This window comes from Felis catus, chromosome D3, assembly GCF_018350175.1.
Source record: "Felis catus isolate Fca126 chromosome D3, F.catus_Fca126_mat1.0, whole genome shotgun sequence".
Classification (NCBI taxonomy): Eukaryota; Metazoa; Chordata; class Mammalia; order Carnivora; family Felidae; genus Felis; species Felis catus.
This window is the reverse complement of record NC_058379.1, coordinates 5,559,087-5,802,879: the sequence shown is the minus strand read 5'-3', so window position 1 is coordinate 5,802,879 and position 243,793 is coordinate 5,559,087. Positions and strand designations below refer to the sequence as shown.

The 243,793-nt window shown below is 62.6% G+C and overlaps 2 protein-coding genes across 26 annotated transcripts; one reads left to right on the top strand and one right to left on the bottom strand.

The window, feature by feature from the left end:
• The first annotated feature begins 5,421 nt into the window (after window positions 1-5,421).
• Window positions 5,422-21,490, top strand: LOC101084234 (refilin-A). The gene is made up of 3 exons (XM_023241313.2): window positions 5,422-5,843; window positions 18,161-18,270; window positions 19,942-21,490. The coding sequence occupies exons 1-3, from the start codon at window positions 5,637-5,639 to the stop codon at window positions 20,252-20,254; spliced, it is 630 nt and encodes a 209-aa protein (XP_023097081.1). The 5' UTR covers window positions 5,422-5,636; the 3' UTR covers window positions 20,255-21,490.
• Window positions 21,491-26,627: 5,137 nt separating this feature from the next.
• NCOR2 (nuclear receptor corepressor 2) lies at window positions 26,628-239,078 on the bottom strand. Of its 25 annotated transcripts, none has more exons than XM_023241291.2 (50): window positions 238,946-239,078; window positions 208,444-208,490; window positions 173,366-173,580; window positions 165,686-165,813; window positions 163,956-164,133; window positions 157,394-157,573; window positions 153,364-153,477; window positions 143,534-143,590; window positions 136,284-136,336; window positions 126,531-126,597; window positions 120,357-120,529; window positions 119,370-119,463; window positions 116,437-116,615; window positions 113,002-113,056; window positions 110,561-110,659; window positions 95,159-95,304; window positions 93,637-93,809; window positions 91,697-91,759; window positions 79,592-79,734; window positions 72,118-72,265; window positions 69,633-69,683; window positions 68,024-68,651; window positions 61,106-61,226; window positions 59,981-60,137; window positions 55,820-55,984; window positions 54,675-54,814; window positions 53,863-53,965; window positions 53,587-53,691; window positions 53,163-53,266; window positions 49,537-49,687; window positions 47,064-47,204; window positions 46,708-46,794; window positions 45,783-46,078; window positions 43,977-44,331; window positions 42,618-42,839; window positions 41,953-42,204; window positions 41,036-41,188; window positions 40,755-40,910; window positions 40,452-40,665; window positions 37,396-37,937; window positions 36,184-36,333; window positions 35,801-35,946; window positions 35,132-35,325; window positions 34,831-34,914; window positions 34,142-34,291; window positions 33,386-33,534; window positions 32,784-32,837; window positions 29,590-29,811; window positions 28,337-28,516; window positions 26,628-27,779 (listed from the first exon to the last, which is right to left on the bottom strand). In XM_023241291.2, exons 3-50 carry the CDS (start codon window positions 173,468-173,470, stop codon window positions 27,598-27,600), a joined length of 7,809 nt encoding a protein of 2,602 aa, XP_023097059.2. In that variant the 5' UTR covers window positions 173,471-173,580; window positions 208,444-208,490; window positions 238,946-239,078; the 3' UTR covers window positions 26,628-27,597. The 25 variants fall into 25 exon arrangements, with proteins under 25 accessions (XP_023097059.2, XP_044897508.1, XP_044897503.1 ...); XM_045041573.1 differs by having other exon boundaries at window positions 29,725-29,811; XM_045041568.1 differs by having other exon boundaries at window positions 33,386-33,531.
• Window positions 239,079-243,793: the final 4,715 nt, after the last annotated feature.

Sequence of the window (243,793 nt, the reverse complement as noted above, 5' to 3'; positions counted from 1 at the left end):
TCACTATACCCTGTCACCGATGTTATCCCTGCCCCGCCTTAATTAAGTGCTCTGAGGACATAAATAGGTCTCTTGTTTACTCAACTGAGGAGAAACTGGCAAGAATAGGCCTTTTCAGCTACAAGCTCCTGAAACCCCGAAGGTGTGAGCTGGCGAGTCAGCAGCCGCGGAAGCCTTTTCGGCCGTGGACTCCTCTGCACGCGGCTGTGAAGCGATGCCATCAACCCCCTTCTGGAACAAGAATGGGGAAGAGCCGCGGGAACCGCAAGCCGGGAAGTTGGCCGCAGACCCCGAAAGCAGAGTTTTCATGATTTCGCTCAAAGCCCGGGGAATCCCGAGTCTGGGTCCAGACACGCACCATTAGATGTCGGCAGAAGAACACGATCCCACCTCCAAAGGCACCTTGGATCCGTTCGGTCCCCACTTGCCTCCCTCCGGGGATGGGCAGGCCGTCAGGGCAGGCCTGGTCTTCGGACTGGACGCCGGGCTGTGGGCACAGGCCTGCGGGCGGCGAGGCCAGAAGCGGGCTCTGACCCCCAGACAGGCAGCTGCCCAGCAAAGACAGAGCCATGGGCTCAGAGAGGACGCATGCTAAAAATGAAGGCGTGAGTCATTATTGGAGCTATGTCCCGGCAGGGACGTGTGTGGCTCCCGCAGGGCACCGGGCGAGGGTGCTGCGGAAAAAGTCCCCGGGGTGAGACTGGCCATGGGGGAACGGCTGACTCTCCGTTCGGGCCGGGTGGGGACGGGCACCCGCTGGCCGGGCCCCAGAGCCGGGCCCCCAGCCCGAGCCCGGCACGTCCAGAAGCAGACTCCGGTTATATTTAATCCCGGCATCTTCAATCCTGATTCAGTCCCTGTATTTGAACCCCGCTTTAGAGATGCGGACACGTCGGCCCAGAGAGGGCCTTGCAAATTGTCCAAATCACACAGCTGCAAAGTGATAAAGACCGGGCCCTGCTGTGTGAGTGTAAGTGAGACCGTCACCCTCTCTGAGCCTCCCCACCTTCTCATCTCTGAACGTGATGCAACTCCGTACTCTGCTGGTCTTTCCAGATGGCGGGAGCGACACGAGCCTGATGAGACTAACCAGCCACACCTCCCCACTGCTGTGCGGGGGGTGAGGACCCTCCTGGGTGTGAGCGGGAAGAGCTCTGTGAACAATCACTGTGTCCCACGAGTCAGATCTTTGTTTCCAACCCAACCTGGGCCTTTGGGGGTCTTTGGCACGATCCCCGAGATGGGCTTGTTTGCTTTGGAACCGTCTCTGCGGGTGACAGGCACGCCTCATCATCATTAGGACCTCTGTCCTCCTGCCTCACCTATTTCACGATGCGTCCAGACCCGCTGACAGCCTTCCCTGCCCCCCACCCCCACCCCACCCCTGCCGCCCATCCTAGCAGCCTCCGGTCTGGCTTTCTATTTAGTAGCTGTGTGACCTCTGACAGGTCACTTAACCTCTCTGAGCCTCTATGGCTTGATCTGCTTTTTAAAAAAAAAATTTTTTTTTCAACGTTTATTTATTTTTGGGACAGAGAGAGACAGAGCATGAACGGGGGAGGGGCAGAGAGAGAGGGAGACACAGAATCGGAAACAGGCTCCAGGCTCTGAGCCATCAGCCCAGAGCCCGACGCAGGGCTCGAACTCACGACCGCGAGATCGTGACCTGGCTGAAGTCGGACGCTTAACCAACTGCGCCACCCAGGCGCCCCAACGTTTATTTATTTTTGAGACAGAGAGAGACAGAGCATGAACGGGGGAGGGGCAGAGAGAGAGGGAGACGCAGAATCTGAAACAGGCTCCAGGCTCTGAGCTGTCAGCACAGAGCCTGACGCGGGGCTCGAACTCACGGACCGCGAGATCGTGACCTGAGCTGAAGTCGGACGCTTAACCGACTGCGCCACCCAGGCGCCCCATCTGCTTTATTTTAAAATAGAAGGAATCCACATCCCTCTTGGGGGGCAGGGTAGTTTGCGGGGTGCGAGGGCCAGACAGTACGTGCGTGGAGGCCTTTGTAAGCTGTCCGTGACCGCACGGCCCTGCTTTTACGAGTGTTCTCCAATGCCGCTTGGAACAACTGGCTAGCGGCTCTCAGTGAAAAAGCCTTTATTTCTCGTGCCCTCCCCTTCCTCCTCTGGCATTTCTCGGAGCATTGAGCTTGCCTCTCACAAAGCGGCCTGGGAAAGTCCCCCTGATGCTGGGGTGCTGGGCGAGCCCCCGGAGCTTGGGGTCACCCTACCATGCGCTGTTCCCAGCAGGTGACTTCGCGAGCCCCTGGATGAATGTGTCCCTTTCCAGAGGCGTGCAGTATTGGGGTCTGCCTTTTCTCTAGCCTGGGACAAACACTTTAGGACCCCTTGTAAGGTACCCCAATACGTCTTTTCTATGAACTAGGTACGTTTTTCTTTTTTTTTTTTTTTTTTTTTTAATTTTTTTTTCAACGTTTTTATTTATTTTGGGGACAGAGAGAGACAGAGCATGAACGGGGGAGGGGCAGAGAGAGAGGGAGACACAGAATCGGAAACAGGCTCCAGGCTCCGAGCCATCAGCCCAGAGCCCGACGCGGGGCTCGAACTCACGGACCGTGAGATCGTGACCTGGCTGAAGTCGGACGCTTAACCGACTGCGCCACCCAGGCGCCCCTAGGTACGTTTTTCTATTAAACCTCCAATGGCTCTCTCCTCTCCTGTCTTTGATCTAACTTTGAAAGCAATTTGAATCAGATCATTCCTAAAACCTGCTTCAGAACCTCCTCGGATCCCCCCTCTCCTGGCAGATGGAGTCCCAATCCCTTAGCGCCACATCCGGGGCTCTGCAAACCTCGCCTCCTGCCCGCGCCTCTGCCCGCAGCACCTGGCCCAGAGCAAGCACTTAGATCTCGAAAGACCCCCCCTTCTTGTCCTTCTGGCTTCACGAGCCCCCTCTCCTCTCGAGACCGGCCAAGAGAGCCACCCACCCTTGAGCCCTTGAGCCCTTGAGCCCTTGAGCCCTTGGCTCAAGCTAACTTATGGAAATTTTGGCCTTTCCTCCCCTCTTTGACATTTGCAGCCCATCTGGCACCGTGAGAAACAGCAGCTCTTATAGTACAGGCTTTCAGCCCATGGGCAGCCCCAGCCTGCAGCAGGGGATCCGATTAGGTCAGAGGTCAAGGTCACTGGGGTCATTTGTTTGGGCCACTAATTGGGCCTTTCACATTTGCAGTGTGGGCAAGTTTTTCCCGCCCCTGGATGTATACACTTCTCCAACGTTATTCCACACAGGGGAGTCCATTCCAGGGGAAGTTGTGTGTGGGTGCAGGGAAACTTCCGGAACCCGGGTGGGCGTAGTCGTAAAGGTACTCCTGATAAGTGTGAATGGCGCAAAGGGGGCCAGGATCGGGGTGAGGTGAGCGAGGCCCTCGCTAAGGCCACAACATTTAAGGAGATGTCCCAAATGTGGAAATCAGGGCAAATACGATTTTACGTTTGAAGGTCAAAACTGGCACAAAAAAATTCTGTGTCACGCCTCACCCTGATTCCCCACCAGGCTGCCTGAGTGTCACTATTCACTTCTCCGTAGTCAGAAGTAATCAGTTGTTCGTCAAAGACTTTTCTCTGGGGCAGCCAGGCCATGGCCGCGGGTGAAGCAAGCCCTCTCCTGTGGGCTTGAGTGGGTGGGCATTTGGGGACAAGGTGAATCTTCACCTGTGCATGTTCTGGAGAGCACAGCCCCCCCGCCCCTCTTTTGCCCCCTGTGAGATGACATCCCCACACCTGGTCAAGTGGCCCAGGGAAGAAAGATCTGAAGCAGGTGGAGTCAGTTGTGTTTTTTTTCTCCAGAATGTTCCAGATGTCCAAACCTCTGGTTGATTCTGTTTGAGCAGCAGACATTCCCATGTGCTTCCTGGTTGATGTGAAAATGCATCGTAAATTCACCTGAACACAGGGCCCTCTGTGTCCCCAGCACTCTCAGGAAGCTACCCAGCCCTTCTGGAATGCACCTTACCCCAACGGCGGCACCAAGGCCCTTGCTGTCTGTCTCCTGCACCTGCAGGTAAATTCTGCCTCCAGCTCACTGCTTGGTGGTTAAGATCTCATCTTAAAATGTCACCTCAGAGGGGCGCCTGGGCGGCTCCGTCGGTTAAGCGTCTGACTCCGGCTCAGGTCGTGACCTCACTGGTTGTGGGTTCGAGCCCCGCATCGGCCTCTCTGATGTCAGCGTGGAACCTGCTTCAAGATCCTCTGTCCTCCCCTCTCTCTGCCCCTTCCCTGCTCATGCTCTCTCTCTTTCTCTCAAAGATGAATCAATAAATAAACTTAAGGGAAAAAAGGCACCCCAGAGCCACCTTCCCTGACACCAGAGCCATAAACGGTCCCTCTGATTCTCCTTGTCTGCAGGGTCTCGTCGGTCTCCCCCATTAAACTCGCCCTTTCGCCTCCCGGTGTGCTCATCAACCCCTCCCCAAACAGGGTACCCCAGGGCCAGGCTGTCTTACCCAAGGCTGAGGGCACGGCGGGGTCTTTGATCAGTCTTGACCCGAGGAACGTGCTTTAAGGGTGGTGACGAGCAGACCCTGGCACCCGGAGCCGGCACATGGGTCCACACGTTCACACCTTCCCTCTCGCCTCTGCTCCCCTCCGCCTTCCCCCCTTCCCCACAGGCCTGCCCTTTGCAAACCCACGTGTGGGCCCCTGGGCTCTCTGCTCTCAGCACAGAAGGCCGGGTCCCTGGGAGCGGTGTGGGGGTGTCTGTGTGAATGTGAGTGTCTGGGAGCGGGGAGGAGCTGTTGAGGGTCTCCTGAAGACAAGGGAACCAGGCCCTTCTCCCTGGGGAGGAAGTGGGGGGATGGGAGACCCCTGTCAGGGAGCCAGAATGTGCTTGGGCCCACTGTGGAAAGGGACAGATGCAGACGGGGTTCCAGGAAGGGTTTCTAGTCTCCCCCCGACGGCCCCCGCCCCGTGTCCACCAAGGCTTCCACCGCCAAAGGCCCAGGTGGCCTTGGGCAACCGGGTAACCCGATAACCGCCACGCGGGTCCCCAGGGGTAGACCACAAACGAAGGGTGGGCACTCCCTTTAGGAAGGGAGGCGCTGAAGAGCGGGTCTGGAAGGCTCATCCGCCTCGGTTGTACCTTACAGACTTTCTCAAATCTAAAGGTTTTGTACTCTGACCTCGGCGACCCGGAGGAGGCCCCCAGGGGCCACATCAAACGTGACTACCGCCAGCCCTTGGGATGACTCGGGGGCCGCCCCCCCCCCAGCCGCTGGGGTGTGCAGGGAGGGGGGCACAGGGAAACCGTGCAGGTCCCGGGCCGGCTGCGGCGGTGGTGGCGGGCGGGGTGGGCCGGGGGAGGGGAGGAGAGGGGAGGGGAGGGGAGGGCAGGGGAGGAGGAGGCGCCTAGAAAAGGAGGCGCGGGCCGGGAAGGTGCGGAGCGGGCCGGCGGCGGAGCGCGGAGGCGAGGCCGGGCGGCGGGGGCGCAGGAGGCGGCGCGCACCGAGCGGCCGGGGCGCGGGGAGCCGGGCCTGACGCGCCGCCCGCGCGCCTCTGCCCGTAGGTTCCCGGGCGCGCGGCCCTCGGCCCGCCGCCCGGCCCGGGCCCCGGAGCGCGGTGGAGCGGCGCCGCGAGGAGCCGGGGGCCCGCGCCCCGCGCCCCCCAGACATGGTCGGCCACCTGCATCTGCAGGGCATGGAGGAGAGCCTCAAGGAGAAGAGCCGGGAGGGCTTGCTGGACAGCCCCGACTCCGGGCTGCCCCCCAGCCCCAGCCCCAGCCCGCCCTTCTACTCCCTGGCGCCCGGCGTCCCGGACGCCCGCGCGGGGGGCGCCGGCGCGCCCTCGGAGCCCCCGGGACCCGGCGAGGCCGGAGCGGTAAGCACGCGCCTTGGCGCCGAACCCGGAACCCGCGCCGGGGTTCCCGCCGCACCCCCGGCCCCGGGCCCAGAAGGGGTCCCCGGGTCGGCCGGTGCCGCGCCCCCGCCCCCCCCCACCCCAACCCCGGCGGGACCGGGACGCGAGGCGGAGGTGGTGCAGCCCGACCCCGGGGCCTGGAATTCTCTCCCGGGCGCTGGGCCCCCCCTACGGAGTGGTTGGCCTTGCCGCCGGCCGAGGAAGGGCAGGGGAGGGACGAGCCCGAGCCCGGAGTCCCCAAAGAAGCTGGCTCCGGGTGGGGCGGGCTGGAGCCCCAGGCTGAAGCCTGTTGGAGACGTCCGTTCCCCGGGTCCCTTCTGCTCCTGACCCCGTCCCCTGCCGACTGTTCCAGCGCTGCGGGCCCGAGAGCTTTTTTCTTTTTCTTTTTTCCTTTTTTTAAACCCACCCCAGACGGTAACCCTTCCTTCTCTGGATGTTGAGGGATGTTGACGTGGAGCTGAGGCGTGCCCCGGGGGGAGAGGCCGGAACCCCAGGTCAGGAGACCCAAGAGTCTTAGTGGATCCTGGCGGCCGGACTGAGACAGGGTGGCCCGGGCGGCCCGGAGTGAAGGGGGTGGGATCCGGCACCTTCCGGGCCCGGAGGAGGGACGAGATGAAATTGGGAGGTCGCTAACAATGTCGGTGGCGCTTCCCCGTTCCCGCCCGCTCGCCGCGCGTCTTAAGGTCTTTTCTGCCAAGTGTGCATGCTGGCGTGGCTCCAGCCCCGCTCCACTTTTCTGGGGCCCCCGCGATGCTCGCCTGGTGCAGGGCACGGATCGCCTCCCCCCCAGCCCCCAGCTGAAAATACTCCCAGCAGCAGAAAGGAATGCGCTCCTTGCCTCCAGCCTCATGACACGAATTTCGCTGGTGCCTCCCTTGCTCCTTAGTCCCGTGGGTCCCAAACTTGGCGGGCGTGGGCCTCCCTCGGAGATCTTTAAACAATACCCGCGCCCACCTCCCGCCTCCCACCTCCAGGCGTTCTCGTGTGATTGGGGGAGGCTCTGACCTGAGCGGCAGGACTTTGAAAACTTCCCCGGATGATTCCGATGTGCTGCGGGGTTTGGGATCCGCCGCCCGAGACCAAAATCACACGGTGAATTTGAACTTTGGGCTGGGGCGGGAGGCGCGGGAGGGCCACGGAGGACTTCTGGGGGTTGACAGAGGTGGCCGACCCGGGCTGTTTGCCGTAGAATGTATCCATCCCGCTGTCTGAAGGGGAAGCTTTCTTGCAAGAGGGTCTCCGGCTTGGGACTGCTGGTTCACCCTGGGGAGTAAAATCCCTGCGGTGTCTTACATGCCGGGGCTCGGAAAGGGACAGGGAACCAGTCTTCCCCTTTCTTCTTTGGACGACCTGGAATCCTCCTTAAGGAGGGCTTTCTGGAAGCTTTCTCTGCCAGCCAGGCCGGCCAGCATGCCTGGTTTACTTGTCTTGGCTCTTCTGGTTCATTTTATGTGTTTCCCCCCCCCCCCCCCCCCCCCCCCCCCCCGCCGCTTCCTTGCTAACCAGACGCCAGGTATGGAACCGTGCTGTCCCTGATCTTTTAATTTGGCTCGAAGGCAAACCCGGGGCCATGTCCGGACGGGTCATGATTATCTGACGTTTAGGTAGCTCTTGCCACAGGCCAGAAACTCTCCTAACCCCTCGACTTCCTGTGGCTCACTTGCTTTCCACGATACTCCAGTGAACTGTGCGCCCTTGTTAGCCCCATTTTCCAGAGGGACAAGCTGAAGCCACTTCCCCAAGGCCACCCAGTGGGTAAGTGGCCTTGCTGGGATGGAGCCCCAGGGAGTTTGGATGCGGAGGCTCTACACTCAAACCCTACATCATGCTGCTCTTCACTAGGTAGCTAATTAACTACCTGTGTGGGTGTGTTACCTTTCTTATTTTCACTAAAAAACGTAATGCTTGAGGACCGATGGGGTTTGGAGGTGCCGCTTTTAATAAAAAGAGAGGCAAAGGGACCCCCGGGCAGCCTCTTGTCAGCCCCGGGGCCTGCAGCCGGGGCCCCGCCCACCTCACCCACAGGGCACCCCAGCTCCCGGTCAGGGTCAGCTCCCGCGAGCGTTGCTAATCTGGTGTTTAACAGCACCCTGCACGCTGATGAGGCACCGAGGACGCTTTCCAGGAGCGGACGCAGGCAGGATCTCGGCCACCGATCTCTGGGGAGGGGGACAGAAGCCCGCCCTGCCTCTCGGAGCTGACGGTTTCAAATGCGCAAGCGGGGGCAGGCGGCCAGCAGGGCCCGGTTTCCTCTGGTGGCCCCTCAGTGTCATGTGCCAGGCCACGTGGGTCTGGGTTTCAGCCTCTTCTGCACAGGGTGATTCTGACCCCCAGTGCCCGGTGCTGCTTCCCCAAGGCTGGTGGCCCGTGTCCCAGCGGGGGGTGGGGGAGGGGTGGGAGGTGCGTGCTGGCCCCAGTCCCCGGTCCCTGAGGTCCTCAGCGCCTCGTCGCCCCGCTTCTTCTGCGGGACTCACGTGTTAAGTCGGCTCACGCTTCATTTCATCGGGAGGCCCCGTTCCCCACCCTTCACTTTGTTTTAAGAGGTTGGACTCGCCGTCTGGACAACGGCCCATTCATGCTGGGTGTCCGCCTGGCTGGGAGACTGTCCTCACCCAAGACATCAGAGGCACTGGGGCCAGGCTGGGTGGGAACGCACCTCCCCACCCCTCCTTGACCTTGGGATTTTCCTGCTCCCTCTCTGGAGCAGATGGTAACGTTTCTGGTGATTTCCAAAGGAAACAAAGATGTAGGAATCGGTCATTCACCAACCCCCTCCCCCCCGGTACTTCCTGAGCACCTACTGTATGTTGTGTGCCGTTCTGGAGACCTGGGCGACATAGCACCGAACAGGACGTTCAGGGCCCCTGCCCTCCTGGAACTGGCGTTCTCCTGGGCGAGACAGAGTCACCAACTTACATGTGGCCTGATACGTGTTGTTCGGGCAAAAGGCTGGGTAAGGGTGCAGTACCACAGACGGGGTGGTCAGGAAAGTGATGGTGAACAGAAACCAGAAAAAAAAATGAGGGCGTGGACTCTGTGGTCACGGGGCTGAAGTGTGGGCCAGTCCGGGAGGATGGCACGTGCAAAGGTCCTGAGGTGGGAACAAGATAGGCGCATTCAAGGAGCAGCGAGGAGGCTGGCGGAGGCCAGAGCAGGGACTTGGGAGCCAAGCTGCGGTCAGAAAGTTAACATTCCGTCTGGTCTTTTAAAAACGTGCTTGTGATTTTTTATTTGTATCTTTCAAAAGGCATCCTGGGCCCCCACAAGCCCTCAAATTAGAAACCCAAATCAGACTTGACTGCCTAGATCCTATGCCCTGAGGAATAGGATCCGTGCGGGGCTTGTCCCCACGCGGGTGCCCTGCTCTCCTGCAGGACACGGGGACGGCCAGGGCTGCCTGTGGGCTGGAGGGCTCGCCCGTCAGCTGCTCTCATCCGGCAGATGATTGAGCCAGGCCAGGCGAGGGACCCCGCGTGAGCAAGGCCGTCCGTCCATGCTTCCCTCGAACTCCCGGCGCCTGGGCCTCCAGCCCGAGGTGGGGCAGACACCCCATGTCCTCTGTCCCTCCTCCCTGGCCTGCCCGGCTGAGCTGTGGGGATCGAGGGGCACTGGGGAGCGGGACGAGCTGTCTGTGGGGGTGAGGGGGGCTGTGCATCAGACGCCGTCTCCCCCCATCCCGTGAACACAGGGGGGTTCAGGGAACCAGCCCTGAAAAGCCCATGCCCTCAGGGAGGCCACAGACAGCATCTGGGGTCTCGGGCCTTGCTCTGTGGGTGCACATTTGAGAGAACAGCCGCCACTGGGGTGAGTGAGATGTGGACAGGTCTCGAGTCTGTGGCGCATGAGGGGCCCGGCCCGCCGTGTAGTGGTGACAGGAGGCGACAGGTCGGGGCTGTTTCCTACTCGGATAGGGTTCTCCTGCCCTGGGCTCCTTCACGCATGGCTCCTGGCGCCCCATCCCATCTCCCGACTCTGCTTCCACGTCGATTGCACTTCTGAGTGGCACGCCTGAGGATTTCCCTAGGGATGAGGTTCCGGTTCCCTGGACCAGACTCTGAAGGGAGCCCTGGGGGCCAGATGTAGGCAGAACCAGAGGTTGGGAGCGAGGTTCTGCGCCCCACCCGGGAAGCTTCCTGGGACTGCCCAGCCCTTGGAGAACACCCATGGTCACAGCCGCCTCAGGATGGTGGCTGGCACCCCTCCCTCTGTGCCTCCAGGAATCCTGGCTCTTCTCATTTCTGTTTCTGGACCGTGATGGTGAGACCAAGGATAACGGAGGGAGGTAGGGATTTAGGGGGTTTGTGCCCGGGGTTGGGAAGGATGGAAGGGTGGAAAGACAGATGGACAGATGAATGAATGCTTGCACGGATGGCTGGATGGATGGATGGACGGATAAGTGGATGGATGGATGGATGGATGGATGGATGGATGGACAGATGGACGGATGGATGGATAAATGGATGGTTGGACGGATGGACGGACGGATGGATGGATAAATGGATGGATGGATAGATGGATGGATGGATGGATAAATGGATGGATGGATGGATGGATGGATGGATGGATGGATGGATGGTTGGATGGATGGATGGTTGGATGGATGGATGGACGGATGGATGGATAAATGGATGGTTGGATGGATGGACGGACAGATGGACGGATAAATGGATGGTTGGATGGCTGGATGGATGGATGGACGGATGGATGGATGGATGGTTGGGTGGATGGATGGATGGATGGATGGATAGATGGATGGATGGTTGGATGGTTGGATGGATGGATGGATGGATGGATGGATAAATGGATGGATGGATGGATGGATGGACAGATGGATGGATGGACAGATGGATGGATAAATGGATGGTTGGATGGACAGATGGACGGATAAAAGGATGGATGGTTGGATGGATGGACGGATGGATGGATGTATGGACGGATGGACAGATAAATGGATGGATGGATGGATGGATGGTTGGATGGATGGACAGATGGACGGATAAATGGATGGATGGATGGATGGTTGGATGGATGGATGGACAGATGGACAAATGGATGAATTAACAAGTCTACAGATGGATGGATGGATGGACAGGTGAACTGAGACAGAGGTCAGTCCTCACAGCCCCCTTGCGGGCTCATGGGTGTGTCCCCGACTAGTGGCGGTGTGAGCAAACCCAGGTGGAAGAGGGCCAGGTGTGTGAGGCCAAGGTGGGAGGAGCCCATCTGCGGAAAGGGAGGTTGGGAGGAGGGAGGGGAGGAAGAGCCAGAAACACTGGGGCCTCTGTTCAGCCCCTGTCTGCTTAACCCGGGATGAATCGGCCTCTGGCAAAGTCCCCTCGCCTCAGCCTCAGCGGCAGGCCCACCTGTGTGAGAGGCTCTCTCTAGCTTTCGTCTGAAAAGGAGACAAAGCAGCCCACACCACCCCCCCCCCAGGCGCTCCGGAGGGGAAGGGGGCCAGCAGGGAGCACCTTCTGGGGAGAAATGGCTTTCGCTGGCCGGCAGAACCTGCGGGTGCCTGTGCTGGCTTCCTGGGCCCGTGTGGCCAAGTCATAGCCGGGGGCTCAAAACGACAGCCATTCCCTCTCGCAGTTCCGGAGCCAGAGGTCCGAAGGCAGGTGTCAGCCGGGCCACACTCCCTCCAAAGGCTCCCGGGGCGGGCCGCTCTCATGCATCTGTCCTAGCTTTCGGCGGTGGCCGGCTCGTCTCCACGTGGCTGTCCGCCCTATGTGTGCGTCCCGTGTTTTCCCCGTCACTGGATTTGGGGCCCGGCCTTGTCCAGGAGGAGGAGCTCATCTTCACTGGATCGTATTTGCAAAGACCCTATTTTCCAAATAGGTCACATACTTTGTGGGGGTCACAAGCCAACCTGCCACCCACCCTCCTGCTGGCTCGGGTCTGGCCGGCTGTCCCAGTGCAGGCTGGGCCTTGAGCCCTGCCTCCAGCCTGCTGTTTGTGTTTGCTTAGTGTTGCTGCTTTGGGTATCAGACCCCGGGCCTGTGGGGGTCTGCGCTGGGCCCATGACGCTTCCTGACTCTCCAGGGAGTGCTCTGCTCCGTTCGGGGTCTCCTGGGCTCCCCCAGCCAGGCCCGTCCAGCTCCTCTCTTGTGCCATGTGGCAGACGGGCAGTGAGCCCAAGGAACCCCCTCCTCAACTGTCCTGGGGTTTGCCACGTTGCCCGAGGCCTTTCCTAAGGAGCGTGAGAACCCCTGAATGTCTCCTCCTTGGATCACTGTCCTCATGGGTGAAGGTTCAAGGGCAGCAAATCCCAAATGCACACCGAAGACGATCAGGTTTATTTCGAATAGCAACGAAAGCCATCACAGGCCGTTGAGGTCAGTGACCCAGAGACCGGACCGTTTTAGCTGTTGCAAATGTTCCATGTGGCTTTGGTGAGGACACGTCTCCCCCGTGTCACCAGCGGAGGAGGGGGGTATCCCTGGTGGTCCCTCTCTCTCCAGGAGCAGTGTGGGGGGGGGCCCTGGACCCCTCCTGCTGTCACACGTGCTCCACTGGTGGGGCTTGTAGCTCCCTGATGGAACCGAAAGCTCGTGGCCGCCGGGCGTCACCCGGGGCCGGGCACCAACACCGCTGAGCTGTCCCTGCGTGTCCCTGGCAGCCGGGCCAGGACCCCCGGTCGGGCTGGGCTGTCGCCGCATGGCACCAAGCTCTCACAACCCAGCAGTTATCTTTCTTGGCGGTGCCGTGGGCCGTGGCTATAGGGCAGCCAGGAGGGGCGTGCCCCAAAGCCCCCGGGTGCGTCCGTACCTGGGCCAGCGAGCGTTTGCCCTCGCCCCGGCCGCTCCCGGGGAGGGCGCGTGAGTCACAGGCTGAGGCAGGTGGGGCCTCCGGCTCCCGCTCCCTCTGAGGCCCGCCCTGGTCCCCCCACCCGCCACCTGCCCGGGAGACCAGAGGGCCAGCCTGCTCCCCAGGCTATAGCGGGGGCCTCCCAGCTGGGGGCTGGACCAGCTGTGCCCATCCATCCATCCACCGGAGTGCAGGGGGCAGCATCCAGGGGGTCTGGGCTGGTCCTGTCTCACCCGTGCATGGGACTCACTCGGGCCTCCCCTGCCTCCCAGAGCCGCAAAGGGACCTGAATCCCGCCAGGTCCCTGGCCAGCCCTGTGGTGTAGGCCTCACAAATGGCACAGCCTCATTTTATAGTTGGACAGACTGAGGCACAGACAGCAGCCGGCTGAGGAGCTCCCAGTGGGTTCTCTTTAGGGTAGAACAAGAATCCAGGCTTCCGGGGGGAAAGATCTGGGGGGCGGGTGAGGGCGGTGGGCTGCCTGGGGGCTTCCTTTGCTCCAGGTAGGCCCATGGCTGGTCGAGCAGGCGCAGCAGCCGTGGGCCCACCCCTCCCCCAGCCTCTCCCCATCCCCCACTCCCAGTGACTCTCAGCAGAATGTGACCCGGTCTCTGAGGAGCCTTCTGGGGCCAGCGGCGTGCTCCCTTGGCCGTGAGACTTGCTTTCCTTGCCCCCGCTCCAGGCTGGCCGGATTCCGTGGGGCTGGCTGGCATTGGCACTTTGCTGTTCACATAACCCTGCATCCAGAAAGACTCAGCTTTGAGCTTCCGGATAGGCCGGTGGCGGCCGGGGAGGCCAAGTGCTGCGGGCTGCCGCTGTCTTCCCTTTGTGTCTGTCCCTGGAGCCCCGCGGGGCTGTCCTGGGGCCTCGGCGGTGACTTCTGGAGCTGTCTGGCCACCCAGGCCCGCTGGATGCCAGCCCGTGTCTGGGTTCTCGCTGGCTTCTCCGATCTCTTGTGCAGCACGTCCAGTTTGGGTCGGTTTTAGATGTTTTTCCACTGGGGCCCTTTGGAAAACCGTGCCCAGAGCTCCAGCCTCCCCGCCCAGCCTGTGAAGTGAGCCTTGTCTCCCCTCCTGGCAGCCAGTCGGGGAGCGAGATCCGGCCGGAATGGGGCTGCTCTCGCGGGGCGTTCGGGGAGGTACCAGAAGGTCCGGCAGGTTTCCTTATCCTGGGTCGACCCCAGGGGGATCGAACTGGTCCGCTCCGAGAGCGCGTCGAAGGCCCCGCCTCGCCGAGCTATCTTCCCTGCTCCCCAGCTTGGGAGTGAGTCTTTCCCGCTCCCACTCGTAGGGGAGGGGTGGGGAGAGCAGCGTGGGGTGATTAAAACCAGCCTCAGGCTTCCTCACTCTGTTTCCGGTCCTTCCACTGATCTGGACAGAAGAAACCCCTCCAGAAACCTTAGCGCCCGTGTTCCCATCCCCTCACACGCCTGCCTCATATTCTGTTTTCTTCTGTGGCCGCGTGTCATCCGCTCTTGAACAAGAGGCGCCCTGAGAGGCGCTGTGCCGCATCCAACCCACACCGGGTCTGGTACCCGGTAGGCGTTCGGCCCACCGTAGGTGCTCAGCAAACAGCGGGTGCTCAGCAGACACGCGTACACCTTTGCGAAAACGCCAGTCTGTGGATAATGCCTTTGGGGAGAGAGCATTCTTTTTAAAAGCATCAAGTCACGGAGTTTCAGAGCTGGGTCAGTTGGCTCAACCAGATGAGCCAGGGAGGATGCTAGAAGTGCCTCAAATCTTGTCCCTGCCCCCCCGCCTTTAAATTCAGTCTGGAAGGTAGAAGCAACGTCGACTCAGAGCTCACAAGGGCGTGGCTTGTGCCCGTCTCCAGGGAGGACTCCCCAGCCCGAACCTTCATGTGAGGGAGGACTCCTGATACAGCCAGTTTTTAAACAGCGCTTACTCACGCTCCGTGCTTGGACTCAGGCCTCACTGCGACCCGTCACCCACTTCAGGCACCAGGAGGCCGCTGGCCAGAGAGGGGGGTTGTCTGCCCCGAGTCACAAGGGGTATCGGCTTCCCATTGCTGCCGTGACAGACGGCCGCGTGGTGGCTTATAGCAACTGAAATGTATTCCTTCATGGTTCCAAAAAGTCAGACGTCTACAGTGGGTCTTACGGGCAAAAATCGAGGACTGGTTCCACTCCTTTCTGGAAGGGCCCAGGGGAGAATTGCTCCTTGTCTTTTTCACCTTCCAGAGGCTGCCTGAATCCCTTGGCTGGCGGCCCCTTCCCCCCATCCTGAGGCAACAGTGCAGCATTTGCAATCTGACTCCGGCCCCCTGCCTCTCTTGGGTGAGGACACCCCCCCTGCCATCACACCGGGCCGCCAGGTAGCCCAGGGGCCCCTCCCCATCTCAGGCCCCCTGACCTTAGCGCATCACAGTTCTTGGGTACATTAGGGCATGCACATCTCTGGGGCGTTACTCCACCCGCCGTGCCCAGGAAGGGGCAGACGTTGGCCCTTTGTGGGCCACTCACTCTGTAAATGCCAGCGAGGCATGGGGCACTCTGGAACACTGTGATGGGCCGGGGAGGGGCTTCGGGTACCCTGTCCACAGGCGGATACCGCACGGGCTTGGATCTGGCCTTGGGGCTAACAAGTCAGCGGGGCTTCTTGGCACGTGTGAGTTCTCAATTCTCAACGGCACAGGCGCTGGGGGTTGCCCAGCCCTGGGTTAGACAGCCCCTCGGGTCCCGAACCTTACAGAGCCCCCGGCCTGGGGGTGACAGACATGCAAAGGGGTCACGGCAACGGAGGCAGCAGGTGGGAGCCCCAGGGACCCCGGAGAGGGTGTGGGGAGGCAGGGAGGTGATGCCTGGGGTGAGCCGCACCGGACGAAGCGAGAAGGAACCAGAAAGACATTCCCGGTGCAGGAAGCAGCACGAACCAAGGCACAGAGGCAGCGGGAGCGTGGCCGAGGGATACGTGGGCGGAGGCCCGGGCAGGAAGTGCCCTGATCCTGTGTGCGAAGGGCAAAGCCTGCTCTGAGCGTCGTCACAGGGCAGGTCCTGGGGCCCCGGTGCCGGTCCCACGGGTGAGAGAGAGAGCCCGGGAGCAGGAGTGAGATCGTGGACCGTGGAGCCAGACCCCAGGGTTCGGACCCTCGTTCTGCCTCTTCCTGGCTGTATGGCCTCGAGCAAGTTCGTCACTCTGGGCCTCTGTTTCAGCATCTATAAAATGGGGGTCCAACGTAGCTCTCCTGTGGATGAGCGAACGCACGGAGAGCGCCCAGAGCTCGGAAAGCATCGGCCGGCCGCTGTGACTTATCCTTGTCCAGGCGAGGGCTGGGAGGACCTGGGCGGGGGGGACGGGAACAGGAAATCTCAAGCCGGTCCCGTCTTGTCCCCCGTAGGGGCGGGGGCTGGCCTGCGGGCTGAGCCCTCACTCTTGTGTACGAGTTCCCTCCAAACAGTGGGTAAACGAATACCCTTTAGAACGGTATGGTCCAAGAGAGCGTCCTGCCGTAGGGAGAATGTTCTAGATCTGCAACGGACCACGACCGCCTGTGCCTGTACAGCCAGGGCGACGGAGGAACGGGATTTGTCATTTGCCGGTTTTTTATCAGGTTAAACCGCGGTCACCCCATGCAGCTAAGCGGCCACCGCCGCGGGCAGGGCAGCCCAAGAGCAGCGACCCCAGAGCGTGGGGGTTTTAGGAGGGGCACTGAAAAGCTCCCTCCGAGTGGGTCAGGGGTAGGCACGCGATTTACACGTGACCCCAGGCTTCGAGGACAGACCCGCCTCGGGCGGGGCTCCGGCAGGCGTTGGAGCGAAAAGGAAGGCGAGTCAGTTCTGAAGACTGAGCCCGTTCAGAGTGCAGGTGGAAAGGGGACACGGCAGGGGCCGGGGACTGGGCAGCGACGGACGGGTACCCGGGGGACTCGGCTCCCCCCGTCCCCCTCCCCGGTGGGTCCCAGCAGGCGGAGCGGGGAAGGAGGTGTGCTGGTGTCGGGCGCTGTGCGGGGCTGGGTCCCAGGACACGCGACCCGTGGGGCCAGGGTTCAACTCCGCTTCGTCCTTGAGATCCCATGTCAGGGGGCACTTCTGCGGGGAAGCCCTCCTCCATCTCCCGATGGTCAACGCCCCCTCTTCCCGGGGCCCTCGGAGCCCCAGTGACTGCCGCCCTCACCACAGTTGGGATGTTAGCCTGCTTGGGGGACCGTTTGCAGACTAGAGGAGGATCCAGGCGGCGAGCCCCATAGGAGCAAGGACGCTGAATCCCCCGTTTACTGTGGCAGCACAGCGCGGACCCCAGGACAGCACGTAGGCGCTCAGTACGTGAGCCGAAGGAAAGACCCACAGCCGTGTCCCCCGCCCGAGCTCACCGAGCGCTCGGCGTGGGCCCGTGGAGTTAGAGCAGACGCGGGCCGGGGGGTGGCCTGGCGTGGGGACGACGGCTACACGGCCTGGGCTACTTACACTGGGTAATGCTGTGTAACAAACATCCCCGAATGTGCAGTGGTACCCAGACGGCAGAGGTTTCCTTCTGGCCGTCCCTCCGTGTTCATCGCGGGCTGACCGTGATGTCGAGACCCTGGTGGTCCGCCTTTCAGAGGAACTGGGGGGTCTCAGGCGACACGGCCTCCATCTCGAGCCTTCCGCCAGAAGGCAAGGTTGGCCGCAGAGGCCCTCACGCTGGCGTGACATCCCGGGCCCGGAGGTGACACGTGTCACAGGCACCCGTGTGCGCCCCTCCCCCACAGGGGGCTGGGAAGCGTGGCTGCCCGCACACAGGGGGACGGCCGAGGGCTGCAGCTCGCTCACGGCCAGGCTGGTGTTTGAGCCTCGCTGGCCACACTGGGAAGTAAACGAGGGAGGAGAGAGGGCTGAGTGCTGGCGTGTGGACATGTGCAGACCCCGGCTCCAGGCCCCCCCCCCCACAGCCGGGGTCCCAACGTCTCTGACCTAAGGAATGGGGTGATGTATGGCTTGAGGTTGTGGCCGAGCCCCGAGGGGACCGCCGTGAGCTACCTTAGAAGGTCCTAGGGGGAGCGGCTCCTGGTCCTTTATGAGTCAGGTTTCAGCCACTCCCTGAGGATGTTCCCACCTGCGTGTCCCTCCCAGCAAATGTATCACAGCCCCGGGGAGCAGGGGGCGGGTGCTGCCCTCAGCCTCGGGCTGCGCTAGGCAGGGTCAGGAGCGAGGACCACCCGGTTTCAGCGTCTCACCAGCTCCAGCTACGGCGTCACCAGAGGGTGGCCTGCGGGGCCCTGAGCTCAGACCCCTCCCGTGTGGTGTGAGCTGGGGGTTGCAGAAAGAGGCCCTTCCCACATCCCTACGTGTAGGTGTCTGGGAACCGGTGGGGGGGGGGGCAGGTTGGTGGGTGGGGAGCCGTGGGCCGTGCCAGGGACCCCACAGGGCAGGCTTCTGGACCGACCCGGGGCTGGGGCGGCCCCCTTGTGCCCAGTGGGGAGCTGAGGCCACAGTCCCAAAGGGCTGCGTAACCCCGTGTCCGTGGCTCTCCCCGCAGCCCCCGGCCCTGCCCCCGAGTTCCCCAGCGCTCGAGATGAGGCCCCGGATGCTGCCTGTGTCCTTCGGGGAGAGCATTGAGGTGCACCCGGAGCCCACGCACGAGATCCGGTGAGTGGGGCTGCTGGGCGGGGTGGGGGCGCGGCAGGTGCCGTCTAGGGTGCGGGGACCGGCCTGCGGGCCCAGTAGGCTCCCCCCAACTCTGAGCGCTGCTCCCTGAGGAGGCAAGACCATGTACGTGGCCACAGATGAACTGATTCTAAGAGACTGTGACCCGAGGGTCCCTTCTCTGTCCCCTGTGCTCCAGGTCTGCATCCGGCCACATCCCCACCACCCTTCTCCCCAAGTCTGGCTGATTTTATTTTAATCCAACCTTCCAGAATGTTTGCACCGTGGCCAACACTCACACGCCCAACGTGCCTCCCTCCCTCCCTCCTCCCGTCCTGCCAGATTTTTCTGGTATCTGTGACTGAACCACGCAGGCGACGTGGGACCCCCTTTTCAGCGCAGGCTGCCCCAGGGGTCACGTGAACGCGGGCTTCCTCTGTGTTCCTGGGACCGTAGCCCTCCTTTGTCTACTCAGGAGTCCTTGCGCTGCACGTGGCTTAGGGGTGTCCCACGTGCAGGACATCTGGGTTAGGTGACCCCGCCGGGAGCTTTCCTCCACGGATTTGCCCTCCTAAGAGGGCTTCTGAGGCTCAGCGTTCCAGAAGGTGGACTCCAGGGGCCAGGGGTCCCGCCCGCATAGCCACAGGACTCTCAGACGGATTTGTCCACGTCACCCTGGGCCAGCCAGGGAGACCCTGCCTCCTGCCCCTCCAGCTCTGGATGTGGTCGCAGGAGACAGATGGCTCTACTCTACAGTTTGTTCTCCCCTTGTTATTTAAATGCCAACTGAGATTTTCAGCCGCCCCCTCGAGGGTGGATGAGGGCTGCCTTGTTCCCTTCTGGAACTGATCATCTCTGGGGGTGTGGTGGGGGACGGGGGGCTTATCATCTGTGGGGGTGCAGTGGGGGATGGGGAGTTTATCTGTGGGGGTGCGGTGAGGATCGAGGGGAGCCGATCACCTGTAGGGGTGGGGTGGGGGACGAGGCTAAAATCCCCTGGGAGTTCTGGAAGCAGGGGCTGTGGGCCACCGACAGGGGCTGCTGGTCACGCGTAGGGAGGGGGGTCGCTCATCTAGGGGGTGCTGGGGCTGCTTTGGGGGAAACTTATTTTGATGTCATTTCCAACTTTCAGAAAAGTTGCAGAGAGGGGACAAGGAGCCCCCCTGTGCTCCTTTAAATGGATTCACCGGTTTGCATTTTGGCCCGTTTGCTCGGACATCTGCAAACTCTCCCCGTGCCCTTCCTAAGAACAGGGACATCCTCTCACGTAGTGACAGAAGGCCGTCAAGCTCAGCACGGTCGAGGGCAGAACCCCACCGCCCTCCTCCTCCCTGCACAGTCACGTTTCATCCATTGTCCCCAAATGTCCTCTTAGGGCATACTCTTAGGGCATACTTTTAGCGCAACTCGGCATCCAATCGGGATCACCTGTTGCACTGAGCAGTCCCACCTCTTTCCAGCCCTTTCTCCAAGCTGGCAAGCCCCCTCTGCCCTTCTTTGGCCTGTGGCCTCGACATCTGGGAAGAGCCCGGTGGTGTTGGAGGGTCCGGTTCACGGAGCTCCCGGCCCTGGACCGCGCGGGGGCGGGGGGGGGGAGGCCGGGGGGGGGGCGGGGGCTGGGGTGACAGGCCCGCCCCCGTCCCGGGCTCACCCTGCCTCTCCCGCCCGCCCCAGCTGCAACTCCGAGGTCAAGTACGCCTCAGAGAGGCACTTCCGGGACAATGTCTTCTACGCGCCCGTGCCCACGGTCACGGCCTACAGCGAGACCATCGTGGCGGCGCCCAACTGCACGTGGCGCAACTACCGCAGCCAGCTGACCCTGGAGCCGCGGCCCCGCGCCCTGCACTTCCGCAGCACCACCATCATCTTCCCCAAGCGCGCCAGGAACACTTTCCGGACCACCCTGCACTGCAGCCTGGGCCGGCCCAGCCGCCGGTTCACGTCCAGCGTGCAGCTCCAGCTCCTCCTGGGGCCCGCGGCGCTCTGACGGGGCGGGGCCGCCCACCCCCGACCCCGCAGCGACCTTGGGCTGGGGGGGCCCCAAGGACGGACCGCGTGGCTCAGCCTGGAGCCGGGCGCGAGGGAGGTGGGGTGGACTCGGTGAACACATCTGTTCCGTGGGCACGACAGCGGGGGACGCGGCATGGGCGTGGCTCCCCGAAGCGCTCCGGGCCGGGGCGGGGGGAGGGGCTTGCGGTAGGTGGGGTGACCCCCCCCCCCGGGGGTCCCCGAGAGAAGAAGGCGTGCGACCGCGGCGGGCCCTTAGGGCGGAGACCAGCTTCGATCGGAGGGACTGGCGCCGCCCCCCGAGACCCCGGCCACCCCGTCTGACCGGGGCTGGTGGCCTGGCTCCCAGGCCACGTGCCGTCCAGACACCTGGCTTCCTGGGAAGAGGGGTCTCCAGAGCGGGCCTTCCGCTGGGCGCGCAGCTTGGCTAGAGGCCCGGGCCGAGCGCCCTCTGGTGGCGGCTGAGCCAGGAGGGCGGGCAAAGGCCAGCCGTGAGGCCAGGGCCAGCGCTGGTAGAGACCTTGCCGGAGCTGTTGGCCGTGTGCCGGGGCAGAGGCTTTCGGGCACGGCCCGCCTGAATTGAGGCCTTGGCGCTCCGCGTCGGGAGCCTCGCCCCCAGGGCGTCCCTGCTAACCTCTGTCCGCGCAACCTCTCCAGGATCAGGACTCTCGCGCCAGAGCCTTCCCGCCAGGCGCCAAGGGGAGGCATCGAAGCTCTCGGAACCTCCGCCGTCACCTGCGTGGGGCTCCGGGCCCAGCTGCTTAAAGAGATGCCGTGGCGGTGGCTGCCCTGGGTCAGGCCGCCCGGTTCCACACGCGGTGGTTCCACACGTGCTGTCCCCAGTGCTGCTGGGCCCCCGTCGCACGTGCTGCCAAGGCAGGCGGGGAGCCAGGGGCCACGGTCTGGTGCTGCCCCGGACGGGTGCCCCAGAAACTCCCCAGTGTGGCCTCGGAAGGGCCCTCTGGCCTGAAAGGACCCAGTGGGTAAGGGGACTCCCCTCCCACTCCCTTGTTCATCCTTCACGATGGGGGCAGAAAGGCTCTCCCACATGGTGGGGGTGGGGGTGAGAGAACAACCCGGAGCCTACGTCCAAGAGAGGCAAGTGCCTGATCTATTTTTGTATATCTACACCCGGTGCATGTTCTCTCCAGAGAGTCCGATTAACAAAAATAACTTAAGAACTTGATTGATTATCTTAATAAAATGTGCAGACCCAGAGAGGCTCCCTGTTCTGTGTTCCCGAGCCCCTCGGATCCCATGGGGTGGGGCAGGTTTTCACAGGCCCCCGTGCTCTGTGGCCGCCCCCCTTTTCCCACCCGGCCGTAGCTTCCCCTTGGCTTCTCCTCTGCTCACGGGGGGCAGGGCGGTATACTCAGAAGGCACAGACCCCTGTGCCCAGCGTGCACTGGCTTCCCCCAAGGGCCAGTGCCAGGCCCCCACCCTGGGACTTGGGTCTGGGGGTGGTTCTGGGGTGGGAGGCCTTGGGACTCTGCATTTGTTGGTGCCCAAGTGCTTTGTGTTCTGCGTCCCAGCCCCCTGTGCTGAGGCCCCCGGAGAAGGGCCCCAGCCGCCTCTGCAAAGAAGCTGGTCCCAACCCACGTTAGCACTTGTTTCTGTCTTGTCCATACCTCTGGAGGGGCCTCCGGGGCCCCGACTGTCCGTGCAGTTAGGGAGACACACGGCGGCCAAAGGACAGTGGCCTCTGGGAATCAGAACGTCAGACTGGAATGTGCCCCAGAGGGGCGCACAGCCTCAGAGAGCCCAGCCGGTTTCGGGTCGGGCTTCCGCGTGGACGCGCACGCTGGGGGCTGCTTTGTGCCTAACGAATTCAGACGTACAAGCTGGACTGCGATCCCAGCGCTGATGTGCCTCGCCACCTGAGGGGAAAATGGGGTGGGTTTCCTGACACGAGCAGCTGGGGGGGGCACGAATCCAGTGACCTTGGAGGTGCCCCTGGGGTGCCCTTCAAGATAGAACTTTCCACGCACGCGATTAGCTGACGGCCTCCGGCTGCAGCTTTCCAGCCGCGGGCAGGACCCTCTAGCAGGCGTCTTTGCCCTCGGGGGACTGAGAGTGTCTCTCCCTTTCTCTTTCACGTTGTCGTCACCTGTCTCGGCGTGTCGCGGCAGACAGGTAATACGCGCGCCTGGGAGACGACAGTGAGCCCACACCTTGCGCTCAAGTGTCTCCGAACGTCGTTTTGACCACGTGGATAGCTTTGCCTTTCCCTAATGACACCGGGAATCCCAGACTGCTCCTTGTATACAGGGGCTCAGTGAGGCCCAACCTGGGAGGAGGAGAAAGCGAGGAGCAAGGCAGCTGCCCGGAAGGCCCCCCCCCCCGAGGGCTCCCCGGCTTTCCTGGGAACCCAGAGGACCTGGAGGTCAGGGGGAAGGTGTTACCAGTGTTGTCTAGATCCCTGGGATTTCCACCTCCAAAATAGAGACTGCAAAGGCCCTTCCACACACCCCCCCCCCCACGTCTCAGAGAGGCAGGGGTCACTCAAGAAGTCCCCTGGGGAGCAGGAGACGACACCGGGGACGGACCCAGTGGCTGGGAAAAGAGCATGTCACTTAATGTCTCTACCAAATGGGCACACAGTCTTACCTCCCAGGCTGCGGGAGATGAGAATTCACGCTGGTCAGGCCTCTGCTGCAGCCGAACCGAGTTGGGACCCTTCTCGGGGGGGCAGGGCAGGGCGTCCACTGCTCATGCTGGGGCGGGGACACTTCAAATGTCTGAGGGTCGGCTCTGGCCCCAAACGCCCCTCCTGACCTCTGCTGGGGTCACTCTTGCCAGTTCACACTCACAAGCCTCAGATCAAACTCAGCAACCCCCTCCTCCAAACAGGCGTCCCCATCATCTGGATCGACGCCGTCCCGTCCCCTCCTCCCCAGAGTTAAGAGTGACAAGCACAGCAGCCCAGGCAGCCAGCAAAGCCCTCGGAGCTGAGCCGCGCACTCTGTCTGCGGGCAGTGGGCCTGCTGTCAGCGTTCTAGCACATTCCATCCTCGCGGTGACCCTGGGAGGCAGGTGGCGAGAAGTCCCAATGAGGAAGCGGGGCCTGGCCTGCCTGCCTCTGGGAGGTGAGAAGGAAGGACCGTCTGTCACCGGGCCGCCAAAGCCTCCCGGCCTCCTGGGGATCCATCAGAACGGTGGCCGTCCTTAGCCTTCTCAAGGACAGAATGGCCAGGGAGCCCCCCTGCCCGCTGCTGGCGATCCCCGTTTGCTCCTTTATCAGACCCATTTTGCCTGTTCCCTGCCGGGTCCCCTCGTCCGACACCCGCACCGGTGAGTGAGCAGTGTTCTCTACAAGAGAAGATGGCACACTATCCCATTTTACAGAGGGGTAAACTGAGGCACAGCGGGTTCAAATGACTTGGAGTCACACAGCCATGGAGTGCCAGGGGGAGGACGGAACCGGGCAGCTGGGCTCGGGCGGCCTCCTCGTGTGCCCTGCCCGCTCCCGGGGCTGGGGGGCTCTGTCTTGCCCTTCTCTGCTGAGCTGCCCCCGTCCTGGTCCCTCACGGGCCTGCCTCAGAGGCTTCTCCCTCTCAATCCACCCTTGCAAGCTCACTATCGCCCCAATTGCAGAAAACCAGCAAATTACCTTGCTGGGTCTCCCTCCTTCTCAGGAAACCCTGGGTCCCCACACTGACCTATGTGTGGCCGCCCTGGGCTCCCAAAGGTCCCCGGCCGGGTCTCGCCTCCCAGCCTTTGCCCATACACGTTCCCTCCGTTCAGCCCACCCTCCCCCCCCGAGAGCTACCGCCTCCAGGAAGCCACCCTGACTGCTCCAGTAATCACAGTGTCTGCGTCACCCAGCCCCGGGAGGGCTTGTCGTGAGCCAAGCCCCGTGCCCTGGGGACCAATCTGTTCCTGTCCCCGCCGAGGGCGGCAGCTCTTTTGGCCGGGCGTCCTTCCATGGAGCTTCTTGTGCCCTGACTGGAGACTCCCTGGCCAAACAGAAGGTTCTAGGCACGGGTCAAGCTCCGGCCTCGGGCTCCCACTCCCGCGGGGGCTGCAGGCCACCCCATCAGAAACCCCTGTGCTGCTTGTCGAAAACACAGATTCTCGGACCCCACCCCCGACCTACAGACTCATATTCATTTTCTCTAGCGGGGGCCCAGGAATCTGCATTCAACCGACTTCCCAATGTCCTAAAACACGCAGACGTTTGCCAACAACTCCCCTTCCCTTTACAAATCACACTGGGGCTTTCTAGGAGATCTGCTCCTCACAGAGTCCGTTCAGCTTAACACAGTCGCCAGGGAGGCTCAGTCAACAACTGGGCTGGAAAGGAAAAACATGAGCTCTGCCCTCGAGGGGTTCTGTCCAACTTGAGACGTGCAGTGTGTTATCAGAGAGCGTGGGGGACAAGAAAATGGAGAGGGATAACGAGTTCTTAGAGGAGGCAATGTCCCAGCTGGGTTTTTACGTGTGTGTAGGAGTTTTCCAGGGGGGTGAGGGTCAGGGGAACACCATAGGCCGCTGCCTTAAAGACGGAACAGTGAGAAAACCAAAAGATGGGGGTGGAATGAACGCCGGGGGTCGAGGACTGGCCGCTAGGCTGGAGGTCAGGGCGGGTCCCCTGCAGGCAGCAGGAGGCCACGAGTTCTCTCTACACCCTGCAGACACCCCGTGTTGGGTCCGGGCCACCGGTGCTCAGAGAAGACAGACGGGTGCCAGACGGTGTCAACTCTGAGGCCACAGAGACAGGGGGCTGGCGGAGAGGACCATGTGGGCGGAGACTTGAGCCCTCACCCCCGTATCACTCTGCGCGGCTGAGGGAGGTGCCATGGGATCCTGGGTAGCACCGGCATGCGTGGCCAAGCCCTGGTGGCTGGTGTGGCCAACACAAGCTGGCCCATCCTGGATTCCAGATGGGGGCAGGTCTACACCCGGAGTGGGGGAAGCCTGTGGTCAGGACAGGGCCCTTTGCTGGCTCGACACTGCCACCTGCCTGCCAGCCTCAGTACTGCAGCCCAAGTACCGAGCTGAAGCCTGGAGGGGCGGACGTGAGGCCCGCTGCCGCTGCGGGGGGAGGGGGGCACGCAGAACGTTCCGGAGGTTACACAGACGGTCACAACCGCACACTCACATCTTGCCTCGGGGCGCAGGCTGGCAGGATAGACAGGGAGACGCACAGGGCCGGGGAGGCTCGTGGGCAGTGTCCCCTGCGCACTCTGACCCCTCCTCCACCCCTACCCGCCACCCCTAAATCGTGGGACCTCCCAGGTACACACCCCGAGGAGGTGGGGTGCTGGCCACCAGGGAAACTGCGCACCACTCACGTGGAGGTTGGGCAGGGGACAGCACTTGCTGCGTCCAGCATACCCGTGTCCGGCCCAAGTCCTGTGGGGGCCCCTCCGATGTGCTGAACGGGGACATCTGGCGTGGGGCAGGACCACCCCCCACCCCCCCCAACTGGGCCCGTGGCCATGCTTGCTGGCAAGGCCCCATCAGAGTCCTGGAAGCCGGTTCCAAACTGAATAAACACCATCCCCTTGGCCAGACACGGCGGCCTGTTCACAAGTCCGCTGGGCCAGGGTGGCCCCTCTCTGGGTATTCGGGGGGTGTCCGTCCCTGGATGGGCCAAGGGGCCGGCAGCCCCGCGCCGGGAAGCTGAGGGACGGGGACAGGGTGGGTTCCAGGACCACGACACCCAGGCTCGGCACGAGGGGCACCCAGGGGCCCACGTCACACACCCACACACGTGCCAGGCACACAGGTCGGTGGGCAGTGAGGACCCCCGAGTGCCCTTCCAGAGTCAGGCGCCCGGCCTGACGGGGCAGACGAGGTGCTGCGGAGAGGGGTGGGGGAGGGGCCCCCGCGAGGCTGCCCCCAGCATCCGCCACGGCGACGGATCGCAGCCTTTCCAGAACTCGGGCTCTGTCCAAAACCATGAGCAGCGGCCCGGCAGCCGTTTCCGGACCCGAGAGGCCGAGGGCTGTCTCCCTTCTGCCTCGCATCGAAGACGGCGGTGATGGCAAAGGGTCCATGTCCTCACGATACCGGCGGGAGTGACCGCAAGCGTATTTAGCAACGACAACCGACGACGGTCATCGTGGACGCGCCCTGTGACCCCTCTCCAGGCGTGCACGCTCCACACCGTCCCCCCCCCCCCCCCGAGTACGGACGCCGGATACCGTCCCCGCGGGCGTGGCTACTTGACGCCCTCGCGGTGACATTCTCGCCACCGATGTAGCTATTCACCTGCCAAGGGGACGGGCCTGGTGACTTCAGGGGGATGTGTCTTTGCCCCTCCGGGGTCACACTCGCACTGTCCCCCAAGCCCCCGGTCGCCTGCCCCATGGCCGTGCAGTCCGAGGCAGAGAAGAAGCCTTCGTCGCTCGAGTATAATTCGCTTTTTAATGAGAACAACGTGTGTAAATGACAGAATGCCACCGCCGTGCGCAGATGGCGGTCACAGAATACCCATCAAATTCCTTCTGCCCAAGGAAGGGCGGGGGGGGAGGACGAAGGGGCGCCAGCGAGCCGGCAGCCCCCGGCCCCCTCAGGCCCGCGGACGATGGGGTCACCGATGGCGGCCTGCACACGCCTCCTGAACGGTAAGCAGAGATGGAAGAGCACAGCAGCAATAATACTGGGTCAAGTCCTTCCTCGCGTAAAACATCTCAACTAATTCATCAAAGGTATCAAAAATATACCCTGTAAACCAATACATCATGTACACCTGCCTTTCCTTCCCACCGCCGCGGCGACCATGTGTGAGAACAAACGGCCCGGTCCCTCCGAGCCTCCGCTCGCCCCAGACCCCACCTGGCCCTCTCGCCCGCCCATCTGGCCTCACTGGGTCGGCGGCAGTCTCGCTGACCGGGGACGAGCGCGCCGGGGGCTGGACAGCGCCTGTGTCCGTCTGTCCAGAGCGATAAGCGGAATGGGGACGGAGGGAGGGTGCTGCTAGCTCAGTTTAGACTTTGGTTCCAAATGCGTTAAGGGGGGAGGCAGTGGCATGGGAGGTGCGTGGTCATCCTGCTTTGGGTCCCTGGCCGCCCCGGCTGCGTGCGTGTGGCCGCCACACGCCGCCGCGCCCCCTCCCTGGCCCCTCCCCTCCCGAGCACCAGGTAAACATCCCCTGAGTAAGGTCACTGCACAGGGCCAGCCCGGGGCGGGAGTCGTAGTTAAGGCTTTAGACAGGCAAGGATGCCGGCTCTGGACGGACGGACGGACAGGCGCGCAGGCAGACTCAGGGGCTCCTTCCTCGGTGGGGGGGGGGGGGGTCGGCAGCGGCCCCCTCCTTGCCCGGCTGCTCTGGCCGCTGGCTGGGCCCCGGCACCGCCCCCCAGCCCGTTCTGTCGGTCACTCGCTGTCGGAGAGCGTCTCGTACTGTGAGCAGAGCAGCGGCTTGGGCTCCTCGTCCCAGGCGTGGTGGGGACCGGCAAGGGGCCCGCTGCCCGCGGGGAGGCCAGGCGGGGGTGGGGAGGCCATGACACCCGCCTGCAGCCGCATGATCAGGGGGTTGTAGGGAAACGGTGTGGAACCTGCCGGAAAGACCAGGAGAGACGACCGGGAGGCCCCCTGTGAGCTGGGCACTGCCCGTGGGCCCGCCCGCCGACCTCGCTGGGGACTGGGCCTCGGCCTCCCACGTCTGGCCACGGTCCCGGCGTGACTCCCGCGAGTGGCTCAAAGCTGCCCACCTCTCCCCACCGACACCACTTCCCCCCCACTGTGCCCGGGGCCAGCTGTCACCGGGACAGGGAGGGGCCTCCTTGCTGTTCCCGCACCCTCGCCCCTCGGGTCTGTTCTCTTGCAGGCGCTTTCCACCTAGAACCTTCCAGGGGCTCCTTGTGCCCGTGAAGAAAACCCGGCTTCCCGCAACCTGCCGAGCCCACGGCATCGGCCTTCTCCATTCACTCCCCGAACCTTCCCTCCTCTCTGGTCAGGGCCAGAGGCCAGACCACACACTCTGCACACAGTAGGTGCTCAGGCTGCTGGCCAGGCCCAGTGCAGATGCTCCCCCCCGACCCCACCCAGGTGACCTGCGCACTGTGCTGGGGACAGCGACAGGCCCGCCCAAGCACCGCGCCCTGCCGCCCACCTGCGGACGAGGGCCGGTCCTCCCACACGCGGTTGGTGAGTGGGGTCCGGCGGTTGCAGTCCCCCTCCGAGTGCACCGAGGAGACGGAGGGCGGCCGGTCCCCGGACGCCAGGCCCGGGGCCGGGGACTTGGCTTTGCGGCTGCTGGGTCTGCCAGAGACTTTGGCCTTCCCGCCACCACCTGCAGGAGAACACACGGGAAGGGGCCACGTTGGACTGTGCAGACGGCACTCAGGGCGGGGAGCGGGGTGGGGGGGGGGCTGGGGCGGGGGTGGGTGAGGCCCTGGACGCCTGCCTCCCAGGCCCCCACAGAGGAGAGAACAGCAGCTCAGCCCTGCTGAGAAGCCAAGGTCGACCAGATGGACAGACCCAGAACCGACTAGGGAAGTGAGCTGAACTACTTTCAAAGCCCCCTCGGGCTGCCCTGAGGCCCACCTACCCACCCAGGGGCTGATACCCCGAACACGAAGCCTCAGGCCTCTGACTTGCCCCTGACCATTGCCCCAGGGCCGTACCAGGGCCAGGAAGGCTGTAGACCTTCCACAGAGAAGCCAGGACCCCTGAGGCCAGGCCTGGGCCCCCATTAAATCCAGAATCTTCCTGGGAGCAGACTGTCCAGGTCAGACAAACGGGCCTGAGGTCTCCTTGCACAGTCCTTGTTCAGATATGCAGAGTGTTGCCCAGGGGCATGGGGCAGGTGGGGAGCTGGCCCCTGTGCTCTCCCTGACTCATCTGAGTTTGGGGCTGGCACACAGACACCGGTCTCCTCCCCCTCAGGTCCCAGGCCAGCCAGGGACACACACGGTGGCCCCAGCAGATGCGGAGCCAATGGGCCTGGCTGCCAAGAGCCCAGGGGTCCCCTTGACCCACACAGAGGCGGGGCCTCGCTCTAGCCTGATCTCCCCAGGAGACACAAAGCTGGGCCCGGACGTGGGCCTCCCGGGGACCCGTGTCCAGCAGGGGAACAAGGCAGGGCAGGGCTCGGACAGCAGGGAGTGTTTTTTGGAAAAGCAGCAGCTCCTTCAGCCCCAGTGGGCAGGGGGGGTGGGGGGGCTGGGGCTGCGCCCGCCCAGCCTGGGATTAGCCGACTCCAGAACCACGTCAAACACACACAAGAACACAGTCACAAGCTCCAAAGCTGGATGGGGTTGGTCAGAGGAACGCGGAGGCGCGAGATTAATGACACCGGGTTGGGGGGGGGGGGCGGACGGGGCGGGTGGGGCTGGAGGATCGAGGCGGGGGAGGCCTGCAGACCTGGCGAGGTGAGTGCGTGTTCGCTCCGTCCGTCAGCAGCGGTTATGGGCATAGCAGCGGGCAGGCTGGCACTGGCATTCAGAGGGTTAAAAGCGTTGGCGCTGAGCGGGGGCTCCTCCCACTGATCATATTTACCCATGAGCGCCTTTCTAATAATGGCCTCCAGCCCCATGTTGGTGCTGGCATGTTCCTGCACCGCCTGGCTTCTGCAGGTCATAAGGCCTGGGAGAGAGACACACACACACAGGGGCCAGGAGGGGCCAGGGGGACAACGGAGAGAGGGGGGGAGAAGCGGAGAGAGGGAGAGAGGGAGGAGAAGAGAGAATACACAGTGAGCACATTTCGGCAAAGCAACACGTTTATCGCCCTATCCCCCCCCCTTATTTTCCTGCAGTGGTGATCGGGGGCGGGGGGCTCCCTCGGACTTGGGCCCCGGGGGGTTGGGGGGTTGGGGGGTTGGGAGGCGAGATGACCACCCCCCCCCAGTTTCTCCTACCCTGTCCTCTGGGAAATCGGAAGCCCTTCTGCCCCCCGAATCCCAGCTGGGCCTGCATCTTTTTTAAAATTCCAAGTGGCTTGGGAGTGTGTGTGTGTGTGTGTGTGTGTGTGTGTGTGTGTGTGTTGGCAGCAGAAATCAGAGGGACGCCCCATCTGGGGACACACAGCTGGGAAACCAGGGCAAGCCAGAGCCTGGTCCTGGGTGTGAGGGGTCTGCTCGGGGTGCCGGGGGCCGGCAGGGGCTGAGGAAGAGACTCTGGCAGGGAAGGTGACCCCCGCGAGGCCTGGGACCCCCAGCCCCCCACCGCCCGCCCTCCCCTCTCCCCACACTGGGCCTAGCTCTCCACGCCCCCCCCCACCCCTCCCTGCCTGGGAGCCACGAGGAGAGAGAGGTGCAGAGACGGACGGTGAGGTGGGGAGGTAGCCATGCAGTTATGTGCGTGCGGGGGACAGGGCAGAGCTGGAGACAAATGCACGACCGCCCCCAGCCCGGCCACCTGCTCACAAAGCGGTCGAATCGACAGACCGGTCCCAGACAGGCCCCTGCAGACGCCCACCGCTCGGCCACGTGAATTAAGTAAGCCTGTTTTCATCCACCAGGTATCCTGCCCCTTTCTCATCTTTCTAGTGAATCATTCCGGGGCCTTTTCACAAGCCGGGGGCATGTGTCTCTTCCTCAGCATCTCTGTTAAGCCAGCAAAGCTCAAGCCCCCTCCGCCTGCTGGCCTTGGGCACTGTCTGCATGGATTTCAAAACTTCCACTCTGGTGAACCGTGTGAATACCAAGTGGCCAGGGGACGAGTCTTTCCGACCCCCAGCTCATCAGCCAACTTCCCTGATGGCTTCTGTGAGGCTGGGAGGGACACAGAGGCTTTGAAAAATGTCTGAGGCGCCTGGGCGGCTTGGTCGGTTGAGCGTCCGACTCCAGCTCAGGTCATGATCTCGCGGTTCGTGGGTTCGAGCCCCGCGTCGGGCTCTGTGCGGACAGCCCAGAGCCTGGAGCCTGCTTCGGATTCTGCGTCTCCCTCTCTCTCTCTCTCTGTCCTTCCCTCACTTGTGTTCTCTCCTCTTTCTCTCTCTCTCAAAAGTAAATCAACATTAACAATTGTTTTTAAATAAAAATCACAGTTCTGCGTAGCAACTGTTTGCTCCCTACATTTTCTTTTTGTTTTCTTCCTTTCTGCTTCAAACTTGTTCACAGTCAGGGACACCCTCTCTACCTTTTTAGCTGCGTCTTGGCCACATTTTCCTCAGCACTTCAAAAAAAAAAAAAAAAAAAGAGGTGGAAAAAAAGCCACGTTCTCCAAGAAAGAGCAGGATTTCCAGCAGGGGTGAGCAATCACAGATGTTCCCAAGCCTTCCACCCAGGGCCACGGGTCCCCGATCTGATGGTGCCAGGCAGACAGGAAGCCTGACCCTCTCTGGTTACCAAGGCAAAGTCTGATGCAGGGGCTGAGCAGCAGAGACCGGGGTCTGGGGAAACTTTTGTGTGTGGACTAAACTGCTTTAAAAAAAAAGCCAAATCGAGTTTACGTAGAAGTCTTAGCTTCGCTGCACCGCTGCATGGATTTCTGCATATACGCACACGCCTACGTACTACGCGTCTAGTGCCTGTGTCACGATTTGGAATGTTCCGGAAACATTCATTTCTAACCATATCGTTGGTTCGACCGAACCGTCTCCTGCCTGTTGTCCGAGGCTCAGCGAAGCCCCCTGTGTCTAGTCTCTGGGTAGACGGGCGAGCCCCCCACTTGGAGGCACTGATGACCTCCAGTGAGGATAAAATGCTGGTCTTTCGCTCACCACGTTCCCAGGGTTCAAGGCCCCCGATGGCCCCAGGGAAGGCCCCCCATCTCCCCTCTGCTCCTCTGGCCTCAGGCTCCCACAGAGCCCAGAGGCCACAGCCCTGCAAACACCCCCGGCACCTCCAACCCCCCTAGACAGGGTCCTGCCCGTGGAGGCGCCAGTCCCCAGTGGGCTCTGGGCTCAGTCTCCTCTCAGCAGACTTTCGAAGCCGATTCCACAAAGCCCCGCCACGAAGCAGTGGAAGCACACACTGCGGCCCCCCCAGGGGCTGGGGATCCGACCCCGGGGGCCCCCCGGCCGCAAACCATCAAAGCGGGCTGGACTTTTAAACACGCGTGTGAGTTTTCACCCATCTCTGTCACCCGTCTTCGTTGTTCCCTCAGCTCCCCGGGGGGTTCGAATTTCTGAGTGAAGCCGATGCTCTCTCTCTGAGAACGCTCATGTGGACCCTGAGCGAGCCTGGGCACACCGAGCGCACGCCCACTCCCCGTCACACTCCAGTCTCCCCGCCGAGGCCCCGGCAGGGACTGGTGCTTCCACACGGCTGTGCGCCCCTAATCCTGAAATCAACACACCAGGGGGCCTTGCGGTGTAACTCCAGTGTAGACTCCCTGCAAAGCCTCGCCTTCCGTGTGAGCCTGTATCCCCACCGCCGGTTTGCAGAGTCCAGAGCGGGGGACACAGCTGAACTAAGAGAGGCCCTCTGTCACCGTGACTGTGGCTGGGGCGAGGGCCCCAGCGGAGCGGCCTCCGAGGCTGCGCCCGCTCCCCGAGTCTCCTTCCAGGTCCCGCATGCCCAGCCTAACCTCCCCAGCACGCAGCCATGACGGGGGGTGGCGGAGAGAGCAGGGAGGGGGCCGGTGGCCGTGTAGCCCGGGCCGGACGCTTACCTGCTCCGGTGATGGCGGGCATGTTGAAGATCTCCGTCCCGGGCTGGCCGATATCTGGAGAGGCAGGCGACAAGAGGCAGGTAAGGCCTGCGGGCCCACGGGTCCGAGGAACGCACCCGCCCCCGCACGGTCCCCTGTCTCGTGCAGGCAAGGCGCACTCTGTGGGGAGCTTGTTCAACGTACACAAAGTCAGCAGGTCTGGAGGCTGCAATTCTAACCAGCATTGTGCTAAGGGGCGGAGGCTAAGTTAGGATTTACTTCCGGTAACCGCGTAAGTGGGGAGGAAAAAATCACAAACACGATGAGTGCCGTGAACAGGGGACACACAGGGCCCTTGAGTGGGTAAGACCCCAATCCCTGGTTCCCAGTAGGGGCTCCGCACAGACCCGCCCATCTAAGTATTCGCCGAGTGCCGGCCGTACCCAGGCACTGTTCTGTCCCGGCAGGCACCCGAGGCACAGACGGAGACCGCCGGGCTCCCCGAATGCGCGGGGAAGGGCCAGTGGGGGAGCCGGGCAAGTACCCCGTGGGTTTCTAGCACCGTGCTGGCTCCCAGCCCCACGGGGGCCCCGGGTTCCCAGGGCAGTGGGCTCGCCGCTTACTGTATTCTGGCTCGTTCCGGTTGTGGGTGTTCAGCTTCTTGTTGATCTCCTGCTTCTTCGATTTGACCATGGCGGAGTTGCTCTCGGTCAGTTTGCTGAAGAAGGCCGGCGGCTGGCTGCTGTTGCCTGGAGATTTAGAGCCCATTCTGCTGCGAAGATCAGAGAACCTAGGTCAGTTTGTTCAGTGTGGAGCTTGCATACCTTGGATGATGGGGTGCTTACTACCTGACCTGCCTTAGAAATTCAGAACCAAGCCTCTCCTACTCCGTACCTACATCTTTCATCTCTTAGGGACCACGGCTCCTGGAATCTTCTCTGTAGTTCACCTATTCCTGGGCTCAGGGTGTCTCTGGAGAGCCCCAGCTGCTCTGGTGGGCCATCCCTGTCTACCTGCAACAGCCCCTGAAGAAACTAGGCATGTGCTCAGACCACATCCTTTCCAAGGCCCAGGGACCTGGCTTTCTTCTCTGTCTCCACCCCCCCCCCCCCCCGATTGGTACAGCACATTTAGCTCATGGTTTCTCAGGTCCGCCAGCAGCAGGGGCCTGGCCTGAGCCAGGAGGTGCAGTCCACAGCACAGGAAGCTGCCGTGGACGCCCCTCCAGCCGTTAACCCCTGCTCTGCGGGTCTGAGATCTCTCAGCCGCACACAAGGCCCTGTGGACCCCCAAGTGCACCGCGGTGGGCCAAGGCCACGAGTGGGCCAGAGGCTGAGTCATGAGCATCCCGGGGGCAGAGTGGGGTGCCACGGAGGTACCTGGGCTCTGCCTGGTCCCCGTCCCGGTACAGCAGCGGGTACATGGCGCTTCGGGGATGCCCAGGCTCTGCCATGCCCTCGGGTGGGGACACGGGCTCGATGGCATCCTCACTGCTGCCCAGGGCGGACGTCTTGCTGGGCTCTGGAGACCTGAGCAGAGAAAGGGTCTGTGGTCCGAGTTCGGCGCTCTCTCCCCCGCAATGACGTGGGGGACGTGTCCCTCTCCCGCCCCCTCCCAGCTCTGCCCTCCCCTGAATCTTTCTGCACGGGCTGGAGAGCCACTGTTTCGGGCGTGCGGGCCACTTGCGGGCTCTGCTGTGTTTCTTCTTTTACAACCTTTCAAAAACGTAAAACGACCTAGAGCTCATCGGTTGTGGGCTGGATTTGGCCCACGGGCGGTAGTCAGTTGACCCCTGCTGCAGCGCATGCCCGGTGCCCCACTGTCCCCCAGAGATGTCCTTCCCGCCCTCGTGGCTCGCTAATGGGGTGCCCCCCTTCGAGCGGCTCCCTTCGTCCTAGAGCTGGGGGCCGCCCTCTCCTCTCCAAGCCCTAGTGCTCCCGGGGGAACCAGAAGCGAGCACGTGTGCCTGCAGGGAGGCTGTGCTCGTCACCCTCGGCTCTGGTTCAAATCCCGGCTCTGCCACTCACTGGCTCTGTCCCCGGAGATGAAGGAATTCACTTCTCCGTACCTCAGTTCTTTCACCGGTGACATGGGGACAATACCGCCTACACTTCCTGGGGTTGTGGTGAGCATCCCGGTTAACACATGGTGCCTGGAGCCCACAGAGCGTGACGGACTCGTCAGCTATTATCTGTCAGCACCGTGGCCTTGAGCAAACCGCCCGCCGTCTCCCTGGGCCTCAGTTTCTCATCCGTGCAAGGACACCAGGCGGGCCTCGCACTTGGCCGAGCTCAGCCCTCCTACAGCAGGCACCTGACAGAGGTGCCCCAGGAGCTAAACCGCAAGGGTCACCCGCCCCCGACGCTCACCTCTTGCCCCCTTCACTGTGGGGTGAGCCGCGAGCCGGGGCGCCATGGTCCGGGGGCGGGAGGTAGAGGTCACTGGGGGGGCGGCGCAGGTCCAGGACCGGGCAGCTGGCTCCAGGGAAGGAGTAGAGGGGGGCCGGGAGGGGTGCGTTGAGCTGCTGCGGGTGGTGCCGCGTGTAATCCTGTGTGATGACCTCCTGCGGGCCGAAGGTGGGGGGAGGGGTGCGGGGTCAGGCAGCAGCCATCCCTCCGGAACCTTCTGGGCGTGCAAAGGCTAGGCTGCGCTTTGGGGACAGAGCCCGGCTCAGTTCCCGGCTCCCTGGGTGTTTCGGGCCTGCCCACGGCAGCCTCAGCGTCCCCCTGTGCACGGGATGGGGGGCTCCGTGTCAAAGTGGTGGGCCCTACACGGGTCAGGTTCCAATGGCCAGCACGCGGGAGACGCGGATCACGGGCTCACGCACCAGAGGCTCCCCAGCTGGGTGAGGGGGCGGCTTCCGCATCTGAGTCTGAGAGTCTGGAATCCCTGACCAGCCTGCCCGTGCCAGCCCTACCTCCCTGGTCTGGTCCGCCAGGACTCGGTTTACCCATTAGACCGAGAGGCTGCGTGTGACCGTCCCCCTCCCCCGGGACCTCATCCCCGCCCAGGGCCGGAGGCAGAGAAGGGGTAGTTACGCTGATGTGCTGTGCCAGGGTGACCACCCTCTGGTGACCTTTGACCCCGGGGGTGGTCTGGAGCAGCGGGCTGGACGAGGGCTGGCTCTCGGGCAGCGGCCGCAGGTGTGGGAGGTGCGCGGCCTCACCGCTGAGCTTTCCGGGGCCTGCGGGCGGAGCAGAGCTGGTCAGGCTGGGGGTCAGGGGCGGGGTGGGGGGACCCGAGGAGTGAGCCTGGCTGGGGGCGCGGTCCCCGCATCCCGACTCTGCCCTCTGAGCGTGGGGCTGGGCCAATTCCTCGGCCGCAGGGGGCCTTGGTTTTCCCGCCCGTGTGATGGGACAACGGCCGCCCCTGTCTCGCAGGGCTGTGGCGAGGGAGGTGCCGGGGTGAGGCGGGGCGTTACCTGGCTGCTTGTGCCGCAGGTCCCCCTCCAGGTGGCTCTTGTCGAGCTCCTCGAGGTGCTTGGGGAGCCCCTTGTCATGGGTCAGGCTGGGCGAGCTCACGGGGCTGACGGGCTCCACCCCGTCGGGGCTGTAGCTGCCGCCGTGGTAACCTGCAGTGGGCGAGGCCCCGGGTCATGTCTGTGCCAGGACCTGGGGCCAGGGCCACCCCACCCGGCCCGCCCTCCCCCGCTGGCTCGGGCCCCCAGATCAGACGGGTGCCGCGGGTGGATGGATAGAGAAAGGGAGCCAGACCGGGGCTGCCGGCTGGCTGGGGGGGGGGGGGGGCGCATCGAGAAATGGGGGAGATGGGGTGGTGGGGTGAGAGACAGAGGCCGTTGGAGGAAGAACGCAGACGGACACACAGGGAGACAGGCCAAGAGACGGACAATGACCTAGGGACAGGGGGAAACACAGACCCGGATGGTGGGGGCTGTGGGGAGGACGAGTCTCCAGGGCAGGCAGTGCAGGAGTGAGATCAGCGGGGGGCGGGGGCCAGGGAGGGACACTAGGGTCCCGGGACCCGGTCTGGGCCACAGTCCCTGCAGCCCCCCGGGCCAGCAAAGGGGAGCCCTGAGAAGGGGCCAGAGGTGGGAGACGGGGCCCGGGACTATTCTTCTCCCAGGGGCTGCAGGGTGGAGGTCAGCAAGGACATGTGGGGCCGGGGCATCCCCGAGAGCCCCTCACGGCCCTGGCAGAGTGCAGGGGTCATCTCCTCCTGGAGAGCAGTGTGCTCCCCTGCCCTCCCAGACACTCTGCCTCGCGGGCGTCCTCCAAAGCAGACTCACCCACGCGGCAGCCGGCGGCAGCCCGAGCCCCTCTGCAGCCCCACTCCCTCTGCTCCCCAAACACAGGCGCAAAGGTTGGGACATGGGAGGCGCAGTTGAAGTCAAAATCACAGATCCATTCATTAAAGGAAAAAAAGCGAAAATCCAAAAAAAAATATATATATATATCATGATAAAACAATGTGAAATGATGAGGCGCCCCCAAATCAGAGGGGGTGGGCGGCAGCTTGAGGAATAGTCATTATAGCGTGCAATCGACGAGGACGCGTTTAAAAACAAAATACCAAAACCAACGTAAAATGGGGGGAAAAAAATAAAAAGCAGAGATCTGAAAATATCTTTAGGCCACAAGACGGGGTGGGCGGGCGGCGGGTCCGGAAGTCTTACCATCGCGAGGGGAGTCGTTGGCCAGCGAACCTCCTTCTCGCGGCCCTTTATCGTGAGCAATTTGACGCATGATTATCGCGTCTATGAAGGTGGCCGCTGTCAGGGTGGTCTTACCCAGAGAACGGAGCTCCAATTCCTGGATGGAAAAGGGTTTACTTTGAGTCTTTTCCCGGTGCGGGTCCGCGGCCGAGGCGGGCGGCGCAGGCTGGTCCGGGCTGGCGTGGTGGGGTGCGAGGCTCTTTGCTGGGGTGCGGGCGATGGCCGTGTGGCTGGAGCCGGGGGGCGCCAGGGGCCGCGGCTCGGAGCCTTTGCTGGGGGAGGAGGCGGGCTCCAGCCCAGAGCGGGCTGGGGGCTTGGCAAGGAAGGCGTGGCCAGCGTCCGCACGGGGCCGCTCGGGCCGGGCGACCCTTGGGGCCTCCTTGGGCAGCAAGACAGGCTCCATGAGGGTGGGGTAGACCCCGTCCAGGGTGCCACCCAGAGGACAGTGGGTGGTGGGTGGGAATGTGGCGGCCGGGCGGACAGGCGAGGAGGCAGAGGTGGACCTGGGGGAGGAGAGAAGGCGGTCAGGGGGCCGGAGCAGTGCCCCCACTAGGGGCCCAGGAGGCCGAGGCGGGGCCACTCCCTCACTCCAGCACCCTGATGAATCCCCACAGCTCGCAGAATGAACCCGCCCTCCCGACATGGCCTTACCCACCCCACATGCCTTCACTCACTCGCTCACTCATGTATTCATTCATTCAGTCCGTCGTTCCAAGACTTCTTACTAAACACCTAGTACGTTGTCAGGCACTGTTCTAGACAGTGGTCTAGACCTTGAAGGATACGGCAGCGAATGAACCAGACAAAATTGCCTTACGTTCCGGTTGAGCAGACTATATACAACAGAGAAGTTACCCACGCCCAGAGCCTGGGAACCGGTCAACGACAAGTCAGGGTGACGGAGAATGGGAGGAGACTCTCGAGCTGGCAGGTGGGCGAGGGTCTGCTGGGGGCGCTCGAGGAAATGCACGCACCACAGCTACGTGAGGAGTTGGAAAAACAGGGGCAAAGGCCCCGAGGGTAGGCGGCGTGGGCGGTTAGAGAACCATGGGAGAACAGCAAGGCTCTCCGGAACTCCGCCCCGGCCCTCCTCCTCTTGAGGGTCACTTGCCTCTTCCTCCAAGCAGCCTTCCCCAACTGCTACGGTCTAGGCCGTAAGCCCCAGGGGGGACCGGCTGGGGAGAAGGAATGCACAAATGTACACTCTGATCTTCACGGGGTAAATGTAATTATCCCCACTTTGCAGATCAGGACACTGAGGCTTGGATGTGAACTGGCCCGACTCCAGCCCTGTGGCCTCTCCGTCAAGCCCAGTGATGCCACGAGGTGGTGCCCTGCCCTTTGCTGACCCTCGCTCCAGCTGCCAGAGGGAAAGGCTCGATGCCCGCATGACAGTTTCTAACTGGCTTGTTGCCAGTGTGCACAAACCACTTTGTGCTGAGCCATGATCTTGCTCTAAGCAGCCAGGTGCTCCCGCTTCGTGTAGCTGCTGAGTAGTTGAGTCAGTGAGGACAAAGCCAGTGCTTCTGGGAAACGGGGTTGTCATTTTTCCCAACTGGAACTGTGGTTGGGGGGTGGGTATGACTTAGAACAGCCAAATGGCGGGGGTGGTACTCGTATGAATAGAAGCTTTACCTCGGAAGAAACGCCTGCCTCCAAACAGGACTCTGGGCAGGGAGGAGTACGGAGCCCCCACCCCCTCGCATCAGGCAGCTCTGCCCGCAGTCCTGGGGGTGGGTGTCATCAGAAGGGACCTGACCTGGGCCCCCTTATGAGAGTGACTTGACTCTGGGGGGGGCACACATGGCCTAAAGAGCCTCTCTCATCTTAACAGAACCCCTAGGTTTTGTCCAGGCAAGAGGGACACCTCCCCCAAGTCTGGGGAGGACCAGAAGAGTCTCTTCCCACAGCCCCCTCTTACGTGTCTGTCTCCTTTCCACAGACTATCCCTGAACCTGACAACCTACTCACCTACTCATCCACCTGCCCACCCAACCAGCCACCCATCCACCCAACTCACCATCTACCCATCCTTCCACCTACCTACTCATCCATCCATTCATCCAACTCACCATCCATCCAGCCAGCCAGCCAGCCAGCCACTACTCACCTACCCACCCACCCAACTCACCATCTACCCATCCTTCCACCTACCTACTCATCCATCCATTCATCCAACTCACCATCCACCCACTCACCCAACTCACCATCCATCCATCCATCCATCCATCCATCCATCCATCCACCTACTCATCCACCCACTCACCCAACTCACCATCTACCCGTGCTTCCACCTACCTACTCATCCATCCATTCATCCAACTCACCATCTACCCATCCATCCATCTACTTACTCATCCACCCACCCACCCAACTCACCATCTACCATCCATCCATCCACCTGTTCATCCACCCACTCACCCAACTCACCATCTACCCATTCTTCCACCTACCTACTCATCCATCCATCCATCCATCCATCCATCCATCCATCCACCTACTCATCCACCCACTCACCCAACTTACCCTCTACCTATGCTTCCACCTACCTACTCATCCATCCATCCATCCATCCACCTACTCACCTATCTCACTCAACCTACATCTATTCAGTTACCCATCCACCCATCTATTCATCCAGCTCCATCTATCCATTCACTCACCTGTCTAACCCAACCACCCTTCCATCCACCCAACTACCCACTCATCTAGCCCAGTCACCATCCACACACCACCCACCCACCTATCCATTTCTCTCTCCACGTGCCCATCCCAACCCAATCACCTATCCATTTCCCTCCCAAACACTCACCCATCTGTCACCTTCACCTGCCCTTCCCTCCACCTACCCATGCATCATCCATTCACCCACCTGTCCATCTGCCATCCTACCTCCTATTCATGTACCCACCATCCATCTCCCCACTCTCCCACCCATCATTCTCCTTCCCGTCTCTCTCGCACCAGTGCGCTTTTGCACCCACGGCCCGTCCGCCCGTCCCCTCCCTTGTGCCAACCTGGCCCACCTCAGGACCGTGGGCGTGCTGGGCTCCACGGAGGTGAGGATGCCCTTCATGCCCGTGTTGTGCAGCACGCTGGGTCTCTGCTGGACGGTGTCCTGGGCCCGGGGTGACATGGGCGAGTGCTGGTGGGAGTGGGGGGTGGGGCGGCCGCTGCCGCTGCCGCCCCCACCCCCTCCGCCGCCGCTGCCGCCGCTGCTCTGCTCCGTACCTGGCAGGGACAGGCTGCGGGGTCAGAAGACAGGTCGCGTGGCCCATGAGGACCCCCAGAGGCCGGAGCAGGGACTTCCGCCGCCCTACCAGGTCTCCAGATGGGCGCGTGCTCCACGGTGGTGGCGGACGTGAGGACCGGCTTCTCGCGCTCCCGGTCACGCTCCCGGTCGCGCTCCCGGTCGCGCTCCCGCTCCCTCTCGGACGATGAGGTGGTGGCGGGTTTCGTCAAGTGAGTGGGACCCCCTGGAGACCAGAAGTCCTGTGGTTCAGCCCAGCGCTCAGGGAGGGCCGGGGCCTGTCCTCTGGGGTGGATGGGACAGGGGAGGGGTGTTACCTGGGGGGTGGATGGGACGGGGCAGGGGTGTTACCTGGGGAGAGCGGGGAGCTGCTGAGCCGGCTGCTGAAGTGCTGGGGCGCTGTGGGGAGGTAGGCAAGGCGGTCCATGGCGGCGGCGGCCGGTGTGCCCGGGGTCGGGGGCACCAGAACGGGGAGGTGTGGCACTTGGGACAGGTCGATGATGCCTGCGGGAGGAGGTGGGGCCGGGGGGTTGTGGGCAAAGGGCCGGAGGGACGGGCGCCCCCTCCTGGTTCTGCACCGGTCCCCTCGGGCCCCTCTTCTGGATGCCAGGCTCTCCCAGTCCCACCTCCTTTGACCTCCAAACCCCAGAGGCGGTCGTGCCCTGTGGCGGGCATCCCCGCGCACCTGGCTGGCCCTTTCTGTTCTTCCAGCCTCCCACCCGCTCCGGTCAGCTCCCTGTATTCGGTCCCCACTGCCTGAAATACCTAGCGAGACTGCTTTTTCCAAACGGACCCTAACTGGTACTTGGTTGTTGAAAAGAACCTTCCAGAAATGTTGCCAGAGAACGACTTGAACGCACTCACAAAGCAGCCACGGGCTGCTTTGTGAGTCGAGGGAGCCAGAAATTCACAGCCTCGTATTTTGATCTCTTTTGGTCAGGCCAAGGACCCCCCTCTACGGAGAGTTCGCACACGCACGCGCTCACCTCCTGCGTGTGCATCCGGAACGCACACGTTATCAGACACACCCCCACCCCCACGCTCGCGGCCCACACAACTCTCAACCCCGCGCCAGGTCCGCGTGCGTTCTCAAGGCTGTTCCACCGCCCAGGCCTCTAAGGTGACCGCACCCCACGGCCTCAACGAGAACACCCGCGTCCTTCGCACTCCCGAGGGGGCCGGGCGGGCGAGGGACGGGGCCGGTTCTGGGGGCGCGGAATGGTGTCCACCCACCCACCCCCTTGCCTGGAAGTGCCCTCCCCACCCACCTCGAGGGCCAGCGGCATAGTTGAGTGCCAGAGAGGATTCGCGGGGCGAGAGGCCCCTCAGCATGTCAGCCCGCTGGGCCATGGCGGTCGCCGCGTTGTGGTGCATCTGCTGCGAGGTGATGTAGTCGTTGATGATTGTCTGGCGGTTCTCCAGCGCCGCCGTGTCGGGGTAGCCGCGGATGAGGTAAGGCGGGTACAGGTGCGGGTAGGTGGGGTTGGGGGCCAGGTGTCGGGGCAGGTAATAGGCCGCGGCTGCGGGGAGAAGGGGAGCGAGGTCAGGCTGGCTCACCCGCCCGTCGTTCCGTACCCCGCCCGCGCACCCGACGGCCTCCCCCAAACACCGGCCACAACCCAGAACTGAGGGGCTACGCGCAGAAAAACCTTGGCTCCCCAAGACAACGTGGGGTACTTTTTATCGATAACGTTCTTTGGATCGAAGTTCCCCTAAAGGGCATCCACGGCGTAGACCGCTAAGATCCCCGAGGGATGCATCCTTTTAAACAGATTTTCAGACCACGTCCGTTTGAGAAACACTCAGGCACTGCGGCCTCTTTTGATACGTTTGCAATTTTAAAGGCACTGATAAGTTCCACAGGAAACTGGGGCTGACACGGACGAGGTCCCCGGCCCCGCGCTGTGGGGGTCTATGGGTCCCAGACAATCACCTGCATCGAGAGGGATCCCGCGGGGTATGGAGGTGGGATCGAAGGCCAGGGGGATGTGGCCGCGGTACAGGTCCACACCGCTCACGCCCCGAAGCAGGTGTTCGTAGGGCGAGATGGGGTGGGGGTGGTGCTCAGGCACGGCGCTGTGGGGGGACTTGGCGATCTCCCGGGGCGTGGACGTCAGCTTCCGGTCCTGGGATGCCTTGCTAGATGAGAGGCTGCCTGTGGGGACAGGCCAAGGGGGTGGCGTTGGACCTCTGTGCCACCGCTGTCACAGCCCCCAACACGGGGGCCGCCGGGGCCAGCATTTAGGGGAGGCCACTTGAGGGGGGCGGCTCTCAGGGATGCAAGGACCAGACCTCCTCCTTCACCTGTTTCTTTGCCTCCGGTTCCTGTGTTCTTTCATTTACCCATTTGCTGCTGTGTTTGTGTTCTTTTTTTAAAAACTCCTTCATTCGTGCTTTCATTTATTTGTTCTTTTGTTCATTTGTTCCTTCCTTTCTTTATTCAAGCAATCGAAAATATTTATGGAGCCTCTATTACAGACCAAGCACTGTCGTAAGAAATGCAGCTGGCCCCGTCAACACAACAGGCAGGAAACCACACCGACGTGGCGCACTTAATGCTGGAGAGAAGCGACCCACTAGTCTTCAAGCGAAAATCTCCGCGAGATCAACGCTCCGGGGGACGTTCAAAATGTGACAGAATGTGACCAGAATAGTGGGGGAGGGTCACAAAAGCCTTCCCAAGAATGTGACATTTGAACAGAGACCCGAAGGACAAAAAGAAGCCACTTAGGTAACACTCTGCATGTGGGGGAGGCTTCAGGCAGCGGGGAGAGCAGGTGCAAAGGCCCCGCGCACACTCAGGAACAGAGAGGAGGAAACCCGCTGGCCCGGCCTCTGGTGGATAAAGGAATGTGGTGACCGTGACGTGCAGAGTGCACCGGGCCAGGTCCTATGGGCTGCTCACGGCCGTGGCTAAAAGGTGGATTTTTTTTTTCCCCCTAAATGCAGTGAGGAATCACTAGAAAGATTTAAGCGTTAGAGTGGCGTGACGAGATGTGAATGTTTCAAAGGACGGCTCTGGCTGCATCTGGGATGCAGGATACAGCAGGACAGGAGGGGAGTTGCGGTGGCCCCCCAGGTGGGGAATCACGGTGGTCTGGGGTGGCAGGGAGACGAAGAGAAATCGAAGTGTACTTTGGGGACAGAAGCCACAGGCCCGGCAGGTGGAAAGTACGCGCCGGCCCGAGGGTGCCCCTGGTTTCTAGCCTAAGCTGAGGGTGGGTGGGGAGGCAGTCCCCCGAGGCAGGAGCCCACCCGGTGCCCGCACCCCACCCCCCCACCCCCCACGTACCCTCTTGCAGGCGTGGGGTGGGCTCCCGTGTGGTCACCGGCGAGCCGCGTGGGAGGTGGCCGGCGAAGGGCGCCCCGTGCTCCTCGTAGGCCAGGGGGCTTTGGCGCGGCTTGCCCAGCTCAGGCACGATGACCGGGGCCCCCCGGGTGATGGAGCCCCCCGAGCTGCCGGCTGCCCCCGGCCGGCCCTTCAGGCTCTCTTCGTAGCAGGCGCGCTCCAGCGCCCGGGCGTCGGCCATCACGTCCAGCGGGTGCACGGGCGGGAACGTGCGGCCGGGGCTGCCGATGATGGAGCGCACGTCATGCTTTTTGGAGCCGGCGGAGGACGGGCCAGTGTCATACTTGAGCGGGGTGCCCTGGGGAGACAGGGGTGTGAGCACCGGCCGCAGGACATCTCTGAGCCTCAGTTTCTCGGCCACGAAGCAGGAGCGACGGCTCACGCCTCCAGGGGCAGGGGGACGAAGGGCTTTGCTGAGCCTGAGATGAACGCACGGGTCACCGCCCTGTCCTGGCCCCAGGGCCACCAAGCTCACAGGCCAGCCATGCCCGGAGCAAGCGGGGACCCTCTGTCGGCCCCTGGAGCCTCGACACCCCCACTCCTCCCACTGGTCTGGGACCCCCTCCCCCCGCCGGCCCACTCGAGGTCACTCCAGGAAATTCAGCAGCAAAACCCAGTCCCACCGCCTGGTGCCCAAGGCTCAGAGGTCAGGGCTGAGGTCTGTTTGCTCTCCGGCCAGAAGGGGCGGCTGAATAAACAGGGGGTCATGGACCACAGTGCAGGCTGGCCGCCCCGGAGAAGCCCCCGCTCTGTTGACACAGCCTTGGGAACCCGGGGTACAGCGGGGGCCGGCGTCTGTAAGCAACAGAACCCTGGGTCTACTCACGAACGTTTTCGTCACTTCGGTAAGAAAGGGAAAGAGATACCCTGCTTCTAACGAGGATGCTGTAGAGTCAGACTGGCCTTCCTCTGGGGTCCACGGGCAAGTCTCACCCAGGCCCCTGGCGGTGGCTACCGTCCCCACTGCTTCTCCGGGCATCGGGCACCTTCCCCCCAGGGGAAGCTGGGTCACCCTCCCGGGATACCCTTCCCAGCCCCGTCCGCCTCATGGCCACGCAGCCCCAGGGACGGTTCCCACCGTCCGTCCTCCTTCCGTCCAGCCACCTCTGACCACGGGAAGGGACGGTGGTTTCCACTAATGGCTCCTTGCACGACAGGAGCTGATCGTGCCCTACTGGGCTGGGGCCCCCTGGGCAGCTGGGGCCACGGGGGTGCAGCAGGCTGGTGGGGGAAACGGGACGCCGAGAAGCAAAGACGTTGCAGTTTAGGAACATCCGGGTTTCACCAACTGCCATTCACTTGCTGTGTGACCCCGGGCAAGTCACTTCACGTCTCTGAGCCTCCATTTACGCACCGATAAAATGAGACCCTCAGAGCATGGCTGCAGGGGCTAAACTGGGCACGACGCGAGGTGCTCAGGCGGCACCTGGCCTGTAACAAAAACCCAGACAGCAGCAGCCGTTCATTTTCACAGTGAACTTGGGGACTGTAGCGGGCTGCCTGGGCTCTCTGGGCCTCAGTTCTTCCAGCTGAAGAACAGGGATAATGGCTACAGACCGCACAGGGCGTAAATACAATTCAATGAGGTCACGGATATAAAGCCCTCAGCACAGAATCTGGAACGCACACGGCAAAGGGTCAGCGGTGAGCAGCTGTGTAATCTCGGGCAAGGTACCCACTGAGGCGAGCCTCAGTTTCCCCATTTGTAGAGGCCAGGGAAGTGGCTGTCCTGCCCAGCCGGCCCGTTACCTGCGTGATGGAGCCCTCCTTGAGCGGCCGCGGGGCCAGGGGCAGCTCGGGCGTGCGCCGCAACTCTTCCCGGGGAATCTCGTGGATGGAGCGGCCGGCCTCCTTCACCGTCGCCACCAGCCCCTCGTGGGCCGGCTTCAGCTTCAGGGGGCCCAGCGCCTCCAGGGGCCGGGCCTTGTAGGCCTCAGCCAGGTCCCGTGGGGGCGGGGGCGGTGGCGGCGTGCCCTCGCGTTTCAGGAGCTTGGCCTCCCGACGGAGGTAGTCTTCCTGGGCCTCCACGTAGGACCGCGGGATCCCTGCCGAGGAGGACAGGGCGCTGGCCCCCGGCTCTGCGCCCCACCATGCCCCGTCCCACCCTGGGGTCTCCGCCCTCCAGTGATTCTGGAGCCAGACGACCTGGCTTCTAATCCGCACTGGCCGTGTGGCCTTGAGCACACGAGCCTCCGAGCCTCGGTCTCTCCACATACAGAACGGGACTACGAATCGAAACCCCTCACCGAGTCGCGCACGTTCAGTGAGATACCGCAGACGGAAAGCACGGGATGGGGCCCGCAGCAGGTGGCTGGCCACCGACCAGCCGAGACAACGTGGGTGACGTGGTAACGGAAGCTGCCGGTGAGTGCCAGTAAGCGGTAACGCCGGCCTCACACGACCGCACCGAAGCGGCACGTGGTGAGTACCGAGCACAAACAGAGGCTCAGTAAACCTAGCGAGGGCAGGGCGGCGGCTGGTGATCCGCTTTCCCTCTACGTTTCTAAGGAGCAAGTGTCCCTGCTCTCCGTTTCAGCCCGTGCCCGTGCAGCTCGCGTACGCGTGCACGGCTCCCCGCCCCCGCCCGTCCGGAGGGAAACCTCTGAGCGCTCGTTAGAGCTGCCCTGAGGGCAGCGGGCGGCCGGACGCCGTGGGGGCGGTGGGCGGCTGGCACCTTGTGTGATGGAGCCTCGGATGTGGTGCTGCTCCTTGAGGTGGTGGGGGCTGTGTCGCTCCGGCGGGATGGCCCGGCCCATGAGACCTGGAGGGGGCAACCGCATCAGGGTTACGTGGGTCCCGTGGCCACTTGAAAGCAGTCCCCAAGATGATGGCGGGGGCGCTGGCACCGGACGCTCTCGGGGGCGGGAGGGGGGGCCGTCACCGCCTCCAGACCGACCCTCAGCCAACCCCAGCCCCAGGTTTCCTCTCCAGAAAATCGGGCCAACCGTCCCCGCCCTCCCTCCAGGGGGCGCTCTAAGGCACCGAGTTGGGAAGCCCCCACCCCCCCCACCCCCAGGTCCCGGCACCCACCTTCGATGCCGGCAGAGGAGATGGCCCTGCTGACGCGGCCCTCCATCATGTCGTAGGTGCGCTTGGGGGCGGCCGTCTCATGCGGGGGTCCGGAGCTGCTCCTGCCGTCCTCCTTGGAGCACTGGGACACAGATATGCCACCTGGAAAGCAGACCGCGCTCGTGGCGGGGGGCTGGCGGCCCACAGGGCCCGGGGACAGGAGACGCGGCCCCGCCACAGGGCCCGGCTGAGCCTCGCGGGGAACCCCAGCGGGCAGTCCTGCCAGGGCCTGAGCCCCGACCCACCATCTCAGGGGCATGCCTTCGGCCACACGTGGCCACGTGGCTGTGCACGCAAACACGTCCTCACACGGGTGCCGGCTTGGGACACGAACAGCGGCGCACACGTGTGTGTGAGCAGAGATCCAGCAGCAGTGCGCGACCATTTGTGTGCGCACGTGTGGGCGTGTGCACGTACACACACACGCCTGGCCGCCAAGAACGAAGCGAGGCCGTGCGTGCAAATGTACCTGTGTGCCTGTGTCCTTGTGCACACGTGTGTACAAGCGTGGACGTGCCTTACGAGTCCACGTGGGGAGAGTGTACAATCTGGGAGGGCTGGCCGTGGCACACACACGTGGCCTTGCTAAGCCGGGAGAAGCCCAGAGGGGGCCCCCAGACAGGCCCAGGGTCTGAGAAGACAGGGGCCCGGCCTCGCCCGGCAGGCTGGAGCCCCGCCCACAGCCTCTCCCCCTCAGGGCGGCCGAGGCCGGGGGTGTCGGAAGTAAGCTCCCCACGGCCCCAGGCCGCCCCCCCACCCCCCCGAGAACAAGCTCTGCCCCCTGTTCCTACACGGAGTCCACTCCAGAGGCTACGGGCCGGAGGCCTGCAGACATACTGGGCTGCTTTTCTTGAGAATTAATCGCTGATATTTGAACATGGTGGTTTCAGACCAAAATGGGAAAAAAGTACGTGATATAAAAGGACAGATCAGCAGTGAGCTGGTGGCCTCCCATCCACACGGGGCGACGTCCACCACTGTCGCACCACAGTCGCCGTCCGGGCTGCCGGGGGGCCCGTCCCCGCCCCCTGCCGCCTTCCACCCGGCCCGCCGCCCTCACTCGCCACGCAGCTCCAGGAAGCACGTCAGGGACTCGAAGGCCTCGTGTGCCCGCCTTCTGCACATGACCACTCGAGAGCCACAGGGGCTCAAGAACCGGTCCGGGGACCCGAGCGGAGCCTGTGCCCTCCCTGCCCACACTCCTCGACCCCAGGCCCCCCTCAGCCCCTCCCCGGATCCTCAGCCACACGCTGACGCTGGCCCCAAATACGCAGCCGATGGCCCGTCCCGTGGCCACACGGCACCACCTCCACCCCTGGCCAGCACCGAGGGGGCGGGCGGGCACAGGCAGAAGCAGGCACGGAGGAAAAGAGATGCCCGCTCGCCAGAGGAGAAATAGTTTGGGGCCCTGCAGTGTCAGGGACTGAGCAGAGGTGAGTGCTCAGCGCTGAGAGGGGCGCCCGTCAGCTGCGTTCGGCTCCACCGCCCTGGGTGCCCGAGGCCGCCAGGAACCTCGGAACCCGGCTCTGTACCCCCAAGTGCCCCCGTGCAGGCTGCCTGGGCTGTGGGCCCTGAACCCAGAAGGGGAGAGGGGCCGGAGGCAAGGGGAGGTGGAGGGTCACTCTGGCCATCACCTCCCGCGGGCCCCCCGTGTGCTGCCGATCAGAGCTCAGTGTTGGCCAGAACTGCCAGGCTTCCGCTCTCTGGCCTCAGTTTCCCCGCTCTGCTCTGGCAAGGCTGGCCACAGCCTTTAGTTTCCTAAACTGTAAAGAACTGAGCAGAGGTAAAAGGGAGACCAGCCCTCACCTGCTGCTGGCTTGCATCCTGCAGGGACAGGAGGGTCACCACCTCTCTGGTCACGCTTCATGCTGTCACCCAGGCCCGGCTCCCGGTGAAGCCACCTCAATGGGCCAAACACCCTGCTCCCCCGATCCCAAGCCTCCCGGTCTCTCGAGGGGCCAGAGGGCGGCCAGAGAGAAGGACCGCTGTGACTGTACATCCGGAAAATGGGGATGAAAGGCTTCTCCCTGGTTCTCGACCACTCAGGAAGGGCACCAACTCCCCAGATCTGTTTTCCAAAGGCATCTGGCTGCCTTTTTACCCCCACCACGTTTTTCTGGACCCTCCTCTCTTGAGCAGCTCTAGAAACACCAAAGCCTGGGGTCTGGTGGACAGGGCTGGAGGGGTAGGTTTCCAGCACTCACAATCTGCATCTCACGTGGTGTCCTGAGAGTGTCTGAGCGGGGGGCTGCATCCGCGGGGCTCCCCATAAATACCACGTGGCACCACTTTCCTCCAGCGCCCCCCTCGGCCCTCCGTCTCAAGGTTCTTTCCCAGCACTGATAGACTCCCACGGACAGGAAGGAAGGCTGAGGGCCTGGCTGGCCCCAGGCCGCCCCGCCAGCTCCTCGGGGCTGTTAACAACAGGACTCACCCTCGTAGGACAGGACGTGGCCCTTCTTGCCCTCGTAGATGACGTGGCCCTTAGGCAGGCTGTCCTCCCGGCTGCGGTCCAGACGACTCGGGCTGTCCTCGCCGATGATCCTGGTGATGGTGCCTTTGTACAGGACGTCGGCCGGGGTGCCCTGCGGGCACGGAGCGGGTGAGCCCCCGGCAGGCTCCACACGGGGGTCCCTCGGGCTCGGCGGGCACGACGCGGGCGCGTCCAGTGTGCACACACGTGTGCCCTCCCAGTGCACACACAGGCGCGTGCACACACGTGCTGGGTCCACCAGCGCACACGTGTGTGCATCCACGTGCCGCTCCCAAGGCGGAGACAAAGCCCGGCGGAACAGCACCACACCAGGAAGGTTAATCCTAAGTGTGCTTACTGAGCGCCCGCCATGGAACGGAAACCATCCGGAGCCCCCTCTACCTACTAACTCGTTTAATCCTGGCAATAATCCTAAGGCAGGCACGGTCGTGATGCCTATTTCAGACGGGGAAACTGAGGCACTGAGCGGTTAGGTGACTTCACCCGGGGTCACCAGCTAAGGAGGGGCAGGACTGGGATTGGAACCCAGGTCGTCCGGCCCTGGCGTCTGTGTTCCAACCTGAACCGTATGGGTTTTACTTTCTCAGAGCCCTGACGTGTTAAGCACCGACAGTAACTAATGGGGGTGCTGAGATCCTGTCCCTGTACCGTGCCTGTGACCGTGGGCCAGGCACCCCGGTTTCCCAAAGCAGGGTCTGTCAACCCCAGCACTATGACGCGTGGGGCCAGCGTCCTGGGTGTGTGAGATGTGTAGCAGGACCCCCAGTATCTATCCGCTAGATGCCAGAACAGCACCGAGCCTCCCCGATCTGCCCCTCTCCAAGGCGTAACAATCCGAGATGTCCCCAGACGTTGCCCAACATCCCCTGGGAGGCAGAGCTGCCCACAAAGGAGAACCACGGCCGTAGAGTGAGCTCTCCACGAGGGGAGGTATCCAAGCAGAGAGAAGACAGCCACAGGGAGTGCCACCCTGCCCTGGGCAACCTCCGAGAACAGGAGCGTGGGGATCAGGTACTGACCCCCAACCGGGTCAGACTGTTGGATGTCAAACAGCAGCTGTACAGACGAGTTGCCGGGTGGCCTGGGTCAAGTCACTTTGCCTCTCTGAACCTCAGTCTGTACGTCCACAAAACGGGAACAACCTCTGCATCTGTAATTCTCAAAGGCGCTTGACACAGACAAGCTCGCCCTAAATCGAGACGTCTCTTTCCTCCTTTTCCTAAGATTACTGGAGCCATTTCACAGATGCGGGGGTCCTACTGAGTGCCAAGCCCCGGACCAGCGAGCCCCGAGCGGCCCCAGAGAAACTCGTCTGCTGAGACACATCCCCCCCTGCGGGCTGAGGGCACGCGCTGGGCTTTTCCTGCAGGCCCTGCGTTGCGAGGAGGGGACAGGAGGGCGCTCTCGATGCGGACGAGCTCCCCAGGCTTCCCCCAGCAAAGGCTCTGGCCGGGGTCTCCCCGCCCCCGGGAAGCATCTGTGCGCAGCACGGTAGAGCTGGGGGATAACTGGGCGTCCCACCCGGGGCGCCCAACAGGGCCAAGCTGTCAGGACAGGCTCCTCCAGAGGCAGCTGCTGCCAGCACAGCCCTTAGCCGGATGGGGGCGGGCGCCATCAGAACCGGGCCTGTGACCGGGCCCCTCTCGGGCAAAGCAGTGGCTGAGCAGACACCACAACGGATGGTGGGAAGGGGCCCTGCTGGAGGCACCGAAGGCGGTCCGGGCTTCAGCAGAGGACGGGACGCGAAGGGCTGTGGACGCCGCCCCTGGGGACGACACACGGGGCGAACCCGTGCGGGCGGGGAGACTGTTTGCCTACGGCCTGTTTCGGGGACAGGAGCCTGCAGCCTCCCGGAGCGGACCCCAGCGAACTTCGCTCCCGGGGGCGGGAGGAGCCCCGGGGAGGACAGCGCGCCGGGGCCTCCTCCAGCCTGCGAAGGGGCGTCACGCCCGCTGGGTTCACGGGCGCGTGCGCGTGCCCGTGGTCTGTGCCGGGTTTCCCCGCGGCCACCCGGAAGCAAGGCCGTGGGAGCGTCTGACTCCCACGTGTTCTGACAGCTGTCACCCTCTGCGAAAAACAGCCGACGGGGTGTGAGTGACCGAGACAGCGTGGGTCACAGCTGCCGGGAAACCCGGGGCAGGTGGGCTCCGAGGGGACCCGGAATTCGACCTTTAATCACAACCGGCCCCTTGAGAAAGACTCCGGGAGGAGTGCTTTTCCCCAGAGGGGAAACCGAGTCAGGAGGGGCCGTCCCCTGCTCGAGTGAGTGGGTGGCAGAGCGGGGACCTGAACACCCCGGCCTGACTTTTGCCCCGGGTGCTCGTTCTTTGCACTCAGCGAGGCTGCCTCCCGAAGCCTGTTATTTCAAAACCTACGGCTTTCCTTCCCCTCTGTGGTCTGATCTGAGGCCACCGGGGTCGAAAACGCCTCACTGCCGCCCAGCCTATGGCGGGACGCGGCGCCTCTAACGTGCGTGTGGGTGGGGCGGGGGGTGTCGCGCGAGCCCGTCTGTGCGCCCGCCTGTCCCGCCGTGTGTGTCCGTGCCTGTGTCCTGTATGTGAGCGTGTCTGCGCGTGTACTTAGGGGCACGCCCACACGTGTGTTCTGGCTCCTCGTTCTCCAGCACCGTGTTCTAGGGCCGGACGCGGCTGGGCACGAAACCCCGGGTCCGCTGCTCACTAGCCATGTGACCTCAGCTTTAATCTCTGGGCTTCAGTCTTCTCATCTATAAAATGGGCTATCCTAGCACGGTCTCTGTGCCAGCATAAAGCATCTTGTCTGGACCTGGGCGGAAGGAAGGAAAATAAAGCCCGGGGTGCTAAGGACCCCAGGAGCCGGTGGTGCCACACTTCGTGCTCACTGGCCAGGGAGGAGAGGGTTCAACGTGTCCCGGATGCACAGGGAGCCCCCGGCCTTGGTCAGGTGGAGAACAGAGCCCCGCCCCCCCGCCCCCATCTGCATCACAGGAGGGCCTCGTGACCGACTCCCCCCAGGGGTGGGGGCCGGCTCGGCCACAGTGCGGAGCACCTGTCCGCGAACAGCCTGAAGGTGGCCTCCCCTCCCTGCTCCAGGCACCGCGGCCCTCACTGGCCCTCGCCCGTGCGGAGACGCGCCCACTCGCTATTCCGAGACTCCTGCAGGAGGCTCACCCCCGAGAAGTCTCCCCGACTTGCCCGTCCGTGTGGCCTCAGCAGCCCCGGGCATTCTGAATCATGGTGTGTCACTCAGTTTGCAGCACCGGGCACTCTGAAGTCCCCCGCCCCGTTCTCACGGCCTGTGAGCCCCGGCCTACGTCCTCCGGCTACCCAGCCGGCCCCCTGGGAGCAGCCACTTCTGCGTTTTGCTCAGCACCTGGGGTGCGTGGCTCCACACAGACAAGAGAAACGACCACGGAACAAGCGGCTGTGCCCAGGACATCATCACACCCACCGAGACAGGTGCCATGCGGTGGCACCAGGGGGAACAGAGGGGCCGGCCCACGGCTCTGCCTGCGGTCAGGGCCGCGTCTGGAGCCGCGGCCCGCGGGTCCTCCCCCCGCCCCTCGTGCGGTGCCCCGGGACACCTACGTGGGTGATGGAGCCACGGTACGTGATGGGGCTCTCAGAAGGCACCCGCGTGCCGGGGATGCCCTTGGTGATGCTTCCTCCCGGAACCGAGCCCAGAGACGTCCCTAAAAGACACGAGACACGGGGCATAAAGGGTGTCCACGACCCCTTCCCAGGTCCCGGCCCTAAAAGCCACCCAGCTGGGCTCCTGGTGACCGGCAAGTCCCCCCTTGGGGTCTCCCCTGGGGCAGAAGGTCCCCCTGGCCCTAAATGGCAAGGTAAACAATCAGGAAGACGGGGTTCTGGACCCTGTGGGAGCGGATGATCCTCAGATTTGGGATCAAAGCACCCGTTCCTGCCTCGACCCTCCTCCAAAGAGCAGAGGGGCACCCGCTAGGGACGCAGGGCAGGATCCGGGCCTCACGCCCACCCCTCACGCCCTCACCTCTCAGCACAGATGTCTCCTGGGCTGTGGGCACCCCCAGGTTCTCCGGGGGCCCAGCCTGGCCCCGCGGGGACAGCTGCTCCTGCTTCACTCCGCTGAAGGGCGCTGGGGACGGGTGAGAGCGGTGAGCCACGCAGCACAGGTGCAGGGGCCTGGGGCGACGGCCCCCACCTAGCCCTACCCAGGGGCCGGGCTTCGGCACCCTCCCCTCAAGCCCCCAACGTGGACAGCTGGAGCCGTGCCCGGGCCATCGAGGCGGGGGGCCCAGATCCTTACCCAGCTTCTTGGGGTCCATGGCAAGGGGCAGCCCCATGGTGATGGGGCCCACAGGGGCCTTGGCGTGCTCTGAGTAAGGGACGTGGAGCTGCACCGACATTCCCTGTGGGGGGCAGAGGTCACGGGTTCACGGGCGCCCTCGCAGTCCCTCCACCACACGCCCAGCCAGAGCGTCCTGACGCCCCTTCTGCGAGAGCCCAAGGGGAGGGGCACGCCGGAATCCCACGCAGGCGGGAAGCCGGGGGCTCGAGTCCCAGGCCGCTGCTCAGCTGAGTCACCACGGACAAGTCCCCAGCTCTCCTGGGCCTCGATCCCCTCACCTGCGAAGCGGCCATCAGGAGCCGGTGGGGCGTAAAGGAAACGGTGCGCACGTGTGGTCCGGGGCAAAGCGGACACCTGGCCCCACCCCTCCCCGCACAGGCGGATACGTCAGGGAGGCGAAGGGGCAGGCAGCCACAGACGGCTCACCACGCGCTGTCGAGTGCATCCGACCTTCCGTTTCACAGAGGGGAAACCGAGGCACAGCAAGTTTAGGTCATTTGCCCAAGGCCACACAGTCTGGCTGCAGAGCCCATGCTCTTGGCTGCCCGAGTCCCCAGGTCCTGGGGCAAACTCCAGCCCACTCGGACTCTAGCAGTGAAGGGCACAGAGACGACCCCGGCCCCTCGGGTGCCCAGCCCCCACCGAGGCACCGTTGTTTCCGATGCCCCGCTTTACAGACGGAAAGCCTGAACCCCAAAAGAGGAAGGGGCTGTTCTCTGGGCACCAGGCCACACAGATGCTCCGGGGGGGTGCTGACCCTCCCGCCTCACCTGGGAGATGGCGTTCATTTGCCTCTCGAGGACGCTGGGGTGCTTAGCGGAGGAGATGAGGGGCGGCGGGTTGGAGATGGTGGGTGGGCGAGGCAGGACGGGCCGGGCGCTGTCATGGAGGCCCAGGGGCAGTGGGTGACCTGTAGGGCACACGCCTGTCCGTCACAGGGCCCCTGCCAGACAGACCACCCCCCACAGGCGCCTGTCCACATGCGCCCTTCCCTCCCTAGGGAAGCCTCTCTCCACCCTGCCACAGCCCAGCCCCCGTGTAAGCCCCTCACCTCCAGCCCGGACCCCCTTTAACTGGTCTCCCCATTCCCCCTTTACCCCCTCCCCCGCCAACAGCAGCCCATTCCCCTCAAAGGAATTCGGAAAAGCCTACTGGTTCACATCCTCCCCTTGCTGTTTACCTTCCATGGCTCCCCACTGCCCCCAGGATGAACTCTTAAACTTTGACACGGCTTTCAGGTGCCCCCGACCTGGTGCCTGGGGTCTCCCTGGACCCACAGCTTGGGCACCGAGCTTCCACCAAGGCAGCCGGATTCTGTTTCTCAAGTGTCTCCCGCTCTTTCCTACCTCCGACCCTCTGCACGTGCAGTTCCTCTGCCTGGCCTGTCTCGCCCTGTTTTGCTCCTGGCTCATTTATCCCACTCATGCTTCAGATCAGCTCTGCTTAGGACGGCCTTTGCTGACATCACAGCCCTTAGCAGTCCCCAGATGTGCTACTTCTGTTGCTGGCGGGGCCCGGCAGGACTGGAGGATCCAGAAAGAATCTCAACCCCCGGCTGAACGTATCTGTAAACCAAAGCAGGTCCCTCCCCCTCCTCCCTTCCCCCCAGACTTTTCTTTCCACCTGCCCATTCTCTAGCTCTAAGTCACTGGTGGAAGACAGAGCCCCACTCTAGGGCTGCCCCCTCACCAGCTCAAGTACCTCCTATGGCTCCCTACTGCCAGTGGCTTCGACTCTAATCCTGCACGTTTCTCTAATCTCAAAAGACCCCCTTCCTTCCCTTCACCGACCAGACCATCCCTCTTGCTGGGCCCCATCAGATTCTAAGATCCCTCCGCATGCAGCTCCAAACCAGTGCCAAGAGTTGGCACCCAATGACTGCACTGGCCGACCGAGCTTGGGCCGAGCTACTCACCAGGCGGGGCGTAGGAGAAGGCCGAGGGGTCAGGGGCGTGCGGGGAGGCCTTGATCACCTCACGAGGGGGCACAGGGAAGGGCAGGCCCGACGTCCAGCACGGAGGCTCTGTGGGCAGCTTCTGGCCGTCAGCTGCAAAGGCCGAGAAGAACACAGGCTTCTCTGCTGAGGGGATGAGGCAGGGCCGTCAGCCGTACTTGGCCAGCGCCGCCCAAACAAGGCTCTCCTGCGCCCACAGGACTGACCTTGGGCAAGGATGGGGTCCTGGCCAATAGTAAGGGGGACTATGCTGGGAGCCCACCAAGTCTGCAGGCCAGCACCGCCCTGAGCCCCTGAGATCCCAGGGAGCTTCTAAGCCGCAGCGTGCCAGGCAAGCGAGGGACCCTGGACCAACCTCCAAGGCAGGGGCTGGAGCTGGTGGCCTGGGCCCTGCCGCCTGATTTTGTATGGACACTCGCTCTGGAGCATGGCCGCGTCCGCCCGTTTATTTACTGTCTACGGCACAGCCGAGTAGCTGCAGCAGAGACCGTCTGGCCCGTAAAGTCTGAAATATTGACTCTCCGGCTCTTTCTAGAACAAGCTCACTGGCCTCTGCACAATGACGAAGGCTTGCTTCGATACGTATGCCCTGGCAGGAGGGCCGACTGGAGGTGCAGACCCTTGGGATAACAACGACCACCATGGCCGCCTGTTTGCTGAGCACGTACTGTGTGCCAGGCACTGTGCTAAGCATCCCGCCAGCATGGATCCAAGGAGCAAGCTTGCGAGAAGGAGACCGTTACCAGATCTGTTGCGTGGAGGGGGAAACTGAGGTACAGACACATCAGTGGAGTTACCCAAGGTCACCATCAAATACGTGGCCAAGTCGGGATTTGAACCCTCAACCTCCTGGCCTCTGCAGCTACAGATAACAGAACAGGAGACTAAGGCCCTCCCACAGCCTCCCATGAGCCGGCACTCGAAGCCCTGTTTGTGTACCGACTCGTTTATCCCCATTGCACCCTAAACGGAACTATCACCGTCTCCATTTTACAGCTGGGAAAACTGAGGCCAGGAGAGGCAAAGTCGTCAGGTCAAAGGCCCACCGCTGGGAGGGGAAGCGGCTTCGAGCCCGGGCAGTCAGGCTACAGACTGCGACCTTAACCTTCACTAGGCACTGTGCCCACAGGAACGTGAATGAAAGCTGGCCCCAGGTTCTCAGGCCTAGGGACACCCCGCAGCCACGGCCAGAGGCCAGGGGCCCAGGTCTGTGGTCACGGCATTCGCCCGCCCACCTCCTACTCTCCTGAAATCTGCCCCAAGCTCCAAACCTCTCCCTTGAGAACTGGCTCAGCGACTAGGGGAGGTGAGTGGCTGAGAAGCCAGGCAGGAGACACAACTGGGAAACCCCAAAACTCTCCACCCCTGGGGCAGGAACAGCGGGCAGGTGTCGTCTCTCGGGCCACCTCCGATGGCGCAGGGAGGCTCTGAAGGCCCACGGGAGCGTTAGCACGGAGCAGTGAGGCCTGCCAGGGGCACAGCAGGTGGCGGCACAGGTGGGCCCGCTCCGGATTCTCCACATCTCTCCCACGAGAGACCGAGCCCCCCGGGACCCGCGCCCTGGTGAGGCGGGCAGCCCACAGGAGGGGGTCGCAGATGTGGGGAACAACCCCGTGTAGGGATTCAACAGCCCCTGATGGAGGCGCCCCCACAGGGCCTGGCCTGAACACCCCCCCTGGGCCTTGCTCGTCCAGCTACCCACCCCTGCCTCCTGCAGCTCAGCCTGGGCTGTGGTGGGCAGGGGTGGGGGCTGGGGGGGCTCCTGGGGCCGGGCCAGCCTGGGCGGGAGGCCAGGGGCCTGGAGAGACAACCTGTTCCTCCAGCTGGCCCCGGGGGAGCCCACGCAGGAGCCAGGAAGCAGGGGAGCTCCCGAGAGACCAGAATGGTGCCTGAGGCCAGGGGCGCTGTCTGCCGCGGGGAGCCGTCCAGGAAAACAGCGCCCCACCCCCCCCCCGTCCCGCTGCAATCAGAAACCACCGGTGGTGGCACCCAGGACGCGCCCATGACCTGTCCCAGCAGGTCCTGGCTGGCCCCGGGTGATGCCCGGCCACCCGAGGGTGGCCTAGCCCTGCTCAGATCCGGCATGGGTCAGAGCCGCTTGGGGCCCTGGCCTTGCCACGCAGCAAACCCCTGGGCTGGTGCCCCGAGCCTGGAATGTTCTCCAGAGCCAGGCCCGGCTCCTCCCCGTAGTGAGGCGTCCTGGTCCCAGCGTGGGGGGCTGGCAGGGTCCCGGGAGAAGGCAGACACCCCGCGCCCTCATCCCCACTCGGGTCCCTCAGCAGGCCCGGCTGCCTTCTGCCTCTGAAACAAACTCCCCGCCTCCGCGGTCACCCTGTAGTCCAGACTGCCACCACAGCTGGTCGGGAGCAGCACGGTGGCCTCCCCCATCTGCCCACAACTCCCTGTAGCCCTTCCTCCTCAACAATGGCCAGAGAGAAAGGAACATCTTTCCAAAATATAAATCAGATTACTCCCCACAGCACAGACACATCAAAATGCCTCCCAAAGAGGCCTCTCCTACACCCGAGACGGAATCCCTGTGGCACCGTGGCCTACGAGGCCCTACATAATCCGGGCCCCAGTTTTCCTTCTCTGATCCTCTCTCCTACCCCCTTACCGCCCATATCCACCTTTTGGCAGCTCCCCAAACACACCAAGCTTGTCCCTACCCCAGGGCCTTTGCACGTGCTACTCCCTCTGCCTGGAATGAATGCCCTTTCCCCACATCTTCCCACGACCTCACCTCCACAGAGACCCCTCCTCTGAGCCTCCCCGACCCTGTTTCGTTCTTTAACTGCGTGAACGACTCCAAAGTCGTCTTGCTTCTTTCTGTGTGTGTCCTGGCTTAACGTCCTTCTCAACCACAAAAAGGGCCCTCGATCCCTTCACCTTGCTCACTGCCAACTCCCCGCCGCCTGGCACGGCACTCGGCCATCACAGGTGTTCAACAAGTGTCCCGACCCAGTGGCCAGCAGACAGCCTGCGTGCCGGCCGGGAGGCACCCCCGCCCACCGTGTGGGTGGCGTCTAAGACTTCACGCAGCAGGGGAGAGCAGACGCGGGGAGGCGAGGGGGCAGGATGACTACACGGGGCACGTCTGGCAGGCCCGTGTCACTAGCGGGAAGCGTGGAGCGGCCCTCCCTCAGGGACGGCACTGCTTTTTGTTCTCACACAGCCGCACAGCAGCACCCTCAAGGGGGCCCACGGCCAAGGGCCAATCCGGCTTCCCAGGGAAGGGCTCTGTACGTGAGAAGCGGGTGCAGGCGGCACCCGCCCTCCGACCCCTCGAGCGGCCAGCGGGACTCGAGGCTGGCCCGGCGCGGGGGGGCCCCTGGAGGAACTGCGCCCAGCACCTCTGAGGCGCACCGACCCACCGCGCGCCAGGCTGATCGGGGAAGGGCGCCCCTTCGGGGACACGGGCCTGGAACTTCCTGGGCCCGATGGGGAGTGTGAGGCGGAGAGAAACCGCAGGGCACAAGAAACCACTCCTGGCCCGTCTCCGGACCTTGAGCTTCCCGTGGCCACAACAAAGCACGCCCCGGGCAGCTGCTGTAACACAGCTGCTCCGGGAATTACCCCACGGGCTCCCCGCTGGACCCGGCGACCTCGGCCTGGAGCAAGGTCAGGGTGAGCGCTGGAGTGGGGCAGCGCTTCCGGCCCGGGGCCCAGAGCCGCTGCCAGCTGGGCGCCGAGCCTCCTCTACGGCTCTAGCAGCTCACACGTGGGCGGAATCCCGTGGAATCAGAGGCTGCGCCACAGACGCGCTTACGTGCAGACACGGCGTCTTTGAACGACTTTTAACGTCGCCAGTGCCGAGACACCAGATCTCACGTGAAAACGCGGGTTCCTGGCTTCTCTGGAAGAACACCGCACCGCCGCGGGGTGACTCGGCAGAAGCCAGCAGGTGCCCGCCTCAGACCAGGAGCTCCCGGTCCGCCACCGTTCCCAGCATGCCCCACTGCCTCGCCTCCGCGGCGCTTCCGCTCACCTACCCGGCTCGCCTGCCCCTGCGGGCTCGGAGCCGCGACGGCCGGCCCGCGCGCACGGACGGCCCTCGTCCCCGTCCCCGTGGTGCCCCCCACGCCCCCCTACTCTCCACCACGGCCACGGGCACCCACTCACCCTCCTTCTCAGCAGGAGGCACGGGGCTCCTGCTTTTGCCTCGGGGGCTGTTGCCGGGCTGCTGGGGGGTGTCGTTCTCCGGCTGCAGGTGCTGTGGCGGCGGGGGGGCAGGGGGAGCCGCGTCCTCCCGGGGGGGCTCGTGGACTTTGGTGACCTGCTGAGAGAAGCCAGGGGAAATGAGTGTCTTGACAGGCCGTCCGTGGGCCGCAGAGATCGGGGAAAGCCTTGCAGGCCCCCCGCAGGTGACAAGCCCGAAGGCCAAGGCGGCGAGGCGTTCAAAGGCACGCAGCTCAGGGGGCGGGAGGGTAGGCCTTTGCAGAAAGGGCGCGGGGTGTGGCCGCCCGTGGCCCCCGCCCCGAGTCTCCGCGGGTCTGGGAGGTCGGGACGGACGAGCAGGACCGCGCCCGGCCCCGGCAGCTGGCCGTACAGCCTGGCCCGCCCCGTGCCCCTCGCTCCGAAAGCCCCTCAGCCCGCAGCCCCCCGGCCGCACACAGGGAGCCCGAGCCCGGGCACACCTCCTCAGAGAGGAGCGGCCTTGGCAGAGGCCGGGCCGTTGTGACGAGGGGGCTCCTCCGAGGGGCTGCCTGCGCGGCCTCGAGCCTCCCCACAGCCTCTCCTGGGGAGCCTCCCACAGGGTCTCTCGTTTAGAACAGGGGAGGCCCCACCTTTCTGCCCACGGTGCTGAGACAGCCGGGGGATGTCCTGCCCTCCCTGGTCTGGGGGAGCTCTGGAGAAGCCTCGGGGGGCAGGGCGGAGGTGGGCACGGTGGGCGCGGCCCCTCGGGCCGCAAGGGCCCGCGCGGGCACCGGGCCGGGAGGGCGGGAGGGAGACCCGCGGGCCGCAAGCTCCCTGGTTCCTCCAGAGCCCCACCCTGCACGCCCGCCAGAGCCCTGGAGCTGTTCCCGCCTCATCTCCATGGGGATTTCTCCAGGAAACAGGAGGCTGCCGGGAAGGGCCGAGAAGAGCGAGGCTGCAGGTGCTGGCCCCCCCCCGCGGCCCCCCCAGAGCTGGGCACCCGCCCTCCTGCGCTGCCTCCCTGAACCGGGGCTGAAGGTGGGGGGCGTGGGGGGCTGCTGCCTTCCTCGCGGGAGTCCCGGGGTGCGGGAGGGACGCCCGGGCACTCACGATCGGGGGTATGGCGGCCGCCCGCTGCTTCAGCTGCTTCAGGTCCAGCGGCTTCTGGGGGGAGGCGTTGGCCCTGGTGTCACTGCTCGGGGTGAGGAGGCTGGGCCGTGGTGACAGCAGCCTGAGGGGGGAGAGGAGCGTCAGCCCACAGGCTCACCGCCGGCCTCTCCGGGCTCCAGCCCTGCAGGACCCGGCCGGAGGGGGCCGCCAGACGCGGGGCAAACGTCCAGGGTCACCCGGCCGAGGAGACCAGCCAGGACTCGGGGGGGTGGGGAACGGGGCCAGGCGACTCCTCCCTCCCTCCCTCCTCTGGTCCCGGCCGGGTCCGTGAGGAGCCGAGACCCGCTCCAAGCCCAGCCCAGAGGCCCAGGCCAGGATTCAATACCCCCCCTGAGACAGCCCCAGGCAAGCAAAGTCCCAGGGAAGCCGAGACTCAGGGCCCGCGCCGCGCAGGGCCCTTCCAGAGCTGCAGCAAAGCCGAAGCCTCAACCAGATTAAGGCTCGGCGAGCTGAAGAGATTCAGGGAGATTATTCGCCACCCAAACAGGGGAGGCCCAGGTGCCCGGCGTGGAGCTGAGTGGACCCCACGTACTGGAGGCAGGAGCCGGGGAAGCCACCCGCTGAACCAGAACTCGCACCTCACCGGCCCGCCGCTTCTGAGGCGCTGAAAGCAGACAGGCGGCAAGCTTCGCGTGGAGGGCCCGGGCGGCATGCACCCGTCTGCCCATCAGCCACAAGCATGGCCGCGAGCCGAACCAGGCCCGTAAGTGCTTCATTCCGCAGAGCGCGGTCGCCTCGTCTGCTGCTGACACACACGACCGGGAACCCGCACGGGGCACCTGGCAGGGCCCAGGTGGACGCCAGGGACGGGGCCCCGCCCGTGCAGGGGCACCCGGACACAGCCTGCCCTCTTCACGGGCGTCACCTCCTTCAAGAAGTCCTCAGGGATTTCCAGGAAACCCCGGAGTACTGGGCACAGCAAGCTGCCACAACCCCTATCTGCCTCCCTCGTTGGCAAGAGGTCTCTGGGGTGGGATCTCAGTCTGCCCCAGCCTGACCCTCACCTACCCACCGGGGCTGCCAGGTTCCCGCCCAGCTCCTGACTCCCTCCCGAGACCTGCACTTGCCGAGCACACAGCAGACCCAGCGCTGTGCCCGGGGAGCACGGAGAGACTCGGGATCCAATCTCTGCCTGAGGGACGCCACCGGTGACCCATCAGGGCGTGCGAGGGCACTGGCCCTGGGCCGGGACTCGCCCGGGGGCGGGGGGGGGGGGCGCAAAGCTGAGGCCGGGTCCCCACGGCCAGAGGGCCCTGTCGGCACAGCCCCTACTGTGTGCCGTGACCGGGTCAGGCAACGCCTCGTGCAGACCGTAAGCCACAGCCGCTGCCTTCCAGGCAAGAGCCGTGACAACGAGGACGTGGCTCGCGGCTCTCTGCGCCTAGCTGCCGGAGCCAGACGCCCAGCCGTGAGGTAAACGTGCCTCCTTCCTGGGGACGGAACAGGGCGCACACCCGACTCGAGGCCTCGGCGCCTTCTGCTCTCCGTGGTGGCCGAGCCGCCGAGCCACGGCCGTGACAGCCCGTCCTGCGGGTACCGCCTCCTGCCCGCGTCTGCCACACGCTCGGCTGAGCAGAGACAGACGCGGTGACGCCCGCCGGGGCTGCCCCTGGCGCGCGGGGGAAGGTCGTCCTGACTTCTCCGTGCTCCGCCGGCCTCCACGGTCCTCCCCGCCTGCTCCCCCTCCCGCCCGCCCTCACCTCTCTACCTGCCCTGCTCATGCTCCGAGGGCTTCGGGCCTCCCTCCCCTGTGGCCGCTGCCCCTCCCTGCCCCCCTGCACCAGGCACCCCGACGGGCGTGAGCACCCGCGCCATCAGCAGTCCTGATGTTCCCCACCTGCCTCAACTGCCCCCACACCCGGCCTCCCCTCCCCTCCGCCTGCCAGCATCCGTTGAAACCAACGGGCCCTTGTTAACCTGAACTTAAGAGCGAACGCGCTGCAGCCGCTGCGGAAGAAGCCTGGCAGTTACTGCAAAGGCAAGACGGTTACCATCTGACCTGGCGGTCCCTCTCTGGGGGCGTCTGCCCAGGAGAACTGAGAACACGGGTCCACACACGCACGCACAAGGTCGGTTCGCTAAGGTCGCAGAGGCACTGTCGCCACAGCCAAAAGGTGAGAAACCACCCATGTGCCCAAAACCGGCTTCAAGGATACACAAAACGTGGTCCGTCCACACGGTGACATAGGAATCAACCATAAGGAGGAGAAAGTACCGGGAGGATCTGGAAAACCACGTGCCAAGTGAAAGAAGCCAGACGCAAAAGGCCACACGCATGAATCCACCGGGATGAAATGCCCAGAGGAGGCAAATCCAGAGACAGAAGCTAGGGGAGTGGGGGGCCGGGGGCCGGGGGCGGCGCGGGGAGGGGGGCTGAGCACAGCGTTTCTCTGGGTGGGGGGGGCGACGGAAACGTTCTGGGCTTCAACGGCCGTGATGGCCGCACGTCTCTGTGAACAGACTAAAACCCGCTCAGCTGTGCACGTTAACGGCTACGTAGTACGCTATGTGAATTATATCTCAATAAAGCTGTCACGAGAAAAAAGAAAAAAAAAAAAAAAGAACGTACTGTATGCCAGCCGTAAAATCAAGAGTTTGATTAACCGCATTGCTTCCAGGAACAGTAAGATGTCATTTTTGATGCATACACAAAAACACAGACACGAGTATTAAAGTTGAGAAGTAACATTTTGTGTCTGCGTAAATGCTTTTAGAGCACGCATAAAGCAAAGTGTCTGGTCCCCGCCAACTGGGCCGTGAACCAGGGCCTTCCCCTGGAGCCTGTGCCTGCCTTGGTTTCCCCACCTCCTCACCCAGGGAGGGGCAAGCCAGACTGGAGGGCAGAAGGGCAGGGGCTGCCCCTCTGAGGCTCTCCACAAGCAAGCGCTGGGGGCACGCACGGAGACCCGGACCCTGGGCACCCCCCCAGAGGGAGGCAGGAGCTCAGTGGGGACTGGGGCCACGGGCGCCACGCTCCGCAGCCGGCCCCACCCCTCACTGTAAGAGGGTGGCATCCCAGAGCAAGGGTCTGGGTTCAAGTCCTTCACAGGCCTCCGGGTCTGGAACCCCCAAAGGCACGGGAAGACGGGCGCTCCCACCGCTCCCAACCTCCCCTCGTTCCAGCAGCCACAGCGGCTGAGCACCGCCTCCAGGAGCCTCCTCGGGGGCGGCTGGGCCTCTCTTCTCTTTCCTTTGTTTTCTTGGAAGACAGCAGCTTTTATTTTCCTCTCGGGAGGCCCCGGGTGGGGCGGGGCTCTCGGAGCCTGGCACCAGCCATGTGACCCGGGAGAGGCAGGGGAAGGCGGCAGCACGGCCGGGAGCAGTTCAGGGCTCACGCTCCCTGTTCGAATCCCACCTTCAGCCGTATGACTGAACCACTGTGCCTCAGTTTCCTCATCTGTAAAATGGGCATGAGGACCGTCACCCCCTCCCCACCCCTGCCACCGGGAACCGTTCTCTGGGGGAACAAGGGAGCACACACACAGAATACCGACAGCAGCACCCTGGGCGGAGCGGGACAGGAGATCTCCCAGTCACTGTGGGTTTCCTTCCCACGCTGGAGGGCCAGGGCTGGAGGGGGGGGTGACCGATGAGCAACAGGGGGGCTGGGGACGCTCTGGGTCTGCGACAGGGCGCCCCTCTTCACTAGTGCCTCCCTTGGCTTCCCCATTATCACCAGGCTGAGATCATCCTCGCTGCCACGCTGGGGCTGGAGAGGGAGGGAACCTGTCACCTCCTCTGTCACCTTCTCCCCTGCCCATCTCCCTCGCTCCACCCCACCGCAGGCCTCTTTGGCCTCCACCGAGCAGAAGCTCATGCGGCCACAGGGCCTTTCCACTGCCTGTTCCTGCCCACACCTCCCACCACCGGCTCTGATCGCCCTCCCACGCCACCTCCTCAGAGGCCTCCCTGACTGCTCCCCACACCCCGGTCTTCCCATCACCCACTCATCACAGGAACAGCTGTTCCGCCCCTTTAATGTTCCCGTGCCTTGCTGGCCGCTCCCACCAGAGCAGAAGCGTCTGGAATCAGGGCTCACCCGTTCTGTTCCCAGCATCCCTCACACCTAGAAGGGCACCTGACGCGCACCGGCGCCCAGTGATTTACGGAATAAAGCAACGACAGGGAAACTGCTGGTAGGATTCTTGCAGAATTTCGGGGGCGCGGTGGAAGAACCCACACTCCAGCGGCTCTTGGAGGAAACCTGCAACGTTCCCGCAGCGGACCCACAGGCGGCAAGCCGTTCGCTGAGCACCTAGCGTGTGTGAGCCTGGCACCAGGCCTGTCTGTGCCGCTCTCGGTGAGCCCGCAGCGGGGACGCTGAGGCCCAGGGGAAGGGGCTCTCCGAGGTCTCCAGCCCACGAGAAAGCGCCAAGGCACCTTCTCTGGAAACTGGGACAGAGGAGGGCAGGCGAGCTCTAGGCTTTGCAATCGGGGCCACTATCTCTGGTCGGCAGCCAAGAAAACTGCCGGCCAAGCCGCCTGCAGAAGGTGACAGACAGCGAGAGAAGAACAGGATTCCTCCCTCCAAAGGTCGGCCGGCGGGGGCCAGAACCACACGCATCTTGGGCGCGTCTAGGGCCGCCCGGCTCACCACAGCAGGGCCGCCAGGCGGGAAGGAGGGCGGGGGGCCAGGACCTGGGGTCGTGCGGGGGCCCACCCGTCCCGCCAGCCCTTCCGGGAGGCCCTGGCTGCCAGGGCCTGCTCTGACGCATCTTGCCTGCGCGGCCGCGGCTGGGGGGGAGGGAGGGGTGGCAGGCGGCCAGCCAGGAAGAGGTCAGCGAGCTGGCCTCAGTCCAGCCTGGCTCTGAGGGCGGGGGCCCAGCCTCGGTCACACAGGGCGTGACTAAACCAGGTGTCCTGACTCCCAGCCCGGGGCTGCTGCTCCCCGGGGATCGAATGCTGGACGTCCAGGCAGGAAGAGGGGACAGAGCCAGACCCAGCAGGACGGGGCAGAGGGAGGACACGTTCCCTGGGTGGGGCTGTTCTGCTGGGGGTGCGGGGCCTCCAGGCCTGGCCAGAGGGATCCAGGGGGTGAGGGGGGCTGAGCCCAGCCTTCCCCGCTCCCCAGTCTGGGCAGGCCACGTGAGCCCAAACACACTCCGGGAGGCGGCTTATCAGCACGGCTGCCCCATGAGCTCAGCACTCTTCCCACTAAGAGCAGAAACATATGTTTCCATGACTCCGTCCCCACGGCCAGCAGGAGCAGGGTGGGGAGCAGTCCGCCCTGACCCCGTTCCCCAGGCACAAAGAGCGAGCGGAGTGGCTGGACCCTGGCCATGGGCCCAATCCTCCACTGAGGGCACTGTTTTCCAAGGGCAAGCTCAGGAGCTCTGAGCCCCCGGAAGCTGGCCCGGCCTCTGCCTGTCACAGGGCCACCCACCAGACTGTCCTCCTCCTGACACAGGTGGGGTGAGGCTGCCGGTGGTGGCCCCCAGGGACCCCTGGAGACGGAAACCTGGGGACAACATGGCTCACCTCCTTTTGTGGAACGTGTGAAGACCCAACGAGCTCTGGATGAATCGGATTTCCCCATGGAATGTTCTAGAACTTGCCATTCTAACGTGCCCCAAGGTGAATCACGGGGCAGAGGAAAGGCTCCGAGTGAACTCGGCGATTTGAAAGTCAGATTTTCCTCCCTCTCGCTCTGCCCAGAACTTTTCCGAGAGACGGGAGAGGAGAGACAACAGACCGCACTGTTTTTAGTCAAAATAAAAATGACCCGCCTGCCTCACTAGAAAACATTCCTCCAGTGTCCAGATGTGGGTGGGAGTGGGCCTCTGTACCTCTGCCCTCAGCTGCCCGCAACCGGACCCGAATCCGGGGTATGAGCTTTGCTTCTGGCCGAGGGTCTCAGGGTCCCCAAGCATCTGGGCCAAAAGTGGCTAAAGTCCAGTGCTCCGGGGCTTGGGGTGAGAACCGTCCTGTGCCAGGGGCAGAGACAAAAGTGAGAAAGGGAGGAACGCGTCTCAGAACCAGTGGCGTCCAAACAGAAACGGCACGGGGTCCCTCCAGGCCACCCCAGCAGGAGAGCGGCCTCAGCAGCTCAATCCGTTGGGAGCCAGGACACGGGCCCCAAGTTCCTGCACCCAGACCCTTGGCGGACGGGACAAGAGCCGCCAGTGACCTCGGGATCCTGCGACCAGCAGCCTCAGGCAGACCCGCACCACTGTCCGCCGGGACGTGGCAGGCCTCTCTCACCCCCGCGCATCGCCCCGCGTTGGCAGCTGGCTGTTCTCAGAGCCTAAGTCACAGCCGGCTGAGCAGAGCATTCCCCTGAGAACGGGGCCAGGAGCTGGCACGGCTAGCTGACCCTCGCTGGGTCACTCCGGCACTCCGCCCGCAGCACACGGGCTCCTTCCCACCCCCGGGCCTTGGCACCGGCCCTGTTAAGGATGGAATTGTGACCCCCGCCCCCACCCCACCCCAAACACGTTCAAGTCCTAACAGCCAGGGACTTGTGAACGTGACCTAATTTGGAAAACGGGCTCTTTGCAGACGTGATCGAGTTCAGATGGGGTCATCCGGGTGGCCCCGAATCCCAGGACGGTGCCCTCGCAAGGAAAAGAAACGTGGGGAAAACGGCACACAGACACGGAGGCAGCGGTGGGGGTGCAGAGCACCGAGCACGGCCAGCCGCCGGCACAGTGGCAGGGCCCCGGCCGCACCGGCACACCTCCGGCCACCCGGGTCGCGGGGCTTCGTGCTGCAGCCCCGGAAGCCAGCCCCCCCCCCCGCCCCCGCCCGGCGCGCTTCCCCCTCGACCGCCCCCTCCTCCAGCCGGGCCGCGCTCCCCGAGGGCAGGCACAGAGGTTTTGCGGGGGACAGAAGCCGCCTCCCGGTGTGCCCACCGCTCACCTGTTCTTGTCGCCGCCCTCGGGCTCATCCACCTCGTCCGCACTGCAGGTGGCGCTGGAGTCGCTGTCCTGGGGGGCCCCTGCTCCCTTGGTCGTGGGGGCTTTGCCCCCAGGGCCGCCGCCCTCTTTCTTCTCCACCTTGAGGGCCCCCTCGGGGGCGGCCTCCACGCTGGCCTCAGGGCCTCCTTTGCCCTTGTGGGGCCCGTCCTCCGGGGCCTCCTCTTTGCATTCGCTCTTGATGGGCTCTGTGGGGGGTGCCTCGGCAGGCTCTTCTGGCTTGCGCACGTCCACGGACAGCTCCTGGGCCACGGGGGGCTTCTGCTCCTCCTCCTCTGCCACCAGGGGGGCCGTGGCAACCTCTTCTTCCTTCTCCTCCTTGGGGACCACAGGAGGGGGTGCGGTGGGCGATGGGGGTGCCGGTGGGGGCGTGGGCGGGCCGGCGGCTTCGGGGGCCGGGGCGGGCTCGGCGGGGGCCAGCGCATCCTCTGGCGGTGGTGTGGGCGGCTCAGGGGCTGGCACGTCGGCGCCTGGGGCAGGCGGGGGCTTGGGCCCGTTCTGCCCCGCGTCCTTGGCGGCCTCGGCGCGGGGGGAGGGGATGCTCTCGGTGTCAGAACTGTTGTTGACGGTGGCTGCGGGAGGGGTGGGGAGGAGGAAGGGTGAGTGGTGCGGGGGGCACAGGGGTAGAGGCAGGGGCGGCCTTCTTCAAGGCCAGACCTGCCCGTCCCGGCTCCAGAGCACAATCTCAGGATGCAGTTGCCCCATCAAGGCTCCTACACACCTGGGTACCCTGCCCTGCCCCCCTGCCGACCCCGGAGCCCGGGCCCTGGGGTCGCCGGCACCCCGGTGCGGCCAGGGCTGCAGCCTTAGCGCTCCGCCCCTGTCTGCGTGCACGCTGGAAGCCCGGCCATGGTAATGCGCGTTACCTCTGGGCCTCGCTTTCCCCATCTGTAGAGTGGGGAGAGCGAATCCTAGCTCACAGGGAAAGTGAGCCAGGAGGTGTGGCAGCACAGGGTGACGCTCGGTGACGATCTGCTATTACATCACCACGACAACGTAAAAGGGGCCCATGAACTCTGAGGAGCCTGAGGGGAAAGGGGGGAAAGCCTCAGCACCCCCATCCCCATCCCACAGGGCCTGGCACACAGCAGGTGCACAGCAACGTTCTTCGAGTGGCCGAAGGTGGGTACAGACGAAAGGCGAGGACAGCTAGGTTCTGACTGGGCTCTTCAGCCTTAAAGAAACACACTCCTGCCACTTCTTTGGGTCTCGATTTCCCCCACTTTGTGTAAAGCGGGGACATCTGAGAACCCCTGCACTTGCTGCTGGCGAATGAAACGACATAAAAGTCACGAACGAAGGCACCGGTGAAAGCCAACAAGACGATGGAACCGAGCGTACAGATGTGCACGAGTGTGTCAGGGAACAGCACGGGGAACAGACACTGAGCCGGGGAGGGGCACAGAGGCAGCAACGGCACAAATGGTGGCACTCACAGAGGCATGCTCACAGAATCGGGGCCCCTCGCTGAAGACGGGCGACCGCAGGATGCCCCGTGCCCCCGGGCAGCCCTAACCCTGTCCCACCCCCAGGCCAGATGGCTCCATTCGTACCTGGGCCACTGCATTCCCCTCTGGGCACCTCGTTCCCAGAGGCGTGTAAGGCTGGAAGGAAGGGAGAGAAGGGTTAGAAGCAAGGCGGCAGGAGAAGCAGGCGGGAGAGAGGAGGCGCGGCCAGGGAGGCGGGCGGGCAGTGGGCCTGGGGCCCGGCAGGCGGCAGGGAGGAGCCATGGCGGCTCTCGGCTTGGAGCGACGCACCCTCTCCCTTCAGCCCCGATGGTCCAAAGCGGCCCTGGCCCATGACGGGGTCCCGCCAGTCCCACCCACTCCCGGGTGTCTCTGGACAAGTCACTGGCCTCGTCTGGCTCTGGGTTCCCAGGACCCCGGGGGGTGGGGGCGCTGGCCTCAGAGGCGGCCAGGACTGCAGGACGGGCCCCCCACCCCAGCGCCCAGCCACAGAGCCGGGCCGGCCGGGGCTGCCGTGGCCCCGGACAAAGGCCTTCGGCCTTCACGACCCCCACTGCCCCCCAGCCTCTCCCACTTCTGACCTCCCTTCGAGGCCTACCGCTTCCAGAAATAATAACTGAAACAACAGCAACACAGGGCCTCTGTGGGTGCTGAGCTCTGCACAAAGCCCTTCACGCCCGGGACTCACGTCCTCAGCAGCCACCAAGACCGGCACAAGCATCGTCCCCTTTGCAGATGAGGAAACTGAGGCATGCGCCCCAGGCCACAGTGCAGGGGGGCAGGAGAGGGCTGACCCCGGTGTCCGTGTGCCTGCCCCTGCCTGCTGACTCCAGCAATGTCACTCCTGTCCTCTGAGATAACACACGTCGGGGCGTAGGGGGCTAGATGCCTGAATTCCCGGAGCATCAGTCTGCTCATCCACAAAATGGGCACTTACGGCCAGGCCCTCTGCCTCATCAAGAGGCTTCTGCCCATGAGGAGTCCTCAGGGGCGAGCGTGCGTGCAAGCACGGGGGCCGTGAAGATTCGGATGGCGGGGCCCGCCCTCAAAGTGCTGCCTAGTCAGTAGGTCCGGAAAGGGCCCGGGGGTCCAGACGTCCGACCAGTCTGAGCCCTGGTCCCCAAGCAGGCCCTGGGTGACCGCTCTGTGGCTCAGTTTCCTCATCTGTAAACGGGGTGACCAGAGCACCCATCCCACTGGGTCACTGTGACAGCTCAAGGGATTAACTCAAGGCTGCTACTCTGTTTACGACGGCGACACCATGATCGCTACAGAGACGCTGATCGGAGGCTGACTCCTCCCTCCCCAGGCGGTTCATCTCTGCCTGGACGCTGCCTGCCCCCTGGAGAGGTCTGGCATGCTGCTGGGGCCGGCTGGTCTTTCTAGAAGGTTCCATCGGGGCAACCTCGGGCCCTGACCCAGAACCTACCTGACCTCCCCCATCCTGGTCACAAGGGACAGGGTTACACAGCAGATGCTGGCTGGATTGGCCGACTCCAAGTCTCCCAGTTACGTGACACCCCGTGAGAGTGGTTCTCCTCTCTCTGGGCCTCGGTTTCCGAGCTCATGAGATGGGACGGTCACCCCGCATCTTTGTGCGGGGTTTTCTACCCTGCTGCACGTGATCTGCTCAGAGCCACCAGGTGGCCAGAAGCTCAGCTCCACCAGACCGGCCCTCCCCCCGCCCCCACCGTGATGGGGCAGGTAAGCCCTACCAGTGACGGGGAGTTCACTACCACACAGCTCTCTTATTGGGCACCGTCTGTTCTGCTCTTGATGCCGAGCCCAAGTCTGGCTTCCTTTTACTTTCCCACCGAGGCTGCATCCTGTCCGCACAGACAGCTAGCTGGCAGGATATTTAAATAGGGGATTGGGTTTCTGCTTCCTTTTTTCTTTCTGGCTGTAAAGCCAGGACCCAGAACCCAAGGACCAGAGGGGTCTGCAGCTCTCCACCGGCCACTGGCCAGGCCTCTCACCAACTTGGCCCAGAGAGGCCCAGAGCCACCAGCACAGGGGCCAGCCTCGGTCCGCAGACCCATGCCCAAGTGGAGACGACCACGGTCGTCTCCAGGAACCACCGAGCGCAATTCTCTGTTCCCAACCGGGAAGCAGGTTGGGGCTGATGACTGCACTGTGGGCTGGGAGCGCCTGGATTGATCTGCGGGCCCGGCCTGAGGAGCCAAGAGGTGACTCACGCCTTCCCTCGCCGTGTCGGCAGAAACCTGGGGGTCTGAATGCAGAGGCAGGCGGACAGGAGGGACAGGAAGGCATCCCGGGCGGGGGCAGGAGGACAAAAGGCTCCATTCGCCAGAAACGTGAGGACCCGCGACCGGGTCGGCTCTGGGCAGGAAGGCGATGGGTGAGGCGGAGACGTCCAGCTAAGCAGGGGTCGGGGCCTTCAGGGGCGTCGTGCCAGGAGGGGGGGGTGGGAAGCGCATCTTACAAAGCGGGGCCCTTGGAAGCAACCGCATCCCACCATCCCCGCCATCCCCGCGCTTCCCCTCCAAGGCAGGCCAAGCCTCTTCTCGAACAACCCAGACAGTTGGAGGACAGGTCAGTTTCTTCCCCTCACCTTCTGCCTCCTCTGCCACGTCCTCTTCGTTCCCGCTCCCTCCTGACACCTCCATCTCGTCGTCCTCCACCGCGGGCGGGAAGGCGGCCTCCTCACTGGCGGCAGCCGGGGCTTTCTTCTTCTTCCTCCGCGCATTCCTCTCCTTCTCCTAGGGCACAGGGACGGTGGCGGTGAGAGCCTGGCCCTCAGCTGTCAGCTCGGGGACTCCCTGTGCCTGAGGCCTTGCCACAGGTGCGACGGACAGCGATCCCGGCCACGTGGCCACCAGGCGACCCCCCCCCACCCCGCCCCGGCCACATCTCACTGCGGCGGCCAAGCACGCCGGTGGTTATTTTTCCCGAGGGCTCTAATCTTCCGTCAAGTCCTAGATGCACGTACGCCCGCTGCCCTGCCATCCTTCTAGAACAGGCGAGGAAGGACCGTCTGTGCCTCAAGATCCCCTGTGACTCTCCAGCTCCTCTGGCTAGCCCAGCTAAGCAGTGACCGTGCAGGGCACCCCACAGGACACCTGCCAGGCACGGCCACTACGTGTGGAGCGAGAGAACGAGGGAAACCTTTCCTTGCGTGTCGCGTCTGCCCCTCACCGAGCCCCGCTTGGGAAGCCCGTCATTTTCACCCCACTGGCCTTTCCAGACACCCCTCCTGTGTGCCAGGCGCCGCGCGGAGGCTGAGGACCCACGGTGAGTGAGGCAGACCGGGACACCGCCCACAAAGACCTTCCGGCCAGGGAGAGCGGCAAAGAGCCCATCCCTTCAGGAGAGACTCAGACGTGGGGATACGGGGCGGATGGAATCAGACAGGGTGGGGGCCGCACGGAGGAGGTGCCACGCGAGCCGGGTCTGAGCACCCAGCGGGAGCCGGCCGGGCAAGGCCCCGGAGGATGGCGTCACAGGTGCAGCCCCCGGAGGTGGGACCCAGCCGAGCGTTCGAGGAACAGAGAGGAGGCTCTCGCCGCGGAGCCCTTCACATCCCTCCACACGGCACCCCGGTCCCGGGAAGCCCGGCTCCTTTGCTCACGGAGCCAGATGGCCACCCCTCCACTCGGGCACCCACTCCCCACGCACTGCAGCCCGCGTCTGCACCTCGCTGGGCTGGGCGCCCCGGGAGGCCGTCTCTGCCTCCCACGCTGCGCCCCGCGGAGGCTCAGAGCACGTCCGCTGGCCGACTTCCTGAGTGACTGAATGGGCAGGGCTGGGGCACGTGTGGTGGCAGCGTGTGCTGGGGTCTCGGGGTGACCAGGGACCCCCAGAGGGGGTGGGCTGGTTCCTAAGAGGGGACGGCTGTCCCCATACGGCTGGTGTGACAGGAGGGGAGGGTCCCAGCCTGAGCCCTTTGGGGTCTCCAAGGAAGGAAGGAGAACCAACCTGCCACTATCCCGGACATGCCCACGGCTCTCAGTGAAGCCCCCCAGGCCGGGCTGAACACCGTGCCCCAGAATTCACGTCCACCCGAACCTCCGAACGTGACCTTATTTGGAAAGAAGCTCTTTGCACATGTAATTAGCTAAGATGAGGTCACACTAGATTAGGGTGGGCCCGGAGTCCAGTATGACTGGTGTCCGTACAAGGGGGGAATTTGGACACGGCCGCACACCGGGGAGCCATGTGTCTACAAGCCAAAGGACGTCCCACACTGCCCCTCCCCACCCCCCGCCCCAGAGGCTGCAGGGGCAAGGCGGGCTTCTCCCTGGAGCCTTCGGAGGGAGCAGGGCCCTACGGACACCTCACTTTCGGATTTTTGCCTCCAGGATTGTGACAGAATACGTTTCTATTGTTTCAAGTCACCTAGTTTGCGGTGCTTTGTTACAGGAAACAGGAAACTCATGCAACTCCCCTCCGCCGATCCCCCGGCCCCCAACAGAAAGCCGCTCGCCCCAAAGTGTGAACAGGCAGCCCACCCTCGGGGCAAATGCCCCGCCACCTCCAGGCGCCAGCAGGCTCTGCTCGCCCCGGGCCCCGCACCACGGCCCGGCTGGGAACGGGCCTCGGAGGGGTCCCCAGACCCCAGACCCCAGCCCCGGCCTGGGAGCGGGCTCGCTTCCTGTCCTGCCTTCTTCCTGAGCGAATTGGGGTCCTCTGAGCGTAGCCGCTCGGAACGCGGGGAGGAAAAGGAAAACGTCCGTTTGCCCGTTAGTCACGGTTTCCGTCACCAAGAGGCCAGGGCCGTAGCCCCACCCTGCCGAGCGTCCCCTGGCCATCGTGGAAACGCCCAGCTCCACCATCCACCCGCCTCCGGGGGCTGGCCCGGCCCGGCCCCAAACCCAAGTTTCTCCCCGAGGCGCGGCTGGAGCCCACGGAGGCACAAGAAAGTTGTGTGGCATGCGGGTTCTGTGGGTGCGGCCGAGGGTTCCCCCTTCTTCCCCCATCTATTTTTAGCGGACAGGGACTCACTCATGAGCTCGGGCTGGGTGAGGCAGGCGACAGGCTGCCCGGGGGGAGGAGGGGTGGGGTGAGGGGAGGAGTGGGGTGGGGGGACTCTGCGACCCTGGGAGCCTCGCAGGGAACAGGGGCTCCCGGGAGTCTGGCCAGGACGCACATCCTCCTGGGGACCCGAGGCCTCTCCGGGAGGGCTCGCCGGGCCCGGCAGCCTGGGACGCATTGGGCCAAGTGGGACGCACGTGACATCAACACTCAAACGCCAGCACGGGGTCTGAGAGACGGGGGCTGACGGAGCATCTGGGAGATACACCAAACCCTTCCACACGTGGCCTCGTGCCCCAGAGTCAGGAGGCGCGTGTGCCGGAGGAGATGCTGCATGGCAGAGCCGTATTAGCGAGTGCAGTCACTGTTCGTTAAGCACCTACTACGTGCCACGCGTCTTCCACGCGTTGAGTCACGGGATGCGCACGGCTGCTGCTCCGCAAGCCGGGACACGCTGCTCCCTGCTTCAGACTCTCCAGGGGCTCCTGAAACCCCTGAGAGAAAACCCCAGGTCCTCCTCACTCCACACAGCCCTGCGTGGTCTAGATCCGGACCCCACCCACCTCCCCAACGTGCTCATCCACCCCTGCCCTCCTCGGTCACCCTGAAACAAACACACTAGCCTCCTTGTGCAAACATACTTAGAGGGCCCCGGCCACAGGACCTTTGTACTGGTCGTTCCTCGACCTGGACACCCTTCTAGATAGTGGCATGACTCACTTTCTCACCTCAAATCACGGCTTCACTCAGACATCACCTCCTCCGAGAGGCCTCCCCTAGTACCCTGTCAAAATCAGCTAATCCTTGCCCCTCCGCCATCAATCACTCTATACTACGTCCGTCACCTTATCACCTTCAGACGGCAACCAGAAATCATTTGTGTATTCCTCTGTGTCGCAAACTAGAATGAGTCCCTTAAGAGCCAGCCTCTTTGTCCTCGGTCGCATCCAGGGCATACCTGGGACGGTGCCTAGCACCTACAGAACAGATGTTCTGGAACCGTTTCTTTACATGAGCGAACCTGACAGACAAAGATGCTGACTCAGAGCGGCGAAGACACTTTCCCAAGATCACACGGCTCATGAGTTGAGGGGCACAGATTGGAATGCGGGCCAGGTTGTAGCACTCGGTTGCCCGGGCCGTCTTCCTCCGCAGGCCTGTGCAGCCTCGGACAGAGCAGCCAACGGAGGAAAACAAGGCAAGGCGGGGCCTGGGCTGAGACAGACAGCCAGCCAGAAACACAGAAGCTGAGCCCCGGGGCCTGGATTCACAGATGGGAGAAAAGGGTAACCTTCGGCCAGAAGGAGGGGAGGGAAAACCTCGGAGAAGTCCCCGATGCCAAATGTTACATAACTCCGGGACACGCTCTGCCTGCCCGCCCCATCTTGCTTCCTGCTGACGTCGCCCCGTGGCCGTGCTCGGGCCAGGCCTGGTGTAAAGCGGGAGGGGACACCCACTGACCCCTGCTTCCCCTGCTCCTTCCTGCACCGGCCAAGGGTGACAGATCTTCCTGAGCTCCAGGCGGGGCCTGGCCGGTGGCCAGAGGCGGCTGCCGCTGCTTCGGGATCCAGGAGGCTGTATCTTCCTCCTGAGGCCCGGGGAGGGCCGGGGAGGGCGGGAGGCAGAGGTCGCGGAGGTCAGCAGCATCTTGTGAGGCCTGCTTGCATGCCACAGTGACAGGGAACTCACCCCTGCACCACGGGTGGCCACCGGCAGGGTGGACGGACCCGGGCTGAGCCCCGCCTCCCGTGACGGGTCCCCGTATCCGCTCGCCGTGCTCCCTCTACTGCTCCCTCGAGGTCAGCTGGGAACGAGAGCCAGCCCCACATTCCCGAATCACCCTTCCTCACCAGTAAGTGGTCGGCAAGGCTCCCCATCGGCCGGCCTCAGCACACGGCCTGCTGACCCCCATCTACGGGTCCCACGTACTCGGTCCACTGCTCACCCAACGCGACCGCCCTCGGCTGAGTCCCGCGTGAGCCACGTCTGGTGGAGGACAGGCCCACGAAGGGAAGCTGACCACCCCCCACCGGCCTGGCCTCCCGGCCCCATCTCCCTGGTGAGACCCACCCGCCAGGGCGCAGGGTCGGGCGACAAGGCGGGCGGGCAGCCTCCTCGGTCAGCGGACCGCTGCAGCTACGCCTCACCCGCCTCGCGCCCAGGCCTGCCTCCCGCCGACCCCACGGAACCGTACAGTTCCTCCGCCCGGCAGGGGAAGCCCACACACGGCCTGCCTGGCACGCAGTGGGCGCTCAAGAAAGGCCCACTGAACGCACGGACGCGGGATGCCCACGGCTCCCCGCGCCGACGGGGGGCGAGGCGCCGCCATTGACCGAGAGCCCATCGCCCTAGGGTGGGGCCTAGTCTCCCCTCCGCTTTACGGAGGAGGAAACGGGGGCGCGAGTGCTGAGGCTGCCGCGGGGCTGGGGCGTGGGCCCTCCCGCCCGGAGCCCTGCGCTGCGCGGGGCCGCCAGCTGGCCTTGTCAGGTCGAGCGGCCAACCCGTGGGTCGGCCCGGGGGCAGCCGCACCTCACATCCAGCTGACGCCCGGGGAGACACAAGAGCCCAGCCACCGGGCACCTGGTGGCCACAAGGGCCACCCCGGCTGCAGCTCTCACCTGCGGGGCGCCGGCCCCGTGCCAGGCGCCATTCTGAGCCCTCAGGTCCGTTCACAGACGACTCTGCCACAACAGCCCTTCGGGGCGGGCGTGCGTATGGCGCCCATCGCAGAGCTGGGAAAACCGAGCGCCGAGAGGACAAGCTGCTCGCCCGAGGTCACACGGCTGCTAAGCGGCGAGATGTGGATGAGAATGCAGCTCTCTGGGGCCAGAGCCCCTGCAATGGCTGTTCTGCACACACCATTTGAGAGAGAGCACCCCCAAACGCCCCCGGGAAGGACAGAGGGTCAGCGACTTTAAAAGAAAAGGGGGTATTAATGCCACTAGTGGGAGACAGGGCGGTCACCCTCACAGAGCAGGCACCCAGTTCTGCACAGGAGGTCACCCAGTCAGTCTTCACCTGAGTTCTCTGGGTAACGGCCGTTATTGCCCCACTTTACGGATGAGGAAACTGAGGTTCGGTGGGATGAGGCTGCCACCTAAGGTCACACGGGTACCAAGTCGTCAAGCTGGGACTTGACCCTACACACTGCACCATCCACCTTGCTGGGGTCTCTGGTCCTCCAACCGATGCTCTCAAGTCCTGGGGTCCCCAGGGTGCGGGGCGACCGTGCCCCGAGGACCTCTGGGAAGGGGGAGGCCTGTGACCCGACAGCCTGAGCTGTGGCTGGTTCTGTGTCCGTGCTGCTGGGAGGAGCAGGGGCTGGCGGAGGGGGAGGGGAAGGGGGAGGTGGGGGAGGGGAGGGAGCAGAAAGACATCTTTCTGTGCTTGGGAGATGCTGGGAACCACCCTCCCCCGTCGCCCGTCCATCTCTAGCCGGTGGGCACAGAGGCTGCCCACCACCGCCCCCCCCCCCCCCGCATGAGCCCCTCCAGCCTGTTCCGGCTCAGCCGCCCTCCGGCCCCGAGGATTTCAGCAGGCGTCAGAGACAGGTGCTCCCGGACTCTCCCTCCCTGCGGACAGCAGAGTCCTGGAAACTCCGGGAAAAGCAGAGCTGCTCCAGGACGAGGGCACCGCCAGTGGCTCAGGGAGCATCAGGGACCGTCTGAACAGGAGGTGGGGAAGGTGAGGGTGGCCTGGCCTCACCACAGGTGACCGGGAACGGGGGACGGACGAGAGCCCAACCGAAGACCGAGGGTCGGCCTCAGCCCTGCCCGCAGGGGCACGAACAGAGTCTCCTCTGCCTCCAACTGCCAGCGGCTGCTCACACACTCAGTGCAGTAAAATCCCGTTCGAGGGGCCGGTGGGGGGGGGGGGGCTTAAATTCCACACAGCGCTCACGCACGGCTCAAATGGGGTGATTCCGTCCCCGACCTGCCCGCCACGCTCTGCGATCTCGGCAGTCGGTTCACCTTCTGAACCCCAGTGGGCTGCAGGGGGAGCAGCTGAGTGCTGCCTCCCGGGACAGGCTGCCACACTTTATACCCAGCAAGAGGCACCTGACCCGCGGGTGGGAGGGCCGGCGAGGGCTCCCTGGGGAGGACAGCTGCGTGCCCCCCTTCTTACACCTTTGTATCTACAAGGAAATACGCAGCCTGGTAATCACGTGCACGGGTCCCTAGATCATGCAGCTGTGGGTTCAAACCCCAAGTCGGCTGAGCCTCGGTTTCCCCCGATCGGAAATGGTGACGGTGTGTGGCATGTCAGGGAAAGAAAGGAAAAGAAGAAAAGACAGGACAGTTGGGAGAGAGAGAGAGAGAGAGAGAGAGAGAAAGAGAAGGAAGGAAGGAAGGAAGGAAGGAAGGAAGGAAGGAAGGAAGGAAGGAAGGAAAGAGGGAAAGAAAGGAAAGAGGGAAAGAAAGAAAGAAAGAAAGAAAGAAAGAAAGAAAGAAAGAAAGAAAGAAAGAAGGGAGGGAAAGAAAGAGAGAGAAGGAGGGAAGAGCCTGCCCCCACCTGGCCCTCAGTTCACAGTAACAGCTGTGGAGGAAGCAAGCCTCTCTGCAGAGACCACTTACGTGGTCGCTCGGCGAGGTGAGCCCGCCCCTTCTGTGCTCCTGGCCTCCCCTCGAGGCCTGAGGGCAGCAGGACGCCTAGAGGAGGGCAGGGCTGGGCCTGCTGCCCCCCCCCCACCTGTCCTTCCCTCCCTGGGGCAGCCTGAAGGCCGTGAGGTCAAACGGGGGTGGGGGAGACGCTGGCCGGGGTCCTTCTGCCTCTGGGCCGCCATTCCAATGCGCTGACAGTCGCAGTCCCTGGTGAGTCAGTGGCTGGACCCACACCCCCCAGCTGTCGGACCCGGGAGCGCAGGGCGGCGGAGGTGGGGCACCGCGAGGGCGCGCCGGGCACGTGGGGCCATCCCAGCGCCCAGACGGGGATTTATGGCACGGATCGTCCCTGCGGCCGTCCCACGGGTGCCACTAAGCGTGAGGCGCAGGGGCCGTGTCCTAGGCAAGGCGGCCCTGGAGGCGGGCAGCGGGGGACCGGGGGGGGGCGCTCACCATCTTCAGCTTGTGCTGCTGCAGGATCTCGTCCAGGTTCTGCCTCTTCTTGTAGTTGAAGTAGAAGTTCTTACACTGAGACACGGTCTTGGAGCCCACCATCCGTGCGATGGCCGACCAGTTCCGGCCGTGTTCCAGAAGACCTGTGTGGCGGAGGGCGGCAGGTGAGGGGGGCAGGGCGCCCGTGCCCACGGCCTGGAGCCCCGGCAGAAAGTGCTCTGATTACCAGGCCTGAGGCTCCCTGCTTGGGTCTGAGACTCAGGCAGGGGACACGGTGGGGGCAGGGTGGGGGGGCTCCAGAGAGGCGGGGATGGGGGCCCGGCCCCGGGAGGTGCAGGTAGGTGCCCGCCCCGGGTGCACCCACGCCAAGGCCACCGTCAAGGGTCCTGGGGGCCGGGGCGCAGACCCCGCCCGGGCTCCCACCTCTCTTGCCTCCCCTGGCCGTTGTGACCCAGCGCTGACACTCCCTCACAGCTGCAGATGAGGCCTCAGGCCTCGGGAGACAGGGCTGTTTTCCGGCCGCACCGGGCCAGGGCCAGGGCCAGGGAAAAGGAAGGAACGCGTGAGCAGGGGAGGGAGGGTGGGGTCCGGGGGGTGGTGTGAGCTGGAGCCAGGAGCCTCCTGACCCGGGTTAACTGGGCACATCCGGGGCCCGAGGCCCAGCATGGACTTGGGGCCCGCAAGGCTGGTTCAGGGGCTAGGAGCAGACTTGCTCCCCAAACACGAGCCCCATCTCCGCGAGCTTCTCACAGCTGCACACACTCCTGATACGGGGAGAAGTCCCCAGGAACTGGCAGACTCCGCCCCAGAGCCACCTGGGTCAAGAAAGTTCTCTCCAGTCGCACAAACCCAGGCCAGAGCTGTACCCGCCCCCCACCCCAACCCCACACCCGCCTCTAGTTTCAAAGCCGTCAGTACCAGACTCGGCAAAAAACGCGGCCCCCTCCCTGCACGTGGGAGCCGCACCCGGGAAGCCTGGCCCCAGGTCTCAGTCAGGTCAGCCTGGGCAGGGAGGGCAGGAGGCAGGCTGCAGACCCCCGAGGGCTGCGGGGCAGGACTGGGCCCCCACAAGGGCAGCAGGCAAGAAGCCTGACTCACGCTGCTGGGAGCACAGCAGCCTCTGAGCCCCGGAGCTAGGCTTTTAACGGCCAAAGAGCTCCCATAACGAAGTTTGAGGCCATTTTCCCTGAATCAAATCAAGCTGCAAGCAGGGAAGCGAAGACTGGAATTTTGCAGGGGTACAGGAGCACGAGGAGCCAACAGGCTGCGTGCTGGCATTTTCCGTCATTCGTCCGTCCGTCCATCCATCCGTCCACCCACCCCAACAGGTGCCGACTGCTCGCTACGTGCAAGGCTCTAACGAAAATAAAGCTGCAACAAAAACAACATCAACAAACCACCACGTCACGTGGCCGAGTGACCCGGAGTTTGCAAAGCCCTTCAAAGACGCGGTTCCATGTCAGCCCCGCTGCCGAGGCCACGAGGCTCGAGGGGTCACGGCCACTCACGAGCTTCCGGGGACAGACCAAGGGGCCGCGCGGGAGCGGGGACCCAGCAGGCTGGAGGTGGTGCCCGACCGACAGGCCACCTGCTTCGCCGCGGAGGCTATGGGCCACGTGGCCCCACGGCGGCTCCTCAGGGTTCCTCAAGGACAGGCGGGGGGGGGGGGGGGGCTGGGGCATGGGATCAAGTGTAACCCAGCCCCCTGACCTTTCCCTCTGCCTGCGCCAGCAGCAGCTGCCACTTCCACAGAACCTGGCAGAGGACGACGGGACGCGAGTTTATTTATATTTCCCCAGCCGGGGCCAAGAGAGCCCAGGCAGACATGTCGGGCCGGAACCCCAGGCGGGAGAGGGCGGGTCTCCCATCTGGGACTGCTGGGGTGGGATGGGGCGGCGGGGGGGGGGGGGTGTGGACAGCGAGGGCCCAGGGGGCAGCCGGACCCTAGCGAGGTGGACATTTCCAAACAGCACACAAGCAAAAAGGTGGCTTGGAGGCTGGCGGGGGTTCAGGGTTCTAATCAGGTCCACTTGTGGCAGTAGCAATAGCAGACGCTGACGAGGGTGGCAGGGTCACCCGGCCCTCCCCGAAGGCGGCGGTGGCTCACGAAGGAGCACTGGACCAGCTGTCCAGAAGCCCTGCCTCGAAAGTGCTGTGCGACATCAGCCACCCCCTCTGTTCTCCGGGCCTCGGTTTCCTGGCTGCTGTGTGAAAGGCTGGGGTGAGTGTCCTCACAGCGCTGGCCAGGGGGCCCCCTTCTGGTTCCTGTTCCCCAGGTTGAGGGTGCCGGGCACGGGGACAAGGACTTTAGACCTCACCGTGCCTTAGAGACCACCGAAACCGGACCCAGCTGACAGCCCCCCACAACGCCCGTCCACCCAGAGACAGCGCCTCTAAGCATGTGCCAACCAAGACCCCCCCGCCACCACCCCGGGCCTGCCCCAAGCATTCCGGGGTCCTGCCCTCCCTCCCCGAGAGCCTCAGCCTGACAACCAGAAAGGCAGGGGGGAAGGGGCCCCAAGAGAAAGGGTGGGGACGGGGCCCCGCGGGTGCAAAACTCCCGGGTCCCTGCCACCGGCACCCAAAGCCGCCCCCGAGCCCCTCCTGGGGCCTCACTCACATCCTCTCATCTGCGTCTCCCCCTCGGCCAAGTTTTCCGGAAACATCCGGCTTGGAGGATGCTCCAGGGAGGAGCTGGGAGCAGCAGGCCGGGCCGGGAGGCGGGAGGCGGGAGGCGGGAGGCCGGGCGGCCGCGGTGCCGGCTCCGCGAGGCTTGTGGCTGGAGCAGGCTTGTGGCTGGCGTCTGCTCCGGCTCGGCTCTGCCTCACATCCTTCTGTCCAACGGCGGCGGCGGTGGCGGGCGGGGGGAGGGAGGGCGGAGGCTGGGAGGAGGGCGGGGAGAGCTGCTCCACACCGCCCGCCCCTGGTGGCCCGGGGCTCCTACCGGCGGTCCTGACACCGCCTCCCCCCTCCCGGCGGGCGGCTGAGGGTGCGCGAGGCGCCCTTCCCCACGGGGGCGGGCGGTGGGAAGCGGTCAGTTGTGTGCTCGCGCCCCGTGCCAGGCGTCACCAGGGCGCACGGTGCCCGAGGCTCCTCCGGGCACAAGTGCGCCCCGGACGGACGCTCGGCGAGGGGTGCGGGCCAGGGGGCCCCCGGTCCCCAGACGCCCCCGCTGGGCGGAATCCGAAGAGCCGGGCCTGACGGGGCAGCCTCACTGCGCGCCCGGGCGCGATCTTCCTGCTGCCTGACCCAGCGAGACGCGTCGTCAGGGCTGAATGTGACCTCCAGACGGAGGCTCGCGGGAGCGGGCGGGCGGGGGAGCGTGGCAGAAGCCCAGGTTCAGAAGGGGCGGGCCAACTTGGCACCCGCTTCCCCCCTCCCTCTCTCCCCATCCGTGGCGGTGGCGGCGTCAGCAGCGGTAAGAACAGATGAGGGTTCAGGAAAACAGAGCTTCTCCACCCCAGCAGACGGGGAGCAAACAGCCCCTTCCGCTGTCATCCCCCTGCGCCAGCGCCACCTGCGGTCTCTGTCCCCCCCGCCTGGCCCGATGCTGCCACGGCCGGCCGGGCCCTCCGTGGGACCCCCTGGAGGCCCCGGGACCGCAGGAAGGGGGCCGTGCGCGCCTCCCAGCACCCGCCGGTCTGTGGGTGGGCAGGCCTGGCTCAGGACTCTGGGAGGAAGCTCGGGATCGGAGGAGATGAGAGGAGACCTCCGACCACTGAGGATCAGGGGAAGGGCCGGGGTCCCCGAACGGCGCTCGGCCGCCCAAGGGCCTCAGGACCACGGCTGCCTCTCCCTTCCCTCTTCCGGACGCCCCTGACACCCAGAGCAGTCTGCCCCCCCCCACCCTGTACAAACACCTGCTGGAGGTGTCGTGGCTGGAGGTGTCGTGGGCGGCTCCTGGGAGGTTGAAAGTTAACGGGGTTGAACTTTGGAGCCAGATCCAGGTCGTGACCGATTTCTCCAACTCGAGGGTCAATGACCTGCCTGTCCCTTCAGCCCTCAGCCTCTACGTCCTGCCCACGGAAACCCAAGGAACAACAGGCAGCCCTGAAGCCCGTGTGCGCCCAACCCTCATGCTGGGATCTCAACCATGTCCGGGATCTAGGACGTTCTGCCAAAGCCCCTCGCTCCACACCCTGTAGGGAGGTCCGAGTGAGCCTTTTAAGAATGCCAATCCAGTCGTGTCCCTCCTCTACTTAAAAGTCTCCTGATGGCGACCCAGGCCTCTCAGAATAAACCCCAAAGTCCTCGGTGTGGCGCAAGGCCCCGCAGAGCCAGCCTCGCCCACCGGCTGGCCCGATTCCTACCTGTCCCCTTACTCACTCCAACCACCGGCACCTTTTATGCCCAGCCCTCGAGTGGGACCCAGGGCATTTGCACTAGCTACTTCCTCGACCCGCACGGCTTTTTCACAGCCCTGCCTCTGTCTTCCTCTGCTCCAATGATACCTCCTCAGAGAAGCCTTCCTTGACCGGTCCGTCTAAGCCACTGTCCTAGCCGCCCTGTCATCACGAGACTTTGTTCCCTCCGGGGCATCTCTCTCCCGAAATTAGCTGCTTGGCTCCACTGCTCACTGACCGTCCTGTCTCTGCACCTGCAACTGTCGCGCATGTGGGAGGCACTTGGCAAACGAACACAGCTCCAGATACCTGGAGTGTCTGGGTGTGGGGGCCCACCAGATGTCCCAGACCACCTCGGCCACCTCTCGCGGGCTCCCAGGAAGGAGCTCCTGAGAGGAGGGGACCGAACGTTTATCCCAGCAGCGTGCCCTGGACCCTCGCTAGACAAGGCCCGAGGCAGTGCCCACCTCCTACGCCCAGGGCCGTGCCCACAGGCCTGCGCCCCAAGGCTACATAGTACCGATGTCCCCTGCGGTCTGGATTCCCTGACCCCACTTCTAATTTCTAAGGAAAGAGTTTCGTTCTGAAAAGTCAGGAGGCAGGAACTAGGAAGTGAAATTGACCAAGACAGGAAGTCAAGCCAGGAGGTCTGAGTCACACACTTGGAGCTCCGAAAGAGATGAAGAACAGTGGGTGGCCGCAGGGCTCACTGCAGGAGAGGCGGCTCAGCATCATGGCTGGGGGGGGGGGGGGGGGGGGCTGGTGGTGGGGGGCGCTGCCGGGCCGCTGTCTGCTCTTGGCCAAGCTCGGGGCGGGGGGGGGGGGGGGGGGAAGCTTCCCATGCACCTTGCAGGGGCCTGTGATGAACGGTTCTCACGGGAGCAGGGACTCAGCCCCAGAGAGGCCCCTGTCCCTGTCATGTCCCTGCCCCGGCTCCCTCTGGAGGTCCCGGCCCCCTCTGGAGGTCCCGGCCACAGGCAATGCTCTCCCCTGAGGGTCTGTGAATCCCCAGCTCACCACCACCGGTGAGCTCCGATACCCAAGGCAGGGAGGGTTCTGGAAGTCCTCCTGGTCCCGGGGATGTCACAGCTGTTCCATCTGGAAGCTAGCCCCCCCTTCCAGGAAAGGCACAGGCTCCCCAACCCCAGCCAGCCCCTTCCTACCCTGAGGCTTTCTGTTCCCTCCATGGAGAGCACAGGGTGCCCGCAAGCGGGACACATCCACACCCCTCCTGCCAGCTGCCGTTTCCAAAAGAAACTCCGGTTCGTGAAACAAAATTTTCTGCCCAAAACACTGTCGAAGGAGAGGAAAAACCTCCCGGCAGGCTTCGTCCTGAGTCACAGCACTTCCTTCTTTCAGAAACCCCAAGCCCTGGGTGGGTTGGATGTGGACTCAGCCACTCAGCTGGCAACCCTGTCGGGCACCGACTGCATGTCAGAGCTTCCAGAACTCTGGCCAGCCCCGAAATCCCATGAGGAGCCTGGCTAGACAACTTCATACCTGAACTTTGACTTACCTACCTTTCCCTTTCCGCCTATGCTTTTAAGACTAAGCCCTGATGCCTACGTTAGCCCGTTTCATCACATCCGCGAGAGTCATCGGCAGAATGTCAAATAGCAACCTCTTCCCCTCACACACGATCAAACAGGCACTTCGGATGAAAAGAAATCACCTGGGTGGGACCCCACGTGGCCTTGCCTACCACTCTGGGAAAATGCCACCTTAGGCGCTCAGCGCCCAGTCTTCCCACAGAGCAGGGCGGAGAGCTCACCCCCGGGGCTCATCACTCAGCCCTCCGGACCTCAGTTTTCTCATGTGCAAAGCAGAAGTCGCGTCTGTGTGCCTGTGCGGGCGTGCACACGTGGACGTTCACACCCGTGCAGAACTCGCCCGGTGGAACAATTCACGCGCAAACAGGCCTCATCGCGACTGTGCCCGCTGCCGCGCGTCTCTCTCCGCGAGGGGTCCCCGGCTTGGACGCGGCTGTGTGCCTCTCCCTCCCGGGGGTGAAGGTGGGCTGGCAGGGGCCTCACCGCGTCTTCAAGGGGGCCGACGAGGACCAACAGAGGCGTCCGGAGCCTCTGCCCCCTGAGCCCGGCCCCCACCACGAGATCACGCAGAAACCGGCTTTCTCCTCCTTCCGAACCGCCACGCGCCAGAAGCCTCCGAGTCGGGACGCAACCGGCCCGAGACGCGGCACCTCCGCAGCGGCCCAAGGGTGTGCTGCTCGCCGGCGTGGGCCCTGGGGTGCCGCGCCGTCCGTCCCCTCCAACGGCCCTCGGCACCGCCACCCCTACGCGTCGACCCTCCTCAGGCACCCACTCGGAGGGGCGGCCACGTCCCCGCCGGGCCCTCGCTCGCCCCGCCCCCAGAAGCGGCCCCTGTGCGCCAGCCGCCGCGCCACCCTGCGTGTCACGGGGCTCGCGGGCCACGCGCGCGGCGGTCCAGGCGGAGCACGCACGCCGCCCCTCGTCCGTGCTCCCCGCCGCGGGGCGCTTTGGCGATGGACACGCATGGGGGGGAGGGGGGGAGGAGGGCCTGCTTTCCCGAGCTCCGCGGCGGGGGGGCTCACGCGTCCCCTCCCCGAACCTCAGACTCTTCATCCGTAAAAACTAATTAAACCAGCCAGTGTGCACAACAAGCACTTTGGAGGTGCAAAGCCATTAGTGGTTTCTCCTTCGCTCTCCGTGAAAGTGGGGGGCGGGGCAGGGATCCAGTCCTGCGGGCAGAGCGGCCCGGGAGTTTCCGAGAGAGTTCCGGGGCCCGCCTCAGCTCCATCCGGCCCGCGGGCCTCGAGCGGGACCCCAGAGCCCCCGGCCGCTCGCTCGCTCACCGGGCCTCTCTCCCGTCGCCAGGCGGGCCACTTGAGGCCAGGGAGGGGCTGGCAGCGGGGAGCCAGGCCAGCGCCCACTGCTGGTCTGGAAAGGCGTGACCAGGGGCTTCCCCGCCCCCTCCGCGGCTGGCGCCCCGCCCACCACCGAGGTGGCGACGACGCCGGGGGCCGGCGTGTGCCACTGCCAGCAGAGCCCCGGGGCTCCCGCACAGCTGGGTCGAGACTCCGAGCCAGGCCAGGCTGACCTTTCCCAGGGGAGCTAGAGCCTCCCGGCCCGACCCGGCCCAGCGCCTGGCCTGCCCCTCCTGCCCAGCATGGCGCTGAGCCCGGGGGCAGGCAGCCAGCTCCCCGGAGCCGCCCGATCCCCGGGGAGGCCGCTTCCTCCACACGCTGGGTCCCTACTGGCTGTGAGCTCCGGGGCAGGCAGCCCCGACTGCACGCACACGAGAAGGGAAGGTGACCACCTGCCCGCCTAGACCCCTGCAGCTGCCGTGTCCGCTGTCCCACTCCCTCCCCACGCTCTTAGAAAAACGGCCAAACTCTCCTCCACGGCCGCTAAGGCCCGGATCTCAGTGGCCTCTCCACCTCTTCCCTCTCTCCCCGTCACTCTGCGTGTCAACATCTTACTCGACCACGCTGCCTCTGCCACAGGGCCTTTGCGCATGCTGTTCCTTTGGCCGGGATGCTTTCCCTCCCTCGCTATCTTATTAATAGCAGCCGAGCCCCACGGACTAACTCATTCACACCTCACACCAGCCCCGTTCCTACTGTTACTAGAGTATCTGGGTTCAACTTCCAGCTCCGCCAATTAATAGCTGTGTGGCCTTGGGCCGCTCACTGAACCTCTGTGAGCCTCAGTGTCCAAATGTGAATGAAAGAAGTAGTAACAGCACCTGCTTCATAAAACTGGTCGGAATGACGGGACTTTAATACACGTAAAGCCTTTAGCGGCTCTTTGCACCCAGGAATGCTGAGAAGTACTTAACGGTGCCGCTCAATCTCGTCGTGCTCTGGGTGCCAGCCCCAGGAAGCCTATTTCGGGGCACCCTCTCTGGCCCGGTGGAACCTCCTCCAAGCGCCATTCTGCACCTGCTTGGCAGGTCATTTGCCTCCAGCCCACTTCTGAGATGTGCACACAGGGAGCCAGGGCCCCGAGAGGAGCAGGTGCTTGTTCAGGGCCACACCCCTAAGGGGGCAGAGCCGGGACTTGAACTCGCAAGAAAGGCTCCGAAGTGTCTGCATCAGACTGCAGGCCTACCACCTCTGAGCGCCTGCTGTATACTAAGACCCGCACACGTATGGTGTGATGCCCCTGGGGGATGGCGTCCTCGCCACGTGGCCACAGCACAAGAGAAACGAGGCCAAGACAGAGATGGGCCAGGCCGAGGGCACACGGCTGAGGGGCCGGCTGACAGGGAACTCGGCCTGCCTACGACATCACCGCCCTAAGCTCTCCTGTTTTTTGTCTGCTTGTTTCTTGCCCCAGCAGAACCACACTGGGGGCTGCACTGGCCTGAACAGTGTTCCCTCCGAATTTCATATCCACCTGCTGCCTATAAAGGTGACCTTACTGGTAAAAGACTCTCTACAGAGACGATCAAATTAAGATGAGGTCATCCTGGATTGGGGGAGGGGTCCTTGTAAGAAGAGGGGAATGCGGACAGACACACAGGGAACACGGCCGCGTGAAGACAGAGGCAGAGCCGGAAGAGATGTGCTCACAAGCCAAGGAGCGCCAGGGATCAGGCGGCCCCTGGAGGCTGGAGCAGGCGAGGCACGACTCCTCCCTAGAGCCCTGAAAGGGAGCACGGCCCTCAACTTTGACCTCTGGCTTCCAGAGCTGCGAGAGGATGCACTTCTGTTGTGTTTAAGTCCCCACGTTTCTACGTTGTCATGGCAGAGCTCTAGGAAACTCACACAGTGGGCGACACTCGAGTTCCCACCATACCGACGAAGGAGCTACGGCACAGAGAGGTCGATGGACTTGCCTGAGGTCACAGAGCCAGAAGGTCTGGTTTCTCTCTAGGCACGGGGGGCCCTCTGCAGCTCAAGCTTTAAGGCCAGGCCGCTGGCAGTCTTCCGGGATGCTCTAGGCAGGCTCGGTGCCCTCAAGGCCCCGGGGGCAGCTGGCTTCTTACTTCCCAGGGCTCCCAGGGGAGGGTCCGGGCTGGCTGATCTCCGGGTACCCCTGCCCTGCGCTGGGTCAGGCACAGGGTCGATGGAAAGGACGGGCAGGAGGATGAGTGTGTGCCATCTGCTTGGGGCGCAGCTGTTTCTTGGGTCCCTTCCTGGGTTTCTGAGGTCCGGACAGGGGCGGGGAGGGGGCTCCACAACGTTCCTAGCCTCCTGCCCCCCCCCGCGCCCCCACCCCTCTCGAAGAGCCGCTGGAGCTGCCGGCACCTGCCTCCCTACCCCGCCCCTTCCCACCGCCGCCGCCGGGAACACACAGCCATTAGCAGCCACCCTGAGCAGTAATTGTCCAGATTGCGGTAATTCACGGCAGACGAGCACGCCGGCGCTCATCGCATTATTACAAATGTCACTGAGCAGGGCCTCGGCGTGCGCGGTCCCCGGGGGGTTCTCGCGCCGCCGTCTCCGTGGGCAGGACCCAGGATGAGCTCACTGCCGCCGTGAGGACCCAACCTTGAGACAGTGGGGCACACTCCCGTCTCGGCTGGTGAGTCATCCCCGCCGACCTCCCTGTCCCCAGATCTGCCCTTCCCAGAGGGAGAGAGGACAGCCGCCCACTTGGCCGACTCCGGTTCCCAGGCAACAGGGAGGGGGCCGGGGCCGGGGCTGCCGTGACAACAGAAGACGCTGCGGGGGGTGAGGGGCCGTGGGAGCACGGGCTGGCGGTCCAGGCGCGTGCACGTGGAGCCCCTCACTCCCGGCGGGGGGGGGGGGGGGGGGGAGCTGCCTGGGCACAGTCACTGCCAAAGGCAGAGACTCACGAACAATTGCAAACGTTCCCAGCAGCTCTGTTCACAGTAGCCAAAAGGTAGGAACAACCACGTGACCAGCGGCCGACGGATGAACGAACACATCAACAGGATGCGGTCCGTCCGCACGGCGGGATAGAGCTCCGCCGTAAAAAGGAGCGAGGCCCCCACGCGACGGAGCGGACGGACCTCAGGAACACGACGCCGAGTGAGAGGAGCCAGACGCAGAAGCACGTCCTGTAGGACGCCCCTCGTGCGAGAGCCCAGACCAGGCAAGTCCACAGCGACAGAAAGGTCGGCGGACGCCAGAGGCTGCGTGTGACAAGCCGTGGGCACGGGGTTTCCGTCTGGGGTGATAAAACGCTCCGAACGAGACGGAGGGGACGGCTGCACAAGGCTGCGAATGTCCTTTGTGCCACTCAATCGCACGCTCTCGAACACTCAAAACAGCGAATTTTACATTCTGCGTATTTTGCCAGAATTAAACGCAGAGGAGAATAAAAAATAAATCGCGCGGTCTCCGTGAAAGTGAAGCCTCTTGCGCTCAGTGGTGCCGTCCGCACTGGGACCACAAAGCGCACGGAGGACAGACAAAAGCAACAGTGTGGCTCCCCGTGGGGCGAACGGCACCCCTGTGCCCTGAAGCCAGAGACGCCGCCCGGCCCCCGTGCGCCCTGCTCTGACCTGCTGAGAAGCTCTCACCTCCCAGGGTAGCGCCTCTCCCAAGTGCCGGGAGTCTGGAAGGTGGGGGGGGCCAGACAGGAGCCAGCGGGGAGGGGCCTGCTCCTGGTAGGATTCTGAAACTTCAGGGTGGCGCACTCAGGCCCCCTTCCCAGGGTGGGGGGTGGGGGGCAGGGCAGACAGCCCCGTCTCGGCCTCCGTCCCGGCTCGGCCTGGAGGCCACACCGTCCTCAGACTCGCCTGCCCCTGTGTGCCCAGGGCCCTCGCTAGAAAGGCCGTCCATTGCTCTGTGAGTCACGTCCTGGAGCTCCGGGCGCCAGAGGCTGCACGTCAGTGGCAAGGCCTTGGTAGGGCCAGGAGGATGAGGGCCGGAGGCCCGGGCCTGCTCCCAGCCCCTCCACACATCAGCTCCGAGACCCTGGCCACCCTGGCCTCGCTCCTTACTCCGTCCTCTGTGAATCGGGAAGGACAGGGGAGCCACCCCTGATCTCGGGGTTGAGATCAAAGCAAGTGAGAAGAGGCAGGCACATGGGGCTCAGGCACCACCCGGCCTCAGCTTTCCTGTCGGCACTGGGCTCGGGCAGGGGAGGAGTGGGCCAGGGACAAGGGGGATCCACAGGATGCAGCCTGACAGTGCAGGGGCCACCCTCGGGACCCTCGATGCCTGCAATCTCTAGTCCCCCACGGTTAATCCGGAAGCCTCTCCTGTGTCACAGGTGGGGAAACTGAGGCACGGAGCTGGGTCACTGAGCCAGGAAGCGAAGGACCCGGCTATTCCGGCTCCACTGAACACACAGCTGGCTTCTAAGGCAGGACATAAGGTCAGCACCACAGCACGTGGCCACCAGCCCCCTGCCTCCCGGGGGAGAACGCCACCAGTGGGGGGCGGGGGGCTACAGCCTGACCCCGTGACCCCACCGTGGTGGCTGCTGGAAGCTCTGTGCCTCCCCTCCGCGAGGCCCACGTGTGCTGCCGCCACTCTGTCTACGGGGCCACAGTGCGCTGAGCCCAGAGGAAACAGAAGCCGCCTGCTGACCTCGTACACAGCATGAGCCGCACGGTGTCTCGACATCGCCAAGGGACCCGCCGCGGAGCCCGGCGACGCAGCCACACGGACCCCTCCTCTAGAGGGCAAAACCGAGACTCCCGGGAAACGGCACGAGTCTGAGGACGCCCCAAAGCGGAGGCTGCCCCTCCGGATGGCACCAGAGGCCCCCGTTCAAGGCCCGGTGGGTCGCCCGCTCCCCAGCACGTGAGCTTCAGGACCCGGATGCAAACCGAGAGCGGTCAGAGCCGCGGAGGCGCTCACCTTTCTTGGCGGTCTCCATCTCCTCCTCCGTCCAGCGAGAGCTCTCGTTCATCTCCATCGAAGCTAGAAAGGAAGGCGGGGCGCGTTGGCAGAGGCCCAGGGGGCGATCCCGCTGGGGTTGGGGCGCCGTAAGGAGCCCGTTTTGCAGGCGGAACTCACAGTGAGATGGCCCAGGGCCTCTACTGTGAAAACTGCATCTGCACGCACGAGGTCGGGAAGGGGGCGCCTCCCCCGAGAGCACGGCAACCGCACGAGGGGCACAGGGACCAAGAACGCCAGCTTCGGGTGGGCAGGGACCTCCTCTGAGCTCGGACTCGTTGGGGGCCGGATGGGTCTTTGCCGTGACACCCCTGGTTGACACCCACCAGGTGCCCGTAGTCCCCACTCCAACCATGACAACCAAAGCTGGTTTTGGACACGGCCATTTGCCTCCTGGGGTTTAAAAGGCCCCTGGCCAAGCATGCTGCTCTGCGGGGTGAGTGACACGGTCCCCCCGGTTCCCCCCATGCAAGGGTGAGGCTTTACAAGGGACTGCGACCCTGGACATCGGGCAGAGTCGGCCAGGCCTCTGCAGTGGCACTGTTTTCGGGTCTCTCCTCCAAGTTCCCCGAGACAGACGCCTGGGTCTTTCCCTGCAAATTGCCTAAGATCTCCTGAAGGGGGCAGACATGAGGGACCAGCTTCATGGACCCAGCGCCTGGAACAGCACCAGGCCAGCCTGGAACTACCAGGCTCGGTAGAGGCCAGCCGACCAGTGGAGGGGAGTTCCAGCAGGAGGGGAATGAGAAGGAACAGCTCAAGGCAGGAGAGGGGAGACGGCCCCCACCCCCCTCCCTGGGTGGCTTCCCCCTCCCTGCTACAACAGCCTGCAATCCCTTCCTTCCCAAGGGACCCTCAGAGGGAGGCTGTGAGATCTGAGCTCAAGGTGTAAGTGCCGCTGGAGGGCCCAGGGAGGTGTTTTCCACCCAGCAATCTAGCCCCACCCAGCATCGGCCCGGGGGCCCAGAGGAGCTTCCCAGAAGTTAGGCCGCAGAACCTGCTGCCCCCGGCCTCCAGGCACCAAGGCGTAGTCACAAAGGCCGGAGTGTGACAGGAGTCACGTGAAATTTGTGGCCAACGGGGCTGGTCTGAATTCCAGCTAACTCTATGAATATGGAGGTGACATCCTTTCTCTAAGCCTCAAACAGCCCATCTATGAAATGGGTATGAATTACCTCCCACAGGAAGGAGGGACAGACCCTGGGTGTCGGGTAGGGGGCAACTGTGAGAAATGAAATGTCACCTCCATCAACTCAACTTCCACCCTAGGGAGGCACCCTGGTGCCTGGGGCCTGAACCTGGGGGCTCCCCCAGAGGCGGGAGGGGCGGGCCCCCCCAACAGCCAAACACCACTGCGGAGATAAAGGACACACGTTGGCTGCCCCCCTGTGGCTGAATGGGAGAACTGCTACTCAATTTGTCTCTCCCGCCGCCAACCCCAACTTGGGATGGGGGGTGAGGCTCAGACCCGCTGAGCAGAAGAAACTGAGGCCCACGGGAGGGAAGTTGGAACCCGGGTGCCTACCAGGGCTGGGGACGGGGACAGTCTACGCCCAGGCCCTTCTAAAAAGGGATTGCAGCTACGACAACTGCTCCCTGGCGCAAGTGGGGGCCAAGCGCGGCCAGATTTTCCAATTAGAAAACAGAACCTAAAGTGGCGATCTAGACTTCTACGTGAACCCTCCAGGCCCGGGGTCATCGGGGCTGATGGGCGCTGAGCCCTCCCCAGCCCCACCAGCCGTCGTAGGCTCTTCCCACACCCGGCCCCCACACGGCAAGCGCGTGTGCAGATGAGGGCCCTGGAGCACAGAGAGGGTCAGGAGCTGGCCCCGGGTCACACAGCGAGTTCGGAAGCCAAGGCGGGCCTCGGAACCCACCGTCCTCCCTGGCCTGCAACTCACCCAGCTCGGCGCTCTGCTGTGGGGTGACGGCCTCCTCACTGTTGGCCTCGTTGGCCATGGAGCGGGTGATGCGGCCTTTGCGTCTCCCCTGGCTGTTGGCAGTTTTCCGGCCTTTAGAGGCCACTGCCTCCTTCTCATCGTTGTCCTCCCCAGAGGTGTCGTCCGTCTTCTCCCTGAAGGCCAGAGAGGGAGACAGGGGTAGCCTCGCCTGAGCCGGAAAACCAGACGACGGCTGCAGGGGACCTGCTTCCGTCGGCTCGATGGGCGCGGGCCGCCAGGGACCTGTGCGGCTCAGACGCCGGAAAGCTCGGGCTGAGGGCCGGCGAGCAGTGGGCCGCAAGCCCTCCGCACTCGCCGGACGAGGGGCGTGGGCCGCCGGCTCCCTGCGGCGCCCCTGTATCCACGCGGGCGGAGGTGCGAGCTGGCGGCTGTCACGACCCGACTCCCCAGACGAGGGGCGTGGGCCGGCAGGTAACCGGGGGGGCTCCGCGGGCGCGCGCCGCTGTCCGCCTGCCAGACCAGCTCACGTGCCACACAGACGCGCTGCCGTCTGCCTGCAGGCCCGCTGGCTCAGCCGCGTGGGGGGCGGCCAGGTCTCACCCACGAGGCCGCTCGACACCCCCCGAAGCAGAGACGCCCTCGGCGGGGCTCGAGGCCCGCAGCAGCCCGGCTTGCTCGTGGTACCGGGACGGGTGGCTGGGCCTCGCAGAATACCCAAGAGGAAAGGCTCCTGCCGGGCTTCTGCAGGCCGGGCCAGGCACGGGGGCGTGTGCGGGTGACCTCGGGACCCGGGGCCGGGGCTTTCTCCGAAGCCGCCGCGGGACGCTCAGATTTACACCCCACCTCCCATTCGTCTTCCTCAAGGCCCCCCCTGCACGTCTGGGACACAGAGGGTAACGAAGCCAGATGTTCCCCGAAGCCACATGCCTGAGCCCATGCCAGGTACCTGGCACAAAGCCGTGCCCGCCCCCCTTTCTGGAGCGAATCTCCGGCTGGCTGTGCTCGGCACCCGCCCCTGGCAGGCACGGGAGGCTGTGCCTTGATCTGCAAGAACTCACGCTGACGGCGATAATTCTAAAGGTGAGGGCAGGGCCCGCCTGCATACCTAGTCCTCCCGCCAGCTCCTCTGATCGTCCCCCTTCCCCCGCCTGGCGTCTCAGGAGACTCGGCGGAGGAGGGGGAGAAGATGAGGAGGCCAAGAGCTCCCAAGTCATTGCCTGGATTTATTAGCTCAGGAGTAGAGCTCAAATGAGCTATCAGTCTCAGAGGTCTCCAGAGGGTTGGAGGAGGCAAGGGCGGGCGGGGGGGGGAAGAGCAGGCTTCCGGAAGGGGGGCTGTCAGGTTCAGACGGAGCGGAAAATGCCTCCCTTCCCGGCAGGCAATCCGCAGCTGCCGAATGGCTCGCCTCAGGTGCTTCTACAGAGAGGGCCCCCCCCCACCCCCGTCTCGAGCTGAGTCCAGGCCACCTCCCCGCCACCCGGGGGAGGGGGCCAGGCCAGGCGGGGCGGCGGGGCGGCCTTACTTGGTCAGCTCCTCCTTGTCGTTCTCCACGTCGGGCTTCTCCTCTTCCTTCTCAGCCTCCTTGTCCTTCTCCTTCTCATCCTTCTCCTCCTGGTTGCTCCGGGGCATTTGCTGCTGCTGCTGCTGCTGCTGCTGCTGCTGCTGCTGCTGCGGGGGCCCCGGGGGAGGCCGGGGGAGGGAGGAAAACGGCGAGGCAGGTGAGCCTCTGCGCCTGGGCTGAGTGCGCCCGCAGAGCGGGAACGGGACGCAGTCAGCCGCAGACGCCACAGCCAGGGGCACCGCAGCCCACGGGGTCCAGGGAGGCAGGAGCCCCGGGGCCAGGCGTAGACATCGGAAGCCTGGCCGCCTCCAGGACTCCTCCTGACTCCTCCATTCGCGGGCTGCGTGACCCCGGATGAGGACCTTAACCTCTCTGTGCTCTGACTCCTCCCTTGCAAAGCAGGGCTGTTCCGCAGGCCCACCCCGGCCGGGGGCCGGGAGGCCGGAGCAAGAGATCCCCGACACGAGCGGGGTCCGGCACGGCTGTTCAAGGGGGGCCGAAGCCACCACCGGCATGGGGAGGGCTGCCGGTCAGGCTTATTAGGCAGAGCGGGGCGAGCACCGGAGAACCTGGGGACGCATGCCTGACGAAGCTCGGGCCACCTCGCAGCCCATCGCCACACCCGTAAAGTGGGCAGGCGGGGGGGGGGGGGAGCCGTGCGGCCGTGTCGAGCGTCCACTGCCTGCTCGCGTCCAGGGCCAGGCTCTTTCCCCTCCTCCCAGGCCTGTTCCCTCTGCTGCCCCCTCGCACCGGGCCGCGGGGCCTGCCCTCAGCAGGACGGGGGAGCAAGTGAGGGCGGCCGGCTCCTTCCCGGGAGGCTGCCCGACTTCCTCCTGCCCTGCTGGGTTTCCTTCAAAGCACCCGCTGCTTCAGGGCGCCCGGGTGGCTCCGTCGGTTAAGCGTCCGACTTCGGCTCAGGTCACGATCTCACGGTTTGTGGGTTCGAGCCCCACGTCGGGCTATGAGCGGCCGGCTCAGAGCCCGGAGGCTGCTTCGGATTCTGTGTCTCCCCTGCTCTCACTCGGTCTCCCTCTCTCTCCCTCTCTCTCTCAAAACTAAGTAAACATTACAAAAACTACTTAAAAATAAAAAAAAATAAATACAGCACACGCTGAGGCCACCCCCAAGTTCTCCCTGCGGGCAACTGCCGGACAGGACCCCCTTTCCATCCCAGTGAGCCAAGGGAGACGAAAACAAACCCGTCGAAAAGCCTTTCGGTGTGGGGCAGGGGTACGGTCACCCAAGGAGAGAGAAACCCCAGCAGGTGGAGAAGGCGGGGGCAGGCGGGGTTTCCCTCCGTCCCTCCCTCCCTGCATCTTTCCTCCGCGTCAGGAACACACGGCCCTCCAACGCACGAGGCTGCCTCGGCCCGCGAGGGCCCCCCTCCCCGGACGGACCCTCTTGCGCGGCTGTCGTTTACGAGGCGGCGGACCACAGCTGGGGGCGTTCTGTGCCACGGGGGCCCAGAGCGCGGAACCCCGGGCTCTCCAAAGCCATGCCAGGGGTCACCCCAGGAACAAGCTGCTCCAAGAACCCCCTCTGCTCTGCAAGAGGAGGCGAGGGGGGCTCAGAGCAGCCTCTCCGCCCCGACCGCATCGCCGCCAGTGCCCGGCGGCTGGCCTCGGTCCCTTCACCAGCCTGTCCCTCACCACCACCAAGACCCCTGAGACACCAAAGCACGCACTCACCACAGCCTGTGAGCCGTGGTCACCTCTCACACCCGAAAGGCAAAGCCTCCTTCAGACCTGTCCCAGCAGGTGGCGGCAGGAACAGAGAGGTTTTCCACTTTGTTCCGAGACGGGTGCCCTCTGTGCACTCGCCTGAGGAGGGCAGAGGGGGCGAGCGGCGACCAGGGAGCAGGCTCCGGGGCCAGAGATGGCGTGGCTGATTGGGGAGGGGTGTCCTGTCGGCTTGGCCGACTTCTGCACACCTGGGAACCCGATGCCGGGGACTGGGCAGGACAGGGGCTTTCCAACCGCAAGTAGCTTGGCATTCCCAACGCCGCCTTCGGCCGCTTCTCTACCCAGACTCCTGCCCGGGCAGCAGCCTCACCCCAAACCTTTTCTTCCGTCCCTCCCAGTGGCCACAAGGGCTCAACTCCGGGCCACCCACCAGGAAGCACCTGTCGTCATCCTCTGGGTCTGGGCTGGTGGGGCCTCAAAGCCCCGTGAGATCTCATCCCTGGGCCGCAAAGCAAGCCACCGTCCAGCCCAGCATGGCCAGGAGGTGCGGCTCCCCACCCATAGAGGCCCAGCCCTGCACCCGTGCGTCCTAACAAGGGCTGAGGCCCGGGGGGTGGGGGGGGGGGTCTGCACCTGAGCCCGCACTGAGCTAAGCGCTTTCCTGCCCGCACCCCACCCCCTGCCTCAGAGCCCTGGAGAAGCCCCACTGGGAAGATGCCAGCATTTCCCAAGGGCTTACTGCCCAACACGGAGCTGTGCACCCCCCACTCACCAGCTCCCGGCCCTCCCGAGTCCCGGTGGCGGCCAAGATGAAAACGGACACGAGGGGTGACCCAGGGTTCTGTCCCTGGCCCCACACCAAGCACCTCGTAGGCACCAACCCGCCTGATGCCCTGAACCAACCTCCGACAGAAAGAGCGGCGACCACCATTCCCCTCCCGCACAGCAGGAAACTAGGTGCAGAGGCAAAGCCTCACGGGCTCCGAGGGAGGAAAGCGGATGGTCCAGGGGCAGCAGGCACAGTCCCGCCGTCCCCAAAGCCCTGCTCAGAGTCTCCCCCTACTCCGCCCTCCGACCAGAATCGGGGGCCTCGGTTGGGGGTGGGGCGGTCTTTGGGCACCCCTGCCCCTTGCCGCCTCACCCAGCCCGTCCCCCATCAAGACTCCTCGAGCCCCCACCTGAGCCTGGGCCGGCCCCAAACCGCCCCCAGCCCTGAATGATCACCCGCATCGCAGCAGGAATCCCCAGAACGGCCCAAAGTGCCACGTGCCAGGCACTGCACCACGGACCTCGACCGTCTCCTTTACCAGCCCCTTGCCTCTCCCGCTTTACAGAAGAGGAAACTGAGGCACAGGGTGGCCGAGCGACAAACCTGGTCAACAGCAGTGCCAGGATTCCAACCGAGGCCCGACTTAACCCTGGCCGTGCCCAGCCCCCCTCCAGCCGCCCCCACCCCCCCTGGCGTGCCACCCACCCCTCTGCAGGCTCCCGCGCCCGTGCCCCCTTGCGGGGAGGCTCGAAGTCCCAACAGACACTGCAGCCCGGCCATTACTCCCACCACTTCCCACCTAGGTCTGCAGTCCCAACGCCAGCCACACCCCGACGGTTTATCAAGCCCCGAGGACAGGGGTGAGGGACAAGGGGGCGTGTGGCTACACCCACTAGTTCGGCACCTTTGAGGCTGCTCTGGAGTCACGGCATGCAGCCCCCCGTGGGCTCCCGGCGTCTCATGACCCGACTGCCGTCTCCCTTGGGAGCGGAGCCCTGGTCCTGGCCTCAAACGTGTTTCCCAGTGGGAGAGACCCATCAGCACAATAACGACCATCTGCCTGACCTCCTGTTGCACCGAGGTCAACGGCTGATTTAGGGGTGCTCCATTCACTCCAGATCTATGCGGCAAGACGGGGGCCCCAACTCACAGCACCGCCCCCCTCACTACCGCCAGCTCAGTCTCTCAAAATCTGGAAGCCTCTGACGGTCTAGGGCAGCAACCATGAGGACCGCTAACGCAGTGAGGATTAACACCTTCCAGGGCCCTGCTTCCCAAGGATCTCACTGTCTGATGGCCGCACACACACGCCCCCTAGGGCGCTCTGGGGAGTCCCGAACCCCAAGACACGCCTGCACCAACGGTATCAGAATCTTGGGGTGAGACCCAGGCCTCGGCGTATTTAAATTCCCAGGTCATCCCAATGGGCTTGAGAACTGGTGTTTTAGACAAGGAGGCAGCAAACTTTTTCCGTACAGCCACAGGTCCACTGGCTTCTGTCACAACTGCTCATACCAACACGGTTTGGGACTTGAGAGCAGCCAAGATGTAGACAGGTGGGCACGGTTACGTGCCAATAAAACTTTATTTACAAAATAGGCAGTGGGCCAGATCTGGCCTGGGGGGGCCATAATTTGCCCAGCCCTGCTCCCAGACCAGTGCTGCTCAATCTAGACCCGCACACGAATCAGCTGGGCGTGGTGAGAAAATGCAGATTCCGTGGGTCTGGGGTGGGCCTGGGCCTGTGCACTTCGAGGCATCTTCCCGGGGAGGCTGACGCTGCTGGTTCCTGGGTCACGCCGAGGGGCGAGGCTTTCGAGGATCCTTGCTTCACAAAACGCACCCAGGACCTTTGCCTCTGGCAGCCGGTGACGCCTGTGGACCTGGAAGCCAGACTTCACCATCTCGAGCGACTCTGGAGCTCCTGACGAGGGCCTACCGTTGCGTCTGAGACGCGTCAGTGGTCAGGCTCACAACGGGCTTCGTGCCCAGCGCTGGGTCGGGAGCAACCCTCCCCCCCCCCCGCCCCCCCACCAAACCACAGCACAGCTTTGCGGAAACCCTGACCGGATCTACGGTTAGCCGGGGTCATCGGTTCAAGTGCCCGAGGGACCCCTGCTTCCGGAGGGCAGGACAGGCAAGCTGAGCCCGCGCTGTGCCAAGGCCCCAGGCCAGGGCTGCATGGAAAACGGCACACAACACCGACAATTCCTGACCGCACACGGCCAATGTGGGACCAAGCCTTCTTCTCCCAGTCTCAAACCTGGTACAGTTAACCGAATCCCCCCGGCGACGCTGCCGACACCTCTGTTTTAGAGATGAGAACACGAGGACGCAGGAAGTCAAGGAGCTCGCCCAAGGTCACGCGGCATTTCCCAGCGGGATCCCAGGGGCGGGTGTGCTCAGGCTCCCCCCCTTTCAAGCCAGACTGTGCCCCCACAGCCCACGCCCCACCAGGGGGACTCCACGCCACCAGAACCGCGGGCCCCAACCTTCCGGAGCCGGCGCCTCAGGTGACAGACAAGGAACGCCAGCCAGGGCAGCCGGCGGCTCAGTGCTGAGAAAACCCGAAAAGGCTCCGCAGGCCGCAGACGTGGTGGCAGTTCTTCCTGGTCCATGGGGACGAGGAAGGAGGCCTGTGAGCTGGGTCCCCGAAGGCTTTTGGTTGACAAGGACGAGAGGGGACACCGCAGGGAGGGGGCCTGCGTGGGCAAAGGCACGGCGACGTGAAAACGCCCCCACCGTGCTCACCAAGTGACACACGGCGCCTGGCGGCAGGGCCCGGCCGGCTTCGACACCCAAGCGCAGGCAGGCGGGTGGTGCCCTGCTGGCAGTGGGGGAGGGGCGGGCAGGGAAGGCCGTGTTCCGCCTGGTGCTGAAGGGCAGCGCGGTGGCCGATCGAGGGAGGCACGGCAGTCGGTTCCCGCCGATCCTGCCTAGCGGGAAGAAGTGCCGACAATCCAGGTAGGCGCGGACGCACTCGATCCTCGGAGGATAGGTCCCCAAAAATGTGCCGGGACAGCTGCCCGAGACCCCACACCCAGCGACACCAGAGGCAGCACGGTCTCATCCACTCATTCTACGGATGTGTCACCGGGCGCCTCCGGAGAGCGAACCCAGAGAGGGGCTCTGTCCTCGTGACACCTGCCACCTCTGGGCAGCAGGGAAGGGGGTCCCGGAGGCCGAGGCTGGGGGAGAACTGCGGTCGGGGTCGGGCGTCGGGAGGCAAGACACAATGGAGGTTTCTGGTCCCAGCAGCAACCCCTCCCCGCCCCCCGCCTCCCCGCCGACACTCGGCCCCCTACCCTCCTCATCCAGCCCGTCCGTCCGTCCCTCCTGGGAAATGCAGGTGGGGTTAGTCCGTGCGGGGTGTCTCCACACGGACAGAGGCGTGCGGGAGCTGGCTCGGACCAGCTCGCGAGAACAGACCTCAACTTGCAGGGTTTTTGCAGACGAGCTGCTATTAGACACAGCCGTTATTAAAAACCGAAATACCCGACCTTACGGTTAAAGAAATCATAATAAAAACAAAGGTAACAAGTACTCCGAGTGCCTCGCTTCCCAATCATTCAGCTACGTTTGTCTGTCATCTGTGCTCTTGAGGACATTTCTGTCAACTGCACCCACGCAGCGGAAGTGGAGCGGGATACGGCGCTGGGTGTGTCCCTCTCGCCCCCACCTCCCGTGACGTCACGCTGGTAGCTGAGATCGGGGCACGGCGGGAGGGTCTTAACCACGGCCACCGGCACGTGCTGCAGATCGGGGCCTCGCCCCCCCAGAAGGCGGGGTGCTAAACGCACACCAGCCTCCCCTGCAGACACACGTGCCAGCAAAGCTCCGTTTTAAGCCGTCGGTCAGCGCCTGTCCCGCCACCGGGAATAAAATCAGCGGTCTGACACAGCAGAAGGCCTCGTGATCCAGCCCCTGCCCACCCCTACCCGCCTCACCCACTTCCCTCGCCGTTGCTCCCCCTTGCCTCCTGGAAGACGCCACATTTATTCCCACCTCGGGGCCTTTGCACTCGCTGTGCCTGCCGCCCGGGAGACTCCCTCCAACTCTGCCTGGCCGGTTCCGTCTCATCACTCAGGTCTGAGCCCAAATGACACTTCTTCAGCCAGGCCCTCGAGGTCTGCTCCCTAAAAGCTGCCCTCCCCCGCGTCACTTGCCTCCTGACTCTGGCTCACGTTTTGCGGCCCTTCCCGCCACCTCACACGATCACGCTAATTCACTGTGCGCCATCCACCTCCCACATGGGCGTGTCAGCTCTGGGGACCTGGTCCGTCTTGCTCGCTGTGGAATCAGCTGGAACGGTGACTGTGTGAAGACACGACGACAAGGTCTCCAACACGGCCACCATCCACCCAGGACGCTCCTCGAGCGGTCAGGCCCACCACGGCCCCCCTGCCGTGGCCCACGCAGGCACCGACCCGCACACATGCTGCTCTTCTGGTAACTATGTTCTGGCTCTTGGCAGCCCAGCTTGAGACGCCCGGATGTGGGGTGCGTCGGTCCCCAGCCTCTCACCCCCCGGAGTCCAAATGATCCGCGCTCACATCTTCTGGACGGGCTCCTGCCCTCCGTGTCCTTCTAGGCCTTTGATGTGGTCTGCCTCGGACGGGGCTGGCGGGGAGCCAGATCTCCCCTGCCACCACATCACGGCCCATGAGAAGCCCATGCCTGTGCTCTCCCAAAACGAGCCAGCTTGCTGGCTCCCTGGGGTACGGGCTCTCCTGAGAACGGCGGCTCCTGGAATGTGTCCGGGGACTGTGGGCCCGGAGGGGCCTCCCCAGTGGCCTCCCCCATCTCGGGCAGGAATCAGGGACATCTGCTCCTTGGAGCCCTAGATCCGGACACGGTCTGGCCCCCAGCAGGGCGGAAGCATACTTCCCGCAGGCCTGGGCTGTCCAGAAAAGCCAGACAGACCCCCGGGCCGGAGGCCCATCTGGGCTCCGGGCAGCAGTCTGGCACACTCACACTTACCCCGTGGCCCGGGAGAAACGCAGCCCAACCTGGAGGCGATGTGGCCATATCTGGCCTGCCACATGTCCCTGCCAGACCTCACTGGAGCGGGGACGGCGGTCAACGATTTCATCAGCCCAAGGGGGGGGGGGGGGGCGCGGTTGACACAACCAGGCCCTGGGAACCAGCACGGGCTGCACAGCAGCTGCCCCTCCCCATGTGGACCACACTTGGCTGGGCCTGCCCGGGAACAGCCTTCCGGGTCACACTGTCCTCTGTGAGAGCTGCCCAGGCAAAGGAGCCTCAGGAGTGTCCCAGCAACCCGAACAAGGTCACGTGCTCCCTGGCAAGGAGCTGGGAGAGGAGGCTCGGGGGGAGAAAAGACAGGGGAGGAAGGTGAGAGATGGGAGACAGAGGGGTATGGGTGTGGGGGCAGAGGGGGAGGGAGACAAACACAGAGGGAAACGGACACAGAGAGACTCACACGTAGGGAAAAGAACCGGGGAAACAGGACACAGAGGCAGAAAAGGCGGTAAGAGACGGAGATCAACCCAGAAAACACAGGAACCTGGGCTGAGCACCCGGTCAGAGGTGGAGCTGGACTGAGCCACAGAGAGGAGCCACGAGGGCAAGGATGTGCAGGCCGGGGAGCAGGAGAGGAGGTGGGGCCCCCAGCACATCCCCCCTCAGACGCCCCGGGGACAGGCCAGGAGGCTGGGCCTCAGCGGCCCAGGGGAGCACTCACCCTCGGGGACACGCCCCTCCGTAGCACGGGCCCCCCCATCACCTGGAGGGCCACAGGGGCCCCTGGGTCAGGGCTGCGGCAGGCCGGGCCTCACACTCCCGGCTCCCCGACGCTGGAGCCGACTACTGACCACAGCATTCCTGGACTCTGGTTCTGCAATTAGCTGGCAGAATGTGGCCCCTCCGTCCATGAATCACGAACCATAAACCACCGCACCGTCACCCGCCTTGGCCGGTGACTCAGCTCGCAGAGAGGATGCTGTTTCTTCGGCCCAGCCTACAGCCCGCCCGCCACTCACGGCGAGGTCCCAGGGGCCCGGGGCCAGCACCCGGGGGCTCAGCTCTCACCTGCCAAAGCTCAGGCGCGAGGGGACCGGTGGGGGTGGGCGTGAGGGGCCGCTGGGCCCGCCTCTCCCTCTGTCAGAATGTGGAGAAGCTTCTGGAAGGTGGATGGCACCCTCTGTTAAACGCAAACGTGATCCTGATATGCTCCACGTGGCCAGCACACATCCCTTGCCTCCAGGGCCGAGCACCGGGGCCCCCCCGTGCGCCTCGCCTCTCTCAGGACGACGCGCCGACGGGCGAAGCTTCCCATCAAGGAGTTGTACGTTCTACTTTTGTAACCATCCAAGCTTTCAAAACGCAACCATCAAAACGGGCGTGTGATGAGGGTGTGACAGGGCGGGGAGTCACCTGGGTGGATGCAGTGACATCTCGCTCTACGCGCTGCGTTACGCATTCGAGAAGGTCACGGCCGCCGTGAGACGTCGTTTGCAAATAGGAAAAGACGCAGGATTTGTCCGTCGCATGGACCGGCCAGGTCCCCTTCCCCAGAAGGGGCCTGCTGCCCCCGCTCAGCTGTCCATGGCCCGGGGACCAAGACCTGGCCCTGTCAGCCCACCTCAGGACACCCGGGAAAGGCCATTTCAGCTCAACTCACCCACGGCGTCATCCCATCGCCTCTCCCCCAGCCCCTCTCCTCATGGTCAATCTACGCTGCTGGTGAGCCCGTGCCGCGCCTCAGTTTCCCCTTCTGCCACGCTGCTCCCTCCCCACCCCCTCCGGGGGGCCCTCCCCAGTCAACGTCCCCCCCACCCAGGCTGAAGCTCCGAGTGGCCCCAGACCGGCAGCCAGCGTTGCCGGGTCCGTGGCAGAGATGCAGGCTCCCCGGCCCCGCGGAGGAGACCCTTGGCTGGACGCCAGCTCCGTCTCGGGTTCGTGACTCAGCCCGGGACCCCCGCAGGGGCCCGCCGAGGGGACAGCCTGGCGCGGAGCGAACGTGACTACTGCAGTCAGTCTGGAGCGGAGGGCGGTGTCCACTGCGTTCTGGGGAGAATAACTTCCTGCCGTCAGCGCCGCGGACTCGAGCTCTCGTCCCCAGACGCCGGGATTTGCGCCGGGAACCCATTTCAGTCCCACCGACGCAGGAACGGCGAGGAGGGGGGCTCCGGCAAAGACATCAGGGGCATCCCCCCGTCTCTGGGCCCGGGCTGTGCGCCAGCCAACTCGGGAAAGGCACCGGCCACCCGGCCTGGAGAAGGACCGCCAAGCCCGCTCGCCGCCACCCTGAAGCACCTCCTCGCGCCCACCTCACGGCCTTTCATCGGCACCGTCCGCGAGCTGTCAAGACAGCCGTGCCCGGCGGACGCCTTCCCAACAGCTTCCTGAAAGATCACAGTCTGCTATTGCTCCGAAAGCAAAGCTTTTAGCCCTGGCATGCAGTAGGCACTCAATAGATGCCCTTGGATGAACATAATATTGTGCATCTGACACCGGGTGGGGAGGGCCCACCACGGGGCATCTGTTGGGCTGGGAAGCTGAGAGGCCCCTCGTGGCCATCCTTAGCCACCGCGTGGCCCCCAGCCACGGAGGCCACAGATAGGCGCCAGGGCCTCTGCGGTCACCGGTCACCCAGAAGAGGGAGGGGACGCGCGGGGGTCTGGGGGTGCTAAGGCAGACTGCAAAAGGGTAAGAGGGGGAGAGACAGACCAGGGAGAAAACAGCCCTCTAGGTCTCCCAGAGACACTCGCAGTCCAGGAAGCAGAGGAGAGTCGAGAGAGACAGGAAGAGCTTCCAGGAGCAGCTGCCCCACGAGTGGAGAGGGAGACCCAGGCGGGCTCGGTGGGGGGGGGGAGAGGGGCGGTCCACCTGCTGCCCGGACCCAGCACAGCCTACACGCACAGCCCCCACGGGCGATGCGGTCGGTGAGGCGTGGCTTCCACGGACCCAGCCACACGGCCACAACGTGGCAGATGGGACCCCTCGGGCTCCCGTGGCTGACGGCGCCAGGTCTGACCTCCTCACCTGTAAACCGGGGATCATCGAGTACCGTCCCGGAGTTAAAACGCGTCCCGCCCTCCGCACAGACCCCGGCCTCTCCGTCATCAGCCCCGTGCGGTCAGCCGCGGCGCTGGCCCATCACGCCACAAGGCCGGTCGGTGCCTGCGGATTCTGACAGGGCTCCCGTGTCTCGCCAACTCCCCCGGCCTCTCCCTGACAAGGCTGAGACCACCTAAGTCTCCGTCCGAAACTGGAGGGACCCGGCAAGGTGGGGCAGGCCTGACTCGCTCCCTTCAAGAAATAAGTACACCCCCGATGGCTCGGCCCCCATCCGCCTGAGGAAGAAGCCGGGACAGGGGAGGCACGACCTCCTGGCCGCCGTGGCCCCGTCCCAGAGGCGTCTACGTTTCATCTGCTGGAAGGACCTGATGTCTGTCCTCCTGTGGCTGCCCAGGGAGACGAGGGGGGCCGTCTCCGGGGCGGACAGGAGGGTTGGGAGACAGAAGCGTGGGCAAAGGGAAGGGGCTGCAGGGTGGGACCCGTGGCCCAGGGGCGGGCTGCATGCCGCTCAGACACAAGGATGGGGCGGCAGGGGGTCATCTGGGCGCCTTCCGCTCCCCTGCCCGCGGTTGGTCACCCTGCACGATCAGCCTCCGGCAGCCCCTCTTCCCTCCCGTCCGTTCCCTTTGTCCCACCATCAGCCCACGGGAGGCCACCGCCGCCTGCACCCGTCCCACGCAGACGTGCCCTCGCCTACTCCAGGCCGGGCTGCGGGGACCCCGCCTCCCCGCTGGCAGATTTATCGGCAGGATCACGGGTCTCATAAAACCGAGGAGAAACAGGGGGGCCCGGGCCCCACCAGTAACTGCATCTCAGATTAACGAGAGGGGCCGAGGGAGCCGCGTCTGCCATTTATGTCACTGTCACGGGGCAAAGAAAAGACTTACGGCCCCAAAGCCAACGCTCGGGTTTGACCCATTTATTCCATATTTATGAACAGGGCCGGTGTGCCTGGCACAGAAGTCCTTCCAGGATCGGCATATAAATCTCTGTCCCCGGGAGGGGCCCGGGCCACACTGGCACCCTAGCAGCCCCAGTGACCAGAGGGAGGGGAGAGCCACCAAGACGCGGCCCATCTCCCGGGAGACAGGGGCCTCCTGTCCTGCTTCCTTCCGCCCATTTGCAAGAGGCAGAGCGCAGAGGCATCCTTCCTCCATCCTGGGAGCCCCCGCCCGAGGCATCAGCTTGAGCAGAAGCCAAACCTCAGCACAGAAGTGGCGCAGACGCTACGGCTGTTCCAAGACAACACAGACAAAAAGAGGAAACAGACGTTTCTCCTCTGCTGGAAAACACTCCCGGGCTCCCCAGGGCCCCGGGCTTGCCTGGTCTGGCCTGTCCCAAGTCACACAGTCCCTTACGACGCGGCCTGACCATTCTCGAATCCAGAGGTCTGACGCTCGAGGCTGAGGGCAGATTGAGAGCAAATACGATTAAGAGGGTGCCTATCGCGATGGGCACCGAGTGACGTATGAAAGCTGAATCGCCTCATCGCACACCTGAAACTAACCCAACGCTGCACGCTATCTATTCTGGCGCTACAATTAAAAACTTAATTTCAAAAAAAGGGCAAATGTGAGTTGCCTGGCCTACACGGTGTTTTGTTGTTGTTTTCCAGTTTACTTATTTGAGAGAGAGAACACGCACAGCATGAACAGGGAAGGGGCAGGGAGGGGGAGAGAGAGAGAGAGAAAGAGAGAGAGAGAGAGAGAGAGAGAGAATCCCAAGCAGGCCCCTCACTGTCAGCACAGAGCCCGACCTGAGGCTCAATGCCACGAACCCTGGGATCATGACCTGAGCCGAAATCAAGAGTCAGGCGCTCAACTGACCGAGCCACCCAGGCGCCCCTTGGTGTTGTTTCTCATGCACCCTGAGATTTAAAAAGCAGGCAATTTCGCATAAATCCCGATTTTCAGCTTATCGTCAAAAATCGGCTCTTGGCAATACGAGGCCATCTGGCCAAAGGTCAGCTGGAACGGACACGCGTGAGCTCTTAAGTCGGCCACGGGCCTCAGCACCCCCTGTGGCCTCTTACGGACGCTGAGGTCAGGTGTGAGCCACCATTCACCATCACGTTTACGCTCCCGTTTTCCATAGAGAAGAGAAACGTCTCTACTCACTCAGCAAACATGAGGAGATACAGGGTCCCATGACCTTTCCCCGATCCTTCATTCATTTAAGACCCTGGAAGGTGCTGCTGGGGCGCCTGGGTGGCTCAGTCAGTTCAGCATCCAGCTTTGGCCCAGGTCACGATCTCACGGTTCGTGAGTTCGAGCCTCGCGTCAGGCTCCAAGCTGACAGTGCAGAACCTGCTTGGGCTTCTCTCTCTCTTCCTCTGCCCCTCCCCCACTCTCTCTCTCTCAAAATAAATAAACCGTAACATAAAATAAAATAGACCCGGGAAGGTGCTAAGACACCTGTTTCAAAGACTCTGAGGGCGCGGTGCTCACTCATACCCCTGTGCCTTTCACCCGCTGCTCTCTCTGCCCAGGACACCCTCACCTCTGTCCCTGTTCAGCCGAGGGGCCGCTCCTTACCCTCACTTTCGAGGGCCTCTGCTGGATGGGAGCTCACAGGCACAGGGCCAGCACGTGGCGTCAGAACCACATACGTGCGCTGGTCCCGACAAAGGCAAGGAGGTCCCGGTGCCCAGCACGAACACCACAAAGTCAAAGGCGTGGCCGCCAGGACCGAGATGCGGGACACGGGCACCCCCGGCCCTCTAGGGCTTGTCCGGGGATACCCCCTCCCTAAATAACCCTCCCTCGGAGTCAGAACCCTCTCTCCTCTAGGGCCCCCCGGCGCGCCACCAGGAAGGGTTTCATGAGCCCACCCACGGTGCCCCCACCAAGGCGGCGGCACGAGCGAGGGCACGTGCACCTGTATCAGGTGCTCAGCAAACAACCCAAAGCAGGACTTATTTGTTTTAATCTTTTTAATGTTTATTTATGAGAACGAGAGAGAGAGAGAGAGAGAGAGAGAGAGAGAAAGAGAGAGAGAGAGAGACAGCATGAGTGGCTGAGGGGCGGAGAGAGAGGGAGACACAGAATCCGAAGCAGGCTCCAAGCTCCGAGCCATCAGCACAGAGCCTGACGCGGGCTCGAACCCATGAACCGTGAGATCATGACCTGAGCCGAAGTTGGGCACTTAACCGCCTGAGCCGCCCAGGTGCCCCGAAGTAGGACTTATTTTTAAATAAAAAAACCTTAATTAATTAATTAATTTATTTTTACATAAACCTACAGGCCTCTATTTTGCCCCAGTCTTCACTGCCCCCCCTGCCTCAGCACATTCGTGCCCCCTGCCTGGAATTTATGTGAGTTTGAGCCTCTCGGTCTAGAAAATTCCCAACGGCACTTCAGTTTCTCTTTGCAGTGAAACGGCTCCAGGCCAGCAAGCCTTGGTTTTCCGCATCTGTTAGATGGGCAAGCCGGCCGGGCAGCTGTGGCCACACAACACTGAAGGCAAAGCCCGTCCACGGACCAAACGTCACCACCCTTCAACGACCCAGCCGGTGAGAACCAAAGCTCGGGCCCGAGTGTGGCGGGGGGAGGGGGGAGGGGGCACTTAGTCTAACAACAAACTCGCTCCCCGGATCCCGTGTGTCTTGGCCAACAGGAAAGTGGGTCCGTGCCGCCGAAGCATATTTCCCAGACGGCAAGAGAGGAGGAAAGGGACGTGGGCTGGGAACCCGTCTGGGGGACCTGACCGCAAAGTGGGGGTGTCGCAGAGGGCACCAGGCCCCCACTGCCGATGGCTGAGCGCGATGACTCAGGACCCTGTCCTGGACGGCCCGGGGAAGGGAAGACGCCGCGTCAGGGAGCACCCGCTGGAGAGAGAGCTTCCAGACCCTCTCGTCCCAGCCCCCACTACTCCCGGCCATCACTGCTCTCCCCCAGGCGCCCCAGGCCAGAGGCCCCAGGGAGGCGACGGCTCCGCCTGCTCCCGGCTGCACCCAACGGCCACACCCCCGAAGGCCTCCGCACGCCCGTCCGGCCTGGAGCCCTCCTAGGGCAGCGCCAGCCGACCTCCTCCCGGAGCCACGTGCTCCCAGCACCTGCCCTCGACCGACTGTCGACGGCCCAGCAGTGAAACAAATCCATGCCGTCCCTCCGTTTCCCACACGATCACCTAGGAGCCCCCTTTCATACGTGTCCTACTGACCCCCACCGTCTTTACCATTATTTGCTGAACACGCCTTCAAACCGACTCCTCGTCTCTCTAACTCAGAGGTGTTTTCCGTACCGGACCGGGCGGTACGGACCGTAGGCCTTGCGGTTTCTGTCGTGACTGCTCCCCTCTGCTGCTGCTAACAGGAGAGCTGAGCTGCCACGGTAACAGGGAAAGGGGCGGACGTGGCTGTGTGTCGATAAAACTTTACTCGCAGAGAGAGGTGGTGGGCCGGACTCAGCCTGCAAGCCATAGCTTGCCGAACCGTGCTTTAAGGTAAGTGATCCTTCGGTCTCCTCCCGAGCAGTCACGTCTGACAGACTGACTGCCTTTTGCTTTCAGATACGCAGAACGGTAAACACAAAAGAACTGTGATCGGTTTCTAAACGTGCTGTGTGTGAACCAGCCCGAGTCACCCGGAGAACCCCGTCCTTGCTCTAGGGACGTGGCCCTTTTCACCACGGGGATCACGATTCACCAAGCCAGGAGTTCTAGAATTTTCCAGGCTAAGAAAGGGAAGCGGTCTTTCTCCTGGCGCTCCTCTCTGCCGCTGGGGCGGGCCGAACACCCCCAGACAGGGTCTCCCAGCCGCCCCCGAGGGGGCCCGAGCCCGCCACGCCGACGGTCACACGCCCCCCCCTGCCAACGGCCGCAGGGCACGCTGGGAACCAGCCCCCAGAGCCAACCCCTCCCGCCTCTCACCTGGCTCTTGCCGCGGCGCCGGTAGCTCCTCCTCACCAGGCTCTTGTAGTTCTCGTTCTTCTTGGTCAGGTAGTAATAGAGGACACACTCGGCCACGGTCTGTGGGACACAGAGGGAGCACCGCGTACGGCGCGGGCGGTCAGAGCAGGCGGCCAGGAGCCAGAGGCCTGGGTACAAATCCTGCCTCTTCCGCATCCGGCCGCTCACCTCACCTTCTCGGCGGCGTGAAGGGGGTGCTGAGCGCGTGTCTGAGAGCGCGGCCGCGAGGACAGAGCCCTCAGGACGGCGCCTGGCACACGGTACACACCGCGGACGTGTTACCCGCGACAGCCGCCGTCGAGGACGGGGACGACAAGGGGTCGCCTGCCTCCCCAGGCCCTCCGACTCCCAGCTGCATAAACTCCAAGTGTGCCCGGGTCGGGCCTGGGTCTCCCGTCCCTCAGCCCAGCTCCTTCTTCCCCAACCCCCGGAGCCCCGAGTGCCCTGTGCTGAGCCTCGTGACCCAGCCGGACTGTAACGTCCCCACGCGACCCTTCGCCTCTTGGGACGTTTATGAGTGTCTCTGCCTTGGTCTTTTCCACACCACTCTGGGTCTGAACCCTGGTGCCACCTGCTGATTAAGTGACTGGCCCGCCCCGAACTCCACCACCTCTTGCCCAAATGGGACCCGTAAGACGACATCCTCAAAGCAAACAGAACCAGCACGGCCGTGCCTGCCACCTGTGACCACAGGCCAGCTCCAGGTGACAGCTGGCTGACGCTGGCAGCCGTGACAGACAGGACGTCAGATGTCGCCGTGGTGCTCAGAGCGGGAGCCAAGACTGGGAGCCTCTGGAGGCCGTTCCGTGAGGTGAGGGCCGCCGGGTGCCGAGGCAGGCTGGGCCTCAAGCCCCGGGGCCTCTGTCCCCTCCCAGAATACACGTGGGCAGAGACTACTGCCCTGGTAAACCTGGCCCCCCCACGGGGGCCCGCGCGAGCGTGGAGAAAACCACTGAATCGTCAGATGCCAGTATTTGCAAGTCGGGCGACGGGAGTGCCCGACGTGCCCTTGAACGGCTCAGGGGCGCGCCTTCCGCGCCGGACGACGGGGAGCCGGCCCTAAGCAGCAGCTGCCCCCGCAGACGGGCACAGGCCGGCCGGCCCACCGAGCCCCCGGCCGGCCATCGGCCTCGCTCAGAACACGCCTCTCCCCAAAGGCACGGAGCACAGTTGGCAATCCCTGCTTCAGACCCTTCTGGAAGCTCTACTGAAGTCCCGTCCTGAGCTGCCTCTCAGCCAAAATACACCCTAAGGTCTACTCTCCAGTGTAGAGACTCTGATTCCTCGGTTCCCAAGCAATTCTGTTCAGTGACCGGCTTCCGAAACCCTCACCTCCATCCCCGAGGAGCCCTGACCTAGAGCCCCCCGGACTGTCCACACCCCCAGCACAGAGCCGTCACGAACTCAGAGGAAGGCTGTTTACAGGGCTTGCTTCCCCACGCGCGTTTTTCAGGCACAGAGAGATTTCATCTCCCCGCGTTGCCTCGTCTGCCTCCTCCTATGGCTATCAGCTCATTAAGGGCAGACACTGGGAACAACTGTTCAACTTTAAAATAGCTGCGTGGCTCCTGCCCAGACAGCCCTCCCTCGACTGAAAAGCATGAGGCCTCCAGCAGCTGGGCATGTTGTAGGGCTGGGCGTGGGCAGGTGCCCCGGCCTCTGAAGAACCTGATTCAAGGGAGTGCAGCGTAAAACCCCCCGGGGACAGCAGCCCCAGAAGGTGAGCCTTGCTGGACGCCCTTCCCGCTCTGCCCGACGGCACAGGGTCTCATCCAGACCCCGCCCAGCTTCTCCGGGCTCTGCCCAGCCCAACGAAGGGTGCAGAGTAGCAGCCGGGAGTGAAAAGGGGCCCTGCCTTGGGCTGGCTTTGGGGCCGAGCTCGGGTTTGAGCAGCAGCTCTACGGAATGTTCGTCCCGGCGGGATGAGGACTTACTGGCCACACGCCTGGCTGGCATCCGGGGTGTCGGAAAGCACAGAGTGGCCCTCGGAGGGCCCAACCCCCTGGAAGAACGCCACCCTCGCCTATAAAGCCGTAACTGGGGCGCCAGGCATAGCATGGCTTCCAGAACCTGTGCCCAATCCGCAGGGACGCTCGCTGCCACGTCCGAGGCGCTGGCCGGGGAGGCCGGTGTGCACAGCTCTCCCGGGTTTCTGGGCCTGGTGCTCCGCCCCCTGGGCCAGCAGGGGCGGGGCCTGCGGCTGCTTCTTAGAGGAGGGAGCAGGAGGAGTGAGGGGGGAAGGAGGGGAGGAGGGACAGACAGAGCAAGGGGCAAGCTCTGCGGGCAGGAAGGGAGGGCCCTGGGCACCAGGGCAAGGGGCCGCCCACCGGAGCGGACCCCGGAGAGGCGCGGAGCGGGCAGGGCGGCCGGGCCGGCGTCTGGGCGTGGGGGCAGCGACTCACCTTCCTCTCCAGGAACGATGCGATCAGGCCGAAGTTCTTGGGGTGCTGCATGAACCTGCGGAAGGAGAAGGGCGGGCGTGAGGCCCGGCCGCGGGGGGCTTCCCGGCTGGGCGGGCGCCGAGCACACGGGCGCCTGCCATCTCCGCGGGCCCGGCTGGGCGGGCGACGCCCCACTCGGAGCAATTAAGCCCAGGGGGGTGTGGGAAGGGCGGGCGGGCGAGGGTGAGAGAGGGCGTTCCTTGGAGTGAGTCACTGGTTTTAGCGCCTTTGAAAATATATTTGTTTGTCCTGCTGGAGGCGGCTTCCAGGAAAAATGAGGACACTGCACGCAGCTCTTTGGTGGGGTTCCCCCCCTTGTAAAAAATGCCTTTGTTTCTATCTCCGGCCGGGTCTGGGAAGCTGAGCCTCGCCCGGCCCACGCGGGCCCTCGCAGCCAGGCCACAGGTCAGGCCGAGAACTGCCAGCCTCCCCGGGAGAGCGGGGAGCTGGGGCTCTGCGTGCCCGCGGGGAGGCGGCAAGAAAGGGCTCACGCCGGAGGGGGTGCGGGGTGCTGGCACCCCACCAACGGGCTTCCCGCGAAGCCGGCAGAATTACTGGGAAAGACTCGGCAAGGCTGAAATGTCAGGGCCACGGGAGCAGGCGGGCAGCGGGGGCGGAGATGTGGGTCACGGCCGCGGGGGCCCCAGGGATGCTGGGTGGGGTCCCTGGCCCCGGCCCAGCCTCGGCCTGCCGGTCCCCACGATGCGCCACTAGCCGCGCGGCCTCCTCCGGGGAGAGAAGGAGCCACTGGCGAGGCGGGGGCCCCGGGTCCCACGAGGGAGCCCGGCCCAGCGCCTGGTGCTCTCCCGCCCGGCCCTCCAGATGGCTGGGCGGGAGGCCAGCGGGCCCCTCCCCTGCTCCCCAACCAGACACCGGAGAATCCGGAACGGCCTCTTCTCTCTTCCAGGAGGAAGCCAAGAGTCAGAGTGGCAGGCTACCCCGCCTGGGATCCCGCCTCAGGCAGCTTGCAAAGCTGGAGCCGGCCTAACGCCCTTCTTTTCCAGACAGAGTCCCCTTCCCCTCCCTCTCCCTGCCCCAGTGACACTTCCTTCCCACCTAGATCCCTTCCTCGGAGTTTCTCCTAGGAGAGACGGAGTCCCAGAAGATCAGGTGTCAATCCTGGGAACCCCCTAGCTCACCTCTCCCACCGCCCTCCAACCTGCACCTGTATCCGTATCTTCCGCCAACGATCACCGAGAACTTCCTGCACACTGGGCACCTCTCGGCAGCTAAACAAGGGAGGCGCCGTTGCTATACCCACTTTGCAGATGTGGAAACTGAGGCTCAGAGAAGCGGCACGGCTGCTGGGGGGGACAAAGCCTGTCAGCGGTGGGGCTCTAGGCCACTGCGCGTGACTTCCGGAGGCCCGAGAGCCATCGGTCCTGCACTGACAACCTTGACCGCGACCACTCTCCCGGAAGGACACGTGGCACCAAGCTGAGGCTCAGCAGACAGCAGCCCAGCCCGGGTGCCCCACTCTTCTGAATTAACAATGAAATCATTAGGTGAGACGAGCAAACGTGAACTCTCCAGAAAGAATGAAACACAGAAAACACCCCAGAAGCACCTCTCTTTTGTTTGTCTGTTCGTTTTAAAGAAAGCGTAAATAAATAAACACATCAAACGTGCCGGGGGAATTTAAACACCTAACGCGGCGTAGGTGCTAGCATCCGTGCCCGTGGTCCGTCACTGGTTTAAAATGAGACGACAGGGTACCCGCGGGACCTGACCGTGGCACAACCACATCTGTGGTTGTGAGGACTTAGAAACGAGCCACCGAGTCACGGGGTTTTCTGCCTCTGAGCGCTCAACCCCAAACGCCCCTGGGCCCTGCTCCCCGCGGTGCTGAGGCTGTGCTAGGCACTCGGGCCCTCCTTCAACCGTCCCACGGATGTTTTAGAATTTCCATCATCAAAAGCTAGTCCAGAAAATACAATCTCCCGCCACGACCCTCATCAGTCGCTCCTCCGCACCTCCCCGTTCTGGTGCGGCCACATCACCCCTGCATTGCCCACCACCCAGAATCATCCCTGCCCAGGGCCCCCCCCCCCCAGGCACTTTGGACCACCTGACCCCGCAAAGGGCAGAGACAGCCCCAGGCCCCGGCCGGCCCCACGGCAGGTGGCTGCAGAACGTGGTCGCGTCCCCTGGCCACGAGGCCTTCTCCGGAGGCAGAATCTGTTTCCGACACCCCCTTCTGGCCAAGCGTGGAGCCCTCCGCCCGTGCCTGAGTTTCCCGCCCGCCCAGCTCACGGGGGTCTCTGCCCGGCACGTGGGTCCATGGGATACAACTTCTGAGTTTAGTTGAGGGGACGAGGATTTTATCCACCTACCAGCTCCTCACTCGTCTCCCCCAAACACTCGGGTCGTTCTGTTCTTTTCGTTTTAGAGACCCCAGGCCTCATCTCTTGGCACTCAACTCCTGCCTCTGCTCTCCAAAGCTCTCCGGCTCCCTGGCCCCCTCCCGCTCCCCAACGAGCCTCTTCACTGCAGCTGAGCCCTTGCCCTGGAGCTGGGGGAGTCTGAGTCCCTCTGTCCACCTTCCGTCCTCCACCGTTTGTGAGCTGTGTGGCCCTCCTTAAGTGTCTTACCCTCTCTGAGCCTCTGTTTCCTAACCTGTGTAATGAGGACGGCCTGATAGATGCTCTTATGAGGCCTAAGAGGGACAAACACACAAAACCCCTGAAAACACATCTGCACGGTGTCTGGGAAGGAACACGTGCTCAACGAACAGCCGCTTTCAAAATGACACCAAAGGGCCATCGGCCAGCCACACACCCCTACCCTCCGGCCCAACCTCCGAGATCCTCTGGCCTCGTCCTCCCCACCCACAGAGCCCCGTTTCACATAAGGCTGCCCTGGACACTTTGTACCGCGCTGAACAGCGTCCCCCGAATTTCACGTCCACCCAGACCCTCCCAATGTGACCGGATTTGGAAAGGAGTTCTCTAAGGAAGCAACCAGTTCAGACGGGTCACACGGGAGTAGGGTGGGCCCTGTATCCGACACGGCTGGGGTCTTTACAGAAAAGGCAGACACGGACAGACACACGGGAAAGACCACGTGAAGACAGAGGCAGAGAGGGAGCGATGTGCGCACAAGCCACGGGAGGAGGAAGGTGGCCGGGAGCCCCCGAGGCCGGGGGAGGGGCAGGGGGCCCCCTCCCTCAGAGCCTCCGGGAGGAGCCAACCCTGATCAAGAACGCCTTGATCTTGGACTTGTGGCCTCCGGCGCTGGAGTGGGGACAAACTTCCTGTTGCCGCCAGCTACCCGGCCCGTGGTCCCTTGTCACAGCGGCCCCAGGGAGCCCGTCCGCGCCTCACCAGGTAGCGCTTCCCGGGACAGGAGAGGGAGGAGGGGTCCGCGGAGGCCCACAGCCGGCCAGGGGCCACTCACTTCTCCCGGAAGGTCTCCTTCTCCTGCTCGCTCCACATGTTCATGACCTGGCGGTCCTTGTACACCTTCATGGGGTCGTCCATGAGCCCGTTCATGTTGATGAACTTGATGCGCTGCTGGTCAGCGTCGTAGAGCATCGGCGGGATCACGGCCAGCTGGCGCATCTGCTTCTCCAGGTTCTGGAGGGAGGACAGGGCAGGGGGGCCCGGCTCAGAGGGCTCCAGGGGGCGGCCCGGGGACAGGGCGGGGGAGGGGCGGGAGGGGCCCTGCCAGCGAGGGGACACGGGGGGGGGGGGGGAGCCCAGGTGGGGAGGGGGGGCCCAGGTGGGGGAGGGGGGCCCAGGTGAAGGTGCCAGCGTCCCCAGCAAGGGCGGGGGAAGGCGGAGCCAGAGACAGAGGGAAGGATGAGTTAAAAATAATAACAGGCCATGCCGGCGGAGGGAGAATTTAAAGGCAGCCCCGGACAGGTTTATGGTGGACGGGGCTGTAAATTAAATGTGGAGCACAGCAGCCGCCTTATCTGCAGCGAGAGGGGGGCAATGAATCTTCTCTTTGGAAATGCAACTGCCGTAAAACACGACAGGCAAGATGTTCAGCCAGCTGGGCCAAACCAGCTCAGGAGACGGGGCCTGGCCATCCAGGCTCCGAGGGCACACGGGACAGGGGGTGGGGCCGGGGGGGGGGGGGGCACGGACCCACCCCCTGCCCGCCACCCTCCCAGCCCTGGCATCGGCTCGGCTTGGGATCCAGCCCGCCAGCCCCGTGCGGGCAGGAGTCGGGCGGGCTCGCTCATGATGCATCGGGGTGGCTGTTAAGAGGCTCCGAGCCACCACTCAGCTGGGCTCCTTTCCCCAAATCTCTGCAGCCAGCCCATTACTGGCGATTAATTACCCATCCGAGGAGGCAGGCGAGGGCCCAGCACGGCCAAGGTCAGCGAGTTCAAAGGATCCGCTGCCCGGCATCCCACAGCCAACCTCTCCTTCAACATCTGGAATCCCAGCAGGGGCACACAGCCCTGCGCCCGGCCCAGAAGGACTCCCCCCCCCCCCCCCGGAGGCCTGAGGCTGCCAGCACTTGGCACAGCCCTCCAGAACTACCACCTCGCCCGTCGTCCTCCCAGAGGGGCACTGATGGCGGACCACGGCATGGTCACTGCACGCGTGACTGTGGATCTCTCCTCCCCCCCGGCCCCCTCCTTCCCGCCCTCCCAGGGAGTCTCTGCCCTGAATTCCCCCTCTGACCACCCACCCCAAAGGCCACCCCCTCAACAGCCTCAGGAGGCCGGTGGCCAGGACCTGGGGAAGCAGGCCTCTGGGCTGGGGGCTGGGGACGGGAACACTGCATCAAACTGCGATGCCCCTCGCCCTTGGCCTTCAGGCGGGAAACACGGGGGAGAGGGCCCCCCGCCCTCCTCTTGCTTCCGGGGCAAAGTGAACCCAGGTCCGCACCCCTGCGGGATGTGCACGTGGCCACAGATGGCATCCGTGGGACGGGAGCCACAGCAAGCCCGCAGGCGTGACTGTGGACAAAGGCTCTCCGAGTTCTGCTTTCTGAGGACCGAATGGCGTCCGAAATAGGGACGTACCATGTGAAGGTACTTTTGTCACTTTTTCTTTAAGTTTTGCTTATTCACTTAGAGACAGAAAGAAAGAGCAGGGGCAGGGGAGAGGCAGAGAGAGGGGGAGGGCAGCGCGGAGCCCGACGCAGGAGCTCAAACTCTCAAACCGTGAGACCACGACCCGAGCCGAAGTTGGACGCTCCACCGAAGGAGCCACTCCGGAGCCCCGCCCCCGCCCGCCGCGTGAAGTTTTAAAAGGAAGGTCTCTCTTCGTGGCCAGACCGTCTGAATTACCCGCATCAGAATCACGCGGGTTACTTGGTAAAAGCTCAGAGTCCTGGGCTCCACCCCAGATCAGCTAAATCAGAGCCTCCGGGGGTAGGGCCTAGAAATCTCCAGTTCATACGGGGCGCCTGTCCCCCAGGACTCCTAAGTCTATGGCACAGGAGAATCGGCAGCCAGGGCAGAGCTGCCCAGAAGCCACCTGCCCCGTCCAGCGTGGGAGCGACCAACCCACGGAGCTGCCCGGCCCCGAACGTGTGGCGCATGTGACCAAGGAACCGAAGGTTCAGCTCCGTTTCCTTTCAGTTAACTTCGATGCAAACAGCCACGTGCCGCTGGCGGCTGCTACAACGAACCGCAGCCACGCTACTGGATCCAAGTCCCCCAGGGAAGAGGAACGCACTCCCCTCCTTCCACGACACGCCCTCGTGTCCACCGTGTTGTCGGGAACAAGCAGGGTGGGGGCCTGGCACGTTAGAAGCTTGGCCCCCAAGACCCGGAAGGGACCAGGTGGCTACCAACAACACTTCCCCAGGGCAAATGCCTCGTCTCCCTGCTTCCTGACCATCTCTGGGCCCCCAGACCACGGCCGGGGTCACTCAGGCTGAGTTTGGGTTGTCCAGCCCCCCGTCTTCCCCCCAGGGGACAAGGAGAGCGCGCTCACGCTGGCAGGGCTGGGGGTCCGGCCTGGTGGACGGTCAGCGTGCTGGGAACTGTCCACCCGCCCCCAGCCTGGGCACTGAGAGGCTGGCCTAGAAACCACAGTTTTCAGGCACCCCTGCCTCTGGCTTCCGGTTGGGCTCAGTCAGTGGGAGGCACCGGGAGGCGCGAGAGGCAGGGGTACTCGTCCCCCAGCCCCCCTCCGCTGTGGCCCTCCCGGCCACGTCCTTTCTCTGCTCGACCTTCAGGCGGGAGGCGGGCGATGGACGGCCACTCCCGCCGGGCCTCAATGCCCTGCACCAGTTCTGCCCACGCTTCAGGGACAAGCCCCTCGATTTCAGCCACTGGGTGAGCTCTGCTTCCCGCCAGGACGCTCCCACGCGTGGGGGGCGGGGGAGTGAAGCTGAGGCCAGGGCCACGGCCACACTCTTACCTCCTGCTCGGAGAGGCCATCGATGATCTCGGACACCTCGTGCTCGCTGCGGGCGGCCGACATGGAAAGCCCGCTGCCCCGCTGGCCCACCCTGCTGGAGACCAAAGGGACACCCTCAGGACCAGGCCGGCGGCAGCGGGGGCCCGGCTGGCACCACGGCGCGGACCGAGCCCACAACTTCCCCAGGCGCAGGGCAGAGTGTAGGCGGCAGGGAGGGAGGCGGGAAGGGGCCAGGCCTCCCATGCCCACAGGGACCGCCCCAGGCTGGGGGCGTCCAGCAGCCCCAGCCCTGACCCAGGAATACCCGAGGCGCTCAGTCCCGCCCTCTCCTCAGATGCCCCCGAAGCCCAGCCCACAGACCCATGTGTGCGGACCTTTGCCTCAGTTCCCTCCCTTGTCACACCCGGCTCTCAGGCCTGGGGGGAGGCACCGGTGAGACGTGGACGCGAGCGTCCAGGAGGCCCGGAAGGGGCACTGTCACTGCCCGCTGCCCGTCACCTCTCTGCGTAACAGCAAAGCACAGCCACACGCCCCCAGGCAACCGACTGTGTGCCGGGCCCTCCCTGACACGCAGCCCTCCCGACCACCCGGGGAGACCGGCAAGCACCCTGATCTGGCCGCAAAGCCAGGCGGGCGGTCCCCTGGCCTTCGATCCACACCCAGCATCTCAGGCTCTGCTGCCCTCAGGGGCCACGCGGCCCACGTGAAGGAACACAGCTGGGTGGTACCAGCCCGTGGCACGCGGGAAGGACAGCTTGCTCCGCCAAAACGTGTCTCAGTTTCTAATCGGCACTAAGGCCAAGCAGGCTCCGAGCGACGCATCCAGGGGCCCGATACGGCCCCTGCGTCGCCGGTTTGAGCCCTTGCTGCGCTCGATGTTTCACACCAGCCCGGGCTCTTCCTGACCCAGGCCCCTGAGGTATCTTGAAGGAACAGAGGCGGTGGGCGGGGTGGGGGCAGGAGGGTCGGGCTCCGGCCCCGGCTCACCTCTGCATGCGCTCCTGCAGCTCGCGCTGCTTGCGGATCTCGGGGAACTGCTTCTCGTAGTACTCGCGCACCTTGCTCTCCTTGGCCCGCCGCCGGGGGTTGCTCTCGATGCGCTCCACCTTCTTCTCCCAGGCCTCCATGAGCTGGTCATAGCGCTGGCAGAACTTCTGCTCCTGGGGGAGCACAGCGCGGGAGCACCGCTTAGCGGCTGGTCCTCCCCTAGGCGCCAGGCCCCGGCTCCATGCTCCCCGCCGGCGCTGCACGCGGGCACGCACGTTCACGCGGGCACACGGAGACGGGCTGAGATCCAGACACACACAGTCACGCGCAGCAGCGCGCACGGCAGGAGCACGCGAAGACCCAGGCAGACCCTAACCCCAAGAAAACGCACAGGCTTCCCTGAGCGCCTGGCTGCCTCTTTCCCTGGGGGATGGGCCACCGGCCTGGCCTCCTTCTAGAAATGCCTCATCCGATGCAAAAGCCACCAGCTACAAGCGGCTAACTTCAAATCACATTACGTAGCACTTAAAATTCCGACCCCGGTCCCCCAGACACGTTTGTCATGTGGCAAAGGGCTACAGCACACGCAGGGACCACTCCCACCACGGAAGGAAGTTACGTGGGACCGTGAGGCTCTGGGGGTGTCTGTCAGGTTTGGGGCGGCCCCTAGAAAGCATCCCCTTTCTGGAAAGTTCCCCATTCCCTGGCCTCAAGCTCAGCCGTGGTCCCGGGTCCGGGGAGTCATCGTGAAAGTCCCGAGCAGCATCCACGGAGGGGCCTCCGCCGTCTCTCCTAGACAAGGAAGTCCCTCTCTGCGTCTACCCACAGTGCCGCGTGTCCTCAGAGAAAAGACCTCTGCCCAGGCAGGACCATAGCTGCCCGGCTTCCACATCTCCAAGGTGACCTGGGTCTCGAGCAGGGGGGCAGCGATAAGCCGCCCGTAAGACCCCAACCTCCCGGTCTCTAACAGCTGTGCGGGACAGATGGCACGGTCCAGGAGTCTCGCCTGAACGCCCTCTCAATGCCTCCCTCGTCCTCGTGACCGGACACCTCGCCCCACCCCGTATTCCAGCCCGACTCAGGCAACCCGCGACCTTGGTCTTTGGCAGACCCGGCAGCGCGGGAGCCCCCGGGCGGTGGTCAGGCCGGCTTCGAGTGGGGGAGAGCCCCCCCCCCCGCTCCCGGGGCCCCACGACCCCGCTGGAGAGGAGGACGCGGTTCCGGCGGCAGATGACGGCCACGCCGCTTGGGGTGCTGTGGTGGGGACAGCCCCCGCGGGGCACGGAGAGCCCCCGCGGGGCACGGAGAGCCACGCCTCCTGCCGGAGAGCCACGCCTCCTGCCGGAGAGCCACGCCTCCTGCCGGAGAGCCACGCCTCCTGCCGGAGAGCCACGCCTCCTGCCGGAGAGCCACGCCTCCTGCCGGAGAGCCACGCCTCCTGCCGGAGAGCCACGCCTCCTGCCGGAGAGCCACGCCTCCTGCCGGAGAGCCACGCCTCCTGCCGGAGAGCCACGCCTCCTGCCGGAGAGCCTGTCCTCAGTCTGACGGAGAGGGGAAGAGGTGCTGCGGAGGCCCAGCCAGCAGAGGAAGACCACGCAGTCACCGGGAAAGACGGGCAGGGTCTAGGCCCGCTCACAGGGGGCCTCGGGACCGTGCCCCGTGTGGGACACGGCAGCACCCCGGACCCCGGGGACGCGACCGCTGCGTGGGGCCCCCGCGGGGTGGACCCGCTGCCCAGAGCAGGAAGCAAACTCGCCCCACGCTCGGGCTCAGGCTCACGGCCGAGGCCGGGACAGAGCCGGGCACAAGTCTCCGCGGAGGCCCGGGAGCAGGGCCGCCTGGGATCCCGGCAGGAGCAGCGGACGGTTACGCTGATGACGCCCGACGCCCCCGCCTTCCTCTTGCCGCGGGTGCGCTCGGTGTCGTGCCCAAGAACCCGCTGGCAAACCCGAGGTCACCGAGAGTCCCCGCCGTGTTTTTCCGGAGAAATCTTACAGTTTTGGCTCTTGCACCGGGGGGCCTTCAACGGACTGCGAATTAGCCTTTTTCCGTCGGGGCTGGGAGTGGGGTCCAGCCCCACCGTGTGTGAAGAGCCCACCCCCTCCCGCTGACTGCATCTGGCCTCCCGTCAAAAACCACCTGCCCACGGCGTGAGGCCTTCTTCCCTCCTGCTCCACTGCTCTCCGGGTCTGTCCTTGGGCCACGACCACACTGCTCTTATTGCTGTAACTTTGTGATGCGTTTTGAAACCCGAGGTGACTCCCGCGGTTGTTCCCGGCCATGCATTTTCAGGATCGTTTGGGCTCTTCAAGGCCCCGGCGGTCCCACGCGGGTCTCCTTCTGAGCGCCCACCGCCCGCCGTGCGCCACCCTGATGAGCACGCTGTGCGAAGCCTGTCACTCAAGGGCCCGAGGAGGTGGGTGTTAATATCTTCACCGAACGGAGGAGTAAACTGAGGCCAGAAGCGGAGTGCTTTGCCCCAGATGATCAGCGGGGCCAAGTTTGAGACCCTCCTGCCCTGCCAGGCGGGGCTTGATGAGAAATGGAGTTCCCTGACAACCGGGAACCCAGGCTTTGGCCACAGGACGGGGAAAGGAGGGTGCCGTCAGGGAAGGGCAGCTGGAGCCTGCTGCCCAGGGCAGCCGTGTCCCTCTGACCTCAGGGAGGGCACATCCTCGCACAGGGCCCCCGCGGGGCTCAGCGGGACAGGTCGCAGAACCTGTAGAATGCTCTCCACACTGGCTTTGCTGAGCGCCAGGGCTCCTGCCCTCCCCGCCTCGTGTTGGTGAGGGTTGAGGGTGACGACCGACAGCTGTCCCCCCACCCGACCCCGTCCTGCTCAGCCTCGGGCCACGTAAGCAAGTCACGGATGCGGGGCGGCTCCAGGAAAAGCCCAGACTCAGACAACGGGGAAGTCAGAGGTGCGGGGACATGGGAGAGGTGAGTAAACCTTCAGCCACGTAAATGACAGAGTGGGGACAAGTCGGGGGAAAGCGGAAAGGCAGACTGTGCAGAAAACAGGCCGGTGCCCTCTGTGGTGGCTGAATGGTGACCCCCAGAGTCTACACATAACTTGACCTTATTAAAAAAGGAACCTGAGACGAGGTCATCCCAGGTTAGGGAGAGCTCTAAATCACATAATCGGGTGTCCATGTGAGAGAAGGAAAGGAGACATGACCCTGTGGAAACAGAGGCAGAGACCGCAGGAACCTGGGCCCCCAAGGCTGGGAGAGGCAGCTGGGATCCACCCTAGAGCCCCCGGCCAGAACACGGTTCTGCCCACACCGTGACTTCGGACTCCTGGCCTCCGGAGCTGGGGGAGCACACAGTTCCGTTGTCTTCGGCTGCCTATCTGTGGGAGTCTATTACAGCAGCCTGAGGACACAGGGCTCCCTCCACGCTGGGCCCACCTCCTGCCACAGAACGCCCCCGTCTGTTCTGATGCAGCCGCTGACCCTGCCTTCTGCTGACCCATCCCGCACGGCCACCACACTGTCACACGCACCCCCTTCGCCAGGAGCCACAAGCACGAACCTCAATCCTCCCTGCACCCCACCCCATTTCACAGAGCAGGAGGGGCAAGGCTCAGGGAGAGACCGCGCTCCCAGATACACGGCAGGCCCCGGTGGATGGGCTCGAACTCGGGACCCTGTGCTGACAGCACAGCCTCACCGCCACCCCACCCACCGGTCGGGCCTCCCACGGAGCCACACTCAGCTTCCCAGGGAAGGGCAGCGTGGGCAGCTGACTCGTGGTCCTTAGAACCTCTAAGGGGTGGGGGCTCCGTGATCTGAGGGGGGCCGGCTCACGGTCGGGGCGGGACATGCAGGTCAGAGGTCTGGGGGAGCCATCTGGACCAAACCCTCCGCGTCCCTGCTGAAAACAATGCATCAGGAGCTCTGGGCTCCTTACAGAAGAACAGGAACGGGGTCGGGGGGGGGGGGGGGGGGGAGGGGCAGGGGACGCCCAGGCGACTCAGTCAGTTAAGCACCCAACTCTTGATATCAGCTCAGGTCATGATCTCAGGGCTCGTGGGATCGAGCCCTGCGTCAGGCTCCTCTCTTGATAACATGGAGCCTGCCTGGGATTCTCTCTCCCCCTCTCTCTGCCCGTGCCCCCCCATTCCTGCTCTCAGAGTAAGTAAATAAATGTTACCCAAAAAAGAACAGGCTCATTCCAAACGCCCTCCCGTTGAACACAGGGGCCTCTGGACATGGGCTCAGCCCGGCCTCAGAGCCACCCGAGTTTCTTACCAGTCTCCGGCTGCTCTATTTTTAAATAAGCACTCTCCCCACCCCACCCTCGAGGGGCCCCCAAGTGACCACAGCAAAAACTCTTCACCCCGTCCAAAACGAACCCCATCCCCAGACAGGGCGACTGGGGCTCTAAGTGTGGCCACGGCCGGAAGATCACAGGGAACCCTGTCCGTTCTTGGGGGTGGTGATGACAGAACTTCCTGTCCCTCAGGAGACAGATGTGGAGGTGCCCGGGAGAGGGGTCCAGGTGTCGGCACCTGCTTCCCACCCGTTCAACACAACTACGGTGTCAAGGTTCACACTCGTGCGAACACGCAAGCAGCAAAGGAACTGTGATCGACTCTACGTGGTGTTCGTTGTATTTGTCAGATCTCTTATTCGAAAATTCTCAAAATAAAGACTTCATGTTGTTCACTATGTACTTAGAAGAGTAAATTAAGGGTCCCATCGGGTTTAGAATAAAATCTGAATGTTCCATCCTGGTGGAAGGTGAGTGTTTCTAGGTGATCTGGCTCCCACACTATTTACATCAACCGCGGCCCCCAACTCACGAACTGCACTCCAGACTTACCTACTACATGCTGTCCCAGCCTACCCAAGCTGGTTCTGAACTCAGGGCCTTTGCACTTGCTGTGCCCTCTGCCTGACACTCCAGATTTCCACACAGCTGGTCCTTCCTAGTCATTCCCATTCAGTACTGAGGTCACCACCCAGGACATGCAGACTATCCCCAACCCACCCCGTCCTTCCACGTGGCCCTTCTCTCTCCGTCTCCTCTGCCCACCCCTGTGCCGGGCTCTCAGCAGGTCCTCGCTGCACATTTAATTCAATGAATAAGATGGGACACCCGTTTTCAAGAATCCCACCCACCCCCCGTCTGGTCACCATCCAGACAATCTGGGGATCTGAGGAACATGAGAAAGGAGAGGCTGGGAAGTCTCACCCCATGGGCCCCTGGGGTCCAGAACGCAACCTGCCAGCTTCCCAGCCACCCAGCACCTGCGCCAGAAGGGTCTCCTCTCTTTGGGGACCTAACTGAGGTCTGGGGCCAGCGCAGGGTGGGTTCAGAAACTGGTTCAGAGGGACCATGCCATCAAGTGGTCCAATCAGAGCCTTGGTGAGATGGTCTGAGACAGGACAGCTCTCTCTCTGGGCTTAGAAAACTCAGATCTGCTGTAGGCATTCAGGTCCCACAAAGAAACCCGTCTGTCGATGTACTAACATACAGAGTTGGGGGGAAAAACCACATAGAAGTGAAGGTGAAACTTGATCGACCCACTCCTGAACTCCACCCACGGCCTTTCTCAGCTACAAATTTCTGTGCCGTTTAAGCCCATGTGAGCCAGCTCTTCCCACACGGCGGAGTGACTCCCCCTCCGTCACTGCCCTCCCCGCCCCCGCCGTGCATCAGTGATGTAAACAGGCACCCGAACCACAACAGCACGTGTCCTCACACACGCTCTCCCTGCCTTGGGCCTGCTTCCCAGAGGAGACGCCAGAGCGCGGCGTGATGCAGGGGTGGCGCCCCCATCCGTTCTGATGCAGCCGCTACCCGCCAGTACATAGCCCCCCCCATCCCCCCCCCCCCCCCCCCCCGCTGCCTTCCAACAAGCCTCTCTCTTCCTGCCTGGAAAGGAGGGTCCTCTGACAAGGAACCGCTCTTCCGGGCCAACATGCTGCCTTCTCCCCTTCCAGGCAGGCCTCCTTGGGCAGCTGAGCCCGGGGCCCCGGCGTCACCAAAGCAGCTGCTCCCCTTTCCCGTGTGGCCGCTGTCCCTGGCCTCCGTCCACGGCCCGGACACGCAGCGATGAGACAGCTGCAGGCCAGGAGGTCCCGGTGGGCATGGCCTGAAGTGGCCCAGACTCTCCAGGAAGCCTGGCCCAGGGGAGCGACCGGGGAGATTCCAGGGATGGCTTACCCATTGTTTCCGAGCGTGGTTCCTCCTCTTGAAGTACAAGATTAACTTTTTCCGCATCGCCTGGTTTCTAGGCAGGAGCAAAACAGCAATGGTCAGTAACGCAGGGTTTCCGATATTTCGTCCTTCGCTGAGCTGTTTCCTGAAAGCAAGCCCTGAGTGTGCCTTTACTGGTCCTCGGGGGGCTAAGAGACACCTGCAGCCCCCCAGAGGGAGCCGCGCACTGCCAGAGTGCATCCTCCCTCTCTCCCCGAGGTGCCCTCGTCCACCTTTAGGCTGAGCCCGGCGTGCAGAAGGGTCCCGAGGGCGGGCAGGGTGTCAGCGCTCCCCGCCCCCCGCCACACGCACCCAGGATCCCTCCTGGAAAACCGGCCACAGAGAAACATCCACGGGCTCAGACTGGGAACGCGGGCAGGAGAGACCAGGACCCCAAGACCTATGGCCACACGGAGACAGCCGTCCCCCGGGCTGGCTCCTGGGACAGCGGAGGTCACCCGAGCAGGGCGGCACAGGCTGGCGGCCACCGGGGAGGCGGGACCCCTCAGGAAGCCCCCTTCCTTCAGCCCCTCCCCGCGGCCCCCCTACACAAGCGAGTGCTGCCGCGGACGGCCAGTGGGCCTGGGGCTCGGGCGGGCCTGGGGGCGACCCTGGACGTGCTCACCCCGATCCGGGTGTGGCAGCGGCCTCCCCGGGGAGGGCTGCTCCTTCCTCCTCGTGTTCCCAGGAGCGACCCAACCCCACGCAAAGGTTGCAAACAGCGCCCCCGCCGGCCTCCGGGAGATTCCCGAGCCACCCAGCACCCAACCTCAGGAGAAGGAGCAAGGTGGTGGGAGTCCCCAGGCCCTGACGGACGGGCACAGCTCCCCGAACACACACCTCTCGGGGGCCGAAGGGCCCGGAACCAATCGGACACAGGGACCCCAGGGAGGGTCACTCTCTGCCTCCAGGCCCCCGCCGCCTCAGAGGCCCCACCGCCAGGCCCAGCTGTCCTCAGGGTCTGCCACCATGCCTCTGTCCCAGGCCGAACAACGTCCCCCGTCCCCACGGCTCGACGCGGATCTCCAGCAGGAAGTCGGCATCCTCACTACCGGGGCTCAAGTCCAGGGCCCCTAACGCGCCCGCACGTTCCCTCTTAACAAGGACGGGGAGGCCACAGCGAGCATGTGGGCAGCACCCCCTGTCCGGAACCCCCACGGCCCCAGCAGTACTCAGAGCCCCCAGGGACCCTCGTGGAAGTGGCATGGGTCCCTGGCTCCCAGGGTCACTCGCGCCTCGCATCAGCCAGGACCTCCCCGCCCTGAGGCCTCGCCGCTGACCTCAGCCTCCCCTGCCCTGTGCCCGTCAGAGTGGGCACTGGGGGGCCTCAGTCACACAGGCTGAGACCACAGCACTTCGTTCCGTGACGAGGAACGTAAGTGATCTCAGCCTCAACTTCCTCATCTGAAAAAGGGGCACAGTAAGATCACGTTCTCATCTCCTCGGTCACTCAGCAAGTGTTTACTGAGCACCTACTGCATGTAGGTACTCTTCCGGGCACTGGGGACACAGCCTTGAGCAAGGCAGAGTCCCCAGACATCACAGAGGGGACGCTGAGAGGCGTCACACAGACAGTAAGCAAGATAATCCAGATAATCCTGATGCAGAAACCGAAACAGGGTGGGGGGGGGGGGTAGTGACTGGGTGGCAGGGGAGGGGACAGCTGTTTCAGATTCAGTGGTGCAGAAAAGTCTCTCGGGGACGGCCCCAAGCCGAGATCTAGAGCAGCAGAAGGACCCTGCGGTGGAAAGAACCAGAGGGCAGGGCGCTCCAGGCAGAGGGCGCTGCAAAGGCCCTGAGGTGGAAACAAATTCAGGGAACTTGAAGAACAGAGGGAAGAAAGCCCGCGTGGCTGGAGAGCCCTGGGGAGGGAGGGAGGGGAAGGGAGGAGAGGAGCGGAGCCGACAAGGCCGAGAAGCAGGGAGAGCCCAGAACAGTGAGCCGCGTTGCACGGAGGTCTCTGCTCCTAACACGATTCTCTAACAACAACAAAAAGGCCGTTTCTCTCTGGAGGGATGGCAGATTCCAGTGTCGGCACGGAAATACACAAGAGCCCGGAACACCTTGAAGCAAAGAAGTGCTAAAACGAAGAGGAAAAATTAAAGTTAAAAGATCAGAAGGACCCAAGACTCTACCTGAGCTCCCGACCGCCGAAGCTGGGGGAACCTGAGCTGCCAGATAAACAATGCCGGTGCTACATTATAACCCAAAGAGCAAAATAAATATCCGCCAGCCCGCGCTGATAGAAATAAATGACTGAACAAATAAATAAGCGAGGAAGAAGGAGCAAGCGCTCCTTCACAGAATTCCAATTGATAACCGCAGAAAGAACGCGGGCCACGGGAGACCATCACGAGAACGTCCCAGTCCCAACTGCCGCAGGCAAGGTCCACGCGTGAATGTCACGGTAACGGGCAAAACCTCGAGAAAAACGGGACAGGTGCGTAGCCTCCAAGTATCTTCCCCCGAATATTTACCAGTCGTTTGGCATTTTAACTTGCGTCCCTCCGTGCTTTGATATCCCCTGTGGGAGGTGAGCTCCCCTCCCCCTGACGGTAGCCTGGATCCAGGACGCATCCTAAAGCGCCGAGCACAGGCGGACGAGGCAGCCGCACGTGGAGGAGCCCGCGCCCGTGACCTGCCGTGGTGGGAAGGGTGGCTGGTCACCTCCGTGGGACTCTTCCCCCAAATCCACGCCGGCCCCTCCGTGAGCAAACGCCAGGCAAACCCGACTCAAGGGACGCTCGACAAAATCGCCGACCGCAACCCTTCAGAGATGTCAGGGAAGCCAAGGGGAGACGGAGAAACCGTCACCTGGGGACCACGGAGACGCAAGGACAAGGCGCAGAAGGGGAACCGCGATCAGATCCTGGGCCAGAAAACGGACATTGGTGGAAACGCTGGAGGAGACCAAGGAAAGCGGGTCGGCTCCGAGCACAGTCCCACCATTACTTTCCGCATTTCGACAAATGCACCCTCGCTTCTGTAAGATTTCACACTAGGGGACGCTGGCTGGTGGGCATCCAGGAAGTTCTCTGTTCTGTCTCTGCCAGCGATTTTAGAGTAAATACGGAAAAAAACAAAACCGGGTCATCATCTGTGTTCAAACGCCATGGTGAGGCCAAACACAACCTAGAGCTTGCAGGAGGCTCGGTGCATGTCACAAACTGACTCGTGTCCCCACTCCCCAGCCAGTGATGCCGGGGTCCCAACCCCCCGTACCTCAGAATAGGACCCTATGTGGAAACCGGCTCCTCACAGGGGTCGTGAAGTTAGCGCGAGGCCATCAGGGTGGCCCTAATCCCACACGGCTGGCGTCCTTATAGAAAGGGGAAATGGGGACGTGGGAGACGGACACACAGAGGCAGGGTGACGGGTGACACGAGAGGACCAGAGAGAGGAGACAGGGAAGGGTCCACGAGGAAAGCACGTCCGGGAGGGCCGCCGACACCAGATGCCGGGAGAGGCACGGAGCGCTCCTCCCCCGAAGAGCTCGGGGCCCTGTCGCCCCCGGACGGCTGGCCCCCAGAACTGGGGGAGAAGAAGCCACCGCGGCCTCCAGCCGCCCAGCTGGGGGCAACCTGCAGCCAAGGCCAGTCTGTGAGCGGCGGGGCTGAGCCTGCACCGGACAGGACTCGGTGAGTAGAAGCCTCCGTGCGGGCAGAGGTGACGCGTGCAGCCGCCCCCGTTCACCGCGGCTAGCGTAGGGCAGGCAGGGGTTCTCCCGGCCGATCCGAGGTTCCTTCCAAAGCAAGCACCGTGCCTGGTGCCCGGAGACACCCGGGGACTGCCAAAGAGGACAAATGTTGAGGCGGCAGGTTGCGAACGGGCACGGGCCACCAAGTGGAGCCAGCCCGGGGGAGCGCTGTGTTTGGACAGCAGGGCTTTCTAACACATCTGAGCTCGCTGCCAGTGTTGAAAATCAGAAGCCGTTGCATAAAAAGCCAAACTTAAAGCTTCTCTTAAAAGATCAGGCGGTCTGGCACACCCCCTTGTGGCTGCAGCCCGGGGACCGAGGCCTGACGGCCCCTTCGAAAGGGGGATGGGCTCTCCCATTCGCCAGCGCCCCCCCCCCACTGCCTCCTGCCAGCCCCGTCCCCTCTACCTTTCCTTCCGGGGCCCCCCGGCACAGCTCTGGTCACAATCCCCCCCCCGGCGGAGGGTGTCTGCTCGCTCACCACCCTCCCGGCAAACGTGTCTGGAGTGTTTATTTTGTCCCAAGAAGTGTTTTGGTATCGGAGACGCAAATCGCTTACTGCAGACTGATCTTCACTGCTGGGAATGTTTTCTGGCAAAAAAATAGGGAACACGACCTGACGAGCAAGGCGGTGAGTTTGCTGGGGGGGGGGGGGGGGAGTTTGCATTCATGGGGTGCAAAGGGTATCTATCACCTCCGGGGAAAGTCCGAGTTTATAAAAAGGCACAACCTGTAAGGAAACATCGGCCTCGCCGTCCGTCACTGCACCGGGCAGGAGAGACAAAAACTGGGAGGAAACGGTAACAGTAGGGACACTCTGGAGGTTCAAGGAGCGTCCGGCCAGGCCCTGGGTGGGACTGGCCCTGGGCCCACAGGATTCTAAGACAAGAAAGCGTGGGGCAATCAGGGGAGGCTTCCTGGAGGAGGAGAGGTTCGAGCCGAGGCTTGGGAGAAGCAGAACACCAGGGAAGCAGAGGGAAATGAGAGCACTGAGTTCCAGGGGAACGAGGGTGATGGTGCATCGGGAGGGGGTGAAGAGGGGCGTCCAGGCACAGCCAGACCCCCAGCTGCAGGGGAAGAGTGAGAAGGAAAAAGTCCGCCTGAGCAGGGCCCCGAATGCCTGGAGAAGAGCCTGTCCAGTGGGGTGACGGAGGGTCTGAACCCTGCTTACCGACAAGCAAAGTGACGTGATGTGATGTGCTCAAGGTCACCAGGCTATCGAGGGGCAGAGCTCAGACTGGAGACCCAGGAGAGGTATCGGTGTGGGTGTGCACATCCGTTCGGCCTAGAAGTTTGGCTGTGTGACCCTGGCGAAGTTACTTAACCTCTCTGAACTTCCAGAGCAAGTCCACAAAAACCTGTAACAGTAACCTGCGTCCCGATGCCCTTTCCACCTGCACAGCCCCGGGGCTGACGGCTCCAATCAGCCAACCCTCGAGTGAGGCAGTAGGAGGGAAGACATCGGACCTGAAGACAAGAAAAGGGGGGAAGGGAGAGAACACCAGGAACCGGCGGGCCTCCAGGCCCCGGGGAGAGACGAGGAACAAGGCCGCCGGTGCCCGGGTTCTGAGCCAGGCAAGGGCAGGGCCGGGAAAGGCATGGCCACGACACAACACACGAGAGCAGTGACCGTCCCCGGGCATCAGTGCCCGCCCGTTCAGAGAATCGCACTGGGGCTTCAGGAAGCCGGCGGGTTCCCCGGAGAGCCGTCCCGGCAGGTGCTGTGGAGGGGACACCGGCCCCTCCACGGAGTGCCCGTCAGGTCCGCTCTGGGGTCGCCCTGGCCCCTCCCCTGCTTCCCAGAGCCTGAGACCTGGGGCTGAGATCCCGCGGCGAGTGCCCCACGGAGCGTGGGCAGCCGCCCCCACACCGCCCGACGGTGCAGGTGGCGGAGGGAGGGCAGCGGAGGTGGGTGCAGGTGACTGGGACACGTCTGAGATTGCTGGTACAACAGGAAGTCAAGCGTGAAATTAACTTTAACTGTGCAGCCCCAGCACGCAGGGAAATTAAAGTGACAGGGCAAGGTCCTTGGGGAGGGGCTGACCCCCCACCTGGCCCACTGACAGCAGCCGGAACGGGGGCGGGGGGGGGGGTGTCTCTGCTTGTCCTTATCAAGCTGTCACCAGATCGCAGAACGGCAGGCCCAGAACACAGCGAGCACTCAGAGTATCTGTTGGACGAACGGGCGACAGCAGCAGACGAATGAAGCAGGAAGAGAAACAAAGACCAGAGAACACTCGCCACGTGCCTGATGCTGAGCTCGGCACCTCCCGGGACAGCAACTCACCGGATCCTCGGCAACCCTCGCAGGTAGAAGCCACTCTCATCCCCACCTCGCAGATGGGGAAACTGAGGCACTGAGCGTCAGCGGCTGGCCACAAGGGCCAGATGCTCATCGGCCCCTCGCCACCGACCCCCATCTCAGGAAGCGGTTTCACGGTCTCCACAGTGGCCCGGGCCCCCGATCTTTGCCGCCACGGGACCTCCCTTCCCCTGGCCCTCCACACGGCACCCCTGGCGGCCGCCGCAGCACCCAGACCCACCGCTGCCTGCCCGCGTGGCTACGGCCACCTCCACCAAGGTCCCCCCACCCCTGGTCCTTTCTCTCGGCAGCCACGAGAGCCTTGAAGGCAAAAACTCGGCACCTCACTTCCCAGCATAAACCTCATTGCTGGCCTCCCTTCACACACAAATAATACGACCCGAACTCATCAGCCCTGGGTGAGCTGGCTGGCACCTTCTCTCCTCACCCAGCCCTCGCAGCCATGCTGGCCTTCCCTGGGACCTCACCAGCTCAGTCCTGCCCCAGGGCCTTTGCACTGCCTGTTCCATTTGCCAGGGAGGCCCACACGGCTCACTGCTGCTCAACCCCACAGTGTCCCCTCTGCTGTCAGGCCCAGATCCCCTGGCTAAAGCCACCCCCCCGTTTCTCTCCCGTCCCCTTTTCCATCTTCGTCGCATTCTTTAAAGTAAGTGACTGCACTAATTCACCGACGATCGTACTGAAATTAAAAATACAGCTCATTTTGATCTCCGTGGAAAACTAGGAACGACGTCAAAATTCTAAGGACGAATCGGTTCGAATAATTTGCTTACGGGTATGTTTTTCTAACACAAAATTCACCACTTACGTAAGAAATCTTAAATTTACTCATCTCTACGTTTTAAACTTAGATGTGTCCATCTGTGATTTGGATTTGGAACAAATCTGACTAGGCAGTCACCTACTTAGCCGGAATGTACCCCAACAGACCGGAGCCATTCTCTGATGAAGACGGGGAAGGGCCAGAAATAGTCCCATTTTTTTTCTGTTTCCGTAAGTCTATCGCTTTATCCTTAGAGACATGGCAGCACCTTATCCGCTAATATTATTTGCCCCTTTCTCCTTTCCTGTTTGGACTTTATGGTTATTTTCATAAATGGAAATCACATTCAGCTTAAAACATTACTCATTTTTGGGGGGCGCCTGGGTGGCTCAGTCGGTTGAGCGTCCGGCTTTGGCTCAGGTCATGATCTCGCGGTCCGTGAGTTCGAGCCCCGCGTCAGGCTCTGTGCTGACAGCTCGGAGCCTGGAGTCTGCTTCAGATTCTGTGTCTCCCTCTCTCTCTGCCCCTCCCCCACTCATGCTCTGTCTCTCTCTCTCTCTCTCTCTCTTAGAAATAAACATTAAAAGGGGCGCCTGGGTGGTGCAGTCGGTTAGGCGTCCGACTTCAGCTCAGGTCACGATCTCGCGGTCCGTGAGTTCGAGCCCCGCGTCAGGCTCTGGGCTGATGGCTCGGAGCCTGGAGCCTGTTTCCGATTCTGTGTCTCCCTCTCTCCCTGCCCCTCCCCCGTTCATGCTCTGTCTCTCTCTGTCCCAAAAATAAAAATAAACGTTGAAAAAAAAAAAAAAAAAAGAAATAAACATTAAAAAAAATTACTCATTTTTAGTGAAGACCTTATATAAGATTTCAGTACGATATTACTATAAAAATTGGTACGTCAAAAGGAAAAACACAGCTGGGTGAGCGACATACAAAGAGCTTAAGACAGCTGTGTGAGCACAGTACTTTCCATCTACAATTTTTTAAGTATCTTTGAGAGGGCAAGCGGGGGAGAGGCAGAGGGACAGGGGGACAGGGGATCCGAAGCAGGCTCCAGGCTCCACGCCGACAGCAGAGAGCCCGATGCGGGCCGCGAACTCAAGAACCGTGAGATCACGACCTGAGCTCAAGCCGGATGCTCCGCCGACTGAGCCACCCAGGGGCCCCCCACGGTACTTTTTACTAGCGGAATATTTTCTCGCTTATTTAACTCACTTTCTCACTACTAGACAAAGCCTGACGAAAAGCACGGCTCTTCGTTCTTCGCTCGCGGCTGAAGCCCCAGGTCCTAGAAGAGGGCCTGGCACGTAGTAGGGGTTTGATAAATGCGTGCTGAGTGAATAAAGGAACAAATACTCCCAGCAGCCCTGCTCAGAAGGAAACACCCCACTGCCGCACCCTGAACCAGCAAGGACGGCCCTAGAGGCCCCCCGTGCCCTCACCCGCCCTCCCTCTAGCAGCGGACCCAGGGAGAAGCAGGTCCCGGGAAGCACAGAAGGGACTGGGGTGGCCCGAGTGGAAAATCAATGGTGTTGTGTCAAAAGGCACACACCCACAAGGCCACACGAAAGCACAGCCTCAGCAGACACGGCCCCAGCCAGCCCCAGGCCGAGAGCGACCCCCCGACAGCGCCGGTGAGGCCTCCTCGGCAGGTGCTCCTAAGCCCAAACGCACCAAGGACCTCGCCGGCCACAAGAGATTTTCTAGTCTGCTCCGTCAGTTACCGGGAACTGTAAGGGGGTGGCGGTTTCAGTGACCAGAACTCGGACCAGTCACGCAAGTCCCGAAACTAAAAAGAAGGGACTCCCCTGTCAACTGGACCAACACCAGTGGATATTTAAAGACCACCGGGAGGTTTGCATGCCTCCAGGGACGGGAAGCTCACTACTGCCCCGTACACCCTGCGGTTCCACCCCAGGGGAGCTTGGGACAATCAGACCAGGCCGGCCTGCCCACTGGACAAGCTAAGGGCTGCCCTCGGAGGTCACGCAAAAACGTCTGCACCCTCTCACAATAAAGAACAGCCAGAAGGCATGCCAAAGAGTCTGCCTCCAACCTAACATCACCGAGTGTTCACAGCCACGTGCTCTTCAAGGAGCCAGGTCTGCGGTCCCTTTCACCTTTTGGGCTCCTGGATAACGACATGAGGTGATATCCCCTCCTCTGCCAAACGGACCATGTTCCCATTAATACATCCCCCCCAAAAGAAGCCAACCGTCTTCTGCCACCATACTTCTGATGCTTCCCTCCCGGCTTGAAGACGGGAAGCCACCACCTCCAGCGTGATCCCGTTGCCCCAGGATGCCAGGTCAGCCCCCACCCACGACAGGTGGCACTTAACCGGGATTTCCTCACCCCTTGCATCCATCTGGGAAAAGGCCCCATCACTGAGAGCTACCACGTTGGCCAGCCCCTGAGCCTCCGGGTCTGGAGTAGCGCTCCCGGCTGCGGCACACCGGGCCGCGGCACCCGAGGGCCCCCGGAGCAGACCCCAGGACACTCCCAGACGTGCTTACGTCAGAGCCCAAACCACGGGCCCCGCTGGCCCCGGGCCACCTGCCATCATGTCCAGCTCGCTCTCCATCGGGAACAGCCCGTCCGCACGCGATGGGGCCCCGCAGCCCCCCGCCTCCGTCTCGCCAGGGCTGTGCCTGCAGGGTCCTCACCTGGCCTCCCAGCTCAAAGTCTGTGTCCCTGCGCTTCGTGGGGCCACCCTGCCCCTCCTGCCCCGGGCCTGCCCCGACCCCGACCTCGGCCCTAACCCGGCCCCAAACCCTTGCCCAAACGGCCCTCTCCCGCGCCCTCCTCGAGCACCCAGCCCCGTGTGGGAGGGAGTCCTCCCGGGAACTGAGAGCCCACATCCCAGCCTGGAGCTCCGAGGCCAGACCTCCCGTCCCCCCCAGCCACCGGGTATCCACAAGGCTGCCCTCGAGTACTCACATTTTGATGTTCTCATGATACTGCCTGGTGTCGGACGGCTGGTTGTACAGGGGCTGCGGAGGGAGAGACAGGGAGAGGGAGACGCTTCAGAGCCGGGCCGGGCGCCGTGTTCCTCCACCACGGCGCCCGGGCCCCGGCTCCAGGATGGGCAGGCACGAACCAGAGCACGGGGAGACCCGGGCCGCGGCCCCAGCCGGGAGCGGCCTGTGACCCTCGGGGCACGGCCACCGTGGCTGCCCTGCAGGGGCATTGGGCCGCGCCGGCCTGAGCATGCGCAGCACTCGGGGCCCCACGGGGCAGCTGCCCCCAGACCGCCGCGAGGGACCGCCGCCCCCGCCGCCCGGCAGAGGACAAGGGCCCAACGCTGCCAGGAGCCTGGGAGGGCGAGAGGAGGACAGGCAGACGCGCGACCCCACATCCGCTGCACGCGCTCCAGAGGGCACCGGGACGACGCGTGTTGGGGAGCGAGACGTGTGCGCCCTCCGGCCCCTCCCCTCCTGCGGGTGCCCGGGGACGTGCGGCTCCGCGTTCCACGAGGAGACGACGCGGGAGCGTCTGTGCGGTAGCGGGGATACGTCAGACCCAGACCAAACGGGCCCCGCGGGAAAGCTGAAGGGGGAAAGGAGGGCTCGTGAACAGCAGGGACCTGCCGGGCGGAGAGGAGGGCCCTGGGCCCACACCCGGCAGCAAGTGCGTGCGGGGAGAGCCGCCGCGGAGCGTGCAGGGCCAGCTGCTGTGCGCCTCCCTCGCGGACGCCGGCACCGTGCGCAGGGGCCGGGGACACAGCCCGGGGACACAGCCTGGATCTGCGGCTCGCCGGCCGCTCGTCTCTGGTGAGTTACATAGGCCACCTGTGCCCCGCAAGTTCAGCCGCAGATGGGGTTAAACTCATGGCCGTCGCGAAGGTCAAACGGGCCCATGCGTGCAGAGCTCTCGGCCCCGCGCCTGGCAGGCAGAGAGGCCCAAGAGGGAACCGTGTCGCCGTCATCACGTCAGGGCGCAACAACAGAGCGAGGGTGCCAGGGTGTCCTGCCTCCCGTATCCAGCCACACCCTTGCTCTGGCCAATGAGACGCTCACAAACTTGATGAAAGCAGAGGCTGGAAAACGCACATCTGCGTTTCGCCTTGCCCTCCTGTTCGCCTGCCCCTGGTGAGAAACCACGCCTGGCCTGCCGGAGGCAGACAGACGACGGCCGCACCCTCCCGGCCGAGGCCCAGCTGGTCGCCGAGCAGCAGAAACGCTCAGCTGACTTCTGTGCTCACAGGAAACGGAAACGGTGGCTGTCTCAGGCCACTAAATCTGGAGTCGGTTTGTTACACGGCAGGAGCTAACGGATACAAGTATCATCCCCACTCTACGGAGGAGAAAACCCGGTCCCTGCGAGGTCGAAATCTGTGCCCACAGCTGGTCAGAGATGAGCTGCAACGAGAATCCGGTCTCAGCTCTGGCGCTGGAGGCAGGGCCCTGCTCTCCGCCTCTGCCTGCACCCTCTCTGGGGGTCTTCCCGTGTGTGTGCGTGTGTGCGTCACCCTCTCCCTTGCCATCCGCCCCCACGCGCAGCGGGAGCCTCCCAGGGCAGCCACGGGTGACTGCGGGGAAGGAGCCCACAGCGTGAGGACAGGCAGGCCAGCGGCAGCCCCAGGACACGGCCCCAGGGGAGGGAAGAGAGTCTCCGCCCTAGAACTTCTCCCTGGGGAGGCAGCTGGACACGCCTCCCGATCGGCCCAGCCCATGGGGACCAACCACAGGCAGCACAGCACGGCCACGGGGCACGACCCGCCCGTCCCCAGGAACAGGCCTCCTGTCCTCCGTAGGCGGGGCCGGTCCTCCACGCTTCTGGACATCCCGGCCCTCGGACGGCACTGCAGGCAGCCGTGGCTGATGACAAGGTCACCTCCCCCCGCCTCCCCGTGTGCCTCGCATTCTCCCTGTGACAAGTCAGCACTGGGCTTGGCTAGTTCCAGGCTCCCAGCTCAGCTGCCCCACCCCCACCCCCGGCTGGTACAAGCCCTCTCTCCCCACCCCGGGTCAGGCTGCACTAACAAGGCGCTCAGCTGGAGAGGGGGGCTGCGAGCCCCACTCTGGGTTTGAACCGGAGGGCAACTGCAGAGCCCCCAGTGAGGCTCACCGCAGAGTCCCAGCTGAGCGGGGTGAGGCGTCACCGCGGGAGGCGGACGGCCCTCGCGACAGCAAGGGGCCCTGCGAGGACTCCTGCGCCACGTTTCAAAGCATCAAACGTGCACCTTTAGCCCCGGGTGACTCTGCACCGGTCCTTTATGTTTCCACGTGCCCATAAAACACAGGCCGGTAGGGGTGGGCGTGGCCATTTGTTCAGGTTCCAAACAGATGCCTGGATGCCTCGATGTACAAAGCGGCACCTCCCTTGCTAGCCGTGCGCCCTCGGGCACATGGGGTCAACACGTTGGGCCTCGGTTTTCTCATCTGGAAAATGGGCACGGAGCAAACAGCAACTACTTCACAGGGCTTCCGAGGAACCCAGGAAATGTCAGACTTGGTGACTGATCTGTGTTGTTTTGGCTTGAGGACGGCAAACAGCCACGTCTCCACAGCCTAAAGAGACCAGGACGGGCTGAAGGACCACACACGGAGACCCCGGGAGCGAGCGACGGGCAGGGAGAGGGGGCTCTGCTTCTCCGTAACAAGATGGGCCGGAAGCGGGGAGATGGGCTTCGGAGAGGGCAGGAGGGGCACAGTCAGCCCGTGACCAGCCAAACCGCCTTCACCTGTGGCCGCCTGCCAGGCCAGGTAAGGACAGAGCAACCTGGCCCCAGAGGCGGCCCTCGGCAGCGGGTCTCCACGGAAGAGCTCGGAGAACACTGCGGGCTTGCTGCCTCCAGCCACGGGGGCTGTCCCCGAAGGAGTCACTCACTGAGCACTCTTCGAGGTAAACAGTCCTGGGAAGGAAGGGAAGTGTCTGGGCCGAGTCCTGGGAGGCTGTTCATTGCCATGGTGACAGGCTCCCTGGGGCAGCCATTCTGGAAGGCCCGAGTGAGGGGGGGGAGGATGGAGGTTGGACAGGCCACGGCCCCTCCACGGCAGGTGCATGGCTGGGGGGGAGGGCAGGGCCCAAGTTGGGGGGCCTCCTGGCCACCTGCAGAGGGGCCTGTGCAAGGCCAGGCAAAGCCTCCCTGTGTCCCAGGAGACAAGTTCCAATATGGCGGCTCCAACCGCCTGTCAAGGGGACACAGCACCTAAGAGGGAAGCCCCCTCCCCCCAGCAGAGCGCAACGGTACCACTGGGAAGGCCCACCCTCCTGGTTGGAGGCCCTGGGCCCGTCTCTCCCCCACCCCGTCCCTCCATCCCCTCTAAAAGTGGGGGCGCCGCCCAAACAATCCAGAGGGCAGAAAGACAGCACAAGGCAGGGGACGTGCAAGGCTGTAAAGCAGAAATGACAAGGACAGCAGAGCTGGTCTCTGGGAGAAGGAAGGGGGTCCCCCCTCGGGCCTGACTTCAGCCAGCTGGCAGGGTGGCCGAGAGCAGCCAGCAACCCCAGGTGGACTGAGCTGCTAAGAAACGAAGTGTCAGCCCTGGCCCTCAACCCTCTGGTGACACCACATTCTTAAAATAGCACCTCTGAACAGGAAGGAAACCAATGACTCAAAGCCGCGGGGAGAGGGGGCGGGGGCCACAGTGGCCCACACCCTCCCTCCAGCACCTCTCCACCAGGCCGGGCCTGGACCCCCCAATCCCAGGGATGCTGGAGGGAGGGGGCGGTGCATACTCAGCCCGGCCTACGCGATCTTCTTCCTTTCCAGAGCAAACTTCTCCTAGGCCCAGGCCTCCCCCCTCCCACCCCAGCGAGGTCGGACAGCACCATCCCGGTCCCTGAGGCCCGGCAGCCTCTCTCTCCCTGGGCTAGGGGCTCCCTGGCCACAGATGAGAGAGCCCCTCCCCCGCCCCCCGGAAATGGATCCCACAGTGGTACAGCCCAGTGACCGCAGGCCAAGGGTCCACAGCATCGGGCCCTCCAGGAAGGAGCCCGGGCACAGGGTACATACGCCTCTGAGCTGGCTCTCCTTGGAGCACACCTCCGGCCACTGGGGCCTTTTGGGGACCAGACAGAGCGCAGACCCGTGCAGATGCGGCTGGCCGCAGCCCCACAGGCTCAGCTCACCTCCCTGCCTCAACTCTTGCTGCATGGCCCTGAACAAGGCACTGGTCTGAGCCTCATCGAGAGAACGGACAGGCCTAACACCAGCAGGCCCCCTGTCTGTGGGAGTCTCCTCCTCAACCCCACCGAGCGCCACCGAGTCAAGAACCCACTGACTTCCAGAGGGCTCCAGGGACGACCACACGGCCCACCAGGCAGACACTCCAGACCGTGGCCTCCTGTGCCTCTAGCCTTGAGGAAGTCTCCACTCTGAGACCCCCAAGCAGAGGACAACCCCCTCACCCACGGAGACCCAAGAAAGAATCACACGGACTGAGCCCAGCAGATGCCCTGCCCCACTCACAGGGAGACCGTCACGGGGAGACCGACCCTGCCTCCCTCACTGCCGCTCCTCGGGCATCTGGACGCAGCGACCTTCATCTGCCCCCACCCCGCCCCCCCTCAGGAGGCCCCTGGGACTAATCAGGTCAGGAAAGGGAAAGGGAGAGCCGCCAGGTCCGGAAACGGCTGGGCACCACCTCTGGTCCCTCCATCCTCATTGCCAAGAAGGGGAAACTGAGGCAAGAAGCAGCTTACCGGTGGGAACGGAAGACGGGGCACAATTCACAAAGCGGTCTCGCAATTCCTCAAGAGGCTAAACAGAATGAACACGGCCCACCAGTTCCGGTCCCAGGTGTACATGAGAGGGCAAAGAAAACCTGTCCATACAAAAACTTGTGTCCTGGGGCGCCTGGGGGGCTCCGTCGGTTGAGCCTCCGACTTCGACTCAGGCCACGAGCTCGCGGTCCGTGGGTTCGAGCCCCGCGGGGGCTCTGTGCTGACGGCTCAGAGCCTGGAGCCCGCTTCGGATTCTGCGTCTCCCTCTCTCTCTCTGCCCCTCCCCTGCTCAGGCCCCGGCTCGCTCGCTCTCTCAAAATAAAAAAAAATAAAAATAAAAATGAAACTTGTGCATTAATGTTCGCAGCCCCTGTAATAGCCAAAAGCAAACACAGCGTAACGCCTGCCAGTGCATAAATGGCCCAACAGATGGGGTCTATCCGTACAATGGAGTATCATTCAGCCGTCGACAGGAACGAGGCATAGACACCCCGCTACAACCCGGACCAACCTCGGGGGTGTGATGGGGAGTGAAAGAAGCCAGTCACAAGAGGCCACACAGTGTGTGAGTCCATTGATACGAGCTCTCCAGCAGGCAAGCCCGTAGGGACAGAAAGTAAGTTAGCGGTGGGTGGGAGGCGGGGACAGGAGAGGAACGAAAAGATAAGGAGGTGATAGCTAAGGACACGAAGTTCTTTCTCAGATGGTGAAACGTTTTGAAATGGATGGCAGAGATGTCACACACACCCACGAATATCCTAGAAAGTACTGAACTGCACACTTTTGAGAGAGAGAGAGAGAGAGAGAGAGAGAGAGAGAGAGAGAGAGAGAGAATCTTAAGCAGTCTCCACGCTCAGGCCAGAGCCCAAAGCAGGACTCCATCTGGAGACCCCGGGATCATGACCTGAGCTGAAATCAAGAGTTGGATGCATAACCGACTGAGCTGCCCGGGCGCCCCTGGATACGTTAAACTGATGAATCGTATAGCACGTGAACATCTCAGGAAGGCTATTTTTTAAAATACGAGGGTCTTGGGGCACCTGGGTGGCTCAGTCGGTTGAGCGTCCGACTTCGGCTCAGGTCATGATTTCACAGTTTGTGGGTTCGAGCCCGGCATTGGGCTCTGTGCCGACAGCTCAAAGCCTGGAGCCTGCTTCTGATCCTGTGTCTCCCTCTCTCTCTGCCCCTCCCCTGCTCTCACATTGTCTCACTCTGTCTCTCAAAAATAAATAAATGTAAAAAAAAAAAAAAAAAAAAAAACACAAAACGAAGGTCCTAGAGACACCCCAGAAATCACACCCAACAGGGAAAGCAAGCCCCCCGAATGGAAGGGGAGCCTGCCACCCATCCCAGAGGGGCCCTAGGCCCTGTCTCCCTCGCCTCGGGAGCGCCCTACTGCCTGCCTGGCCCTGCCCTCCGGGAGGACCTGAGGACCTGGGGCCACTCCCCGTTTCGCAGTGGCCTGAGCGCAAGGACTCCAGGCCAGAGAGCAGCGGCCACCGAAGAAAAAACCCCAGGAGCAAAGAGTTCAACCCTCTACGTGTTCACGGCCGCCGAGTACAGGGCAAGGGTGTGCTACGTGAGCCTCACGGGGCATCATTTCACTGAACCGCCCCCCCCCCCGCCCCAAAGATCCTGGTGTTCCCATTTCACAGAAAAGAAAACCGAGTCCTCTCCCCAAGGCCACTGAGCAAACACACGGTGGAGCTGAGTTTAAACTTAGGCTCCAAATGCGTAAGACCGTATCAGGCGTGAGCGTCTGCGTGCACGGGGACCCTCACGGCCATCTTGTGTGCGTGCGTGTGTCCCTACACGCCGCCCCAGTGGGGCGCTGACTGGGCCTGGGCAGCTGGGGCTCTGACCATTCCTCCTGGGCTGAGGTTTCCCACCAGCTGAGAGTGTCCACGTTCCCTCCATGTGTCTCTCTGGTGACACACGAAGGTAACAGAGGGCCTGAGAGAGGCGAGGCCTGGGGCCGGCTTCCCAGCCCTGCCACCCACATGGCATCTTCCCACCGGGCAAAGGCCACCGACACCCATCACACGGGTACGAATACCAGCGAATGCTCAGCACTCACTGTCCACCAGGCGCCCACGCTAAGCGCTTCGCGAAAGCTAATCCGGCCGATCTGCACTACAACCCCAGGGGACACAGGTTACTATTCCCATCTCACAGATGGGGAAACCGAGCTTGGGTCCACACAGCGATGAGCTGGCAGAGATCATCTGGCCCAGAGCAAGGATTCCCACGCTGAGCTAGCCCGACTGGGTGGCGGGGGGGCTCCAGTGGGTCCTGGCCGCGGGACAGCCAGCTCCCCGCCTCCCCACCCCCCACCCGCCCCGCTATCGGCCAGTCCCCCTTATCAGAAGCGTCTATTTCCTGCCTCCCCAGAGGACCGGGCCGCCTTGGCAACAGCCGACTTCCTCCTTCCCCTCCACGCCCACCTGCCTCCCTGCCCACCTCTCCGGCCACCCCTGCCCAGAGCTGCCCCCCCCCGCCCCCACCCCTCCCCAGCTCACCAGCTCCACCTGAGGCCCCAGGCCTTCCAGAATCCGATGGGCGGCTTCAGCCTTCTTCTGCAGGGTGACGGGGAGGAGGAGAAATTAAAAAAAAAAAAAAAAAAAAAAAAAAAAAAAAAAAACAGAACAGATTATAAATAGAGGTCTCCGGAACAGCAGGCAGCTGCCCAGCCCAGCAGCCAATCCACGGCCCCAGGGTGGGGGGGTGGGGGGGGAGGCGGCACCAGGGTCCCCCCGCAAGCCCTCCCCACGCTGGAGACAAACAGAGGGGCCTCAATACCCCTGCGGCGTCCCTGGCAAGCCGGCCAAGTTTCGATTCCAACAAACGCACGGTGTTCTCCGTTGCCTGGCCCCCCCAAACCCTCAGGCCCAACCCCCGCCCCCCCCCGGCCGGGGCACAGCGCTGTGGGCACGGCTCCCCGCCAGCAGGCCACTCCGCCAGGCCCAAGATGCCTTCCTTCACTTGGAAGCTGGCTGGGTGTCTGCAATTACCTCAGAGCTAGTGCACCAGCCAGGGAGTGGGGGGGCGGGGGGGACACAGAGGCTCTCAGAGATACCCTTTCTAGGATTCTTGTATTTCACAATCATGTGACTATTTCTGAGCTGCCCTGGGGCCTCCCCGCCTCCCTCCCCACTCACAACCCAGGACTTATTAGGAAAACAGGAACATGTGGCAGAAAGTGCTCAGTGGCTGTGAATGCAGCAGGCTGGACCTCCGGCCCAGCCGTGAAGGCGGACATTGTGCCTCCGCCAGGCCCCGCGGGCCCCCGGCCCGGGACCACCAGGGCCTGCTCTCGGGAGGCCCAGAGGATGGCCCGGGGCCAGCTGGGGGAAGGGGTGCGCAGAGAACCGCGGACGGCGGCTTCGGCGGGGTTTTCGTCGGATCCGGGCCACTGCGCGCCACGTGAAGCGGGGTGCCCACAGCACGCACGTGGGAGACCTAAGTCCTCTCGTGGCCGGGAAAGGCCGGTGCTCCCGACTCAGCCAACCTCAGGGAGACCATCCGGTATCCGGAGGGAGCCGGGTAGCCGAGCAAGTTACCTCTGAGGATCCCCCAATCCAGACCCACTAAAAGAGGGTGACCCCGAGCCCTGGGGAACGTGGCTGACAACAGAATTCGAGGCACAGGCTCCCGGTGTCGCAGCAGGGAGGAGGGGGGCCGGGAGCCAGCCGGCCGGCTCCCCCTCTCCTGGCTCCCCGCGACAGACAGACAGTGGGTGTGTAGGTGGGCTCAAGCTGGCACCTAGAACGAGCTCCGCCTAGAGCCCTGGGCCCAGCCCACCCATGAACAAGCCATGCTCTCAGCCCCCTTTGTGCACAGCCAAAACCCCGAGACCAGCAGCCTCAGCGTGTGGCTGGGGGCCAAAATATCAGGGGGCGATCTATCACTGTAACGACGGCCACTTTATCAGGGACCCGCTATGAGCCAAGCATTGAGCACAAAGCAGGCGTTACCAATATTTAAGTCGCACCCAAACACAACGCGAGGCGCATAAATGACACGTCCCCGTTTAACATACTACGAAACTGAGGCACAGAAAGATCGTGTAAGGAAAAGGTCTTTCTCGTCTCCGGACTCCGAGAGGAAAGAAAGACAAAGGCCAGGTCCCACACAGGGCCACCCCTAAGCTTGGGACCAGTATGTCTGATGCTGGGGGACAGGTGTCCCTGCCCTGGCCGTACCTCAGAGCAAGAGAAAGTGTCACCATGCGGCTGAAGACGGGAGAATTCCTGAAGCAGGTCAAGGGAAGAAATGGGCAGGGGGTGGGGGAGGGATGCATCAGCCCCCCAAACGCTTCCTGAGGGCCCACTCTGTGTTAAGCACTGCGGCGGGGGCACCCGGGGGGCTCAGTCGGTTGAGCACCTGACTCCCGGCTTCAGCTCAGATCATGACCTCACATTTCGTGGGCTTGAGCCGCACATCGGTCGGGCTCCGCGCGGGCAGTGCAGAGCCTGCTCGGGATTCTCTCTCTCCCTCTCTCTGCCCTTCCCTGCTCGCTTGCTCTCTCTCGAAATGAAGAAATAAACTTGAAAAAAAAATACAGAAAGAAAAATAAAGCACTAGGGCAAAACATGGAATGAATGAGACCCAGCCCCTGCCTGCAATAAACCGAAGTCTAACACTAGAGCAGCTGGTCAAGGACAGTGAGGACAGGGCTAGTCGGCTCGGGCAGAGAGAGGTATGTATGGTGCACAGGCAAGGCACAGCTCCTCCAGAAAGGTAACAAGAGGGATCCATGAGGTGGGTTTGGACGGATGAAGAGGAGTTTCTGCACATTCCCGAGGTTCTGTGGGGATCAGCGGCAACTTCTCATCTAGATAAAAAAAAAGAAACGCCAAAAGCAGGAAGGGCACGGCTGGAGGGGCCAGGCAACTAGAAACTGCCACATCACACAGGTAAGCAGGGGTCTTGGATCTGGGCCCAGTGCCCACGGCGGGAGCTCCAGAGGCCTGCGTCCTATGAACCATAGCAGATTCCAGCTTCGACCACATCCTCACTCTCAGGAACGCGGGCACCTAGAGAGGGGGGCTTCCGGCAGCCCCTGGAGAAGAGAGCAGGGAAGAGTCCCCTCCTAACCCGCCAAAGCCGCAGGGAACGCGGGCGAGCAGGCAGCGCGTGCCTACCGTGAGAGTCCCCCGCTCCCAACACTCCCCCGGGCCCCACTGCTCGGCCCTCGGCAACCCTGGGGCCCTTTAAGGCATGACGCGGTCTCCAGAGGAGGGCACACCCACAGCTTATCCGAAGAAGCCCTCTGTGAAACCGTCCCAGAGATGCCGCGGCACCAGAAAGGCTGGACAGCGCGGTGCCCCAGAGCAAGCGCATCACAGCCAGCTGGCCTGGGTTCAAGTCCGCTAACTGTGCGGCCTCGGGCTAGTCCCTCCACCTCCCTGAGCCTCAGCTTCCTCCTCTACAAGATCTGGTACACAGTAGGTGCCACATAAGGGCTAGCTACGGACGGGAAGCACAGGGCCTCGGCTCGCACTCGGTGGCCCCGACACGCGCCAGGCAGAGGCTGCGACCCGGCAGGCCCTGAACCAGCACCCCCACCTCCTCGTGCCTCGCTGGGGGCACTTCCTCTCCTCCCGCCACCACACCCCTGCTCCTGCTCCTGCTCCGTTCGGCCCAACCCCATTTCTTGGCTCAGCCTGCAGGGGTGGAGTGGGAGGAATCGCTGGCCAGTTCACGGCGGGGTGGGGGGTGAGGTCCTGCCTCTTGGGTTCTCCTGCCACAACCTGGCCACCGGTGGCAACATCCAGGAGTCAGCTCTTCTCTACACTCGGCAAGCGGCTCCACTGACCTGGGCCTTAGTCTCCCCATCTGCAAAACGGCCACACTCACTCAAGGCACCAACCCCCCAGGACTTTTACAAGGACGTCCCGCAAGGAACGAAGTCTCTCTTAATGGACCCCTTCAAATGGGCCTCCCCCCGCCCCCCCAGCAAGGAGCACAGTGGGGAGCACAGGTGCGGGCCGTGGATTCAGCACCGCGCCAGAAACTCCCTCCCGCCCCCTGGGCAGACAGCCTCTCCCCACCTTGACGACCGAAGCCAAACCCCTCAGAGGGTCCATGGGGCCCCCGCTGCGCCTGGCCTTTGGGAGGCCACTGCCGGCGGCTCCCGTGCGGAGGACAAACCCAGAAGCTCGGGCCAACAGGAAGGGAGGGGCAGGGGCTCTCACCAGACGTGGGGGCTCAGGTGAGGGTCTCGCTCGAGACCCTGCACTCCTGCAGGGGCCCCGGGGTCCACGTGGCCACAGAGCCTGGGGGCTGTGCCTGGGTCACGGTGCACGCGAGCCCCGCCCACGTGGCCAACACCGCGCCTCCATCTACAAAGGCGCAGACGTGCGCACACGTGGGTGCCACACAAGCCGACTCACACCCACGCCCACGGCCACACGCACTAGGTGCGGGCACGTGCGTATCCGTGAAGTGTAAACGACCAACCACACATGCGCCCCAAGCACACCCACTTGCGCACATCTGCACAGGTCGCACAAGGGTGCCTGCAGAAATGCACAAAAAACCGTGATAACGTCCCGTACGTGCACACGAGTCACAGCGACACACACACACACACACACACACACACACACACGCACACACCCCTCCTCTCGGGCAGGGGCTCGGAGCCTCACCCCACCACCGCCCTGCCACAGATCCCTGTTCTAGCTCCTCAGCTCCCAGTCGGGCCTGAGCTCCAGGCCCCAACCCCTTCCTCCACAGAGGGGGCAGCGCCCACGCACCCACCCGCCCAGAAAGCCCGAGACTCCAGCGCCCCTCCCCCAGGCCCCGGCCACAGCACCCCTCCTCCCCCCCCCCCCCACGGGCCCACATGCCAAGCACAGCAGCGTTTCAGACCAGCGCTTACCCCAGAAGTTGAGCACACACATCTGTACGCGGGGCCTCGACACGCTGCCCAGAGCGTTCACGGGGCGTGATGGGGGAGACGTGGCAGGGAGGCAGAATCCGTCCTAACGTACTTGTTAGGCCGACATTCTCCACATGCAGAAGAGGAAACCTGGAGGAACTCTGGACCCCGGGAGCGGCAGAGATGGCCCGTCACAGACACGGCTCACAGAGGCGGGAGCCCGGTGCAGGTGCCCGTGCTGGGGACTGGACCAGAGCCAGCGCTCTGAAAGCCCTGAATCCCAACGCAGGATGGGCTGGGGGAGTCTGAAGCTGGGCATCGGGGCGCCTGGACCCCCAAAATGCTTCCTGGTCTCAGCTACTGATACTCTCAGCAGCATCACTACCGACGGCATCATCCGTTTCTGTCCTGCTCACCCCTGATCGTATTAGATGTTTCTTTTCTTTTCTTTATTTTTAAAGTAGCCCAATATGGGGCTTGAACTCACGACCCGGAGATCAAGAGTCACGTGCTCTGCCGACTAAGCCAGCGAGGCGCCCCTAATCACATTACATAAAAACCTTACTAGTAAGATGCCGGAAACGGGAGACGCGAGAAGATGTGGCTCTTACTCTCTGGCTTCCTCGTCGCCCAGCAAGCACAGATAACCTCAGGTGTGCCCCACGGGCACAGTCTGGCACACACTCACATTCGCGCACGCACACACAGTCACCCAGAGGGGTCCACCCAAACACGTGTGTGCACCTATGTGCGTGCATGTGCTCGGCCCCCATAAGTTCAGCCTCCCCACCATGTTCGGAACAGGTGGGGGTCGTCCGCCCTGGAAATATCCTTCCGGCTTGTGCCGATAGCGCCCGTTTCTGCACACCTAGTTCAAGTCCTGCTTCCGCCGGGAAGCCCGCCTCAATTGCCCAGGGCCCCAAGTTCCTCTAAAGTCAGCACCAGGCAAACTGGCGTTTATTTGTACACCTCATGTGTTTGCTTTACCAGAACCCTGAAGCGTGGACATGATCCTAGACCCGTAGGCCTTACCTCCCGCCCCTCACACACTCCCACTGAAGATCAAAGGAGACCCTGTCCCTTCGCTGAGCCTTGGCTTGTGCTGTGACCCCCACACACCCGAACGCCCTCCTCCTCAGGGGTGAGGGCCCACCCACTGCTTCGAAGAAGCCTTTCCCAATCCTGGCCCACCCCCTTCCCCCCTCCCCGCCTAGTCCTGCCCCCAGGGGCCTGCAGAAACACTGCCTCCTGCTCGGCATCTGTGTGCACCTGCCCGGCCCCGCCCACACAGGCAGCTCCTGGGAGGCAGGAAAAACCTTGCTCAGCTGGCTCCCGCTGTGCGTGCTGGGCGCCTCATCCATGTGCCCCGAATGGATAATGAGCCAGAGTCCAAGATGCAGAAAAGCCAGGCAGGCCGTGCCCAGCAGGGAAGCTGCGTTTTCCAGCCGGCAAGGCATTTAGAGACAGACCCTTGTCATCCACCTCTCAGAGGAACCAGCAGGAAAGGAAGGAGGATTAAAATTTAATCCTATTGATCCCCCAAGGGGCGGGAAGTTCTGGCTGCTCCTGCCAAAGGCAGCTGAGGGGCTTCCTGCCCACCCAGCCTCCAGGCCCTGAGGCTCAGCCCGCAGGGAGGGACCCCCCCACCTCCACGCTAACCTCCACTGGGGCCAGGGACCAACCTCGGCACCCCCAAAACCAGACGACCCTTCCAGGGGGAAGTGTCTCCCCTCCCCTCTATCATCCTTCATTTATTCAAAAAATGTTTACTGAGTACCTACTATGTGCCAGGCACTGTTCCAGGTGCTGGGGAGACAAAGATCCCTGCCCTCACAGAACTTCTGCTTACGATAAACAAAATGAACAATAAAATATGAACCACGCCCAGCGGAGGGGGGAGCAAGGGCAAAAGAGAAGATCAAAGCCAGGAAGAGGGCACAGCCAGTGCAAAGGCCCTGAGGCAGGAAGAACAAAGGCAGGTGGGGCTGGGGCAGAGTGGGGCATAAATGAAGGGAGAAAAAGGGGAATCAGGGACAACGAGGGGCAAAATTCTGGGATCCACGGTGTGATGTGTGGGTGTGATTCTGTCTCCCAGACCACAGAGTTAATGCCAGTGGGCCAAGGTCACCGCTGTGCATCGCTGCCTGGAACGGGGGTGGGCACAGAGCAAGTGTTCAATTACAGGGCTGCCGAATGGATGAATAAACGAACGAATGAAGAGAATGTGTCTAGTGCCCCCAGGGAACCTGAACTTACCCGGCAGGGGCCTGCTCTCAGCCCCCCGGGAGCTGGGGAGCCAGGGTTCAAGTCCTAAGCGGCCGCTCACTAGCTATGAGGCCTCGGGGAAATCATGGAGCGTCATGTAACCTAACCCAGCCACTGCTACAACCACGAGGACCTCGGAATGAAATCGCGAATGTGGGCAGGAAGCCCCCAGCCTGGGGTGTGGGGGCAGACAGGGCAATGCCAGCACCCTGGGGCCCCATCGTGGTAATCACCAGCCCGGGGTGGGGGGCACAGGCTGCAAGTGCCTGCAAGTCCCAAGCTCTTCTTGGGAGAATCCCCCTCCCTGCATCTAGCCCTGGGGGTGGGGCAGCAGTCAGTCTCCAAGGGCAGGGCTGAGTCCCAGCCCTGACCACTCAGTAGAGTCGGACCCCCCCCCCCACGCTGGGTATTGGCTGAGAAACAAGCATGTGACTCCAGCCAGCCAGTGAGCACCAGCCCTGGGACTGTTTCCTAAGTGCCCTGGGAGGTGGGGGCACCTAGAGCTGCAGCAGGCCTTCCGGCACGCGGGGAAAGCGGGGATGGGGACACAGAGCTCCCCGACATCTTATTTGAGGGCTGGATCCACCCATACCTGAAATAACAAATTTCATGGTAATTTCATTACAAGACTCAATAGCCCCCGTTCAGCCTCAACCAATGTGAGCTGAGTTTTTGTCTCTCGTATCCAAGAGTCTTGACTCACCGGACCGTTCCTGGTACGGCACTTTACAGTTTACAAAGCCCCCCCAGCCACGATGTCGGTCACATCCAACCCTGTGACTTCAAGAACGCGGCCGGGACCCAGAGCAGCCAAACACCCGAGACTAAAACAAGTGGCCCAGCTCATCCGGGTGGCGGCCGGCCTGGGATCCAAGCCCCCCCTCCTCTCCCCCCCCCCGCGCCCCCCCCCCCGCCTGCCCACTCACACAGAAGCTGCAGAAAACCTGGACCCTGGACAGAAGGAGGCGGCAATTCTGGCAGGGAGACCATCCTGGCTAAGAACCGGGAGGGGGTGTGTGAACTGCTCTTGGGGGAGGGGAGTGCTGAGCCGCGGAGCCAAAGACCCAGGGGATCTGCAGCCACAGCTCTTTGGGGAGAACCTGGTGCGACCTGAAGGACAAACCCCAGGGAAAGGCGGGCCAGGCTTCCCACGGGGGCACCAAAGGCCTGTGCCTCTGCGTTCACCCGGTCCCGGAGGGCTCGGGGCTGCAGCCTGCTGGAGTGCCAGCCCCTGGCAAGGACCAAGGGCAGTGTGGTGACATACTGAGCAGAGCCACCAACTTGCCTCCACAGCTGCTGGAGAGAATCACGCCTGCCCTGTCACCTGAGGATCGGAGGGCGGGGGGCGGCGGTAGGCAGGGGAGCCGCCTGGGGCGACACGCGGGAGCCCTGCCCCAGTGCCCTCCACCACAGGCTCCTGGGGTCGGCTCAATCCTGACTCCGATTCCCAGCCACAACGCTCACTTGCTGTGCGACCTCAAGCAGTTCACCTTCCCTCTCTGGGCCCCGATTTCTTAACGAGTAAATGGAGAGAGTACCTGTTCGGTACAGATCTGGAGGGAATTAAGTGAAATCCTGCAAAACATAAACAATCACCAGAAGAGAAGCATGGCCACAACAAGCACCAAATAGCAGTCGCTCACCGCCAGGCGTTGCTCTAAGGGCGCTACCTGAGGGGCTCACTCAATTCTCACGCCGCCGTGCAAGGAAGGTGCCGGAACCATCATCGCTTTGCAGTGAGCCACAGGGAGGTTTAAGTAACTTGCCCAAGGTCACCCGGCCAAGGCGTGACAAAGATGTGACGTGAACGCACGGGCACCCAGCTAAAGCATACGTGACCCCTCGGCGCCCCTATCGTCTTGTGACGGGGCCAGGGTATGGGAGGGCGACCGGCCCGGCAAGGCCCAGCACGCAGCTCTGGGCCCCCAGCAGGCTCGGTCTCGGCCCGTATCTGTTGCTGCCTCAACAGGCGGAAGCACAGCCAATCCAACTGATCCAGGGGTTCCTGCCCTGGAGCCACGGCCACGGGCACCAAGCACAGGCTCCCAGGCTCCAGAGCAGCCCCCTGGCCCCAGTACCGTCCCGGCCCCCACCCGCGCTGTGAACACTGGCCGAGCGCCCGGGCAGAGCCTATCGCACAGACGGCTGGGAAAGATGGCCAGGACCCCTGGGCGGGAGTGGGGGCCCAGAGGAGACGAGGCAGGGAGACGAGGTACCCCATCTGTCACACTTCACTCTGTAACCTCAAGACAAGGAACGGGTCCCTCTCTGGGCCTCAGTTTCCTCATCTGCAAAATAAGGGAGGCAACTCACATCCACAGGCCCCGAGTACGCGTGCAAAGAGTCGACTCTAAATCGTGGAAGCTGAGCTCTCGCTGGCTTGAATGGGGTGACAATGAACTCAGCACCTCACCAGACACCGGTTCCACTTCAGGGCACCTCGGGCCCCACAGACACTCTGCTCTGGTGCCCTAAGCCACTCCCCCAAGACTGGGCCCCCTCCCATCACCAAGCACCAGCCCTCCACATCCCCAGGAGCCCCCACAGCCTGCTACAGACCCTGTGTTCAACGATGCCAAAGGCGCCTTCCAGGCCTCGACGTCCGCAGAGGCCAGCGCTCACGATCTAGGACCTGATGGCCCCCAGGTTCAAGTCCCAGGTCCACCACTTTCTAGCTGTGTGGCTCTGGACAAGTCACCTAGTGTCTCTGGGCCTCAGTTTCTCCCTATGTTAAACGGAAACGGTCGCTGTACCCACCCTCCCAGGACTGCTACGTAAAGAACCTGGCCCACTGCACGTAAGGAGCCGTTCGCTTAACGTTTGCCGTTATTGTCCGTAACGATAACGTCAGTATCGTCTTCCCCGCGACAGGAATTTCTCCGGCACGAATGCCAAGCCGCTTGCCCAATCCTTCCCACCTCAACCTTCCAATCAACTGGCCCGAGGCCCTCACCCAACCTGGCCACCGCATCCCACAGGCCAGCCGTGGTCCACGCCGGGCTGCCCCGCCCGCTCCCGCTCAGGCCCGTGTGTGCGCGCGTGGGAGACGGCAGAGGTCCCCGTTTCTCAGACGGGAACGCTGAGGCCCGGGGAGAGAGCCAGGCCCCTCGCGGCGACATCCGCACCCCACCCGGAGGCCGGCCCAGGGCGGGCAGGAGAGCAGGGAGTCGGGGCGCCTCGGGCCGGGGCAGGGCGTACCCGGTTCTCGTCGTAGATGATCTGCACCAGGCTGCGATGCTTCGACTCGATGGGCGGCGGCGACACGGGCTTCTCGGGCTCCGGGGGCTTGGCGGCCTCCTCCTCCAGCTGTTGCTGTGGCAAAGGGGAGAGCGCAGCGGTGAGCGGCCTGGCAGGCGGAAGGCGCACTGCAGCACCCCCATGGCGGAGGGCGGCCCCGCGGCCCCGGCAGGCGGCGGGCCCCGCGGACTCGCACAGGAAGTCAGGCTGCTAACCACTTCCTCTGAGTCACCCACCAGGGGACTCCGGGCCCTGGAGAGGCCCCCAGCTCAGCAGGGAAGGGCCCACCCCAGGCTCTGGGCTGTGTGGCCGGCCTTCCTGCGTTCGAATCCCACTCTGTCGACTTACGAGCCAGGTGAGCAAAAGCGAGCAGCTCCTGGACCTTGATGCACTGCGGTCTCCTTATCTGTAAAACGGGGCTCAGCGCCAGGCCTCCCGGACAAGTTACCGCATGGGCGAGCATGGATGGGGGGGTGGGGGGGCGCCACGAAAAGCCGGCGGCTACCCTCCATTATCCGCCCTACAAGTACCATTGGCATCAGGAGAGGCCGTGCGGACTCCAGAGCCAAAGTGTGCAGCCTGGAGCCCTATTTCTACACTTGCTGAGTCGGTAACTGCTGAACTTCTCTGTTCAGCGGGGAAAATGAAACCTCCACCCTAGAGGGCTGGTACGAGGGTTCAAGGCCCCCAGCAACGCACCCAGAACCTAACAGGCAGCTTCTGACCCTCGTCTGCCTCGCGGCCTCTGTACTAGACCGTCCTCCTCCAAACGCCGTAAAGGGCGTCCCTCCGTCCCGCTGTCTGCTTTGTACCGAAAAGGAAAAGTAAAGACCAGAGAGCCTAAGACACCGGCCCAGGGTCACCCAGAAGACCGATGCCCAGGTGTGTGCCATCTGAGAACATGCCGAGTGAGAACAGACACGCTCTCCGCTCATGACGCACGGCCTGCCCACGACCACGGAGCAAACCGCCGTGAAGTCAAAAAGGCAGCCAAGGGAAGAGCACGCGGAAAGAGCCGGAAAATCCAGTCCTGGCTTCTGCCGGCACCAAGGCCTGGCTGGTAGAGCCACGCTGCCTTAGCCCCACAGTGACCCCTGGCAGTAGCTTCCAGAAGGGCAGTCAGCAAGTGACAGAACACAGAAATCCCCCTGCAGAAAGTGCAAAAAAACAAAACAAAACAAGAAACAACGAGGCAAAGAAATGGAAGAAACACACAGCCAGAAAGGGCAGGCGGAAAGCAGACTGTCCCCCGTTCGCGAAGCTGGTCCTCCCTGAGGCACCGATGAGAAACACCACCTGAGACGCACAGAGACCCTGGCGATGCAGAGCTCCACCGGGGCCGGGGTTCAAACCTCGCTCCAACACCAGCTCTGTGGCCTTGGGCAAGTCACCACACCTCTCTGACCCTGAGTGTCTTCCCCAGAGAGGGCGGGGGGAGCGGCGCCCACCCCGTAAGGCTGCTGGAGAATCAAAGAGGATGTGCATAAAGAGGGCTTTGTCTACACAGCCTGATAAACCCCGGCTACCGAAGGCAGACCACACCACAGCGAGAGACCCCTTCTGCCCATCGGGACGGCGTAAACGCCAACAGAAACGCGGAGAGAAAAAAGCATTGGTGAGGACCTGAGAGACGGGGACCTCCGTGCGCCGGGGGCCAGAAGGTAAAAGGGGGCAGGTGCCCAAAATGTTACACGCGGGGCTACCAGGCGCCCCAGCAATTGCGCCCCTGCGCACAGAGCCGAGAGAACGGACAGGGCAGCGCACGCAGAAACGTGAACACGAGCGGTCACGGCAGCTCTATTCGCAGCAGCCAAGAGGTACGAACAGCCCCACGCCCATCAACACGTGACTGGACGCACAGACCGCGGTGCATCCACACAGTGGATGCGACTTAGCCTTGAAAAGGAACGAAAGGGCGCTGGGCTGGCTCGGTCGGTAGAGCACGTGACACCGTCTCGGAGTCACGACTTCAAGCCGCGTGTTGCACTTGGAAATTACTTTAAAAAAAAAAAAAAAAAGAGGAAGAAAGGAAGGCAGCGCAGACACCTGCCATGTGTTATAGGATTCCGCTAATGCGAAATACCGAGAACGGGCAAACCCGTAAAGACAGAAAGGCAGATCAGAGGCCGGTGGGAGAGGAGGGGATACGCAATGGCAGCTAACGGGTACAGGGCCTCCTTGGGAGGAGATGGAAATGTCCCGAAACCAGACAGAAGGGTGGTGGCCCAACACCGTGGAGGTGCTAAGTGACAGTGAATTGTTCACTTTAAAACGTTTTGTGGATTTCAGTTAAAAAAAAAAAAAAACTGTCAAGGGCGGCGCTGGGCTGCCTGGCTTCCAGCCACAGTCACAGACGCGTGCACACGACCCGAAGCTATAGCCCCATCCCAAAGCCAGGCCGGGAGGGACCAAAGGTGCCCGTACTCTCCCCCGGCCCGTGCAAATGCTGCCTGACCCCAACCAGGGCCCGACCCCCTCTCGGGACGCCTGAGCCACCATCTTGCAGACCCACGTACCGTCCCCGCAGGTCAAGGACACCTTGCTCGACCTTAACGAGCAGCCCAGCCTCAGGACCGTCCCCCAATCCCAGCTCTTCCGTGTAAGCACCAGTCCTGATGCCCTTGGGAATCCATCAGCAGCCCATACAGCCATCCAACCCTGCTTACGCGGTCCCGAACTGGCCTGGCTCACGGCCCCTGGTGGCCAGGGCGGCCCTTGACCCTACCTGGAGCCCAGACTCCCTTACCTACAGGGCATGAAGGGTGACCCTGCTTCTCCCAGGAGAAACCCAGATGCTTCTCGGGGTCAAGCCGGTGTCACAGCGGCCCAATCAGCAGTTTCTAACGAGCACCTACGATGCACCAGCACTGCCAGGAGCACAGCAGGGAGCGGGGAGACAAGGACCCTGCTCACACCGCCGTGGCAGGGAGCCCACGGTGTAACAAAGCAGGAAAGGTCATCAAGAAGGGCGCCGGGGCACAACGGGGGTGGCAAGCTTCTCCAGGGAAGGCCCCGGGAGGAGAGGCTTCATCCCCCAGCCACCCGGTGTCTGTCCTGACCACTCAAGCTCTGACATCCTATCTCGAGAGCAGCCACTGACAACGTGTGACTTTGTGCCAGTAAAACTTTATTTACGAAAACAGGCATCAAGCCAGACTTTGGATTTGCTGGCCCCGGGAGAGACGGTGGCTGGGGACGAGAGCTCCTACAAAGGCCTCCGCGGAGGGGACGTCTGAGCAGAGACCGGAAGATACCAAAGGGAAGCACGGGAGTAGCAGGGAAAAGGCGGATCGTCAACTAAGTGCACAGCGATTACTGTTAAAATTAAACTCTACAATTAACATCCCAGATCTCTGTGCTAACTTTTCTTTGGTCTCCAGAGTTCCCGCGAGGATCGGTTTTCACGGCACGAGCCCGTCCCCTCCTCACAACCCTGCCACGTGCCGGCACGTCTGGGCCCATTTCACAGACAGGAAACCGAGGCTGGGGGACGCGACTGCTCCGAGGCGGGGCTGGGAGGCCCCGCCCGTCCCGATTCCAGAGCCCCGGCGAGAGGCAGGTTGCGAATGAGGAAAGAGAAGCTCAGAGCGGTTAACTGGCCGCCCGGGCATCGAGCATCACTGGGAAGCGGCAGAAAGGAGATCAGGCCTCAGAGAGCCTGGCTGTGAATCCTGGCCTCGCCCCCACCCCCGTGCTGGCCGGTACAAAGCCCGAGGCTTCTTGCTTCAAACTACACTAAGCTAAAAGTTCAGCTCCTTAACGCACCGACACGCGTCACACGTGACCAGCGGCTACCTTTGCGGACGGGGCAGACCTAGAACATTTCCGCCATCGCAGAAAGTTCCGTGGACGGCAGCGCACCCCTCAAAACGGCACTCTCGCCCGGGGAGCGTAAGGCCAAGGGCACGAGCCGGCGGGTGGGCGGGCTCAGCACACGCTCCCGCGCCTGTGCCCGGTGTTCCCGGGGGCCACCCTCCCCAAGCGCCCGCACCTGCTTCTTCCTCAGCTTGGAGATCTGCTGCTCCACCATGGTGATCTCGCGGTCCACCCGGTCCATGTTCTGGATCAGCTCCTCCTTGGAGAGCCGCGGAGGTACAAGCTCCAACTCGGGGTCGGCGTGCGGCGGGCTGGGGGGAGACACGGGCTCCAGCTTGCCCGCCAGGCTGCGGTCCTGCGGCAGAGAGGAGAGGAGCGCGGGGTCAGCACAAGGGGCACCCCGGCCGGCGCCCCCCCGCCTCGCTCCCCAGGTTCCCAGCCACAGCGGACACGTCCCCACGGAGCGACGGTCCCCACGTCCCAGACACAGGGCTGCTGACCACTGCCACCGGTGCACCCTGCCCAGCCCCCTGCCCGCTCCGCAAAGGTCAGATCCCTTGTCCTCCTGTAGGCCAGTTTTCACCACCCCCTCTTCCCACAAGACGCCCCCTCTCTTGCCCCACCTGCCTGCCGGTGTCCTCCCACCGAACCAGACTCCCCGAGGGTGAGCACCGGGACCCGCACGTCGAGACCCGCACGTCGGATCCCTGAAGGCGAGGCCTCAGTGGACCCTCCGTGGACGGTTATTCACAATGCTCTGTCCGAACTGGCAACTTCACAGAAAGTTACAGAGAGGGCAAGACTGGTTTTGTACCCCCTACCCACCCCCGCCCCCACCTCCACGAAAACCACAGGACAAGAGGCAGAGAGATCAGAGTCGCTGTCCTTAAAAAAAAATTTTTCTTAACGTTTATTTATTTCTGAGACAGAGAGAGACAGAGCATGAACGGGGCAGGGGCAGAGAGAGAGGGAGACACAGAATCTGAAACAGGCTCCAGGCTCTGAGCGGTCAGCACAGAGCCCGACGCGGGGCTCGAACTCACGGACCGCGAGATCGTGACCCGAGCTGAAGTCGGCTGCTTAACCGACTGAGCCACCCAGGCGCCCCTAAAGCTGTTTTTAAAATTGGGTTAAACAAACAAGGGGATCCTTCATTGGGCTATTTGTTTGACGCTTCGTTCCACCAGCTGAAGTTTACTGAGCACCCAGTGTGCTGGGAGCATATGGGGGTGCAGGGGGGAGGTTTAAAAAAACAAAACAAAACAAAACGCAGTCCTGACTCGAGCACTCACCTGCATGGCCCCAGGTTCAAAACCCAGCCCACTCGGCCCCCTCCCAGCCTTGTGACCACAGGCAGATCAAGTCTGCTTCTAGCCTCTCTTTCCTCATCCGTACAATGGGACAATTTCCACCTCCCAGGCTGTCGTGAGACTGGGGCCAGCGAAGAAGCACAAAGGGCTCAGCTCGGGCTCTAGCACACAAGTGCCTCCTGTGCAGTGGCTGAGACCGTCCTGCCCCACAACCTGGGCTCCGGGCCCGTCAGCACAGGCGGAACCCAGCCCGCGCCCGGAGCCAGCCGCAAGGCCAAGCCGGCAGCTGCTGGCAGAGGAGGCCCCGGGAGGAGCTCCAGGCGGCTGCCTCCCCGCCCCCAGGCAGCTGCACCGGAGGACAGAGGACACATTATTCCCCAGGACAACTGCAGCCCCAGGGACTGCCAAGTGCTCCCCATCTCGGGACTAGCAGAGGCCGCTCTCTGCTACATCCACGCCTCTCCCCCCTACAGACCCCCTTGGGCAAGGTCCACGGCCCAAGGTTCTCGGGATGTCACTGGGTTTGCCTTCTGCCCCCGTTGTTCCCAACTGAGACATGGGGACAGCTGGCATCAGGACTCCCAGGCCTTCCACGCTCAGAACCTTCATGGGAAATGCAGAAAAGGCCCCAAGTCCCTCAACCACCTGGCCCCCATGCTGCTCAGGCCACCTCCACAGGGAAACCCCAGAAAGCAAACCAGGCACCGCTCCTGACTCGGCCCATCCCAGTTCTCAGCACAACTTACCCACCAGACTCCCGCAGCAGCCCTCCAGGGACCTGCTACTTTGTCCCCATTGCACAGATGAGGAAACTGAGAACCTGAAGGCACCTGCCTGGTGCTGTTCTAAGCCAGTGGCCAGCACGCTTTTCTGTAAAAGGCTAGGTAGAAAATATTTCGGGTTTGCATCCTGGACTCTGCCCAATTACTCACCCATCACTATATTGGGAAAGCAGCCACGGACAAGATACAAACAAATGAACATGGCTGTGTGCCAATAAAACTTTATTTACAAGAGCAGGCTGAGCACTAAGTTTGAAACTTACTAAGTTTGCCAACCTCTGCTCTTCGCAATTCACAAGTCTTAACTCAGGTCGCTGTCGCAAATACCCTAAGAAGTATGAATAAATAGCGTTTTCCCCATTTCCCAGATGAAGAAACTGAGACCCCGTAAGGTTCAGCGACATGCCTGAGGTCACCAGCCACAATGCAATGGAACCCCGGCTCAGAGGGCACCAGAGGCCGAGGTCGGGCCTCAATCATACCCTCTGGAGGTGGGCGGACCACGAGACCAGGCTGCAGGGTGTTCCACAGCAGAAGCAACGGCACGGCCAGGCAAGCGCGAGCAAGATCTCTTCTAGAGTCCAGGACCCCTGAAATCTGTGGCAAACTGTGTGATGAAAAATTCCCTAGAAAGACACTCGCTGGGCTTGGGGACCTAACTCCTCCCCGACAGGAGGCCCATGCTGGTGGACACGAGTGCCACGGGCACCTGGCCCCACACACACCAAACCGGAATCAGCTCACGTCCTCTGGCACCTGGGGGCCTTTGCACAGGCCATCCTCTCTGCCCACAGGGCCCCACTCCACCTCCCGGGCCAGCTGAAATCCACTTTGCCTTCTCATGCCACCTCCCCCCGCCCCTAACTGAGTTCTGCCCCTTCCTCTACGCGGCCAGGGCACTCGGCCGGTCTCTGCCCGCAGACTCCGTCATTTCCCAGGGTTCTTGAGATACGAGGTGGCAGGGGAGGCGGTTCCCAGCACCGAGCAGCATTATCCGCCGTAAGAAACATTTCCCTCCCGTCCCCTCTCGGATCTTCCGCCAGGACCAAGAAAGGAAGATCGACAGAATCCCAGCCCAGGAATAGATCTCGAAAGCAACATTCGCAAAAAGGAGGCCTCCATCCCTAAAGCCGGCAAGGTCAGTGCAAGGGTCAGACAAAGCAAGTGGCAACGGCTGGGAACTGCTGACAAGGTTGCTGAAAACTTGTCCTTAAGTTCTCGATGAATAAAAGCGGGTCTTCTTCAACGGCTTCTTATCGCTCGAAGCTCAGGCTTAGCTTTTATGATCAGCAAAAATGCAGTAGGTCCATCAATGGCTGAACAGACAAACAAAACGTGGATCGTCATACAACGGAACGTGACTCAGCCAGAAAAAGGAACAAAGCCCTGGGCCGTGCCACAATGTGGCTGAACCTTGAGAACACGATGCTGAGTGAAAGACACCAGACAGCAAAGGCCACGGATTACATGACTCCACGTACAGGAAATGTCAACAGGCAAATCCAGAAAGACAGAGCGCAGACTGGTGGTCACCAGGCGCTGGGGAGGGAGGAATGGGGAGTGGCTGATAATGGGTGTGGGATCTCCTTTCGGGGTGATGAGAATGTTCTGGGACTAGTGGAAGCGAGTGGTTGCCCAGCGTTGAGAATGCACTAAATGCCACTGAGTTGTTCGCTTTATGTGGTTAATTGCAGGTTATGTAAATTTCACCTCGACTTAAAAAGAAAAGGCACACCCAGAGGGCAAAGGGCGCTTTCTCCAGGACCAGGTTTTCCAGGACTGGGACCCAGGGAGCCTGGCTAGTGGACCTCCAGATAGTTCTCCCGATGGCTGCTGGCCTGATTCACTTCAGCCCAAAGCCACAGGAGCAACACAACAAACCCACACCCCAGCCGGTCGCCAGGTAGGCAGCTGGCACCATTTTTCCCATCAGATGCCCCTGGTGTAAAATTCGGGCCAACACAGAAGAGAAAAACGCGTTATGCAAAATTAAAGACACAGGCAGCAAAAGACCTGTGGCTGGGGAGGCCCCCCTCGTCCCAACTTCAGGAAGGGGCAGGGCTGGCCTCTGACCCTCCGAGTCTACCCCCTTGTGGCAATCACAACAATGGGTTCCAAGACAGGCAGGGACCCCACACACAGGCAAGGAGGGAAACAGCTGTGGGCAGGAAACGTGGAGATGGGAGGGAAATCTCTCCCTTTTCGCTGGCCTTGAACATGGGAAGAGGAAGGCCCGGAGTCTCAAACTGCCTTCTTGTTAACACAAGACCACAGGAAAAATGGCAGACCAAGAGATGGGGACCTGGTGACATTCACGTCACCTGAATCAAGCTGCGCCTGAAGCCCACCAACCCTGGATTTCAGTCGTATGAGCCAAGACCCATGCTGAAGTGAGTCTGACATGGGTTTTCTGTCCCTTTCAGCCAACAGAGCCCCACCACACAAAGGGACTTTCAGAAGCGGTTCTGTGCGTGATGGCTCTAAAGTCCCCTAAAGCAAAGTTTGGTGAATTCCAAAGGAAGCCCAATACCACAAAACTCCAGCGGCTCAAGGGCAGGGAAGCGTTAGAAAACAGAACATTTTTATATGAAAAAGGAACACAGCTGGCAGGGGGCGGGGCTGTAAAAAAAAAAAAAAAATTGCACTGAATTCCTGTCTCATGCGTCCGGCTAAATTCCACACGGCAGACGCAAAAAACATCTGAACACTTGCAGAGCTGTGTTCCCTCCTGGCTTCTTCTCTTGCCCAAATCTGCTCGAACTTTCCAAATGCTCTCAGCAGCCTGGGGCAAGAACAGGGTCCAGGTGGCCCCTGTGCTGGGCCCATCACTCCCCTGACCCCCAAGATCCAGGAAGAGAAGACAGACACAGAGAAACAGAAACAGACACAAAGACTAAGGCTCACAGAGGGAGAGGGAGCCCACCAGGGAACTTCAAGAAGAGGGACGAGCAGGTGATCACAGCTACTGAGAGGCACGGAGACCCTCAGGAGGTTCCAAGCCACCATTCCGGAGAGCCAGGCTGGGCGGGCAGCTGGCCAGAGACAAACTGGCAGCCTGTTCTCTGGGCAGAACCGGACAGAAGCTCGGGCCACAGCCCACTGGGGGCCCCAGTCCCTAGGGAGGACATCAGACCTCCCTGGCATGGCCTTTGGCCGGGCCACTGACCTGGCCCTCTGCCCCTCCACACGTACCCCTCTCCCCTAGCCGTCCAAGGCTCTCTTCGGGAAACAGCTTTTCTAATGGCAACATCCCTCCCCCAGTGGAGGAGACAGACTCAGGTGCCCACGGTGGGGGGCGTGGCGGGCACTGGGAGGAGGGAGGCCGATGGCCAGCTAGCGGGACCAGACGGGAAGCCTGAGGACCAGGGCAGCCTGGTGGGCAGGGATGGGCTGCAGACCCAGGCTGCCTGGCCTTCGGCGACGTGGGCGGGTGGCTCCCGCTCGCTCAGCCTGGGGCCCGGGGCTCCTTTACAAAAGGAGATCGCAGATCACGGGAGTGGGGCCGAGATGACGCAACGGCACGACGCTCGCTTGGCACAGGACCCGGCTCACCCGCTTAGCACCGTCTTGCCGTCGTCAGAGCCCCGAGAGCCCTCCTCTCCCGCCAGCCCCCCAGCGAAGGCCCTGCACCGGCCAGAAATCCCACCGATCCATCCTATCCGGCATCAGGCAGGGAAGAGGACCCACAGGCCCGAGTGGGCCACGTCCACCCCCCCGCCTGCTCCCACCCCCACCAGGGCCGCAGTAAGAGAAGCGCTGACCTCACCCACCAGGCGGGAGGCTGCTAACGAGCTAGCTGTGGAACAACACTCAGCATGTGCAGGAGTGACGTCCATCCCTCAACCGGCCGAGGACGGGCATGTCACCTGGCCGCGGTCCCTGCCCCATCCCAGGCAGTGACAGTAAAACAACAGCTTCGGGGGCAGTTAGGTGACCCTAATGGACAGTCCGGGCCACTGGCTGCGATCCCTCCATTAGCACCTCTGTCGGCTTCCTCTGTGTGAAATGGAGACCAAAGAAGCTTCCAGCCTCCACTGTCCTGAGGTTTACTGAAACAGCAGGACCACCTCCCCAACCAGCACACCGTAGGCACTTAATCTGTGCACATTCGCCCCCACTGGCTCCGCTCGACTTTCCACTTAAAATTTTTTTTTACATTTTTATTTTATTTTTGAGAGAGAGAGACAGAGAGCATGAACAGAGGAAGGGCAGAGAGAGAGGGAGACACAGAATCCGAAGCGGGCTCCAGGCTCCGAGCCGTGAGCACAGAGCCCGACGCGGGGTTCGAACGCACAGACCACGAGATCAGGACCTGAGCCGAAGTCAGACACCCAACCGACTGAGCCACCCAGGAGCCCCTCGACTTTCCATTTTAAAGAGGAGTAAAGTGAAAGAGGTCTCTGGGGCACGGCGGGGGGCATGGTGGCCCCGCAGGCCAGACGCGTTCAGGTAGGAGCAGGCCCCCGTCCGGCCAGGAAGCGGCCTGCGAGCCAACCTCGGTCCCGGCCCCTCCTCTCGCTGCCCACCCTCGGCCCGAGCTGTGCCCCACCTGGCACGCCCACCTCCCCCACCCCTTGCCTTGCACCCAGTGCGGCCGCAGAAGCACCCAGGTCCTCAGGGGCTCCCAGCCAGGGCCGGGCCTTACCTTGGACGGGTCCTCCGAGCCCCCAGGCTGGCCCGCAGCCAGCAGGGGTGAGGGCCGCAGCAGGGGATCCGGCAGCAGCTCCAGGCGAGGGCGCTTGCTCTCGATGAACTCCATCTCTGACTTGCCCAGCTCGGGCAGGTAGGAGTGGGACTCGGGTCGCAGGTGGAGCTCCTGGGACCTGCGGAGGCAAGGACACAGGGCCTCGCAGCTGCCGCCCTCCCGCCGAGCACCTGCCGTGTGCCCCGCCCTCCGCGACCCTGAGGGAGAAGTGCCCATCTGGCCAAGGGCACACAGCGAGGCAAGCTTCAATCCCAGACTCGTCCTCCCACGAGTCAGCACTCGCTATGTTAATAGGAAGAGAACGTACTGGTGATTCCCCACCCCCGCGCTGCCGAGAGCGGCCCACGGCCAGCAGCATCAGCCCCGCCTGGAGCCGGCTACAAACGCACAGCCTGAGTCCCACCCCAGACCTACAGAGTCAGACTAGAACCCCGGGTGATTCGTGGGCACGGTCGAATCCAAAAAGCCTTGTGGGTCCAACACAGGCAGTAACACACATGCTGTTATTTGCACATCCCCCACCCGGGGCAGACATCACTAGCCAACCACAGCACTCTGGCTGCTAAAGCTGGCCTTGCGTCCTTCCCAGCTCGGCCAGCTGCCTGGGGCAGAGACGGGAGCTGTCCAGCCTAACACTCCCGACCGGCTCTCCTCAACCCCGCTCCCCAGTCTGCAGAGATCAAAACTGGGCCAGAGAGGACATGGCCTTGCCTCAACACACACAGCACGGCCAGGACTCACAGACTCCGCCCCCGGCTACTGCTCCCGACCGGACAGCCTAAATACCCCTCTGCTAAAATGCGTTTCAAGTTGATGCCTGCCCGGAACACTCCAAGAACATGCTCACCTCCGGGACTCTGCACATGCTGTTCCCTCTGTCTGGAAGGCCTTTACCGGCTCTCTGAATGGTCGGCTACATATCGGACAAACGTCCCTCCCCTGAGAGGCCTTTCTGGCCACCCCAGCCAGAGAGCTAATACCTTGCTCACCCTGTAGCTAATAAATGGGTCACCTGCCTCATTCTGGAGTCATCTTGTGGGTGTCTGTGAGGCATCTGCCCTGGAGACAGGGCCGCCTACCGTCGTGCGCCCACAGCCTAGAATGGGCCAGCACATGACATCTGAGCTTAGGACTCTTAGCGGTCAGTGCTGTTATGATCTCCAGCATCTTGGGGCCCCGCTCTGGCCTCGGCCCTCCCCTCACTGGGGTCCCGTCCTGCTGCACGGGCTCATCCCCTTCCCCCCAGATTTAAGGACAGGCAGGCCCAGCCACAGGCAGACACCAGAGGGCCTCGGCTGGTAGCTGAGGGACAGAGAGGGGAAGACGACAGGAGGGAGGAGGGGGCAGCCCGGGTGCACCCAGGCGGGACTTGTCCCTCTCACCGGCACCCCAGCCCCGCCCCTCCGCATCTTGGCGGTCGACCCCTCCTGCCTAGGACTACCCACCCCCAGAGACCACTGAAGGCCCACGCTGCGAAGTCGGAGGGCCACGTGGCCCTTCCCCGCTCCCCCGCAACCGCGCCCCAAGTCACAGCTGCACCAGGACGAGGGCAGGCACACAGCACGGCGGCCCCCCGACTTAACACCAGCCCTGCACGCTCCTGCCTCCTCCCCCGGCCTGAGGACCGACCCCGCGGCTCCCAGCTAGGCGGCGTGCAAGCCTCTCCTCACCTCTCGTTCCCAGGCTGAAATTCGGACAGCAGGGAGGGCCTCCTCCTCTGCGGCTGGAGGATGGAACCGGGCGACAGGTGCGAGGCATAGTCACGGGGGTGGTGCTGGTACTCGAGCAGCCCGACGTCCTGAAGCGAGAGGCCGAGGAAGCGGGTGAGCCAAGACGGCCCGCTCCACGGTCACGGGCGCAGCCGGGCGCTCGCTCCTGCGCGGGGCCACGTCCGCGTCCACGCGTGGCTCCGGACGCCCGGGGTGGCCAGAGGGCGTGCCCGGGGCCAGTCGCCGGCTAACATGCACCCTGTGCCGTGCCACCGCGGTCCCTCACCCGGCCCCACAGGGGCACCTGCAGCACGTGCGATTACGCCCTCCTCCCCGACGAGACCACCGAGCCCGCCTGGTAGCGGGAGGCTGGAAAGGGCACAGCCCACGTGTCTAGCGGGGCACTGAGGGGATAGGGTGTGTGCGTGAGACTGCAGGGCACAGGTCTGTGAGGCTCGAAGACCAGCTTCCAAAACAAGGGGCCACCTTGGGGTTCCCCTGTCTTGTCTGTGAAAAGAAAACCCACCCACGTGTGTCCGGCCAAAGTCAGAAGGGGAAACGGGCTTCAGACAAAACCCTCCTTCTTCAGTAACGTGCCGTCCATCACCCCTTCTCATCTGGGGAAAAACCAAACGCTAACAAATTGCAAGTATCCTGATTATCAACTACACTCTGATCCGAGACACGTTAGAAAGGGTTTTTAAAACAGCATAGGAACGAGCGTTTCGAAAGAGAAAACAGGGCTTCCCACTGTACCAATCCAAATCGATTCGCTCTGCCTGCCTAGAACACTCAGTTACACTGTGTGCGGCAATCAATTAGCGATGTCTGGCACAGGTAAGGCTTAGGCAGAGGGGCACCGCGTGTGATTTATCTTCTTCTGGGCACCTCTCTCAATTCTCCCAAGTTTCCATTAAAAGAGTCTAGTCGGTCTTCTCATGCTCCTGTTGTCCGGCTTTTTTTTTTTTTTTTTTTTTAAGCAGTTATTCCTGCAAAGACGATCAAATGCTATCAGGCAGGTGTGCTGGGAGTGTGTGCGTTTCAGACCCTCCAAAGCAAGCATGTAAGAGGCTGGGACGCCAAGGGCTGGAGAAGACGAGTAAATGGAATGAACAGGGACCCCAGCGACTTCGGAGGCTGGAAACGCTGAGGAGGCCCAATGTGGGGAAGAAAGGTTGCAGGGCCTCGGGCTGGGGGAACTGTCCGTCACTCCAACCCTCTGAGCCTCAGTTTCCTCATCTTTGAAACGGGTGCCTGACCGCATGGAAGGAGGTCCCTGTGCTTCCTACCACAAACCCTCCGTAACTCTCCAAAGACCTGCCTCAAGATGACAGGTGGCTTCCGGAAGGCAGAGAAGGGCTCAGCCCTCCCCCCCGCCCCCCCCCCACTCTGTGATGTCTAGCACGAGGCCCCAGGTGCTCACAAATGGAGGCGGGTGGGAAGGAGGAGGAAGGGGGAAGGCCCTGGGGGAGGGAGGGAAGGAGGGAGGGAGCGAGGCCTCTGGGATCACGCTGGCAAGGCTGCCAGGCCCAGATCACACGCACGTGCAGAGGTGTGAGAAGGAATCGGCAGCCTCTGCCGTCTGCCAGGGGGAAGGTTTTCCCCGCCCGGCTCTCTCGCGCAAAAGCAAAGTGAGCAAAGCGGCAAGAGACAGACAGTCCGATCCCTCAGGAGACAGACAAGCCAACGCCTCGGCGAGACAGCAGCTACGTCGGCCAACGGAGGTGGGAAGAGGCACGAGGCACACAGGGCCCTGGGCAGGGGCAGGGTGGGGGGGGGAGGGCGGAGAGGCCATTTCACGAACTTTCTGGCCTCAGTTTCCCAGTTTAAGAGCCAAGCGGGAGACGCTCGTCAGCAAAGCCCCTCCGAGGGGCATCTCGGGGGCCATTTCTGCGGTGTCCTCACTAAACCCCACCCTAGGCCCCGAAGCTGGTCTCCAGGGCTGAGCCGGGGACCCCCCCCCCTCAGGGGGGTCTGGAAGCTCCACAGGAAGCCCAGAATCGGGGACGTCCCAAGGGAGAAGCTGACCCGAGGTGGGGCGCACCAGGCCCTCAGGCTCCAAGCCTCCCGGCCACGTCTCAGAGCCCACGAACTCTACGTGATGTAACAAGATAATAACAATACCCGACGTTCATGAACTGCCCGTGTCTGCCCGCCGACAAAAGCTTTAAGCGTGTTTTTCATTTAATTCCCACAGTGACGCCATGAGGCGGGTCTCATGCACGGTCCCACACAAACATGAGACCTCGGGCACAGAGAAGGTAAGTGACTCGCCTAGGTGACACAGCAAGGAGGGGAGGTTCTGAGATGCAGGACTGAGGCCAGGCTGGCTTCCTGCTGAGGGACGGGGAGGGGCAGACTGCAGGTTCTGAACGTACCCCCAAAAGGTGACAGCAACAAGCCAGACTTGGGGGGGCAGGGGCCTGCCCTGCCCTTGCCACATGCTCGCAGAGCTGCTTGCTCAGAGAATTGGGGGGGGGGGGTCTCAGGTGAGACCCCCCCCCCCCGCCTCTGCCAGCCTCTCCTCAGCCGTGGTGCCTCTGACACTAGAAATCGGGACTTGCCGATAAACTATGCCCCTCAAACTCCCCAGGAAGGGGACAGGCACTGTGGAAAATCAACTTAACCAGGAGACAACCCCATCTGGCACGTCCCTGGCTAGATCCTAAGGAGCCACAAGGACAAAGGGGCTGAGGCATCTGGGCCTCGGGTCAAATCCAAACCGGGTCTGGATTCTGGGAGATGTTGGAGGGAGGGGCCGGGAGAAAGGTTTTCTTTGCAGCTGTGCTATGAGAAGATCAGCTCCTCGCTGGCTCCTGGGATAGGGTTTCTCACCCAGGGGGTGCCGAGGAAACGTCTGGAGCCGCACCTGGCAGGCAAAGGACTCGTGGGCCCCTCCTGGAGAGGTGGGGCTCCCACCTCAGGGCCTTTGCACGTGCTGTTTCCTCTGCCTGGAACATTCCTTAACCACATTTCCCCGTGCCCGGCCCTCCAGTTCCTTTCAGGTTTTGATCCCAATGTCAGCTTCCCAGTGAGGCCTCCCTCCCTGGCGCCTGACTTCAATTAGGAGCCCCACAACCTCCGCCTTCCCTCGCTCCTCCTTCCCTGCTCACTGCTGCCCCATGAGAACACCAGCTGCCTGAGGCAGGGATGCTTCTGGTTTGCTCACAGCTCCGTTCCCAGGGCCCACGGAAGTACTGGCAGACGAGGCGCCTACTGAGTGCTAAATGAATGAACAAAGCTCCCAGCACGGGGGCTCCCGAGAGGCCTTTCTGGGGAGCCGTCCCCCAGCACCCAGAACTGGGGGGGGGGGGGGCAGGAAGGGCCACAAAGGTGAGGCGGAGAAACCCCGGGCAGCATTCAGGACACGAGCAACCCACCGGCGCGCCCACACGCGCCCGCGGGCCCCCGGGTCCCTGACCTTTCACCCAAGGCGGCGCTGCTCCACGTGGGGCCCACCCCGTTGCCCGCGACGAGTGGGTACAGAAGACACGCGTCTTCGTGCGCCAGCCGGCCTGCGCGCTGCCGGCCTCGCCACGGCCAGCGCCCGCACCGGACGGGCGGGGGTTCCGTGCAGTTTGGCTTTGGGGCAAAGTGCAGCTGAAACGGACCGGTCCTCCCCACAGAGCTTTCGGGAAGCACCGATCCGGGGCAGGAGTCCGAAACGGGGCCCAAGGCCCAAGCCGGGCTCGGCCCTCGGCCACTCCTCTGCCTCTCGGTTGCAGCTCCGGAGCTATGAGGGCAGCGGGGCTGAGCAGTCATGACACAGGCCGCACGGCCCGAGAGGCCCGACACGTTTACGGAGGTTTGCCGAGGTCTCCTCTAGAGGAAAAGCCCACAGGCGACGTGGAAGAGGACATTCACGCTACGTTGTCGTCACAAGAACGGCGTCACCGAAGTCATCAGCGGCGTCCCGTGATATCCGTGGGAGCTGACGCTGCACAGGCATCACGCGAAGGCCTCTGCCCGCGTCCACTAACCTGAGCCTCAGAACCCCGCAGTTACCGCCATCAAATGACGGGGAAACCGAGGCACAGGGCGGTAAGGCCCCTCGTCCAAAATTCCACAGCCAAGGTATCACTAAGGCAGCGCAGAAACGCAATCGGTCTGGCTCCAGAGCCTGTGCTCTTAGCCACCCCTCTACACGGAGGCACAGAGAGGTTGAGTAACTTGCCAGGGTCCACACAGCAGAAAGCGGCAGCGCTAGAAGTCAGACCTTGCACCTTTTGACTCGAATGCATCCGTTCAGCACAAGAACTACAAGAGCTCAGGCAAGTCCAGAAGGTCCCGGGGGACTCGGAGAAGTCCCCAGGAAGCCTGACAAAAGGCGAGGCGGGGAAGGTACGTCGGGACCCCCAATCCCGGGAGATGCACAGGGAAAGATGTGGGGTCCTGATTCCGTGAGGGAGGGAAGCCAAGACCACAGAGGTGGAGAGGGCAGGGCACAGAGGGGTTCTGTGGGATTCCCCAGGCAACGCGCACGGTGTCCGGAAAGGCCGAGAGGGTGTCAGAAGCGGGCAGGGGAACGGCCAGGCCTCTGCCTGAGAGCACACCCGGGATCGCGCCTTCCGCCCGCACCGTGAACCTCACAGCGGGCAGCCTGGAGGTGGCGGGCCAGCAGACGGGACGGCCCCCACGGCCCCTGAGTCCAGGGTCCTGCCACCCCAAAGGACAGGGGCTCCCGTCACCCCGCCAGCAGGAAAGACAGGACTACCGCAACCCCGCCCGGGCACCTTCCACGGAGGCTCAGACCCACAACTCCATACTTCAGATAGGAACACCGAGGCTGCCCCCCCACAGGGCCAAGTGGGCAGCCCAGTGTCACTCAGCAGGTGGGAAGGAACGGAGATTCAAGGCCAGATGTGGAGGTTCTTCTGGGCTCCAGGGTGGACTCGCCATCCAAGCAGCCCTGGGCCCAGGGCACATGGAAAGAAGCCTCTGGAACCAAGAGGTGCTACTCCTGAAGATAAGCCTGTTTGTGTGTGTGTGTGTGTGTGTGTGTGTGTGTGTGTGTGTGTGAGAGAGAGAGAGAGAGAGAGAGAGAGAGAGAGAGAGAGAGAGAAGACTGAGTCTCAGGAAGGTCACAGGTCACCGGGTCCAGGCCCCTCCCCTTCCTCCCAGCTTCCGGCCTCAGCTACCATGCAAGGAGCCAGGACCCTGGGCTCCCACCTGGCTCCTGGATGGGGCATTTTTCTCCCTGTGCCTCGATTTCCCCTTTCTTCCACCCTCTGTCTGCTAGACTCAGAAAAGGGGGGCACCTCACCCCACCTGTAAAATCGGCTAATGGGAACATGTTAGAGGGCACGGGCTGCAGTGCGGAGGGAGGGCCTCCAGACTACAGACCCAATGCTGACCCCCCACCAGCCAAGGGAAAGTGGCTCCAGCCAGGACACATGCCCAGGACAGCAAGACCCACCCCCAACCCGGGGTGCCCGGAATTCTTGCTCCTGCCTTTTAGGTGACAAGCAGGGTTGGGCCGCCCCACACAGAGCAGGGACCGGGGCCCCACTGCTGCCACCACACAGGACAGGAATGCCCCACCCCACAGCTGCCCCAGGGCCCTGCTCACCCCTGGCCTCAGCCTCCTGCCTGGAGTGGGTGGTGACTGCTGGGGCCTGTCCAGCCACATCCTGCGTCACTGACAGCCCGGTGGGGGCAGAACAGGAGACATTATGGGTCAGCCAGTGACCCCAAATGACCGGGAGAGGGCCCAGCTGGGGCAAAGGGCAAGAAGGAAGGCGGGAGAGTGGGGCAGCGGGGGGTGGAGGGGGGAGGCTCTAGGGACAGGAGGACTTTCCAAAGCTGTGCCACAGGGAAGGGGTGGGAGAGGGCTGGGAACCCAGCAGGAGGGGCCCAGCAACAAGAGAGAAGCCAGAGGCATCGGCCAGGGGCCCCCAGGAGAGGCAGCCCCTGCGGGCAGCTGCGGTAACAGTGAGGTAACAAGGAATAGCGACAGCGAACGGACACGTCCGTCAGAGCGGGTGCCAGGCGCTGCCACAAGGACTTCATGCAGGTTGTTATGTTTAATCCCCACGAGAACGCAGGAGACGGGAGCGGCCGTGACACCATTTTATAGATTAAAAAACCGAGGCTCAGAATGGTTAAGGACGTGGACCTTTCTCCTCGCCTACAAAACATTCCCGATCCACAAACAGCGTTCGAGACCCTCTCCGGGGTGATTCAGAGCAGCAAGTGAACTATCTGCGTAGAAGGTTCTAAACAGAACGTTGGCCCTGTGGCAAGGGCTCGGTAATCAAGGGTTTGTGGTCGCTGTTGCCGTGGCTGTCGCTGGGGACCCTGATACAGAAGGTGACGCTACGTAACAACGTGCGCCCCCAGGAGCACACTCCCGTGGCCCTGGGCACACGGTAGGTGCCCAGCAGGCAGTGGCGTCTGTGACCGGGGCTCAGAACCCCGAGGCTGAAGCGGACTGCCTCCCAGCAGCGATCTCACCTGAGGCCTGCGGTTTAGTCTCCTGGCCTCAGTCCCCTCGAGTGCAAGGTGGGGCACCGACGCCAGACGCTCTTTCACTGGGCCGGACGGAGGATCTGAAGACCACCCACAGGCAAGCTCTCGTCACAGGGCTCGAGATGTGCCCGTTCAGCCCGGCTGGCTCTGAAAAGCATCCTGGTGGCCAAAATCCTCCAGAGGCCGCCGCGTCTGGGACACCCTCCCCGCGGGGCCAGTGGGTTCACACGCTCGCTGATGGAAATGCCCTCCCACACCACTTCCTTTCTTCTCACGAAGAGGAACCACGCCAAGCAGTCCACACGCATGCACGCACACGCACACACACACACACACACACACACACACACACACACACGGGCCAGCAGAGCCAGCCTCTTGCCCAGCTACGACCGCAAGACCCCACACCCCCCCGCCGAGCAGCCAGTTGGTCAAACAGGGAGGCCCCAGACCCCGGGAGCCCTCCGGCAAGGCCCAAGGACACGGTTCCCAGTAGGTGCCCAAAAAATGCCAGCAAAGGCCCATCCTCACGGCCGCACCGCGCAGCGAGAGGCGCGGCAGGAAACGGGGTCACTGCGAGGAGAAACAAGGGTGCAGCTTAGGAGAGCCGGTCGAGGGCGCACGCGCGTGCGGGCCAGCACGTAGCCAGCACTCCTCTTTCCCCGCAGGCAGGTCGAGGGGCGGCTCCTCGGTGAGAGGAAACGACACCCCGGATCCCCAAATCAGGGCTCCAGACACGCGTTCCGAGCGTCTTCATCTCAGAGCCTCCGGTGCACGAGCTCCGGGGCCACGGCTCAGGCAGGCAAGGGGCTGTCGGTCAGCACCCGGGAGACCCCAACAAAGCCAAAGGCAGTCCAGGGGAGGCTGGGCTGCCAGCAAAGCGTATACAGCAGGCGTCCCGTGTCCGTACACAAATTCCACAGCTGACTCAGAGAGGCAGAGATCCCAGCTCAGCCTGGCCCCGGTCTCCATCACCCCCCCGTTTAGAGCGGGAGCTAAGAGATTTTACCAGAACGTCCAGAGGCCAGTGGTCCCTGCCGTGACACCCCAACTCCCCTCAGGGAACCCAGTGAGCCCTGGCTGGACCCCGTCAGAGCCACACCAGCCCTCACGGGGACTCGGGGAGAGAAGGCCCCAAAGGTGGCCCCGGGCATACACCACCCCCTTACTCACCGTGTGGGGCCGGGCGATCTGCACAGGGTAAGAAATGCCATGGGGCGGGTAGCGGGGCTCGGTGGCCCTCCACGTCTGCGCCACAGGCTGCGTGGACCCCGACATGGCGGCGAGCGTCTGGGGGCTCTTGGGCCCCAACAATCTCCCTCTCGATGGCCACCAAGGTTAAAAGCCAGTCCTCCTCATCTGCTCACGGGCCGCCCTGTCACAGGAACCTGAGAAAAAAGCAGAAAAGAGACCAGATCAGCCACGGGACAGTGTCCCCTCCAAGGACCCTGGTGGGGCCCCCTAATAGTTCCTTTGGTCCCTGAGGAAAAGCAAGCACACAGGTCCTCCTGACCCTCCTCCTCCTCCAAGCCGCTGGGCGCTTCCTGCCCACCGACAGCGGGAGGTGGCAACATGGCATCTGGGGGACCCCCGAGCCACAGACCAGGCCAGACACGCCCCCCACCCACGACCAAGGCCCTGGTTCAGCAGGCACAGGAACCCCAACCCTGTGAACACTGCCCCACCATTCCCCGAAGGGTCCCGAGCCCCCACGGCCCACCCGACCTCACCCCACGGCCCCTGCAGATTTCCAAGTCACCAGGGCAAAGTTCTCGGAAAGCACCCAGTTCAGGCAGGCAGCTGGGGGCCTGTCCTGAGAGGCACCGCCAGGGTGAGGCGCACGGTTGCGTCCCTGGCCACGGCGGGCAGGGTCAGCTCGGGCAGGACACGGGTCACAGCGTGACCCCGGGCAAGGCCGGGCCTGCCTGGGCCTCCGCATGACCCCGTGCAGGAGCAGAGCTGGGAGTGGGGGGACTGGGCAGCCGGGGGCCGCGTTGGGGAAACAGCTAAGGACCCAGACAAGAGCCGGGGCGGGGGGAACGGATAAACCGTACCTTCCATGGGACAGAAAACACCCATGTCCAGGCTGGAAAAAAATCTCAAGAAGCAGTCCCGTGCTTTTAGAGCTGGGGAAACTGAGTCTCGGGAGGAAGAAAGGACTCAAGGGCGCCAGGAGGCCCTTAGTCAGAAGCTGCCTTTGCCCAGAAATCTCTGGGGGGGGCCTCCATCCCCCCCACCCCTGGGCCGCCTGCCCACGCCCACGGTGAGAGCCGGGCACAGCCACGGCCACGGCCCCTCCCCCGGCCCCGCACGTGCAGCCCCGCCCCCCGCTAGAAAAATCCAAGATGGCGCAGGGGCCTGGCACCTGGACGCCCCGGTGCGCCGGGCAAGGCTGGGGCTGCATCTCACGACGCCCCTCCTCGCCCTGCCCCGGGTTCACAACTGTCCTTCTCCACGGGAAGACGCCGGGCCCCTCCCCTGGCGATGGGCCCCGTGGCCGTCTCGAACTGGGACGGAGGGCTGAGATCGCGGTGGTCAGAGGAGGAACGAGACCCCCATCTGAGGCTCTGGTGGCGTCCCCCTCCCCACCCCCATCTTTCCCGCCACTGTAGATGTGACCTTCCTTTCTGGAACCATCCTCCGGCCTCCCACCGGCGCTCGGGAAGTAGTCACGTGACCCGGGCCTGGCCAATGCAAGTCCTGCATCCCCCGGGCCAGGGATTGGTCGAGGGATGCGCCCTTGGCCCAAACTAGGCCAATGAGAGGCAGTCTTGAGACTCTGGCTGGAGGAACCAGCTTGGCCCGGAACCAGGAGCTCGAAAGCCTGCGGTTCTGGGGGCCACCTCATGGCAGATGCCCGCCGAGCAACGACGCCGGCCGGCAGGAAGCCAGAGCGGAAGGGCGGAGGGAGCGCAGCGGGGTCCTGATGACAGCCAGGCCTGAAGGCGAAGCCTGCTCGCTCGCTTAGGAGAGCGGAGACGGCCGCGTGCTTGGCCTTCGCCGGCCCAACCTGGGTTTCTGTCGCTTGCCACCAGAAGTCTGACTCAGCCAGGGAAGGAAGGAGTCACAGATCAATGCACCTACGGGCACCTCAGCAAGTTGCCCACGTGGGCTTTTCCCAGCCACCGAGACAGGATGTGCCCTGTAATTTTTATAAACACGGGACCAAATCCTGCTCAGCTAACAGACGCTGTTAGTATCACTTCCCCTAGTACTGTCTCTGCAGTGGCTCCAGCCTAGTGACAGTGACGCTCTGATGGGGGGGGCTGCCCTGCCAGTTCCCACCGAGGGCAACGTGACATCTGTCCGATAGCCCAGAGACAAGAAACCGGCCTGGGGAGAGGGGCAGGTGTGGCCACTTCCGGACCCCGTTCCAGAATTCCCATTGCTCCCATCCATCTCGGAGCCCAGTGGATCCTGGTCACGCAAATTCCATTCTGCTTTCTCTCTGGGCTCTCCGATCCGAGGAGCTGAGGCCAGCACCTCGGCAGGGAGAGGCTCCCACTGGTCGCCCCTCCTCCAAGCGCAGTGGGGGAGCTTCCAAATGGCTGTTTGATTTTGCATTGCATAAGGCGGCAAAGAAGTCTGATTTACCCACAGCTTTCCTAACTTCCTTTGCCTAACAAGACGCCAACTGGAGATGGCAGGCCTCTGCCAGATGCTCACGCGCGCAGTGCACGTGGGCTCCAGAAGCCGGGGAGGTGACACCTTTCCAAACCAGCCCTGGAGAACCCTCAGCGGCACCCCACCCTCCTCACACCAAGGCCAGGGTCTGGCCGGGTTCCCATTCCCTCAAGACTCACGGTGTGTCGGCTGCCAAGCTCGAGGGGCCTCAGCCATCAACAGGTCACCCTGGCACTCCCTGGCCCCGTGTCCTCACGTCTAGGTTGTCCCCAAAGCCAAGGGACTCTGGGTGCCCCCTCCATTCACCACGAGCTTGTTTAATAAACCCAATTTCCACCCCTCCCAACCTCAGTCACATTTCTTGCCAGCTCAAAAAAAAAAAAAAAAAAAAATTTTTTTTTTTTTTTTTTTTAGGAAAACATTTTGGTGGTTCCTCCAAAAGTTAAACACAGAATTACCCAATGACCCAGCAATTCCAGTCCCGGGCACGTTCCCAAAAGAACTGAAAACGGGGACTCGAACAAATACATGTATACGAACGTTCAGAGCTGCACTATTCACAACAGCCAAGGGGTGGACACTGCCCAAGAGTCCATCAACAGACGAACGGATAAACAAACTGTGGTCCATCCACACGGTGGAACGCGACTGAGTCACAAAAAGAAATGAACTACTGACACAGCCACACCGCGGGTGTGAAAACATCACGCCGCGTGAAAGGAGGCGGTCACAAAAGGCCGGCTGGTGTGGGAGTCCCCTTACAGGAAGTATCCGGAATAGGCAACCCCATAGAGACCCGAAACGGACTGGTGGCCGCCAGGGCCGAGGGCGTGGGCAGTGACTGCTAACGGGCACCCAGGCTCTCCACGCGGGGATGGAAATGTGTTCAAATTAGACACAGGTAGTATTTGCATAACACTGTCGATGGAAAAACAAATGTCTTCCTCAAGGTTTGAATGTGAATGACAAGGAAAACTAGGACGCACCTCCATCAAAGATGGGGGTAGGGGAGGGGTGAGGGTGCCCCGGATCTGGTCTGGGCTGGAAGGCCTTCTGAAGACCGATCGAGGCTGCAGCCAATCTCGGCACAGCGGCCCCAATACCACCGCGGATCTGGTGGCTTCGGGGTCAAGAGAGGGTAGCACGCATCCATTTATGGACAGAAACTTCGGGGTCCCCGCTGCGCGCTGAGCCCCACACGAGTGAATGAGGCGGAGCCCAGCTGCCGAGGGTCTCGGTGCCCCGACCGGGTGGGAGTGGGGTGCAGCAGGGAGCAGAAAGCAAACAGTGACCTCGGAGATGGACGCTCAGGCTACTCCAGCCTCGGGGAGGGCGAGGGGGTCTCGGGGAGAAGGGGGAGAAGGGAGAAGTTTCCGGAGCGGAGCGGGCACAAGACAGCCAGGAGGGAGGCAGGGGGAGGCGGCCACCTGAACAGGAGCCCGGAGGTGAGACCAGGCACCTCGTGCTTGAGTAACTGATTGAGTGAGCACGAGGCAGGTGGGGGGGGACAGTCACTCAAGGCCCACGGGCCACGGCAAGGATGGGTTCTGTTCTAAGGGCTCTGAGGAGCCACAGACGGTGGTTGGGGAAATGAAGAGTCAGTGTGTTTTATTTTATTTTTTTTAATTTTTTAACATTTATGTATTTTTGAGAGACAGAGAGAGGCAGAGCATGAGTGGGGGAGGGGCAGAGAGAGAGGGAGACACAGAATCGGAAGCAGGCTCCAGGCTCCGAGCTGTCCGCACAGAGCCCGACGCGGGGCTCGAACTCACGGACCGCGAGATCGTGACCTGGGCCGAAGTCAGTGTGTTTTATAAGCAGGCGCCACAGAGAGCCGGGAGACCTCGGGGCTCCTGCGGGCATCCAAGCAAGAGACGACGCTGGCCGGATCGGAGCGGCAGCACCAGACAAGGAGAAGCAGGCACAGCCCAGGAAGTCGGGAAGGAGCTCCACCCTGGGGTGGAAGAGGCCAAGTGGCCTCCCGGGGACGGGGACCCTCTGTCCCCTCGTCAGGCAGGAAGCCTCACACCTCTGAGCCTCAGTTTCCTCGGGTACACATCCAGAATTCCTGCTCCACCAGCCTGTCAGCAGGACGGCATGCTTGGGAAGCAATGCCATCACGCCTGGTAAACAGCAGGCGCTCAATGAGGCAAACTCAGCAAGGGCAGGGCTCGGAGGAGACGAGACGGCCCTCAAGCGGGGCTAAGAAATGGCCGAGCCAGGTAGCGTGGGATACTTCCGAGCCCCAAAGCCCCGGCCCGGGCCGCGCACGTCCAAGCCACAAACCAGGGCACTAGGGCCGCCGAGCCAGGCAGAGGAGGGCCAAGAACTCCAGTCCTGCACGGGGCCCGGCACGAATGGTCCACGGTGGGGACCACCCACAAACAGCACAGGGGCCCCAGGGTGGCCCTCTACTGCACCTGCCCCAGAGGCAGCACCCAGCAGGGGCCACTCAGTGGCCCACCAGAGAGCCCTGCGGGCCCCACGGGGCCGCTCCCCACAATCCTGACCTCACAGCCCGTGTTCCATCCACCGCATGGCTTTCCTCCCAAATCTGCAGGAGGAAGCTCACCGCTGTGGGTTTTGTCTGCCTTGCCCCCGCTGCATCCCACAAGCCTACCGGTGCGCCTGGCACACAGCAGGTGCTCAACAAGGGAACCTGTCCAGGCAGGTGCCAGTAACGCCAGGTGAGGCCAGAGCCCTGCTGCCCCCACATTCCTCTCCGGCCCCAGGCAGGACGCTGAGGCCCCACTGAGGCACATTCCATAGATTTTCCGTGCCGCGTGCGGCCCGCTGCAGCTCCGGGGAGGGCGGATTACAGCAGGTCGGGGCCGGGACGGCTCCGAGAGCGGGCGGGGGACGGACGTGCGGGGTGCTCGTTAAGGTGCCTGGGAGCCTTCCGACCTGAGCCCAGGCTCTGGAGAAGACGAAAGGCCAGCTCTCTGCGCCACCCAATGCCTGAGACTTTCCCGTAACTAGTGGGCACCGACGTCAGAACCCGTGGCAGGTGGGGGAGCCTCAGAATGAAAACTCAGCTGTCAGCCGGAGAGAAGCCCCCAGCACGTGCACACACGCACGCGCTCGCCAGAACCCTCCAGAACCCTCCAGGGTGCTCAGAGAAGCCACAGGCCCCACACAGAGGACCTGGTCTCTCGTACCCCCGCCCCCGCCGGCCTGTCCGGGCTGGAGAGACAGTGAGGCACTGGGAACGCCGTGGCCTTCCTCACCACGGCTCTTCAGCCTCCAGAAGGGCGTGGGACCGCTCAGCAGCTACTGGACAAATCTCTGTTTGGATCCACTGGCGATTCCCCTGCAAGGGCCTGGCACACAGAGGTGCGCTAGCTTCCCGGAACCTGGGTGAACGATGCACCACAAACAGGATGGTGGTGGAGGGGCGCCTGGGGGGGCTCGGTCAGCTGAGCATCCGCCTTCGGCTCAGGTCATGATCTCGTGCTCTGTGGGTTCGAGCCCCGCGTCGGGCTCTGGGCGGACAGCTCGGAGCCTGGAGCCTGCTTCAGATTCTTGGTCTCCCTCTCTCTCTGCCCCTCCCCCGCTCACGCTCGGCCTCTCAAAAATAATTAAATGTTAAAAAAAAAAAAAAAAAAAAGGAAGGGCGGAAAACAACAGAAATGCATTCTCTCACCGTTCTGGAAGCCGGAAGTCCCAAATCAAGGTGTGGGTCAGGGCCACGCTCCTCCCCCAAGGCTCCGGGTCGGGGTGGGGGGGGATCCTTCCGGACTCGTCCAGCAGCGGGTAGCCCCGGGCATCCCTTGGCTTGCGGCCACCTCTCTGCTGGTCCTCCCCCGAGAAGGACCCCAGTCATTGGATTCAGGGCCCACCCTCATCCGGTTGTGACCTCATCTTAACTAGTCACATCTGCCAAGACCCGCTTTCCAAATAAGATCATGTTCCCAGCTTCCAGGTGGACATGAATTACAGGGGGAGACACGCATTTAACCCGATACGGTAGGTGCTCGATGCATATTTGCTCGGCCCACTGCTATAATCCGGAGCCTGGCACACAGGAGGATCCAACAGATATGTACCGAGCAGAAACAGCCTGGCCCCGGGAGCACGGAGCCCCGGAAGCCAGCACGGGGGACGTGAGCACCGAGGCTGTTCTGGGATGTGACGTTAAGAGGTGTCAGAAACGCCAGCTAGAACGAAGCGGACTGTTTACGCCTTGAGTTTCTAGTTTCTGGCGTGCCGGGAAAATGGGGAGCCGGCCAAGTACCAGCTCCACCTTCCACAGGGCCTCCTTGCTCAGGGATCCGGCTCTCAGCTGAGCCCTGGGACACAGAGAGCCCCGTGGGAGGCGGCCCCGGTGAGCCCAGAGGAGCCTGCCCGGCCCACGAGGGCAGGGGGGTGAAGCCAGAGTCCCTGCCCCCTCCCAGGCAGCTCCCCGCCGTCAACCACGATTACAGGAACCCTCGTGGGCAGGTTCTGAGACGCGGCCGCGAGTAAAAGCCCCCAGACCCCTGCCTTCACAGAGCTGCCATTCTAGCAAGCCAGACAGGAGTAATTACAGGAATGTTGGGAGGTGTCTGCGGTGTGGGGAAAACGAGAAGCATGAGGAGGGTAGACAGGGGATGGCTGGCGGCGGGGCGGGGCATGGAGAAGGAGAGAGAGGGGAGAAAGGAAGCATGCGGATGTCTAGGGAAGCTGCTCCAGGCAGACGGAGCAGACAGTGCAAAGGCCCTGAGGTGGGGAGGGAATGGCCAGGGAGCCCGGATGGCAAGAGTGGAGTGAGCACGGCCCCTGTGAGGTCACACAGGCTTTCACTCTGAACGAGAAAGGAAGGCGCCACCCTCTGGGCAGGGGTGATGTTCGGGGTCTCCTGTACCAAGCCTGCTCCTCGTGCCCCTGTGTTAAAGGAAACTTCAGCTGTGCCCTCCATCGGGGAGTAACCCACCTGGAATCCTAACGCGATTAAAGCCACCATTCAGGGTCCCCTAGAACACAGGTCCCTATCCAGCAGGAGTACAACTGGCCTCCTTGCCCCTGACACGACCTCTCCGCCCCAAGGAGGAGCCAGGGACCCAACCACGGCCTGCTCATGGCTCTGCCCAAAGAGCAGCACCCCTGAGTGGCCCAAAGTCACATACGGCTCAGCTCAGAGCACTGCCCTCAGAAATGCCACCCGCCCACCCCTAAATGGAGACCAGCCAAGACAAGCCCATCCCAAACGGGGTCTCTGAGGCACTGGGGGCAGGCGGCGGTCACAGCAGTGGACCAGCTGGACAAAAACTCCTGCCAACCAGTGACAGGCCTGTCCCAACACAGGAAGCACCTCTCCACCCCAGGTACTCAACAGAAGACGGATGGAGCCGGAAGGAGGAGTGGGTGGGTGGGTAGAAGAAGGAGGGAGGGAGGAAGGGGAGAGCGAGGGGGGAGCACGGATGGAGGAATGACGGACGGACAGATGGACAGACAAATCAACAGATGGACATCAATTTTATTTTCGTTAGTGCTTATTTTTGAGAGAGAGAGAGAGTGCGAGTCGGGGAGGGGCAGAGAGCAAGGGAGACACAGAACCCGAAGCAGGCTCCAGCCTCCGAGCCGCCAGCACAGAACCCGACGCGGGGCTCGAACTCACGGACCGCGAGACCATGACCTGAGCCGAAGTCGGACGCTTAACTGACGGGGCCACCCAGGCGCCCCAGATGGACATCAATTTAACTGTGCCACTGTCCACAGAGCCCAGCGTGCCTTTATTCCACAAATACGCCTACATCAGGCTCCCCGCCAGCCACTGTGGGAGACACACACGAGCACCACCCCCCTCCCCCAGAATCCCCAAGCCTGCACAACTGCCCCCCCAAGTACCAGCCTGCTGGGCACAGAGGACCCTGGGGAAAACCGCCTCCAGTCTCCAACTCCAGAATCAGAACAGGGAGGGACAGGTGCAAAGATTCATCGAGAAGAGATCTCTCGACAGCTCAACACCCACAGAAGAGTCCCCAAAACAAGGGCTGTGGCTCAAGTACTCTCGGCTACTAGAAACACAGGGTGGGGACGAGTTAGCCACAATGACGATGGCAATGTTAGTCACCGGGCAGGTACTGTTACGATCCCCGTGCTGCAGATGAGCAAATCGAGGCTGGGTGAAGTGAACTGACCAAATGGCAGAGCAAGGCCCTAGTTAGGAGGGTATGCAGGACTCGGGGGACCCGCGCCCAAACACAGAGCAGACAGAGAGCTTCTCGAGGGGGGATGAGCATGGGGTCCAGGCATCCGGTGAGATGGGCAGTGGCCTGAGCTGAGCCCACTTCTGACGCTTCAGGGGAACAACAGCGAGGGTCGTGGGGACAAAAGCTGCCGCCGGTCCACACGGGGGACCAGGTCCAAGGACAGAGAGCCCTGGACTGGCCACAGCCCGCGCCGACCTTCCAGGGAAAACCAGAAGCCTGGTACCGAACACACCCCAGGCAGCCTGCGCCAGCTCGCACCTCCCCTAAAAGGGATCCCCAGCCTCGGCTAGAATTTCCACCGCCCCCAGATGCTGCCTGGTGCCCTCCCGGGGTCCTCAGACCCGCCTGAGAGTCTGTGGTTCTACAGGTGGCATTCTTCGGGCACCCGCACAGAGGAAGGCCCCGATTTCCCTCACCGAACATGACTGCCCCATTCAACAGATCAGGAAACCGAGGCTCAGAGAGGTGAACTCACTCACCCAAGGTCATGCAGCCAGAAGGCACCCTGGTCCAGCCCCACACACCCTCCGAAGTGAGCAGAAGAGTGCCACCGAGGAGGCCCGTTTCGGTCTCCGATTTAGTTGGTACATTCGTGTCCACTGGGCTGTGGCCAGCTCGGCCGCCCAGCCCTGCTCCCCCGCCATAGCCAGATCTGCTCAAAATCGCTTCCTCCTGGACTCCCTTCCCCCTCCCCCTCTTAATTTTAAAAGGAAGAGAGAGAGAGAGAAGCCACAGTCATGACAAACCCTCCCGCACGCCAGGTCACAGGGTCCCCTACGAGAACCCTTGCCTGGAGACGCGCCCTCCCTCTTGGGTATTTCACAAACATTACGCTGGATTTTTCCTGGCTCTTCCTCATTAGGTTCTGAGCGCCCCGGGAGGGACGTGTTTTCCATCTGGCCTTCCAAACAGCAATTTTTTCTGCAGAGGGGGAAGAGGGGGAAACCAGAGAAGAAGCTGGTGTCTGGGCAGTGGGGGGGGAGGGGGACGGGGGGGGGACGCTGGCACCAGCTGTGCGACTGGGCAAAGCGCTCGACCCTCTGCCCCGGGGGCTTGGAACAGAGCGGACTGCAGAGTGGGAAGCAGGGACCTGACTCGGCGAGCCGTGTCGGGGCTCAGCGTGGTACCCGCTCGCAGTGAGTGCTCGGCCGCACAGGGGGCGGGGCGACCACATACGGATCCAGGGCGCCGGGATCGCAAAGGCTGCGGGGCTCGGGGTCCCGGATCCGTCCACATCGCTGCCTGGACGGCGACGAACCAACAACCAAGGAGTCAATGGACCACAGACACCGCTCTGGACATTCTGCTGAATGAAGTGAGCCAGACACACAAAAGGGCAAAAACGCTGTACGATTGCGCTTACAGGAGGCGCCCGGCCTAGTCATCTCCTAGGGACAGAGAGTAGAGGGGTGATGGCTAGGGCCTGGAGGAAGGGGTATGGGGAGTAATGCCCGAGACCTGAACGTTTTTGTGATGTGTATTTTACCACAACTTAAAAATTAAGCAATAACAGAAACAAAACAGAAGCAAAGCGCACACCTCCTCCAGGGAGGCCTCCCTGGTTGCTAGCCAAGGCAACCAGCTGGGCTGGTATCATCCTCTGTGGTGGCTTCCGCTGCCCTGGGGGCCCCGTGGAAGGGCCGGTGCCACCCAAGGCCCTGCCAGGGGTCCCGGCACAGGGCAGCAGCCCCTCCTGGCCAGGCACTGAGGAGGACCACAGTCAAGGCCTCGTTGTCTGTAGCCCACGTCGCCCCCCAACCCAGGCAGCATCAGGAGGGGGTTGAAAGGCCCCCGAAAGCCACGGGGACACAGGGAGGGGCTGACCGTCTGCCGGCTCCGCCCATCATTCACCAGGACCCGGAGGGTGGAGGGGGCCGCGACGAGGGGGCGCGCGCGGCAGACTCCGGGTTCCCACAAACTTCCCTGCGCAACATCTGGCAAACGTGTCCGCAGCCGCACAGCTGCCGGAAACGCCTCCTCCCGTCCCGCCTCCACGCACGCTGGGCCCCCCAGGACGGCTTTCTGAGGAATTTATGGGGTCGTCCTGAGTATTTCGGGGCAGATCTCTGGGGGACGTCCTCCACCACGTGTGAAGGAGGACAAATGTTCCCGCTGCTAAGAATAGCTTCGCCAGCAGCGGCGCCCCGGGCTGGGAGCCCACCCCCCCCCCCAGCAGCTCCCCCCTCGCATCATCCCCCCTCCCCACCTTCCACCAATGCCACCCAGGTGCCAGGCCGCGGGGGAAGGGCCCATTTCGACCAGCTCCCTCCAAGGCTCAAATGTGGATCACAGCAGCCCCTGCGATTTCCCCGAGGGCTTTCGCTGATCAGTGAGTGTCAAGGATCAAGAACCCAAAAGGCCCTCCGGGCCCTGCAGCCAGGAGCCCGCAGACGAGCGAGCACACAGGCCTCAGGGCCCGGAGCGGGAGCACGCTTCTGGGATCCGATCACCAGTCCGCGGAGGGCGCAAGATTAACCAGGCCCCGGTGGGGGGAGAGGTCCCAGGCCGGAAATAGGGAGGGGGAAACAGTGAGGAGGGCTGAGGATACCACGCCAGGCCGGAGTCTCACAGAGGAGAGAGGCAGGTGGGGGCTGCCTGTGTCAGGGGGTGGCCGCAGCTCAACCCCAGCCGGGCATCCTGGCCCCTGGAGAACGGGGCCCAGGGGATCACAGCGTCCAATTCTTTCGGGCAAAGAAAGTCTGACTTTGAGACATCCCTCAATTTACAGTTTTTATTTCAAAAACATGGACCATAAACCCAACCCAATAAATCAGTCTGACATCCAAATACAGCCCGTGGGCTGCCAGGATGTGACCTGTGGCTTCTGACATGTGGTCAGCTGGAAACCACAAGAGAGGGCCCAGCAAAGCCCAGGGGAGCTTGGGGAGCGGGGAGGCCGGTGACAGGCAGGAATGTCCTCCCACATGGCTTGGAGGGGGACCTGAGAGGCCCCTAATTATAACAGGGAGTGGGAGGGGCTGGGCCCACTTACCCAGTGAGTCTTAAATAACATCCCCCCCTCCCCAAAGGACACACACTGGCCGTGAAAGGGGGGCTGGGCAGGGACCCCGAGCTGGCTCATGTCCAACACATGGAGTGAGCTGGCCGTGGCCAGCAGCTGTTGTCTTCGCCCACCCAGCACCCGTTGCTTGCAAACTGTACCCTTATGTCCTTGGGGCTACGACCCCTCGATTCTGGGCTCTGAGGGAGGCTGACTCTGCCTCCCGGGTCTGGCCAATGAGCACAGTCTCAGGAGCACCACCAGGGCCACCACCAGAACCACAGCCACCGTCACTGGTTTGGGGAAGGGCTTAACTCTCAAGCTGAGCCCGTAAAGTTCACTCCCACGATTTCTGTTGTAACAGTGGGGACAACAAGGCTTACCTTCCACTGGGCTAAATTGTGATCGTTATTCTTAGGCTTCCAGGGATTGGACACGGGGAGCCCCTTGTCACCTGAGCCCCTGGATCCAACCATGCCTGAAGCTCACCCTGATATCCTTTTGTGCTAAATGCAGGAGAGGAGCAGAGAGTCTGCCAATTGCAACCAACACACCTAAGACAGAGATCCCCTGAAAACCCCAGCTCGAAGCCATGAATCTCCCTGGAATCAGATCTGCAGTCTCTGGTCCCCTCACCTGTACAGGTAGGGAGATCTCCCAAGCCGGCCAGAAGGAAGCAAGAGGAAATAGATGGGATCCCCAGACAAATTCAGCCTAGGAGGAAGGGGCCGGACAGGAGCCTGGGATAGGCCTACGCGGTCTCTCACCGTGAAGAAACAGAGTCTCCTGGCCAGGCCTGAGCTATCAGTGGCCCTAACGGGGGAGCCGGCAGGCAGCCACTTTGCGGACAGAGGCTGCCCCTTCCTAGCTGACTCAGATCTGGGTCACTCCCCAGCAGCAGGCACGCCCCCACCCACAACGTCCTCTGGCCTCTGGCCTCGGCTTCTGGAGGAATATCCCGAGGTGGAGAGCTTGCCGTGGCCCCTCTTTCAGACAGGGGCATTGTCCGAAGCCAGGAGGCCTTGCAGACTGCACCCACAGACACACCTCGGGCCCCATCCCTGCTGGAGCCTGTTTCCCGGCCTGGAGGGTGGCCAAGGCTCAAACCAGGAGCAGGTAGAGACCCTGACCCCTCAGCCCTGACCCCACGGGCGCTGACTTCTCCCACCATCCTCTTTTCTCTCCGACCTCCATGTAGCCACAAGTTGGTTACAGCTCCCATTTCGCAGATGGGGAGACTGAGGCTCTGGGGGCAAAGAGGGCTCTTCGGTGTCCCACAGGCAGGAACAGGACCATGGAAAGATGAGCCAACTCCACCTCCAGATCCCAGGTCCTGAGCAGTCACGATAACAGACCCAAGGTGAGCCCCGTGCACTCATCGCCGTGGCTAACTGCTAACACGGTGCTCACTCTCGTCAGTTTATTTCACCGTCGCCATATCCCTGGAAGCGAGACTGAGGCACAGAGAGCTTAAGTCACTTGCCTGCCAGGCTAGCCCTCTCCAGCACCCACCTCTCATCCATTACGTCCTGGGAATCCATTGCCAGTGTCCCCAGCCTCCCAGCTCAGGCTGGGGGACACCTCTGCCTCTCCCTGATCAGGCTGCGGCTGGGGCCTCACGGGCCTTGTACCCAACATCGCCGCTCACGGGTCCAGGCCAAGTGCTGGCAGCTGGAGGCAACCACAGGTCGCTACAGATGGGCCGTGGCCATCTCCACGTGAACCTGGCCGGCCCCCCGGGCCAGCCGCGAAGCACCACCCCGGGGTCCCGGCAGGAGAAGGGAGCGGCATCTTCAACCCCACCCCAGCCCCCTGGCTCTGCTACGTCCCTCATCGGGACCCGGAACCCTCATTCCCAGGGTCCCCACTGCTTACTTCCCACCTCCCCACAACCCCAAAGGCAAGGCCCGTGAAGGCAGGATCCGCACCTGCTGTGGCCGCAGGCCCTCCATAGGTGCGTGCTGAATCCATGAGCCCTCTGACAGCATCCCTGCTGACTCTGAGCCGAAGCTCGAAGGCCACTTTGGAAATGGAGAAACTGAGGCCGAGGAGGGGTCGACTTACAGTCAGATCCTGGGGTGTCGCCTACAGCAGGCCAGCACGCCCCAAGAACTGATCCACGTTTACACCGCCGGCTCCCCCACCGCTCTCACTGTGGCCCGGGGCCCTGATCCCTTCCTCCCGGAAGCCGCGATGCCGGCCCATCCATCAGCCGTGGCTGGGGCTCCGGAGGCCGTCACCACCAAGGGGCCGAAGCGTGCCCGCTCTGGGCCTCGGGGTCTCCCCCTGTCAAGGGCACCCGGCAAATAAGGCAGCTTGCGGGGGAGGGGGATGACTGCGACCCGGGTGCTGGGTGAGTGGCCAGGCATGTGGGGAATGAGTGTTTGGGGCTTGGGGGGGGGGGGGAGGGCCCAGCACGGAATCCGGGGAGCCTCCGGCCTCCTGGGTCACGTCCTCCTCAGCAGGGACGCCTGAGCGGGAAGGACGGCTGGCAGCAGGTAACAGGCAGGTTCCGGGGTCTGTGATTTGGGTTCTGGGTGAGGGAGGCGGGTTCCAGACTCCTCCGACAGGGAGGAGACCTCACTAGGTCCTGGCCCCTCGGCCTGGGACGCGGAAGGGTGGGGGTCCCTGGCCCTGTGAGCTTCTAGGGCTGCTGTAACAAATGACCACAATGCAGGTGGCTTACAACAACGGAAATTTATTCTCTCCCAGCTCCGGAGGCCCGGTGTCCAACACCAAGGTGTGGGCAGGCCATGCTCCCTCCGAAGGCGCCCGGGGAGGATCCCTCCGGCCTCCTCCAGCTTCTGGCCACATCCCTGCGGTCTCTGCCTGTCTTCACACAGCCATCCTCTGTGCTCTCTCTTCCGTCCCTCACAAGGACACTGGTCGCTGACACAGGGCTCGCTCGGGGAATCCAAACGACCTCATCTCAAGACACGTCTGCAAAGACCCTTTTGCCGAAGCAGGTCCCATTTAGAGGAGACGGGCATGAACGCGTGCGAGTCTCTTTTTTTTTGGGAGGGGGGGGGCTGCCATTCAGCCCACTGCGCAGGCCCCGGCCTTTCCTGACGTTGCCCACCGATGGCGAGCGAGCTCCCTGCCGGGCCCCGGGCCCGGGGTTCGGGCCCGCTTTCTCTGAGCGGTCCTGCCACGGGGCCGCTGGGCACAAGGGCCTCCCTCACGTTTACAGGAAGCGAGGGACTCTCACACCTACGCCTCCGAGAGAGGGCCAGCCACGGATGACTCACCCCCATTTCACAGGCCAAGACGAGGCGCACAGTGGTTCAGCCGGGGAGCTGAACAAACGCAATCTGTTTGCTTCTGTGTCAAATGGAAACAAATCCCACTCCCGAAGGATGTCACAAGGTCCTGCATGGAGAGAGCGTCCGCCACCCCCCCCCATAATCACGACTCTATTTATGACCGGCGGGGCCCAGCCCACACAGCTGCCCACCCAGCCTCCAGCCCCAGCAGAAAGGGCCCATTATGACATCATAGGCCGAGAATTATGTTATTAGCCTGGGAAGGAGGCTGGACCCAGGGACAAAGGGCTCATTGTCATGCAAATACCCAACTAGGAGGAAGGGGGGTGGGGGGGGGCGGCTCCTCTAGTCTTCTAGCTTGTGAGCCACACTGAGAAACCAACGCCAGGCCTTCCAGAAGACTTGGGGCATCTCCGGGCCTCACATCTCGAAGAGGAGGGAGGGGGCCCCTTCCCACGGCTGCATACAAAATGCCATTTACCAGTTAATACTGTGTGCCTGCAGCTGTGTGTCTTTGGGCAAGGTGCTTACCCTCTCTGTGCCTCAGAGGATCGTTAGAAGAACTCCACAAAGTGTGCTCAATGGTCACCCTGCCCCGTCAGCCGTCAGGACTTGAAACTGATGCCGTCAACACCCCTCCCCTGCACCCCAATGCCGTCAGGCCCCCCCACTTTCCTGGCTCACGACCTCCACCTCTCTGACCTAGGAGGTCCAGACCTTCTGGAGGTGCCCGATGTGTTCCTGTGGAGCCCTCTTGAACACAAACACCAGAACTGCTTTTCAAAGGCCCCTAGTTTTCCACGAATCCCCAAAAGGCATTCTCAACCCCCAGATACAGAGATACAGAACTCCAGGGGCGAAGGGAGGTGAACTCAAGTGAATTCCAGCCCCTGGGCCTGAGTCTCCCTAGCCAGATTCCTGGGGGGGGGGGGGGGGGGTGACGTACCCGGAGACACAGTTGAAGCGTATCCATCCATCCCCAGAAAGGCCTCATTCACCGCCAGGGGATGGGCCCACATCCACAGCTTGTGGGGGACACTGAGTCAGGCACGAGTGTCTACTGAGCACCTAAGATGTGCCCAGTACTGGGGACACAGTAGTGACCAACATGAACAGATCTTGGGTGAAGGGGTCGGTGGGGGGGGGGGGGACACGGCGATGAATATACAACAAATCCCAAGTGATGATGGCACAAAGCGATGGCAGTGACTTTGGGGAGGTCGGGGCCCCATTCTGAAGGGTGAAGGTACAGGAAATACAAAGGTCCAGAGACAGGAGCATGATTGGAGCTTCCAAGAAACAGCCAAGAGGCTCATGAGACCGTAAGGCCCCCTACTCAGCCCCCCTCCCTGGCCTCCAGGCTCTGCCCAGCAAAGCCCAGAAGCTGAGACCCTAAGAAGCCATGACTGGTGCCCCCGCACCCCAGACACCGCCTCCACCGCTTGACATGACCGTGGATGCCCCTCTGGGTTCGGGCCCTGCCGGTGCCCCCTGGTCCCCAGCCCGGGATGGTCGGGACCCCTCCCAATCCTTAGGCAGAAGAGCAAGCCGTCCCTGGCACTCCGGGGACGCCCAAAGGCCCAAGTCACCAGTCAGCTGTGAGGGAGACAAAAAAACCTCCGAGCCCCCCTTGAGGCACCTCTGGAGACCCATCTAGCCTCGGATTAGCTTTGGCTGAACAGCAACGCCATTTCTCATGCTTGAGCACCAGCTGGGGATAACCCCATCCCTCTAGGGTGGGCGGGCTACACCCCGAAGGCCCTCTCGCCACTGCGGGAGGTGGGAAGGGGTCCAAGAGAAACCAGCACCTACCACAGGGAACAGCAAGAAAGGAAACCATGCTGCTGGAGGACAGAGCAAGGAGGATAGAGTTACTCAGAGAGGAAGTGAGTCTGGCTGTCACAGGAGTGACCCACAGGCCTCAGAGGTGGCTGAGGGGGGGGCAGGCTCCGGGAGGGCCCAGGAAGTGAGAGAAGGACCCAGAGGTCAGGGCTCTCTGGCTTCCACAGTTCATGAGCCCAGCCACCATCCCCTATCCCCACCTCCAAGCCCAGCCTGCAGGTGAGGAGAGAAGGAGGAGGGGATCAGGGCTCAGAGACCGCAAGGAACATCCCTGGGGCCACCCAGTCAAAGAACCTGCACACCCGGGCTCTGGCCGGGGTGAGTCCCAGCTCCAGCCCTTACAAACTCTGTGCCCCTGGGTGGGTCCCCTGGCCTGAGCCTCAGTTTCCTCATCTGAGAAGCGGGGATCACACAGCGGCCTCCCATCCCACGGCTGATCCGGGCACGGAACAAGCTAGCGCGGGGCGACCCCGTCAGGGATGATCACATCGCGACAGCACGTGCTGCTGGCACCCTTCTAGGCACCCGGCGCGCATCACCTCACCTCACTGTCACTCAAGCACCAAACGCTACGAGGAAACTGAGGCCTGGAGGGGCTACGCCCCTTGCCCTAATTCACAGAGCTGCCGACAGGCAGGGCTGGATTCGAACCCAGGACGGCCTGGCCCCGGCCTACGCTGCTTATGTCTTTAGGTCACTGTAGGTTCGTGCGCAGCCATAAGAAACGATGCAGCGCGACCCCGTGCACCCTCCAGCCAGCCTCCCCCAGTGGCGTCGCCCCGACAGAACGGCCGTTCGAGACCAGCAGCATCACCAGGAAACGGACTATTCAGACCTCACAGGTTCTACACACACTCATCTGGGTGCATGTGAGTGTGTGTTTAGCTCCATGCACCTGCACCTCAGGGCAAGTGGGGGGGGGGGTCAAGTGTCTGAGACCCTCAGGACAGGGCGGCTGCAGCGGACCCAAGTAGGTGCAGAGGGCTTGGGGGCAGCAAGGGGACACTGGTGGGTTCCCCTGCTACCGGGGCCTTGGCTGAGGTCCCCAGGAGAGGCCTGAGGACAACCGGACGGCGGGCAGCTGGCCTGGACACCCGGGGAACTCCCCGCCGGCTCCTGCTGGCCCGGGAGGAGAGGCCCCGAGCCAGCCACCGGCCCAGCATCCGGTGTCACTTACACACACAGGACGACTGCCACCCTCGGCGGGAGAGCCAGTCCTGCCCGCCCAACCCCCAGGCCACACGGGGCAGTTGGGGTGCTCGGCCCACACTTGGGGCGGGACGGGGCGGAACGCGCTGGGACAGCCCCGGGGACCCCAGCCCAGGCCCAAATGCAAGCAGAGCCTAGGGCTGAGGACCGTAGTTTCCAAGTCTACGAAACAGAAGCGTTCTCGACAAGGAAGAAGAGAAAAATCAGTCGAGACCAAAGTGGAGCTAACTTAAATCCAAGTTTATGGTCTAGGCTAACGGAGCCCCCCCCACCCCCGACTCCAGCCCACAGGGGCCCTGCGCAGGCCGGTCCTGGCCTTTTCCCAGGCACCCCCCCGCCGCAAGGCACTCACACCATATGGACAAGACAATGGGGTTCAACAACCTGCACACTGTCACAGCTTCCACGGGGGTGTGGCCCAGGAACCACTTATTAGCCCCCCCTCCATAAGCCACACACGACCACCTCTGGGGTAGAGACAGACGCAGCGTCCATTTGCCATGAGAAAACCGAGCCTCACAGCCAGGAAGTGTTCAACAGGGACGTGAACCCTGGCGGCCCGCCCCCCCCCCCGAAGAAACCAGGAGGCCACAGCTCTCCCTCAGCTCAGCCCCATGCCCGTCCGACCCCCTCGACGGCCCCATTTTACAGACGAGGAACCGGAGGCTCGCGCAGGTGAGGCAAGGCCACCCGGCGTTAAGAGAGGATAGAACCGGGAGTCAACGTCGAGTCAGTGGCAAGACGAGCGATGCCGTCTGGGAAGCCAGCCCACCCCGGCCTCAGCTCCGGCCCCCGACGAGACGTGCCACCGCCTCCCGACAGCCCTGGCTCACCCAGACCTCAGGACAAATCGCTCCCTCATCCCCTGTGCCTGCAACTGAGGGCTCCTTGTGAGCTCAGGAAGCCCTTCCAACTTTCCAGTGTTTATGCCGGCTCCTCGCTGCCAGGTCCCTGGGCAAGCCTGGGCCGGTGGCGCTGATTTCAAACCAGACGTGGGCACCCGGCCAAGCGCCACCGCGGTGGGAGCCGGGCGCCGGGACAGCCGCAGCGCGGCCTGCACCTGGCTCCCCTCCCCTGTCCCCTGCCCGCGGGGGAGCCCCCCCCCAGATCCCGAGCCCCCCCCCTCCAGCAGCCACACCACCGGGAGCAACCGAGCCCCAGGCTCTGCGGCTCTCCCCCAAGGACGCGTGCACCCCTGCTCCGCAAGAGCGGCCGGGGCCCCACCACACGCACACTCACACACACACACACACACACACACGCGCGCGCGCGTCCACCCCCTCGGACACACAGCGGCCAGAAGCCCTTCCCGTCCCACTGCCCGCCTCTCGGCCCAGAGCGACTCCCGACCACTGTGACCGCCGGCTCTTCGTCCTCCGGAGCGCCACCCCCGGGCCACCACGGCCGGGGCGCGACCGAGTTCCATCCGGCGAGCCCCGCGGCCCCCCAGACGACGGCTCCCGCTCTTCACCCGCCCCCCCTTCCTCCGCCGTGACCCGGCCGCACCGCGTCTCCCTGCCCACCCACCGCCAAGCCCAGAAACTTCTCTTACCCGAGCACATGACCAGCCTTTCACTCACGTCAGCTCCAAACACAACTTGAAGTAACTCTCCCACGGAAAAAAAAAAAAAAAAAAAAAAAAAAAGGAAAAGAAAAGAAAAAGGGAAAGAAAGAAGTAAAATGTGCCAGCAAGTGGGTCAGTGGAGTCCACACACACAGACTGTTCTGCTGGCTTCCAGAAGATACTCCGCGTCCAACATCAAAGCCATCCTGCCTCCAGGACTGACACGGGGAGCGGCCGCCCGCCTTCCCGCGAGACTACGGGCGCCCCCCCCTCCCCGGGGCTGGGGAGGCCCCAAGGCCAGGCCCGGCCCCCCACCCCGGCCCCCCCTGGCCCGCCGCCACCCCCCCCCCCAGGCCCACCAGAGGCCCCACTGCCCGACCCCCGGGCCGGGGCCAAAACTCGGTGTCAGGGCCTCCGCCGTCCCTCCTCGCCTCCCGCCGCTCCGGGCCTATAAACACAGAGAATTACATAAGGTCCACTCCTCTTGTTTGCAAGCCAAAAGTACGAGCTTTTTCTCCCAGCCTTGGCAGTAAGTAATAATTCCTCATCGCCATGGTAACCCTGGCGGGCTTCCAGCCGACACTCAGGAGCTGAAACGCCGGGAGGCCTTTTTATAGCTCGGTAGAAAAACCTCTTCACTATTCCCTCCTCGGCGGCGAAAGCGAGCTCCAGGCCCGAATTCTCCTACTTTAACCCGCTTCCTCCCAGCCCGACCGGCCGCCGCCTCCTCCTCCTCCCCGGGCCCCCGGGGGTGACACGGTGGCCGCGGGGCAGGCTCTGCCCTGAGTAATCTCAGGAAAAGCAAACATGACCCCCTCGCGTTGGCATCCCCAACGAGGGGCATCTCGGTGACCACCCTGGAGGGTGAGAAAAGACAGCCAACCGCACGCACACGCACGCACACACACGCACACGCCAAAGTGGATGCTCTGGTGGTCAGCCAGGGCTCTGACCCTTGGCTGCAACCGGCCGCGTGAGTCAGAGACAAGTCTGAGCTCCTCTGGATGTCAACTTCCCATCTGCAGCAGGGGCAGGCTCAGCTCTGCTTCCCACAGGGCTCCGAGCCGCAGGATCCCCCCCACCCCCACCCCGGGGTCTCCAGATTCACGCCCCTGCCCCCAGCAACCAGGACTCCGGCATCCCGAGTGACGACAAGGGGTCCCCCGGGGATGCAGGGCAGGGGGCACGGACTGGAGGCCGGACCACGTTCGATGCGTTGCAGAGGCAGAGAGAAGGCTTGTGTGGAGCGAGGCAGAGTCAGAAGATGAGGTCAGGGGGTAACAGGAGTGGAAGAGGAAGTGGGTCACAAAGACTCCGGGCGAGTCACTCCATTCCCAAGACTGGAAAGGCTCCCGAGAGTAATCACGGCAAGAAAATGCTAGTACTCATCATGTCATGCGCCCAGCGCCGTGAAAATGCGCTTCACCTGTGAACCCGTCTGTCCCCACAGGGGCACGATAAAAGGCAGGTGTGCTTTTGAACCCCAAAATACAGAGGAGGAAAGGAGCCCAGAGAGGATCACACAGCTGGAACGTGGCCGAGCCCGGCCCACATTCACCCTGCCACGTGGTACAAGGAGCCACAGGAGGGTCTGGGGCAGATCAGATTTGCAGGCGACGAAGGTCCGTGGCCACTGGACCAGGCTGGGGACCAGAGCGGCTGCCAGGAGACCAGGGAGGAGGCCCCACAGAGGCCATATGTTGTTGACTTTTGTCAACTCACCCTCCCGCCTTTCCCAAGAAAACACCCCGAAGGGTATTTCCGAAGCTGCTGGGACCTGTCCTGAAAGCCCCGGTGGGGAAGCCTTACAGATGGGGAAACTGAGCCCCAGAGAAAAGCAGGCGGCACCAAGCCGCACTTTTAGCCCCCAGATCCGGGTGCCGTCGCCAGCCTACTGGCTCTTCTCACTCCAACAGTCCGACCGCAAGACTCAGGAACGGGAGAAACCAGCCCCAACAAAGCGGGGCCAGGAAGCAAGAGTCTGAAGCGGCAAAGGCAGGACTCAGGGTGCCTTTTGTTCTTTTCTGTTTGTTTTGGACACAGACCTGCGTCCAGACCTTTGCAGAAGCTGGCCTGGAACCAGGAGGGACTTATCCACACCCCCACCAGAGCTATTCATGCTTGGGGCAGGTTCAACGCTGGGCTGTGTCATTCCACGGTCACTTCTTTTTTTCTTTTTCTTTTTTTTTTTAAGGTTTATTTATTTTTGAGAGACACAGAGAGACAGAGCACGAGCAGGGGAGGGGCAGAGAGAGAGGGAGACACAGAATCCGAAACAGGCTCCAGGCTCCGAGCTGTCCGCACAGAGCCCTAAGCGGGGCTCGAGCCCGCGAACCGCGACCTCATGACCTGAGCCGAAGTCAGCTGCTTAACTGACTGAGCCACCCAGGCACCCCCCACGGTCACTTCTTGGATGTCCCCACTCCCCCACCCCCAAGAAGCTGGGCCACACACGGTTTGTTGAGTGACTTCACGAACGCGGAAAATCATCAAAAACCAGCAAGGGGGACATGCGGCTCCTTCTAGGAGTTCAGAATAGGGCAGCATGAGGTCGACTACCCCGCAAAGGAACGCCTCGCCCTCCAAGCCTCCGGCCGAGACCATCTCCGGGAACTCGTCTGCCGGGCAAAGTCTGTATATTGGGAAAGATCAATGAAGGCTTTACGGGGTCACGCTTTGGTGGAGACCACGGAGGCATGGGTCGAGAGCCAGAGGGGTCCCCGAGTGCAGGCAGGAGGGGCCCTCAGCCTGAGGCAAGGCCCCTGCTTCTGCAGGCATCAGTGTGCTCAGCTGTGAAATGGGGGCACTCTGCCTGCTGCCTCTCTCAGGGTCAAGAGAAACCACACCCTTTGGGGGGCTCAGAGAACCACGGGGTCCAGCCCCAGTGAAAGGGACCCCCACCCACTCCCTCCCCATTGGGGCAGGGTTGGGGAAAAAGAAAGAAAGCATGAGCTAGCAACGGGAGCCTGTTTCCACCTCCCTCTGCTATCCCACACCCCAGCGCCCCAAGACCCAGGCGGTAAGTGACTACGCCTCCCCGGGCGGCCTCGGTCCCTCATCTGAGCAGCCACTTACAAGACGGTTTCGTCAACGATCGTCCACACAGCGCGATACGATGCGGCCATAAAAAAGGAACGAGGCACGGACACCCTGCTCCGGCACCGATGAGCCTCGAAAACATGACGCTGAGTGCGCGAAGCCAGGCGCAAAAGGTCGCACGTTGTGGGATTCCATTGATAGGAAATTTCCAGAACAGACAGATCCGCAGAGACGGAGAGCAGGTGGTCGCCAAGGGCTGCGGGGAGGGGACAGAGGGGGGGACTGCTAATGGGTTCTGGGTCTCCTTTGGGGAGATGAAAATATTTTAGAACTAGACGGAGGTGTGGGTTGTAAGGCACGGCTTGTGAATGAAAAACTAACGAACTGTGCACTTTAAAGCGGTTAATTTCACAGGATGTGACTGTTGCCTCAGTTCAAACTAAATCAAAAAAGATGGCTTGGTTGAACGACCGCCATTCCGGCCCAGTTTACTAACTTTGAGCGTCAAGAGTCCCTGACCCCACGCCTGGGGCCGTCCCCCATCCAACAAACATTTATTAAGCCCCTACTGTCTGCAGTGGTCACTGGGGACACAGCAGGGTTGAAGACAAGGATCCCCGCCCTCGTGGGGCTGACGCGGGAAGAGGTCAGGAGTCAACGGCAGATAAAGACACGATGCGATTCAAGTTAACGGCAGCTGCCGTGGACGGGCTGGTGTCTGATGTGGTGGCACTTCGACAGTGGCCTGGCTGGAGAAGAAAGCCGGATGTGGAAGCGTCTCAGGAAACAGTGTGCCAGGCAGAGGAGACAGCCAGGGCAAAGGCCCTGGGGCCAGGAGGCCAGCGTGGCGGTGGCGGTCAGCTGTGTCAAAGGGGACAGACTGTGCAAGGCCTTGAAGGCCACAAACAGGTCTTTAAATGTTAGGAGGGATGAAAATAAAATTCGCAAAACCGCATCACTTTCCCAGGGCCGCCGAACCAAATTACTCCAAACCAGGGAGAGGACTCTCAAAGCAAAAGCAATTTCTTCTCTCTCGGCTCTGGAGCCTGGCAGCCAGAAATCAAGGTGTCAGCGGCGATTCGTCCCCGCTGCAGGCTCCAGGGAGGATGCTACCTTGCCTCGTCCGGCTTCCGGTGGCCCCAGGCGGTCCCCGGCCTGTGTTCTCTGCTCATCTACACACGGCCTTCTTCTCTGCGCGTCTTCTCTTAAACCCGGAACTCTGGTCATCATCCTAATCTAGGACGATCTCATCTACAGATGCTTGATTTTTCTTTTAATTTTTTTTACAATTTATTTACTTTGATGGGGGTGGGGGCGCACAGAGAGAGGGGGAGCAAGAATCCCAAGCAGGCTCCGCCCCATCGGCACAGAGCCCATCGCCGGGCTCAATCCCACAAACCATGAGATCACGACCTGAGCCGATATCAAGAGTCGGATGCTTCACCGACCGAACCACCCAGGCGCCCCAAGATGCCTTAACTCGATTGCATCTGCCAAGACCCTCCGGCCAAACGAGGTCACGGCCACGGGTTCCAAATGGACACAACTCAACCCCCTACATCATCAAGACTCAATTCGGCCGCATCAAGTGCTTAGTACGATGCTGGGCCTCTGCGCCCCTTTCTGCACTCAGTCCTGACAATCAGGCTGGAAGCCGTGGGGACAGGCACGTGGGCATCTCGAGGAAACCGTCCCCACGGGGACCCCGCGGCCAGCCCCCTCCCGGCCTAAAAACGGACCACGAGCAACCATGACCCCCCTTCCCTGAGACAGGTACCTATCAGTCACTCACAGGAGGCTGGCAGGAAAGGGACCTCCTTGACGGGCCACAACAGGCCCGGACCCTCCTTCGCCCATCCCTTCAGCCAAGCGCAGAAGCTACGTCGGCTACAAGCACCAAACTGTCCTCTACGGCTCTTCTCCCGATTTGATTTGATTTTCCTGTGTGCGGCCACCCCTCTACCCGCAGCGGCTGGGAGCTGGCGGTGGGCAGGGCTAAGGGCTCACCCAAGACTCACGTCCGAACGTAGTGCCATCCTGCAGCAGAGGGCACAGGGCAACTGGCAGGGACGGCTGGGGCAGGGGCAGGAGGCAGGAGGCAGATGGCCGCCTGCGCTGGGGCCCCGGGAGCCCACGCCCCGGGCGGCAGAGGAAGGAGGAGGTGTCCAGGAATGCTCCCGGCCACCGCCAGCTGGATCGCAGGACCCAAACTGGGAAGGACAGATAATACCAGCCCAGGAGGACACACGCTCCCGGCACGCCAGGCGTTGGGCGAACAGGCTTCAGGGTGCTCCTTTACGTCTCACAGCAATCCTAGGGCAAACCACTGACCCGTTACGGCCGGGGAAACCCAGGGACAGGGGGGAAGTGACCTGCCCCAGGGCGCGAAGCTACAAGTGGCAAAGCCTAAAACACCGGGAATGCAGTGCCCGAGTCTAGGTCACTAACCGCTGGGATTTCCGTCTCTCCGAACATGGCAACTCCACCAGAGGGCTCCAGGGGAGACTGCCGTGGCCTTGGGCCCCGACTGTTGGAAGTGGGATCTCCAGAGGCGTTAAACGTGACTTCCCAAGCCCCGGGACCTTCTGTTACATTCCACGGGATATTCCGCCCAGATCACAGAGGGCAAAATACTTTGAGATAAAAGTCATCGCCGAGAACGGAGGCCACGAAATGACGACAGCCAGCTGTGGCCAACAGGGTAGCTCTTTCTGGCACACACGATGTTTTTTAAAAAATTAGGACACTGCTTATAAAATCCAGATTTCTAGCTTCTCTGAGGGGAACAACCAGAATGTCCGCGTGCCCGTTAGCCACAATCCCCACCCCTCCCTGTTGCCTCTCGCCCTTCTTTGACCCTATCTGAGTTTGGGGCGCCCCTCGCCCCCACCTCGACCACCTCCCCGATGCTGTTGAAAATAACTGAACGAGTGTCCAAGGTCTCACGTGGCAAGGATAATGAGCAAGAGAAAGGAGGGACGCTCCGGGGGCTTCGGGTGACTCCTTCCCCTTGGCTGGCTGTGCTGGTGGCATAAACCTGCCTGTAAACAAGGCCCGCGCAGAAGGAAGCAGAAACGGAGACAGAGTCCACTACCCAAGCATGGTTTGAGGCGCTGGATCCAGCCATGCCTGAACTTGTCCTACCCTGAACTTTGCCATGATGAGTACCCATCAACTCTCCCTGTGGCCCAAACCAGCCAGAGTGTGGCCCCACCACGACTCAGGAGCCCTAATGAATTACCTTCAGGTCTCCTCTCCATTGACCCTTGTCCAAGAAGGCCTGTCCTGATCACAGACACGTCCAGACCTCCTTAAACCCCAGGGATAACCTTACTACCTCGGTGCCACCTTTTAACTGACACCCTCCCTCTGGACACTAAACTCCTCAAAGGCATGGACGATGCCTGACCTTCCCATCGTTTTGATCCCAGTGGCCTACAAACGTCCGGAACATTCCATGTGCCCAGTAAATATAAATTAATCGATGAGCAAAAGACCAAAAAGGGAGACACAAAAGCCATTAAACTTGATTTCTGCCTTAAACGTGAAAAGCACCCCACCCCCACGGTCTGTAGAACAGCCTCAGATCCAGAGAACTGTTCTGGTGCCCCTGGCTCTGTTCCAGCCGTGCAGGCCTCCTCAGCCTTCTTGAAACATCACGGCCACAGGGCCTTTGCACAAGCCACCCAGACATTCCCAGCTACATTCCCCCTACCTAGAACACCCATCCCTCTTCTTTTCACACGTCTGGTTCCTTCTAGTTGTCTAGGTTTCAGCTCCAATGCCACCTCCTTAAAGACCACCCTGGATTCCTTTACCTAAAGTGAGCCCCCCCCCAAAACCAGAGCTGTCCCACCCTCCCCAGCCCTGCATTATTCCACAGTCAGCATACCCCCACCTTGCAACACCGTGTTTGCTTTGTGTGCCGCCCGTCTCCCCTCAGCCCACGGGATCCCACAAGGCAGGGGCCCGGCGTGACGTTTGCTGATACGTATCTCCCCACCCTGCCCCAGGAGGCCGTGGGGACACCAGGCTGCCTGCAGGGAGGCATAAAGCAGACCCCTCGTGTGCCGACCAGTCCCGCCCGGCCCAGAGCAGCTGCCGCATGCCTGAGAGCCCTACGTGGCTGGTGGAGCCTGGCCCGCGGCCGGCCCAGCCTTGCCAAGAGGTCCAGCCCCACTGCGGGCTCCGGGGTGGCTGCAGGTGACGCCTGCACAAGCCGCACGTTGACAGCAGGTGCGTGGAGTTCTGCCCGGGTTCGAATCCCAGTTTTGCCAGCTGCCCGCCGCACGACCTTGGGCAGGTCACTTACCTTCTCCGAGCCCCAGCCCCCCCCCCACCTACCAACCAGAGCTGGTAACGACAGTCCTATCCCAGGGCCGCCACAGGAGTAGATGAGTCAGCGTATCCAGCACACTCAGATCACAGCCTGGCATGGGACACATGCTCGGGAATCGCTCGAAGTGAAGTCAGTGTCGGGGCGCCGGGGCGGCTCAGTGGGTTACGCGTCCGACTCCCGATTTCGGCTCAGGTCGTGATCGCGCAGTGGGGAGATCGAGCCCCGCGTTGGGCTCCACACTGAGCGCGGAGCCTGCTGGGGATCCTCTCTCTCTCCGTCTTTCTCTCTCTGCCCCACCCCCACGCACACTCTCTCTGTCGCTTAAAAAAAACAATTTTGTTTAAGGGAATCAATGCCAACGATGGTGATAATGGCAAACTCACTAAGGCAAAGCCAGTGGTCAGGAAATGTCAGCTTCGGTCCTAAATACGGTACCTGCTCTGTGCTAGGCCCTGTTTGGAATGCTTGACTCACACTGATTCCTACGAGCTAAGTTTCTCATTGCTCAATGGGCTTGTTCCAGGTCTTCCAGGCAGCCCTCCCAGATTGCTCTAACACCCACCAGGAGCACCCTGAAGACGCGCAATGCCTCCCGTGAGTCTGTCCTCGATTCCTCTGCATCCCAGGCGGCGGCGAGGGGCAGGGAGAGCACCCAAACCCCACGACCTCGAAGTCAGCAGCGGGGAATGCGTGCCCCACGCCGGAGCCTCTGCCAGAAACACAGGCCCTGTCTGGCTGCACGAGCCAACCCCCGGAAGTGAAGGGCGCTCCCGCCCCGCAGTCTGCGGGTCGATTCCTCCAGGGAGGCCGGGCATCTCAAGGGCACCGAAGGTCAGACACAGGGCGCAGCGTGAAAAGAACAGGCGTCGACTGTGGCTGGGGGTCTCGGGCCCGCACGGACGGCACGTGAGAACTGCACCGCTCCCCAGCCAGCCCCAGCCTCCCCGTCCCCAAAATGAGGTGGGCACAGCCGCTCTCCTCTTCCCACCAGACAGATGGCTGGCCGGGCTCGCCTGGGGCACGCACGGAGGACGGCAGCCCCCCTCCGGTGGTCTCCGTCCCCCGAACCAGGCGGGAAAAGCAAGTTAGAACGTCCCCACCAGTGACCTCACTCGAGTCCGGCCACCGCCCCCCCCCCCCGGAACCTCGGTTTCCTCATCTGGAAAATGGGTCTCACGGTCATCAACACAGTCCCACAGGCAGGACGGGGAGCGCCCAGAGCGCCAGGACACCAAAGCCACCAAAAGGGAAACAGAAGATCTAGAAAGAAGAAGCTATTCTAATTTCAGCAAGGGGCTTGCCTGGTCTCTAAGCGAAACACAATTTTATCGTATGGTTCAGAAAAATGGTTTCTGTTCGGATTTATAGCGATCGCGGAAGGCAGGCCATAATCTTTTCAGCACGCGAGCCTCTCGAGGTCTCGAGCCACCCTAAATTAGCATCTCCCTCGAAGGGACGTGCCGAGGAGACATCAGTAAACGCACAAAGCCTTAACACAGGGCTCAGCCCGGGACGGACTGGCCTAAGTCCCACGCAGGACGACCGGGAGGCTGAGGCAGGAGAACGGGAAGGATGTGGGCGCCGGGCCAGACAGCCTGGGTTCGAACCTCACTGGCTGTGTGACCTCGGGCAGGCCGCCTAACCTCTCTGTTCCTCAGTTTCCGCATCTGTAAAGTGGGGACAATAATAATCTCTGCTCTCCAGGGGATTTTGGAAGATGAAATTACGACCTATAAAGTACAACACAATTACGATTATAAACTCTGCTGTTATTATCGTCAGTTACAACAGCTTCAAAACCTGCATAGGTTATTAAACCCGACTGCGGGAGGCAGACGAGCCGGCCTGGATCCTGGGCGCCAGGGGGGCCCCATCACCAGGCTCAGTGGGAGCCCCTGCAAGGCAGAGCCTCCCCCCTGCCTCCAGCTGGGGCAGGGATTACCGTCAGATGGAAGGAGACGCACGTCGGAGCCAAAGATTAAAAACAAGTACAATTATCGGGCAGGCATCCATCCATAATTATAAATTTGATGTAATTAGGCACCCCACTAACTTCATTACTTATTTATTTACGGGATTGCTTATTTAATTTACGGGCCTCCTTCCCCGAAAAGTCATCTTGGCTGACACCCCTCAGGCGAGGGAGGAGGAGGAGAAGGCTCCCCTCTTTGTCCCCACCTCCATTCCTGGGCTTCCGTATGTCAGGCTCCTGCCTTGCCCCAAAAATAGCTCCCCAGAAGGCCTGCGTGACTTTGCCCAAGACGACGGGCTCGCGCCAGGCCTGACATTCACTCAGCAGTGCCGACAGACAGAGCTTGACCCGGAAGGAGTGATAAGCTCACCAAGCCCCCCCTCTCCAGCAGAGGAAGCCCTGGGGGGCTGGGGGGGGGGTGGTGGCCCTGCCCGGCCACCAATTCCTGGCACGACCCTCTGGACCAGCAAAGACCATCAGCTGGCACTTTCCAGCTTCAAGGAGGAGAAAGAGCACTCAGCCCTTGCAGAAGGACTTTAGAGAAGTCACCTGACCTCTTCGAGCCTCCGCTTTAAGCCCCAAAGCCCAACTGCCGATGCCCAGCATACCCCTGGGTCTCAGCCACTGCAATGAGGCAAGAAAAAGCAGGAAGAGGCATAGACTTTCTAGCTTTGTAGCTAAAAGCCCCAAACTGCCAACGACCCACATGCCCCAAACTCAAGGATGGATAAATGAACCGTGTGGCACACTCATACGTGGAATATTACTCGGCGATTAAAAAGGAGTTACTGATACATCCCAAGACGCGAACACCTGCCAAAAACATGCACAAAGAGGCCAAACACACAAAAACGCACTCTGCATAATTTTGTTACGAAAACCTAGAAGATTCTAGAATTTCCGTGGTGGTAGATCAGTGGGTGCGTCCGGCGGGGGGGAGGGGGGTTCTTTTGGAGTAGATGCAGACACTCCGTATCTAGATTGTTCTCGTCGTCACGTGAGTGGTTTCCATTGTCCACACCCATAGAATGGAACTCTCAAAATGGGTAAGTCTTAACCGCGAAGGAAAACACATACATACGTGTCAGCACCACTAACCCCACTCGGGTGCCCGGAGAGTGCTTCCCCGCTTCCGGGTCAGGTCTGCCATTTCCTGCACTGTCCTCCCCAGTTCTCCCAAGCCCCTGATTTATGAGCCTTGGACAAGGAAGGTCAGGGTTGCATCCCAGATTTATCCCTTCCTTGCTGGGTCATTTAGGGCAAATCACTTTGCCTCTCTGCCTGTCAGGCTCCCCATCTACAAAAGCAGGGTTATAAATAGCACTCTCCTCGGAGAGTTATTGTAGAATAAAATGAACCGAGGTGAAAAGCACCAGCTGCGGGCCGTGGCATACAGCAGGGGCCTCATTATTGCTGCTGCAAAACGATGGGCGGGTAAGCACCATGCCCGGCGTGGCCCGGACTGGCCAGGATTCTGGTTCCCCATCCCCCCACCCAAGACACACGAGACCCCCACCAGACAAGACTCCGGGCCCGGGCAGCGACCCCCATCACTGACAGCTCCCGGCTGCCGGGGCTCCAGGCTGGTGTCCGGAACAGGACAAGGCTCCCTGACTCCACCCAGGAGGGCAGACACAAAAGGGGGGGGGGGCCCTGCGGCGAGGGGCTGGCCCTGAGGGCAGGACAGGACCCGGGAGGTCATTTGGGGACAGGAGGTGGCCAGGGGAGAGGGTATCCCGGTGGAGAAGGACACCTCGGTGGCCTGGCCATCGCACGCACGCTAACTGAGGTAGGACAAGGGTCAGCCTGAGCCCCCCGCTTAGGAAAGAGAAAAGGGATGACAGGGACCAGGGGACAGCTTCTGCGCCGGCTCACATGGGCCCGCCTGCCCAGGGCGGCTCCTGCTTCCCTGTGAGTGATGGAGCGGGCAGGCAGCACCTGGGAGCCATGGCAGGAAGGGGCGTCCCCCGGGCCCGATTAGAGGGCCAGCCGCAGGCAGACATGCTCAACTGTCAGCGCCGTCCTCCCAGCCTGCCATCAGAGGCCCCATTAATTGCTGTCATTTGAGGGTGGCCTGTGGGGAGGAGGAGGGGGGCTGCGGGAAGGGGGTTACAGGGAGGAGGGCAGGCAGTAAAGAGGGGAAGGAGACGGGGGGGGGAGGGGGGCAGCGGGGTCAGGGGGAGGAGGGGGGAGGAAGGAAAGGACGGGGAGGGACAGCTCGCCCAGGGCTGGCGCTCACCTCCTCCGCCCCGCGGAGGGACCCGAGCGCCGCCCAAGCGGGGACAAAGCCAGCAGACCCACTGCCCAGGTGGCGCAAATGGAGTGCAGAGGGGGGTGACTCTGCAGGGCCAAGGCCCACGAGTCTTCCCCCTTCCCCGCCCCCCCCCCCGACATACCCACCCGGGCACCTGTCTGCCTGCAGGTTGGCTGGTCCCCATCTGCTCTCCCCAGGGTAGCAGAAAGCCTGGCCGCCCCAGTCCCCGTCCGCTCGCGGCCTCCACCCTTCCCCGACCCCTCACCCCGCACCTGTGCACCACACGGGAGAGGCCCGAGGCACAGGCAGAGCCCGCCTGCCCGCCTGCGACGCCAGGAGACCCCCCGCCCCCCGCCACACGGGTCGAAACCTCCGTCTGGCTCAGGGGCCCCCACGCCAAACACCATCTCCTCCGGCACCAAGATTCCAGGGCTGGGCGGCCTGAGCTCAAATCGGCCCCCTGCCACCTGCCCTCTTGGTGCCATCACGTCCCCTCCCTGTGCCTCGGTTTCCTCACCTACAGAACAGGGCGACATTAATCCCCATCTCGTGCGGTCGCTCCAAGGATTAAATGAGATAATTCCACGAGGCGCTGAGAAGGGGGCGTCGGGCAACGTGAGGATCGCGAGCGTCTGCTGCTGCTGTTACGTTATCGGCCTGGACGCCGGTCCCCCTTGGCCTTCACACGTCTCCCCTGCGACCTGTGCACCGTGGTTCTTTCTCAGAAACGCCTGCTCCCCCACGCCCAGCTCTGGCCCCCCCCACACCCCCCCAGGTGAGGTCCCAGACAGGCCTTCAAGCTGCCATCCAGGAGCCCCTCCGTCTATACATCCGCCCTGCCCCCGTGCCCACCCCCGGTGACCCCCCTCCCAGCCGCCCCTGCCTGTCCCCAGACGGGCCTTGTCTCTGGGCTAAGGAGCCACTTGGGTCCCGCCAGGGGCTCCTGGGACCCCCTCTGCCCCCTCCCCCATCTGTCTGCCTCGCTCCTTCCTCAGACGTGATGGATCGCCCCAGAGGAGGAAGCTAAGTGCTTGCAGACAAAAAGCCCTTTTATCGTCCTCGGGTGGGCCACGGCATGACAAGCAGATAACTCAGCCATGGGAGGAAGGCTCCCCATTAGGCCAGGGAGGCAGATTGATGGAGGACCAAGGGGCAGAGGAGGAGGAGGAGGAGGAGGAGGAGGAAGAGAAACCACCCCCAGCCAGACTGCCTTCCTTCAACTTCAAAGACACCCAAACCTGGCAGGGCTCCTCACTTTGGGGGGACTGAGTGTGGCCCGTTCCTCCCCGCCTGCAAGAGGAGACCCGCTGCTGGGGGCCCAGGGCCCGGCCCAGGAAGCAGGCAACCCACCAGCCTGCTTAGCCCTCCTGCCTCCTGGGGGAGGGGGGCGGGGGGAGCGCAAAGGCTCAGGAACTAAGGAGAGAAGCCCACCCAGATCTCACACGGCCTCCTGCAAACCCAGAGGCCCGTCCCACACTGCCTCAGGGCCTTTGCACGAGCTGTTCCCTCTTCCTCCAGAGACCCACACGCTCCCTTCCTCCCCTCCAGCAGGTATGGCTCAAATGTCACCTTCTCCAGTAGGACCGTCCTGACCACCCCCATTTGAAGCAGCCCCCAGCCCGCCCACACACTTCCCCGCCCCTTCTCTGCTGGCTCCTGGCACCAACGCCCCCCGCCACGGGACACCCTGGGTATGTGACTTGCTCGCTATCTGTCTCCACCCTACCCAGAGCTCCGTCTCTACCCTCTGGAACAGTGCCTGGCACACAGTAGGTGCTTCAGAAATAACGGTTCTGTCTTCCGAAGGGAATAACACACACCTCTTGGGAGCAGCCAGCTCTGCCTGCCGAGCCCAGCTGTGTGCCCAGCAGTGCCTCAAAGGCCCCCGTAGGACACCCATTTGACAGACGAGGAAACCGAGGCACAGAAACAGAGACGCACCCGGGTCTGCGGGAGGCCCACCCGCTGCGGAACCGCCCGCGGAACCGAGGACAGCAGCCTGGGGCCGGGTATCAGGGAAAAGGACCAAAGCTCCAGCATTGCGGCCTCAGGGAGACCCTGTCCCACCTCTCAGCCTCGGTTTCCCCCTATGCAGAATGGAGCTGCACAGGGGACCCCAGCTGTCCCTCCTAGGTCCCCGCTCTGATGGGAGGTGCTTGGGAGCCCAGAGGAGCAGAAAGCACCAGATCGCAGCCCTGTCGGGTCAGCCTGGGGGCTCTGCCAGCTGCTCAGATGCCCCTCAAACCCTCCTGGGGGCCAGGCCCGGCCGGCACCCCCTGCCTGCCCCCAGAGGAACAGCTCTGTCAGTAAGAGGGAAAGACGCGGGGAGCAGTGAACGAGTGCTAAGCCCCGCAGGCTCACGAAAGCCCAGGAGCCCGGGCGGACGGGTGCTCAGTGTCACAGAGCCCCAGAGACGGGAAGGGACCCAGCCGCCACCTCCAGGAGGCCACACCCACTGACCGCCCCCTCCGCAGGGGCTCACCTCGAGACCCGGGAGCCCCCTCCCCACCACCCCTCTGGGAGGCATGTCCCTCTAGTCCCCCAAATCCCCCAAGTCTTGGGCACGGGGATGTCGTGTCCCTGTCACGCCCACCAGGGTCTCCTGGGATGTGGCCTGTCTCTGCCAGGCCTGGGTCAGCGGTCTGTCCTCCCCCAGCCAAGCCCCACGACCCCAGGGATGGGGACCGGGCACAGGGAGAGGGGGCCGTGGATTCCTCTCCCTCGGCTGCAAAGCCTCCCAGCTGCTTAAGAAAAATACAAAACCGTTGAAATCTTAGCAACAGCCCCCTCATCACCAATCCTGGGGGGGACTTGATTGATCGAGGCACAGGGCAGTGTTGCCCAGGGTCACGCAGATAATAAGTGGCTGAGGGAGATCTGCACTCAGGCAGCCAGACTGCAGAGTCCCCGCTCAGGAGCCCTGTGCCTCTCAGGTAAAACTCAGTAAACAGAGGGGCGCCTGGGGGGGCGGGGCTGGTTAAGCGTCCAACTCTTGATTTCAGCTCGGGTCATGATCTCACGGTCCAGGGGTGGGAGCCCCGCGTCGGGGGCTCTGTGATGACCGTGGGAAGCCCGCCTGGGATCTTCTCTCCCCCCTCTCTCTCTCTGCCCTCCCCTGCTCATGCTCTGTCTCTCTCTTGAAATAAATAAACTTAAAAACGTTCTTTTTTTTCTAATCCGCGAAATAGCAAAGACGCTGTGTGCCAGCCAGGCCCGTGTCCGAATTCCCAGCTCCACACACGACCCACTGCCGGACTGCCTTCCCACTCCCCTGACATCCCAAACCCTGCCCGCTCCCCGGTCCCCCCGGTGCGGGAGAGGCCCTGCCGTCCAAGGGACCAGGTGGAGGGGCGGGCAGTTTTCACAGACCTGCCGCATCCGGGCCCCAGTCTGCCTGCTGCCATATGAGCAGGTTGGGGCAGAACCCGCCAGGTTCCCTGGGAGGCTCAACAAAGGTTTGAGTCCCGGCTCTTAGCTCCCAGCCGCGATCTGGGACAGGCGACCTGCCTGTGCCTCGGCTTCCCTGCTCATAAAACAAGGCCGGACGTCCGTTCTGGCGCCTGTGCAGCCCTGTGCATCAGCAGCTGCCCCGACCCCTTCCACAGGCTCCACCCTCCCCAAGCCTGCAGCCACCTTCGGAGCACAGACGCGATGGGCCCTGAACCCCAAGACAGAGAAAGCCCACCACCCCACATCCACACTGCCAGGGACCGCCCCTTCTCTCGGCCGTCATGCGCCATCCCCAGGGGACCCCCCCAGCCCCCCCCAAGGTGTTCCCCACCCTGAGCAACCCTGGGGTGCCAGGTCCCACCCCACAAGGCCACACCGAGCCCCCAACCCCATCCACGAGGAGGAGCCTGGCTTCCCCGGCGACTCCCGACCCCGCGCATGAGGAGGTCCCGGCGATGCGAATCTGCTAGAGACACAGTGAGAGGGGACAGACGTGAACCTACCAGAAACGGCCTCCGGTGACGCTGAGTCCTCAAAGAGCCCGGGAGACCTGCAGGAGAAAAGAGAAGCCTTGTTAGAGAAGAGTCAGTGGCCCCTACCACACGCGGGCCACGGATGGCACGGCCACGTCGGCGTGTGGGCAGGGGCGGCAAAGCCCGTGGTCCACGCCCAATGCCCTGCACGGTCAGGCCGAGCACTCCGCCACCAGCACCCCGTGGGCCGCGTGGCGCGCACGGCCACCCCACTTGACGGAGAGGGACACCGAGCCTCCGAGAATCAAAGTCTCGCGCCCCCGGTCCCAACACTAGGAAGTCACCGAGCTGGGATCCCAACCCGGGACCGTGTGGTTATAAAGGCAGCCTCTACCCCAGCAGGGCCACCGAGGAGCTGCAGGCCCCGATCACGGTGACCGCCCCCCCATCCCGAGTGTCCAGAATAGATAAAGGACACCCACGAAGAAACAAGAAAGAGACAGCAAACCCGAGACGCTTCACAAAAGTCGATACAGAAGCTTATGAAAAGGTGCCCGATGTCACTGGTCGTTCGGGAAAGCGCAAGTTAAAACTGAGAGCCCACGACATGGCCACCTGGACGGCTGAGATCACAGACAGACAGGCACCAAGTGTCTCGCGACCACGGGACCCAGCAATCCCACCCCTGGGCCTTTACACGTGACCAACGAAACCACGGCTCCTCACAAAGACTCCAGGCCCCTGTCCGTAACAGCTTTATACATAATCACAAAAAAACCAGGGCGCCTGGGTGGCTCGGTTGGTTAAGCATCCTGACTCTTGGTTTCGGCTCAGGTCATGATCTCGGGGTTCATGGGATCGAGCCGCACGTCGGGCTCTGTGCTGACGGTGTGGGACCTGCCGGGGATTCTCTCTCTCTCTCTCTCTCTCTCTCTCTCTCTCTCTGCCCCTCCCCCACGCCCACACTTGCTCTGTCTCAAAAATAAATAAACATTAAAAAGAAAAAACTGACAACAACCCAGCTGCCCAGCAACAGGTGCACCCCGGAATATCTCCTCCACAATACAACATGACAAGCTACGGGTGCACACAACCGGAAGGGGGAACCGCAGGCTAACGGGCTGAGCACAGCCAGGTTCAAAGGGCAGCACATGGTCCCCGCAGATGATTCCGAGAAAGGCCACGCTCGACTTGCGCCGGGAGCGAGAGGTCCACAGAGGTGGTCACACCAGCACGGGATGAAGGGGCCTCCCACAGAAGCTAGGACGCTGATCACCGCCGGGGAGAAGGCAGGTGGCCATGTGGTGTCCCCTTTATGATTATTCACTAATTTGCAGCCATGTGTGTTTGCGTTCTTTATCGCGTTAGCTTCTGCACGGAGCAAAAAAAAAAAAAAAAAAAAAAAAAAATAGGCTAATGGGCAGAGCACTGGGGAGAGAGTCCAGAAACCTCGTTCTGTTCCCACTAATGGCTGTGACCTTAGGCATACCCCCGGCACTCTCTGAGCTCAGTCTTCCCATCCAGAAAGTGGGCCCTCTCCCCACAACGGCCCTCTGGCCCACTCATGCGCAAACATCTCGGTATCCAGGGGGCCATAAGGAGCCTCTTCTCCACCTGTGCTGCCCCCCAGGGATCAGAGGCAAGTGGCACCAGGGACGCCTGCTCTCACAGTGCTGGGGACAGCTCCACGCAGTGCTCGGGCTCCGCAGCCAAGCTCCCCGGGTTCCAACCAGAGGCTCTGCCCCTTCTAGCTGGAGAGGAGTGGCTTCACCTCCCGTGCCTCAGTGTCCCCATCTCTAAAGTGGGAACGGTGGGAAGTTCACTGGCCTCAGAGTGGATCCCCGCAGGCGCTCAATTACCGCTGGGTGCTACCATTACCCACGGGCTGGTGGCGACGCCCCAAGAGCCTGTGTGCCCAGGCAGGCCCTTCAGATCCCAAAGACCCCTAAAAGGGGACCCCTTCTCTCCAACGCCTTCTTTTTTTGTTAAGTTGTTTTGTTTTGTTTTTTTACGATGCCCCCAGGCTTGGCACTTGGCCCTGCCTCCTGCTACCGCTCCAGAGACAGGCCTCAAAGGAAAGCTGGGAAGGGCGAGGGCCCAGGCACGTCCCCATGGCCATCTTGATCTGGGCTCCCAAGGGTCCCGAAAAGGGCTCAAGCAAGGTCAGGCCCAGCGGGCGCTCCCTGCAAGCGACAGCTGGGGGCCCTGACCCCCCTCCTTCCTACCTTCTGCCTTCTCCTCCCGTCTCCAGACGGCTCCTTCTCCAACCCCCAGCCAGACACACAGCCCCGGGCAGCGTGGGGTCAAGACCAGCCCGGCCAGCCCCAGGGTCACACGGCCCCGGGGGCAGACACTGAGCATCATGACTGAGCAACGAGCCCCGAGAGTGGATCCCAACCTAGAGGATTCACCGGGGCTTCCCAGGAGAGGACGCAAGGTGCGGCGGGGGCGGCCGGGGGCAGAGAAGGCGGGACAAGGCGCTGGGGTGGGAAGGACCCCGGAGCCGCGGCTGGAACAGACTGAACGCGCGGACGCAGGGAGACACGGCTGGTCACAAAGAGCCCTGCAGACACTGGCTTCAGCCCCAGGGCAGTGAGACCCCCACGAGGCTTCTGCAAGCCGTGCAGTGGAGAGTGCGTGGGGGTGGAAGCAGGTGGCCCGGAGAGGCTCCTGGGCCCGTCTAAGCAGGCCACCCGCGGAGGCAGGAGAGGTGGACAGGGTGGAGAACGGAACCCACCGGGCGGGAATGGGGGGAGCCTGGCTTCCCACTTCGGATGGGGGAGCAGACGGGGAGCCCCGGTCAGCTCTGGGCAGGGGAGGGAAGAAGAGAGACAGCCTGCCTCCTGCGCCCTGTCTGCGTTCCAACTGCTTCCCGGGCGGCGCCTCGTGTGATCCTCACGACCAGCCGGGGCCTCCGTTTTCCGGCCCGGGCAGCTGAGGCTCAGAGACTGGAGGTAACTGCCCCAAGGTCACACAGCCACAAAGCGGACGGGCTGGGATTCGAAACCAGGCCCACGTTCCCTGGCTGGTGGGGGCCAGGGCGCGAGGCCAGGCACAGATGGCCGTGGGGCAGCTCCCACAGCAGGGACAGGGCTCGCACCTCGCCGGACAGAGCCGCACCCCAGGAACACCCTCAGCCTGCGTCCTCTCCGGGAGGGGACACCACGAAGTCCCACGCCCGACAGGCCAGGGAGCAGCCACCGGGGCCCGGCCGCACCCCACACCCCTCGCCCTCACCCACGCCGGTGCTCACACGCATGCACTTGTTCCCGCCCGTGCACACCCTCGGCCGCTCGCCCGCCGGCTCGGTGCCCCGTCCACTCCCGTGTGCTCCCCCCGGCCCACGCTCACGGGCACCTCCCTCTCGCTCACACCACGCAGGCTTCACTCGCTGGGCAACGGGGGACCGGGCGCCCTCCCCCATCCACCCCCCACCCCCACCCCGGACAGTCCCGGCCCGGCCCAGGCCACACAGGCTGAACTCCAGCCCCTCCCTGTCCCCCTCCTCTCCCAGGGGCTGACCAGATTTGTCTCCCAGCAAAGCCGATCCAGGGAGGGCTCCCTCTCCCAAACCCACTGCAACCCTCGCTCACGTATCTCACCGGCCCCCAGGGCCCAGGGGCTGAGACCTGCCCCTCCCCCCGCAGCCCCCAAAAAGCCCCCTCAGGCCTCTGCCAAATGCACCCTCGCCCTCCTTCTCTGCCCTCCCAGACCTAGCACAAACGCCGGCTCTTCCTCCTCCAGGAAGCCTGCCCAGATCACCCGAGCCACAGAGGCCAGCCAGAAGTGTCCATCCGCTCTGCTCAGAGACAGGGAGCCACAAGGCCCGAGGCCACAGAGCTGGGAGAGGAGAGCAGCCAGGGCTCAAACCCCAAGGTGGATATTCTGCTTGGACCAGGACACCATCACCCTTCGGCTTGACAAAGCTCCTGCCCGGGGACGCAGCCACGAATACAAAAGATGACGGTTCTGGGTGGACACAGCCACAGGCACCCACACCCACCCATGACCAGGATGGCTTCGGAGGGCAGGGACGGACAGAAACCAGAGCGAACCTGCGATGATAATGACGGGGCGGGGGAGGGGGCAGGGAAGTCGGGGAAGGTCTCCCCAGGAGGGGCCACAGGAGACCAGGGCCGAAGGTCAGGGGGCGGCTGGGCCCGCAGAGACAAGCAGGAAGGGCACCCAGGAGGAAGGCACAGCACATGCAAAGGCCTAGAGGTGGGAACCAGCTAAGCTGGAAGCAGCCAGCAGGGCCGGAAGGTGGAGAAGAGAAACTGGGCTTTATCTCCAGGGCAAGGCCACGGGACTGGAGTGGCACACTCTGACCTAACCCAAAACTGGGTAGGAGCAGCGTGAGGCAGGGCCAGCGAGGACACCGCCAGGTCAATCCCTGAGGGCTTCCTGGAGGCAGGGGCCTCCTGCCCAGGCCCAGCCTGCTAGCCCCTCAAGGCCCTGGTGACGCCAGGCTTTTACCTCCACCTGCTCCAGGAGCAGGCTGCTAAAAGCAGCCCCCGGCCCCCGCGAACGCACAGAAGAAATCCTTCCTCCCAGCCCAGCCCCCTCCCAGCCTCCAGCCACGGCGGGCAGCACCCTGGGCAGGGCCCCAGGAGACACGCTTCCTAGGTGTCCTATGAAGGACAGCAGGTGTCGATGGAGCACCCGCAGGGCCTGCAGACGACGGGCAAGCTGGGGCCGGGGGGGGAGCCTGGGCTCCTTCCAGTCCCGGCTCAAGCCACTTCTGCACTGGGGTACCCAAGTCACTTCATCTCCCTGCGCCTCGGACTCCCCGTCTGTATCCTGAGGGGTGGTGACAGCGCCCCCCACGCAGGGCGCGGTGCCCGCTGAATAAGCCAACGCAGGACAGCGCCCAGCATGGCGCAGGTGCCCAAGAAACTTACTGTCGCGACAAACACTTTCAACTTGTCACCACGCGGGGCCCTCAGAGCAGTGCTCCCGAGAGAGGGGGAGAGATGAAGCACGGAACGGTCGCTCACCCGTCCCAAGGGTCTCAGCCGGAAGCAAGTCAAAAGCGAGAACCCTCTCTTGACTCTCCTAGGAGCCCTGCAAATTCCTCCCTGTGTGCTCATTTCACAGTGAGGCCGACTGAGGCCCGAATCAGACGGGTCTGTGCCCACAACGTGCCCGGGAACACCTGACAGCAAGTGGTCTCTCCAGAGAACTCCTACATATGCCTCAAAGCCCAGCCCCATCATGCCCTCTCCCCCCCCCCCCCCCCCACAACGAGTAAGCCTCTGCTGACAGTCCAGGCACGTTCGGGCCCTCCCAGCCACCCACTCTGCCCAAAGGCCCTGTCTGGCCACCCTTATAACAGACCCTGGGGCCCCCGGGAAAGGACCTGCTCCGTCTGAGGCCGCAAGTCTTTACCCAAAGCCAGATGCGGAATGCAACCAGCAAGGCGAGGCTCAGAGTAGAAGAGGCTGGGTACAGAGGAGGGGCCGGTGCCAACAGTATGGTGTGCAGCTGAGAGACGGCCTGGCACCCAGGGGGCCCAACCAGCTCAAACAGACCTGGCACACAGCGGGGCCCTGGGCCTGCGCTGTCCTCCACCAACTCCCTCTCCCCACAGACAAGCACCCCCCATCCACCCCCCACACCCACCGGCGTCCCACCCTCGCGTACAAGCCCAGCGGCCCTCTTCCTCCAGGCAGCCCTCACTCCCTCACGCTCGGCAGCATCCAGCCTGGCAGCAGGTCACAAAACTGATCGTAAGCGTGGTCGCAACTGACGTTTAGCTGCTCAGGGACAGCCCCGGGCTGAGCCTTTACTTCCTTAACTCCGATGACCCTTCAAACAGCTTCTTCATTGTCCCCACTTTACAGAGGAGAAAACTGAGGCCCAAGGAGGTGGAGTCGGAGAGTGGAGAAGTCAGGACGGGAGCCCAGGCGGACTTCAGCCCTACACGGGGCAGGGGAGGGCTGAGCGTGAGGGATGTCACCGTTGGAGGCGCCCTCTTCCCGTGTTAGCTCAGACTCTGGGCCAGGCATTGGTGATGGATCCAATGTAACCCTTCCTGCGGCCTCTGCAGCCGCTCCCACCCTTCCCCCCGGTGGACAGACTGAGGTTCCAAGAGGGGACCGTACAGCCGGCGGCCACATACCTCAGGGGTCCCCCCCCGAGGGCAGGGTGCCCTCGATGCTCCCCACAGGCAGTGCAGAGGCACAGACCGGGGCCCTACAAGGAGCAGGTGCCACGACTCACCCGCGGCATCCCTGCTCCCCGGGATGACTCCCAGTCATCACCTCCTGCCCAGGGCCGCCCGCGGGCAGGGCTGGGACCAGGTCCCCCTGCCCAGCTCTGCTGCTCCGGGGCAGGGCCCTCAGCCCCCAGCCCTCAGAGGGGGATGCTCCGGCTACAGCCTGTACCTGCGCACTTCAAACCCGCTCAGCAGGTCAAGTCCTACAAAACCGCCTGAAGCCCAGGGGCCACTGCAGTGCCCGCCCCTTTGAGAAAGGGAAAGGGACGGCCACGAGAGCCTCCTCACGGCCACAACAGCCAGCAGAGTCAGCCGCGCCAGAGAGCTCTACAGAGGCCCTGTGCTGGACCCCAGGGGCCCCCAGATCTGGGCTCCGGCCCCCAAGGGACCCCAAGTGCGCCCTGCAGGTTGGATCTCGGGGATTTCAGGCACAATATGATCCAGGCTCCAGGCTGGAAGCAGGCCAGGGCCCCGAGGCGTCTGGGGGTGGGAGGAGGCCAAGGAGGACCGAGGGAGGGCCGCCTGGGCCACCCGGCACATCTTTTCACATCAGGTCAACAGGGGCCAGGGGTGGCCCATCCCCTTCACTGTGGTGGCCAGCAGCCCAGACAGCCGGGGCGGGAGGCAGGCTCCGCAGCCCTTCCATTTAGAAGCCACTGGGACATTTTATTTTCCTTCTCAAGTGACAGCGGAGGCGTGCCGGCCCGCGCCGGCTCTCCTAGAAGCTGCAGAGAGGCAATCACCGGGAGTTCACCGGGTCTCTGATTCCCCACCGGACTGCGGCAGCCAGCAGCTGCTGGGGGGGCCGGAGGCGGGGGCACGCGGGCCACACTGAGCTCTCTCCTCCCCATCCCTCCCCCACCTCCCAGGACAGGGGCAGCCACATCAAGGCCAGGGGAGCGGATGTAAGTGGACGGGGCCTTGGGTAGGACAAAGGAGGGAAGGGGCGGCAGGGAGGGGGCCATCAGTGGCTGCAGGGCGGGGCTGGGGGCTGCTCTGTCCAAAGGGGCATGTGGCTCAACCAAGGGGGGTGGAGGCCACTCAAGGGGACCCACGGTCCAGGCAAGGAGGGGGCTCAAGGGGTCAGGGAGAGAAGGGAGGACACTGCCGGAGCACCGCCCCCCGCCCCCAAGTGCACACAACCACACGGGCCCGCCCACTGCCGGGCCCTGGGCCATCCCCACGGCCCAGCAAGGGGGACACTGTCCTGACCTCATTTCCAAGATGGGGAAACCGAGGCCCAGAGAGGTTCAGCAGCCCACGAGATGGCACAGCCCTCGAGGGGAGGGGAGACTGGAACCTGGACTGGAACCAGTCCTCCACCCTCCACACCCCCAACTGAGCCCCAGACATGCTTCTCCAAAGCCTCCTGCCCATCTCCTCGCCCGGGGCACGGGGCCATCTACGGAGACGGCAACCAACAGGAGAAATCAGACGCCAGGAAGAAGCCGGGGTATCGACTGTTTCTGGAGGGAAGGGGGGCGGCCGGGGGCCCAGGCGCAGAGCTCCGGCAGCCTGGCTTCCGGCCCAGCGCAGGCCAAGGCAGGGCAGGCCAGGCCAGGAGGGCCAGGGGCTTCCCTCCGGGCCCGCGGAGGCGGCAGCGCGGAGAAGCCATCTGTCCGTCCATCTGTCTGTCCTCCACCAGCACCGACGGCCCACGGGGACCAGGAGCTGCCCCACCCCACCCCCGCCCACCCGAGGGTTACACTGTGCCAGGCACACCACCCAGCCCTTTGTGCTTATTAACTGGCTAATTCTTACAACAGCCCTACGACCCTCCCCACTTTACAGACGGAGGCGATGAGGCACAAGCAGGAAAGCTCAGCCAGGCTCCCCACAGCTGCGCCCAGGCATCCCTGTAACCACACAACTTCGCCTCGGCAGGAGCCCCCTGTGGGGCGGGAGCCAAGAGAGCAGGCTCTCGGGGCGTGGTGCCCCGGGACTGCCTGGGTTGGAAACTTCCAGAAGCCTCTGGATGCCCGTCAGCGGCCCCCCCCCCCCAGAGGCTCTCTGTAGAGATAATTCAGTCTCTGCACCCTCGAGAGGCACAAAGCAAGCGTCCCAAGAGGTTAGCAGCTGAGTTTCCCACAAAGAGGCGGTTTCGGGCACTGGATCCTGCTGGTCGGCTGAGAGGCAGACCACGGCCGGCCGAGCCTTCTCGGTCTCCGCCCCGCCCGCCCCCCCCCCCCCCCACAGCAGGGTCTGGGCCATTAGTGGCTGCAGGGCGGGGCTGGGGGCTGCCTGGGAGAGCAGGGGGGCCATCGATCGCCAGAAGCAATTAATTGTCCAGGTCAAGAGACGGTGAAAGAGATTTGTCACCCGAGGCCCAGGGGATATTCCAGGGACTCCAGCAGCCCAGGGCAGACAGGATGGTTCCCACTGACCTGGTCCGGAGAGGGATCAGGTCCTCGCACCCTTGCTCCGTCGTCCTTTCCTCCCCCTCCCTCTCCTGGCCTCACGCTCCCCCACTGGCTGGGCTCAACCCTCCACCGACGCCTTCCCCACCCTCAACACCAGCCCTGGCCCCGGCCCCCGCCCCGGCTCCTGCCTGTGTGACCTGTGCGTGGGGAGGGGCCACACAGTCCTTCGGGCGGTGCTCACTGCACAGACGGGGACAGTAAGGCCCAGTAAGGGAGCCCAACACAGAGTCCCCGAAGCCCAGGACCCGGCCTGAGCCCCGGATTCAATCCAAGTGCCCCATGCTCTAGCTGGGCGACCACCCCACACCTGTTGCCGAACTTCGCCGAGGCTGTTTCTTCTGCTGTAAACGGGTAATAACCAGACTGGCTACAATCAGGCCGGCTGCCATTCTGAAAAGCCCGAGGGGTCACCTCGCTTCTCTGAACCTCAGTTTCCCCATCTATAAAACGGGGATGATGCCGCGGGCTATTTTGTAGGCTGGCACTCACAGCACCATTCAAGCTCAGTTCAGGGGCTCAGCTCAAACTTGCCATTGGGGTTGGTCAGGCCAGCTCCCCGGGAGCCAGAGCTCCGCCCCCAATCCCATTCAGATGTCTGTCAACTCTCCTAGCACCTCGGACACCCACACTCAGCCCCTGAGCCAGGCTGTGATGAGAAGACACAGGCTCCTGTCCCAGCCTCCACAGCAGGACCCGGTGGGAGAATAAGGCTTCAGTGGCCACCATTCAGTGGCCACCCACTGGGCTTGGCAGCCGGTCGTCCTGGAGAATAGAAGGGCCCTGACCTACACGCACTCCATCCGGGATCTGGGAGGAAGGAGGGGTTGGTGCAGGGCATGGGCCTCCCCCATCAGCCTCCACTGGCTTTTAGCCCCTTGTTTCTGCACCAAATCCCTCCACGCACACCCAGACACGTGCGGCCGCCCCCTCACATCCACTGATCCATGTGCAAAACATCAATAAACACGTCCTTCCGTGCCCCCGGTCCACAGATGGGAAAACTGAGGCCCAAGGAAACCAGCAAGGGGGCAGCCTCAAACCTGGTTCTTTCTGATGGCTCACAGGAGCATGAACTCGGCTCAGCAGGTGTTCAGAAGCCAGGTCACTGGGGCCAGAGGCAGCACTGAGTCAGAGCGAGAAACTCAGCGGAAACTGAAAACAGCTCAGGGCCCCCCTCCCCCGTCCCCCGTCCCTTCCCCCACCCCGTGCTCCCCAGAGTGAGCCTCGCTGAATCACAGCACCATGCGCTGTGTTGGAAAGTTCCTGCTACTGTAGACAGGGGGGGGTGGGGGACAAGGGGCGACGAAAAGCTCACTGTGCCCGGGGCCCTCTCGGGGCGCAAGAAAGCGAGCAGTGCTCCATGCAACCCTGCACGTGAACTGGCCCCAGAGCTGCCGGATCCCACCCACGCTCACCCCCAACACAGTGCCCGCCCCCCCCACCCCGCCCCGGGGCCCATGAGCCCCAGAGGAGCGCTGCCCCTCAGGGGTGTCCACGGCTGGAGGGCAAGCTGGCAGGAGAGCGACAGCTGGGCTTAGCCCACGGGGGAGGCCACAGGCCACACACGTGGGGGCCTCAGGGTCCAGCCCCACGCCCTGCTTCGAGTCCTGGTTCCGCCGCTTCCTAGCTGTGTGGCACTGGGCATTTGCTTAACATCTCTGAGCCGGCCCCTTGCCTGTGAAATGGAAACTCTCGCCTCCTGGGGACTGACGAACAGACTCGGTGAGCAAACGCATAGGGCGCCTGGCGGACGGGAGGAGTTCAGCAAGCACCCATCTTTTTCAGTTCCCGAATCGTGTGTGTTTCTCTCTTGAGGTGACATGCACGGAACGTCAAAGTGAACAATTCAGTGCCACCGATGACATTCATGATGTGGTGCAACCACAACCCCCATCTAGTTCCAAAACACTTCCCGGACCTCAAAGGGAAGGAAAGCCCCGACCCGTGAGCCGTCACGCGTTCCCCAGCCCCCCACAACCACTCCTCGGCCCCTCTCTCTACGAGTCTGCTCGTTCTGGACATTTCCTATCAACGAAATCACACACTACGTGGCCTTTTGCGTCCGGCTTCTCTCGTGTGGACGTTCTCAAGATTCGTCCGCATTAGACACGCATCAGCACTCCATTCCCTGTGATGACTGAATAGCATTCATCGTATGGATAGACCGAGAATGTACTTCTTTAAGTTTATTTATCTTGGAGGGAGAGAGAGAGAGTGAGAGCAGGGGAGGGGCAGAGAGAGAGAGGGAGAGAGGGAGATAGAATCCCAAGCAGGCTCTGCACTGCCCGCGTGGAGCCCGACCCCGGGCTTGAACTCCCGAACTGTGAGATCATGACCTGGGCCAAAATCAAGGGCCGGATGCTTCACCAACTGAGCTACCCAGGCGCCCCAATAATATAGTTTTAAAACAAGAAAAATAAACGCTATGATACAGAAATGCAACATAAGGCACGTAAACACGCACACACACACGTAGACATGAAATATTTAAAACTTTGTAAAATTATAAAATAAAGAACCATAATGACTGTGGTGATGTAGAATCTGGTCAGTGGGAGGAGCCAGCTGGCAGGAGAGGAAGGGACCTCGGGGCCCCAGAGCTGACGTCCCCTCCCTTTGGGGCCTTCCCTGCTCAAACTTCAGGCCTTCCTGGCCCAGGCCCGACGGTGTTGTGCAACCAAGAGCCAACTCCTCACCTGCTCTGGGCCTCGGCCTTCCCATCTGTAAACAGGGGCCACTGGACAGGATGCTCTCAGCCCCGGGGAGAGAAGAGGCTACAGGAGCCAGACTATGGGCACCCTACAGGTGTGGGACATGTCACCCAGGAAGGCAGACGGCCACCCTGTGCTGGTGACACAAACGACAAGCGGCTCTGGGACGCCTAGGCACCCTGCCCAGGGACACACTCTGGGCCACAGAGCCGTGGGCACAGCATGAAAAGGGGACCTTGGTTGGCCCCGTCCCCCCTGCCCAGAGCACAACCCAGATGCTGGGTTCCTGGGGCCCCGATGCCAGGTTCTCGCACTTGGACGCTCGGGCCGGATGGTTCTTCCCCGTGGGGGCTGCTCTGTGTGCAGCATCTCCAGCCCCTGCCCACGATGCCTGCGGCACTCCCCCAGCCGCTGCCCCGCCGGGTTAACAACCGGAAGTACCTTCAGACACTGCCAAACGAACCCTGGAGCCAACATCACCCCGCTGACCCCCATCCGCACCCTGACTCCTTACGAGCCTCCCTCCCTGGGCAGGAAGCAACAGGCACTGGTCTGGCCGGTTCCAGACACAGTGGAAGGTGCTGAGGGACAAGGGCCCTGTGTCCGGCCCCCACCCTCCCCCTTCCCCCAGGCCAGGCCCATGGAGACCTGGCCCAGCCAGGCCCCATCTCGCTGCCAAGGGACCCATCCGGCCACCCACACAAACTGACCGAGCCCCTACAATGGGCGCCCAGCAGCGGACAAGACAGACGTAGCTCCTGCTGCCTGCAAAGTGACCTTTGGTGTGGGAAGGCCACCAAAACACAGGGGAATCAATCCACTGGGGGCCTTCACACAGCAAGTGGGGTGTGAGCAAGGAGGGAGCATGCCAGGGGGGCGAGAAGGGCGGTGAAGGCAGCAGGACCCACGCAGGCCTTGGGGGCCCTGGGTTTATTCTCCAAGGAGGAGGCAGGGCCCGGAACGCCGGGCACCGAAGAGTGTCCTCTTTCAGACAGGGTCCCTCTGGCTGCAGCACAGGGGACAGACCTCAGGGACAAGAATGGATTCAGAGCCCAGGAAGAGGCTAGAGCACACATCCAAGCCAGATGGCGGCAGAGGGGGGCGGATCACAGTGCCCCGTCTGGCGTCACCGTCTTTCGTTTGTTTGTTTTTTTTAAGTTCATTTCTTTATTTTGAGAGAGAGGAGAAAAAAAAAAAAAAAAAGAGTGAGCTTGTGTGAGCAGGGGAGGGGCGCAGAGAGGAGAGAGAGAGAATCCCAAGCAGGCTTCATGCTGTCAGTCACAGAGCCCGATGTGGGGCTCGATCCCACGAACTGTGGGACCACGACCTGAGCTGAAATCAAGAGTCGGACGCTTAACCGACTGAGCCACCCGGGCGCCCCTGTTTTTGTCGTCACTGATACGAAAGCAGAGAGGGTCTCCAGGGCAATTAGCATCGTTACCATGATTGCAGAAAGAGCCCGGAACAAAGTGGCCCAGCCAACAACAGCACAGGACTGCTCTGACTGTCACCGTCTTCGTGCTGTTAGGGCCGAGGGGGTCTCGGGGGCACCGTCCCCACCGGGAACGTCTCAGAAACGTACAGGGAGGATGCTGGCTGTCCTTGGTCGGGCCCTCGGCCAGCGAAACGGGCCCACGCCATGAAAGTCACCCTCCCCACTCAATTTTCAAATGACCTGGCCATTTAAAAAACCTACCTGAACCAATCCAAATACTAGCTGTTTAAAAAAAAAAAAAAAGTCACTTTCATGTGTTTCCAGTACTGAAACCCTTCTGATCTCACTTCTCTCGAATCTGCACTTACTCATTCTGAGAGGGACACAGCAGTTCCTTACTTTCATTTCCCTTTATACTACAATTGGGGCATCAGGCTGATTTTTCGTGTTGTTGTTGTTAAACTCTGTGTAAAGTCAAGGCTGTATGAAGGAGGCATTTCAGTGCCTAAGAGCAAAAGGGAATTTTTCCGTGGACATGCTGTAAATATTGTTGCCGGGGGGGGGGGGGGGGGAGGCGGGGAGGCGGGGTGCTGTGTGGCCCTGGGAAAGTTAACTGACCTCTCTGAGCTGTAGCTGCTTGCCTGTAACTGGGGGAAAGTGATCATCACCGCTAGCTCATGAGATTGAAAGGGTCAAATGAAAGGCTCTGGCGTGTGCTTTGCCACTATTAGCCCAGCATCAAAAGCACACGGTCCTAACCCGCAGCCGAAGGGGGCTGAAGGCAGGTGAGGGCAAAAGCCCCCAGCGCAGGCCCCAGCTGGGCAAAGAGTGGCGGATAAAATCCTGAACTCCCTGCCTGGGCCAGGTGGCTCCTCGCCTGGCTTTCATGTCTAGGAGATAAGCTGCCTGCTCAAGTTCACGTTCGGATCAAATGAACCCACTTAATCGCCTTAGGGATCTCCACTGAGCCGGCTCCTTATAGGCCTGGGGGGGAGGGCGGCCGAGCTCCCTTCCACCGAAACCCCCACCCACGTGGCCAGGCACAGAGGGGACGCCGTGGACGCTCCACCCGCACACCCCACTCCTGCCCAGCTGGCTGCGATGACCCAAGGGCAGATGCCTGCACACTGGCCTGTAGCTTCTGTGCTCCCCGTCACAAAGCACACGCTGTGTGCGTGTGCCTGAGCAAAGAACTCGCTAATCCCCATGGCAACCCACGAGGTTAAGTGCTACCACAAACACCACTCCCCAGATGGGGAAACTGAGAGCTAGAAAGGAAACAGCCAGCCCGAGGTGACGGGGCTCCTCAGAGGGTCACCTGCAACCCTCAGGACAACCTTGGCCCCATTTCACAGAGGGGGAGACCAAGGGAGGAACGGGCCTTGAGTCACCACCATGTCCCAATGCCAAGCAGGGGCGAGAAGGGGGCCACATGCCCGCCTTGTTCCCGGACGAGTCCCAGCACCTAGGACAGCTCCCAGCACACAGTAGGTATTTCACGAAAGCATCCGAATGAGGAAAAACTACACGCTGGACACAGACGCCAAGGAAAACTCTCCTGGGGCCTCTGTGCCTTCCAGACAGTCCTCTCTGAGGCCCCGTCATGTGCCACAGGGGTCCTGGGGGGAGGGGGTGACTGTGCCCCCCAGAAGTCATTTCCGGCTGCCCCAATGGGTGGGGAGTATCACCGACTGCCTGGGTAGAGACCAAGGATGCTGTTAGACACCTTCTGATGAACAGGACAGCCCCTGTAGGTCAGAACCCCACCGTACCGCATGCCTTCAAGCATCAATTGAGCACCTGCTGTGTACCGGGCTGCACAAAAACCCTGCAAGGAGGCAAGGCCACAGGGCTCTGAGGGGAGAGGTTCCACGGGCCGTGCCACACGGCTACGGCAGGGCAGCGGCGGGACCCAGATCCGGCTGATGTAAAGCCCCACCCTGAGCCGCCAAATCCCTGCCCGACCCATGAGGATTCTGGCCTCTAAGAGTAGGGGCCGCAGAACCCAAATATTTCACCGCTCTCGCGCCCCACGGTCGCTTCAGGGCAGCAGAGATCAGAGCTGGCCCTTTTCATCAAAACCCACATACACCAAAATGCCGACGCTCTCTCTCCGGGATGGTGGCAATGCGGTCAGATTTTTTTATGTGCAGGCTTTTTGTGTTTTTAATTCTCCAACTCAGAGAGGACACATTTGTTCTGCTTCTAAAAATCAAAAGTCTTTTTTGCAAGGCAGCTATTAAACCACATGCCCCACCCAAGGGCTTGGCCGTAGGGGGGGCCCACACCCCAAAGCAGAGAGGGTCGGCCGGTGCAGCCCCCGGGGCAGAGCCTGCTGGCAACGTCGGGAGGAGCCACCAGCCAGTGATTTCCCTCCCGGGAATACACAGAGGAGACAAGACGCACGTAAGCACCCAGAGGCCCTCGGAGAAGGTTCAAACTCTGCAATCACCCCCAGCGGCATCTCCGGAGAATACACACCAGTCGTACGTCATGTATCCCCAAGACAAAATACTACCCGTACAGAAGTTAAAATCCATCACCTAGCTCTAACTGCAGCAACACAGTACAAAATCATAATTTCAAAAAATTATAGTAAGAAGCACCTGGGTGTCTCGTCAGTTGAGCGTCCGACTCTTGATTTCAGCTCAGGTCATGATCTCACAGCTTGTGAGCTCAAGGTCCGCATCAGGCTCTGCGTGGACAGCATGGAACCTGCTTGGGATTCTCTCTGCCCCTCCTCTGCTCGTGCTCTCTCTCTCTCTCTCTCTCTCTCTCTGAAAATAAATAAACATCAGGGCCCCTGGGTGGCTCAGCTGGTTAAGCATCCAACTTCAACTCAGGTCATGATCTCGCAGTTTGTGGGTTCGAGCCCCGTGTTGGGCTCTGTGCTGACAGCTCAGAGCCTGGAGCCTGCTTTGGATTCTGTGTCTGTCTCTCTCTCTCTGCCCCTCCCCCGCTCACACTCTGTCTCTCTACCTCTCTCTCTTCCCTCTCTCAAAAAATAAACATTAGGGGCACCTGGGTGACTCAGTCGGTTAAGCGGCCGACTTCGGCTCAGGTCATGATCTCACGGTCCATGGGTTCGAGCCCCGCGTCGGGCTCTGTGCTGACAGCTCAGAGCCTGGAGCCTGTTTCAGATTCCGTGTCTCCCTCTCTCTGACCCTTCCCCGTTCATGCTCTGTCTCTCTCTGTCTCAAAAATAAATAAACGTTAAAAAAAAATTTTTTAATAAAAATAAATAAATAATTAAAAATAAACATCAAACATAAATAAGAAAAAACATTTAAAAACAAATACAATAAACATCAAAAAATTAACCATAATAATAGTAACAATAATTACGGCTATAAGGCTTTCAATGCCTCGTATGTTACACTTCTGAGCCTCGAAACACTTGTAGAATGCAGGTCGTGTTTTGACCCCCGTTTTACATATAGGGAAACTGAGGCACAGAGGGCTGCAAGACGATGCCCGAAGCCTCACAGCGGGTAACAGGTCATGGGGGGATGGGAACCCACACCATCAAAATCCCTGCTTGCAGCCACATGCTCCGCCGCCTGTCTAAGCAAGGACAGGAAATTACTAGGTGCAATTCTATAAAAACTGTCGATATTCGACCGCTTTTGACCTACAAAACTGGCAGAGTCCACACCTTAATAGCAAACTGCAGACACAGCGCGCACACAGAGAGACACATCCGCGTGCATTTTTCCAGCCCAGAGACGAGCTAGGGCCCCAGGCCGTGCAGGGATCCACACAGAGGCCAGCAGAAGCATGAGGGCATGTCTAGTCGAGAAGTGGTGGCCTCCAGGGAGAGGACTCGGGTGACCAGAAAGTCACCTGCAATTTTTTTTTCTTTTTTTTTTAATAAAAGGCAGCCAGCCACCTTAGCCAGCAGCCCTGAGCCCGGCCTCTCCAACCAAGGCTGGCTGGCACATTCCCACCCTCTCCCCTTTCCCTGACAGCTTCTCTGCCCCCTGGACCCCACACAGCCCATCCGCGAGCAGCAGGTCCCCAGGGCCTGCTCTCTGGAGCCACTGCGGGCAGGAGAAGCTCTCCCCACCTAAGGATCTAGTTTCATTTAATTGCAGGCTTCAGGTTTCTGGACGCAGGCCCAGAGGCCTTCAGGGCCAGAGGTGTGGGCCATTTTCTTCCTCTTTTCAATAAAGCCGGGAAGGAAGCAGCGTGTGGTGTCACTTGTCTGCTCTGAGAATCTGAAACACCTGTCCCTTGGGAGACCCCACCCAGAAGAATCGTCCACGGCTCGTCACGGGTTGGCAGACAGGCTGGGGACCTATTTTGTTTCTGGCCATCACTGGGGCCAAATACCCTCACTGGATTTGAAGGAATTAAGAAACACACACACACACACACACACACACACACACACACACACAGGCCAGCAAACCTGGCCTCCCCCCCCAAAGCTTCCGAAGGGCCATGTCTCTGCCGCCAGTCCTTTTTTGCATTCCATTTTTTCCCTAGCATGGCGCTTGGCAGTTTGCAGTCCCCTCTCCTGGTGCCAAGCCCCTCACCCATGGCCCCGGGTCAAGGCCCAGACCCTGAGCAGTCACCCGACTCCCAAGGTCACTGGCTGCAGCAGTGGGGACACAGCAGCATCGAAACGAGCACGATGCTCCCGGCTGCTGGTCCTCAGGGAAGATGCAAGGCTATGTATGAGTTTCCTCCTGCTGCTGTAGTCGATGGCCACGGACGTGGCCGGCTCCAGACAGCATGCAATTTATTATCACAGTTCTGGAGGTCAGCAGTCCGACCCGGATCTGACAGGAGCTAAAAGCCAAGGTGTGGGCAGGGCTGTGCTCCTCCTGGAGGCTCCGCGGGAGAGTTCGTTCCCGCATTCCTTGGCTCCGTGCCCCCTCCTTCGACCTCAAAGCCAGCAGGATGGCGTCTGCAAATCTCTGTGACTCTGACCTCCTGCTTCCTCCACATAAGGACCCTTGCGATTAGTTAGAGCCCACCAGGATTATCGGGGATAACTTCCCATCCCAAGGTCAGCTGCTTACTAGCCTTAATCTCAGCCACATCCTTAATTCCCCTCCGCAGGGTGACGAGTCGCCGATTCTAGGACACGGGCAACTTTGGGAGAAGCCCTTATTCTCCTTACCACAGGCCCCAAATACCTCTGAGCCTCGAGGAGACTGCTCCTACAGCCCACCCCCACAAACCCTGAACTCCAAAAGGCAACTGCCGGGGCCTCGTGACTCCGTCTCTCCGCTCCCGCAGCATGAGCAGGCGTATGCCCAGCTCCGGTCACCGGCACGGTGAACACACACAGGGTGTGGAGTCCAGCCTCTGATGAAAATGTGAACCAGGCAGAGTCCTGTGGCTTATCAGCAGACACTTCCCTGTCTGAGATGACAGCAAATAATGCAAATAATTCGGCAATCGATATGCCTAGGCAAGGTTTATTTCTCTTTTTTTGGACCGGTCACCAGTGGCCCCATTGCACATCCCACAATCCAGCAAGATCGCTCGCAGGGAAGCTTCCCTGCGGAAACCTGTACTTATCCACGTTCAGGCTCTCTAGGCCAAGAACGGTGCGGGCACCAACAAGGCACATGACCTCCGTGGAAGGGGAAGGCTTCCCAAGGTCCAGCTGACCCGCAGCAGGGCACTTGTGCTCGGAAAAACGTCCAGGGGATCCAGCCATCTTGGCCTTCACCGTGCAGCTGGCGTCGGCCAGAACCCGGGGTAGGGTGGTCAGCGGGGGCTGTGTCCAGCAGCAAAGCCACTCGGGACATCCCCGGTGCGGGTCAGCACCCTCCCCCGACGGCTGCCACCCCCTGTCCAGCAGCCAGGGCCCCCGGGGACCTGACGGTCCAGAGAAGGACCAGATGAGCCCCACCCCCTAACAACATTAACAGTATTAACCGTGAAAACACAAAAGGTGAAAGAGGGCAGGACGAAATGGCTCTTTCTTGCTTGAAAGCCTTGCGCGTCTCTCTCGCCAGGAAATCCAAGGACTTATACAGAGGCCCAGAGAGGCGGTGCAAAACCCACACGGGAACCCAGCAGCCGAGATGGGTCTCAAATGCCCAGTGCCCACCCCACGGCCCGTGTCCCAGTCCAGGATCCTCGGGGCAGCCCCGTCTCCTCACGTCCCCCCACACCCAGCTACACAGGTCCCGCGTCCCCTCCCCAGACTCCCCGGATATCCCCCCCCCCACTAGCCTCCCCCACCTCCAAGGCAAAACCCATCCGCAGCCCCCTTCAATGTCAAAGCACCCACCCTGCCCTCCACCCCGCCCCGGCCGCCAGGCTGACACCCTGAAGACACTCTTTACGGCACAGGAAGCACAGAGGCGTCCTGAACACACGGCCAGGGGGCTCAGGGGCACAGAGAGGTTAACGAGGGCCCAAAGGTCACACAGCAGACCTGCAGCACAAGGCTTGGGGTGCACACACACCTCCGCCCCGGCGTGCCCAATGGGAGAGGGGTGGTTCTGTGGCAAGGGGGCAGCGGCTGGGCCCAGGTGCCACGGGAGGCAGCTTCCTGCCCACTGCTGTGCTGCGGCTGCCATTTATACTCCACACGGCGGGCTCAGCTTCCTGCACGGCAGAGCCGGCCACGGCCCGGGAGCCTGCAAGGGTGACCCCGAGGGGGACAGGGCGGGTGGGGGCAGAGAGGGGAGCAGAGACGCCCGGGGCTCCGTGCACGGTGGCCCCAGGCCACCCCCCACAGACCCACAGTCCAAGGGAAAGGGAGGCCCAGGGAAAGGCCGGCCCCCCGCCTGTGACGACCGCCCACCGAGGAAGGCACTTACGAGCTGTGTGCCCTGAACCAAAGACACGACCACCCTGTGCCTCAGTTTCCCCATCATGAAACGGGGGAAGAACGGTTCTGGCCACGTGGAGTTAGTATGGGGTTTAAATGATCTACCGTAACATGGGCGCTCGGTGAGCACGCCCGTCTCGCCAGCCAGCTCAGGGCCTTTTCCCGATCACCCCGGCCCGGCCCAGCCCTGCCCAGAGACCAGACGCAGACGGTGGGGAGGGAGCTGACGTGCACACTTGTCCACAACAGGTCATCAGAGGTCACCCCCAACACCCTAACTCACCCCACTCCCCCACGAGGCAGGAAATATAGCTACCCCCATTTTATAGATGCAGAAACTGAGGCACCAGGGCGAAAGAAGAACTCTGCTCAAGAGAAGGAGGAGGAGTCCTCAGGTCCCGGGTTTCCTGGAGTTAATGAGTCTCTCTCCTCACTCACCAGACAGCAGGTATGTCCCAAAGGCCCCAGAATCCCCCTAAAGGCTGCCAGTGCCTAGTATGCGCCCCTGCAGAGCTCCCTTCCTGGGAAGGGGGCGTGGCAGGGCGCACGAGCCAGAAAGGAACCACCTTAGGCCACAGTAGTACCCGGAGGCCGCCTACTCATGGAACACAGGCTTTGGGTACCCCAGGCACCCGGGGTCGTCTGGCTGTGATGTCCCAACCTTGCTCCAAAACCATGGCACAGAGAATATCCATTCAGCAAACCGAAAATGCCAACAGCACGCGTGCTGAGCTGGCCGAGGTCTTTCTCTGCGCTCTCACCAAGAGAAGGCAGCAAGCCCTCGCAAGGATGACCTCGCTCAACCCCTCAGCAGCTTCTGGGGACAAGTCGCCGGACTGCGCCCATTTAATGGGTGGGGAAACTGAGGCTTGACTCCTTATTATCCCAAACCCCAGGCACCTAGCTCTGCTCTGCAGAACTCACAGTTGTGCAGATATCAGCAGGGTGGTTCCCTCCAGAGACAAGGGGTGGAGCGGGGGGCGGGGGGGGGGGGGGCAGTGTCGGCTCCACGAATCTCCCAGCCCATAATCCTCAGCCCTCTAGGCTCAGAGCCCCATCACTCCAATCTCTGCCCCGTCTTCACGAGGCCTGCTCCTCTCTCCCATCAGGGCTCCTGGGCGGCTCAGTCGGTTAAGCATCCGACTCTTGATCTCGGCTCAGGTCGTGATCTCACAGTTCGTGGGTTCAAGCCCTACATCAGGCTCTGAGCCGACAGTGTGGAGCCTGCTTGGGATCTTCTCTCTCCCTCTCTCTCTGCCCGCCCCCATGCGCTCCCGTGTGTGTGTGTGTGTGTGTGTGTGTGTGTGTGTGTGTGCGCGTGTCTCACTAAGAAAAAAGACACCCATCATGTTAGATTTGGGGCCCACCCGTCTCCAGCATGGCCTCATCCTACGTTATTACACCTGCAACAACCCTATTTCCACACGAGGCCCCATCCTGAAGTTCTGGCGGAACATGACTTTGGGGGACACCATTCGACCCAATACGATGGCCTCGATGGGGTGCAGGGAGCAGAGACGGGGAAAGCGAAAATACCTAAACTGTTCCGTAGGAGAGAGGGAGGGCCGGGGGGCAGGTGAAAGTGGGCAGCTGCCCGCCCCCCGCTTACACGCCCCCCGGGTCACAGGAACCACCCACGAGCCACCCGCACAGCCACTGCCCGCCAGAACCCCAGCAGGTGAGCCTGGCCCCAGGCCTCGGGACCCTGAAGGGGGCCCCTGATTCCTGCCGGGCCGCTGGCCTGGGGGACAAGCCACGTGGAGCCCTGGGGTAGTGCGTCCCCGGCTCCCCACCTCGGCAGGCTTGCCTCCTCGTTAGCCTAACGAGCAGGGCCCGTGCCAGGCGGTTGCCATGGCCACCGAGACACCACCGCGGCACCGGGCGATGCTCCCAGAGGGTCCGCGGCGGGCACAGGGGTTCAGCGTGAGGACAAGCAGGGGCCTCCGGGGCAAACCCTCTCCGTGGGGCCCGCTGCGCCCCCTCCGGGCCTGGCCTCCAGGCCTTCTGACTGCCAGCGTCTCCCAGAGAGGCCCCCGGGGCCACAAAGAAAAATCCACACCCCCCCCCAAATCCACACCCCTCCCCCGCAAGCCCTCCAGCCCTGCCTGGCCAGAGCGCACCCCCCACCACCACCACCACGCAGCACACAGCGACGCTGGAGGCCCGCCCGGGGGAGGTCGGAGGTCCGCAGGCGCCTGGGCAGACAGACCTCCAAGGCAGTGAAACATGCTGGGAAGTCCTTCTGGGCTCTGAGTAAGGTCAGGGCACAGTACCCCTGGGGCCCCCCTGCATCTGCGTGCGGAGCGGGGGGCAGGACGGCCGCCGGGGGACCAGGGAGGAAGCTGCTGCCAACGTGACGGGTGGGCCGCCAAACGAGAGGGCAGCCTGGGAGACCCCGGGGTCTCTGGCCCATGCCCCACACCCCAGGAGGAGGGTCTGAGTGAGGAAGGACCTGAGCCCAGTTTGGGACACCTTGGGCCTGAGGCCCCTTAGGGACATCTATGAGCCACTGGCAGGAAGCCGCTGGATCCCTGGGTGCATGAGCCGTGGACAGGAGGGAGAGGGCAGGCCTCGGCTCAGATGGCCCCTCAGCCCCACTCTGCTTTACCACCTTCTGCGACGATGTGTGTCATTCGTCACCCCATTTCGCTGGTGGGTAAACTGAGGAGCTGTGCGCAGAGGCTCCGTTTCTCGTCCAAGTCACATCACATAGCCAGCAAGAGGCTGGCTCACGGGGGACTCAGAGCCGTGGGCCAGTCCCGGGAGATGGGAGGCAGAGAGGCTCGGCCACTGGACCCACAGGAGGGACTGAGCCCCCGGGAGCCTCCGACCCTCCCGGTCCCCCCCACACACACACACATCCACACACACGCAGGCGCCTGGCCGCCCGGTCTCATCTAATCCCTACAACCCACCCTCCAGTTTACGCTTTCCCCAGCACTCCTTTCCCCAGCACAAAGAAACATCCCAGGGTCAGCAGGAGAAAGCAGGGGCGTCCGAAAGGGTCAGCAGGGCCAGGAGGCTGGAACCGATGCCCTAGGGGACGGGACGGCCACGCCAACATTGAGACCCCTGGGCCCCGGGACGCCAGATCCGGAAGGGACAGAAGTGACACTCGACCCGGGGGTTGTGAGCAGGATACCTGCTCCACTACGGGGCCTTCCCTGGGGCCTCCAGCGAGGACCCCTATCGTCCCCTTCCCAAATCCAACCCAACATGCACATCCAAAGACCCTGGCTATCGCCCAGGGTCTGATCTTAGTTAAGACACTCCACAGGGCCAGGCCTTGGTCTCCTCTTGGGACCGTGAGTCAGGAGGCTGCAGGGTGTAATCTCCCCGGGTGGGGGACCCAGCACCCCCCAGACACACACGGGGGCCCAGGCATGAAAGTATCTCGTAGAGACTTTTCCTTCTCTTCACGCCCCCTGCCTGCCCCAGCGCGGCCCTCAAGAGCTGAGACAACTTTCAGGAATGCGTATGGTTAGGGTGATATCACAGAGCAAGGTCAGGGCAGAGAGCAAAAGCAGGGAGAAACTACTAAAATCAGGATGAGGTGGGTGAAACAAAAATACAGACCAGACCAGACTGCTGAACGCAGGCTGCAAATCTGGCTCCGAGTTTCCTGACGGCCAAAGCAAAGAGGGAAACAAGATGGGGCGTAAGTGGCTTCCCCAAAATTGTGAAAACCATACGGCACCATACAAAAGGCCAGCACTGCCACGGCCACGATTACGGTCTCAGGCATCACCTACATCAGTCCAGGCTGCCCGCTGCCTTAACGGCCCCTCTTCCCTGCCGAGTCCTACGGCCGCAAATTATGACCACGAGTATCAGCATCACTTGGCCGGTGACCCGGGCCAACAGGAGGGGTTTTAGGGCCTGCATGGCATGACTCTTAAACTCCTCTCTGGGCCCCAGTTTCAAAACCAGTCAAAACCCCAGAAGGTCAAGGCCGACGTTAAAAAGAACAAAGTAGCTCTCTACCAGGGGTGAGGCCTTGCACGCCTTCAGGTCTCCGTCACGAAGCCTGGACTTTTCCTTTGCAGCCTGAAAACAGCCTCAGACAACACATTAATGAACGGACATGGCGGGTTCCAATAAAACTTTATTATGGACACGGAAATTCGGATTTCACACAATTCTACAGGTCACAAAATATTATCCTCTTTTTATTTTTTTTTTCAGCCATTAAAAAACGCAAACACCCTTCTTAGCTTGCACACCATATTAAGACAGGAGGCGGGCTCGCTTTGGCCTGCGGGCCTCCGGAATAAGCTCCAAGATATGTTATAATTTAGGGGAAGAAAGCAAAATGCAAATAGGGTTCATTTAAGGCAGGCAGAGGGCCAAACTCTCTCTGAGGGGAAACTTTACCTGTCTGCCTGCCTCAGGGGACAGAAGCTGTGAACTGTTTTAACTGCTTCTCTTAATGAAATTACTTTCTTTTCTTTTAAAGATTTTATTGTTAAAAGTAACCTCTACAGGGGCGCCTGGGTGGCTCAGTCGGTTAAGCGGCCGACTTCGGCTCAGGTCATGATCTCATGGTCCGTGAGTCCGAGCCCCGCGTCGGGCTCTGTGCTGACAGCTCAGAGCCTGGAGCCTGTTTCAGATTCTGTGTCTCCCTCTCTCTGACCCTCCCCTGTTCATGCTCTGTCTCTCTCTGTCTCAAAAATAAATAAAAGTTAAAAAAATAAAAAATTAAAATTAAAAAAAAAAAAAAAAGTAACCTCTACAGCCAAAGTGGGGCTCGAACTCACAACCATGAGACCAAGAGTCCTATGCTCCCCGGACTGAGCCAGCCAGGTGCCCCAAAATTACTTTTTTTTTTTAATGTTTGTTTGTTTGTTTGGAGAGAGAGCACGCAGGGGAGAGGGAGAGAGAGAGAGAGAGAGAGAGAGAGATTGAGAATCCCAAGCAGGCTCTGAGCTGCGGAGCCCAAACTCTCAAATGGTGAGACCAGGACCTGGGCCAAGGTGAACGGTCAGAAATTCAGCAGACTGAGCCACCCAGGCGCTCCCCCAAAATTACCTTTTATAAAGAGCAAAGTGGGTGGCAAAGAGTCTTGGGTGCCTCACTTTTTAGTTTCCCATATTTTTCAACTGACAACAGAAAGCAACATCATGCGCCCCAAAAGCTCTTCTAGTTGTTACAGAATGCGTTAATTCTTCGAAAAAAAATACGGACCGGGAACGCTTATGGACAGCAGGCCTCTGTGTCTCTGCACCGGTGAAAACAAAGGGGGCCGGACCATCCCGTCCGCGAGCCCAGCCAGGTCTGAGGCCCAAGCCGCCCCGCTCAGCACTCAGGAGGGAGGACTGCACCCTGATCTGCACAGACCTGCAGCTGGCTCGTGGGCTCGAGAAGGGGCAGCCAGGGAAGGAAGTCGGGCAGGGGCACCAGGCTCACTGCCTGTCGGCCCAGAAGAAGAGGTCTGAAAACTGGCGTTGGGCCCGGAGTCCACAGAGAAGGCAAGACACCGAAACCACGCAGCCCAGAGGGCCCAGCGGCAACGGGCCACACGAGGCTGTTTGAATTTATTAAAATTAGGTAAAAAGTGGAATATTCCATTCCTCGCGTACAGTCACTTCGAGGGCTCGGTGCCGCGTGCGGCTACAGCTATGGTGTCGGGACAGGGCAGATCTAGAACGAGCCCTCCCATTTCAGAAAGGCTGACTGGCCGGAGCCGCCCCCCAGGCCGGTGGGGACAGGAAGGGGACGGCGAGATCAGGAGCACGGGCGGGAGGAGGAGGACTGAGGTGGAGAGGGGCTGGGGTCGGCACTAGGGTCAGCCCCGGGCTGTCCGGGAAACAGGGCCGAAGAAGGGGGGCTGGGTGCCCCAAGATCTGACAGTGCCACGCTGGCACCAGCCAGAGAGACAAGATACGCGGACAAGGGAAAAAACGGATGCTAAGACCCAAGCCCTGCTCCCAGGCGCGGACTCTGACTCGACCATCCAGCCCCGAGCCGTCCGATTAGGCAGCCATCAGCCACAGCCACATGTGCCTATTTAAATTTAAGTTAATTAAAATGAAATAAAATTACCCGTTCAGTCGAGCGCTCGCCACATTTCAGGAGCTCAAGGGCCACATGTGCCCGCTGGCTACAGGCCGTGCGGGCCTAGAACACTCTCCTCCACGGCAGGAAGTTGGCTGGACAGTGCGGTTCCACACTATCCTCAGCCATGGGCATTATTTCCTACCCACGCTGCCCTTCGGGATAAGGAAACTGAGGCCAGAAGGCCAGAGACTTCACTCAAGTTATTAGGTGACGGAAGCAGGATTCGAACCCACGTCTGATTTCAAAGGAGCCCTTTCTGGAACTTGCCCCACCCCCACCCCGTGAAGAGGAAGCCCAGCCCTCCCCCAGGGGACCCCCCCCCCGCCCCGATCCCCTGTGCCAGCCCTCCCCACCCCCCAACTCTCCAGGCCTGCCCACCCTGGCACTGGGTGATCACAGGCAGAATGGAAAACCTCAACCTTCGGGGGCAGAGCACATCTGTCAATCACATCAACCGGTCAACCCGAGTCTCTGGAAAGCCAGGCTCAGGGCTCTACAGGGAAGCATTCACACTCCAGCAGGGTGAGCCAACATAGCAATAGGTCTTGTGACACACCATAGGGTCCTCGCAGCCCTAAAGTCAGAAGTATCACCACCACCACCACCATCATCATCATGCCCATCTTACAGATGAGCAAACTGAGGCCCAGAGAAGTTAAGCGACTTGCCCAGAGTCAGGCGGCTGAAAAGCCGCAGAGCCGAACATCAAACCCAATGCTCACGCTTCCTGCCCCTCAGTCCTCTCCACTCCCCCAACCGGCAGTGAGCGATGTGCCCATTTTACAGACCAGAGCACCCAAACTCTGAGAGCCAGGACCAGCCCCTGGGCACACTGCTTGCACACGGCAGAGTCGGGATTTGAACTCACCCGAACCTGCAGTGCTGAACCGGCTGCCGCAGTGAGGCATCGAGGACCAAACGCGGCCGGTCTGTCCTCTACTGTTCGCTTAAGGGGATTCTTTACGGATCTAGGAACCCAAAGAGCCTTCCTCCCAGGGCTTGCCTGAGCCCAAACGGGGGAACAACGATGACGGTTTTGGTCGCTGTAAGCAAAAGTCACGCACCTGTGTGACCTTGGGCTGGCCTGGCCCCTCTGGCCTGTGCCTTCATCCGCAGCAAGGGGGAAAGTTGCCTTCCACACCCAGACCTCTCCAAGCCTCCTGCCACAAAGACCCCAGCCACCAGCCGGCGTGCGCCAGCGTGCGGAAACTCCAGGCCACCGCCCTCCTCGGCTGCCACTTTCTGAAGCCCCGTTATCCGCCCTGCTAAATAATTCAAAGCCATGTTTTCGTTTGGAAATAAACACAGCCGCCAAAGCGAATGCCAAATTTGCATGAATGTTTAAGTTAAAATGAGACTTCAAAGAAATGCCAGGCCTGCCCCAGGCACTCCCCCCTTCCCCAAATCTTGGGGAGAACAAGTTACTCAAGTCTCCGGCCCCCCCTGGGGCAAAGATCTATAGGTGCCGCTCCAATAAGTAACAGAATTTCTTTCTTGCTAACGTGGGCGCCAGCTCCACACCTCGGGTCTGCAGCCCTTGCATGATGGTGAGTAATCAATCCCGGGTCTTAGTGCTCTGTTCCACATCCAAAAGCGTGTGACCTTGAGCAAGTCACCAAACCTCTCTGTGCCTCAATTTCACCACCTATAAAATGGGATAATAACAGCACTGACCTCACTGGGGGGTCACCCAGAGGGAATGAGCGGCTTCCTGTCGAGCAGAGCCTGGCACGCTGTGCTGGCTGTTTTGTTACTGCGTTAAAATACAGCTTCTCCAAGAGCAGGAGCCCACTTGACGGGATAAAATCCCTTCCGGGCCCCCAAGGATCCTCAAAGGATGCCAGCTGACCTTTCCTAAGCACCTCGTGCGTCCCTGGGGACCACACACACACACACACACACACACACACACACACACACACACACCCTTGGGTCAAGGCCTTCTAAGATGACAGCCCTCCCCAGCTCCCCTCCTGGCACCTTCCCCTGGGCGCCTGGGGCAGGAATTACCAGCTCCAGCAAGCTGTTCCCTTCAGAGGTGTCACCTGGGGAGGCTGCTGTTGGCGTCTGAGACATGAAAAGGAAACAGAGGAGGAGGGAAAAACAGACACACAAATAAAAGCTCTCAACCCTCTCTTGTTCAGAGGCGGTGAGGGCCATGGGGGGGGTTTCATTCAGACGGCTGATCGAAGGAGAGACCCCAGCTCTCCTGCCTGGAGCGTTTCTGCTTCTCAGAGACAGGAGCCCCTGAGGCTGGGTCATGTGTAGGTGGGACCCCCCCTCCCCCCAAATCTCAAAGTGAACCACCAAGCTCACCCACGGGCCTCAGGTGGGGGGTGGGAACACAGAACACAGAACATGTGCCTGAATGGTAAGGCACTGGGGGAGGGGGGGCAGGACTCCTGGGGCGGCTTTCCAGCGTGCCAGCGGGTCCTACCAGCCTGGCCAACCCCCCACCCCCACGCCTGGAGAACAATCACGCCCTCCCGGCTCGGGGCTTTCATGCAGCTAAATGCGTGTTTGCAGAGCTCTCAAAAATCTTTAGGAGGTGGTACGAGCATTATTAATTGGGGGAAAAGAACGGATTATGCCAAATAAATCCTTCCCACGTGGCCGAACCCTGGCCGGGGGAGGGAGGGGGCGCGCGCAGCCCCACGAGGGGTCTCCATCCCTCACGGGGACCTGACAGCCACATTACCATTTACATGGATTTATCAATAGTATTGATCCCAGAGCAAGCATAAATAGCTCGGTGGGAAGAGGCCAGGGCTGGGGCCCCGCTGGGCTCCCGCCCCCACGTCTGGGCACCGCAGACTCCCCGGGCACTCGGCGGCAGCGGCGGTAAATTTCCAAGCAGGGACCAGGCGGGCGGGGAAGCCAGACAGCGCCGGGGACGCCCTCGCGGCTGCGCGCCTGCTCCGGGACCTGCGCGCGCCCCACCGCCGGCTGGGTCTGTGCATCCGCTCAATGGGTTGAAGGCACCACCTGGCTTTCCCCATCCGCACCGGGGAAACACGGAGGGAGGGGGTGGAAAGAAGGCGCCCTCCCTCCACCAGATCCCCCCTTCCCCAGCAAAAGGGAAGTCGGCCCGTCTCTCAAAATTTCCAGACCGTCGGATTAAAGGCCAAGGTTCAGAACCTGGTAATAACAACAACAACAACAACAAAACGGTGGTCACAGTAACATACACACAAATACCTTCTTTGTATTACCTCTCTCAGTTCTCACAACCACCCCAGGAGCTTGGGACTATTACTACCCCACTTTGCGGATGAGAAGCCTGAGGCACAGAGAGGTCAAGTAATTTGTCGCCGGTCATGCTGCCAGTAAACTGACAAAAGAAAGATTCGAACCCAAGGAGTTGAGTTGCAGAGTCGGCAATGAAAGGCTCGGCTGGCTATCCCAGCTCACTTCTCTTCCTTTCTGGTTGCTTCCCCCAACCCAGCAAAAAAAAAAAAAAAAAAAAAAACAGACCACCCACGACGAGACACACAACAATGCCCTGGGACGCCCTCCCAGCTCACGCCTGGCCCTGAGAGCCCCTTATATCAAAGCAGCCGCGAGGACCCAGATCTGGTTTAAAAAGGGCAAAGTCAAGGCCACCGATAACACATCCCAACGTGCCCAGAACTCCCCCATCCAGCCCACAGGGATCCTCTCCCCCTCCCCCGCCCTCCCTCACACATCCTTCCTCCAAATCTGCAAAAGGGAAAAAAAATAATCATAATAAAACCAGTTCTCACCAACGGGGGGGGGGGGGGGGGGGGAGGGGGGCGGGGAGGAAGGGAGGAGGCTGAGCCGACAGAACAGATCCGCCTCCGCTGCCTGCACCAGACCCTTGGAGAGCCGGAGCGCGCGACAGGCGGCGGGAGGACACTAGCTTCCAAAAAAATAAAGCTACAATGTAAAAATAACGCCGGGCGCCCCACGCTAATTGGGCCCGGGCGACGGCAGCTCACAGGTACAGCCTGTCTCTCCCTCCCTCCCTCCCGCCTTGCCCTCTCTCTCCCTCCCTCGGGCTTTTTCCTGCAAGCGCCCGGGGTGAGGTAGGCGCGCCCCACGAGTACCCCCCCTCCCCTCCCCCGCCCCGCAGGTCTCTGGGGATGCACCCCCAGCACTAGGGCCTGGGGCCTCCGGGTCCAGCCCAAGTGGGATCAGCTCTGAATTCCAACTTCCCAAACTAGTGGCATCCCAAGTATCCGCACAGCCCGGGGGAGGGACCAGGAGGCGGCCCAATGAGGCGTCACCAGCCGCGGGAGGCAGGCCCAGACAGCAGGAACACCGGCCCGCGGGGGAGGGGGGACCAAGGGGCGCCTCTCCCGGGGGGACCCCCCCACCCGGTGCCCTCCGCTCCCTCGCTCAGGAGCGACCCCCGCCGGCCCCCGCCCCCAGCTGGCGGGAACCCGCCACGCGCCCTTCCACGGCAACCAGGCCGGGGAGCACCGGGTGCCATCTCCAGGGGCTCCCCAAACCCGCGCTGCCTGCTGGAAAATAAGACGCAGTGTCACCCCCCCCCCCCAGCCTGGGGCTACTTGGGCAGGAGGCAGGCTCATGGCGGCCATGCCCACAGGTCTGGGGCGCACCGTGGGGGGCTGCCCTGCGCATTTGCAGGGCGTCCCCCCGCCCGTCCACCCCCACGCCACTTCCCTCCTTCCCGCCCCCTCGCAGGGTAGCTGGAGTTCCCCTAAGTTCCCCAGCGCCCCCACGCACGCGGGCCGCAGTGTCTATGGGGCGCCTCTCTCGCCAGCAGGCCACCCCCCGAGAGCGCCAACTCAGGAGTGCAGGGGCCCCGCCAACTCCGCCGCGTGCGCCGCCCGATCTTCCCCTGATCCCCCGGAAGCGCGACCCGCGCCTCCCCCCGGCCCTCCGCGGGGACCCCCGGCCCCAACTCACCTCGCTGAGGCGGCGGCGGCGGCGCCCGGGCTCGGGGCGCGCTCGGGCCGCCCGGGCGCTCAGGCAAGTGGCGGTGCCGAACGGGCTGGGGGCGCGCAGCAGGCCCGGCCTCCAGCCGGGGCGCGATCCTCCCGCCGCCGCCTCCTAGGGCGCCTGCCCAGGGTCCCCGGCCCGCAACTTGGAGCGCATCTCGGGGCGCACGGCGCGGGCGCACGGCTCGGGCGGGGCGCGGGCGGACGCGGGGCTCCGGTGCGGCCCGGCCTGCCCGCGGCTCCGCTCCCCGGCGGCGGCGGCGGCGGCGGCGGCGGCGGCGGCGGTAGCGGCGGTGGCGGCGGCGGCGGCGGCGGCGGGAGGGGGAGGAGGGGGCGGGGCGGGAGCCCGGGAGGCGGTGGCTCGGCCTCCCCGCTCCCGGCTCCCCGCCCGCACCGACGCGCCCCGGCCCGGCCCCCTCGGGCTCCTTAAAGGGCCCGCGTCGCCTCCCCTGGCCCTGAGCGCACCCACTCGCGCGCGCACTCGTTGCCACACTTACGCGCGCGCGCGCGCGCGCACACACACACACCCTTACACTTGGGCGCGACGCCGTTTCTTTTTAGCAGCATCCCGGAGGAGGAAGGGGTGGGGGAAGCGCCTCCCCATCCCGCCCCCTCCTCCTCCTCCGGTGGGGCTTCGCGCCATCCCTCTCCACCCTAGCCCCAGATACTTAACTGGAATCGCGTTTCAGCTATTAAATTATAACTCAAGAGTGGCGGGTGGATAGGGAGGGGGCGTGCGGGGAGGGCCACACACAGATGCGCAAGGACCCGCGTGGTGGAGCTCACTCTGGGGGCTGCAGCACACAGTAGGGAGCTTAACCCTCACCAGCAGACCGCGGGGCAGCAGATGTGGCCCAGGCGAACTCAGCGCACCGCACACGTGTGCGTAGCCCGGCCATAGGCTCAAATGTAAGAACACCCGCAGAAAAACACGGGACACACACACACACACAAGTTCCGTAGACGGGCAGGCACGCACACTAGCACGTCCAGTTCATGAGGTCGGGATTTCTGGCTGTTTACACACACAGTAGGGACTCAATAACGTGTTGCTGAGTGAACGCCCATTTGGGGACATCCGAGGACACAAATGCACAGACTAGATGCTGCAAGCCTGTGGTCGGACACACACACACCCAGGAGCACACCCTCCTCACAAGCCCAGACCGCACAAGCAAGCGTGCAGGGTCACAGACAAGCACACACGTGGACGCTGGGAGACAGGCACAGCTCCAACAAGAACCGCCCCCCCCCCCCCCCCCCCCGCTGTCCTGACGATTGTGTGCCCCGTTTACCCCCTCCCAGGGGGCCCTCCCAAGCTAGGGGAGATCTTTTCAAACAGCAGAGGGCAGTGGGAGCCCCAGGCCTGGAGCCTCCCTCCTCCTCTCCTTTCCCCTAAGATGCTGGAGAGTTTGAATTTTTGTTTTCAGTTCAGCTTTCCTTTTTTGGAGCGACGTCTCAGCAGATTCAGTTCTGCCATCTGCCAACATCTGAGAACCCCCCGGGGGAGTGGGGGATGGCTGCGGTGGGGAGGCGGCCGCGGGCGGTTTCCAGGGGCCCGGGCGTGTCTCCTGCCAGCAGGCAAGGGTTGCCTGACTCCCTGGTAGCAGTTTGTCCTTCTCTGCCCCCTCTGGCTGCTAGTTTTCCTTTTATTGGGGGCGGGGGAGGGGGGGGCGGAGCACCTGGGGCTGACAAAATCTGGGGAAAAGGGAAGTGCATACAGAGGAACAGCTCAGAGTTTGGAACCAGAGGGGGACGTGGGTCACCGGCCCCCGCCCTCCCCGTCCTGGCCCCACCGGCTCCCGCTGCTGCCAGCCAGACCGTGGGAATCCACAGGCAAAAAGCCAGACCTGCAGAGGAAAGGCCTAGCCCTCCCGAGGGGCCTGGGGAAGGGAGGGCAGGGAGGGCACCGAGGCAACTGGGAAGCCCTCCTCAGCCACCCTCCCTGCCCCCCAGTGTCACCTGGGAACGCTCCCGAGATTTGCATCTCAATGAGATCTGCTCCGGCATTTGGCAACGGAGGCCAGGGTTTGGGGTATCTTCGGGGGTTCCTCCTCCCAGCTTCTGCCTCCCGAAGGTTGGCCCCCTGGGGGGCTTCGGCCGAGGCTGTGGGCATAGGAGGGGGTCAGGCAGGTGGGGGGACTGTCAGCCTTGTAATGTCCCGGGGATCACTTGGAAACCCCTCAAAGGGAGCCTATAGTAGAGACCCAAAGGTCAGTGTCCTGGGACCAACGGTGTTACAGATGGAAAAACTGAGGCCAGGAGAAGGGAGATGTTTTTCTGAATGGGGTTTGTTCTCTTTCTTGCCCTCTCCGGTCGCTCTGTTATTCCCATCCTCATGGGCTACAGGGAATAATGTTCGTACATGTCCGCAGGATCTCACAATTTCCTCCCCTCCCTTCAGATGGGGGGCTCCTAGGATTGACCCCACGGATGGGGAAACTGAGACCCAGAGAGATTAAGAACCTAGCTGCCGGACTCACTCAGCTAGTGGTTCCAGATGGGTGTTCCAGACCCTGGCTCTGAAGAGATGCGCTAGAAGGGGTCTCAGCTGCGCCCCTGCCCACCCAGAGTCCCCCACAGATCAGCACCCAGCACCTTGGTGGCTATTCTGCAGCGACTGGGCTCTGAGAGCAGCCCCAGGGATCCTCGTGTAACTCATGGGAGCAGCAGCTTTGAAAAATTGCCGGAGAAAATTCTTACCCTGGCCCCCAAACAGCCTCCCAGGAGGGCCCTTAGACGCCGGAGGACATTGGGCCTGAAGGGGAGTTAATAATGACGTTAGCTAAGAACTTGCCAGACATCTCATTGTCGTGAAGGAAAGACTCTCAATATACCCATTTTATAGGTGAGGAGACTAAGATCAAGGGAAGTCGCTCAAGGACATTGGGCAGCACTCAGTACATGAGTCCTGACCAGATGGGAACAGGGTGAGATGTCCCACACATCCAGGGGGCTTTGTCATCCAAGGGCCAAACTCTGCCTCTAGGCTCGGTTCCCCCTCTCCATCCAATCCTTCAACCCGTCCCTCCTAAATAATTAGCAAACTGGTCAGACTCATTCCTGCCTCAGGACCTTTGCATTTGCTGTTCCTCTGCCTGCGATAGCCATCTTCTATCTTCTGGTCCCAGCTCAAGGTCACCTCCTTAGGTTCTCCATGATCCTCTGTGAAAACCGCCAAGGCACTAGCCCTCACCCTCTACATTTTCTTCACCATTTATCACCACCTAAAATTATTCTGGGCATTTGTCACTTATATATTGTCTTTTGTCACCGGAATGTCAGCTCCATGAGAGCAGAGACCTCATCTGTCTAGCCCACTGCTCTATCACCAGCACACGATAGACAACAGTTAAAAAGTGGTGACAGTGAGGCCAGCAAGTGAATAATGAATGCGTGCAACCTGGAGGGTGCTGGCTGGGGATCGGGCTTGACCTTGCAGGATCCGGACCCAAGGGGGGAACGGCCGGCCCCTGCATCCCTATTTTCTGGCCATTGTCCCTCTGGCATATTTCAGAGCCGAGCCTTCACCTCTCTCCATCATCTCAACCTCTAGGCAAGTGGGGGGATGTGCCAACACCACGCCAGGAGATGCCCATTCAGGCTAACATTCCCTATGGGCCACCGTGATGTCGGATCAAGCTTCCCGACCCCCCAAAAATGCCCCCCTGGGCCGGCCTGGAGAAGAACCCAGGCTGGGGGCATGAGGATCTGAGCCCCCTTGACCCCAGCCACCCCCGAAACCCTGGCCATCAGAGCACGTGCAGAGGAATGCCCTCACTCTCTGGGCCTCTTATCGGTGACAACCCAAAAGACGCCCCGATGAACATCCCCGGGGCAAGCCTTGCGCACAGCACAACCATGGGCGCGTGGGAGATCTCACGTGGAGTTTTCAGACTTTGGACATGCTCTCACCCAGGGGTTGCAGGGGCACCTGGGTGGCTCGGTCGGTTAAGCGCCCGACTTCGGCTCAGGTCATGCTCTCACGGTTCATGAGTTCGAGCCCCGCGTCGGGCTCTGTGCTGACGGCTCGGAGCCTGGAGCCCGCTTCGGATTCTGTGTCTCCTTCTCTCTCTGCCCCTCCCCAACTTGTGCTCTGTCTCTCTATGTCTCTCAAAAAATAAATAAATGTAAAAAAAAAAATTTTTTTTTTTAATTTTTCAGCATAGGCAGGAGGAGGGAGCCTGCTTTCAATAAATGCATCCTAGCTCTGTTCACTTAATACATAGTTAGTGAGTGCCTACTGAGGGCTGGGCATTGTAGGATAGCACAGACAAGGAGATCAAGCCCACCCCTCAGGACCGGGCATCGAGTGAGGGAGTTAACATTCCAAGTATGAAATGGCATCACGCCTGTGTGCTAAAATCCCTTTAAAGGGTAAGAAAAACACCCTGGTGTTCAAAGAACAGTTGCATTTCAGAACACAGAGGATTTTGAAGGGTCAGGAACTCCCCAGATGCCCATCTTTCCAGAATAAAGGAGTCTGGAGGTGCCTTCCCATCTCACAGTCCCGCAAAAAGCATCCCTGAGGACGCCACTCAGAGCAACCCCCCCCCACCCCCGCCACCCCAGCCCCTTGCTGCCAGAAACTGCCATCTCACCCAGCTTCCTCTGATGTCTGCACCTTTATTTACGACGCCGCGTGCATTTCAGAGAGAAGGAAGCAGAGGACGAGATCAAGCCCCTGTCTGATAGGCCTGATCGTCTCTGAAGATAAACATCTCCCAGGGCTGCATTTCTCTGGCGTGTGCCTCTGCCCCTGGGCATGTGAGTCTGCTCTCAGGCGCCAGCCGGATGGGACCAGAGAAGTACAGCA

Coding starts and splice junctions, on each gene's coding strand:
- NCOR2 (XM_023241291.2), bottom strand. CDS start 173,470: ATGTCGGGGTCCACGCAGCCTGTGGCGCAGACGTGGAGGGCCACCGAG. Junction 153,478..157,393: donor CCAAGCTGAGGAAGAAGCAG/GTGCGGGCGCTT, acceptor CCTTTGCCACAG/CAACAGCTGGAGGAGGAGGC. Junction 120,530..126,530: donor ACCACGCTCGGAAACAATGG/GTAAGCCATCCC, acceptor GTGCTCCCCCAG/GAGCAGAAGTTCTGCCAGCG.
- LOC101084234 (XM_023241313.2), top strand. CDS start 5,637: ATGGTCGGCCACCTGCATCTGCAGGGCATGGAGGAGAGCCTCAAGGAG. Junction 5,844..18,160: donor GACCCGGCGAGGCCGGAGCG/GTAAGCACGCGC, acceptor CTCTCCCCGCAG/CCCCCGGCCCTGCCCCCGAG. Junction 18,271..19,941: donor GAGCCCACGCACGAGATCCG/GTGAGTGGGGCT, acceptor CGCCCGCCCCAG/CTGCAACTCCGAGGTCAAGT.